The sequence below is a fragment of the Eurosta solidaginis genome, chromosome 2, assembly GCF_040869045.1.
Source record: "Eurosta solidaginis isolate ZX-2024a chromosome 2, ASM4086904v1, whole genome shotgun sequence".
Lineage (NCBI taxonomy): Eukaryota > Metazoa > Arthropoda > Insecta > Diptera > Tephritidae > Eurosta > Eurosta solidaginis.
Window position 1 is genome coordinate 290,627,040 of NC_090320.1, and position 236,519 is coordinate 290,863,558.

The following is a 236,519-nucleotide window of genomic DNA, read 5'->3' on the forward strand; positions in this document are numbered from 1 at the left end:
TTATTTAGTAAAATTTCAACTTAAGTCCTGCACTTAAAATTCGGGTCGCACATGTCGATAGCGGTATAAAAAGACGCGTATTTGTGTCAAGATTCAGAATCCGAAAGGAGAAACTATATTTTTTATCTCGTTTAGAAGTTATTCGTGCAAAACCCGTCGCTACTATTGTCGCTTTTTTCGTTGTTGCAATTAAACAAACGAAAACATATGAAAGTGGTGAATAGTGTTGCCAGCTCCGCAACAATATCTTTTTATCTTGGTAGAACATTATAAGGTGGTGGCACGTCGACATAAGATTAGATTAGATTAGATTATTTATTTATTACGGCCAGAAGCCTAATTCGTAAATTTGAAAATATTACAGTTTTTTATCTTATAGCTAAGGTTTTACAATATTCATATAATTTTGTTTTAAATACTGTTATTTGGTTGCAACTTTTTATATCCATAGGCAGTTCATTGTAACTTTTCAGACCCTTGTAGAAAATGTTCTGTTGATCAATTTCAGTTCTAAAAAACGGCAATTTGAAATTATGTTTGCTCCTCGTATTTATGTTGTGAGTTTGCTCAACTAATGCTATATTTTTATTTAAATACTCAGGTACATTTCCATGTTTAATATTAAATATGAATTTCATGGAGTGGAAAAAAATCTTTTGTTTCACACTTAACCAGTCTAAAGTCTTCAACATGTCAGCCGTTCGTGTATCTCTAGGCTTCTGAAGAATAAATCTCATGCATCTATTTTGAAGCTTTTGGAGCTTGTCTACTTCTTTATCCGATATTATGAATAGAATGGACGGGCAGTACACGAAGTGCGGTTCTATAACTGATTTATATAAGATTATTTTGTACTTTTTCTGAAAGAATTTCGTTGTTCTCTGCATCACTCCTATTTTATTAGCAACTTTTTTAATTGTATAATTTATATGATCTTCAAATTTGAGTTTATTATCAATTATTATTCCTAAGTATTTTATACTGTTAACTCTTTGTAAGATTTCATCATTTATTTTTAGCTCGGCTATATCCTCCTCATTGATATTCCTCCTTGTTATTATCATATATTTAGTTTTATTTATGTTTAGTTTCAGTCTATTACCACACAACCATTTATACAAGTTATTTATTTCATGTTGCATTTTGGCGAGTGCAGTATTAATATTATTTTCACTTATCATAATTAATGCATCATCCGCAAAAAGTCTAATTTCACAACCTTCGATAGCATTGACTATGTCATTTATGTATATAAGAAATAATATAGGTGCCAATACTGAGCCTTGAGGTAACCCTATGGGTACCTCTAATTCATCCGACGTCACAGCATTTATAACTGTTTTCTGCTTTCTCTGCTTCAAATAGTTGCGGAACCATTTAAGTTCAATATCAGTTATGCCAATCCGCTGCATTTTTTTTATTAATATCTCTCTATCCACCGTTTCAAAAGCTCTTTTGAGGTCAAGGAAAACTGAAACCACTACTTTTTTGTTGTTTAGCTCTTCTTTCCAATCAGATATCACCAAGTTCAGCGCTGTCTCACAGGAGTGTTTTTTCCTAAATCCTGACTGTTGGTAGACTAATATATTATTTACTTCAAGATGATTCACCAACTGATTCTTAACAACGACTTCGAGAATTTTAGCATCACTTGGCAGGGTATTTATGGGTCTAAGTTCTTCAGGTTGCATTGTCTTTTTAACTTTTTCCACAGGTATTATTGTTGACGTTTTCCACATTTCAGGTACTACACCATCTTCTAAGCTGTTATTAATTATTTGAGCATAGAAATATCCGGTATACGATATACAATCTTTTAGTACACCTTCGGATAGCAGTTTTCTTCCACCTATTTTATATTTAAAGTCTGTTAAGATATTAATAACATCATCGGTGGTAATTTCAGCAAACTTTAATTTTGAATGGACTTGTGTATCCTCTAGTGCTACTTGACAGGTTTCGATGTTATTATTAATTTCAATCACACTGTTTACAAAAAATCTATTTAGACCATTCGCCAGATCGGTTTCGTTTTCAACCAGTATGCCATCCAGTATCACCTTTTTTATCCCTTCGTTATCTTTAGTTTGGTTAACCGTTTGTTTGAGATATTTCCACATTTCTTTAGCATTATATTCATTCAAAATGATTTTATTCCCCATATACTTTATTTTTTTTCAATTTGACTAATTTTTTGTAAGGCCTATTTATATTTTTATATTCATCCCACTCTCCAGTTTGTAACGCACGCGTGTACATATTGTATTTATATTTATTCATTTGTGCCAATTCTCTATCATACCATTTATTCATTAACTTGATATGCACTTCTTTCTTGTAGGTTAAACTTTCCATAGCCTGAATCATTATATTATTAAATGCTAACAAACATACCTTAGTTGTATACTTATGTGAAAGCGTTTTCGAGATATCGACCAAAATGTGGACCAGGGTGATCCAGAACATCATCTGTCGGGTACCGCTAATTTATTTATATATGTAATACCACGAACAGTATTCCTTCCAAGATTCCAATGGCTTTTGATTTCGCCCTGCAAAACTTTTTCATTTTCTTCTACTTAATATGGTAGGTGTCACACCCATTTTACCAAGTTTTTTTCTAAAGTTATATTTTATTTTTTTTTTATATATTTTGCGTCAATAGACCAATACAATTACCATGTTTCATCCCTTTTTTCGTATTTGGTATATAATTATGGCATTTTTTTCATTTTTCGTAATTTTCGATATCGAAAAAGCGGGCGTGGTCATAGTCGGATTTCGGCCATTTTTTACACCAATACAAAGTGAATTCAGATAAGTACGTGAACTGAGTTTAGTAAAGATATATCGATTTTTGCTCAAGTTATCGTGTTAACGGCCGAGCGGAAGGACAGACGGTCGACTGTGTATAAAAACTGGGCGTGGCTTCAACCGATTTCGCCCTTTTTCACAGAAAACAGTTATCGTCCTAGAATCTAAGCCTCTACCAAATTTCACAAGGATTGGTAAATTTTTGTTCGACTTATGGCATTAAAAATATCCTAGACAAATTAAATGAAAAAGGGCGGAGCCACGCCCCTTTTGAAATTTTCTTTTATTTTTGTATTTTGTTACAACATATCATTACTGGAGTTGAATGATTTACTTATATAATGTAAAGATATTAACTTTTCTTTTCGAAAATTTGAATTAAAAAAAAATTTTTTTTTTTTAAAGTGGCGTGGTCGTTCTCCGATTTTGCTAATTTTTATTAAGCAGACATATAGTAATAAGAGTAACGTTCCTGCCAAATTTCATCATGATATCTTCAACGACTGCCAAATTACAGCTTGCAAAACTTCTAAATTACCTTCTTTTAAAAGTGGGCGGTGCCACGCCCATTGTCCAAAATTTTACTAGTTTTCTATTCTGCGTCATAAGATCAACTCACTTACCAAGTTTCATCGCTTAATCCGTATTTGGTAATGAATTATCGACCTTTTCGAAATTTTCGATATCGAAAAAGTGGGCGTGGTTATTGTCCGATATCGTTCATTTTAAATAGCGATCTGAGATGAGTGCCCAGGAACCTACATACCAAATTTCATGAAGATGCCTCAAAATTTACTCAAGTTACAGACGGACGAACGGACGGACGGACATGGCTCAATCGAATTTTTTTTCGATACTGATGATTTTGATATATGGAAGTCTATATCTATCTCGATTCCTTTATACCTGTACAACCAACCGTTATCCAATCAAAGTTAATATACTCTGTGAGCTCTGCTCAACTGAGTATAAAAAGCTTATATTTTATTAACTAAGAGTTTCCTAGAGCTGCGGATTCCATTTTGGAGATTTTTAAGACCCCCTATACCCCTACAAATCAACAAAAGTTTGAAAATCGTGGCACCTTATATAAAATCCAACCCGCCAAAGCAAATGTCAAATTCTTCTTCTAATTATTTGCTTGGAACAAAATTGGGGAGTTGGCTACTTTTCAATATCAGATGGCGCTAGTGTCGCTAATTCTATCATTCTGCATAAAAATACATGCAATCTACTCGTAATACATACGCTTGTGTTAAACTCATCTATATGAAAAACTGCTTATGTGTCGGACCTATAACTGCTACATTAAAATTCGAGGAAAATTTATTTTGCAAAAACTTTCTAAAACAATATTTTGTTTTTTATTTCTAACTTTAACTGCGAAGATTTATTAAGCGTGACAAACGGACGAGTCTGGGACCCACTCATTTAAGGAAGGTTGGAAAGGACCCGTTTCCAATGCTCCAGTGCTCCCAGCTTAAGGCAACAAAATTTGGAACTTATATTTTTCAATTATTTTTGTATTTTAAGCTGTCGAAATGTATTAGTCTCATTGTTTTGGATACTTTGTGACTAAGAGACTTATTTTTTGTGGAATATGTTTGAAATTTTTTGCGATTTCTTCATTTTTATGAAATTTTCACGATTTTTAGGTTAAGGCACCATTAATCGATCACATTGGAGATGGATATGGGTATGTTTACGACTATGGCGTTAGGGTTAAGGAAGTTTAATTTGGCCTTTACGCCATAGTCGTAACCATACCCATATCCATAACCATCTCCAATATGATCGATTTATGGTGCCTTAACCTAAAAACCGTGAAAATTTCATACAAATGAAAAAAAAACCAGTTTTAAGTTTTAAAAAATTATACTCATTATTATGTAACCATTGTTGCACTATAAAAGATCATACAAGATCTTATTGTGCCAATACTGTCAGTAAATAAATGAAATGAAATGAAAAAAAAAATAAGTCTCTTAGTCATAACGTCAAAGAGAATAGATATAATAAGAGCCGTCGCTCGTTATTTTTTAGGCATTTACTCGATGTAAACTTTGAGGTAGTCGCTACTTTTTATAAATGTCTTCTATACATTTTCGTGGGGTACTTGTGTATATTTTTCTGACTGTATTTAATTAATTAATTAATTCTTTTTCCAACAATCACGTTTGCATAAAGTAGGTGTAGGCACTGCATGAATAAATGGGAGGCAGTTCAAAATGTCCCTCATAAAAAAAATAGCGACTACATCACACTTTAAGGGCGAATTATTGGTGACTTATAACCATAACGCCATAACCAGATAAAACAGCTGATCACACCTACATAATGCAAATCAATGTAATGGGAGTGTTCGAGAGAAAAGTTCTTCGAAAGATTTATGGACCTCTACGCGTTGGCGATGGCGAGTACCGAAAAAGATTTAATGATGAGCTGTACGAGCTATACGCAGACATCAACATAGTCCAGCGAATTAAAACGCAGCGGCTGCGCTGGCTAGGCCATGTTATGCGAATGAAAGATGATGCTCCGGCCAAGAAAGTGCTCCTATCGGAACCCGCCTATGGAAGCAGAGGTAGAGGGCGGCCCCCACTCCGTTGGAAGGACCAGGTGGAAAACGATTTAAACTCCCTTGGTGTGACCAATTGGCGCCGGTTGGCGGAGCGAAGGAGCGACTGGCGCGCCTTGTTGGACGGCCATAACCGTTTAGACGGTTAAGCGCCAATTAAGTAAGTAAGTAAGTAATCGAGTTAGCGTTATAGTATGGCACTTATAAGTCACCATTAATTCGCCCTTTACATCGAGTAGATGCCTAAAAAATCACGAGTGGCGGCTCTTATTATATCTATCTTCTTTGACAAAGTTATTAAATTCACCAACTCAAATATTTTTAGGTTATGGATATGGCGAGAAACCAAAAACCAATTGGTTGGCTATGGTATGGTTATGGCGTTAGCGTTATGGTATGGCACCATTAAGGCCAAATTAAACTTCCTTAACCCTAACGCCATAGTCGTAACCATACCCATATCCATAACCATCTCCAATGTGATCGATTAATAGTGCCTTAACCTAAAAATCGTGAAAATTTCTTAAAAATACATATAACATACATATAACATATTCCATAAAACAAAAGTCTCTTTGTCATAACGTATCCAAAACAATGAATAAAATCTACAAAAAGTTATTAAATTCACCACCTCAAATATTTTTAGGTTATGGATATGGCGAGAAACCAAAAACCAATTGGTTGGCTATGGTATGGTTATGACGTTAGCGTTATAGTAAATAAAAAAAAAAAATAAATGTAAGGCGCGATAACCTCCGAAGAGATCTAAGGCCGAGCTTCTCTTCCAATTTGCGTCGTGCTCCTCTTGATTTTTCCCTACAAATTGGCCGGACGGGACCTACATGTTTTATGCCGACTCCGAACGGCATCTGCAAGGCAGATGAGTTTTCACTGAGAGCTTTTCATGGCAGAAATACAATCGGAGCGCTTGCCAGACACTGCCGAGGGGCGACCCCGCTTAGAAAAATTTTCTTCTAATTGAAAAATCTTATTTCTAAAATTTTGATGTTGCTTTGCCCGGGAGTTGAACCCAGGGCATACGATGTGATAGGCGGAGCACGCTACCATCACACCACGGTGGCCGCCAAGCGTTATAGTATGACACCATTAATCGCGATTACATTGATTTCCATAAGGTAGGTTCTATCAGTTTTATCTGGTTATGATTTTATGGTTATAAGTCACCATTAATTGGCCCTTTACTTTTCCGTATTGAAAAAACGCGGGTTTGAGTCGAGCTCAAGGCCTAACAATACACATTCCGGTCTTGTCATTTCGTGTGAGTGAACGTGCGTGTCATTCGGCTCAACTGCAGTATGTTCGGGACTTTTTTGTGTTGAGCGGAAAAATCAAATAGGCCACAAGACTGGCTTCCCCTCGGGCGTTTTGGCGGAGTTAGGAGATGCAATACCTCCATGACCTGGAGTCAGGGTGGGGTTCTTGCATTCCTAACAGGAATCAGTGAGACGTAAAACTGGCGTGGCGCCAAATAAAAGGCCAAACTAGGTTTATATACTAAACGGATCTGAAAAGCACATGGCAACGGGCCACATAATGCACTTCGGTATATATAAGTATACTAACTGTATAACAATATAAAAGAAAAATTATTTTTGCTGGAAAGCAGCTCGCTTTATATACTCAGTATATATGTACATAAATTGGCAATTCTTATTGCAATCATCAAATCAATGCAATCCTCACTGCACTCATTAGAATGACTATAAGACATAGAAAAGAAAGTAAATTGGTTACTGTAAATAACCAAATAAAGTAGAAAAACTTAAAAATTCGTGCTTGGCGTGGAGCCACTTAAAAATAACAAAATCCAAGCATTTGTGAACCTAAGTGAAACGCCATATAATTGGAAAAACTTAGTAAAATACGTAATTGGGAAGGAAAAAAAAAAACAGTGAAAAGAATTTAACAGTTATAATTTATACACAATCAAAGACTTTTACCTCTTCAAATAACGGAGCTACTATACGGACACAACGAAGACAATACAACTGATTTGGCGCTTGGCAAGGCGCCATTTTATTTTGGCAAGAGGATTCTTTCGGCTTTTTCTAGAACAAGAGAGTAGATATACATATGAAAATTCAACCTTACCATTAAAAACGAAAAAAAAAAAAAAAATTAAGCGAAAATAAGGGATACAAGATTTGGGACTACATATAAATTGAAAAGAAAGGGAAAAGAAGAAGCAAGGAAAACCTATTTTGACTACATATTATTCAAAGGAAAAGAAAAAAAAAAAACAAAAACAAATTTTACGATGCAAAAGAACTAATAACGGAATTGAAAATATCCGTATTATATATTAATGTACAGTCATGTACACATAACCAGAATAAATATAAAATATAACACCTGAAAAGACGAAAATACTTTTACAAAAATGAAAAATAATTACCACAATTGAATGGACTAGAGCATCTGTACATATTATATTAAAACTCACCGGATTATACAAATTACTTCGAAATATACAACCATAAATCTTGGGCAAAAGTTGGAATTTTGTATGATGCGTCCTGACCTTCTTCACATGAGCTCCAAATGTTTAAAACGTAGAAAGCTGACGTGATTTTTTAAAAATAAATATAAAATATAACACCTGAAAAGACGAAAATACTTTTACAAAAATGAAATAAACGAAAAATAATTACCACGATTGAATGGACTAGAGCATCTGTACATATTATATTAAAACTCACCGGATTATACAAATTACTGGATTCGAATCATACAACCATAAAGTGATATTGGAGATTGGAAAATAGAAAAAAAATGTATGATACGTAAAATATAATTCATGATGAATTGCAAATTTTGAAAAAGCACATGGCAACAAGCCATATATTTAGCAATTACAAGGCGAAAATTTGTGCTACGGGTTTTTACTTTGCGACATATGTTAGCTGCTTATGCACGTCTAAATGTTGCAAGTATATTACCCTTATACGTTTGTTAACCTGGCGATATAAGAGGCAATTTAAAAGTCCTCTTGCCATTTATTGGAATTGGAACATTCAATTCCTAAAACGAAAAAAAACAAGGCCTAACAATAATTATTTTCTAATTAATATTGTTATGATACATGTTTTTCTTAATTGAAAAAAATTTTAATTAGAATAGAGGAAGAAAAAACTTAGACAACTGCCAAAGCTGGTTTATATGTAGATCCATTTCGGGAACTCCTAAATTCTTTCATTGGCAACGTTTCGGCGCCGCTGCTATCAATGTGGATAAGACAAATGTGATAACTTCTGCATAGACGTCGAAATTTCAAATAGAAAAGATCACCTGATTTGTAATTGACTATCTCTGTCTCATTTTGTATCTCTTCCTATTACCTGCTGAAGATAGCCGGCCCTATGCCCGCCATATTAAACACCCTATCAAAACGCTAAAAAGTAGCCATATTGAACCAAGTTTTATTCACAATGGCTGCTATAACCAACGAGCTTTGGCAGTCGTCTAAATATTTTCTTTCTTCTATTCTAATTTAAAATTGTTTCAATTAAGAAAACATTTATCATAACAATAATTAGGCCCATCTTACAAATCAATATGGCGATATAACAACAAAAATTGCTAGTGGCCCCACGTGATAGTTTTTCAAATACGAAAAGATTTAACGTCAAATCCCCTCAGATGCCAAAATCGCGAATAAAGAAAATACACAAACCAGGAAAATGAATACTTGTCATATATAGAGTTAGGATTCTGTCTACCGGTATAATGTATGGTTGGATGTAATTGTGCCTGGGCCGGATTTGATAGTATCTACACTAGGGCGGATCGATTTAAAAATCGCTCATTACTCTATGAAAATCGTATTGTAGGAATCAAAATTAGAAACTTTGCCGAAGGAACCATACCTCTAAAACGAATTCTGATGCCCCCCCGCCCCCCCTTTGGGTCGAACTTTTGGATAGGGGCAAGTTCAATTCTACCTGCTGTGTCTTGTGGTGGCTTAAAAAAAACAACACAAGCAATTTTACGATCTGCAGTTGTGTCACAGTGATACCTTTATTTTTGAAAACGGTTGAATAAAAAACCCACACAACTATTTTTATGACATGCAAATGCATCACAGTGATGCCTCGGTTTTAAAACGGGGTTGTAAAAACGCTAATTTCTAATAATTTTTTTAAATTTCTTTTCTATTACTAAGTTAAATTAATTTTTTCATTTACATATGTTCTGACTAAATAAATTTCTAAAGAGAAAAATAAACTCCAAAAAGAAAAAACATAGGCATTTCAAAGTGGGATTTTTCAAAATTTGCCCCTACGACCCAAAGGGGGGGGGGACATCAGAATTCGTTTTAGAGGTATGGTTCCTTCGGCAGTTTCTTATTTTGATCCCTAGAATATGATTTTCACAGAGCAATGGGCGATTTATTGCCTCCCCACAAATCGACCCGGCCTAATCTACACATTTCTTTGGTGTTCCCGGAGCCGAACCTATGGCTTTCGGAGTGTGGGGCTAGCACTATACCCACTAGACCACGGTGATAGCAACGTTTATTTACGCCCTATAAATTGGCGGCCGCCGTGGTGTGATGGTAGCGTGCTCCGCCATACGCACCGAAGATCCTGGATTCACGCCCCGGGAAAAGCAACATTAAAATTTGTCACGTACACGTTGCTTTGGTTTCAGATGGTGGCCCTAGCTAGCTCAGTACATTTGGCAGGCCGTGGTTCTCAACCCGCCATCTTGGAACCGGACGCACACATATATTTATTAACTTCCATTCACCTCTTCGGGTTCACTTACCCACCGCACAACAGGAATCCCACCCAACCTTGGACCGCTCGCATCGTGCAACCTACTCTGCGGTCACCCTAATGCCATGCTCCATACTCCCACTTACCTCCTCATCATTCCATCCTTACATCCCGCCCCAAAAGAAATTAGCCAGCCATATTACTTCTCTTTTCACTTCAATAACGCATTTTTAATAAACATAATCTTAAAATCTATACACGAATGGAATAAAACCTTACAAAAAATCAAGCTTCGTTTATATTCAATAATATTTTTCTTCAAACACCTTAATTTATATATATACATATATGTAAATTTTAATTTAACACATATGGGTTCCTTCTTCGCAAAAAAAAATGTGTATCCTTGTGCAAACATATAAAAGTAAAAATAAACGTATTACAAACAGTATTTATACACGCGCAAACAAGCCTATAAATATTATCAACCTAAAAAGAATCAAAATGTGCTCATAAATTCCATAAAAAAAAACTGTATGACAAATGTTCAAATATATTTCTGGGTCTTTCTGTCGCCAAAATCACCAAACTCTTATCTACTCAAGTGGAGTTATATAAAAAAAAAAGAGTTTTAAAAGACACCCTAATGCCTGCCTAAAAGAGCTCTTTTATGTGGGGATTGGGGGGCTTATTGGTGCAGGGTTCATACCCTCTGCAAAAAAAGGTAAGACAAAAAAAAACAGCTTAATTAATCGTTCTGGTATATTTTGTGACTCATAGACGCCTTACAATTTTATAAATTTTGGTTTAATCGAATACTACGTTTAAGACTAAAACGGAAAAGATTTATAGTGACTCGGATATATGTCCATGCACATCAATGTAAAATTCATATTTCATACAGTTTAAAATTTGGGATAAAAAAAAACAATTCTTAGACTACCCTGACTCGTTTGTTAATTTTCTATCTACCATAAAAAGCTTTTGTACAAATTACGTTATGGTGAACTTTTTTGCTGAATGCTATAATGAGGTAGGTCGCTCCAACGTTAGGGTAAATGGCTAGGTGAATAAACAAATCCAATTGGACGCAGCTTTCCGAGATGCAATAAAAGGATTTATTGGTGATGAAGTTGCAATACCAAAAAATGTGATGAGATGCAATTACGATTTACTTGATGAAAATGTTGTATGGATCTGATAAATTGGAGATTGAATGTGTAGCCAATGCTATCGAATTTGTAGGAAATTGTTGAATTTGTAAAAAAATTGATATCGAATTGGTAGACATTCGTGATTTGTAAAAATTGTGATTCGCAAAAAATGTGATTCGCAAAAAGTGTGATTCGCAAAAGATGTGATTCCCTGGCGCTTTAAAAAGGCTTCACTGGCCACCTCCGGTTCCCACTACGAGAATTAAATCTCAATTAGCGCCAATTAAATTCTTTCATCAAGGCTCCAAAAACCGATTTGGCGTTCACGCGCCTTATGTCACACATACATTCATATTATATTGCCCTCATACCTACTCGCAATATAAAATGAGTATCCACAAAAATTTAGTATTTTAATCAAAAAAAAAAAGCAGAGATATTAAATTTTTAGAATTTGGGTTTACGCAAAAAAAACTGCTTGAGTGGAAATCTTCACCCAGGAAAATCCGTGCCTGCGGATTTATTGAAGAGGCTGGTGACCGAAGTCAAAATTGAGGTCGCGTGAACCCCAAACGGCGCGAAAGTCTAGATGATAATAAAAAATCTTCATAATTTAAACACTCACCAGGTAAACAAATATTCCACCTCCTTATGCAGCAAGGAAATCCTGTCCTGATGGTTGGATGCAGCGTCGTCCTTTTTCTTTAAAAATTATCGACCGAAACCGATTTTTTTTTATTGAAGGCAATTTGCCTTATCAAAACTTAAAAATTATTGCTATCGGCACTAACCTGATCCTTTCTGGATCTTCGCGCACAGGGAATTTTAAAACTTTATCACACGCAAAAATCACAAATGTTTTTTTTTTTTTTTATAAGCGGAGCGCGCACTTTAGCCCGATATGCTGCTATATTTTACTTTCCTCTTGTTCACCTTCAGTTACCCCCTTTTATACTATCCGAACCGCTGAAAAGAACCGTTTCCTTATGCCGTTTCCCACGGTCTTTCTTTTGTCTATTGCAATCATAACCACCCTATATCTATCCCTGTCCTTATTCTCACCATATCATGCACGTCAATCTGGCAATCTTCAACCTAAAGCTTTTTTCATCATTGTGAACTTACGTGAGTTCACCATGGTGTTTTTTTGGGACATTTTCATTTGACGTTTCTCGTGTTTACCTTTTTGGTAAACACAATTTCTATAATTTTCATTATGTTAAAATGTTGATGTGCTACTAAAAAAAAATATCGAGAGAGGTTTCCACGACGCGTATTAATCTCGAGAACATGGCCACGAAGGCGAAAAAAATAAAAATTGTATCTCTGTCCGGAGATATTTGCAGTGGAAGTTGGTGATTTTCATGTGATTGTTGTTATGTTGGGTACCCAACAAAAAAACGGTCAACATAAGTGCTTTGCGTGGATATAGTTTTGGTCTCCAAACCGGTGTTGGACCCACCCAGGGTACTATTTTATAAGCGCAGCAGAAGGCCGCCAACGCAGAAAGGTGTTCTGCGTAACCCTACGGTGGATACCACCCCTGGTTTAGGAGGGACCCGCTGGTAACTTTTCGGTTTTTTGTTCTTATATTCTGAACGAGCCAAACATTTAGTATTGCTGTTTTAACAGCGTACTCCACCTCAACATGTGAGGCTCTCTGCATCAAAGCGGGCCAAGGTCTGCATAAAGCCCAACGCGGGGACGACCCACGCCCTGACAAATTTTAGAAACTTGTTTTTTTCAATTAGAAGAAAATTTTTCTAAGCGGGGTCGCCCCTCGGCAGTGTTAGGCAAGCAGATGCCGTTCGGAGTCGGCATAAAAGAAGTAGGTCCAGTCCCGCCAATTTGTAGGAAAAATTTAAATTAGCATGGCGCAAATTGGAATAGAAGCTCGGCTTAAAATATCTTCGGATGTTAACGCGCCTTTCATTTATAAATTGTTTATTTGCCCGTTATACATTTCGTTTACGTCTGATTTCCGGATAATCAACTTTTATATTCGAGTATATCCGGATTTTCCGTTTACGTAGCCGGATATGCAGATTTTTTAGTTAGCTATCCAGATATTCGATCATTTGGCTTATGCAGATAGTTGAAAAATACGGATGACACTCCCAACCTCAGTTATTACGTCGTGAATAAATACACAAGGTAGTTGCCTATATTTAAAACGCTACAATTTGAAGTTGACAACTTTGGTAGAGCATTTGTAATTTTATATTGAAGACATAAAACCAGGGTATACGGATTATGCTATGCATAATACAGCTTTGGCCAGTGAATGAGATTGGATTTTTATTTAAATAAATTACGACCAGAGTTTTGTGTCATATAAACTGGTAAAGCAAAATATTATTTGTTTATTATTTATTACCATTTAAACTAAAACTCGGCCTACTCGAGCAATGCCAATTGCACTAATTGAAATTCAAATATGATTATTAATGTATGTATATTTATTTATTTATTTATATAACAGCCATTTGAGAATAAAAATCTCGTGCGCATTTAGTTTGTCCATTCTTCAGTAATTAGTACTTTTGAAAACATAGTTTTGTATTATAAATTACATATAAATATATTACTTATAAAAGAGTTTTCATAGAAAATTTTACAAAATAAAAAACATTTTTGTTATGCGCGCTATTGAGACTGCTGTGTTACCATTTAGTGCATATGTGGGATGTAGTTATGTTGATTAATTAATTAAAATAGCGTGACTTAGTACATATGTATGTAGCATAGCATGTCTACAAGAACTCTTCACACCAATCATTTAAACAATTATAACAATCTGATGCTTGCTTTGAACTTGCATTACAAACTTCCTTCATCCAGTCCTTAAATAATTCTTCATCTTTTTTCAATATTAAATATTGTCCCAGCACGGTGTAAGCCTGGAAAGCAACGCATTTTAGTTAATATACTTTACTAGCATAACATATATATATGAATGCTACCATGGCTTCGTACAAGTTGTAGTAGTTTACACAATAAGCTGAATTAACATGTGTACACTCCTAATGGCATCTACGCACCTTATCAAATCCAGCCTCAATAAGGCGTCCTCCTAACGTTTCACCAATACCAGCTAACTCTGTCACAGATTTGCTGCCCATCGGCTCCGCCACAAAGTTTCGGTATTTTTGTGAAGTTCCAGCCATTTCGCTCCTTTCAGCGCTTTATGTTAATGTTTATGCTTTGTAATTAGATTTTATTTTTATCGGTGACGAAATTATGCCGCGAAAAATTGAGAACTACACTAAAAATGTACGCAAAATTCACAAATCAAATTAAGAATGACGCACAATAAAAGACAAAATAGTGCTGCCGAGTAGCTGGACTGTAGCGCAGTGTTGCTTGTAGTGTAGTTTTTCGAAAGGAAGCATTCAGAAAGTGAGCGCATTATTTTAATATGTTTTTGGTTTTGGGAATCTCCAATTCCAATTGGTGGCGAGAATTGTAAATTCTGTTATTAGGGAGTTGATCAGACAATTAAATAAAAGCGTAAGGCGCGTGAAATTTTTAAAAATGTGAGCAGTAGCATAACTTGATTAAGGTTCAGTTGGTCTTACTTATGACTATTAACAGAATTTGACGCATCCAACGCTTTTATTGAATTGTCTGATGAACGCCCTAGATTGATAAGAAGTGCGATAACTTCTACCTAGGACCTACCTAATTATTTTCTAGCTTTTAATATTATTATTACTTAATGTAAGTATTGTTTTCAATAAAACCGTTTAACTTAAAAAAAATTTTTAGAATTATTTTTTAGTCACTACACCTTTTCAAGTTTATAATGAGAAACTGTAAGATTATATTTAGAAAATATAAAGTCATAATGAGAAATATAATTTAGTATTGGAAAAATACAAATTGATAATGAGAAATTTAATTTCATAATGAGAATTTATAAATTGATAATGAGAAACATAAGTCGATATTGTGAAAACAAAAATTTATAATGAGAAATGTAACTACATATTGAGAATATATAAATTGATAATGAAAAATATAAATTGATATTGAGAAAATACAAAATGATAATGAGAATATATAAATTAATAATTAGGTTGGGTTAGGTTAAGTTGAACTGGCTGGCCAATAAAGACCTCACATAAACTGAATGTGTCCATAGTGTTACCAGAATTTGCTTGACGACCAAACGGAAGAACCCCAATCAGGTTCCAGGACATATGTGAATAACTCCGTCCTCTTGGCAAATACTACATAACAGTTTTCTAGCTGAATTGCTGCCTCGAGGTCTGGCAAATCTGCCGCCCCTAATATCTGAAGCCTTGACCTGGCGAGCGCAGGACATGAACACAGAACGTGCTCAACCGTTTTTCCTGCAGCTCATAGTTCCTACACTTGCAGTGACAAGGCCTAACATATAAGCATGTTACGGCAGAAGGCAGTGTCCATTCAGTATGCTCAACGTGAGCCTTAAATCTTCTCTCTTTAGAGATTTGAGCCACATGATCTTAAAAATATTGCAGCACGCGCTTTTGTACACGCCGTTTCTCCTTGATGGATCATATGCAACTCCTGTCTCCTTTTGACTTCTCCCCAACTCATCGACCTTGTCGTTGCCTTCTAACCAAGAAAAGATGTTTGGTCCGGCCTAAGAGAAGTTTTTCTAATGCTTCTTTGCATTCCAGAACATATTTTCCTGACTCACTGCAGTCCTAGCTGCAATCCTAGCTCGCAGACCAGATTACTTATGGCACATCACAATTAAAATATTGTACATTTGTATGTTCTCCCTACCAATTTATGTTTTCTAATTATTAATTTATATATTCTCAATATGTAGTTACACTCCTCATTATCAATTCGTATTTTCTTAATATTAATTTATATTTCTCATTATTAATTTATATTTTCTCAATATGAAATTTTGTTTCTCAAAATCAATTTGAAATTTCTAAATATTAACTTTTCTTTCTCATTATAAACTAATATAACCTCAATATGAAGTTCTGTTTCTCATTACCAATTCGTATTTTCTCAATATAAAGTTACATTTCTCAATATAAACTTATATTTTCTCATTATAAACTTGAAAAGGTGTAGTCTGTAGTATCTAGGAAAAAGCGAAGAAACTGCGTTAGGAACAAAGGCATTCGGCGCTTTCTAGTTTACCTTATTCAATTTCCCTAACCCTTTCATTTTTCCATAAATCTTCCCGATTTTCCCCTAACTCTTCCCGTTCTTGCTCCTATCCAAGTATATCTGTCACTGTTACTCTTACGGCTGAATTCTGTAATTCAGTCTCATCTCAAGGGTCTAAATTTGTGACTTGAGATGATTTCAGTAAGCGAAAGTCACAAAAAAACATACCAAATCATCAAAATTCACCCCAGAAACAATTTACTAATACATTGAACTGATAATAGCTGTGTATATTTTACATCTACTTATGTACGTTTACGCTTAAACTTTATCTACTCTTCTGAAATTGCAGCGTATGAAATTAGTACTCCTAAATTTCAATACGCATAATACCCAGATGCAACTGAAATATGTGTCTATGTTTCACCTCTACACTAATTCTAAAAATGGTGCGTGCCCACTATTCATCGCAATAGATTCAGCTATATGTTATACACTATGGCCACCACAGGTTTGTTTCTGCGCTATTCGGTACACCCTGTGCTAATCGATAACTCGATTATTTTTATTTATTTCAAAAAATCGATTAACTCTTTGGCACAACGTTTAGCAAGTATATCCGTTGCTTTATTTACAATGGATGAAATATGAGTAATAAAATATAGTTTTTGGGTCGAAAAATACACCTAAATCATTAACGGCAGATAATCGCTCCAGAGGTGTAGAATTGAGAGTATATAGTTTCAAAAATGGCCTTACTCCGCATCGGCTGTGTTCTTCTTGATTACGACCTCGACTTCTGTGCGTGTTATCCCTACACCATAACGGCACCATTGCACAGTTCTGTTGCCATCTGTCGTTTTATTTGATTTATGCACTTTCTTAGTGCAATATTTGGACATTTGAATAAGTATAAATATTTGCATTTTGTTTGCATTTGATTGATGTTTGCTATCTAAGCTATTTAAATGTTAAATTATCGTCGTCAAGAACACAAATGCAGTGTAAAAGCATTACGCGCCTATTAACAAAGCCTTTTTGGCGATAAAATTTTTTCGAAACAAAGAAGTCTGCAACAGAGGCGTAGTATTTGCACAAGGATGGGGAAAGAAAACAGCTACTTTATTTTTCTATTTTTTTCTACAAATAGGCGGAACGGGACCTAAATGTTTTATACGGACTGATTTTTCTGTCAGAAATGCACTTGGATCGTTTGCCAAACCACTGCACATGCAAATGTAACAAAAATGTGATCCATATGGATCAATTTGTTATTGCATTTACATGTTAAATTTGTATCAGGATATGGACCACTGCTCATTGGAACGCGAGGATTGCGAAGAAAACTATGCAACTTTAAGTACCATATGGTCACAGGGAATAATAGCATAATGTCCGGTTTTTCAGTGAGAGTTTAAACTCCAGTTAAAGCTGACTAGAGTTTAACCTTAACACTTTGTTCGATAACATACAATTTTGTTGCTCAACTCAGCTTGAGCGGCCGAAGTGGCAGGGTTAAACTATATTCATTCCAGTTATCCCAAGGGACGCAACAAATTAAATGGGGTGTAACCCAATGAAATGAGGATTTAACGATGAGCTGACGAGCTTAACGAAGCGGCTGCGCTGGCCAGGCCAAGTTATGCGAATGAAAGATTACGCTCCGGCTAAGAAAGTGTTTCTATCGGAGCTCGTCTATGGAAGCAGGGGAAGAGGGCGGTCCCAACTCCACTTGAAGGATCAGGTGGAAAACGATTTAAACTCCCTTGGTGTGACCAATTGGCGCCAGTTGGCAGAGAGAAGAAGCGAATAATATACTAAATATTGCATACTTTTCTGCGCACTTGATATTGTTTCAGAGATTTTAGGCGATGAAGGTTTAGTTAGCGAAAACTGGAGTTTGGAGGCATGTCCCAATAAAAATTTTCCATGAAAATGCAAGAACAATGTGATCCGTATGGGATGGGGGGAGGGAGGCGTTGATATATATATATAAAGCCACGGTTTTTTAGTACGAGTTTAAACTACAGTTAAATTGTGTTTAACCTTGACTTTTCTTTTGAAGCTCATTTTAATCCTATTCTAAATTCCTCAGAATCCAGGTTCGCTGGACGTTGTTGCTAAGCTGAAATTATTCCATCCCACATGAGAATGAATAGCAGAAACGGCACATCACGAAGCACATATCTTCTTCTTAAATGCGAAATATTAGTTAAGCTAAGGGGCAATAGTTAGTAAGCAGACAAGTAGGTGGCACATCATAGAGTGGGTTGCTCTCTTCGAAATATGCATACTGAGTCGAACTGGATTCGTCTTCTTCTGTTTGTAGAGATAATGACACCGCCTGAAACGTTCGGATTGCTATCAATACTGGTGGATATTGATCCGGTAAATTTTGTAAATTAACACAATTTAGCCTGATCATCTTGGGAAAGATTTGATATGAACACGTAGAACTTCACAGGTCTTCCCACTCTCTCCTCACGTCACGAGTAGTTGAGGTCGACTTTTCGGTTGGAGAAGCAATAAATCCTATTTCGGGCTCCATCCTTTCTGTGTTGGGTGAAATCATGCAAGGGCGCTGGTGTTGACTTAAGGCTTTATAGTGTGGTGGAAGGCTCTTTGGAAGAGCTGCAAGTTCAGCGTTTAGCGTACGTTGGCGCCACTGGTGCTTGTGGCACCTACCGCACGGTAGTACTGAGACTGAGGCAGTCTATTTGCTGGAAGGATACGTAGCACACACATGCATTAAAGGATGAATGGTTTAAAATCTAAGATCAAACTTTTAACCCTATGCCAAAGATACTGCTCATCATTTTCTGAGTAAACTTGAAATGATCTCCTTTATGAAAGTTTACTTACTTACTTAATTGGCGCTTAACCGTCTAAACGGTTATGGCCGTCCAACAAGGCGCACCAGTCGCTCCTTCGCTCCGCCAATGAAAGCTTACCAAAGGTTTATGAAAGTTTACCAAAGGTTAAAGGGGCAGCAGGCCCACCGCTTTAATCCATTATGTGCTCATGGTTTGTTAGGTGGTATGTAATCATGAACGCAAGAGCTTATTTAAGGGTATGTTTGGTAAAAAAGTGAAATAGTTAAAAACTGCTTTTGTTTGTTGGAAAGTATGCCCAAAATCTTAAGAGCTCTTATAATCCTAAATACAGTTGGTAAGTGCCACATTCGAAATACGTAGATATTGGTTTTAATTTTTCATAATTTTAGTTTTTGCTTCAGCTCATGTGGAGCTTAAAGATGAAGATTATAATAAGACTTGGATGTACATGCCCAATGGTGAGGGAGAAATGGAAGTAGCTTACCTCGTTGAGCCACCACCCGAAGAAGATCGTAGCAAAAATTCGGAGTTCATACAACTTGAGTTTTACGACAGGTTTCATTCACAAAAAACTCGAACCTTTAGTAGTAAGCTAACTTTATTACTAATTCATTCTCTCTCTTTTTCTTTCACTCCCACCAGCTCAAATTCAAATAAACCGTTATCCACTACCATTTCCTTGCTTGAAGCTTCCAAAGCGTTCGATGGACGTCGACGTAAACGTGAAACCTGGGAAGAGCTGGCCGATCGTTTTAAGCCTGATATAAATACAAAAATTTTAGTTCATGGTTGGAAGTCGAGCTCAACCAGCAACTCAATCCAAGGTATACGCAATGCCTATATCGATCGTGGAAATGTCAATGTATTCGCAATAAATTGGAGTGATCAGGCGAGTAATATATATTATTTGGCGCCCGCACGTTATACAGTACAAGTGGGTAGAGCGGTGGCGCAGTTAATTGATTTGTTGGTAGAAGAGAAAGGCGCTAATCCACAGACAATTCATTTAATTGGCCATAGTCTCGGCGCTCATATTATGGGCTATGCTGGTTCTTATACCAAATATCGAGTGGGACGTATTACGGGTGAGATTGATTCGTTGCAAAATTAAGCTTCGCCATTCAATTTCTGTTAAACTGTGCATATTTATAGGTTTGGATCCAGCACGTCCTGCTTTTGAGGGCATCATGGGTCCAGAGAATCATCTTGATGTAACCGATGCAGAATTTGTTGATGTAATTCACACTTGTGCTGGTGTTTTGGGTTTTAAGCGTCCAATTGGTGCTGTGGATTTCTATCCAAACGGTGGCGGTGCCTTTCAGCCGGGTTGCAATCAACTGGCGCTCATATTTAGTGAGTATTTAAAGAAGTTATAGCTGTGACAGCGTGTCAATGTGAGTTTATATGACGTGATTTCGACAAAATTTACCTGTGAGGAAAACGCTTTTAGGAGGCCTCAAATAACTATATTGCACATATCGGCATTCTAATTGACAGGAATATCGCTATCCGTACAGTTTTGGACCAGCGGGCATTAAAAACAGCGTGACTGTTCGAGCAGATGGTGAACTCCCAAATAAATGACACAATTGAGAGCAGGTTGTTTGATAGCATCGACTTACGCTTGAAATACTCTGCAGTTATCGGGTATCCTAAACTTAAAGGCTGACTTTAAGTTCCTGACAAAAGAAATTTCCAATGGGACTCTTTAACTAATCTTCCACCTTATACTAAGCGATTAAAGCTTATCAATCTTCCAACTCTTGCTAGTCGAAGGGAGATGCTTGGTGTAATATTTATGACAAAACTTTTAAATGGATCAATTTCGAGCCCATTCCTTCTGAATGAAGTGAACTTTTGCGTTCCCTCTCGGACATCGAGACACTTCAAACCTCTTCTGCTGAAACAATGTAGAACGAATTTCGAACAAAATGAACCTTTTCGGCGTTTATGCCAAGATTATAACTCTCACTCAAACACATTTGATAGCTCGGACTCCCTTTTTTCTATAAAAAAGATTGTTCTCACCTCTCTAAATTAATGTATAATACGTTTGCTTCTGTTCTCTTTAAGTATTACGCTTGGCTGATGAAATTTCTTCTCTAGCTGAGCAGTCTCAGATCGTGACGCTTGACAAACCGCTGCCCATCAAAGACTCGGCAAAATAAAAAAAAAAAAAGTTATTATATATATATATAAATCGATCGCGTGAACAGGATTAGCCTGGTTTCATTGGGCCACTTGAGGGCAGCGCGCTGCCACACGTCCATTAAAAAAAAAAAAAAAAAAAAAAACACTCCGATTCCGCGATAACAGATGAGATCAAGTCTTTTTGCACATGTTTCGTCTAGGTTGACGTGTGCTCGACCCCCTGCCGAGTGGATTACTTTCTAGTACAGAGGAGCTTCAGCAAATTACGTAACATGACTTAGCTAGCCAAAGCACTTGGGCTTTTATACACTGCAATGTATATGTATGAGAATCGGGTAAAAGCTCCCACAGCTCCTTATTGAATTTCTAGCGTTACATTCCATGGCCATTACGAAGAGACCGATAGATCTTTTGAAGAACTTATCTTTCGAATTCCCCAAAAGGCATCCTATCGATACCACACTTTTTTTCGAATAGAAGATAGACATTTTTTAGACACCTGCCATAGCTGCGCAGATAGTTCCATTTGGAAGGTTGCCAAGCCTTCATCACCAGAACGCTTTAGGCACGCTGCGCTAACCATTTATTTATGCGGTGGTTTGTTTGACTTATAAATTGTTACACCTACTCCTCTTTAACAACCAGTCAATATTTGAACCAAAGGCTACCTACATATGGTAACGAATTTAGGAAAATCCCGGTTATTAAGCACCAATATGTACATATGTAAATGTAAATCCCATAAAATTCCATAACATTAACTTCTTTTGTTGTTGTTGTTGTAGCGATAAGATTGCTCCCCGAAGGCTTTGGGGAGTGTTATCGATGTGATGGTCCTTTGCCGGATACAGATCCGGTACGTTCCGGTACCACAGCACCATTAAGGTGCTAGCCCGACCATCTTGGGAACGATTTTGTGGCCACATTAAACCTTCAGGCCATCCCCTCGCTCCCCACCCACAAGTTCCATGGGGAGCTTGGGGTCGCCAGAGCCTCGTCTGTTAGTGAAACAGGATTCGCCGCGGATAGGTGAGGTTGACAATTCGGTTTGGAGAAGCTATATATTGCGCTGGCAACTTGAAGGGTTGCGCTACACAGCCCCTTGAATCTGGTATTTTAGTCACCTCTTACGACAGGCATACCTACCGCGGGTATATTCTGACCCCCTGACCTGCTGGGGTTACATTAACATTAACTTCTCTTAATTGGCGCTTCCTTGGCCGTCCAAAAAAGCAAACTCGTCGCTTCTTCGTTGAGTTAACTGCGTCAATTGGTCACACTAAGGGAGTTTAAATCGTTTTCCACCTGTTCCCTCCAGCAGAATGGCGGCCGCCGTCTTCGTTTGCTTCTAAAGGCAGGTTGCGATAAAATATCTGCTTAGCGCGAGCATCATCTTTCATTCACATAACATGGCCTAGCCAACGTTTCCGTTGTGTTTTAATTCGCTGGACTATGTCGAATGCTGCGTTAAAGCTCGCACTCCTCAGCGTATATCTTTCGAAGGCCTTTTCTCAAACACTCCCAGGGCCGCCTCATCTGATGTTGTCGTGTTCCATGCTTCTGGACCATTTACAAGGACGGGTAGGATAAGTGCCTTGAAGAGCATGATTTTTGTTCGCCGATACAGGATTTTACTTTTCAATTGCCTACCTAGTCCACAGTAGCCTATGGTCCGTAAATTGACTGCTTTTATTTGATTGATGTCAAACTTACATAGATCCCACCGGCTAATGCTCTTGTAGATTACATTGATTAATATGATTAATAACTATGATAAAAATATTCGTTAAATATTTCGTGGACCCGAAATATATTGTAACGAATTTTGGGGAAATCATGGATATAAGCACCTTTTGCTAACGTTCGAATCGCTAAAGTGTTGAATAAATCACTCACAATATTCAGTATTGTAAATTGGTCTTTATTTAGATTACTTTGAGAGTAGTACTTCACAATTGTACTACACAACCAATAGCGCGTTTAAATCAATTCTGATTACTGATTGTTCAGCTTGCGCTGCTTTTATACTCTTCGTTGCTTCGTTCGCATATTTCTCCAAAGGTCTAGACGTTTCACCTTGTAGAACTCTTCTATCTCCTGCCTGATAATTACATAGTTTTATGAGTATCTACATGCATATTTGTAGTTTATAGCCATATGCGTGTGTATGTGTGAGTACCTACTTCGGCTGATGACTACATCTGTGTGTGTGAGATAGCTCTTAGTCGCCTTCTACAAAGTGTTGCTAGTAGGGCTGTGAACAGCATCCGGATTTTTCAACTATTCGGATAAACCGGATATTCGAATAACCGGATAGCTAAGCAAAAAATCCGGCTATCCGGATTCATAAATAGGAAATCCGGATACTGGAATATAAAAGTTGAATATCTGCATATCAGAATTGAACGAAGCAAACATCGAAAAATTATTCACAAAATATGTTTGTAGATTATTAAATTAACGTCAAAAATTAAAAAGCTATAATTTTACAAACAAGTGAAAATAAGAGCAGTGCCATTTGTTTATATTGTGAAAAAACGCTGGTAATTGATTTAAATGCCCCACAAATTTATTGTTATTAATGTTAAATAAACATATATGGTACATCAACTTTTGCTTTCACTGGATATCCAAAAATCTTCATAAATCCGGATAGTTTCACAAACGAATATGAACGGCATGAATGTCCGGATTTTATCCATACGGATATCCGGATATTCCAATATGCGCATAGTCCCAGCCCTAGTTGCTAGCTTTAATGTGTACATGTACATAAGAGTGGCTGCTTCATGTTTTTGTTGTTGTGTGATTATTTACTAACAGCTTAGTGATGCTAATATTCGTTACAATATTTACTTATTTAACTTTTATATTTTAGCGATGTTTTGACAATATTGCTTACCGTGTGGGGGATTGCCAGATATTCCATATACGTTGACTTTTAATATTTTTTTACCTTTATTTTAGCTGGCTGTAGTCATGGGCGATCGTGCGAATATTTCGCCGAATCAATCAACAGTGAGAAAGGATTCTTGGCGACTGGCTGTAATTCTTTAGTGGAAGCTAATGCAATGAATTGCACTGGTGAACGGATTTTAATGGGCGATCCTGTAGTAAGAAGTGCTCGCGGCATATTTTCATTGAGAACAGCGGATAAGCCCAGTTTTGCACTTGGTATGGAGGGTGTGGAATGCAAGTAGCATTAAAAAAACCAAAGTGAAAAATAAACTATGATAATTAGATACGCATTTTTATTTAATAATATACTTCATTAGTTTCATAAACACTGTGCTACAGTTAAAATATACGTTTTGCGAGGCAAGATCTTAAGTTGTAGGTCAAGTCGAGTATACCAAAACTGCACACTTCGAATTTCGAATATACCTCAAAATCAGGAGTTAGAGGCCAAAAACCCCTAGGTTGAAGCATATATTGGCCTATTACTTTACTTCTGTTAATTCAATGAACACATGTGGTATTTCACTTAAAAAAAGAACATTTCAGCTCTTCAATTGGTGCACAACTGTTAGTTCTAAGTTTAGAATTGTTTGAGAAAGATGTTTTTAATAATTTGGTTTCAGACTTAAAGCTAAAATTTATGGGTTGTATAGTGGAAAAAATATGTTGAATATCGGATGCCTTAGTGCATATGTCTGTAAGTGCTCCCAAGTACAGAGGGTATGCTGTCAAAAATTTTCCACAAAAAACTACATCAACAGATCCGAAATTGATCCAGGTTGATATCCGGATTACAACGTTGCTGTTGGAGTTTTTTTTTCTTTATTCTTTAATCACACACAACTACCAATGGTTATATTTACAGTGCATGATATCTTACACACTAACATTTTAAATAAAAACTTATAATATTGAAACCTTTTCATGTAGGCCTTCATATCGTGTTACCTGGTTAATAAGTGATAATTTTACACAACATATACAAATACTGAAGAACAAAATAATCCTTAACCAGTTAAGTAGATAACTAAGCTGAAGTTTGTGAACAGAGAATATTTGAAGAAAAACAATATTCGGAGTACTTAGAATAGATGAAAAACATATACAATGAAGAAATAGAGAGAGAGTTATACAAATCATTTGGCAAAGTGTTGCACAACTTCGTGTTTGAACCGGGTTGTGTTTTTCAAACCTCTAATCGGTATTCGTAGATTATTCCAAAGGCGAACAGTGAAAACGAAAAACTGCCGCTCGGTAACCGAGCAAGTATATTTCATGCTACAGATAGCGAGTGATTGAGAGGATCTCATGAAACTAAAACGCTCCTTCAAATAATCTGGCTCATGTGTAATTATGACTTTATGTAATAATGTTAAGCATCTGAGTTTTAAGAGATTTTCAAATGAGATGGAAAATATTTTTAGAGCAAAAGTTGAAATGTGATCATAACGTTTATCACTGTAAATATACCTAGCCACGTTGTTGTATAGGATATTAAGTTTCCTCCTACCAATGATATCACAACCGGTATATAGTTCACAGCCATATATCAATGTCGGCATAAAATACTCTTTAGCTAAAAGTATGCGAATTTTAGGTGGTGTAAATTGCTGGACACTCCATAGGGATCTCAGCATTCCATACACATGGCCTAAATTAGTGATTATTTGTTTGTTCCATGTTAGCGTTCTATTGAAAATCACACCCAGATTTTTTACACTGTCGACATATTTTATTACAGTGTTATTCAACTTTATCTCGTGAAAATTTGCGAGGTCAAATCGTTTTTTATATATTGCGATACATTGGGACTTCAAGACTAGGCCATTATGAAAAGCCCAAGTGTAGATTTGATCTAGGTCGATGTTTATGTTCCCAATGCAAGCATTTATGGAATCTAAGGGAAAACCAAGATATAGTTGAACGTCATCTGCATAGGTATGAATGTTAAAATGCTTTATAACATCCACGATATCATTTATATAAAGCACAAATAAAAGTGGTCCGAGAAGTGATCCTTGAGGGACACCGTTTGTTACATTCAAAAGTTTCGATGTTGAGTCTGCCATGCTTACGGCTTGTGAACGACCGAAAAGGTAAGTTTGAACTAGGCTCAGTGACGATTAAGAGAAATTATACAATTTATTTAGTTCTATGCAAAAAAGTGTGTGATCTAAAGAGTCGAAAGCTTTGGAGTGATCAAGTAGAGTTAGAAATGTTACGTTATTTTTGTCTATGTTTGACGTTATATCATCGGTGACCTTTAGAAGAGCTGTGGTACAGCTCTTGTTAGGTCTAAATCCATATTGATACTCACTGCTTAGAGTTATTGTTAATGACGTAACTGATTTGATTGTGCATTAGCCGTTCAAGAACCTTAGATAAGAATGGTAGGATGGCAATTGCCCTAAAGTCGCCATTGGGTTTCCTAACCGGAATGATTTTAGGTTTTTTCCAGCAGTTTGGAAAACTCGACGTAAATAAAACTGTATTGAAAGCGTAAGTAAGGTATGGTAAGATCTTTGGGAGTAAGCACTTCAAAAACTTCGGGTGAATCCCGTCGAAACCCGTGGCATTAGAATTTATGCTAAGTATAGCTTGAACAACATCGCACTCACCAACACACTTAAAACTGAAATTAGACGCAGCCAAACTACCTTTTTCATTGTAACGGTTTACGGTTGATTCGTTGAAGTCGTTGATGTCCAGCGATTCATCATTAGAATTATTTTTAGCACCAATGCCTATTTCGCGAATACGTTTCCATATTTGACTCGAGCCTATGGCCGAGTTAAATTGGCTTTCATGGAACGCTAACTTTTGACGTTTAATGGCTTTTGTTACTTCCTTTCTCTTAAATTTGAAATCATGGTATGCCTCCTCAGACCTGCATTGCTTCAATTTTAGATACGCTTTATTACGCTTAAATATCAACTCATTTCTTGGCGTATTTTGACTTCACAACTAAGGGCAAAAACTTCTCAAACAGATTATTGATTTTTGATTGGATGAATTCTATCTGATAATCTGCTGATATTAGGGTATAGACTAATCCCAATCTACCGAATCAACTTCCATCTCTAGTTGGTGGTGATCAATATGCGCAAAATCACGATACCTAAACGAAATCAAATCATGGGAGCTATGAAAGTCATATGTGAGATGTGGATGTTAAATTTCTATCCGTATCTGTATCACTCTTCATTGGAATGGAACCTGCGGAGGAATTACCTGCGGTCGCAGTGGTGTGATGGTAGCGTGCCCCGCCTACCTCACCGAAGATCCTGGTGACACGCCCCGGGCAAAGCAACATCAAAATTTGAGAAACAAGTGTTTTTAATTAGAGGGAAATTTTTCTAGGCGGGGTAGCACCTCGGCAGTGTTTGGCAAGCACACCGAGTGTATTTCTGCCATGAAAAGCTTCGCAGTGAAAACCCTTGCAGAAGCCGTCCCGCCAAATTGTATGAAAAAAATTTATTCAAACTTAATTTAAAACATAAACATAAATTAATACAACTTACCTATATGTGCATAGGTATATTAAGTTTATGTAAACAAATAAAAATCTTAAAAAATTATATTTCTTATTCTCAAGTATGGCTTTCGTTTCGTTTCTTGGTAAAAAAGATGCATTCTAATATCTGCAAATAAATAAAGATGCTTTTCACGCTATAACATCGGTGCGACGTCGTATAATGTTATGTGAGCGACGAGTTTCATTATTGATAATATCCTCAGGTCTTGGTTCAATCTCATAATGCGTATAACCATCAACATCATCCAGCTCTTTACAAATGAATTTTGCCAGTATTGTACCAAGTCCGGCATATGGTGGAATATATTTGAAAGTTGAAGCAGCTGTACCACCGACTGGAATTTCAGCAATCTGAAAAAAAAAAAAATTTTTTTAATCAAATGGGAGTCCGCTTTTTAGGGGTCCGTCTTTTAACACTCTCTAAGTTTCGTTACTCACCTTAAATCTTAGCGCCTTCTCAATTCCTGGCCCTTCAATATAGAACATACCCTTTCTAAGTGGTATAGGTAACGGGTTTGTTAGTCGTACAATAACATCCACAGGTTCTTGTGATATTATTTTGCCTTGGAAAGTGAATTTGATATCCGGTTTGCGTACTCGGAAATCATCCTGTGCGTAATACTCATAATCGGTTCCCTTAACCTTGGCAGCGCAGGAAATGTTAAAACAAGCCTAAATGAGAATAGAAAAAAATGCGTTGTAGTAAATACTTACAATTGAGTTTAAATTGTAAAAAAGTATGTAAAGGCTCATGAAGGGTGAATTGAGGCACTCAAGGAGTTGATAAACCCAATACGAAGCATTACAGCTTTCGCAACCCAATTGCTAACCTGACCTACCCTAGAGAGCCTCGCTACAAATATGAATGTATCATAGACCTATTAAGCAGGCGAGGCTCTGGCGAGCCCAAATTCCTCATAGAATTAGAAGTGGAGGCCAGATGGCCTAAAGATTCAATGTGGTCATGTTAAATCGTTGCCGAGATAGTCGGGCTTGATGGTGCTTGTTACCGGAACATACTGGATCTATATCCCTTATTTCACAAAGATCCTTTATACGTCGCTGGTACGTCCTATTCTCGAGTACTGTTCATGTGTCTGGTCTCCGATCTATCAAATCCATGTTGATCGGATTGAGTCGGTCCAGAGACGGTTTTTAATTTTTGCATTACGAGGTCTCAACTGGGAATCAAGTACTCATCTTCCACCATACAGGAATAGACTTCTTCTAATTAATTTGCCATCTCTAGAGAATCGTAGAGTATTACTTGGCGTTATGTTCATTCACAAGCTCATCATTGGTGTGATTGACTCCCCTGACCTAATCAGTCAACTAAATTTTGCGGTTCCTGCTAGGGCGTCCAGGCATTTTGTGCCTTTTCATTTACCTCTATGCCGGCAAAATTTTGCTAGAAACAGTCCCCTGCGCCATTGGTGCTCGCGGTACAATGATTTGTATAACTGCATTGGCTTTGAATGTTCGTTTGCTGCTTTACATAATGCTATACTCTTATGTTTAGCCTGATATTTTAATTTTATTTTTTCTTATACAATGCGATGTCAAATGTTTATAACATACAAATTTTCTATGTACCTTTTTTGAATTTTTTAATTTTAAGAATGGCTCTGTATTTTACATATATGTATATCTGTCTATTACAATAATTAGTCGACCGCTTTGTGTTTGCGTCGACTTTAAATAAATAAATAAATAAATAAATAAAATAAATAAATATCCAAGAGCCATATACATCGAGGATGAATAGACACGTTTTTCTCGAAAGCACTAAAACATAGATGACATGCTGTGCTTGCTCTACGCCTGCATTAAGTTATAAAGTTATCCTACGAGATGCCCTTTGATATGTCATGTTTGCGGAAGTTGCATCTAGATATAGCCGATTTTTATCCCAGACTGTGACTGCCAAAACTGAGCCGCGGTTCACGGTATACCCCTACAATAAATGCAATCATGTTCATTGTCTTTTGAAAACTGCTGGGCCCGTGACATTGAGATGCCTTGTGAATGTCAGTGAGGCTGGATATTTCTGCGCGATATCTGATTTTATCAAGTAGGATTGTAGAAGCTTTAGAGCTGCCAGTCCGTCAGCAAAGATCATTACATTGGTATCTAAAACTGTACTGTTATGGAGCAGACTAGCTGCGCATAGAACTCCGACTCAAAGACACTGCAAGAGTCAGGAAGGTGGTACGACTGATTGCCTCGCTCCGAGTACAGCCCAGTTCCAATTTTCTTTAAATTCCTTTTCCATCTCAAGCTATGCCGAAATATTTGGCCCCAAATGAGATATTTATGTGCCATTCATAGAATTTATGTGCCGTTCAGTTTACGACTGCAGTAGTTTGGAAAATACTACGAGGGTATTTCTGCTATGCAAATCTTTCAGAGACCCAAATTTGAAGGGAAGCTCTGCCTTAATTGGATCGGAGGTATTACTATTATGACCCCTGATAGTCTTTGTACATTCCGAGCCCATACCTAAATTTGTTTTGATGGCTCTTCAATTGAATAAAGAATCAGTCCTTATAGCTGAAGGGTACCAATCGCAATTTAGAGTGCCCTGTATTGGCCCACATTTTAAATTGAACGAAGGCACCCTCAATGGCGAGTAACTCAAGGATATACTCCTTGCAGTTCAGTGATTCCGTCGATGACACATACCGCCCTCAGGTGGGCGCTGGTGTGATTAATGCTACTTAAGTGGTTTCGCCCGAGTTTAACAGACAGTTAACTTATATTTGTATATACAGTATAGCCCTCTACATTTGCAAGCGGCGTATTGGGTAAGGGGCATAGTCTCTGGCGATAGATCATTAACCCATTTCGTTGTGTGGTCTTGTAGTGTAGACTCGTAGTGTGGCCAATGTATAGCGCCGACGCCGAAAAAAACTCTCAACACCTTCCTAATATTCTAATCATTGAACTCACTGAACGGGAAATTGCCTCTTTGCCTTTCTTTTGGAGGGATCGGACGCCGTACCTTCGTGATGCTGCACAAAGCATCTTTTTAGACAGCCTTCCCATATACTTCCACCATAGATATCTCCATCCACAACTAAGAATACCCGACACTTTATCATCCTCAGGTAATCACGAAGATTGAAGTTTGTGGTCCATTTGTACTTAATATCAGTATTTTTTCTTTCTCTAGATTGGTGTTGACCTCTACCGAATATGGTCCAACATGTCCTTCTGCAAATGCACCTCTCTAAGTGGTGCCATATACCCTTGCTTGAACGCTGTGTTCTTTGATCATTTAACCACATTTAACTTCAAGGACCCGATAAAATTCATTAAAATATATCTCGTGGTTCAACAGTGCTCCTTTTGGCAAGCCCCTTTTACCTAGTCGCCTACTATCCAAGACATGGATCCCCCATTAGCAAACTATTTTCTTCCTTAAAATCTTTCGTAAGACTCTTGGCGACTGCTAAATATACAAATAACCTGACTAAAATTATTTAGACTTTTATTTTTCTTCCATTTATGACAAAAACTTCGTGCTGCCGCCATTTTTTCGCATACACTTCCAGTATTTTTATACTCAGCTGAGCAGAGCTCACACAGTATATTAACTTTGTTCGCATAACGGCAATCCGTAACGGCATAAACTAATCGAGATAGATATAGACTTCTATATATCAAAATGATCTGGGCGAAAAAAGAAATTGGTTTAGTCATGTCCGTCCGTCCGTCCGTCCGTAAACACGATAACTTGAGTAAATTTGGAGGTATCTTGATGAAATTTGGTATGTAGGTTCCTGGGTGCTCATCTCAGATCGCTATTTAAAATGAACGAAATCGGACCACAACCACGCCCAATTTTTCGATATCGAAAATTTCGAGAAACGTTACTCCTATTACTATATGTGTGCTAAATAAAATTTAGCAAAATCGGATGACGAACACACCCACTTTTAAAACAACATTTTTTAAGTCAAATTTTAACAAAAAATTTAATATCTTTACAGTATATAAGTAAATTATGCTAACATTCAGCTCCAGTAATCCAATCCTTGTGAAATTTGGTAGGGGCATAGATTCTATGACGATAACTGTTTTCTGTGAAAATGGGCGAAATCGGTTGAAGCAACGCCCAGTTTTTATACTCCGTCTGTCCTTCCGCTCGGCCGTTAACATGATAACTTGAGCAAAAATCGGTATATCTTTACTTAGTTCACGTACTTACCTGAACTCACTTTACCTTGGTATAAAAAATGGCCGAAATCGGACTATGACCACGCCCACTTTTTCGATATCGAAAATGAAGAACAAAGAAAAAAAGATGCCAAAATTCTATATCAAATATGAAAAAAGGGATGAAACATGATAATTGGATTGTTTTATTGACGCAAAATAAAAAAAACTTTGTAAAATGGGTGTGACACCTACGTTATTAATAGAAGAAAATGAAAAAGTTCTGCAGGGCGAAATCAAAAGCCCTTGGAATCTCGGCAGGAATACTGTTCGTGGTATTACATATATAAATAAATTAGCGGTACCCGACAGATGATGTTCTGGGTCACCCTGGTCCACATTTTGGTTGATATCTCGAAAACGCCTCCACATATACAACTACCACCACTCCCTTTTAAAACCCTCATATAGAACTAAGGCCCACTAAATGGTGATTTTCAATTATTTTGTCTCCAAAGGTCTCAGCTGAGTATGTAATGTTCGGTTACACCCGAACTTAGCCTTCCTTACTTGGTTTACCTTAAAAAGCTTTTCAGCGAAAATTTATCTGCCTTGCAGATTTTCAGAGTCGGCATAAAATATGTTGGTCCCCTCTGTTGTTGTTGTAGCGATAAAGGCTTTGGGGAGTGTCTTCGATGTAATGGTCCTTTGCCGGATACAGATCGGTACGCTCCGGTAATACAGCACCATTAAGGTGCTAGCCCAATTGTATGAGAAGCTTTGCCTAACTCTCTTCGGATTATATGTTGCAAAGTTATTATTATTATAAAGACACAAACTCACCTGCGACTTAAGTTTCTTAAAGTACTCCTCAAATTCAACTGCCATTCTAACAAACTCGGACGTTTCTGGTTTCAGCTCAACTTCAAAAGGCATCGATTTCACCTCCTCACTATTAATGCCCGTGTATAAGACGGCATCACAATTCAATTGGCCACTTGCCACATGCGCTTTATTCTTAGATTTATTTATGATTTTAACAATTACTGTAAAGTTCTCTCCAATTTTGATGTCATCCCTCAGCGACAAGTCAAACTCTACCTCATTGAAGCTATCATTCAAATAATAACGACTGAAGGCGTGGCGAGATTGTTTCAAAGCTTTCAACATAGTATTACGTTCCTCATCAGTCTTCTCTTCGTATTTGTAGGAGGCGGTGATATCTTCACGATCCCATTTTAGCACCGCTTTTGTACTTATGAAATGCCCAATCGATAATATGTCCTTGCGTAAAAGCTTGATGGGTTGAAAGGGACCATTATAACGCCAGTACACCTTATCGGCATTTACCTCCGAATAAACGAAACCACCATCAAATGGACGTAATATTTCACCATTCTTAACAGCAACCACAGATGCCGGACCCACACGGTACATGCTATCGGATTGCTCTTGCGGTGTAGCATCGACTGCTTGCCAACCACCATATGAACCATGCGGTCCAATACCCAAATCGGGACGTTGCATCCACAGCTCATTCCAAACATGATAATTCCATACAGAATCTAAAGTTTCATTATCTAATCGTTTGTTATTTTCATCGATAAACACATCCACCGTAAGAGAACCCTGTGTATCATGCGCCGCCGAGTAACACGTAACAATACGAGATGGTATACCCAAAGTGCGTGCTATTGTTGTAAGGACACCTGCAAAATTCCAACATTGTCCATATTTCACTGTTTCTTGTGTTTTATAGAATTGTTGTAAAATTTCTGTGGAACCAATCCATTTTGTTGGTGCTGTACCACCCGTGAAATCCTCACCCCAATTACCCAGTATGATACCATCATCGTCCATCGCATTAACAGATGCGGCAAGTGCGCGTGCCACACGCACAGGATCACCACGATATGCTGCGGCTAAACGACCAACAGTACCAAGTAATTTTATAGCGCACTCGAGAACATTACGTTCAAATTGTCCCAACTTCCATACCGATGGACGCATACGATTATAGCAGCCACGCCAAATCAGGGTCGTATCATGCATTACATATTCCTTACGTTTATCATAATCAGCCATATAAACTTGATCATCTGGACACCAAGGATTGAAGAGTATGTATATAGGTATTGGTATAGAGAAGGTTTTTGAGCCATCTTTATAAAGCTTCGTATCAATGTCTAATTTCCATTCGGTTACTGGACACGTGACTGACGGTTTGATGAGAACCGTGAGTAAGTTGTCTTCATGTGATTCAATGCCCGCAGCCCATTCAAGTGGATCGCCCAAATAATCGATGCCATCACGTGGTACTAAACCAATTAATGTACCATGTCCAGGACTGGGTCGTAGCTCATCGGCAACGGTAAATATAAAACTGATTGCATCGCGTGTTGGATTGAATGAGCGATTGAAATGAATACGTAATCGGAATGGTTCACCACGTCGCGCAATTAAAGCTTCTTGGGCGGCATAAAAATTATCAGTTTTGTGCTCGTCATTGTTCTCGACCAGACACAGGTCGACATTCATAACAGTGAGTATGCCATCAGTATCGACGGAATCTGAAATGCGTATGTAGTCATCGTGAGTGAGATTCAAGAAATGGTTTCAATCAAAAGTTAATAGATAAAAATATTAGGCAAATTCGCAAATTGTTGTATTGAATTAATTCAAATTTCACTCAGAAAGCTAATGAAATGTTTAGTCAAGCTTTTTTCACTTTCATGAACAAAATTAAAATTCCTAGTTATCTATGTATGTATGCTAGTGCGGGTCAAATTTATTATTGAAAAGGCACATCCAGTTTCTGAATCTATGGGTGATACTGAGTAATATTGCCCATGGGACCATAGGTCTGAAATGAATTTCGAGCCTCCCTAATTTTCTTAGAAAATTTTACTTTATATCAAAATTTTCTCACTTGATTAGGGAGGCTCGAAATTTATTTCTGACCTATGGTCCCATGCGCAATTTTACTCAGTATGACCCATAGATTCAGAAACTGGATGTGCACCTGAAGTTTTTATTCTCCCATAGAATTTGTAATGTATGTGTTTAATTTTTGCTTGGATTTTATACTCAGCGTGCTTTGCACACAGAGTATAACTTTGATTGGATAACGGTTGGTTGTACAGGTATAGAGGAATCGAGATAGATATAGACTTCCATATATCAAAATCATCAGTATTGAAAAAAAAATGTTATTGAGCCATGTCCGTCCGTCCGTCCGTCCGTTAACACGATAACTTGAGTAAATATTGAGATATCTTCACCAAATTTGGTACACGAGCTTATCTGGACAGAATATATTGGTATTGAAAATGAGCGAAATCGGATGATAATCACGCCCATTTTTTATATATATAACTTTTTGGAAAACACAAAAAACCTGATTATTTAGTAAATAATATACCTAGAATGTAGAAATTTGACGTGTAGACTGATATTGAGACTCTTGATAAAAATGTGAAAAAATTTTTTAAAATGGGCGTGGCACCGCCCACTTGTGATAAAATCAATGTTACAAATATTATTAATTAATAAATCAAAAATCGTTAAACCTATCGTAAAAAAATCCGGCAGAGAGGTTGCCTTTACTATAAGGAATGCTTTAAAGAAAAATTAACGAAATCGGTTAAGGACCACGCCCACTTTTATATAAAAGATTTAAAAGGGTCGTGCACGCATAAAATAAGCTATATCTTTGCAAAAAAGAGCTTTATATTAATGGTATCTCATTTACAAAGTGGATTTATAAAAATAAATAGGAAAAGCTTCAAATTTAAAAGAATGGGCTTGGCACCGCCCCTTTTATGACTAAACAATTTCTATGTTTCGGGAGCCATAACTCGAAGCAAAATTAACGGATCGTAATAAAATTAGGTACACAAATTTTCCCTATAACAGGAAATATTTCTGGAAAAAATGGACGAGATCTGTTAAAGACCACGCCCACTTTTATATAAAAGATTTTTAAAACGGTCGTAGAGGAAAATAATAAGCTTTATCTTAGCGGGAAAGAGATTTGTATCAATAGAATTTTACTTTCTAATTGAATTGTAACATTAAATTGAAAAACATTAAAATTTTTGAAAATGGGTGTGGCACTGCCCCTTTTATGACTAAGCAATTTTCTATGTTTCGGGAGCCATAACTCGAAGAAAAATTAACATAAAAAAAAAAAAATAAATGTAAGTCGCGATAACCTCCGAAGGGATATAAGGCCGAGCTTCTCTTCAAATTTGCGTCGTGCTCCTATTGATTTTCCCTGCAAATTGGCCGGACGGGACCTACATGTTTTATGCCGACTCCGAACGGCATCTGCAAGGCAGATGAGTTTTCACTGCCTTGCTTGCAGAAATACACCCGGAGCGCTTGCCAAACACTGCCGAGGGGCGACCCCGCTTAGAAAAATTTTCTTCTAATTGAAAAACCTTATTTCTAAAATTTTGATGTTGCTTTGCCCGGGGTGTGAACCCAGGGCATACGGTGTGGTAGGCGGAGCACGCTACCATCACACCACATATCGTAATGAAATTGTGTACACATATTTTCCTTATAGCAGAAAATGTTTCTGGTAAAAATGGGCGAGATCGGTTAAAGACCACGGCAACTTAGATATAAAACACTTTTAAAAGGTTTAAAAGGGTCGTAGACTAGAATAATACCCTATAACTTAGCAAAAAATAGTTTTGAATCAATGATATTTCACTTATCAAGTTTTATTGTAAGAGGAAATGGGGAGACATTTTTTGTTTAACCGGGCGGTGCCACATGTTATGTAGAAAAGTGATTTATACGGAATAAAATGTACAATTGAAGCTCACGCTGAGTATATAATGTTCGGTTACACCCGAAGTTAGACGCCTTTACTTGCTTTCACTAAAGAGCTTCATGAACAAAATAAAAATTCCTAGTTACCTATGTATGTGTTTATGTATTGCTTGGTATTTCAGATTGTATTGTAACGAATCATAAAAAAATACTATATTATTTTAAATATTTTTTCCATTTAGAAAAAGTCCGCGTTTTCGAAAAATTTGTTGGTAGTTAGTTTTAATTTAGCTTAACAAAGTACTAGTTCAGAGTCTCTCAACATTCGCATTGATTTTCGATTATTTTCGAATTTTCCTCTTTTTACAGAAACTTTCTCGATATTGTTTTATAGAGTTTTCATTATAAAACTTATTTGATTTCTTCTAAATCAACGAAAAAAAACTGGGGAAAATAACTGATAAAACTCGCAAATAATTTTGGTTTTGAGGACTCCGCAGTGCGACTCATGCGAAGTTATCTGACGGGTAGATCCCAGCTTGTCAAATTTGGCTCCGAAACTTCAGGTCTAAAACCACTATTGGCAGGGGTACCCCAAGGCTCTATCTTGGGTTCACTACTATTTAGTATTTTTATTAATGACATATTTAATGCATGTCAGCATGCTCATATGCATGCATATGCTGATTATGTCCAACTATATTTATCGGGAAATCATGAGGGGACAAATGATTTATGCTCAAGATTGAATAATGACTTAACATCCATATTTGAATGGGCTAGGAAAAATGACTTATGCCTGAACAGTGAGAAATCGTATGTGTTGCCTATATCTAAAAAACGAATAAGTTTCTCAAGTATTCCGCCCTTACCCGTTGCCAGTAAATGTCTCAAACTCGTTTCAAAAGTGACTAATCTTGATTCGGTGGTTAAGAAAGTATACAATATCTTAAGAAACTTACGAATGTCTGTTATTTATACTCCTGTCAATGTTAGAATAAAAATTGCAATTCAATTTATTATGCCGAACATTTGCTACTCTGAGCTAGTGTACAGTAAACTGAGCTCCCAGTCTGCCCATAAAATTGATGTAGCATTTAATCATGTTACACGTTTTGTATTCGGCTTAGCTAGATTTGATCATATATTCAGCTGGAGAGCGCATCTACTAGGCTGTGAAATCTCCGAATATCTGAAAGCTAGAATCTGCATTTTCCTTTGTCAACTTATCATTTATAAGGAGCCTAGTTACCTATATGATAAGCTAATTTTCCCCAGGTCTCGAATCAAAGACCTAATAGTACCAACTTATAACTATCTAACATCTGGACGGCTATTCTTTGTCAATGCTATTCGTCCATGGAACTCTATTCCACTATCCATTCGTAGTAGTCTAAATAAAAGCAACTTTAAAAATGTTCTTTATTTATGCTCATTTTAGTTGAAACCATTATACTTTTGTTATTGAATTTAATTATTTGTTTATTTTAGATACTATCTTAATTTACTTCTCTATGTTTAATATGATCATTTAACCTACATAACCCTCTGTTATAACTTTTGTTTTTTATCATTGCGATTTATCTTTGGTTTGTGGTATTATATTAGACATAAGAAAAACTGCTTGGCGTTTTCGCCCACTTTCTAGGTGTAAAAAAATTGAGAAGATTAAGGCTAGCCTTAAATGAAATCAAAAAAGGTTGAATTAAGTTGTACTGACCGGTCCCTGAGGACTTCACATTGACTGAATGAGTTCATAGTTTTGCCAAACGTTTGTTCAATGACCCTATCAAAGACCAGACCGTATATTATAAACCAACTCCATACTCTAGGCTATACTAGAAGGACCTATGCCGCTTGTTGCTTCTTTATCTGATAGCTACATCACCCCTAATAGCTGGAGACTTAGCCCAGCTAGCGCAGGACACGAGCTGAAAATGTATTCGCTTATTCGGCATGAGCCTGAAGTCATTTCTTTATAATGATAAAATTAACTTTGTTAGTCTAAGGTTCTAAGACCCCGGTATTGGGTCCACGCCTTTCCTGCTTGGCCGATCGTGTGGAAATCTCGCCTTCTCTTAATCTTGCCTAAAAAAATAAAACAAAAAAAAAATAAAATAAAATAAACAACATAAAATCAAATAATACAAAATAAAATAAAATAATATAAAATTAAATTGAAATTGGAATAAATTTAGTTAAACTAACTTAAATAAAATTTAATAAAATTCAATGTAATAAAATAAAGTTAAGTTAAATTAGACTAATATAAACGAAATTATATTGAGTTAATTTAAACATTTAAACTAAATTAATTTAAATTAAATTAAATAAAGTTAAATAAAATTTAATTAATCGATTAATTTAATTTCAGTTTAGTTGATTTTATTTTGCTTTATTTTTTTTTGAGTTATTTTTATTTTAAGTTTTACATGTTATTGTTAACTAAATATGTGCCCGAAAATCTTAATATAAATCTTAATTTGAGAAAGGGCAATAACTTTTTCTCAAATTAGAACTTGAAGATTTTCGGCAACACTTTTATTTTAAATAAATTAAATTTAACTATGTTAAATTTAAGATAATTTATGTAAAATAAATTTAGTTAAATTAAGTTAAATAAAATAAAATAAAATAAAATTAAAATTAAAATAAAATAAATAAATTAAATGAAATTAAATTCAACTAAAATAAATTTAAATAAATTTAAAAAAATTAAATTAAGGTAATTAAAGTAGACTAAATTAAATTAAATTTATTTAATAATTTGAGTTTTTAATCACCGTCAAGCAATTTCATAATGTTTCAAAGGTTTCACCGAGATTCCAACCAAGGATAATTAGGAGATAACATTATGATGACGTAAATTAAATTTAATTTAACTTTTTAAATTAAATTAAACTAAATTAAATTAAATTAAATTAACTAAATTAAATTAATATATTTTTCTAAGAGAAACTGAAAAGAAAGAAAGAAAAATTTACTGGCATATTGTGATAGTACCATTTCGAAAATCGTCACAAATTCATCGTCAGGCAATTTCATAATGTTATCAAAGGTTTCACCGGGATTCGAACCGCGAATCACACGGTGAAACTGCAGTTGCCTTAACCACTAGGCTATCCTGCTTGTATTTATCTCCTTGCTTAATTCAGTTTATCTTATTTCCACACTAACAACACAACTGAGACATTCTGCCTCTATTAATTTGTGTGCATGTAGATTTGTTTTTGTAAAGTTTCTTTTTCGGTGCGAATGAGAACCTTTATAAACTCGGGCTCAGTTTTACATATTTATGTTTGTTTGTTTTAATGGTGTGTTCAGTTTATACTTATTATTAAGAATTCATGAGCTTATGGCGATGAGCTGGTGACGATTTTCGAAATGGTACCATCGCAATATGCCAGTAAATGTTTCTTTCTTTCTTTTCAGTTTCTCTTAGAAAAAATATAATAATTGAATATTAAATTATTAAAGCCGGTGTTAAGCTCATGAATTCTTAATAATAAGTATAAATTGAACACACCATTAAAACAAAAAACATAAATTAAATTAAACTAAATTAAATCAAAGGAAGGAGGGGATAACAGGCGGAGCAGCGCAGGGATCGATGTTAGGTCCCGACCGCTGGAATGCTTCGTATGACAGCCTCTTTCGCTTGCAGATTCGACAAAGCACTTTTCTTGTCGTTTTCGCAAACGACTTGGCTGCCGTAATTACAGCCATTACCTTGGGGTGAGGCTAGATATCAAGCTTACCTTCCCAGAACACTTTCAAGGTGCCTGCGAGAAAACTGCTTACACCTAAGGGTACCTAAGTCGATTAATGGCAAATATAGGCGGACAAAGGCAATGTATAAGAAAGCTTCCGCTTTGTATGGTGCAGAAATTTAAGCAGCTATAACCGCACTTCTTGTTATTGCGGGAACCATACCGACATATTTTCTCGCTGAAGAGAGAAATACGTAGAGATATTGCTGCCGTGTGGACGCGAAAATAATCTGTTCGACGCGAAAATAATCTATTCGACGCTGCCATAGCAATAGAGCTGTAGTGCTGCAGGAAAGTGGAACTGATAACCAGCTGAAGGCATGGTTAGAGTGACCACATGGATAGGTCGACTTCTACCTGACACAGTTTTTAAGTGGGCATGGCTACTTCCGGGAATATGTCCACAGAATGAGCAAGGTTGAAAATTCGAACTGCTTATATTGTGGGCTCATAGACGATGCACGCCACACCTTTTTCGAATGCGAATACTTCGGACAGCAACGAAGAAGGGTGGAAGTAATACTAGACTACCCATATCCGGGCAATCCCATCCATAAGATAACCTGCGGAAGTGTAAGATGGGACATGGTCAGCAAATACGCAAAGAATATTCTCCTCGCAAATCGGCAAGATGGTTGCTTAGCCCAATAACTTGAGAGTGGTCAAAGAGCTTACGTAGCCGCTTCCGTAAACGTATTTATGCTAAACGCGGCCCCAGGTGCGGAAAACGCGCGAGTCGTGGGAGGTTACGTTTTAGTGGGTAGCCCGTCAAGAGAAGAAGGGAGTCCTAAACTCAGAAAGGCTCGCTAGTGTAGAGTGTAGCATGGAGGCTTGACAACCCGGTTAGTGCATAAAGCATTTCCTCCTTCAACGTAACACAAAAAAAAACTTTATTAAATTTATTTTTAATGAATTAAGCGGGTATTGCCCTCATTGCTTTTAAATGTATGAAAACATTTATTTGAAGCAATTTTAAATTTATTTAATATTTTGCGAAAAATGTAAACAACGTGACATTAGGACGGACAAGGCGACAGCTGTTATGATTATACTTTGTAAATCTCTTCAAAGCCTTTTCTTCCGGTATTATGATTCGAACCCGTACTCCTACGATGGTTGAAGTGTTGCAATTTCCCAGATTATTAAGGAAATTGAATTAAATTGAATGATATTAAATTAAATTAAAATCAATTAAATTAAGTTAAATTAAATTAAGTTAAATTAAATTAAACAAAATAAAACATAATATACGAGCTTGAATTTTTTTAATTTTATTTCAATTAATTTTATTTTAGTTTAATTGATTTTGTTTTGCCTTGTAAACTTAACACTTTATTGTAAATTAAATATGTGCCCGAAAATATTGATATAAATCTTAATTGGAGGAAGGGCAATAACTCTCAAATTAAAACTTCATGTGAAGATGTTTGAGCACATTTATATTTATATGGCGAATTCCGCTTATTCCAAACCTTCTTCAAACATTCAATAATGCAAAATGGTCTTTATTAGACTACTTTGAGAGTACTTCATAATAACACTTATACTTCACAACCAATAGCGTGCTTAAATCAAACTGCTTAGTCATGCCTCAGCTTGCGCTGCTTTTATACTCTCGGTTTCCTCATTCACCCATTTCTCCTGAGGTCTAGTAATTTCGCGAACTTCACGCTTGGTTACCAGCCATATACATGTATATTTGTAGTTTGTAGGCATATGCGTGGGTATATGTGAGTGCTACCTCGGCTTATGATTACATGTGTTTGTGAGTATCTCTCCGTTGCCTTATATGTATGTGTGTAAATGATGATTGATTTGTTTACAACATTTACATTTCTAGTTTTTTTAAATTCCTTCCTATAAAGGAAAATAAAAATTTGGTAAGATTAAAATAAAATCAATAGAACTAACAATCTTTTAAAACCACCTTTTCCAGTCAAATTGCTTGTTTCCGTTTGATCAAAGAGGATGCCGAAATTAACAAGCTCAAGAAAATTAACTTTGAACTTGGAGTCTCGTCCCTTTTGAACAGCGTTCTAAATCCAGCGCTTTGGCCGGCTGACGTTAGAGTCAAAGCCTTTCGCGATCGTCGAAGATCAGTTCCTGTAACCAAGGAGGTTTAGCAATTAGCTGACCATCACGTTCATAAGGACTTAAAGATTTATTTTCAAAATATGGGTGGTATGCAGCAGCAGTCCGTACCTTTAGTTCGAGCTTGAATTTTGATGTTTTTGTTTTAATCCAAACCTGCCTTAATCCACACTTTTATGATTATGAATTTTTTGACTCTAAATTATTCAACATTTTTCGCAAGGACCGTGATGCTGATAAAATAGGCCGTTCCCTGGGAGGCCGTATACTAATTGCTGTGCATCGTAGCTTGAGATCCTTTGAAATCAATCTAAATAATCCTGATACTATCCTGGATCAAATGTGTATATGCATCAACGGTTCGTCAACCTACGGATCGTTATATATTTTTGGATCTTATATACCCCCTGGCAGTACGTCTGATATTTATAAAGCACATACTGATAACATTGTAAATATTTTGCATAATAAGTTAGCGAGAAATCACCTATGTGTTCTTGGCGACTTCAATCTTCCCAATGTAGCATGGGGTGGAAGCTACTCTAAACTTGATTTGATACCAACTAATATTACTTCGGCGACTGAATCTTATTGTATCGACAATATCTTAAGTCTTGATCTAATTCAAATTAATATTTTTACTAACAAGCTTAATATAATTCTTGATCTCGCCTTCGTTAGTACAAATATCAATACAACAATATCCGAATATTCTTTTCCTATTTCACCTGCTGATCGACATCATGTTCCGTTGTGGCTGAAGGTCGAATTTTACGAGTTTGTTGCGTTGAAATTAGGCAACAAAATATCCTTTAAGTTTCAGTCCTGCGACTTCCAAGAACTTAATGCCTGTTTGATTGTTACACTATTTTTACGTCACATATCTTGGGTATTTACTCGAAGAATATTCCAATTATTAAAAAGAGGACTTATACTCATGGTCTGAAAAGGCTAAATAATCAGCGAAATAAGTGGCACAAAAAATTCCTGAAATCCAGGGATCAAATCCATTTTGGACTTTATACCCAACTATCTAAGAAGTTTAACTGCCTTAACAAATTTCTGTATAATAAATATATATTTGGGGTTGAATCAAACATTAAGTCTAATCCCAATAATTTCTGGCATTTTATCAAATCTAAAAAAATGGTGGTGGGGTGCCTGCTGCTGTTTGCCTGGGTGATTAGCTTGCTACCTCCCCCGTAGACATTATAAAATTATTTGCCAAATTTTTTCAATCCAACTTCACAGTTGATGAGGCTTTTTTACCAAACTATGTTTGTCATTCTGACCATGAATTAGCCTTAAATTTTAATGACCTACGGCTTACCACAATCGAAGTTATTAACGGTAGCCTCTGCTCTACTCAGACTGATCGCGATGGTCTTAGTACCGCCCTCCTCAAAAATTGTCCTGCTATTGTAGCCCCACTATTGGCCATGTTTAACCAATCTCTAAGTTCTGGTGTCTTTGCAGATGCCTGGAAACTTGCATAAATTTCCCCAATTTTCAAAAATGGCAAAAAGAATGATGCTTCTAACTATAGGCCAATATCTAAGCTATCTATCATTTCTAAACTTTTGGAAGGAATTGTTAAGGATAAAATGTATTTTGCCGCAAAAAATTTGTTACTACCAAACCAGCATGGCTTTGTTGTAGGAAGGTCTACCACCACAAACTTAGCCTTGTTTAGTGAATATTGCATTGATGCGTTCTCTTCAAGCCATCAAGTCGATTGCATTTATACCGACTTCTCTAAAGCTTTTGACAAGGTATCTCACAATATGCTACTACGTAAACTCGCTTCTCTCGGTTTTAACTCTGTATTTCTTAAGTGGTTGTATTCCTACCTAAGTAACATACGCTGCATGGTCTCTATCGAGGGTGTATCTCCAACTCTTTTACTGCCACCTCTGGGGTACCCCAAGGGAGCATCTTAGGTCCTCTTCTTTTCATTTAATTCATCAATGATATAGGAAATTGTTTTGTGTCATCGGAATTCTTACTTTACGCTGATGACCTAAAAGTTTTCTCCAGTATTAAAAATAGTGATGACGCTCAGCATCTGCAAGAAGACTTAGATAGATTAGCAATTTGGTGCCGTAATTCGCGTCTATCTCTCAATCTCAAAAAGTGCTTTCATGTCACATTTTCCAAAATTCGCAATGTTTTACCAACGATATATACGATCTCGGGTGATCCCCTTCACTTCCTTGATGAGATTAAAGATTTAGGGGTCATCTTTGACTCCTCGTTCTCTTTCAATAACCATATTAACTATGTAATTTCAATGCTTCCTTAGGTTTCGTGAGGCGTAATAGCACCAACTTCTCAGATCCCTATACCTTGAAATTGCTATACTCATCGTTTGTTTGTTCCAAACTGGAATATGCTGCATTTATTTGGAGACCTTATCACAAGTTTGCAATCGACAGGATTGAGCGAGTACAAAAGATATTCCTAAAATTTTGCCTAAGATCCTTACATTTCTCAGACCCAGTCTCTTCTTATCATTCCCGCCTGCTGCTAATTAATTTGAAACCATTAGAGCTCAGAAGGTCAACCCTTTCCTTGTCTTTCATTTTCGGAGTTGTTAATGGAGATATTGATTGCTCCTCTTTACTGCACGCGATTCATTTTCTTATTCCAACGAGGTCTCTTCGTTCTCATAACCCCTTTTATATTAAACCTAAGTCTACTAACTATGTGATAAATGCTCCATTGTCGCGCTCTCTACGTGAACTTAATGAGATCTCGAATTCTATTATGCTTGATTTTTCTTATCCCAAGTCTATTTTTCTTAATTTACTTAACTCTGTTTGGTAGCTAGGCTTAGTTATTCGTTTTAGTCAGTAAGAACCATTGTTGTTTTTGACTTTTCGAAAAATATAAATAAAATTAATATTAAAAAAAAATTATCTAGCATCATGCAAATATACTAAGTCAGTCATAGATCGTCAGTCGAAATCAGCTCTGCGCCCAATATGTTAAATAAAAAAATGTAAGGCGCGGTAGCCTCCGAATATATCTAAGGCCGAGCTTCTCTTCCAATTTGCGTCGTGTTCCTCTTGATTTTCCCTACAAATTGGCCGGACGGGACCTACATGTTTTATGCCGACTTCGAACGGCATCTGCAAGGCAGATGAGTTTGCACTGAGAGCTTTTCATGGCAGAAATACACTCGGAGCGCTTGCCAAACACTGCCGAGGGGCGACCCCGCTTAGAAAAATTTTCTTCTAATTGAAAAACCTTATTTCTACAATTTTGATGTTGCTTTTCCCGGGGTGCGAACCCAGGACATACGGTGTGGTAGGCGGAGCACGCTACCATCACACCACGGTGGCCGCCAATATGTTATTAGAATTAAATAATAACAAACATATTCAAATTTGCATTTGTGCATTCTTAAATAGGTACCTGTATTTACATACATATGTACATATGTGTATAAGTACATATTTAGTGTGTGCCAAAAAATTACGATATTTTTTTCGCAATCACCCGAAAATATCAGAGAAAACGTCCAAACAAAAATTGAGCGATAAATTGATAGATTCAACCTTTTAGAAAAGCACATTCCCATCAGCTATTAAATAAAATATAAGCAAAATTATTTATTATGAAGAAAAAAGCTTAAATACTGGAACTACACAGAAGTAGAAAACGGTTGAAACATTGTAACTTTCTAAACATGTTGTTACATGCGTTAAAAACTAAACTTCATACTGAACATAGAAACGTTCATGGACTTGCTATCCAGTAAAGATGAATGGCTGCAACAATGGACAAGGGCCAAGTCTATTCCAACCATTTTGAAATTGAAACAATTATCAGATTTTGCGCTAGCGATTGTTTCAACTGAGCATCGGGAACGAGAATGCACTCGGAGTTTTTTGTCCAGTCTTTTTTTGAAACCAGTCTTCCAAGCTGTTGTTTTGTATTCACGACCTTGGACTTATATAAGACTAATACAAATAATTTGAAATTAATATTAGGTAGCAAACAAGTAGAAGATAAACACAAAAAACTTACATTTTAAACAATTTTCTTCTAATTCAATACAGCGTCGACAACAAATTATTTCGATTCAAAATTAGATACACAACGAAAATTTCGACAGCAATGAACTGTCATACTACGAATTTGAAATTCGATTTTCGATGTTCGGTAGCCAGTGAAGATCGAAAGATGCTCATAATAAGGACCTATGATTTTTGCGACCTTTTTGTATATACAAATGTTAATCTGATTTGACCAGCTCAAGGTTAGTGGAATAAAACATAACTGTTGTCTTCAGGGCTTATAACATGAACTAATTTTATCTTAGAAATACAAATTGTAATGGGAAACAAATCTTTTTTTAAAGCAGTTGGCGTTTTATTCCACTGACCTTGAGCGGTTAAAATCATATCAACATACGGTTGTCAACATTATTTTGTCTTGCAAAATATGAAGAAGAACTTTTTTGTAGATAAAATGAGTTCATGGCTCATATTCAGCATTAAATTCTGAACAAAAAATTTTATCGAGCCAAATCCTCAACGTCGAGCAAAAATTTTTAAGAAAGGAACTTTGTGCGCCTATAAGTAACATTGTTTGTGATGATACGAAAAATTTGTATACGACTTTTGTGTCATCCGTTAGCAGTTTAGCTGGAAAATGCAAAAACATGAAACTTAAAGATTTTCAGCTTAATGATCTGTAGGCTCTTTGGCATCGACGATGCAAATTTGGATCGATAAATTTTTTTGTTCAGAATTTAGGCTGAATATAAGCCATGTATTACTTTTATCGAAAAAAAAAATGTTTCTTCATATTTTACAGGTCATAATAATGATAAAAACCCTAGTTCCCGTGCTATCTGAATGGCAAAACTTCAGTTTACGTGGAGCACCGCTTAAAATTAAAGTTAAGAGCTCCGCCTCTGACAGAATTTTTGTTATGACATATGTATTTTCAAGGAAAAAAAAAAAATATCATAATTTTTTCACACACCCTAGCGTATGTGTTTGTAGCTGGCTAACGTTTGTACATTTTAAGTAATTAATTTATGAGATCATATCTTATGGTAGAAAATAAACTTGGAATGTATGAACAATAATAGCAACAAAGCATATTGTATTTATGTATATTAAAATAGTTTGTGGTATTCAAATAGAAATTAAAGTCATATTTTACAATAATTATAGTTTATTTTGTTTGTTTAAATTAAACCATTAGAAAAGATTTGTTAACATACATCATTTGTAAAATATTTGAGGATGCAAATGGAGTACCCTTCCAATTTGGCATCTGCTTTAGGAGCTACATATCTATAAATTCATGCGAATTTTCCTTCTTTTCAATCCTTTGCGTGATGTGCACGAATTATTTCCCAGGTTCATCCGCCATAATTGGTGGGTGACATAAGGTCAGTTGACCGTATGACCACTTCAAATGGTCATATAGCATTTTCAGGTCAATAATGTTGATATTGTTCCTTCATTTGAAACTTGGACTTCTGGTCATTTGAAGTGGTCATAAGGTCGACTGACCTTAAGTCACCCCTCCACATAATTGCGTGCCGCTTATTTCAATTTTAAGAATTTTTATTTTGAATGCAAGAAGATCTCTCGATGAGAAACATAGTTGGCTCTATTGCTTTTGAATAACAATAAATATATCATTTATGAGATCATATTTATATGTGTATGTATTACATAGCCTCAATATGTAAATCAATGCTACATTCTAAAGGGCCAATTAATGGTGACTTATCCATAACCAGATAAAACAGCTCATCGAACCAACCTTATGGAAATCAACGTAATCGATTAATAGTGCCATACCATAACGCTAACGCCATAACCATACCATAGCCAACCAAATGATTTTTGGTTTCTCGCCATATCCATAACATAAAAATATTTGAGTTGGTGAATTTAATAACGTTTTGTAGATTTTAGTCATTGTTTTGGATACGTTATGACTAAGAGATTTATTTTTTGTGGAATATGTTTGTAATTTTTTGCGTTTTCTTCACATTTTATGAAATTTTCACGATTTTTAGGTTAAGGCACCATTAATCGATCACATTGGAGATGGTTATGGATATGGGTATGGTTACGACTATGGCGTTAGGGTTAAGGAAGTTTATTTGGCTCTTAACAGTAAGAGACATACCTATATGTATTTAACTTATTTTTAACCTGCCAATTATACCTAATTGACAATTACAATAAAAGTTATGTGGAAAGATATGATTTCAGTTTATTTTCTAATCGATTACACACGTTGCTAAGAATGTGATAACAATTGTACTTATGCAAGTCAAAGGCACTCCATTAATGTTTAACGCCTAATTAAGTTCAAAAAGTTTGAGACTAACTTTTGATGACAACCTACCCAAAAACCTGTGCACTAATTATATCTTCTCATTCCAATATATTTCTAAATAGATGAGGGCAGTTGAATAAGTACGTAACTGAGAAAGACTTCACGCATTTGTGTATCAGCTTCACGATCTCCGCTTCCTGTGCTGCTTAAGTTGTGAGGTTAATAGAAATTAAATATCTACGAAGTAATGAGATGTGTTTCTATCTATAAGAGAACTCAGTTCCACGCTTAGAATATTGCCGCGGTAAGGCATGCCTGTTGTAGTAAGAGACGACTAAAATACATATACCCAAAAGTTCCTCATCATTCATTAATTGGCGCTTAACCGTCTAAGCGATTTTCCCCGTTTAGTAACAGTTCACGCCAGCCAACTGAGAGCACCAATGGTGGATAAGTCTTTCTCGACCTGCCTCTCCCAAATCAGTGGAGGTCTTCCCCTTCCTCTGTTTCCGAACTGCGTTGCCGACTGAAATACTTTCTTTGCCGGATCGCCTTCGTCCATTCGCATAGCATGGCCTAGTCGGGGAAGCCTTTAGAATTTTATTTGCTGCACCCTCTTGATATTTGCGTAAAGCTTACAGCTCATCTATAGACCTCCTTCGATACTCACCGTCGGTATCGCGGACAGGGCCATAATAAATCTTCCGGAGAACTTTTCTCTCGAACACTCCATAATCCATCTAATCTTCCCTCAACACCATCCATGATTCCGAGCCATACATGAGGGCAGGTATGACGAGCGACTTGCAGAGCGCGATTTTTGTTCCTCTAGAGAGGACTAAAAGATCCAGGGGTAATAAAATGGTTTCCATGTCAGTCGAGCTAGTACTAGATTTGCTGCATCGGCAAGCGACTACTCACATCCGTAAAAACTTTTGGGGGGAGTGATTTTACGGTACGGTGTTCTGGCTAAGTCATGTTATTTAAACTTCGAATTATGGCCGCAAAAGAAATCAGTTTTACTCCGAAACGTTGGTTCAAGTCTGTAAGTCAAAGTGCAGGCAGGACAGCTTATGTCGGGTTTGTTAGACTTAGCAAAATTTTTAATGCAATAGTTTGGATGTCCAGACGTTTGTCCTTGTGGGCCGGATTTGGATAAAATTGTACCACAGATTGTTAATAGTCTTGAAAAATCTTCAGGCCATACATTTTTTTTTTCTATTGGGAGTTGGATTCTCACATTTATATGAAAATTTATAAAATAAATTTTTGTTTTTCAATCATAATAACTATAAGAATATTTCTTAACCAATAATTAAAGAAGTAGGCTGGGCGAAGTTATCATTCTTCTTATCGCAACGAATAAAAAGTTGTTCTAGGGAAATGGTTCAAAATGCATTTCGAGGTAGCCAAGCTGAATATTTATGCATTATTTCTATTTTTTATAAAATGTGCAATGGCATTTGAAAAGAAAAATAACTAAGCAAAAGTATCATATATATTATTTCTAATTGCTGTTTTTATGCAAGGGTCCCTTTTTCGCTCTTATTTGGAATCCAAATCTATAAATAAAGTTTTGTTTGTAAACATGGAGATTCGGGCTATTAGCGAGCTTTGGGTAATTTTGGCCGTAGTTGTTGTTGTTGTTGTTGTAGCGATTAGGTTACTCCCCGAAGGCTTTGGGGAGTGTTATCGATGTGATGGTCCTTTGTCGGATACAGATCCGATACGCTCCGGTAACACAGCACCATTAAGGTGCTGGCCCAACCATCTCGGGAACGATTCATATGGCCACATTGAACCTTCAGGCCATCCCTCCCTCCCCACTTCCAAGTTCCATGAGGAGCTTGGGGTCGCCAGAGCCTCGTCTGTTAGTGAAACGGGATTCGCCGCTCGAAGGTGAGGTTGACAATTGGGTTGGAGAAGCTATATGTTGCGCTACACAACCCCTTGAATCCCGGCCGTAGTGCTTTTGTTTAGCTATATTTTATTAAAATAATTTGTTAAAAATAAACGATTGTGAGCACACAAAGAAATTTATTTGTACTATGACACTATTGTGAATATTTGTACTGCATTACCGGCAGTTGCTACTATACGCCAGATGGCAGCCTGTAAGTTTTAATTGATTGATAGAACAGCTGATTTCTGTTGATATTTGATAAGAGACTTCTATATTGGTTGCGCAAGATGCGCACGGGTGCGGCTCGTACTCCTATATTGCTACAAAAGGCTAGGTACATTCCCAAACATCAGACTGCCGATATATTGCTGTTTAAACGTTCTTGTATTCAATAATCGAATGTACCTAAATTTAAATTTTTTCTTTGCACACTTATGCTGCTACAATTACAAAAATTGTATAGGCTGTCTTGTTTTGATTTCGAATTCAAAACACATTGCGAGCATTTTCTATTAGCAATATAGGAGTGTTACATATATGGCCGTCACCATAAAAAGTTTCGTACGTAGAAATGCCGTAAAAGGATACAAATTTTTTAACCGTAATTGTAGGTGTGCGGTATAAATAAAGTCCTTAAATGAATTGATGAAAGTTCTTTACAAAAATTTACAATGCTTTCATTTTTTTCAACTGACTTATCACACTGTACTCGTACTTCACAGTAGAAAAAGTTTAAGAGTATTTTTTAAACCTATCCAAACATTAATGAACAATTTGCTAACGCTTTTGGCGAAATTCATATAAAAAGGTATCCTATAGGAAGAGTTTATCAGTTATCGCAGTGAACTGTTTCAATAGTCAATCACGTTTCAACTTAACGCCTCACCAAATGCAATTTGACAATATCTATGGCGCACGCTTAGTAATAAGAATTTTAAGATTTGTAGGCCTCTGGCATTTGAATGATTCAACAAAATCATTATATATAGCCTATTCATATATTTTACATTTGACTATATCTTTTCCACATACCACCATGATGTGGGTGGATGTAGTCCAGATCTCCAGTTTGGAGAAATTTTCATATGTCATGTATATGGCATTAACGCAATTGGGTATGTTGGCTAAAGTCGCAAATGTTTGGTTGAATTCAAAATTGCTGATGAACTTTTTCGATGTATTGGCCAATGCGGAAATGCTGAGCTTGCATTCAGATGCAGAACGTAAACTTTGGTCAAATGCTCATCGCTATTTTCGTCGTGTGGTTCTAGCCTATGTTAGCATGAGTCTTATGGCACTGTCGATTGCTTTTTTGAGTGTACTCTTGAAGGATGAGTACGAACTACCATTTCCTTATGCGCCACCATTTGATTGGCATAACGAACGTGGCTATTGGTTGGCATATGGCTATGAATTGTTGGCAATGCCAGTTACTTGTTTGTCCAATTGTGGCATTGATATGATTCAATGTTATATGTTTTTGCATTTGTCTTTGTGTTATAAAATGATTGCAGGACGTTTGAAGGAAATGGGAAAGCTTAAGCGGCAACTTTCACTTCCAAATCAATTTAGTGAGACAAGGCTTTTGGAAGATTTGGCGGCTGTGATGAAATTACATGAACGAACGAAGCGGTAAGTTTGGCTTTGTCCGCGACCTAAAAGGGAATTAATTTACTTTATTATTTTATTTAAAGACGTTTCAAAGATTGCGAGTCTTTTGTTTCGTTTTCAATTCTAATACAAATAATGTTTTCATCGTTTGTGCTCTGCTTTAGCGCCTATCGGCTGCAAAAGGTAAATACAAAGGTTTTTTTTATTTAATCTATATTTTTTATAATCAGCGTGCTTTGCATACAAAGCATATTAACATTGATTGGATAACGGTTGGTTGTACAGGTATAAAGGAATCGAGATAGATATAGACCCATATATCAAAATCATCAGTATCGGAAAAAAATTTGATTGAGCCATGTCCGTCCGTCCGTCCGTCTGTCCGTTAACACGATAACTTTAGTAAATTTTGAGGTATCTTGATGAAACTTGGTATGTAGGTTCCTGGGCACTCATCTCAGATCGCTATTTAAAATGAATGATATCGGATTATAACCACGTCCACTTTTTCGATATCGAAAATTTCGAAAAAACGAAAAACGATAATTCATTACCAAAGACGGATAAAGCGATGAAGCTTGGTAGGTGAGTTGACCTTATGACGCAGAATGGAAAATTTTTAAAATTTTGGACAATGGGTGTGGCACCGCCCACTTTTAAAAGAAGGTAATTTAAAAGTTTTGCAAGCTGTAATTTGGCAGTCGTTGAAGATATCAAGATGAAATTTGGCAGGAACGTTCCTACTATTACTATGTATGCGCTAAATAAAAATTAGCAAAATCGGATGAAGAACACGCCCACTTTAAAAAAAAAAATTTTTTTTAAAGTCAAATTTTAACAAAAAATTGAATATCTTTACAGTATATAAGTAAATTATATCAACATTCAACTCCAGTAATGATATGGTGCAACAAAATACAAAACTAAAAGAAAATTTCAAAATGTGCGTGGCTCCGCCCTTTTTCATTTAATTTGTCTAGAATACTTTTAATGCCATAAGTCGAACAAAAATTTACCAATCTTTGTGAAATTTGGTAGAGGTGTAGATTCTATGACGATAACTGTTTTCTGTGAAAATGGGCGAAATCAGTTGAAGCCACGCCCAGTTTCTATACACAGTCGACCGTCTGTCCTTCCGCTCGGCCGTTAACACGATAACTTGATCAAAAATCAATATATCTTTACTAAAATTAACAATATTTGTTGTTATATCGGCCTACTGATTTTTAAGATCGCGGGCTTGAATCAAGCTCAAGGCCTTACAATAATTATTTAATCATTATTATTGTTATGATAAATGTTTCCTTAATTGAAAAAATTATTAAATTAGAATAGAAGAAAGAAAACATTTTTAGACAACTGCCAAAGATCGTTGTATAGATCCATTTCGGGAACTGCTAAATTCCTTCATCGGCAACGTTTAGGCGCCGCTGCTATAACCATTCAGTTAAGAAAAAATTTATCATAACAATAATAATGATTAAATAATTATTGTTAGGCCTTCAGCTCGATTCAAACCCGCGATTTTACTAAACTTAGTTCACGTACTTATCTGAACTCACTTTATCTTGGTATAAAAAAATGGTCGAAATCCGACTATTACCACGCCCATTTTTCCGATATCGAAAATTTCGAAAAATTAAAAAAATGCCATAATTCTATACCAAATACGAAAAAGTGATGAAACATGGTAATTGGATGGGTTTTTTGACGCAAAATATAACTTTAGAAAAAACTTTGTAAAGTGGTTCTGACACCTACCATATTGAGTAGAAGAAAATGAAAAGGTTCTGCAGGGTGAAATCAAAAGCCCTTGGAATCATGGCAGGAATACTGTTCGTGGTATTACATATATAAATAAATTAGTGGAACCCGACAGATTATGTTCTGGGTCACCCTGGTCCACATTTTGGTCGATAACTCCAAAAACGCCTTCCAATATATAACTAAAGGCCACTCCCTTTTAAAACCCTCATTAACACCTTTCATTTGATACCCATATCGTACAAACACATTCTAGAGTCACCCCTGGTCCACCTTTATGGCGATATCTCGAAAAGGACAATGGCCCAGTCCCTTCTAAAATACTCTTTAATACCTTCCAGGGTTACCCTAGGTACATTTTCCTACATGGTGATTTTCCCTTATTTTGTCTCAAAAGATCTCAGCTGAGTATGTAATGTTCGGTTACACCCGAACTTAGCCTTTCTTACTTGTTTATATTATAAAATCGAAAGTTGGAGTGTATGTTAGTTACTCTTTCACGCTTAAACTACTGGACCAGTACAGCAGAAATTTTAAAGGACGTTTTTTACTTGTCATTTCTATATCTTTTATGGCCGTGCCGTTTTTCATTGTCATCTTGTTGACTAAATTAGGTCGAATGATGGAGTAATATGCGTCCATATCTAGATTCAGTAAACGTTCTTTTCCAGATATATATCCTCCAACAGTAAAATTGTTCGGGGCCAAGCCTCGCCTCATGAAGCTAGCTCACTTTAGTTCAACGATCGTTCGTTTCCTTCAGTTTTGCGTTTACGCTCACTTGTGTTGCTGGTACTGTCAAAAATTTTTGAATATAAATATATTGCATGCGCGAAATTCGGTGGAAAGCAGCGGAACGTAACAAAATTCTAGTAGGTCACTTTCACCACACCAAAAACTTTAACACAATTTTTAACATAATTTAAGCACAGAAATACACTGATTGGAGTTTTAGTGAGTAAAAGTTAAAGTTCTGAACACATTAGCTGAATAAAAAGTGTACAAATAATTATTAAATAACAAATACAGACAGTGGTAGTTTAACAAATTCTGCTGTGGTAAGTGGTGAATGTGACCTATTAGAATTTTGTGAAGCTTGCCTCACACGATTTTTCGTCTATGCAATGTCTCTATATTATATTGTTTCTGGTACTGTTGGGGCCATTTGTCATGTGGTAAGCTTCCAAAATTGCGTCTTTATTTTCCACATGAGCTAGCCTTTAGTCTTTTGACGCAAACGCCTGAAAAGTGTCACCAGCTTTCTGGTAGCGGTTATGTAATTCTATCTGCTTCCCATGTTTTCAGTGCCCATCAGTGCTTCATAACTATTTCTTTCTTTCCCTGCAATGGTCTGTAAGACTTCAGCAGCAGGCACTTGTCCAGCTTCGAACAATTCAGCAACTTTATCTTCAGCATTCCAGCAATAAGCTGGTCGTTTAAGTTGCCACTCCTAGGTAACGCTTTTTATAGCATTCATCTGGCTCTATTTTATTCTGTCGACCACTGAAACCTTCACGAAACTACGTTAGCTTATCGTCCATACCCGCTTTCAGTTTAGATGCTACGGATTTCTTGTTCCTCAAGTTGTGCAGAGATTTGCACCCCTGTGCTGAAAGGTTTGTCGAAATTCCAGATGCATATCTGTGTGGACTGGGATTTGCGTTCCTCTTTTCCATTTCCTCGCCATTAGGACGAAAGGCATACTCTTCCACGTTGATTTCTTTCGAACATCTCATAGAAGTGATTCTAGTTCAGATGTAATTCCGGTAGTATTCCCTTCACGGGTTTCTAACTCCATTTGAGTTGCTGGAACTTCATTTCTTTTAACCATTTTCGCGTACGATTTAAATGTAACAGACAAAATCGCGTTAACACTGCACTTTTATCACTTGATCAGATGGGCCTCTGCTCATTTGGTAGCGATAGCGCCATGATTACACCTGCACGTTCCGGGCTGCTTTCGCCAATGCTAAAACTCTATCGCCAAAAATCTCTAAAATAGTATCAGGTGCGCAGAAAAGCATGCAACGTTTAGTACCAATTGGTCGCAAGGAATAACAGCCTATGTAAGCTGCCCACAAATTTCAGTATACCTTTACATAGGACTTAGGCCCGGTTTTTCAGTTTGTGAGTTAAACTACGCTTAAACTTGTTCTGCAGTTTTTCAGTCTACCTTAACTGAAGTTTAAGCTGAGCTTAAGCGGCCGATCTGGCAGGGTTAAACTCTAGTTAACCTATCGGTGATTTGCGTTCGTTCGAAATGGCGTCGAATATACACAACAAGCATTTGGGCTGGAGTACCATTAGAGCTCATGATGATAACTAGCATACCTCTAAAATCTGAAGAGTTTTTACGAAACAGTGGCTAAACTTGAGAATCATAGTGTACTCAGCAAAAGATGGAATTTTTTATAAAGGGAAAAATGCTATTACTTACGTTGAAAAAATGATCGTTCCCAACTTGTGGTTCTTTGACTGGACTCAAGTGTAAGATTCGAATACTACACTATTTTCACGAAAATAAAATATATATAATTTATTTTTGATAAATTACGCTTCATTACTGCTATCAATGAGGTGTTTATTTCTCACAATAAATAGCTGTTGGCTTTGGTGGTACCACCTTGGAGTTTTTTTCAACCTAACCTCAATTCGATATCCAATGTAGGATATCAACTGGAGAAACGTGTCGAATATTTATTTGAGAACTGTACATTTCTCAAAATCTCTCAAACGTTGGACAATAATTTGAAAATGCTAATGACGTTGGAGATTAACTCAAGAGCTATAAATATTACAAAATTTCTCAAAAGTTGCATAATGATTAGAGAATGAAGTTGGATATCAACTTGAGAACTATGTATCTGGTTTAAGAATAACTAGATAATGATGTTGGATATCACCTCCGGAACTAGATATACATATATTTCGCTGGAGAAATATCTTTCAAATGTTTGTTGGGTCGTATCTACAAATTATCTAGATAATTAAATACCAATGTTGCCGTACAAAAATGCCTACCCCAAACGCGGCCTTAATATGTGACTGAAAAACTGCTCAGTGGTTTAACTGGAGTTTAAATTTTACTTGAGTTTGAGCAAACTTAGTTTAAGCTTAGCTTAACCAACTACTGAAAACCGGGCCTTAGCCGTTTTTTTTCTTATGACCACATGCTACTAAACGTTGAATACTTTTCTGCGCAATTGATACTGTTTTAGATAGTTTTGGCGATGGAGGTTTAGTGTTAGCGAAGGTTGGAGTTTAGGGGACGTTACGATTTGCCTTCACTTTTTTTCGCGCATGCAATATCTTTGTTTTAAAGTCTTTGCCTTTGTCATCATCAACTTCCTGTTGTTGTATTAACGATAAAGACACTCCCCGAAGGTTTTGGGGAGTGTTATCGATGTTGATGGTCCTTTGCCGGATACATATCCCGTACGTTCCGGTAACAAAGCACCATGAAGGTACTAGGCCGACCATCTCCTCTCCATGCCTCTTACGACAGGCATACCTACCGCGGGTATATTCTGATCCCCTAACCCGCTGGGGGATTATCAACTTCCTCGTCTCGTCATACGTAAAACCCATCCGTTGCGTGGATCAAAAATGCTCAACCGTGCGTTTAGAAAGATATCGCTCAACGATTGGTCAAAAGTTGTGTTTCCTGAAAGCCCCGCATTGATGCATAGACTATTGACTTTGAGGTAAGATCACTTTCACTAAGATCTTTCTCTATATACTGTATATGTGTTTCGTCATTTGTATAAAAAAAGTTCGAGTTCGCGTAATAGTTTGCAGTTGCATCGTTCAAAGTCACGCTCAAACACGAATTTGTGTAACGCCGATAGAGCATTACAGTTTTAATTTTCGCGGAGAGTATCGCATGCACCAAGTGCCACCTTTATTATAGAACACTTATTCTTTTTGTTAAATACAAGCCCCCAAAATGTAGGTGCCGCTATAATTTCAAGCTAGATTTTTGTTGAATGCTAGGATTTATTGAACAAGATATCAATTATATATTTATTAAATATATGATTAAGTTAATTTAAATATAAAGATATAAGTATTATTGTATTTAATTTTATTTAGTTAAGTTTTCAGCTTCTTGCTTTGTTCTTTCACGCACGTCTCGTTAATTAGAACTGATTGCATGCCGTTGCTTGTTAGAGGTGTCACGGGCTTATGTAACTGATTGTCACATAGTAGGGTTGCCATTCCATAAATCAAACATATGACGCAACTTCACAACAAGGGGAGCATTTTATATTTGGTCAATTCACGTCATCATAATCTCGTTAATCATATAGTTCCGAACAAAAATACTCTTTCGTCGGGAGCAAATGATAGCTTAGACGCGACTTGTCTTGATAAGCATTTCAAAGTCCCTTTTTTGATTAATAAGCTGATTTTTGTTAAGAAATAATCTTCCAAATGCTATGTAGGTTTGAAATCTGCATAAACATTATTATATCGGAGACGGCGTATAACATACTAAGACTTTCTACCTAGGTGTTCCCACCGAGGGAGAATTGCAACTCGCTTCTGACTAAGTTACCGTCATGCTCAATTTCGATTAGTTTTGGACTATGCCAGGACTGATTTCGAAAACGTTTTGAGGTCATTTGAGACGAAAAAAAAAATAAATAAATGTAAGGTGAGATAAGCTCCGAAGAGATTTTAAGCCGAGCTTCTCTTCCAATTTGCGTAGTGCTCCTGTTAATTTTTCCTACAAATTGGCGGGATAGGATATACTTGTAAGAGTTTTCACTGAGAGATTTCATGGCAGAAATACACTCGGAGTGCTTGCCCAACACTGCCGAGGGGCGACCCCGGTTAGACAAATTTTCTTCTAATTGAAAAAACTTGTTTCTAAAATTTGTATGTTTCTTTTCCCGGGGCATGAACCCAGGATCTTCGGTGTGGATGGCGTAGCACGCTACCATCACACCACGGCGACAGCAATCGTTTTGGACTATTTAGTAATCATTTCATAACTGTACCTGGAACAAATAGGGAATTTCTTCGTTTTCATTTAGGGACTATTATCGGATCATTGGGTTGATTTTCGCTACAAGTATATGAGTGTCTTAAAGTACAGAGTCTACAGCGATCGCCAATATTTTAAATGTTTTACTGAAGTTTATCTAAAGCCCACTTGCAGAACGGCAAGTTTTCTTTTTAACGTTTTTAAGTTAGTTAAAACAATTTTTGAAAAAGCTATGATTTTAACCCCTTATTTCACGTTAATTCTGAGATAAAAAGACAACTTGTCGTTGTGCAAGTCGGCCTAAGAGAACTAAATTTTGTATTTTTCTCAAAAATATTTTTTATTTGCTATAGTGGTTTTCGACAAAAGGAAGATGCATGGGTTAGGGTTCGTCGTATGAAATCGTTGTCAAAGTAGTCAGGCTAGTACCTTAATGGTGTCATCGATCTATCAACATCGATTACGCTTTACCGCTAATATAATGGGTGCTTACAGCAAACACAATCCTTGAAATAATCGTTGAGTGATAACTTTCTCACCGTACCTTCAACACTTGACTGTATTCTTATACTCATCTAAGCAAAGTTCCCAGATTATGTAAATTTTGTTCGTAAAACCTATATATGTAACTGCATAAGCTTAATGTGCATTGAATAAAATGACCAGACTGGAAGAAGAAATTCATCAAACTTGGACGCTCTTACTGTTTTTTTAATAAAATATTAAATTTGTTTTTTTCTTCGTAGATCAGATTTCTCGAGAATCCCACACAATTTAGTGTTCTTATTTTGGCTGTAATGGTTATGACTTTACAAATATTTTTACCCTGCTATTTTGGTAACGAAATCATACTTAGTTCTGGAGCATTAAACAGTGCCATCTACAAAGCCGATTGGATACAGTGTTCACCAAAAATAAGGAAATATCTAATAATTTATATGGAAATGTTGCAGATGCCAGTAAAAATACGAGCAGGTGGTTTTTTCGAAATTGGACTACCGGTATTTGTCAAGGTAGGTAGTGTTTTTTTTCGGCAGTGTGAATTAAAACTTGAGAACGTGCTAGAAGATGTTCATGACGACTTAGTTTTCTAGATACCTACTCTAGACTAACTTTTAGTGGGCACTTATTGGACTGGGTCGAAAAAAAAAGTTGAAAAGGTCGCCACTTAAGTTGAAGCTTATGTTGAGAGTCTTAAAAATTTTTTTGTAAGAAATGATAATGATACAAAAAATGGAGGTAGTTCCATTTAGTGTGACGTTAGCCACTTGACTTTTGCGGGGACAATGCCAGTTTCACGAAAAACAAGCTACCAGATTGAAAAATGTTACGAATTTTTCTAATTTTGATGGATTTCATATTAAGGGATACGAATAATTTATTTTCATAGTTATTTTAATTAAAAAAGAAAAAACAATGAGCCGCATACGTTGGAAATATTTTAATACGAAATATCAGCCTAGAAAAGAAGGTTTTTAATAAGTTTTTCGAGCTCCCGAAAATTGCTTTGGTGGAAGAAGCATGGATCGAAGTATACAAAGCAAAAGAACATAGCCTTCTTAAGTGTCCGTACGTTTGCTCAGAACATGTTGACAAAACATACACGTTTGTCAATTGATTCCCCAAAGGAGGTCCTTATAACCGACACCGGAATTTCCAAAGAGTTTAGCATACTTGAACGCAATTTTAATGAAATTGAATGGTGATAAATTGGCTACAAGTCCACATTTTTTATTTATTGTATAATTCAATCATAGCGCTTGAGGAGGGAATTGTAAAATCATTTTTTAGGGAGAACATTGCCCCGTAGCTCTGCAGGTTAGCCACTAGTTATTAGAGTTCTTTTGCCCGTTGTACCAGGGTCACCTTGGGGAAAGCCCCGCCTATACACATTATGTACCCTTTTAGCATTGACGTCCCACAAACGTAACAAATTTAACACCTACCACACACTGCAGACTTTGGAGGTGCACATTTTCTCAACATACCTTGAGAAATATCCACTGAAGAGGCATGATAATGGAACAGCAGGATTTTTTGTGTATTTTTTTCTGTCTAGGGGTCAAGCTGCCATAAAGATATGAGTCATTAACCAATGTATGGGTCATTATCCACTATTTTTCAATAAAATCGAATGTTTTACTGTATTCTCAATCGATATATATGCACATAAATCGTGCTAAAGCATATTATTATGGTCTCAGATTATCATTGCGTTTTCATCCTGAAGGAAATTTCCATTCCGAAAAACCACAATTTCGCCTTAAACAGTAACGGTACACCTTCTAGCAAAACAACAGAGATTATGAAACTTCAAAAATCCCTAAATATCTCAAAAAATTTTGAGTGGAACTACCTTCTTTTTTATACCATTTGAAATTCTATTACTCCTCTTAGTAGTTCGGCTATGCTTAGAAAAATTAACGAAAACTTGTTCCAAGACCCTCTCTGCATAAGCTTTAAATGTAGGAGGGGGATCTTTTGCCATTTTTTTTACCCAGTTGGATGAACACCCTATATACATTAGTATATATGTAAGTGTAAGGGATTAGGGTAAATACTGTTTTGAAAAATTGTTATTTCTTTATTACAGACCATAAACAATACATATAGCTTGATGGCATTGTTACTTAATATGAATAAATGAAACTGTACGAAGATTAATTTAAAGTAAAAACTCAAAATAAAAATAGAAAAATAAAAAATAGAAACATATCTAAAAAAATGTTAATGATGTGTCTACATTTTTTGAGGTAAGTAATATATTTGTCCATTTAAGTTGGCGTCTTAATAGGCGTTAACATAATGATGTGCACCATTTTAGACTAAGTGAGTTCATGGGGTTTTAGAACTATGTACATAAAGAAAACAAAAGTAATATTGTGACGAATATTAGCATCACTAAGCGGATACTAAATAAATAAAGGCACAACAACAATAAAGCAAGCTGCCACTCTTGTGTACGTAAAACAAATCAATCATCATTTACACACATACATACAAGGCAACAAAGAGATACTCACAAACACATGTAATCATCAGCCGAAGTAGTAATCATGCATACACCCGCATACGGCTCTAACATAGGCATAAACTACAATTATACATGTATACAGAAATTACCAAGCAGCAGATACGACAGTTCTAGATGGCGAAACGTCTAGACTTTAGAGAAATATGGGAATGAAGCAACGGAGAGTATAAAAGCAACGCAAGCTGAGTAATCAGTTTGATTTAAAAACGCTATCAGTTGCGAAGTATAATTGTACTACTCCCAAAATAATCTCTAATAAAGACCATTTTGCAATGCAGAATATTGGAGTTATTTATTCGACAGTTCAGCGATACGAACGTTAGCAGAAGGTTGCAAATAAGCGGAATATACCCTGAATTGGTTACAATATGTAAGTCGAGAAGAAGAATTGGTTAGTGGGAATACCCCCGAATTCCGTATTTTAACACATGGTCGATGATCAAGAAGTAATGAGACTCACATGCATTTCTTGGCGATACCAAGGCTCTTTTCCGCGAAAACCAGTTCACAGCCGTGGTCATGAAAAAAACCTTAAAAATCAAAGTCAAAAAAAAGTCAAAAAAATTTAATTTCGCAGGCTCGAAAATTATTTTTTTGGGTATGTTAGTTGAACTTTTTTTCCTGAGCCCAAATGCTATCGAAAAATCGATGGCGCATTATCGGTTAATAAATCGACGGAGTCTAATGTACATATGTATATTTAAAAAAAATATTGGTAATTATTTTTTCAAGGGCATTCCCCGCTTAATAAAACAAAAATGCATCATTGCTTAATTCTCTGTATTTCTATAAATATGTATAACAAAGCAAACCAGTTCGTAAAATGTCAACAACAATGACAACGTAGCTTTGGTACATTAAAGTATGTTCTGTCCAAAGAATAAACTATGCACAGAAGGCAATTGGGAAAAGTTGCACAACAACAAAGGCAAGGCTTTGTATTTGTAACAGTTCAACCATTGCAGGAATGCGGTTTCGAATCCCACTCCCGGGAGAAAGGCTTTAAAGTATAATAGAAGCAGCTGTCGCCTTGTCCGTTCTGATGTCGCGTTGTTTCAATTTTTCCCCAATTATTATATTTTGTGATCGAAATCGACTTCCTTAAATAATTATTCGTGATTATTATTATTTTGATATTTTTGTTTTTTAATTTATAATTTTATTTGAATTAGAAAAATATATTCGGACAACTGCCATATCATTAGAGCGCTCATTTCGAGGATTGCCAAACCCCTTACCAATTGTTGTTGATCAATTAATCAATTTCATAGGGATGATGCACATAAAAAAAATTTATGTCAAAATCGTACTTTGTAGTACTGTTTTTTCCTCATCCTCAAGAAGTGCTGATAAAAACTTTTCTTAAAAAGAATATAAATAATAACGCTGTGCAACAGCCGGCTGGGTATTGGACCAAACCCACTTTTTTGTAGAGATTTAGGCTTATGTAGCCAAAGTACTATCTCCGTTTTTCGAAGTTAGCCTCCAAAAAATAGATATCGGCTTTCGAAGTTCGAAATTCTACATCTCGAAATTTTATTATTTTGTTAACGCGTTCAGCAAATTAAAAAAGTAAAAATGTGGTCGTGGTCCGCTTTTTCCTTCATTTTCCTCTCAAGCAAGAATTCAACCCTTCAAATAAGGGAAAAGAGCGAACCACGACCACATTTTTACCTTTTTAATTTGCTGAACTCGTTAACAAAAAAAAAAAATAAAATCTCGAAATGTAGAATTTCGAACTTCGAAAGCTGATATCTATTTTTTGGAGGCTAACTTCGAAAAACGAAGATAGTACTTTTTATACTTAAGCCTCAATCTCCTCAAAAAAGTTTGTTTGGTCCAATACCCGGAAAAAATTTTGATTTTGTCGCATAGTGTAATAATAATAAGAAAAAGAATGGATCTTGCTCGGCCGAGACTTGAACCTAGGACGTCCAGTTTTAAAGCGGCTTCTCTTTTAAAATCTGGCAAACTACATGAATAAGCTGCAAATATTTGATGTTGCTTCAGCCGGGACTTGAACCCAGGACGTTCGGTGTGAATGGTGGATCACGCTACCACCACTTCCCTGCGGCTTTTTGTTCATATCTGCCATTACTCAATACAACGAGCAACCGCGTTGACTCCAAAATTTGTATTGAAACCACTCCGAAAAGTGTTAACACTGAATTACATTTTTTTGTGAATGAATGAAACAAAATTGGAAAGAAATGATTCATTCAAACTTCGATTCTTTTTTTTTTTGGAAAATTAATAAAAAAGAATTAAAATTAAGGTTTTAAAATCGTTTTTCTTCAGGGAATATGAGTGCAGAATATAGAAACAGAGGCGAACACCCCGTTTATGTGCGTGTGTTAAAAAACCGCTATTTTCTACAATACAAGTGTGATATCTTAAGGGCAAATTAAACTGCCTTAACCCTAACACCATAGTCGTAACCATATCCATAACCATCTCCAATGTGATCGATTAATGGTGCCTTAAGCTAAAAATCTTGAAAATTTTATAAAAATGAAGAAAACGCTAAAATTACAAACATATTCCACAAAAAAGAAGTCTTTTAGTCATAACATCCAAAACAATGAATAAAATCTACAAAAAGTTATTAAATTCACCAACTCAAATATTTTCCGGTTATGGATATGGCGAGAAACCAAAAACCAATTGGTTGGCTATGGTAGTTATGGCGTTAGCGTTATGGTATGGCACCATTAATCAATTACATGGTAGGTTCGATCAGCTGTTTTATCTGGTTATGGTTTTATGGTTATAAGTCACCATTAATTGGCCCTTTATCCGTCAACAGTTTGACGGAATGTTGCAAATGGCTACTTTTTACCGCTTTGTAGCGTTTTGACAGGATGTTCAAAACGGCGGCGCACATGTCCGGCTATCTTCAGCGCGTACTAGAAAGAGATATAGGATGAGACCACTTCTTCATAAAGCAGGTGAACTGTTATATTTTGTATTTTGACGTCTATGCCAAAGATATCACACTGGTCTTATTCACAATTAAAATAGCAGTGTGTTTTTATTCGGTCGACATGTTACTCATAAAAAAATTTTCTGTAAGCAATTTGTTTTCTCTAAACACAAATTCTTGTCTTGTAGCAAACAAAAAACAAAAAGATCTGGTCAATCAACAAAAACAGCAAAGCGAAATTCTATGAAGTCATCAACAGTTTCGTACTATTAAGTTATTACTCAATTTTTTGGTAAACAAATTAAGCTTTACATTATTATTATACCATTATTCAACAATGTTTTGATATGAAAAAAAAAATAATAATAATTACTCTCTTTTCCTGGTCGTACGGTGGGATAAGGATTCATAGGGCGGGCTGGAGCTATCCAGCGATTCGCCCAAACAGGCACAAAACCCGTATACCAAGTAGTCATTTTTATTTACTTATATTTTTTTTCGAAACACTGCAATTTGCTTTAGAATACTGTTTTTGTTCAAAAACTATTTATATAAATATTTATTTTATAAAATCTCAATTTTTTTAAACTTGCACATTAGCTAATTTTTGACACTTTTTGTTGTTTAAATTATTTTATTAGATTTTTTTTTTAATTCATTTAATGTTTAGTACTAAAAGCAAAACCGGAACTGCAAAGTTACGTTTGTAGCGTCGTATGTCGTAGACCAGCCGACCGCTGCTTCTAAGTTCAAAATGAGCTTGTTAACCCGTTGGCAAGCATTAATAAACTAAACAATAGTTTTGTTGACCGTGAATACTTTGCGATCGCAGCGATCAGCTTACAAACAATATACAGATGCTCCTGCACTATTAAAGATTTGCTCTTTTGTTTTGATACATTAAGGCGAGAGTGTAGAATCTTGTGGATTAGGTCTAAGAAATGTTTGTGAAGGCGTGCAATCGTAAGTATAGGGTGAGGCGTTGAGTATCTATCTATGTATATATATAAAAAATTTGAATTTCAATATTTTTTATGTAACAAGAGACGTCGGGATTGCCTTCCACTGTGCCAATAACCTTACAGCTTCAAGACTTTTTGAGTAGTCAGGGAGCACCAGTCCTCAACCATCCTTAAGAGGATGTTCTATTATTTTAAGAACATCTATATAGTCTCATTTTACTGAGGGTATGAAATATATGAACAATCAGTTGTATGAAATATTTTTTCTATACATACATATGTACATATGTATGCATATAAGACTGGGTCGATTTATTAATCGATATCGCGCCATCGATAGGATTTGGGCTCAGGAAAAAAAGTTTCAAAAAAGTAATTTTCGAGCCTGTGAAATTTAATTTTTTTTTACCTTTTTTCGACTTTGATTTTTAAGGTTTTTTTTATGACCTACTAAAAAAATTTTCATTTGATTGTAAAATTTTCATGTAACCCTGTCCGACCCAAAAATGTCCGCTAAAAACGTTTATAGGTTTTTAGGTCATGAAAAAATCTTAAAAATCAAAGTAGAAAAAAGTCAAAAAAATTTAATTTCGCAGGCTCGAAAATTATTTTTTTGGGTATGCGTAGTGGAACTTTTTTTCCTGAGCACAAATCCTATCGAAAAATCGATGGCGCGATATCGGTTAAATTTCGTCCATACAAATCGACCCTCCCTAATGTATGTATATTGACTGGTTCTGATGCCCAACAAAATGTTCATCCCTTAAAATGTGTTGTATGAAAATAGGGGGGAGGTAACGAAATTTCTCTTATTTCGATTGCCTCTTGGGGGTATTAGTGGTCCGATCCTATCCGTTTCGAGTCGGAAAATTAAATGATTCTGAAGTGATCTCTGAAAAGTCCTCAAAGTCCGAAAAAGTACTGAAATAGATCTTAATGGATGCCAAAAATAATGTCCTTGATCACCTTGACGTTAAAATCGCCAAACCAGATTTTGATTTTATGGCATTGGCAGTCATCGTATGTCTTTTCTAGACTCTGATAGAGAGAAACCTTATTTACGTTAGCAGCATCAATTTAATATTAAACCATCTCATCTTGACGCGCATCGTAGCGAGACGCTCGTCCACAGCCGTGAAAGACAGTATTTGACGTCGAAGTATCATTCTGTGCAGCAAAGTCGACTTCCGCTTCCCTCTGCCCGAACACTATCGTGGATAGGGCTTACCCTATTTTTCTCCTGTCTTGCTCCGTAATTCGCGTTCCATATGGTGATGATGGACGTTCTTTCGCGAGGACATTAAACATCTGGGCATCGGTACCTTGCCCTGAATGCTCTTGACATTACAGATACATACTCTAAATTATAGTCCTTAAAATGATTTGTTTGCCGCCACAAAAATGGAGATCTCGCTCAAGGCTTGTTACGTTTTTACATTGGTCGGGGATTTTATGTGGCGCTCTCCAAGCCAAGCGTACTACCCCGGGACGCGGTTTGTATTGCCATGACGGATGCGATGAGAGCATGCTTTGGTAACGCGCATTGTGCCTATTCACATATAAAAAGAAGTAACACTTGCTGCACTAAGCTTTCAAAATATTTCTGGGATCGGAAACATGAGAGGGCATACGAAGGTAATAAGAGTAGGCGTTGAAAATCTCATATTGCAACTACGTGATTCAATGGCCCCTAACCTCAGTGTCTTACGGAACTTTGAGGTGTCTTTGGGAAACAGAGAATCCATATATTAACCCTGACTCAGAGATTTGATTCAAGAATGGCTCTAAATTTGATGACGGAAAAGCGGAAGCTTGTATCTACCCCACTATATTTCAGGAAGAAAAATATGCAATAGAAGTTTGCGGGTGAACATTTCTACAGAGAGGCTTATCCTCGAGAAGTATCCTCTTTATGTGAGACAAACAGGCAGCTTGCATCCATTTAAGACTTCCACAACTACTTCAAATCTAGTGAATGACTGCCTTGAAGTCCTAAATGATCTCGGAGCCAAAAACAAGCGCCCTTCGGACTGGGTTGCCGGGCATTAGGGCATGAAGGTAATGAATAAGCAGACCACCTAGCCAAGCAGTGTTCTGTAACAGCTCTCTATCGTCCAGAGCATTTATTTGAACTCACAAAAGCACATACTAAGGAAACCATAAGTAACTGGGAAAGAAAGCAGTTCAGACAACACTGGATTGAATGCACAGGACCAGGACATGCCAAATTGTTATATATTTAGCAAAGAGAGTATCAGCCAAACTCATTAATCTATGCAGGGACACTGAAGTCTACGATATCATCTAAGTTAGTGAAATATCTATATCCGATACATATGTAAATCTGTCTATTGTGTGAGATGGAGGATGAAACGCCGGTTAACATTATCTACCAATGCATCGGTCTGGCATGGTGGCATATCTAACTATAAATCCCCTCGTGATATGTAGTAAAAAGCCTGAAGAGGGTACTTAAATACATTAAAACCCCCCACACAAAGTAATAGAATGAAAGGTCGAGAGCAGTAAATCTTAATAAAGGTCGCAGTGGCCTAATAATAATCAGTATTTGAATTTTACGAGAGACATGCCTTTCACTTCTGGTCGGATACATGAATACATTTTGTTCGTCTGAAATGCGGATTCATCCCACTGTGAGTCATGAATACAAAGCCGGCATATATTTTACAAGAAGTATGGGCATTCAGCATTTCAGCCAGCTTATAGCTACTTAAGTATGTTTGATTTGTATTCTTACGATTGTGGTTTTATTTGGAACAGCTGATGCTTCCGCGTAAATACGATTTGTCATGTAAACAAAGTTAAAAATTTCAAAGGTATTTATTAACGATTACGCAATACGGTTGAAATGCCTATCTTACAAAAAGTAACATTAAATATGAGTAAGACGATGTATAGAATCTGGGAGAATCCCGTTTTATTTTTGCATCTCTGTATGTGTATTCGTTTGTTTGATATCGATGCTAATGAGCAATGCGTAGAAAGGTCAGTTTTATTTGGTCTAGGAATTTTGCCGATATAATATTGTAAACGTTCTGGGAATCGAATGCGGATGCCCTGGCATACTTGCCATAGTCATAACCGTATTTTAAACGGTTTTATTTAGCTTGACTTGACAGGCAGGCTGCACGGCCGTTGTGAACGAATTTTGTAATTGAAATTTAAGTAACTTCGCGATAAGCTACAAGCATGAAACTTGGAATATAGTTCAGAACCCGATGACAATGCAATAACAAGAAAAAATCGGTGCTAGGTGGCGCAAGGATCGAGATATTCACAAAAATCGTATTTGTGGTCCGATTTGGCTCATATTTGAAACACATTACTTACTTACTTACTTAATTGGCGCTTAACCGTCTAAACGGTTATGGCCGTCCAACAAGGCGCGCCAGTCGCTCCTTCGCTCCGCCAACCGGCGCCAATTGGTCACACCAAGGGAGTTTAAATCGTTTTCCACCTGGTCCTTCCAACGGAGTGGGGGCCGCCCTCTACCTCTGCTTCCATAGGCGGGTTCCGATAGAAACAGTTTCTTGGCCGGAGCATCATCATTCATTCGCATAACATGGCCTAGCCAACGCAGCCGCTGCGTTTTAATTCGCTGGACTATGTTGATGTCTGCGTATAGCTCGTACAGCTCATCATTAAATCTTATACGGTACTCGCCATCGCCAACGCGTAGAGGTCCATAAATCTTTCGAAGAACTTTTCTCTTGAACACTCCCAAAGCCGCTTCATCTGCTGTTGTCATGGTCCATGCTTCTGCCCCATACGGGTACGATAAGTGACTTGTAGAGTATGATTTTCGTTCGCCGAGAGAGGACTTTACTTTTCAATTGCCTACCTAGTCCAAAGTAGCATTTATTGGCAAGATTGATTCTTCGCTGGATTTCCGTGCTGATGTTGTTGCTAGTGCTGAAACACATTATACATACAAAAATAGAAAGCGATCTATGAAAAAGAATTACCGCTAGGTGGGGCAAGGATCGGGATATTCACAAAAATCGTATTTATGGTCCGATTTGGCTCATATTTGGCACACATAATACATACAAGTATAGAAAGCGACCAGTGAAAAATCGCCGCTAGGTGGCGCAAGGGTCAAGATATTCACAAAAATCGTATTTGTGGTCCGATTTGGCTCATATTTGGAACACGTAATACATCTTAATATATAAAAAACACGTGTCACAGCTTTGAGGCCAATGGACTCTTCAACTACTGAACCGATTTTGAATTTGTTTTGCACCCCGTGTGTAGTTTGATCTAACTTGAAATATAGGATAGGTTATATCTCAGTTTATAGTCGCAATATTATTTTATTGCAATTTTTTTTATTTGTTTATACGTAATATTAAAATGTTACGTATACGCAGTGGCACTCATATTTTCAGGTGGTGCGGATATACTTCCGTGTAATTGCTTGGTGTTTAATTAAACAACCTGCTTATCAATAAAAAAAATTATAGCGAATGATATCAACCATAGCACATCACCAAGCCCGGCGAGAGGGGGGGGGGGGGGGGGGGGGAGGGAGGGGGTTTCTGAGGGGCCCGCCATTTAGAGGTACTATGACATTTTTTTTAATACAGGAGAGTCTTTAGTTGTTCCATCTGCAATTTTTAAGCCGAATTTCAAAAGCAACGAAAATCTGCATTTCGTTTTAATATTATAGTGAAGTGTGAAAAATAAAAATCTGTATATATAAAAAGAAAGGCTGAAATGTGTGTTAGTTGGTCGCCGGTGTTTGAAGAGATCCGTCGGTCGATTTTGTTCAAACTTTCACACAAGTTGCGTAAACCTCACGCGGTGGTTACTACAGGTACAGGGTCTCGAGATATAGGCCAAAACGTGGGCCAGTGAATGCCTAGACAGTGTTTATACAATATGGATATCAAAAGAAAACTGTTGATGAGTGCTTTGGTAATATATTATCCAGAGACGGACTGGGACTGGGATTAGGACTAGGACTGGGACTGAGACTCGGAGTGGGACTGGGACTGGAATAAAATACATACCACCCTCTGGGACAGGCAATAAGGGATGCAGAAGAATGAGAAGGAATTGCAATCTCTGGGACTTTTTCCCACAAACTGTGCTATACCAACGCATTTCACAAATACTAACTCTTCTCTATTAGATTTATTTTTTGTCAATGATCTTCATAAAATGATTCACTACACGCAACTATCCGCCTCCTGCTTCTCAAAACACGACCTGATATTCCTAAACTACAACTTCCAAACATCATGTAGACCAAGTTCGTTCGCGTATCGCGATTACAGAAGTATAGATTCTTATTCTCTTTCTGAGTCCGTTGAGTCGGTTGAATGGAGCTTGATTCGTACGTTGACATCGGTTGATGACCAGACAAAGTTTCTGCAGGATAACATAAATAAGTTATTCGATGATCACGTTCCACTAAGAATAAAAAAACCTAAATACAAGAATAGCCCTTGGTTCAATGCTACATTAAAACACCTTATCCACCTTCGTAACCAAGCCTACTCACGGTGGAAAAGGTACAAAACAGTGGAAGCGCATAGTTGCTTTAAAACAGCTCGGCTTACTGCAAACAAAGCTATAAGGCTGGCCAAGGCAAATTATTTTAAGAATAAGTTTAGTTCTGCTTTGGATACAAAAGAAAAGTGGAACAAAATCAAACAAATAGGAATTGGTAAGCCCAAATGTGACCTGTCTCATCCCCCTGATGTCGACATCAACGAAATAAATAATACTTTTGTAATACTACCAAACTCAGCCGACAATGTGTGCATTGATAACTACTCCGCGCGTGTTAATGTTGACACTAGCCCTTTCGAGTTTGTTTGTGTCGATAATTGTGATGTTGTCCAAGCCATACTTTCTGTGAAGTCTAACGCAATGGGGCTTGATGGTATATGTTCAAAGTTTTTAAAAGTCATTCTTCCAAAAATTCTTCCCCACATTACTTACTTGATCAACTCAATTTTGACGACCGGTGTCTTCCCAATATACTGGAAAGCTGCAAAAGTTATTCCAATCCGTAAACAAAATATTGAGTATCGACCAATAGCCATACTCCCTTTCCTCTCTAAGGTCGTTGAACGTATTCTACATGGGCAAATCGTATCATATGTACATGAATACAAGCTCCTGTCAGACAGTCAGTCCGGTTTCAGGTCAAAACGGAGCTGTACAACGGCACTATTATCTGTGACAGACGAAATTCGTGAGCGAGTGGATGAAAGTTACATTGCCTTCTTAACACTTCTTGACCACTCCAAAGCTTTCGATTCTGTAGACCACACTCTGCGCTGTAGGAAGCTGGAAAACCTATTTAACTTCTCTGGTCATGCAGTTGCCGTTATAAGATCATATCTTGGCGATAGGACTCAAGCAGTATGTATAGATGGTGAAAAGTCTGACTTCCTACATGTCTTAAGAGGTGTCCCTCAAGGCTCTATCCTGGGTCCTCTGTTATTTGACTTACCCGATGTCCTTAAGTGTTGTAATGTTCATATCTACGCTGATGATGTGCAATTGTTTACGTGTTGCCCTCGTGATCAAACTAGCTTGTGCATAAGTAACTTAAACCACGATTTGAATCAAATATTTTCATGGGCTGCTATGAATGGCTTATGTATAAACCCGAATAAGTCAAAATGTATTGTTATTCATAGAAGGTCCTTTCCCACTAATGATTTAGAGAATGTAGTGTTCGACAATTCCGTTATAGAATACGTAGATACGGCAAAAAACTTAGGTGTCATTTTTAACAAAACATTGACATGGAAAGACTATATTTTTAGAACGGTTGGAAAAGTGTATGGAATGCTTCGTACACTATGGTTAACACAGTATTTCACGCCTTTGCACATAAGACTACTTCTCGCTAAAGCGTACTTAATACCTACGCTACTCCATGGCTGTGTGATTTACTCAAACTGTGACTATCTGTGCAAGAACAAACTAAATGTTGTTTACAACAACATTGCTAGATATGTTTATGGGTTGAAAAGACTTGACCACGTATCACAACATGCTGAAAGGTTGCTAAACATTTCTTTCGAAAATCTTTTAAAAGTCAAAACACTGTCCTTCCTCCATAAGTTGATACACACGAAGGAACATGACTATCTATATCGTAAGCTTATTTTTGTGCAATCATCATGATCGGTGCTTCTTCTTAAGCACATTAGATACCGCACGCTAACCTCTGAGCGCCAATTCTTTGTTACTGCAATACGTCTTTGAACTCCCTACCTACAAGTCTTCAACTCTTAAGTAATGCTCTGCACTTCAAAAAAGAGCTAACATCATTTTTTAACGACTCTTAAACTGGATCTCAAATTGATGTTGTTAAAATGTTCATTTCTAAGTCCTTTTCCTTTCTCTGTGTCTTCTTTCTTCATTTGTTAAATACTATTTGATCTATAACCAGCCAAAGGTTATCATCACTACTGCTGTCTTTTAATATTTATTAATTACTTTTATTTAGTTTTAAGATTTACATTTACATACATAAATATTTCCTATTATCCGTTATATTTAATTTAATTTGATTACTCTAATTTATTATTATTATAAATGTTCAATTTTTTATAGCTCATGCTATTCATGACTAGCACTGTTAAATAATTTGTCAAAATTGTTGTGCTGGGAACAAATTTTCAAATAAATACATACATACATACATTGAGAGAAGAGAAAAGAGAGAAGAAGGAGATTGAGAAAGAATGAGACTAAGACGGAGATAGATGAAGCGAAAAAGACGGAGGGAGGAGTGAATAAAAGGATTAGGAAAAAGTGAAGAGGGGGGAGGGCAGATTCAGACGGAAAAAGTTTATTAAAATGTATGCAGATAGCCCATTTTAGGGCAGGACAACGTCTGCCGGGTCTTCTAGTACAAGAATAAAAAACGACCTATGAAAAAAATCACCGCTAGGTGGCGCAAGGATCGAGGTATTCACAAAAATCGTATTTGTGGTCCGATTTGGCTCATATTTGGAACACATAGTACATACAAGAATAGAAAGCGATCTATGAAAAAAAATTACCGCCAGGTGGCACAAGGATCGAGATATTCACAAAAATCGTATTTGTGGTCCGATTTGGCTCATATTTGGAACATGTAGTATATGCAAGAATAGAAAGCGAGTTTATGCTACGCCTCACATTTTTAGAAATTTCACGTGCCCAACGCTTTTATTTAATTGTCTGATCAACGCCCTAGATTGATGAGGAGTGTGATGACTAGTACATAGGACCTACCTAATTATTTTCTAGCTTTTAGTATTATTAATACTTCATGTAAGTATTGTTTTCAATAAAACCGTTTAACTTAAAAATTTTTTTAAAATTATTTTATTACTTAATTATATCTTTTGGCATCGATTATTGGCGCCTTTACTTAAAAAATGTGATAAATTTATAAAAACACGAAAATGTAACAACATAATAACAATTTGCACAAATAATAAGTCACGTAGTCAAAACGTATCCAAAACGAAAAATTGAAAATCCGAAAAGGGAATTAATTCACCAAATCAAATATTTATTGGTTGAAGATATGGTGAAAAATCAAAAGGCTGTTAGATGACTATTGTATGGTTATGGCTAGGGCGTTATGGCATGTCACCAATAACACTATGCGACAAAATCAATTTTTTTTCTGGGTATTAGACCAAACCCACTTTTTTGTAGAGTTTGAGGCTTAAGTAGATAAATTACTATCTCCGTTGTGCGAAGTTAGCCTCCAAAAAATAGATATCGGCTTTCGAAGTTCGATATTCTACATTTCGAATTTTTTTTTTTTTTTGTTAACGCGTTCAGCAAATTCAAAAAGTAAAAGTAACTTCAACAGCGGAGATAGGACTTTGTCTACTTAAGTCTCTATCTCTACAAAAAAGTGGGTTTGGTCCAATACCCAGCCGGCTTTTGCACAGTGTAATTGATTGCATTGGCTTTCATAAGGTTTGCTGGATCAGCTGTTTTATATGGATATGGATATACTAGCGCCTTCAGCATCACATCCATAAACTGCTCGTTTTATGTCAACCATTAATCGAAAATTTCATTCGTATTGTAACGAATTTTGGGAAACCCCGCTTATTTGAAACCTTCTGCAAACGTTCGAATCGCTAAACTGTTGAATAAATCACTCCAATATTCCGCATTCCAAAATGGTCTTTATTATACTACTTTGGGAGTAGTATAATTATACTTCACAATTATACTTCACTTCGCAACTGATAGCGTGTTTAAATCAAACTGATTACTGATTGTTCAGCTGGCGCTGCTTTTATACTCTCCATTGCTTCGTTCGCATATTTCTCCAAAGGTCTAGACGTTTCACCTTCTAGAACTCTTGTATCTCCTGCTTGGTAATTAGTTATATGAGTACATGCATATTTGTTTTTTATAGCCATATGCGCGTGTATGTCTGAGTAACTACTCCGGCTGATGGCCACATCTGTGTGTGTGATATAGCTCTTCGTCGCCTGCTACATAAGTGTTGCTAGCTTTAATATTCGTCACAGTATGTTCTTGCAATCCTTTAATTAACACCTAAAGGGCCTGGCAAAGTTGACATAGTCATAACCATATTTTTACTTATCCATATCAATTGGCGGGGCGGCCGCCGTGGTGTGATGGTAGCGTGCTCCGCCTACCACACCGTATGCCCTGGGTTCACACCCCGGACAAAGCAACTTCAAAATTTTAGAAATAAGATTTTTCAATTAGAAGAAATTTTTTCTAAGCGGGGTCGCCCCTCGGCAGTGTTTAGCAAGCTCTTCGGGTGTATTTATGCCATGAAAAGCTCTCAGTGAAAAGTCATCTGCCTTGCAGATGCCGTTCGGAGTCGGCATAAAACATGTAGGTCCCGTCCGGCTAATTTTGTAGGGAAAATCAAGAGGAGCACGACGCAAATTGGAAGAGAAGCTCGGCCTTAGATCTCTTCGGACGTTATCGCGCCTTACATTTTTTTTTTTTTATTTATATCAATTGGCATCAGTTCTTGGTGCCTTAACTTAAAAATTGTAAAATTTTCATAAAAATGAAGAAAACGCAAAAATTACAAACATATTCCACAAACAATAAGACTCTTAGCCAAAACGTAGCAAAAACAATAAATAAAATATACTAAACGTTAATAAATTCACCAACTCAAATATTTTTAGGTTATGGATATGGTGAAAAACCAAAAATCAATTCGTTGGTATGGTATGGTTATGGCTAGGGCGTTATGGTATGGCACCATTGACCAATTACATTGATTTCCATAAGGTTGTTTGAATCAGTTGTTTTATATGGATATGGATACGTCAACCTTGCCAGGGTTTTATTGAATCAGTTGGATTTGCTTATAGTGCATAATAAAAGTAACAACATTTCTTAGCTCTTGCCATCACCACGCTGCCCTGCCCTAAGTCACTTTTCTATTAGAACCCACATAAAAAACTTGAACCAAGATTTCTTTAAAACAAATCAGTTTTGCAATATGTCGCCAAATAAATATGCAAATGAAACTATACGATCAAGCTGTGCTCAAACTCCCCCACACAAATTGTGGCGCAGAGAAGTGCAACGAATGCAATTATAGTGTTCCAGTACATATTTAATGCGATTTATAGCATTGCATTTAAATTAAAAGCAATATTTTTGTATCGCAAAAATGTTGAAATATTAATTTATGACAATGTAACCATTGACTCAATCTTTAAATTTTGGAACATTAAGTTTGTCATCAGAGCATGAAAGTATGTATGTACATACATATGTATATTTTATACGGATATTAATAGAAACTTATTTCATTCTGACATGGAATGTCCAGCGGCGTTTCGTGTATGGCTAATATATTTACATATGTCTCATGAAAACAAAAAAATTTCGCATATTAGATTTTACTCATTAAAAGTTCGTAGAAATACAAAGAAAGGCATGAATCAAACCATGGAAAAAACTTATAACCCAACGTCACTCTTGTAAAAAAAAATCTTGCGATTTGAGTTGTTTCCATGGTTTCGAATTCAAAAATTTGATTATAGTATAACACATACTACGAATAGGAGAGCTTGTGAATCGCCTAACTGTTTCTAAACTTATTTTACTAATACGTACCTTGCATTTCGCGCAATATCTTCTAGGGTGCTTCGGGATTAGAGATATACGCCGCCGAATGTCAAAAACATCGGCGCGTTACTATATTTTCTGCTCTTTTAAGACTGTTTAGTAGACTGGGTTACTGTTTAGGACATTTATTGTTCATGTCGAAAATTGGTCGGATTGGTCGGATATTCAAATAAAATGACCCAAGGCGAACACATGTATATTTACCAGGTGATGTTTTGTCCTTCGCAAGAACACTCAAAAGCTTTCCCAAGACATTCGAACTAATGGCCGTGTGTACTACTACCCTAACGTAGTGGACAGTCGAACTAGTCTGAAAACTGAAGCTACGCGGTCATCCAATGAGCTCCTATATCATAAGGCCGGAAAACAGCAGTGAACATCTTTCAACTTAAAATCGGTCGACTTTCATTCTAAAATATCGTTTTGAATAGCCTTCGTATTGAAATCAATGTTGTGAACACAAACGTCTGCAAACTTTGGTCTACATTTTAAAAATTTAATCCAGGGTCCTTGTAAAATTTTAAAACATCCGTTAGAAAGTTTCGGAGCTAAACCTAGAGCTTCTAGGAAAGTGACGTCGACGAAGGTATGAGTTCGTAGTAGCAGTCTTATAGCTTTTGGTCGGGATTGCTACTGTACGCACATCGGAAATTAAAAAAAAGCTGAAAAAACTGGAGATGCCTGTACCTCGATAGTCAATAGTATTAATAGGCAATTAATAGCCACCGCAAGTCGCCTTTATGCGTGACCGCCAAGAAGCCACAAAGGATTTAAAGAAATTATGTTCCCGAGAGAGATATACAAAAAACTGTGACCATTTTATGTATATCTATTTCCTTTCAGCAAACGTAGCAGTACCAATTCCAAAGACCGGTGTTAGGTTCGAATCCTCTCTGAAGTAAGTGAACGAGGGACAATCCCTCCGCAAGGAGCTACTCCTGAAAATTTTTGAACGATCTGCAGGATTTTGAGGCAAAGACCCGGGATCTTTTCAAAATGGCCAAAAGGTTGATTTCCTCGAATACATACAAACAAAACCTTTCCTAAATATTCTTTTTGTAAATAGAAAAATCAAGGTTTTTAAAGTAAGAACACCGGCGTACGCCGACGCGCTGCCCAAGCCTCCGCCGCCGCGGCGGCGTAAACCTCTAATCGGGATGTACATACCTGTGCATCTTATATCGGAGTGAGCGTCACCTATGTCATTACGTCTCGAATTGGGCTAGGCTTAAGCTAGGAGGGGTGACACTGCAGAATAAACCTTGTAAAAAATATCTATGAACTGTTCTAGACAGTAAGTTGTCCTGGAAGCTCAACGTGGAGGAGAGAGTGAACAAGGCATCGACAGCACTTTATGCTTGTAAAAAAATACTGCGGTATATCACGCTCAAACTCTCATTAGATATTTACAGCGATTGTAAAGCCTATCCTATAGTATGAAGTCCTTCTTAGGTGTATGGCCACACAAAAACGAAACTACTTCAAAAAATTAAAGGGGATATGCAAGCTATCCAAGCAAAGCATAACGGAAGCCTTGAAAACAACCCTGACGGAGACATTGTATGCCTCTCTAGACATTCCACCTGTAGACAACTGCAACGACACTTAATGCCTCGGAGCAGCTTAAGCGCAGGCGTAGTATAGCATCATCAACATTATTTACTATATAGTTTGGCAGTTTAGATTGAGGTTATGTAGCGAAGTAAGTGGAAGGCAGTCGAATGGGGTGAAATGAAGTATTACAGATAAATATAAAAAATAACTTTAAACCTGAATATAAACTAACACATATATTATGTGGCATGGTGACTGACAACTGTTACAGTTTTGGCTTCATTTAAAAATTATAAACTACATGAACAGTTAGAATTTTTTAACACTTTGTCTTGATAACAGGAAAATTTGCAAAGCCTCTATTTCTGTTTAATGTTCAACCCTATAGTTCAAATAAATCAAATACAAATAGTTGGTTGGTTGTGTGTATAGCTTCTTGGTGGCAATTATTTCAGGAAGCTGCTAATAGCCGGCAAATTATTATGGCAGCACGCCACTGGATGGTTTATAGACATTCTGTTTATGTATTTTTTACTTTGTATTTGTCTAACTGCTACATTATGGCCTTAAAAACGAACCTACATAATTTTAAACAGCACACTGGTAACATGCAGTTATTTATAATAACAATTATATGAAATTTGCTCCAATTCTCCACACACGAAAAATACATGCCTTAAATTTAATGGTTTGTTTATTTTTATGAAATTTTTCACGCTTTTAATTTTGTTGGTGAAATCGGTGAGTATAGAGGGATTTACATATAGTTATATATATATGCGATATACTAACACAATTTATGTACTTTTCAGGGCTTGACCTTTGTTTGAAGATATGTATTGGCTTATCCTGTTTTGTTGATTTTCCGACAGGGTGGATAGATGATGTATATACGAATATAATAATAATATGTATAATAAACGAACAGATAAACACAATTTCTGACACAATATTCGAACCTTTAAAAATTATTTACAAGAAACAAAGTAATCACACAGGTACAACAGACAAACACACAACAACAAATAAACACAAAACAATTAACACACCAAACAACAAGCTCACAAAGAAGGTCAAACGACTAAAATTACGGATATTTACCTACCCAAGTCAGCCAAACAAATCGATTAGTAAACCTCCCTCGGTTCTGAATGAACACACAGCACATACACATAACTAAATATACACAAGCATCAATTTTGACAATACCTGCTCATGTACCTACGAACTGTAAATACAGGACAAACGACAACAACAGATCAGAACGAAAATCGACACTGATGATGGCACAACGCCGAAACCGGTTTGTCACAAAACCAAATTTGACAAGGGATGACGGAAAAGCGTTCCCATATACATCATATATATTGGCCCAAGGAAGCGTAGTCCAACCAATGGAATTGGTTATTTCTCGGGAATTTTTTAAAATAAAAATATTCAAAAATTTTTTCTTCTCGAACTTTTTATGAGTCATAGCGCTCATCAAGGCGACTAACATATATATTAATTGTGATCTTTTTTTGTAAAAAAAATATTCGTTAAATAATAAAAAAATATTGATAAAATGCCTACGAAATGACCAAAAGCCTTTCGTTGGTTTGGCTCCTCTAGCGCTAGCGTTAGTTTCCGAGTTATGAGTTTTGAATGAAAGTCCCTAATACGCTTACTCTGGCCGTAGCTTGAGGTGAAGCCGGTACCAAAAATAAATGAATTAGATTTTAACATCGAGTAAAGCACCACATTGCAAATCAGAATAGTTCGAAACTCGCATATTTCAACTGAGTAGGCAATCAAGCAGTAAAACCGTCTCTCGAAGAAATAAAATAAAATAAAATGAGATAAAATAAAATACATTAAACAACACAAATCATCTAAAATCAAATAAAACAAATTAAATAAATAAAAATTAAATTAAATTAAATAAACAGAAATAGAAACAAAATAAAATTAAATTAAATAAAGTAAAAAAGAATAAAATTAATTAAAATAAAATAACATAAAAAAAAACTAAAATAATAAAATAAAATGAAAGTAGTGAAAATAAACTGTACTTTATTATACACTAAAATAAAATAAAATAACATAAAAACAAGTAAAGTAATGTAGAATGAAATAAAATAAAACAAAATAAAATAAAATAAAACATAATTCACTAAAATAAAAAAATTATAAAATAAAATACAATAAAATAAAAAGAAAAATAAATAAACAAAATAAAATCAGAAAAAATAAAACACATTAAATTAAAAAAAGAAACAAATTGAATATAAACTAAATTAAGCTAATTTACGTAACCCAAACGACACAAATCATCTAAAATAAAATAAAACAAATAAAATTTAATAAATTAAAATTAAATTAAATTACGTAAACAGAAAAAGAAATAAAATAAAATAAAGTAACATAAAATACACTAAAATAAAAAGACAAGAGTAAATATAATAAAATGAAGTAAAATAGCATGAAATAAAATAAAATTAAATTAAATATAATACACTAAAATAAAAAATTTTATAAAATAAAATACACTAACATAAAAAGAAATATCAATGAATAAAATAAAATCAGATAAAATAAAATACATTAAATAAAAAAGAAATAAAATGAATTTAAATTAAGTTAAGCTAATTGACGTAGCCCTAACGCAACAAATCATCTAAAATAAAATAAAACATATACAATTATATAAATAAAAATAAAATTAAATTAAATAAACAGAAATAGAAATAAAAATAAAATAAAACAAACTAAAATAAAATAAAATGAAATAGATTAAAACAAAATAAAATGAAACAAAGTAAGCTAGAATAAAAAAATTTAATAAAATAGAATAAAGTACAATAAATTTAAAATAACACAGTGAAATAAAAAACACTAAAATGAAATAAAATTACATAAAATAAAATTAAGTAAAGTAGAATGAAATAAAATAATAAAATACATAAAAATAAAATAAAACAAAATAAAAAACTTGAAATACACAAAAATAATATAAAAAATAAAAATTAAATAAAATAAAAAAATTAAATAAAATGAAAGAAAATAAGATAAAATAAAGTAGAATAAAACAAAGTAAAGAAATAATATGAAATTAAATAAGATTTATTTATAAATTTAGAAATAAATAAAAATATATAACCCATCACTATTCAACGACGAAAATAAGTCTCCACTTTTTATTTCTATAAAGAGGTCTGCGAATATAACTACACACATTTTTTAACTTATTTTTTACCTTGAAAGAAAAAATTACAATTAAGTTATAAATTCATAACACCATAATCGCAAAAGAAAATTATTTGTCGGGATTGAAGAAAGTACTTCTATGGTGTGAAATCACAAATTAAATTAAGTTTCAACTTACCAATTTTAAACAAATTAGAGACAACACCCGCGCTGACATTTACATTCATTATACGCACCATCGACGGCATTTCTTTGCGGCTTCGATTAGGACTCCAACTACCGTGTTGAAAATGTTTCCAACACGGACTGTTCGATAGCTTATTGCCCATTTGGAAAAATATTAGATGTCTTAAACGTAATTCAATGTTTAACTAGCGATATTGTTTGATTTTTCAATTTCATTCATTTCATTGTATGCATTTAAATTTTTTATGAGCTTCTGTGCAAAATCACTACACATCACGTAACATAAAAGTGTCTTTATTGACGAAACGTGTGAAATAACTAAATAAAACAATAATTACTATAGATCAGCAACTGGACATATGAAAATATGCGGTTAAACGAGTTTTGAATTTGTCATATTGCTTTTCGAATACACCGATCACACTTTTTTGCTAAGGCAAAACGCAATAATTAATCAAAACAAGTAAACTTCCCACTTAATTTTATTTGTTAACAAATTCCAACCTTTATTTGCCCACCTCTTCTTTTGCAACAACAAAAAAAGTCAATACTAAAAAATCTACATCGTATTTTATTTTATGTACGTACAAACATACATACGCCTATTCAAATTATCTTTCGTGGTGTGCCTATATAAATTGAAACTAAAAAAATTCTTCATCAATTAGTCTATGGAAAATGCAACGCCACTGATTATAATGCTTTAACATTGATAGTTACTTTGGAATTTAAATGTTTTATTAGCCGTGTTTTTTAACACGCGCGTATACGTTTCGTTTGCGCGTGTTAAAAAACGCCTATCTTCGCTTAGATAATGCTTAGGAGACCCATCTAGCGGCTGTGGTAAAACAACTAGCTACAGCAACAGGGTGTAGCGAAAAGCGGAGACGCAACGCTCTGATGGCCATAGGGTATAACATATAGCTGAATCAGTTGCGATGAATTGTGGACACACATATAATACATAGAATTAGTGTACAGGGTGAAACAAAGACACATATTTCAGTTACATCTGAGTATAATGCGTATTGAAATTTAGTAGGACAAAATTTATGCGCAGCAATTTCAGAGGTGTATTTATAGTTTGTCTCTTAGCAGTCAATATAAAGTTTAAGCGTAAACGGATATACGCGTGTTAAAAAACACGGCTATTATTATTATTTTTTTTTTTTTCAATTAGCAAAAATTATTAGTTCTAGGAGTGTGTTGAAGAGAAAATGAGAATTGGTAGAATGTATTAAATTAAAATTGGCTCATAAAAATGACGCAGTTATAGAAAAATTAATTGTGTACAGTGAAACCTCCCTTGGACGATCGCTCATCGTCAGTAAATTTTTTTCCGCTCAAGAGAGGTGTCCGCTTCAAGGATTCGCTAGTTATTTTATAACTTTTTAGCTATTTAGTAGATTTAGTACACACAACCAAAATTTTTATATTACACTGCATTAAAAAGTATGTGCTATTGTGCTTTGGGAGATATCTTAGAGCTAGTAGAGGTGGAAGAATGCGGACAAGGGCACACATATATCGGAAGATCTGATACACGTGCACGACAATGGAGCGGGAGGGGCTTATGCTATGCTATGCCGATCCGGTTACAAGCAGTTCCAACAGGCTGACAGATCACTAGAGTTTCTTTCAGGCGGAAGTGGCAGCCGTGACAAAAGCAGCAGAGAAAGAAGAAAACTGCGTAAAACTGCAGTCGCATTAACTTTTATTTCGACAATCAGGCGTTCATTAAGGCGATGATTACGCATAGCAAAGCATCTAGAAGTGTGTTAGAGTGCAAATAAGCACTAGGAAAAATTGGGAAAATTGAGAAGCTTACAATCATCATAGGCTCCCGATCTTATGGTCATAGATGATGACAAAAAGGCGAATGAACTAGGATAATTAGCTTCAGAAGATCAACGAAGCAGGAGGGTGTTCCACTAAGTGTAGGGCTGCGAAGTGTCAAAAATCTCGTCAATTCGAATTTTCAGGTCTAGAAATAGCGAGTGGGGAGGGTCCTAGAAAATATCTAGTATTTTTCAAGAGGACGTAGTCATGTTATTATATAGGCCCTGGGTCTGTTAGGTGGGGGTTTTCAGTTTGGTCATCGAAGAAACGTTCAACATAGCCTAACTTCAGGCAATTAAATTTCATTTATGTACATAAAAGTTTTTATAACTGAAAATGCATACATATGTATTACGAAAATTTTGTTCTATGTGCATCAAAGTACATATACTTATTTAACGGAGAATTTGTTTCATTCGGGTTTTCACTTTTTTAATTTGACAAATACATCTGTGCGTAATCAAACGCCAGTGTCTATCTAACGAACATTTCGTTGGCCTGTTATAAATTGATATATATTCTCAACTTTATTCGCTTAAGGGTTCGCGTTCGTCCAAGGTGGTTTTTGATTGTTTTTGTAAGAAAAATTATCTCAATATGCGCCTATAACAGTTTCGCGTTCGCTCAGTAGAGTGTACGCCTATCGGAGCGCAATTTGTTTTAAAAATTTTACTTAAAACTTGGTACACGAAAAACTGTCCGGCCAAGGGAGGTGTCCGCCTAACAGAGGCGTCCGTTAGGAGAGGTTTCTCTGTAAAAGGTACATTAGGGTGATTTAAAAAAATATTTATTAATGATGTCTTTAATGCCTAAAAAGCCTTGCAATGAATGTTTCATCAACGATTTTACACACATTTTTAAATATAAACACACACATTTTTAAATATGAGTTTTCCAATATTTTAAAAATTTTCACATATGGGATGTTCCATCGTCACGGGTGGGACAATTGCACGCATGTTTTCATCTTGGCTGGAGCATTCTTACAAAACCAGCTGGGAATTTCTGTTTCAGCAGTTATAGCAGGTGGGACAAAAAATAGACGCTATCCATTAGTAACGTTAAATCTGCGAATGTATGGAAGTAGCTTGTTTTGCTTATATACTTTTCGACACACGAACATTTGGGAAATGTCGTAAACATTCTTACTACAATTTCAGAAGATCTCTTACATTTTCCCCCAGCGGATCAGAGAGCTTAGAATTAACCCGTGTCAGGTATGCCTGAGAAGCTGCAAGTGCAGTTTAGAGGTTATCCAGCCGAATTGTCAACCGCACCTAACCGTGGCGAATCCTGTTTCTTTAACAGGGACCCCAAGTTTCTCATAGCTCTAGGGGGTGGGAGAGCGTTATGGCCTAAAGGGTTTCATGTGGTCATACTAAATTGTTCCCGAGATGGCCGGGTTAGTACCTTAATGGTGCTTGTTATCGGAACGCACCGGGTCTACATCCGACAAAGGACCATCTACATCGATAACACTCCCCAAAAACGCAACATTAAAACCGTAGTTTATTCTTTCAATATTGAATAAATTTACGATCCCTCTGTGAAATTAAGGTAAACAATATTTAATATTGAGTTTTTGTCAAATTCCTTCACAAGAGCGTAACCACAGGGAAAGGCAGAGCGAATGACTCATGCCCCTAAGTCATGGATGACATAAAAAAATATAGTTACTTTAAAATTCTTTCTCTAACCGCTTTTAGTTTAAGAACCTAGGAACAAATTTCATGATAGCTGTCTTATTCTGCTTATAACTTTCACCGAGATCTAGAAACATTTACTAATGAAATGAAAATGTGTCTCCCAATTTAATTTTTTGAAACACAATGTTTAAAATATAACTGCTGCCATGACTTTTTAAAATTGCACAAGAATAATAGTGTAAAAAACTAGTTTTTTTTCCTTTCTTGTTCTTTTATTTTCATAACTTCTTTCATGACTTTAGGAAAGCTTACAAAGAAGCATTTGCGTGATCAAACAAATAGCGAAATGAACATATCTTTATGCACCGATAATAATAATAACCACAATGATCTAGAGCGATATACCTCCGAAAAGACCGAGCATTGAACACGGAGCTTGTGGTATGGTAGGCCAACATACTACTTTCGAAAAATTTCATTGGAAAATCGAATCTCTCTCTGTTTGAATACCTCTGGTTGGATGTGGAATACCTCATCCTCCATCCTAAAGCTAATATTTTCCAAATAAACATTTGACATTGGAAACGTTCTATAGCCAATATAAATATAAATAAAATGTGTGACGTAGCAAATGCATAGCCGTGTATTTTGTTAGTGTACTGTAAAAAATATGCTATGGAAGTTTGCAATGCAATGATGCTAGGCTATTTGCACAAAATCCTGAACTTTTTAGGGAGTATAAGAGTACGTTTTGGTACTTTTCGTAATTTCTGCCCCATTTTAACAGATAGAAGCTTTGAATTTCAAGCAATGCTTACATATATTACAAAAAATGTTGTCTAAAAAAACCGTAGAGATCGGTCATATATACAACTTATATCACATGTTTGCAACGCATCAGCAAAAATAAACTACGGTTTTTGAGGTTGCGTATTTGCCATGTACGTAGCAAATGCAAAGCCGTATATAATTTTTTGGAGAATGCAATGCTAAATATCTATTGCTTTTGGAATGCAATCCACAAAGCATGTTTTTCGATCCAAATTGTGTAGTATATTTACAGGTGCGCATCAACAGAGCCTAGTTATATTGGATTTTTAGCAGCGCTTTATTTAACAATGCCTCCGCTGTTCACTACTACTTACTTACTTACTTATTTTCTGAAATATCAACAATATTTTTAGGTTTTTACAACATTTGTATCCACACTCTCTCCAGTTTTATAAAAAAAATTATCCCCGTACCAAGGTTCACTTTCTCATGGAACCTCCCAAATGTTAATTTCTGTTTTCCTATGCACTTTGTATCGGAAAGTATAATACCACCTTAATGCTATGCATATATTTAGAGGCCTTTGCTTCTAAGCTAAACTTTTTAGCGTGGCTCCTAAGAAAACATTTTTCTGAAACGCTATAATGAAATATTAACTTTTAACTTAAGCTCTGGCAAATCATAAGCTATTAAAATTTAAGCAATTCTTATCGTTTTGATTGAAATGATCTCTGGTTGTAGACTAATTTAACAAACTGTATTCAGCTCAGCAAAAGTATTTTAATTGTCTGTCACTGGCGCGTGTTGTTCAACTAAACATCTGCTTGAATCGATTGTTTGATTTTCTTGCATAAGTTTCGAACAAGCAATAAAAACGAAAATGGTGATTTTTACTTACTGGTTTTTTAAGTCTACGACAGCTGATTGTTCATTGTCCGTACAAATCGCGGTTATTTCTGTTATCATTTGACGCATGTTAAATTTATTCAAATTCAATTATTGTACATACACTGTGAAAATCGTTGGATCATGTGGTCCACTTGTGTCATACTGGAGTACTCCATGGATTACATTGATGTAATGTTGAGCTGGAGTATATGGTCCACTCGCTTGGTCCATAGCGAGTACTCCATACAAGCATGCAAGAAATTTTAATTTCAAATGAATAATTAATAATTAACCCCTAATTAATTATTAATAAATATGCAATTAAACAAATATAAACATGAAAATGATTAATAATTCTTAAATTTTATTAAAAATCAATTTAATAACAAAATTTAAAATAAAAATAATCAATAATATAAAAAATGTATATATTTATATTTAATAAAATAAAATTATTTTATAAAAAATCAATATTTTAAAATAATAAATTACTATATTTAATAATTAAAATTAAATTTTTTTAAATCAATTAACTATTTTAAAATAAATAATTTTATATAGTACTTAGCTTCCCACAAAATTTTTTTCACAGATTTATTTATTAACAAAAATATAAAAACTATGAAAATAATCAATAAAAAATTTAATAAAAAAAAAAATTAAAATTATGAAAATAATTAATAATTTTTAATTTTAATAAAAATCTTAATCTTAAATACAAAAAAAAAAAATAATATTTAAAAATAATAAAGAAAATATATAGTATATAAAACTTTAAATTTAATAATTAATAAAAATAAAATAAAATTTATAAATAAATAATTTTACATGCATGCATGTGGTACTCGCGATTTTTGCAAGGTATTAGTACATAGTCGCAGAGAGAAAATATGGTTGTGGTAGAAGAATATGTCTCTGAAACCCCGCAGAGAAATAAATAAAATAAAATCGCACTAAAATAATCGAACTTTTTCATGTTCCACTTTTTTCATAAATGTCTCTAATACAAAGCGCGGTATCTACATCATAAGAAAACGCTCAAGAAAAATCACGCAGTTATTTCTTGCGTAAAAATTAGTAGCAACCAAGTAATTTTAATATTTGCTTTAACTCTCTGTTCTCTATGAAGCAGCGTAACTTCCCTGCAACACACGAAAGTCAGATTCAGCAAATCATTGGGAAAAATGTGTTAAAATTAACATTTTTGAAAATGCGCTTAGGTTAAAGAGAATACACTAAACAAGAAAAAATAGCACTTGTGTTGAAATAGAACTTCAAACTCCATCAAAAAAACTCTTATGTAAATACAGTCACTGTTATCCCTGGTATTCAACCGATTGTGTTCTTACAGGGTCGTTGCTTCAGAAATAAAGAGGCTCATATATATTTCTTGTCGAAAATATGGCTCCCCTGTGCAATTGCTAAAACAACTTTAGAAAAAGGTAGCAGAAAGCGTATTAACGACTTGAATACCGAAATTTCTTGCGCGTTTCTTGTATGGATTCTTTATTTCTTGCGATGTGGATATCGAGCTTAAAGCAAGTCGGAATGAATAAAACTAGTCTAATCGGTGTCGGCCTTAGGCAGTGATTTGGCAAATAAGTAGTACATGGCATGTTGGAAGAGAAGTTCGGCCTAAACCCCTTCGTATGTGTATCGCGCCTTATAGTTATTTGTTCCGCCCAGAGAAGGGGTATTAAGTACTGCTGCTTGTATAACGATAATGATTCGCCTTCTTTGAAGCCTCTTTTGATTTCGAATTTCTCGCAGAGGTCCATGTCAATCTTCACTACAATTTTACGTATTTGGCCTTGTCCGATGCATCCAATCATGCAAATGTTGTGTCAAGGAATAAAGAGTAACGCACTGAAATAACAGCCCCTGTCCGGTGCATAGACCTTAATTTCGTGGGAATGATGGATGTTGCTTAATGTCAGTTTATATAACGGGGAACTTAAATTTAGGCGCATCTGCATACTAACACATCTGAATTAAATTTAGTATGAAGCCGGTGGAAACAATTAAAACGGAAAGGTGAAAGACGGAGCAAAATATGTTTCTGTTGTTCCTAAGTGCTGTAAATCGGGAGTAGCAGGAACACCGATGACGTATAGTAACTCAGATTCTATGTCGGTGAGCCGCAGGTTCCCCAAAATCTTGTTTGTGGTGACAAAAGCGTCATCTCTTCTCTTAGTCCTCATGACGAGATTAGGGAATTTTCACCTTGACGAAACGCGCACCTAAACGTAAAGCAATGTCCGGTCTTTTCATCAGAGCAATATTGTCCTTGCTTAACATGAGTCCTTAGCTAAGTAGCCTCTGTGGTCCTCCACTATTCGGTTTTATCCCTAGAACACATACACAAGCTGGGGTCTTTCCATAATTTCGTAGGTTAGGATAAGCAGGAGGTTAGGATAAGCAGAATATATTAGTTTTGTACGCACAAAGGCAGCTTATAACGCTATAAACTAGTAGAGTAAAATATCGACTTTCAAATGATCAGGGTGTAAAAGGGCGTTGGACCGCCTACTTTTGAAGACAAAATTTTTAAATATTGCTCATAAATCATGAATCAATGCGTTAAGGACCACGCCCACTTTTACACAGGGTCTTAGGCGGATATAAAACATGCCAAAAAACAACTTTATATCAATGCTGTTCCGCGGGCGCTCATGGATTACTTGCGAAGCTATTCAAATACGGCGGCAAGGAGTTGATTGGAATCTAAGTGTTCTTTGCCCAGTCGCAAGAAGGGGGATCCGCCAACTATTACGGAATCAGCCTTCTTAGGTAGGCAATTGTAAAGTAAACTCCTCTCTCGGCAAACAAAAATCATGCCATACAAGTCACTTATCGTACCCGCTATGTAGTGCAGAAGCATGTACCATGACAACATCAGATGAAGCGGCTCTGGGAGTGTTCGAGAGAAAACTTCTTTGAAAGATTTACGGACCTTTACGCCTTAGCGTTGGCGAGAACGGAACAAGATTTAATGCTGAGCTGTACGAGCCTTCGCAGACATCAACATCCAGCGAATGGAAGATTATACTTCGGTTAAGAAAGTATTTTTGTAGGAACCCGCCTATGGAAGTAAAGGAAGATGGCGATTTATGTTCCCTTGGTGGGTCCAATTAGTAAGTAATATATAGGATTACTAGCAGATCCGGCAAACGTTGTTCTGCCCTAAATTTGGTCTATCTGCATACATTTTAATAAGCTTTTTCCGTCTAACTCTGCCCTCGCCCCTCTACACTTTTTTCTAATCTTTGTATTCACTCCTCCCTCCGTATTTCGCTTCATCTATCTCCATCTTCGTCTCATTATATCTCTTTCGCAGTCTCCTTCTCTCTTTTCTCTTCTCTCAAGTTTTTCTCATTCTTCTTAATATCTTATTACCAGTCCCAGATGGTATTTATTTTGTTCCAGTCCCATTCCGAGTCTCAATCCCAGTCTCAATCCCAGTCCCAGTCCCACTCCGAGTCTCAGTCTCAGTCCCAGTCCTAGTCCTAATCACAGTCCCAGTCCGTCTCTGGTCTACTTCGCGGAAAAAAGCATCGTAAATACTAATATAGGCAAATTTATATACCAAATTTCAGGCAAATCGAATAGGACGTATGTAAATTGGTATGTGGGTATTATTAATTCATTTCTTTATTTCGGCTTCGCACGCATATTTATCAGTTTTGCCAGGTTGATGCGACTAAATCGAATATCACAATGAAAATTACTTTAAAGCTCTCAGCAACAGCTTTCATTTGATATCCATAATACACACACATTCTAGGGGTATCCGGGTCCATGTTTTGGCCTATATCTCGAAACCCTATTAACAAAGCGGTGTAAAACTTTCTCTGTACTAAAGCACACATTAACAGCTTTAATTTGATACCCATAATGTAAAAACACATTCCAGGTGTATCCGGGTCCACATTTTGGCCTATATCTCGAGACCCTAGTCACACAGCGGCACGAAACTTACTCTGCACTAAAGCACACATTAACAGGTTCAATTTGATATCCATAATTTAAAAACAGATCCTGGTGTTACCCTGATGCACGTTTTGGCCTATATCTCGCGACTCTAGTAACCAATACGTATGAAAACTACCCTGTACTAAAGCACTCATCAACAGCTTTCATTTGATATCCATATTGTATAAACACATTCTAGGGGTGCCTGGGTCCATGTTTTGGCCTATATCTCGAGACGCTAGTCACCAATAGGTATGAAAACTACCCTGCACTAAAGCACTCATCAACAGCTTTCATTTGATATCCATATTGTATAAACACATTCTAGGGGTGCCCGGGTCCACGTTTTGGCCTATATCTCGAGACCCTAGTCACCCAGGGGTACGAAAAATACCCAGTAACAAAGTACTCATAAACAGCTTCCATTTGATACCCATATTGTACAAACACATCCGAGGATTACCCAGGTCCACGTCTCAAGAATCTAGCCAGAACGGGATAAAAAGTATCATATGTCCGTTCACTGGTTCTAAGCTACCTCTGCTCCAATTTTCAGCCAAATCGGTCCGTTCTTGAGTTATGCGTAGTGTAACTAACACCAATTTCTTTTATATATATAGATTTTGAATTTTTTCTAAAAAAAAATCATAACTCAAGAATGGCTAAACCGATTTGGGATTTCAAAATCAACTAACCATCAACTCTCTTTCCTGTATCTTTCCTAAAAATTTCATGGCAATCTTTCTATCCGTTCTCGAGTTATGGAGTGACAATCAAAATGTACACTTCTTTTTATATATATAGATTTCCAATAAAAATGGGCTAAGGCGGGGTATTAGATATAAGTTCTCAGCTAAGTATATAATGTTCCGTTGCACCCGAACTAGACCCCTTACGTGTTTTTTATTTCAGTTCGTTTACAAACATAGGTTGAATTGGTTAGAAATTAAAAAAAACAAAAAAACTGAGACACATCGAGAAAATTAAGACTCTTTCAAAGTGTATATATTTATATATTTAAAATAATTTTTTTTAAGTAAAATCAATTTTTTTACAGCGAGGTATTGAGGGAAGGATACTGAATCAACAGGTCCGGAAAGACATCCCCAACCGAAAAAATTTCCCATATATAAACAGAGAGTAAACGAAAATTTCTCTTTATTTCCACCACAAATGTATTGTGTAAGTGTAGGCACATAGGCGGTTCATTGTTTATACCACCCCTTTTAAACCCCCATTAGTATGTATGTATGTATATTAGAGCGTATCATGATGTATGGAGTTTAAAAAAATTAGTTAAAAAAATTTTTTTTTGCCGCCTGGTTTCTATATCTAATTTTTGATTTTCTCTTTGGCATAAAAACTTAAGATGTGGTAAACTATCAATCAGTTGTACCTCTTCATTGTTATGAAAGGAAATATTTGACAGTAAATTGACGGTGTTGAGTGCAGAATTGCTACGTAACGGGCCCCCGATTTCGGATGGACCCGGGGTCATTCTTTGGCATTTCATGAGATATGTATGTCAATATCGATATGAAACGAAAGGTAATTTGCTCCGCATTTCTATTGATACTTTTAAGTAGGGTTGCCACCTCCCCTTCTTTCTTATATTTCTTTGTATATCCACTACCATTTCGGAAACGGCTTAACCGATATGAATCAAATTTGGTACATCGATATAGTATTACATTTTAAGAATTTTCACCTAGGTGTTGCCACTGAGGATGTTTTCACAAGGTTGCCACCTTTTACCAATAGGGGTATCAATCTCTTACAAAATTTATCACCACTCAAAAAATCGCGGGTATGCGCAGCCGTTTTTGTTATTTAACTTTGAAACAAACACAAGCTTATGTATTGCCAAAAAATTACTGACATGATATGTTTTTGTTTGCAAGGTTTTTAAAAAATTTAATATTGAAAAGTAGTAGTATTACAAGTAGAATAAATCAGTTAAAAAATGCGGTATAAAAAATCTGAGATATGAATTAAAACACACATTTACCTGTCCTAAAAGAAAATCTAACTAGATTTGATTAAGGCTAAACAAGTGAACAAGTATTTAGGTTAGAAGGGTATATTGCTTTTTAATCCAAAAATGCATCGAACTGCACACAATTTTTATACAACTTTAGATGTGCGCGGTTAGCTCCGTTGCAGAAGGGTTTTGGGGTATGTATACTAGTCAGTGGACATCTAGGAACGCCAGGGAGTATATTAAAATAAATTTGAATAATTTGAAAAATCGACTTTTGGCCAGTTAAATTGATCAAATACACCACCGTGAGGCATACGAAAGATATTTGAATCAAATTTCTTAATTTATTTAAAATTAATTTTTGGGATATATGGCTCGAATGATGTCGATTTTAGGAAGAGTCGATAAAAGCTGAAAGTGGCCAGATAGGTAAATGACTATGCGGGCGAATCGTGCCCTGAGTGAATATCTTCACAACAATTGAAATCAATGATCAACTAGACAAGTTATAACGAAAAAACTAATTTCGCTTCTTTTAAAGGCTGCTGGCAAAAATATTACTTAAATTTTTGAAAGTTTCACGAAATAAGTGTTCGAACCGAGTGGGCACATTATACAACTTTTTTTTTTTGACACGCTCCAATGTACACATACATATTCTTGCCATCTTCCCATATACACAACTGATGGAATTTTCAGCATTTTCAGTGTGAATTTGACGGGCGTAACATAAACTTTTCATTTGCGTATTTTTAGTGGAAAAACTAAGGTAATGCATTTCTATAAAAAAAAATATTTGCTAAAAGAAATTTCCTTTGTTGAAGAGAAGTTTTAAATTTAAAATAATAATTTTGTAAATACACCATTGCAGAAAAATAACTTTTTCAAAGTCAAGATATGTATATTTGAAAATACATACATACATACATACATACTCGGGGGAAAATCAATATTTCATACAACGACGGCCATTCACGCTCGTTTACGCCATGGGAACTCAAAATTTATTTTTTCATTATTTATTGGGCGCATTAGCGTTCCTCTTAGCATGTTGCGCTATGGAACAAGCAGCCGTGGGTGAATTATTTTCCTATAAAATCGAACCTTTACTCTTCAATTGGACCCATCAGGTGATAAGCGAACAATTTCGTTATCGTGTCTCATTGGAGGGTTACGCTGACTTACCTTCTTGGTTACGCTACAAATATAGTCATGAATATCATGCGGGTTTCTTATATGGCACGCCCACCGAACGTTTGGCCGAAAAAACGGTACATCTGGATATTGTAGCGCTAAATAAGCAAAATTATGAGACACGTATATTAAAGTTATCGATATTTGTTACACAAAAAATGCCATCGTTAAATATAATAAAAATGAAAATTGATAATTTAAATTGGGTACATCTCATGGATCCGGGGCGTGTTGAAAATTTACGCAACATCTTTCGTAAGGATTTATGGCCAGAAAGTGAAAATGACTTAAGTTTGGTATTTATGGAATCGGCAGTAAATATGGGTGGGCGTTTACCACTGAGACCACAGCAGCGTGAAGGGTAAGTTTCTAAGATATTGTTGTGCCTACTTGTATGCAACTTTTATTCACCTAAGGGTAGGAGGACAGGATATGTAAACCACCGTAAGTCGTAGTTACTGGTGGAAAACGATTTTCAAGGCCAACTATTAACGATCTTCGTCTTAAGTTGATAGAAGCCGAATTGTAGCCCTATGTTTACCTGGCAGTTTGTAAGATCTCTTGCTTTCCGGATCAACATAAACCGGCCACCTCTATTGTTGTTCTAAGATCCCCATTGAAGCGCAAGTACGGGATAACGTCGCACAGTTTGCTCTTGAGCCGCCCCAAGGCATTGAGTGGGAGGTACACAATAGCCTACATACGAAGTAAAATAAGACGAGAAAGGCGGATGAAAAGTGAGAGGCAGAACGAGCAGATGATATATTTAAAATTTAGGGTGCAGAGAAAATGGGGAGGGAGAATTTAAAACCGACAGAGTTTCGATGAGAAAGAGTCAGAGAGCTAGGGAAAGTGAGAGAAAGAACAAGAAAGAAGAAGGGAGGTAGAGAGAAATTGGCAGGTGGGAATATTATTCAATAGCTTGGACTGCTTTCGAATTGTACTGCAGTGAAGCGAGGGTCTGCTTGCTAGTTATTTTAGAAACATAATCCACAGCTGGGTATATAATATTCAGTTGCATCTCAATTAAGCCTTCTTTTCGCTTTCAATGTTCATAATTATTAACATTCTTTTTTTTATTAGGGTTGTTGTACACCTGGGTAGTTCCGCACAATTTTCATCACGTCTCAAGGAGTTACAAGAGGAAGTACGACCATTATATAAATTAACAACTTGCACCTACAAACGAACCTCGGTGCAAAAGGTTTTCGAAAATGCTGGTTTTAAATTGGATTGGTGTGCTTTTAAAACAGTTGGAGCTGATATATCACCGGAAATTCTCTTCCACAATTATGGTCATAAATCGCATCATGATAATTTTAGACGCAACGATCGCTGGTTGGGTATGGCACGCGATGAAATACCAGATCGAAATTATATAGATGAATTTGCTTTCGCTTTTGCAATTCCTGGCATGATATTCGCTGTTCTCTTTGGCATATTGTCGGCAGCACTTTGCTTTCAACATGAAAAATTGTGAGTATAAAGTGGGATTGTAGATATTAGCCGTGTTTTTATACTCAGGTTAGCAGAGCTCACAGAGTATATTAAGTTTGATTGGATAACGGTTGGTTGTACAGGTATAAAGGAATCGAGATAGATATAGACTTCCATATATCAAAATCATCAGGATCGAAAAAAAATTTGATTGAGCCATGTCCGTCCGTCCGTCCGTCCGTCCGTTAACACGATAACTTGAGTAAATTTTGAGGTATCTTGATAAAATTTGGTATGTAAGTTCCTGAGCACTCATCTCAGATCGCTATTTAAAATGAACGATATCGGACTATAACCACGCCCACTTTTTCGATATCGAAAATTTCGAAAAACCGAAAAAGTGCAATAATTCATTACCAAAGACAGATAAAGCGATAAAACTTGGTAGGTGAGTTGAACTTATGACGAAGAATAGAAAATTAGTAAAATTTTGGACAATGGGCGTGGCACCGCCCACTTTTAAAAGAAGGTAATTTAAAATTTTCGCAAGCTGTAATTTGCCAGTCGTTGAAGATATCATGATGAAATTTGGCAGGAACGTTACTCCTATTACTATATGTCCGCTTAATAAAAATTAGCGAAATCGGAGAAGGACCACGCCCACTTTAAAAAATTTTTTTTTTTTTTGAAGTAAAATTTTAACAAAAAATTTAATATCTTTACAGTGTACGAGTAAATTATGTCAACATTCAACTCTAGTAATGATATGGTGCAACAAAATACAAAAAATAAAGAAAATTTCAAAATGGGCGTGGCTCCGCCCTTTTTCATTTAGTTTGTCTAGGATACTTTTAATGCCATAAGTCGAACAAAAATTTCCCAATCCTTTTGAAAATTAGGCATAGATTTTATGACGTTAACTGTTTTCTGTGAAAATGGGCGAAATCGGTTGAAGCCACGCCCAGTTTTTTCGCAGTCGTCCGTCTGTCCTTCCGCATGGCCGTTAACACGATAACTTGAGCAAAAATCGACATATCTTTACTGAACTTAGCTCACGTACTTATCTGAACTCACTTTATCTTGGTATAAAAAATGAAAGAAATCCGACTATGACCACGCCCACTTTTTCGATATCGAAAATTACGAAAAATGAAAAAAATGCAATAATTCTATACCAAATACGAAAAAAGGGATGATACATGGTAACTGGATTGGTTTATTAACGCGAAATATAACTTTACAAAAAAACTTTGTAAAATGGTTGTGACACCTACAATATTAAGTAGAAGAAAATGAAAAAGTTGTGCAGGGCGAAATAAAATACCCTTGAAATCTTGGCAGGTATTACATATATGAATAAATTAGCGGTATCCAACAGAAGATGTTCTGGGTCACCCTGGTCCACATTTTGATCGATATTTGGAAAACGACTTCACATATACAACTACCACCACTCCCTTTTAAAACTCTCACTAATACCTTTAATTTGATACCAATATCGTACAAACACATTCTAGAGTCACCCCTGGTCCACCTTTATGGCGATATCTCGAAAAGGCGTCCACCTATAGAAATAAGCCCCACACCCTTTTAAAATACTCATTAACACCTTTCATTTGATACCCATATTGTACAAACGCATTCTAGAGTCACCCCTGGTCAACCTTTATGGAGATATCTCGAAAAGGCGACCACCTATAGAACGAAGGCCCACTCCCTTTTAAAAATACTCATTAACACCTTTCATTTGATACCCATATCGTACAAATAAAGTCTAGAGTCACCCCTGGTCCACCTTTATGGCGATATCTCGAAAAGGCGACCACCTATACACCTACCACCACTCCCTTTTAAACCCTTCATTAATACCTTTAATTTGATACCCATATCGTACAAACACATTCTAGAGTCACCCCTGGTCCACCTTTATGGCGATATTTCGAAACGGCATCCACCAATAGAACTAAGGCCCACTCCCTTTTAAAATACTCATTAATATATTGCATAAACAGCTAGAGCTTTCACTCCAGTTCTTAGTGATTAATTTTTATTGTAAGTGATATTCGCAATATCTATGTACGATGCAACTAGTACCATGCAACTAGTGTTGTTTTTTTTTTTTTTTGTTATAAAGAAAATACTTTGCCTTCTGGAACCCTTTTAGGCGATAAAATTGACAGAGTCATCAAGTAAATCAGGAATACTTGAAATCTCTATTTCAAATATTCAAGTTAAAGCTAGGCACACAATCCCCGTATTTACAGCTTCTGCAGTAGTACTGCAGTAATCATTGAGAGGAATACCCCAAGCAATTCAGACCTTTGTCGTCAACTTCACGTTGTACTCGTAATGCAGTTAGACTCAATCTATAATAAATTTTAAATACTGAAAAGACTCGGATTTAAATTGCACATTTTTTTTAAATTGATTTTCATTACTTTTATTTTCACGTTCATTTTAAACTAGTTTTCGCTTAATTAATTTTTTTTAGAATAACCAGGAGAATGTACTACCTTCAAAAAAAAAAGTATTGAAATCACACAAAGACTGCAGCGCACTATAATCCCTAAATTCTTATATTGAATTCCCGGGAGCCAAAGCCAAAAGTAAAACCAATATAGCTCGCTTCCGATTTCATCCTTATAAAATCGAAGTTCGAAGCCAAACACATACTTGAGTTCCTACATAGAACATCTAAGTAAGAGGTCTGCATTCCATATCACAATTGTGTGATATTGCCTTCATTGTATAGGTTTACAACATGATTCAATCACAACGGTTTGCTCGGCTGACAAATTTTTTGGCAATTGCAGCCATTTTGCTACAAAATCGAGTTGACATCCGTTAACTGTGTTGTTTTTCTGCGATTTTTCGAAAAATAGTAGTAGTAGAAATAGGAAGCAATCAACTTACAAATACCCAATTTGTACTGAACTACATAATTCCTTAGAAAAGATTTTTAAATTTTATGATGAATTTGGTAAATATGCCATGATTTATTAGTGTGGCTGAACATAGGTAATTTTATGAAAAAGTACGGACACAAATGAATCGTGCATTTTCGTAAACCTACGAACATACGAAACCTAAACCAATTCATCGTTCAACGTCAAAAACTCGACTACCCTTCAAAAAACGCGAGTACTCTATAAATAATGTAAGGAATACTCCTTTGGGAGTATAGGACTGCTCCAAATCTAATCTGTATTCATACAAAAAATGTGCTCCAATTAACATTGCGATGTCCTAGGAGAGGAGTAAGTGATCCCACTCTTGCTTTGTTTGTGAGTATTCCATAGAGAACATACGTGAGAGTACTTTACTCCATGGAACACCCACAGAGGATCATGTGCCAAAGTACTAAAGGGGAATTGTGTCGGAAAGAATTATCGAAGTGAATTTAATTTAAAATGAAAGTAAATGAAGAGGGGCAATACAACTTTTATATTTTATACTACGAATATTCTTATGTTATTTAGCATTTGCGTGGATAAAGAAACTAATATAATACGCATACGCATATGTGAATAAAGAAACTAATATAATATGTATACATAAAACCAGTGCGCTGTTGCATTTTATCAGAGTTGCCAAAGTAAAATTTTATTATTAGTTATTTGCATGCAATATTTTACTTTTGGCAATTCTGTTCGATCTTCATCGTGTCGTGATTACTGTCGTTAAAAACGAGCAATGATCGGCTGATGGTGGTCCGCAAACGCATTGCAAAGGAGTATTGTTAGAGTACTCCAACATGAAGAAAATGGAACACGTAATCCAACAATTTTTGCAGGGTAGTAAATCGATTCACGTAAAAATGTCATTAAAAAATAATGGAGATGTCATAACGAAATACACTCATTGAATATCTTGGGAACATTCGTCTCCTCTTAAGAATTTGTGGAATCGTTTTTGAAATATACGGACCTCGTGAGGTAGTATCAAACTAACGTGTTCCGAATATTCTAAATTAACGGTTTGACCGGAAGATTTCCATGAATACTTAAACGGAAAAGAGAAAAAGGTAAATATTCCCTGTGAATCGGGACAGCACAAAAGCTTAAAGCTGCAGACATTGGTGCTTTATCGGTAACTTTATAACAGATGATTCGACCAACCTTATGGGAATCAATGCAATCGATTATTGGTGCCGATAGGGTCGTAACGGTATCGTAGCCAACCAATTGGTTTTTGGTTTACCGTCGTAACGATAAACAGCTGACTACGTTAAGCCGGAGTCATTGGTGCCGTATGTCGTATCGCTGTATCCGTATCCCTAACGTTATCAGCTGTTTATCGTTACGACGGTAAACCAAAACCCAATTGGTTGGCTACGATACGGTTACGACCTTAGCGGCACCAATAATCGATTGCATTGATTCTCATAAGTTTGGTCGAATCAGCTGTTATAAGGTTACCGATACAGTTACCGATAAAGCACCAATGTCTCCAGCTTAAGGGATACGACTACAGCGATACGACATACGGCACCAATGACTCCCGCTTAACTCTTCTGTCAAAGTCGAGGCCGGAATATAAAGTTCTAACACAATAAGCCGTTTTCTTTTATTTTTTTCTGTCAGTTCATTGCGGCTGTTGAGTAGAGTAGCACAGCATGTCGGTTGCCTGTTCAAAATTGTCCTATCTCAAAATATTTTTCAAAAATTTCCCATTTCAGTATTTGTAACAAAAACGTCCTATATTAGAATTAGATTGAAGAACGCCTTAGTTCAGAATGCTTTTCATTAACTCACTATTATGTCAAAATGCACTGAACTTATGCTCAGATAGGGAGTTTTTGAAAAAAATTTTGCGATAGTGTATTTTGGAATATAATTCTAACGTATTTTTCAAACAAATTCTGGAAGAATGACCAAGCCAACATAACTCTATCGTTTCACGAAATATTTAGTAGAAAATTAATTATTTCCCCCCAAAACCGGTTGGCATTCACAAATTTATTATCCCTACTAATAAACTACTAAAGGTACTTTTCTACTACACGTTTAGCTGAAGGGGATTGAATTATTCCCATTTTTCCTTACTTCGTAAAAACAACCCATCCATTTTTTTAAATTCGGGAGTGTCAAAGCTCTGTCATCATTGCAGAACAAACCTCTAGTACCCTACAAGAAACGCTGATAGTTTTACTAAACACTCACACTTGTAATTGACAATGCTGATCCTGCGATGACGTAAACATTAATACTCAAATTTATGTATGTTCCTTTGTTCGCTCACGCATGTCCGCATGTTCCCAACGACAGCCTATAATCATGAAAAAGGACTGAAACTGGGAAGGCTTCGGACACCTGGTACAGAACAAAAGAACATACAGCAGATACCATAATGCATTTGAGACAGATACATAATTCTCAACGGAATTTTATGTATGCGAGAACAGATTATCCGATTTAATCATGTTGTCACTACTGACTGTCATATGACAATCAAATGATTATCACGGTTGTTTTGTTATTTTTTAAATTCCGCCATTTTCAACCGACGAAAACCATATAAAAAATAAGTTTAAAAAATGAAAAAGAGAGCATTTCAAAGCTCCATGCTAAAAGAAAAAAAAAATCGAAAATAATATTAAAAAATATCAAAAGCTGGCGGAATGTATGAGGCGCACTCAAAAAATTGATACGCAAAAAATAATAGTGGTTAGTGGTGATTCATTTTTAAATGTGTTTCCGCATGAGGAAAGCGCTCTTCTGTTGTTTTGTTATTTTCTGAATTTAAATTGAACATTTTGAACTCGAATTCTTATAAAACTATTTTAAACAAATAAGAAACACGTATGCTTTTATCACGTACAAAATTAAAAACGTAATGAAATAAAGTAAATAAAAAGCAAAAAGCATTGTTTCATTTTTGGCGGAAAAAACAATGGTCATTTATGATAGTATAACAGTCAAACCTGATATCTACAGTAAACTATCATTTATGACACTTTTTGATAGTTAGAGTGTAAGCACTGATCCAGGAAGTAAGTGAGCAGTACGGCTATATACTTAATCAGTAGGCCATGTTGGTGTATAAGGAGACAAAAACTCACACGTACACAGTTGTTTACATCACATTTGCGCAAGCCCCCTTAAGTTTGTGATAGAAAGTTTGTATGAGGCGCTGATCGTTAGGTTGACATTGCTGACAATCAGATGATAGTCATATGATAGTCAGTGTTCTTGTAGGGTAATTGAATCAAGGGTTTACAGGTAAGATATCTTTGTTTCTTTGTTTTTCTAACACACTACGGTTTGACACTGGCCGAACTGCTTGCTATTCAATGAAAAATGTTCAATTACATGGGCTACGAATTTGCCAGGCTCGAAGCAATGTCGAAAAAACCCTTTAAAGAAATTTACCCACCATACTATACATATTAAATATTTAATAATTTTACTTTATATGTACATACTTTTAATCATCCTGCGTTGAATTATTTTTTAAGCAATTATATATGTGTATATTTTTATTTTGGTTATTTTTATATTTTTTGTTATAGATATGATCCCAAATCAGAATTTTTCTTTGATAATATTTTTCATATTTGTGAGGAATCGTGGGAAAAAAAAAACGATGACATACCTTCAGATGAGGAAAGGTGATATAAAGGATTTAAAAAATAAATATATATAAATAAAAAATAAAACACAAAAAATATGTGCCTACTAATGAATTTCAAATGACTTAATAACATCGAATAAAAAAAAAAATTATGAAAGTTTTATAAACTGTAAACTAATTTGTATTTGCTTTTGTAAATAATTGCGTTAAGCTTTATTATTTTTTATCATGCTTGGTTTTTTTTAATATTTTACAAATTATTAACTCTTTGCATAACTACCTTTTTCTGAAAATTTAGTGAAATGGCATCAGCATATCATCCTACAACATCAACCGTACAAATGGTGCAATGTGCGGACAACAAAACTGATCAGGCCGTAACAACTTTGAGGAGCTTAAAAGATCCCAATTGCTTGTTGGATAATGTTAGCATGCGTTCACACAGGTTAGTTCATGGTGCTTACATATTTGGTAAGTTCTCATCTATATTATTTTTGTTATTTGCAGCCCCAACAACAGCTATTATCAAACCGATAGCACCTCTAACACATACTTGCGTCCTAAACCTCCACCGTATAAGGGTGGCACTTTAAATCGAAATGGCGTGGATATATGACAATCAACTCCGAGGATATTATATTGCTAAGCAAATAAAGGAATATCGCCAGAGTTGCGCAATATGCATTAAATGAAAGAAATAAACACAAGTACTATAACCATATCAATTTAAACAATATCTACATTAGCGTGCTCCTTAAAAAATTCAAATGGAAGTTTCTTTCCAGTCTTAAGGGCCAATTAATGGTGGCTTATAACCATAAAACCATAACCAGATAAAACAGCTGATCGAACCTACCTTATGGAAATCAATGAAATCGATTAACGGTGCCATACCATAACGCTAACGCCATAACCATACCATAGCCAACCAATTGGTTTTTGGTTTCTCGCCATATCCATAACCTAAAAATATTTGTGTTGGTGAATTTAATAACTTTTTGTAGATTTTATTCATTGTTTTGGATACGTTATGACTAAGAGACTAATTTTTTGTGGAATATGTTTGTAATTTTTTGAGTTTTCTTCATTTTTAGGAAATTTTCACGATTTTTAGGTTAAGGCACCATTTATTCGATCACATTGGAGATGGTTATGGATATGGGTATAGTTACGACTATGGCGTTAGGGTTAAGGAAGTTTAATTGGCCCTTTACCCTTCAAACGGTAGTATCAAGGCGCGACACTTTTTTGTCTACTCCATAAGGATACGTGCAAAGTAAGGCATCGAATTCCGAAGGCCTTTTGCGATCCCGGAATCCCAGGTTTTTTAGGGATTATCCAGTCACTGTTAGTTTTGAATTTTGATTCAAAAATATTTATGTAACGCATTCATATATGAGTAGTTTAGCAAAAAAACTTATTTCAGTCCAATGTTTTAAAAATAATTCACAAAAATTTTATAAGCAAAGAAAAATCTGGTTTCGTTAAGCAAAAATAAATATTTGTGTTTAACACTTTCACACATGTGTTACATATTGTGACGAATATTAAGCCCCTATTATGAGCATTTTTCGATCTTCGATCTTCGCTGGCTATCGAACATCGAAAATCGAATTTGAAATTGGTATTATGACATCAAATCTCTGTCGAAATTTTCGTTGTGTATCTAATTTTGAAGCGAATAGAAATTTGTTGTCGACGCTGTATCGAATAGAAGAAAATAGTTTGAAAAGTAAGTTTTTTGTGTTTATCTTTTAATTTTTGCTACCTAACAGTAATTTTAAACTATTTGTATTAATCGTATATATTGTAGGATGCTTTATTTTATTAAAATTAATATCCACACAAAAATTATTTAAAAGAAAATGTTATATTTTCATGATGCAAAATTGAATAATAATGAAAATTTTTGAAAAATCAATTATTGAAAATTTAAATGTAGTAAAACTAATTAAAATTAGAAAGTTCAAAGTAACATAATAACAAAGTTAAATAAAAATAATTGAGTCAATATAATTTAAGAACCCTACATATAGGTCCAAGGTCGTGAATTCAAAACAACTTCTTGGAAGATTGGTTTAAAAAAATTGGACTAAATCCGTTTATAACAAATGGAACTTGCGGAAAGGATCAGGTGGAAAAAATTCCGAGTGCATTCTCGTACCCGATTCTCAGTTGAGACAATCCCTAGTGCAAAATCTGAGAATGGTTGCCAATTTCAAAAAGGTTGGAATAGACTCGGCTCTTGTGCATTGTTGCAGCCATTCATCTTTACTGGATAGCAAGGCCATGAACGCTTCTATGGTCATTATGAACTTAAGTTTTTAACACATGTAACAATATGTTTAGAAAGTTACAATGTTTAGAAAGCTACAATTACGCGTTGAAATTCATTTCAGCGTTGTATACTTCTGGCTAGTTGCAGTACTTAAGCCTTTTTCTTCATAATAAATAATTTTGCTTTTATTTTATTTGACAGATGATGGGAATGTGCTTTTCCGACCGGATGAATTTATCGAACTATCGAACAATGACACTAGTCTTGATCGAATGAGTGTCATAATACCGAATGAAAATTCGTTCGATCAACTCTTTCGTTCACGGTCGAAGATCGAATTTGTCTCATAATGGGGGCCTTAGTATCACTAAGCGATACTATCATCACTAAGCCGATACTAAGCAGCCAGTCGTATGTACGTAAAGAAATCAATCATCATCTACACACATACATACAAGGCAACGGAGAGATACTCATAAACACATGTACTAATCAGCCGAAGTAGTACTCACATATACACACGCTATGCGAGAGGCTATAAACTACAAATACAAACGCATATAGGTGGTAACCAAGTAGGAGATTCTAGAAGAAGAAACGCCTAGACGTTTGGAGAAGTATGCGCACAAGGCAACAGCGAGTATAAAAGCTGCACAAGCTGAGTAGTCAGTATTCAGTTTGATTTAAACACGCTATCAGTTGCGAAGTGAAGTATAATTGTACTACTCCCAAAGTAATCTAATAAAGTCCGTTTTGCATTACTGAATATTTTAGTTATTTATTCGATAATTTAGCGATTCGAACGTTTGCAGAAGGTGTAAAATAAGCGGAGTTTCCCTAAATTCGTTACAATATGAAAGTTCAGTCAATTCAAACCACTTCATTTGAAGAAATACCCTAAATACATATATAACAGGAAGTTGAGAAACATCTTTCAGACTCCAAACTACTAATTTTGTTGATAGCATAATATAGACTGTTTATAAATGTACACAGCGAGATCCACCGGATAGAAAAATGTCAATTTCCTTAGAAATCAGATAATTGCGGTTTGCAACGTCTAAAAAAAGCTGTACTTTACCAGAAAAAGAGGATTTCCTCTGATTTCAATTGAAACTTGCAAAAATAGAAAAACAGGGACATGAATTAAAGTTTTTTAAATTTGCAAAATAAGATCTCGATAAATAAACAAAATCCCGGAATTTTAACATACATATTCCCGGGATTTCGAAATGGAAAAATGGCCCGGGAGTCCCAATTTTCGTTTTAGCTATGAAAAATATTTATTAAAAACATTTTGTTGATAAAAATCATACAGAACTGAACCATGGTCCATGCTGTTAAAACATACACCAACTCATGTTCTGGCGCACTGTCAGCTTTTCATTGTCACTTGGTGTTTCGTTAAACACATTAAAAAAATGACTTTGTAAAATTATTTTGCCCTAAATGAGTGTTAACATAAACATTTTTCCATCACATATTTAGCCCGTTTCAAACAACTTTTTTAAATAATCAATTCCCGCTATCTTTTTGAAAATTTTGGTTTTGGTGGTTTCCATTCATTAAAACCATGGTTTCCAAATTTAAAATTATATTTTTAACTTGTAACATACAAGAGTGCAGGAGGTCTCTGTTGAACATTTTCCATATTGTTTAAGCCAAACAACTATGTCGGCCAGTCGATTATCTCAACTGAACAATGTTCCGACAAAATATGGCTTATTTACTTCTGAAAAAAAGGGCTTTCATTTGCATAAATTTGAGTATTTCTCCTTATTTTGTGCCGCGTAAAAGAAAACAGATCTCTAATAAACAGAGCTGCTCTTCGCTGCTCAATTCTTCGGGTTGTGAAGCGAATATCAAGCGTCGAACATATGGGAAAAGTAACCTAGACCGGAAGTAATTTACCACCGTAATAAAATTTGGTATTTCATTTACCCACGTCACTTAAATATTATCCAGGTCCAAACAAAATAAATCCTTCTTCCATACGAAAAACAATATTTATTTCTCGAATTCTTAGGTTTGTACAAAATTTAGCAACTGCCACTGGTGGATAAATTTGGATTTCGACTCGTAATAGCTTACTATAACAATTTGTAGGTAATACGATGTAATAAATTACCGCACAAGAGAATTTTCTTCAAATTTTGTTTGCGATGATCACGGTGGGCTAAAACTCCGTTACTAATAAGTTTTCGTATCAGCAAAAATCTTTCTATGTTATAAATATTAATAAATACTAGGCGCGATAACCTCCGGATAGACTTTAGGCCGAGCCTCTCTTCCAGTTTTTGTCGTGCTCTTTTTAATTTTTTCTACAGATTGGCGGAAAGGGAACCTACATATTTTACGCCGACTTCGAAAGGCATCTGCAGGGCAGATGGGTTTTCATTGAGAATCTTTTCATGGTAGAAATACACTCGAGTTGCTTGCCAAATCACTTCCCACTTTTCTAATTGAAAAAATTTGTTTCTAAATTTTAGATGTTGCTTCGCCCGGAGCTTGCACACACGATCTTCGGTGTAGTAGGCGAAGTCACCACGGCGGCTGTAAAGATACAATAATTAGTTTTTCGTATTCTGTAGTTTTTTGGTAGAGTAACGAGATATGTAAAGCCTTCGACAAAAGTTAATTAAGTTATGTTAATGTTTAGTGTGTTTGACACAATATTAAAAAAAATCTTAACAATTATTTAATTATTTAAAAGTAACCAATAAGATATAAAATGTCAAAATTCGTCATTGCTTCCACGTTTCTTGATTGTCTATCGAAGTGGACAGGTCGATTCTTTGTCGACTTTTAAAAATTGGAAATTGTTGAATATAAGTGGGTCCAGCGATCTATAAGAAATATTGCATTGCTTTCATGATAGCTTGGTTGAGAGTAGAGCTGGATTTCGATTCGATTTTAAAACGATTAAATCGATCTTTTTTTAAGATATGAAGAATCGATTTTGTTTTTAGAATCGTTCAATTTTTTTAGCCTTCGGAGTTTTGATCATCTGTCAGCAACTGTACCTATTTCATATTTATTGATAAAAACGTGCAGAAAATTTATTTGTCGTAATTTTTTATAAATTTAGCTTTACTGGCACGTATTCACAGACCAAATAAAATAGTGTTTAAATTTTCAAAAAGCTCGACCTTTTTAAAAACCATGAACTATGATTATACGCCATTATGATGGTGGCTCTGAGTAAAAGGAGAAATATGAAGAAATTTAATCATCACCAACAATTGGCGCTTTGCCGCCTAGGAGATTTAGGCATTGCAGTTGCGCAAGTCAGCCTAGATATCCCGGCTTCAACATAACTGACACCAATTTCGAGCACCAAGGCAGGTCAAGTCTCCTTGGCGGAGGTCTTCCGCTTCGTCTGTTTCCAAATACTGATGCCGATAGGAACACTTTCTGTGCCGAAACTTTTCATGAATTCCCATAACAAGACCTATCGGCTGGTTCGAGATGACCATAATTCATCGGCACGACTTTTCTCTTGAAAAGGGTCATGTCGTCGACTTTCGATACCGCCGTCACTCGCTATTTTTTAGGCATTTACTCGATGTAAACTGAGAGGTAGTCGCTACTTTTGTTTTATGAGGGACATTTTTGAATTGCCTTCCATTTATCCATGCGGTGTTGTCACTTTATGCAAACGTGTTTTTTGGAAAGATAATTAAATAATTAATTAAATACAGTCCGAAAAATAAACACAAATACCCCATGAAAATATATAGAGACATTTATAAACATCTCGCCCAAAAAAAAAGTAGCGACTACCTCACAGTTTACATCGGGTAAATGCCTAAAAAATAGCGAGTGACGGCTCTTATTATATTTATCCTCTTTGGTTTCACCGCCATCATTATAAATCCTGACTTCGTGTATTAAATACGTGTGTGACTCTGCATAAAAAAATAAAAAAGAACTTAAATAAAAAGTTAATTTGTTTCGGTGTTCCTTTCATTTCAAAAAAGATTAATGTGGCGCAGACGACCGCCACGGCATTAATATTTCATACAATGGCCACAATCTGGAGGAGGCGACCTCCAAGTTGGTTTCCTTGTGATTTCTAAGCTACCATTTCAGAGAAGGCAAAGCTAATTGAAGAAATGTCTGCGCACAAAATTGGAATATCTGGAAAAAACACAGAAAGCATGATATTTAGGTATCGAATACACTATCAATCTCATTTAAATGGGAGGAACCAGTGAATAACCCTGTGGTACTCCTTGATGTTGCCAAAAAGCCTCAGTCAACGAAACGATAAAGAAACTGCCGAGCTTTTTTAGTGGTACAACCTTGGTAAACAATTGAGCAGCAGTCAACTATTTTCAGCTCGATTTAATCGATTTTTTTTTTTGGGGAATAATCGAAAAAACCGATTCTCCAAATAATCTAATCGAATCCAGCTCTAGTTGAGAGCAAATAAAAATATTACCCTCTCTGGGACGGCAGTTCAAAAACGCATCATTTAAGAATTTGCTTCTCTTTTTTCTAAATCTCAGACGCCTAATGGCCGATTTCTAATGAATTTTCTCATGTTCAAGAGTTTTGATGCAAAAGCGAACAAAACTCTCGAAGCACTATTATAAACATTCCCGCCATACTCGAAAAATACTTGCTAGCATAATTTTTTCCAATTCAGTTATAAAAATGCAGTTTTTAATTGTGAAAAATGTTGGGGAAATACCTACGAGTGGAAAAAATAATTACACTTGGAATATCTAAAAGCACTCCAAAAACACTAGTAAAATTCTTTTTCTTATGGTTTGTTTGCAAAAAAAATTGGAAGTTGGCTACTTTTTTGTGTCAGATGTCACTGATGATGCGCTATCTATTGTTCTCCACACAAACACATGCCATCTACTCATCTGTCAGCGCACAATGGTGGATCAATGTATCTTATGTTACGAGGCTTTTGTTCTGTAACATATATCTGTCAAATTATATTAATTTTTCACATCGAGCTACGAAATAACGCCCTAGAATGTGTTTAAAAAATGCCCTTTCTCAGAATTCTTATCATAAACATTTTGTCTAATCTTAAAATTTTTTGAATTTGTGCTGAGATAAGGTGTCTTTGAAACGAGCTCCGAGATAAGACATTACTCAGTCGAATTCTAAAATAAGGCCCTATTCATTATAGTTGTGAGATTTACCGTTTTTGAAAAATGTTCTAGTAAGCTATTCTTCAAGACAAATTATAATTTAAGGCGCGTCCTAACGGTTTGCTGAGATAGAACGTTATCGAATGTCAGCTGAAATTGGTAATATTGCAGTCAGTAGTCGAAAAATTTGGCAAAACAGTGGTTTAAAAACAATTCGAATAGAGACGTTGGAAAAAAGTGACGGGTGTGATTATTTCTTATTTTTATATATGCGTGTTTATTTAATTAATGAAATAAGTTAATTGTTACATTTTAAAGTTAATGCGTCAAAGTATATCAATTGAAAGATAAAAAAGTAATAAAGAAGAAGATAAAGAATGTTCTGGCAACACAGTTGCCAGATGTATATATAAATACTTTATTGTCCTGGCGCTGCCATCTCGTTTCATACCAAACATTTTTCCCTCCTCTGCAAGGGCTAAAGTGAGTATCCGACTGGTGCCCTTCTCTGTCTGGTTGATCGCCGTGGAATTTGAGGTATCCTACTTGTTTCGGTGTTGTATGCGGTGTCGATGTAGGATTTTGCCTTATTGTACTATTGGCCGAAACAAAGCCTTCAAAATCTTCCGATCCCCACGATTCGTTTTGCGCCGTTTCAGTAACCACCGGTTGCGTTATTGCTTCAGTGCTATCTACTTCAGCTGATGCCTCGGTTTCATTAGTGTTGTCTTCGGTTGACAGCCTCGCCTTGTAATAATCAACTTCCCGAGCTGTTTTATCAGGTCCAACCGGGGTTTGCATATTTGGTCCACATGCTGTTTTACACTTTTCCCAGTGAAGAGTATTTCATAGTGCAGATCACATAGACGTGCGTTTATGGTTCCCCTGAGCCACTTAAAAATTCGTTGATTTCCAGACAAAAAGTCAACATTTTGATTTGGTTCAAACTCTCTAATAGTTTTCTTGGACTTTACGTATTGCTTCTCTTCTACCTTCTTTGAAAATAAATAGTGGTGCTGGTGATGACCCTATGGTTGCATGCGCTGCGTTTTTGTATTGCCTCAAAAATTCATTCAAATTTGTCTTTAATGAACTACTCGTAGTACCCATCGCTTTCAATGCTTTCTTGACTGTTTGCACGCTACGCTCTGCTTGTCCGTTAGTTGCTGGGTGATACGGCGCTGAATATTTGTGATATTTAACACCAACTGCTGTCAGAAAGTTGTTAAATTCTGCAGAAGTGAAATTTGTTCCATTATCAGAAACGACTGTTAACGGCACGCCGTAAGCCGCAAACACTTCGTCCAACAACGCAATTGTCGCCGTTGCTGTTATATATTTAGTAACTCTCACTTCTAACCACTTACTGTATGCGTCCGAGATTACCAACAACATCGCTCCCTCGAAAGGTCCCGCATAGTCGATATGAATACGTTCCCATGGTCCCTTTGGGTATTCCCAATGATGATCCTCACTTTTTTCGGGTTTGTTTGCTTGTCTTGCACATGCATCACATTGGTTCGCAATATTCTCGATATCATTGCCTATGCCCGGCCAGTATATGAATGAGCGAGCAATCCCTTTCATCTTAACAATTCCTAAATGCCCCGTGTATAAATTGTCAAGCAGTTTGTTTCGATATTTTGGTGGAATAACAACACGATGTTCGAACGTCAAAAATCCGGAGGACAACTTATAATTGACTTTTGGGGATTTATACCATGCCCTTTTCAAGCACTGGCCACTTTCCAATAGTTTAATTATTTTACCCATTCGTTCATCTTTTCTGGACTCTCTTGCTATGTGTTCTGAACTTAGTGGTAATTGGTTGATTTGGCGAATCATGAAGTGGTCGAACTCATATTCGTCTAGATTCGTCATGGCTGTCTGCTGCAACTGCTTAATTTGTAATGATTTCGGTGGCCGAAAGTGGGCGCGTGAAAGATAGTCGGCATTCGCTTTCGCCTTTGAGCTCTTGTACACTACCTCGAAATCAAATCTGCTTAAAAAGTCTGCGTAGTTCGCTATTCTACTTATGCATAATACTGGAAGCGATTTGTCAGGTTGTAATATTTGTGACAATGGCTTATGATCGGTGATTAGTGTCCAATGACGCGCGTATAAATATTTGAAAAATTTCTGAATTGCCCACACAATTGCTCTAGTAGCATTCTATTTAAGAATTCTCCATACTTACAGTGTACAGCCGCTTCTCTCAACCGAAGTGCGAACTTGCAAATCCGCTCTCCCTTTTCTTGTTTGTTTTGCGGGAACTTGATACTTTCTTCATACTTATTCCTACAGCCATCAAAATGGCGAATCAAGATATTTTTTATTTCGCTGTAGTTGAGCGAGTCTGGTGTTTTTGGGCTAACAAGAATTTTTAGCGCTGTATTAAGCTCTGCCCCCATGTGTACACGTACGAACTTGTGCTGTTCCGCTTTTGGAACCTTGCTCAGCTGTAATGCCCAATATACACGTGGGAAATAATCCTGCATACGATTTACGTTTGTATTTGTCGCAGCATTCTGTGCAGCCTCCTCCACAGCTCCTCGGATTGCTCCTGCTAGCGCATCCAACACTGTTTTTAAATCCTCCGGTGTAAGGCTCATTTTTAAAATATACTTCTGACACCACTTTTATATATGAGTGTTTATTTAATTAATGAAATAAGTTAATTGTTACATTTTAAAGTTAATGCGTCAAAGTATATCAATTGAAAGATAAAAAAGTAATAAAGAAGAAGATAAAGAATGTTCTGGCAACACAGTTGCCAGATGTATATATAAATATTTTATTGTAGTAGCGCTGCCATCTCGTTTCATACATAACACTTATACAACTAGATACATAAGTACTCATATAATATACAAAGAAAATATATTGTGAAAATAAATAAAATATATCGTAATGGGTTTTTTTAAATGTCAAATGTTGAAGAAAACGGAGTTTTTCTCACTTGAAATTACATGTTCGCGCTGAACAGGAACTATGACAGCATCAAATGTGACAACACTTGGGTAAAGAAAGATATTTTCAAGGATAATTTGTCCGCTTTGCACCAGTCGACGTCCCAAAACTCTCTGTAGTGCGACGTTTTTAAGAAAAGAAACATTTTATGACAAGTTTAATGGCCCAAGTTGGCGGCCACCTTGGTGTGATGGTAGCGTGCTCCGCCTACCACACCGTATGCCCTGGGTTCATACCCACCCCGGGCAAAGCAACATCAAAATTTTAGAAATAAGGTTTTTCAATTAGAAGAAAATTTTTCTAAGCGGGGTCGCCCCTCGGCAGTGTTTGGCAAGCGCTCCTGGTGTATTTCTGCCGTGAAAAGCTCTCAGTGAAAACTCATCTGCCTTGCAGATGCCATTCGGAGTCGGCATAAAACATGTAGGTCCCGTCCGGCCAATTTGTAGGGAAAATCAAGAGGAGCACGACGCAAATTGGAGGAGAAGCTAGGCCTTAGATCTCTTCGGAGGTTATCGCGCCTTTTATTTATTTTTTTTTTTTTATTGGCCCAGCACTTTACATTCCCACAGGGCAAGTGAAGTGATTGTATATTGTAATTTGTATACAATCAACGATTATAAGCAAAACGTGATTGCAATATATTCAGAAGTAATTGTAGATTATAATTTTTACAAGCATAAAAGAACAATTACACGATTAAAATTAACCACGAAACTACATTTCTTGAGAACATCGGTTTTTTTATGTGAAAACTTTGATAACACATTTCCAAAGATGAGATTTGTCAAAAAATATTACCGTCATGGTTTTAAGTTCATTCATTTACCACGTACCTATATTGTCTGTATGCGATATTTGAGATGAATTTTTCCGGAATTGCGTGATAAAAATAGCTGTGTTTTTTCACATCTATATACGTTTACGCTTAAACTTTATATGGACTGCTAAGCGACAAACTTTAAATACACCTCTGAAATAGCTGCGCATAAAATTAGTACTACTAAATTTCAACACGAATTAAGGGCCAATTAATGGTGACTTATAACCATAACACCATAACCAGATAAAACAGCTGATCGAACCTACATTATGGAAATCAATTTAATCGATTAAAGGTGCCATACCATACCATACCATAGCCAACCAATTGGTTTTTGGTTTCTCGCCATATCCATAACCTAAAAATATTTGAGTTTGTGAATTTAATAACTTTTTGTAGATTTTATTCATTGTTTTGGATACGTCATGAATAAGAGAATTATTGTTTGTGGAATATGTTTGTAATTTTATGCGTTTCCTTTATTTTTATGTAATTTTCACGATTTTTATGTTAAGGCGTTAGGGTTATGGAAGTTTAATTATCCCTTTGTACTCAGATGTACCTGAAATATGTGTCTATGTTTCACCCTCTACACTAATTCTATGTATTCTATGCGTGTCCACTATTCATCGCAACTGATTCAGCTATATGTTATACACAGAAATACAACAGAGGGTTATGAATCCGCTTTTCGGTACACCCTGTACTGTAGCTAGTTGTTTAACCACTGCCGCTAGATGGGTCTCCTAAGCATTATCTAAGCGAGGATAGGCGTTTTTTTACGCGCAAACGTAAACGTATACGCATGTAAAAAAAAAACACGGCTGATATGTCTATACATAGAACTTTTACCGCGCAGCTTCGCTTCGACAGCGTATTAAGTTAACAATATCTATGCGACCAAAAATTATTTCCCAACTTGTTTTTATTAAAATTCAACAAATTTTCAATACGCAAAACTGTGTAACAGGCCAACCTAATATAAACGCACGCAAGTCATTTTCTTTCAAAAATATCTCATGCACATATAAATTGTATGAGAGCAACTGAAATTGAAATTACTGCGTAAAAAGCTAACTCGTTTTCCAATTTTTGTTCCGCGTGACATTTTGGTTTGACGTTTGCATACATGTTTTACATTGTCGCAACGCATGCTTATTTCGGTTCGGGCAAAAAAAAGCCGCTTAGCGGTGCGTTGAGTTGACCGCAGTGCGTTCTTATTACGTTGGCATGTAAGCCCCTTTCCAACACCTATTTATTTCAAAAAGGTGAAATTAAAATATTTTTTTCAAAAGAAATGCAACACTGTTCAAAACAGCAGTTGTCGTCAAATTTCTCTTTCAATTCGTCTTTTTCTTCGATTTTAGTTTTATTTTTTTTTTGCGTATTTGGTGTAAATATATAGTTATAAAAAATATACATATATTTTATAATTGTTAACAAAGTGTTGTATAAATGAAAATTGGTAAAATAAAGAAAAAGCATACAAAAAATTTTATTGAAGTGCAAAATAAAAATCCTAAAAAAACGAGCTCAAAAGTAACGAAGTAAAAACAGCGGCGCGAGAGCTTCCTTTTCCTCTTTTCACACAAAAAACAAAGAGGAAGCGACAATCGGGCAACGGTCAACTTGCATCTGTTGCAACCATTTTGAAAATATGAACGAACAACAACAGCAAAAAATACGCATAGCGAAAAGGCAACGTAAGTAATTTTATAATTTTCGCAAGCGTTGGTAAAATCAGATTTAAGTTGAGCGCCAAAGTTTCAAAACAAATTACAAAAGACATTTTAGTGCTGCAAAGAAATTTTTAAATAGTATTTCTTTTAATTAATTGGTGGTGGTAAAGAAATAATGAAGGCAAAAATATATACATCCGCCGGAAATTCACCGTTCGGAAGTAAAGCCAAATATTTGTTCCTTGTAGTTTTCTATAGGCACTTTGCGTTCAATTAGATTATTTAACAAAATTCACAAAACGTAGTAGGCAAGAAAATTTAGTTTTAGTTAATTTTCATTGAAAAAATAGAAGAAAATTATAACAAATTTAAGAAATATATAGGAAAAAGCACCAATAGAAGAAAATTTATACACGTACATACATAGCATATGCTATAAAACCACGTTGGTGCATATTATTTAATTGCTTAAATTTTTTATTGTATTAACAATACGCAGCGCGTAAAATTTTGGGTGTCAATTCGCTCGAAACGAATGCACTTCCAACTGGCTTTAACGGTACAAATATCCTATTGACCACAACAAGCAGTGTGGGCCCACATTTGAAAGCGCATCCAACATCTGAACATATCGCAGATTCATTGCAACAGCAACAACAACCACAGCATCAGCAGCAACAACAAGCGCAAACTTTCAACGAGCATACAATTTGCGCCGGAATTCCAATAGCTGCTGCTTCAACACTGTCAGCACCAATTGCCTTAACAACAACACAGCAACAACAAATGGAGCGTTTGCGTTTAGCTAACATGATGAATCAAGGTAAATAAAGACAGCTCATATTTTTGTGCATAGATCTGGGCACATACCTTCATATGTACCTTCTTTTAAATTCATTTTAGAAATGCACGCTTTATGGCCTTATGGTACTGCAACATTTTTATCGCCTATGCTACCAGGACCAAATATGGCATTACCATATGCACTTGCTGGTACTTTACCATACGCTGCTGTTCCTATATATCCGGCAGCTGCAGCTGCTGCAGCCGCTGGCATGCAGCAGAATATGCCAAATGCACCACAGCAACAACAATGTAACAATATATCGCCAATAACCCAAACACTTAATGCACAACCTGGTTCTGGTGCATCGTCGGCTTCTACGAGCAGTGTGAATTCTTCAAATGGTGCGGCAACTTTGCGTTCACAAGCAAATGATTCGAATAAGATTAATATACAGATTGGCTTGCAGTGTGTTAGTCAAAACTCGCCGCTTAATTTTAATTCAATGAATGAGATTAATGCATCTTTGGCAAAAGTAAATTTGTTCAATTTTTGTGGTGGTGCAACGGAAAAGGAGCATAAAGGTTTGTAAATACTTTCCAATAATTATGTGACTCAATAGTTTTGCGTATTTTCTTATTTTTTTTTTTTTAAATCTATTACTTTTTAGAATCGTCTTCGTTGCACAGCTCGCCAATATTAATGAGTTCAGAGTGAGTTTATTCGAAAATTTATTAACAATAATAACTTGATGCTTATGTTTTGTGGTACGGTGTAGGAAAAGTGGAAATTTTTAATCAAGCTGCCCAGAAATGATCATTATTAAAAATGATCGTTTTTTTGGAATTTTGACAACATTGACAGCTATTTTTGTTGCAAGCATGTTTCCGCCAATTAACGCCTGGTTTTTCTGTGCGAGTTTATACTCCAGTTAAAGTTTAACCTTGCCACTTTGGTAGATAGCATAAAATAAGAGTGTCCATCTCAGCTTAAGCGGCCATAAGGCATGGTTAAAGGGCCATTTAATGGTGACTTTTATAACCATAACCAAATAAAACAGCTGATCGAACCTACCTTATGGAAATCTATGTAATCGATTTATGGTGCCATACCAAAGAGGATAAATACAATAAGAGCCGTCACTCGTTATTTTGTGGCGCTGGAAATTGAAAAAATTGATGCCGAATGTTTTCTGAGAGGGACATTTTTAATTGTCTCGCATTTATCCATGCCGTGTAGGCCCCTTGTGCAACTGTGATTTTTGGAAAGAGAATTAAATAAATTAATTAAATACAGTCGAAAAATAAACACAAATACCCCACGAAAATGTATAGAAGACATAAACATCTCGCCCAAAAAAAAAAGTAGCGACTACCTCTCAGTATACATCGAGTAAATGCCAAAAAAATCAAGAGTGACGGCTCTTATTGTATTCATCCTCTTTGGCCATACCATGACGTCAACGCCATAACCATACCATAGCCAACCAAATGGTTTTTGGTTTCTCACCATATCCATAACCTAAAAATACTTGAGTTGGTGAATTTAATAATTTTTTGTAGATTTTTTTCATTGTTTTGGATAGGTTATGACTAAGAGACTTATTTTTTGTGGAATATGTTTGTAATTTTTTCGAGTTTTCTTCGTTTTTATGAAATTTTCACGATTTTTAGATTAAGGCACCATTTAATCGATCACATTGGAGATGGTTATTGGTATGGGTATGGTTACGACTATGACGTTAGTGTTAAGGAAGTTTAATTAGCCCTTAAACTTTAGTCAACTTTAACTGTAGTTTATACTTGCACTGAAATAGCGAATATTTTTTTTATGAACGGCGAGTTGTGGCAACTGTCAAACTATATATTCTTAAATATTAAGGAGAACGATTTTTTGTACCTCACCATAACGATTCAAGGTTCTATTCGATCTCAAGGCCAGAACAATAATTTTTTTAAATTATAATTATTATTTTTTAATTTTTCTAAATTTGAAAAATTGTATTTTGTTTTTGGAATAGTAAGTAGAACATTTTTAAGACGACCTGCCATAGCTGCGCAGATAGATCCATTTCGAAGGGTGCTAAGCCTTTATCACCAGTACGCTTTAGGCACGCTGCGCTAATCATGATGATGAAGGCTTAGCACCCTTCGAAATGGATCTATCTGCGCAGCTATGGCAGGTTGTTTGAAAAATTGTCTACTTACTATTCCAAAAATAAAAGAAAATTTTTCAAATTTAGAAAAATTTAAGAATAATTAAAATTTGAAAAAATTATAGCTCTGGCCTTGAGCTCGAATCCAACCTTGAATCATTTACCAATAGGCCGATAAAAACACAAACAAACCTCACCATAACGTTAAGGGAAAATTTCAGACAGACCAATAAACACTTTAAGCAAATGTAGTGAAAAATATTACTGTTCAGTAATTTGACGTAAAATTCCAACTGTTGAGTGGATCGTTCAGAAAGTTATAACTCAAAGACTACACAGCATTTGTGTTTCCTGAAAGCGTTCAATGTTGAGCAATCGAAGTCTGAACGCACAGTTGAGTATTTGAATCAACGGTTGGAATTTTACGTCAAATTACTCATCAGTAATATTTTTCGCTACATCTCCTCAATGTTTATGCGGCTGTCTGGCAGTTATTTGGCATTTTAGAGTGTTGGTTATGAATAAAATGTTTCCACATAATATTATGGTGAAGTGTAAAAAATAATTTAAGAAATCCTTTACTCTAAAATTTAAGGATAGTTATTTCCTTTGAAAGTTGGCTCAACTCGCCGTTCATAAAAAAAATTTCAATCACTTAATTCAAGGCGAATTCAGTAGAGGTGGTGTTATCCCAACAGCTGTTTGCTTCTTCTTGATAGTTTTCCATACAACGCCTTGTACTACAACATGCCAGTTAATCGAAATCAATGAAATTTTTCTTTTGACTTGACATTCTTCTGTGCGGCCAATTGGTTGATATCGCTTTGCCACCACCTAGTATAGATTCGCCTTGACTTAATTGACGGAAACTGTTATTTGTTGCGTTCCAATGACACATGATCCAGATCATTGTAAATTTTACCAAGTAGCGCAACTAACAGCTGATCGGGGAAAATTCACACGCACAGTTCTCGACTCAGTTTCAAAAAAAATAGATTATTTAACTCAAATTTTAAAGTGAGATAATCCTTACGAATTTATGTATATAGAATATATAAGGCGTTTTTGTTGACAATTAAAACGATAGTTTTATTTGTATTAAAGCTTTTATCATTTTTTTTTTAACTTTGAAAAAACTCCGAACACCATTCCTTCATTATATGACATTCGACTGCCTAGTCCACTGCCTTCCACTCTATTCGCAACATAACCTCTATTTAAGCTGCCAAACTATATAGTAAACAATGATTCAGATACGGATAGATTTAACATGCAAATGCAACGACAATGTGAACCGTATCTGGTTCATGTGTCATTGGAACACGAGGAATAATATGTAGTGTATTGGGGTGGTCCAATATTGTTTAAGAAAATGTTGAACGCTGTCCATAAATGACAAACCAGGAAACAATTTTTGTCTTCGGGATTTTGACACAATTTGCGCATAGTGTTAGGGTGGGTCTTAGATGATTGAGATAAAGTTGAAATTTTAATTCAGATTGTGCAGAAATATTCATTAACCCAAAAAGTTTAGTTATTTTTTATAGATTCAGATACAATTTTTAACTTGATTACTGTGCTTAGTGTTATGGAGATCCTTAAATGGGTTACCTTGAAATGCTTATTAAATGTTTTACTACACACACATCTTTACCGTTATCAATTAAATGTAAGAACAACAACAAAAAGCCTAATATCGGTAACGAAAATACTGAGAGTTTTCGGCTATACTTTAGAGTCAACTGAAAAAAAAATATATAATTTGCCGATTGAAAAATGACTTTTTCAAGGTTTTCTCAAACTTTTCAATAAATAATTACGTTATATTGCATTTGTGCATATAATAAATGACAATAATTATTGAGCCACCCTAATGTAGTATGTTTTCAGGGCTTTTTTCGGATAATTTCAAGTTTATTTCTCAAATCTTCCAGAACATTTTAGTACTTCAATGTATTGTTCGAAAACCACTTACATGACCTGAGGTTTTTATTTGTGAACTCATTTTGGATTATTTTCTTACCATATCAATATAATTCCGAAATATTTTTAGTTTTCAAATCGAAAGCGAGAAATCTTATTGAATTAGAGATCCGCGCATAGAGCTGTTGATTTTTATTTCGGGGTACTATTGGGATCATTGAAGGTATCTTGGAAACAATTCCGGAACACTTCAAATTAAACTTGAAATCGAATTCGGCAAGTTTTCTTGAATTCGAAAAACGCGAGCATGGCAGTTGAATTTTTATTTCAAGGTTATTTTTGTATCCCTTAACATACATAATTATCAAACAATCGCCATATTGTTCTGAATTGATTTTTTCAAACCTATTTTCTTAAATTCTAAAATCGTGAAATGGCTGTTGATTTTAAAACACTGTGGTTATTGGGGCATTTAAGATAATTTGGAAACAATCCGTAATTCTGAAATCATTTTTTCAAGTCGAGCTCGAGAAATTTTCTTAAATTCGAAAACCGCCAACCAAGCTCCTTTTTTTTTAAATTTAATACAAGTGCCAAACTATTTCGATACAGTTTTGCAAGTAATTAATACCGAAATGCTCCTGGAAACTATCAAGGATACTAATTAGAATTTCCGAAAAACAAATTACAATATTTTTGGCATGACTGTTGGATTAAGGTTAGGTTGAACTGGCCGGTCCATTAGGACCTCACATATACTGATTGAGTCCGTAGTGTTACCAGAAGTTTGTTTTAACGACCAAACTGAAAAACCCTATCAAAAACCTGGACCTATGTTATAAAATAAATCCGTCCTCTTGGCAAATACTAGAAGCTTCCTAGGACTTAAGCCACTTGCTGCTTCTAGATCTGACAGCTATATCACTCCCAATAGCTGGAGTCTTAGCCTGGCAAGTGCAGGGCACGAGCATAGAACGTGCTCGATCGACTGTGGGACTTATTCGATGCTCTTCTTGGGACCATTTTGGTACAAAGAAAGTGCTTGAGCGAGAGAGGGCCGAGAATCGAGAAAATTGTAAAAGAAATTTATGAATTCCAATAATGCCGATTTGGTCAATAGACTCTTAAGTATTTGTATATTCAAATTATATTTCTAAAATTATAGTGTATCTAAATCTAAAAGGAATTTAAGAAACTTTATTATTCTTCCGATAGCGATCTCAGTAGCCCACCTGGCGTTTGTGCCAGCAACGCCTTGGGTAGTGGCGCTGGTGGAGATGCCACAAATTCTTCAAATTCGCCTGGTAACAATGGCAGTTGTACAGTTACACTATCGCAAGCAAAATTCAATGAACTAACTCGTCTTGCATTGCGTGGTAGCGAAATCGCTGAAAAACTAGCCTACACACATCGTAATCGTCCGTGCTTTAAAAAAATCGACAGTCTTTGCGCGCGCATGAAACAGGATCTCATACGTCCAGATGGCGTTTTACCAAATATTAATTCACAAGGTATTGCATGGGCTGTAAAAGATTTTATCTTCGTCTTCACGCGTGTTATAAATGCATGGATTATCATTAAGGGTTATGTTTATAACACGCCAGAGGGTCTAAATAAGGTGAAAGCTGCTTTAAGCCCGGAGTTTGCTGCTAGCTTTGCAGCATGGCAGGATACTACAATGGATTTCGTTGAGAATCTTATTAAGTCATTTGTTAATCTAGATAATTTAGTGCAATCACAAAAGAATGTATATCAGAAAACGGATAGTAATGGTACACGGACAGCACCAAATACTACACCTATAAAATTGTTGCAGCCCGTAAATACGCTACTCGATGATTCCTTTGATTTCCTAAATGCCTCTACTGAGAAGTCGCAACAAAGTTCGCTTAATAAAAATTATCTTTACACAATGGTTGAAGATTCTGAGGGCAGTCAACGCCAGGCAACCGTTAATGGTACCTATTTCAAAACGGGCACATATAATCCTATTAAAAAGGATGCGTTACTTGTTGAACAAACAAATGGTCCAACAAATAGTGTTATAACAACTACACCAAATACAGCAGCACAACCGCTACTTGTCACCAGCACAAACGGTACTTTAGAGCAATATTTTGATGAGCAAATTTCAGACTTTTGGCCACCAGCAACCGCTGCTGTTGCTGCTGCAGAGTTAGATACCGCAGCTGTTGAATATTTGAAGATAAAAGAAAAAATACCACCAAATTGGTTAAGCTATGATATACGCGTTTTAGAGCAAAATTTGTCGGAATTTTCAAATGATTATGATCCCACGGCGCCGCCACGCCCATTGGGCAAAGATCTTATTGATAAATTAAATGTTATGATAGAACGTTTGATGGCAATGAAACATGCGGATTTATTCTTTAAATCACAATTTACTAAAAATTATGTAAGTTTTTATAGAATTTTTAAGTTTTTTAGCGACTGAGTAGATCAATATCTTAACTCAGAAATCATTTCAAAAGCCATATATACATACATATGTATGAGTAAGAAGTTTATCAATCGCTATCACACAATTCGGTAAAAGAGCTTCTTCTCCATATATCAGTTTTCCATTAACTGCATCTACAGTTAAATAATATTTCGGTATAGTGTTTTTGAATGAAATGATTCAATAGGGAGCCCATGATTCAATCACAAGAGGTTTGCTCGACAGACAAATTTTTGACAATTGCAGCCATTTTGCTCCCAAATCGAATTGACATCCGTTAAATGTATTGTTTCTTTGCGATTTTTCGAAAAATATTAGTAGTAAAAATAGGAAGCAATCAGTTTACAAATACCTCCTGATAAGTACTGAACTGCATAATTCCTTAGAACAATTTTTAAATTTTATGATGAATACATACATACATACATATATTAACTATGCCATGATCTATTAGTCTGGTTTTATAAAAAGTACGGACTTCAAGGAATCGTGCTCTTTCGTAAGCCTATGAACACACGAAACCTAAACCAATTCAAAATTCATCGTTCAAAGCCAAAAACTCGACTAGTAAATCGATTCACGTAAAAATGTCATTAGAAAATAATGGAGATGCCAAATGTGAGCATGTTAACTTATTCATTCCGTATGTTCGGAAAGTTCATCTCCATTTAAGAATTTGTGGAATCGGTTTATATTTGGAATATAATGTATGTATTTATTTGATATATTCTGACCTCGTACCGTAGTATAAAAGGAACGTGTTCCGTATATTCTAAATTAGCGGTTTTTCCGGAACACTTCCATGAATACTTAACGAAAAATAAATTTCAGAATAAGAAGGTGAAAACTCGCTGTGTAGCAGGACCGCACAAGAGCTTAGCTCTTCTGTCAAAGTCAGGGCCGAAATATAAAGTTCTAAGACAATAAGCCATTTTCTGTTTTTTTTTTTTGTCAGTTAATTGCGGCTGCTGAGTAAGAGTCCATCCATATCGCGTGCCTGTTCAAAATATTTTTCAAAAAATTCCCATTTCAGGATTTGTCACAAAAACGCCCTATACTAGAATTAGATTGAAGAACACCTTATCTCAGAATGCTTTTCATTAACTCCCTCTTATGTCAAAATGCATAGAACTTACGTTCATATAGGGAGTTTTTGAAACAAATTTTGAGATTGTGTATTTTTGAATAAAATTCTAACGTACGGCACTCTTCAAACAAATTCTGAAAGAGTGACCAAACCATCAACCTCTTTATCAATTCACGAAATATTCAGTAGAAAATAAATAAGATCGCGGGTTTGAATTGTGCTCAAGGCCTGACAATAATTATTTTATCATTATTATTATTATACATTTTTTTCTTAATTGAAAAAATTTTTAATTAGAATAGAAGAAAAAAAAATTTAGACAACTGCCAAAGCACGTTGTATAGATCCATTTCACGAACTGCAACGTTTAGGCGCTATCACAGCGGTTGTTTGTTTGTCTTCATTCAAATTATTATTATATTTATTGTTATTTCTCCTAAAAAAAAAAATTTATGATCGCTACTAATATACTACTAAAGGTACTTTTCTAGTACAATTTTCGCTAAAGGGGATTGAATTATTTCCCATTTTCCTTACTTCATAAAAGCAACACGTCCAGATTTTTCAATTTAGGATTGTCAAAGCTCTGTCATCATTGGAGAACAAACATCTAGTAATTGAATCGGTAGGAAGCCTTTCAATTAATTGTTGTCAAACACTTTTCACTCAGTCGTCCCATGCAATATATTAAAAAAAAAAAACAAGCGTAAAAAAATATTTTTCTATTTCTTCATTATTAGTTCCCAGAATTCATCTCTAAGCATAAACATGATTTCATGGACGTACGCTCGATAATACTTAAATGCCAAGTGGGCGGTTATCAACATATTTTCGAAGTCGTGCATGACGTTAAAAAAATTGTACACACTGGCAAGGAGTATTTAAAGGTGTGTAGCTCAAAATTTTTTTTTCATTTGCAATTAACAAAATATTAAAAAATTCACTATTTTCTAGTTTAATATAGACAATAAATTGCAAAAATCAATAAATGCCTTTGAAAGCGAATTTAATAAATTACTCAGTGAACCACCTTTTCAAAATTACCAATTTGATCATATCAGCGGTGAGCCAAAAGAGATGCTCTACAATTGCCGTAATAAATAGGCCTTCAACAGCCAAACTAACTGACTAAATTGGAATCGCGTTTGCATATAAGAATATATTTTAAAATTAGCTTAAGTTTTTGTTTATGTTGTGGTTAGTTTACGTATTTGTTTCCTTTACGGTTAATTAAGATTTATTCGAACCGAATTTAGATTAGATTTGAACCAACTAATTTTAATGTTATGGCGCCCTTGCATGTAATGCGATGTAGGGATGTGCATGAACGTCACACGTTTTGCAAATTACAAATTTAGTTATAAAAATTGCCTGCGGAATAGTACAAGTACAATGGAATTCCTGCCTTAGTCGTTTAAAGCACGCATGTAGGAAAAAGCTTCTTTTGAGAGTTTTTATGAGCTTGCGTTTGATTTGCCCAATTCGCAATTGTATAATTATGCATGTATGTAACTGCATACATATTTTCATTGTTTTTTTAGCTACAAATTAAGATTACATTTGTGTGTATATAAAATTATAAAGAAGTATAGTAATGTCGATTTTTTGTATGTATATACACAACATATATATATATATTTTAAGTACTTAAATTGCAAAAATTGAATTGAAAAGTTTGCAAAAGCAATAACACCCACAATGGTTCCTTAAAGAATCTGATAAAATGTTTTTTAAATTTATTTTTAAGTTGATTTTAATAACAAATTATATACTAAATTTAAAACAACACTAATGATCTTATACATGTAGTCACGCCAAAATCTTAGTTCTTACGTATAAAAAAAAAAAAATTTGCACGAGAAACGCAGTATTTTTTAATGTTCTGAGATATTTGCGTGTTAAATATCTTTTTTGAATATTCAACCATGTAAAGCATCAACTGCAAAATTATATTGGTATGCTTAATTAAGAGTTTTTATAAAAGAAAGTATAGTATTTAAAATTGAAGTGAAAATTAAATTAATGCATTTTCAAAGCAGCAATATGCTTATATATAAATTTAGTTTACTTCTAGCTTAGTATTTAGAAATTTGTATGCCTACAAGCAACTGGATGTTTATGAAACTGCATTTCAGCAAATGAAATAATGCTGCTACAGTTATACTTGTACTATTTGTATATAACTATTAAATGAGACTTGTTGTTACACTTGTGATAATACCAGTATTGAAGTATTTTATATACATAATAAAATACTATTTTTAAATTACATCATGTGATCGTGTCCTCTTGTACTATGCAGCGGGATCTATTTGCAGTTCTACTAAACCGTAAGACCAGCAATCTGTCCACGGAATAAACGGCTACCTCCCTGATCTCTCCAGTTTTTTCACCTCGCAAAACCTAACATTATCACTGACTAAATCCTCCGCGACCTTATTTACAACATGGACGTCCGAAATGTCGACTATTTTGAACATCCACGTCGATGGCACTACGCTACCCACTGTCCTACACCCCAAAATCTTCGGTGTGACGTTTGATCAGGACCTACATTTTGGTGAGCATGCAACCGAAAATCCAGATTCGTAATAAAATCCTCAGAAACGCTCATTACCACTTACAAAGCAATTGGCCAGCCGATTGCATGCTACGCGTCCCCGATATGATCCCAAGCCTAAAGACCACGCACTGGAAGAAGCTACAGGCCTGCCAAAATACTGCCCTCAGAACCGCCACGGATTGTCTTCTTATGTCCCCAGAACACCATCTACATAACGAGGCGAGAATACTCCCCATCAGGAAGAGAAATGAGATGCTAACAAAACCTGGGTATCCCAACAGACATCTGATTGATGAGCCAACACCGCCCAGGGGCTTAAGGAGTCATCTCCGTACGCATTATGAGGAAATACGGCACCTGAGAACTCAGCCGTATAAAGTCAAAAAACGCAAGCAGGTCCTCAGCGAACTCCATAAACAGGCGTCGGACCTTTTTGCCGGGAATTGCCCTGTGAATCCAGTACTCAAAGAACAGTACCCAAAACTTGCGGAAGAGGAACGCATACTCCCCAGGGAAACGCGACTCACTCTAGCTCAACTTCGATTTGGATACTGTAACAGGTTAAACTCTTACCTATCCAGAATAAACCCCGACATACAAAATGTATGCCTCGCTTGCAATGTGTCCCCACATGACACCAACCATCTCTTTAATTGTAATGTGGAACCAACGCCTCTAACACCCCTCTCATTATGATCCACCCCTGTTGAAACTGTAAGTTTCCTTGCACTCCCGTTAGAGGTCACTGATGACAATTTGTGATTAGTCGCACCTATTGGATGGGGCGAAGCACTGCTACAATAACAACAACAACCAGCAATCTGTCATTTTCGAAATGCCTCAACTCTTAACTCACCTCTGCATTTAACATAGATTTAAGTAAAACAGAATACGCTTCTTTTACAGAATTGGTTAGGTTATCTTTATTTAATATTATTTGTGTAGGTTTTTGTAATTACTCTATTCTTTGTATAATATTTATTATTCTACTAGTATGTCGAAAGTCTTTTATTGTATCAGTAAGAGTTCTTTTTTTATATCCTATTTTCAAGCCTTTTTTATAAAGTTTCTTCATTTATGAGAACATCATATTACATCACATTCGTGGCACGCTTTATAAATACAAAAGTTTAATCATATTAATGTAAAAACTTAATTGCTCCTATATATGGTTAACGTACAAACAATTTTTAAGATTTAACAATAGTTTGTGATTATAATTGTCAGGTATTAACACTATATACAACCAACTATCATATGACCTATTCACTAATTCGCACAAAATTCCTCAATACTTATACCCTGCGCTAGTAACATACTATGGAATAGTGATTGGCTATTGTGTGCCAAATCGGAAGGTGTACCCTCTTCCTTAATTTCACCTTGCTCTATAACTAATATGCGATCCATTAATTGTAAACCACGCAGTCTATGCGCTATAAAAAGCACTGTTGAACTCTTGAAAGAGTTACGCAAAGCTTGCTGCATAGCAATAGCTGATTCATCGTCTAAATTGGAAGTGCCTTCATCGATGCACACAACTTTGGCATTTTTGAGTAATCCACGCGCCAAACACATCAGTTGTCGCTGACCAGCTGACAGATTAATGCCGCCCTTCTCAATGCGTCCATCCAAGCCGCCGAGTGATTGAACAAGCTGTGTGGCTGCATGACAGCTAGCTAAGGCATGCCAAATTTCCGAATCATAGTGCGTGCGCCGTGGATCAAGATTCTCGCGCACGGTACCTGTTAAATTAAAAGTTACTACATTTAGCACTTATAAAAGAAACAGATTTACCTTCAAACAAGAAAGGTTCTTGCGGTATAATACCCAAACGTTCACGCAACACTTTTAGCGCCAACGTTTTCACATTTACGCAATCTAATGTAATCTCGCCACGAGTCAGTGGCGCTACACGCATTAATGCTGCCACCATGGTTGACTTGCCCGCGCCAGTGCGTCCCACAATACCAACACGTTCAAAAGCTTCTGTATGGAAATTAATATTATGCAGCGTCACTGCCAAATTATCTCGATAGCGTAATTCGACATTTTTAAATTTTAACACTCCTTGACTAGGCCAACCAAATGGAGGTTCACATGTACCCTCCGTATTCTCTTCACCCTCCAATTGTAAATATTCATTTACACGTTCGACTGCAACGAACTCTTGTTCTGTTTCAGCAACAGCATTCAGTAGTCCACCTAACAATCCAGTAATTGAGAGTGCATAAGAAATGGCCAATCCAACTAGACCAGGATTTGTGACATAGGCTGAGGTAATGGCAGCAAGGAAACCAGCGCCTCCAACTAAAAAAACCCCTAACAATTGCAAGCGTAAGCCAAGCCATTGCTGTGCAGCTGCGGAGGTTAATTGTGCTTTGATGCTCTCCTCCAACTTAGCATGAAAGTCACGTTGGAAGCGCGCACTCGCACGCATTGTACGAATTGTTACAAGTCCTTGTAGAGTCTCCGTGAAATGTGTATAGAGTGGTGAAAGTGCATTGCTAGAAAGGCGTTTGATGTCACGGGAGGCGTAGCGATAACGGTATTGCAAATTCAAATAAATTGGAATCATCGGTATAATGAGTATGCCCAACCAAGGCATTGCATACAAGCTGATACAGAGGGCGCCTGTAATTAAATGAAATTAGTTTACGAATGGAATTGGGTTTTCTTTATAAGAAAGCACACCAACCCGCAAGGCCCAATAACTGTGCCAAGAGAATATTCAATATGAAGGGCAACGAGTCGTCAACCGCGTAAGTGTCTGAAGAAAAACGATTCAAAATACGACCAACCGAAGTGATGTCGAAGAAATTAAACTTTGCCTATACAGAAAAAAAAATTTTTTTTTTCAATTACAAAAAAATAAAAATTTACGCATTAAAATATAAAAAATAAATGTAAGAGGCGCGATAACCGCCGAAGAGATTTTAGGCCGAGCATCTCTTCCGTCGTGCTGCTCTTGATTTTTCCTACAAATTGACCGGACGGGACTTACTTATTTTATGCCGACTCCGAACGGCATCTGCAAGGCAGATGAGTTTTCACTGAGAACATTTCATGGCAGAAATACGCTCGGAGTGCTTGCCAAACACTGCCGAGGGGCGACCGCGCTTAGAAAAATTTTTTTCAAATTGAAAAAACTTGTTTCTAAAATTTTGATGCAGCTTTACCCGGGGCGTGCACCCAGGATCTTCGGTGTGCATGGCGGACCACGCTACCATCACACCACGGCGGCCGCCAATTTAAATATTTGTATATATACAAATATAGAATAAAGATAATGTTAAAATTAAAGGTAATTATATCCCAATATCATAATTAAAATTATATCCCACACTTACAAATAACACCTTTTGGAGCAAACGATCATGTACATAAATGGCTGCTTTTATGCCAGCAAAAGCGAAAAGGAAAGACCGTAAAATTGTCGCCAGTGAATTAAGCACAGCCAGTAATGAAAAAATGCTTAAATAATAGGCGATGTTATGTGGTGGTACTGTTCCATTCCTGAACTCTACAGCGACATGCTCTAAAGCCGTTTCATTATTCTGTGGATCCAGTGTTGTATCTGTTACCCAATGTGCCAGCCATGCATCCGATAGATTGCGCGTTAATTGCATAAGTATTACAAAAACTAATGTGGAAATAGATAAGGGAGTACCAATAGCACGCAAATAGCAGGAAAGTACATTCAACGAGATTTTGCCATATTCACGCGATTCCTGCGTGATTATAATTATTATTTTTCAAATTACAATTATAACTCTTATATGCAATTACCTCCAACATAATACTGTCCACGCTCTTTTTATCAAGCGAGCTCCCATCATCCAATTCAATGGAGGACCTACGAGTGTAATCGTATATATCATCTGTAGTATCCTCATTCAAATCTAAATCATCAACACTCTCCGACATGTATTGACTTTGTGTTACCTTACCATCCTCAACATGAAGTATCTAATCAAGACCAAAGATTGCTTTATATTTAATAATCTAAAGCGACACTTTACAAAAACTGTACCTGATGCGCATGGTAAAAAAGCGATAGACTGCGCGTAACCACAATGCGTGTCTTTTGTTTGAGCAAGCCAAGTATGCAATATTTAATAATGTGACGCGCAACGTGCGCATCCAGAGAGGCGAGTATATCATCCAGTAGATAGACTGCGAAAAACCAGACGTATGCAAAATTTAAGGTAATGAAATAAATTGTGAATTCATGGATTTCGCTAATCGACATACTTTTTTTATCCTGATAGACAGCACGCGCTAATGCTACACGTGCCCTTTGTCCTCCCGACAATGTACGTCCGTTCTCGCCGATTCCAATTAAGTCACCACCCAGCAATTCCAAGTCTTCAGTCAACGCACATGCATATAAGACGGCTCTGTATTTTTGTTCATCGAAAACATTACCCCAAATGATGTTGTCGCGTATTGTGCCGCGCTGTAACCAAGGCGTTTGTGGCACATAGCCGAAACCTGCATCGAGAAACATGAACTGAACTACGGAAACTAAATCGGAAGTTAGTATTTATTACCTGAAGTCAGCTCGTGCACGCATACTGTACCCGATGTACAATTGACACCTGCCACTATAGCTTCGATCAAAATACTTTTGCCACCGCCAACAGGACCTTCAAGACATATCAAATCGCCCTAAAAAAATATAAATATATATCACCGGTACACAAAAGCTTTATTAAAAAGTTTGTCTCATTCAGAGAGTCTAAATTGTTTTGTGGTACCACAAATGAGTTTTAGCCCAAATGCAACCGAAAATATATGCAGAAACTTTAATCTAAGCTTACACGCCATACCTTTTTCACCGTCAAGTTGACATTCTCTAAACGGAAAATTTGCTGCTGATTGTCATCATTATCATTTTTTACGCCATTTTCATGTTCAAAATACGCTGATTTCATCTCCATTACAATAGCTGTTTCATTCAACTTAGTTGAGTTACCATGACTCGTAGATTTCATAACAGGATTATAGTACGAAGAGAAGTCTAAATTAGGTAGCTGAGAAAAAAAAAAAAAAACAAATTGGATGTAAAAAAAAAACTTATTTCTAAAATTGCGCGCTTACATCAATCAACTCTTGTACACGTTTCATTGAAACCCATGCCTCTATCAAACCATTAAGTACCCAAGGAAAAGTATTCAATGGACCAATTAACATATTCAAAAGCGCTACACTTGTGTAAGTGGATGCTGCTACCAGGGGATTTCCCATTAATACAGATACACCAAACGACAGAAAGGACATCATTACAGGTGTGGTAGCCCAAAAGTAAACACAAAGCGCATCCAAATATTTACGTTTCTTCAAAAAACTCACTTCCTCTTTGCGACAGGCACGTATTTTTTCAATGAATACATCTTCCCAAGCATGCAACTTGATTTGCTTTGCACCACTTATAGTTTCACTTGTGGCAGCTAAACGCAAATCCTTCGCAGACATGAGACAACCTGAATAACGTCCAATACGTTGTGCAATGCAACGGTTTATGGGTATGAGAATAATTCCAAATGTAAGACCAGCTAAAAATGCTGCGCCCAATTGTGTGTAGAGTAAGTAAAGTGTAGTGAAAAGCTGTACATTTTTTATAGATTATAATAAAAAGTGCAAAGGGAAAAGTAAACACATTAAATACTGTACTTGAAATGGTATGCTCCAGAATGAATGGATACTTATGCACGAATTTACAATACGCTCTGTATCTGTGGACATAAGATTAAGTATTTCAGGACGTGAATTCTTGAGGCCGCGTGCCTCCAACGATTTGCGATAGATTGCACTAACAATGCCTATGCGCATTTTCATGCCAATCATTGAAATGCGCCAGTTAAAATGTGTGCCACATATGGCAGCTGAAAAGAATGAGATTTTGAAAATTAAATTTTAAAACAAGGATATTCATTTGTCACTTACATATCAACGTTGTCGCACAGAGTCCTAAAGCGTAAAGGTATGGTGTCCAATTTATGGCATCGTCACCATGTTCATTATCACTTCCTTGATGCTGTTGCTTTAATAAGCCACCCAGCAGTAATGGGCCGGCAAAACCCGCAGTATCCGCGGTAAAACGTAATATACCAATTAAATAAAACTCAGGTCCGAAACCTCTGTGTAAGGCCCCAAAAAGCGTTTTTGATTGGGATATACAAATTTGTAAGCGTTCACTTAAACGTGAGATATTCAATGAATCTGGGAGATCAAATAGATCTTCAATTTTCCTGAGACAACCAGCAACACCTTTGGCTATTAAAGGATCAACCCACCCAAAAATTAAACTTGATGTATAGTTGGCTTCGTCTTGTGCGTGACCAAGATGTGTTTCGTTGAGATCAAAATGAAAATAAGTGTAGCGGTTGCCAAGCAGCGATTCATCTTCCTGAATATTTACAAAACCAAATTGAACGGTATAAACTAATGGCATTAGAAAATATATTCGGTTGAGACTATATATATTGTACATAAAATTGAGTACAAAACCTTATTCAAACCGATCATACTTAAGAATATGCTTTCAGGCAGGAGCTTGTTCTTTGTTAGTTCCGCCATTTAAATGGTATTCGGGGGTAACGTTAAAGAGAGGCAGAGAGGTGGCGAATGCAAAGAAATAGTACTCGAACTTTCAGGTCTTTTGATTTTGTTGATGTTGTTAACAGTGCTTTGATTTTTGTCTCCGCCTAGGACAGATCGATTGCATGCTACGAGTCCCCGATATGGTCGCCAAGCCAAAATATTACCCACTGGAAGAAGCTACAGGCCTGCCAAAATAATGCCCTCAGAACCGCCACGGGTTGTCTCCTTATGTCCCCAGAACACCATCTACATAATGAGGCGAGAATACTCCTGTTAAGGGAAAGAAATGAAATGCTAACCAAACAGTTCTGTTGAATACCCAGAAACCTGGGCATCCCAACAGACATCTGATTGATGAGCCAACACCGCCCAGGGGCTTAAGGAGTCACCTCCGTAAGCACTATGAGGAAATACGGCACCTGAGAACACAGCCGTATGAAGCCAAACAACATAAGCAGGTCCTTGGTGAACTCCATAAATAGGCGTCGGACCTCTGTCATGAATTGCCCGGTGTATCCAGTACTCAAAGAGCAATACCCTAAAATTGCAGAACAGGAACGCACACTCCCTAAGGAAACGCGAGTCACTCTAGCCCAACTTCGATCTGGATACTGTAACAGGTTAAACTCTTACCTATCCAGAATCAACCCCGACATACAAAATGTATGCCCTGCTTGCAATGTGCCCCACATGACACCAACCATCTCTTCAATTGTTATGTGGAACCAACGCCTCTAACACCTCTCACATATGTTGAAACAGCAAGTTTCGTCGGACTCCCGTTAGACGGCCCATACATGACACAAAAGCCATGCGCAAATATAAAACGACGGAATTTGTACAAATGAAAATTTTGACATACACGGCTCAAAAACACTGCGGAATATTCATTTTTAATGTAGCGTAACAAATGAAACATTTGTTCTAATTGTATAAAAAATTATTATGTATTATTGAATTTATGTGAATTCCTGTTACAAGCAAGAGATTGTCCCTACGCCTTCGATATTAACATTTTTAAGCAACAATTACTGATGTTATATTATCAGAAACCACAGGTAAACTGTGTAACATTCACCACACACGAAGAAAAAAGCATGTGCAATATTTGCAGACATGCGTAAATATCAAAATCGTTTTGATTTTAGCGCAGTTCTCTGCGCAAATAGTGCAACCAGTGCACACACCGGGCAAATCCTTGTGCAAATTGGTAATTGGCGCAAGGATACTTGAGCCGTGTAATTGGCGTATTAGAGGACGTTGATGACAATTTGTGATTGGTCAGACCTATTAGATGTGGCGAAGCATTGCTAGAACAACAACAACGCGTTAACCAGGAAGGAACTGTGGATAACAATCAAAGAAAGGGCACTTGAGCCTTTTTAAATGGCAGACTTAGCGTTGCTGCAGTTTCAGCTGTTATCTGGGACATGTATGCATTATGACAAACACAGTTTCTGTCCCAAGTGAAACTCGGAGTTTTAAATTTCATCAAATTATAGATCAATTATATACGTATATGATAAAAATCGGTCCAGTATTTTCGGAGCCTATTCAACACAAACAACAAATCTTTCCTTTTTATAATATTAGTTGAGATTTCTTTTCTTAGACTTTGCTAAGAGGACTTTCATTTGACAACTCTTACCATTACTAGAACTTGAACTAGCAACAACAAGAGTTATGGGTGCCAAGTAAGCAACATAACAAATTTCCTTCAGATATTTCAAAGGTTGAGAGAAATGGCTCAGACGATTTGTTTTAGTATTTGATTCCGCAACTATCATGAATCGCCTTGCCCACGGTATAAAGGTATACTTACTCTGTCAGTGGAATATCGCAGTGCGGCAAATACTGCATTTCCTGTTGGTATCAGCGTTAAAGCATAAAATATATCGAAAATCACCGTAACTAAACTCCACGGCCACCAATCATAATTAACGCTGGTACGCAACCATACCACATCTAAAACAAAAACAGCCAACCATGTTACGTTCATGCATAAGGAGCCACGATGGGTGAGGGTACCAAAGCGGCGTGTAGACAATAAGTAACCTGTGCCAAAAACAAATGATTTATTATATAAACAGCATAAAATTAAAATACAATAATTTAATTTATACGCACCTACGTGCACACTCCACATTACACATTCAGCTGCAACAACCAAAACATCGACGGGATATAATTTAACACCTGTATGATGAAATTCAAATATCTTCCAAATAGGTAGCTGTGCCAATACAATTGTAACGCCTATACGCAAATATAAAAGTCGTAATTGTAATACATCACGCAATACACTACGTGTGTATGAACCAAAGTTATATGCAGATATTGCGGCAAATATGGTATAAATTGGTAATTGTAATACAATCTCTTGAAAGCAAGGCAGTAAATCATTCGAGTTGCCGGTGAATGGCTTCAAACCAGTAGAGCAGAACTCTGTCCAATTCCAATAGACAACTACATCCATGTTGTTTTTTTTTTTTTATTTTACGAAATTAATAGCGCCTTGGTGCATGCAAGCCGTAACAAGCTGAAGCTGTTGTAACGTGTTCTACGAAGAGGTGAACATAGCTAAACAAAAATCAAGTAGATTAGATGTTGTTTAGAAGTTTTGTTACCTACAATGAATGATTCATATAAGTATTTGTTTTTGTAATCATATAAAGCACACCTTTTTATAGGCCGGCCCATCAATTGAATCTCTATACGTTCTTTGTAGTGATTTGGCTCTACAGATGGCTCAATGAATAGTTAGTTATCCCAAAAAAAGGGATAAAGTTCATTTGCGTGCTTAGCGTTAATTTTGTAACTTCAGAAACGATTTCCATCAACCTTTTTTATCTGATGTATTGAAGTTTTTTATATATATATTTACCAATACAACATGACTAATATTTTGATTCCGTCTATATTTTCTACAGCTAAAAATCCCCGCAGCAAATGGATCAATTCTATGAAATTTTTGTTTACAAATTGTGGATATTTTATTGTGAACGATTAAATCAGCTGACTTCGGCAAACTATGTAGTACGCCAATTACACGGCTCAAGTATCCTTGCGCCAATTACCAATTTGCACAAGGATTTATTTGCCCGGTGTGTGCACTGGTTGCACTATTTGCGCAGAGAACTACGCTAAAATCAATACGATTTTGATATTTACGCATGTCTGCAAATATTGCACATGCTTTTTTCTTCGTGTGTGGTGAATGTTACACATATTACCTGTGGTTTCTGATAATATAACATTAGTAATTGTTGCTTAAAAATGTTAATATCGAAGGCGTAAGGACAATCTCTTGCTTGTAACAGGAATTCACATAAATTCAATAATACATAATAATTTTTTATACAATTAGAACAAATGTTTCATTTGTTACGCTACATTAAAAATGAATATTCCGCAGTGTTTTTGAGCCGTGTATGTCAAAATTTTCATTTGTACAAATTCCGTCGTTTTATATTTGCGCATGGCTTTTGTGTCATGTATGGGCCGTCTAGGAAGGTATACAGATTATCTGTTATTAATTACTACTGAGCCATCATAAAGGGCCAATTAATGGTGACATAACCATAAAACCATAACCAGATAAAACAGCTACCTACCTACCTTATGGAAATCAATGTAATCGATTACTGGTGCCTTACCATAACGCTAACGCCATAACCATACCATAGCCAACCAATTGGTTTTTGGTTTCTCGCCATATCCATAACCTAAAAATATTTGAGATGGTGAATTTAATAACTTTTTGTAGATTTTATCCATTGTTTTGGATACTTTATCACTAAGAGACTTATTTTTTGTGGAATGTGTTTGCAATTTTTGCGTTTTCTTCATCTTTATGAAATTTTTCCGATTTTTAGGTTAAAGCTGGAGTCATTGGTGCCGTATGTCGTATCGCTGTATCCGTATCCCTAACGTAATCAGCTGTTTATCGTTACGACGGTAAACCAAAACCCAATTGGTTGGCTACGATACGGTTACGAGCTTAGCGGCATCAATAATCGATTGCATTGATTCTCATAAGGGATACGGATACAGGGATACGACATACGGCACCAATGACTCCGGCTTAAGGCACCATTAATCGATCACATTGGAGATGGTTATGGATATGGGTATGGTTCCGACTATAGCGTTATGGTTAAGGAAGTTTAATTGGCCCTTATGGCGTTAGGAGTAAGGAAGTTTAAATAGCTCTTTAACTACTACTCCATCATACTCCAGCGGAAAATGAAATAAACACTAGCACGATTTACTCCCTAGATTTGGGCCGAGCTTCTCTCCAATCGGCACCGTGTTTCGTTTTAGGGTAATTCTATACGACAGCATGACACTCTTAATGCATGTCCAAAATTACAAAGAGGGATATCAAAAGACGAGTTTTGGATCCAGGATCGCGAAAGGGGAGATCAAAAATTGTGGGTCTGTCAAGAGATATTTGCAAAAGAAATTGAAAATTTTCATGTGGTTGTTGTAATTTTGATGATTTTGTTTTCGCGGATAAAGTTTTGGTCTCCAAACCCGTGTTGGACCAACCCAGGGTAATTTTTTATAAGCGCGGCCTAAGGCCGCCAATGCAGAAAGGTACTCTGCGCAAAAATACTATGGATACAACCCCCGGTCATTTTTCGGTTTTTCGTTAAATCTTTTGTAAGACCAAAGAGGATAGGTATATCTATCCTCTTTGTTAGAAGGTGAAATGAGATCATTAAGTGTCTGTGTGAAAACAGTATTAGAGTTGTCTCTTATATTCATCCTATCAATCCTATCTTCATTTAAATCGTCCCATAATGCTACAGAATCCATTTTTTAATTTGTTCAACAAAAATTAATCCTTTTTTTTTTTTTAATTGTAAGGCGCGATAACCTCCGAAGAGATCTAAGGCCGAGCTTCTCTTCCAATTTGCGTCGTGCTCCTCTTGATTTTTCCCTACAAATTGGCCGGACGGGACCTACATGTTTTATGCCGACTCCGAACGGCATCTGCAAGGCAGATGAGTTTTCACTGAGAGCTTTTCATGGCAAAAATACAATCGGAGCGCTTGCCAGACACTGCCGAGGGCGACCCCGCTTAGAAAAATTTTCTTCTAATTGAAAAATCTTATTTCTAAAATTGAAAAATCTTATTTCTAAAGTTGAACCCAGGGCATACGGTGTGATAGGCGGAGCACGCTACCATCACACCACGGTGGCCGCCACCGAAATTGTAATCGCCTTGTTTCTTTTGTTCTCTTTCTTTGAAATTTGGTCAGTGATGCATACTCAAGCAAAAAATTAGCGAAAATAAAAAAGCGGCATTGTTAGCGATGCGATACAGAGTTCCAATTACCTTTCGCATCGCACTGCCTTTCGCATCGCAATACAGAGTAGGCCCCCAGCATTGTTTACTATATAGTTTGGCAACTTAAACAGAGGTTATGTTGCGAATAGAGTGGAAGGCAGTGGACTAGGCAGTCGAATGTCATAAAATGAAGAATGGTGTTCGGAGTTTTTTTGAAAATTAAAAAAAAAATTGATAAAAGCTTTGATAAAAATAAAACTACTGTTTTAATAACAACGAAAATGCCTTATATATTCTATGTACATACATTCGCAAAGATTATCTCACTTTAAAATTTGAGTTAAATAATCTAAAGTTTTGTTTTGAATCGAGAACTGTTCGTGTGAATGTGCGAATTTTCACCGATCAGCTGTTAGTTGCGCTACTTGGTAAAATTTACAATGACCACCAGTGTTCTTTTAGAGTTGTTTGAACCATTGTACAGGTCTACAAGTAGGATATGTAGCAGCACGCACATACACAGCCACGCTCACCTGATAAAATGCTTGTTCTTGTTCGTTTTTTTTGTGGATGCTATTTGGCACTGTTGTACTTCTTAGGACCAAAAAAAGTTTAGTAGCTTGTCAGGGTGTGGGTGTTCCCCGCGTTGGGCGTACCTTGGCCCGCTCGAGTGGTACGGCCGAACTCCCAAGTCAATGGCCAAGTACCTAGAAAGACGAAATAAAAAGGTATGCAAAAGTAACAATCCTTAGATTCATTTTTCGAAGCAAGTGTACTTCCCGTAAACTCGACATCCCAAAGTCCCAACATCTCGTCCTCTATGCCTCAACGCCGGAGCCTCCTAAGATACACACTGAAATAAAAATAAAGAAAGAAAACAAAACACTTTAATTATTGAGGGCATGAAAGCGTAACACTTATCTAAGTGCACAACTTTTTTGTGTTGGGAAACGAATCACTCAAAATTACAACAACCATATGAAGTTCTTTCTTCAATTTCTTCCGCAAATATCTCGTAGCAGATATAAAATTTTTGAGTTCAGCGTTCGGACCCGTGATCCTGGGTCCAAAGCGCGTCTGCGGGCACATACTCACGATATTTCTTGGGCGAGTCATAGCAGCTGTGAGCTAAAGTCAAGAACCACCGTAGCTGCTTCTACAGGCAGTCCAGACGCATACTCTCGGGTAAAAAAAAGGGCACCACATGAAATGGGGTCTTGTTTTTTTTTAAATTCACTTCACCACTGAGTGTAAGTAGAAATAATTACCCAATATAGCAAAAGGTAAAACATTTAGATTTATCACGCACGTAAAAATGTAAACAAACGAGAAACGTCAAACACGGGGTATGTTCACAATAGAGGAACTGGCAAAAGCTCTTTTCCAAGGGTTGCCAGATGGTAGCCACAGGGTAGCTCCGAGCGTGGTGAGTACAGGAAAGGGATGGATATAGGTTATTATGGTTGCGGTCGAGATTAAGGATGATAATAGGAAAACGGCACAAGAAAACGGTGTATCTGCTATGTTGTTATCTATATAAGGGGGTGTGACTGTAGAAAAGAGATCAGTCCAAAAGTCTATTGCACCAATTCGTCTGTGCTGCGCGGTCCGTCATCGTACAAAATAAGTACCTAATGTGTAGTTAGAGTGTATTTCCCTGTGCGCGTAAAAGTAAAGCGAATTATAAGAGTGAGATTGTGTTTAAAAAAAAAAAAAGATCCGGTTTAAAGAAAAAAAAAAACTTGTTTTTTTTAAAAGGCTTTTGGCCTTATAAAACCTATCGGGTCCGTCGGTAAAACAATTCAACCAACGGCATAATGGATGTGGAATAGATTTTATGAGGGTAAGTGCCAGATTTTTAATTTTTTTTTGAATTTTTTTTTTGTTAATTCCCTTTTTTTTTACGCCATTTGGGGTTCACGCAACCCCATTGTCGACTTCGGTTATGAAATTTTCCGGGTTTTAATCGCCCCCCATTTTAATTTTCTTCTTTTTTGAAATAATCATCCCTTTTTTGTTGTAAAATTTTCTGGATACATTTTAATTGTGTCGGAAAAATCTAACCGCTTTTTTTTCTTGTCTTTCTTGTTTCATATCCCTACTTAAAAACTAAAGTTTTCTTCGGTAAAAGTAATCCTCATAATGTTGAGCACGTATTTTTTTGGAAGATTTTTGTTTTGGTGCTATCAATTTTGCTATTTTGTTGGTGTCATAAACACCCTAATAAAAATGCGTGAACGCCAAAATTGGCGTGAAATACCTCCATTAGCCCATGTAAGTCGAGCTGATTGGTATTTTTCTATTCCTCTAGTGGGAATGCCATCTGGTCACCGCGGATGACGAAAGCTCCAACAGCGCCAGGGAAAATTATTTATTACATTTTACCGGACATTTATGCGTTTCATGTATGCAGTTATACTGGTCCCTATACCAATCACCTATATTTGAAAACAACTATCCCCATATGTTATCTGGTTCCGGCAGTCGAGACTGCAAGCAATATATATATACCCTTAACAACATTAACAACTCGAGATCGACGAGAAGCGGCAGTAATAAGAGGAAGGTGTTTGCAGGGATAATTGTAGTCTAGTTTAGGTGTTTTTTATATATATAGTTTGTTCCTGTATGTAGTAAATCTCGTATAAATTTGAACCTTGCCAAATGTAAATGCACCTATAAGGCACTACAAAGGCACTCCAAACGGAGAAATTTAAGGAAATACGTTTTTTTTTGTATCGTGCAGTGGCCAATAAACCCTGCAACAAACCCCTGAACTTCCTTGAGAGCGCTCTTGTAGGTAGGCATTAGGGTGGTTTCTCGGATAATTTTTTGAAGTGGCTCCGATTGAGCCCAAAAGCGTTTGGATGAACTTTGGTGACCAAGTAGGCCTTGAACAAATTGCCAATCTCTGATTGGAAAACACTTGTAGGGTATATCCCATGATGGAAATGGGTGTAACATATATAAAATTATTCGTGTTTGAGTTATATACATGCTAATGGATAATATTTTTTTTCTTTGCCAAAATTAGAATAATCGAAAGACTGATTTTTTTGTAACATTGTATTTTTTTTTTTAATGATTCCGTTACATGTACATATGTCTTATTATTTTTATATTATATCGAACATTTTTTCAGAATATATACATACATACCGTTTTAAGTTTTGAAAGTACGTATATGAATCTATATATATGTATATATATATATAGGCATACACCGTTCGGCAATCTATTTTTTTTGAAAACGGTTTGAATTTTTATTCCGTGTCCTTTTTTTTTTGTGGTTTGTGTTAAGCCTGTGAATAATTATACATTTTTCTTGTGGTACCTGTGGATATTCACATATATATACATATATCGATTCGAGTGTGATATAAGTTTTTTGTTTGTCCTGGTCTAAATCTTTATTTTTCATGAGCATTGATATTTGGCTCGATAGCCATAAAGTACGTTTTCTTTTAATTTCTTTGTATAGAATTAAGGTATTTCAAATAAATAATATGGTAGATTGAAATTGGAAAAGAAATTGAAATGGTTTGCTAAAATTTAATCGGTTGGGGGAGGGTGAAGATGACATTAGGGTGAGTATGCAGGGTCATTTGGAGCAGAGAAAAAGGGGACTCGCTGCCAAGCAGAAATTCGAGCGGTCCAAGGCAGGGTGGGCTTTCTGCGAGGGAGGTGCACGGATGTAAGTTTAATGATGATTGTGACATCCGCCCCGCATCAAGGTGGACAAGGGTTAAGGGCCCCGACCTCTCGCCCTGAGCTAGCTGGGGGACATTCCACCTTGATCGCGCAAAGGGGCGGATTCACCCCTAAAAGGTGTACGTGACAAGCTGCTATCGAAAACTGCATAAAATTTTTTTTTCTTATATTACAAAGAAATATACTACCCCAATTGAAGACTTTTTTATAATTTTCTGAAGGACCCATATGGGTGCACTTAAATTTCCTACTAAATTCGTTCAAAAAAATTTACCTTCACAGCACGCAGGTTCCACTGGGTTCCACGCTAGTTTGACACTGACCGAAGTGTCAAACTGCCGTGTGTTAGAAAGGGAAAGAAATTGTTTCCCTCTCATACATATCATACTTGTAAACCTGTACAATGGTTTGAACCATAGTGTACAAGTACAAGTGTGTTGATTCGGAATGACAGCGAATTCAAAATGGATACCATTACCGAGTGCGCCGAATGATTGAAAAATTGAAAAAGTCGATACGATTGGTAGTCAAAAATGTTGTCGTTGAGACCAAAAATGCGACTCTAGACCTGAGATTTCCATCAGGTGAGCGAGGCTGTTTGTAGTTTTGACGTTTATCGCATACACACTTGTATAGGTACACTATGGTTTGAACTTTATGAATTCACAAAGGTTACGTTTTTTGTGGCAAGGTGAGTTTATTTTTTTAACAAAAACTGCCTAATACGAAATGTTAATGGATTTTTATATAATTTTAAATCGTTTTATAGAAGATTATAATTTCAATTTGTTAAATTTTATCTTTCTGAGTTTTACGATAGTAATTGTTTCCTTCGGTAGCCTCGTCAATTTGGTAGAACCGAGGCTGCCCAATTTTTTGCGACAATCTTACCGCTATGGCAAACACTCCCACAAAGGCCCAACAAATTATCTGGTTAACTGCACAGAGATGCCGAAGAGTTGGTTTAAACATTTTTATGCGTTCGCCCTGCCTTGGTCAGTGCTAGCACTGCTGTTAATGGTACATGGAAGCGTTACAAAGGCTGAGGCACCCGAATTTGTGCTGCGATTTTTGGACTTTATGGCTGGTGGGCGGGCGAATAGAACCATGCAAGTTGATTTTACTTGCGCCCTGGTGGCCACTGTACTTATGACCATGCAGTGTGGCCGTCGTTTTTATGAAACACATTTTATACAAATATTCGCTAAAAATAGTAAAATCAATTTAAGTCATTATCTAGTTGGTTATATGCACTATTTTTGTGCAATATTAGCGTTACTAAGTAATTCACAAGGTTTTGTTAGAGGTAAAAGAGTTCTGCTAATATTGGTACTAGTTGCTAACGCAATATTTTCTATATTTTTCTTAGGTACAAAACCTTCCGCATTGTCTCTGAGTTATATTACTCTCTTGCAATCTATTTGCATATTAATATTTCTTAATAGTTGTTTACAACAATACAAGTCAAATATAATATTAATCAATTTACGTAAGGATGCTAAAACTGGCGCAGTAAAAACTGAGCAGCATTTATTGCCGTCTGGTGGTTTCTTCGATTTGATATCCTCACCACATATGTTTTTTGAAATAAAAATGTATATAGCGCTGTTAGCCTTATTGCCAAGTACCACCTGGTTTTTCGTTACCGTTTGGGTTTTCTGTAATCAGGTATCATAACAAAAATAAAACTTTTTTTATAGAATTTATGAAATCGTAATATTTGGTTTCTTCTATCTTTACAGCTTATGAATGCTTTGTTAACACACAAATGGTACAAGGAAAATTTCAAAAATTATCCCAAAAATCGCCGAGCGCTCATACCTTTCATCTTGTGAGGTTTATATGACCTGCATAACTACAGTTTGTAGTACAAAAAATGGTTATTTATACCCATATTAACAAATTATTTTAAATATACAAAGATTTTGGTACAATGTTTAATATTTTTCATAGATAGAAAATAAAAAATATACCTATTTACACTGTTATCTTATATTTCCCATTGTTGTTCCGCAATGGCTTCGAGAAGTGCCACCAGTAACATTCCGTGGAAACAGGCGTAATCAGCGAAAATATAGTGCCGATGTAGCCCGTTCTCAGGGACCAACATTTAACGCTGAGTGTAGTATTCGGTATGCCGAGTGAAAATATGTCTCATCCAACCCAGCGTACAAATTTGTGGTACATTTTGGTTTTCCCAACTTTATAGGTAACCTCTGTGGGAACCTCATATAGTAAGCACATGGATGTACGTTGTTTGTCAGTCAGGCGAACCTGGTTCTAGACAGGATCATATCGCATCCTTTCTAAGGTCTAACAGAAACTACTATCTTCGATATGAATCTTGGTAAAACTGAAACCGCCCCGTTCTTTTAATTGTCAGTAAGCTACGGCCTTTGGATACTCACACAGCTTCCTTACCTTGCCCCGTTCTTGATGCTGTTCGCATCTAGAATCTTGACAGTGCAGGTTAATAAGGAGATATAACGACTAACCGAAATGAAAGGCGGTAAACTGGCTGTAGGCAATTTAACACATTAACTGCTTGAACATTATTTTTAGTTAAAATTTCACAATAAAGTTCTTGAAAGTTACAAAATAGGCAAATTGTGATTATGATATCAAAATAAGCGTTTCCAGCGTTAAAATTGGAGCATGTCATGCCACATATCACCAGTGGCAAATTACCTATTCGCGATTAAAACAGGTTAGTGAACTAAAAATTGCCGTCAATTCAGTTTTATTGAAACTCCACTAGTTTATCTTCTTTTTAATTCTAAATAGTTGTACATAGGGAAACTCGACTAAGAGCGTTTTTGAATGTCGGCAGGTAAAAAAACAAAAAACGAGAGGTGTACGCACATGTATTATTTACTTAAAAAGAAAACTGGAAATAAAAGAAAACAAGTTTCAGGGGTTAATAATTGCTTCCCGTATGTTTAATACTTAGTGTAAATGTATTGTTTACCTATAAGGATATCCTTGCGCTTTCGAGCGAAACACCGACAATAAAAAGGAAAAGAACACAACAAGCAACAATAGACCCGCTATAGCCATTATACGGGCTCTTTTTGGATCACTTTGCGAACCAGACTCCTTTAGCAACACCATGCCGAGCACAATCATGGCATCTGTAAAAATTAAGTATGTCTCAAATAAAAATTCCTTCACATTTATATTTCCGCTTACTCAAAAACATAACTATATAAGTCTCCACCACCAATTGACCCTGCGATGAACCATGTATGTACGCGACACCACCATCCTTACTTTTATGTATTAATGGTGGCCCCCGTATGTGATTCCACATTTGTCCTGATATCATTGCGAAACAGAAGAATAACGCCATTGCGCCCCAAATATTTTTATTATATAGGAACTCTAAGTTGTTACGACGAATGTAGAGAAAGCCTCCGACTAAAGCGACTAATGTGATCATTGCTACAGTTCCCGAGTAGTTTGGTGGGCGGAAAATACGTATTTGTATATCGGTGCGTTCGTGCACAAATTTTGCAATCGCTTCAGCTGCAAAACCAGCGCGATGAATATCCATTGTATCAGGTCTTTTTGGTTTGCCCTTAGCAGGGAAATGCATAAAAACTGGGGCTGTATTGATACGCAATGTTTGAAAGACATCAGAGCCCTCATCAAAATCAACCATAGCAAAGAATAATTTATTTGAATATGTTGGTGAATAACGATAAGAATTCGCTACAATCGTGAATTCATCATGTGCCTGCCGACAAACTTGACATTGACGTGATGATGATAGTGCTGTCAGCATCACCACAACCGAATAATTCCTTGGTGCATTCCTTACGTATTCCCGAAATTTCTGCCCATTGAAGCGTAGTAAAGCTTTTTTCATGTTCATATCTTGTAAATTGCGCACCTTCTCAGATAACGAAAGGCCGGTCTAAAATAACGGAAAAATTTATATAATCGAGCAAAAGTTAGCCGGCATCGTACATGACGTGGCCATCTAAATTATATGGACTTGATATTTTATCAGTTTACCTTTTGTTTACTCTGCGCCATGGTGAACACGAAAAATCCTGCAAGCATTAGCAGCCCAAACAAAAGCGTTCGCCTTAGCAAATTCATATTGTATTGCTATTTGTTTAAAAAGTACTAGAATTCAGTATAAATCACAGTATAATTAATAATTTTAAAATATTTGTAGAAATACACCACCTGCTCCAATAAATATGAAAAACGAAAAACCAATTAGAAAATGTGAAGTTGTCAACGATATGACCATTGTAAATTTTACCAAGTAGCGCAACTAACAGCTGATCGGCGAAAATTCGAACATTCACACGCACAGTTCTCGACTCAGATTCAAAACAAAACTTTAGATTATTTAATTCAAATTTTAAAGTGAGATAATCCTCACAAATTTATGTATACAGAATATATATGGCGTTTTTGTTGTTATTAAAACAATAGTTTTATTTATATTAAGCTTTTATCATTTTTTTTTTTAACTTTGAAAAATCTCCGAACACCATTCCTTCATTATATGACATTCGACTGCCTAGTCCACTGCCTTCCACTCTATTCGCAACATAACCTCTACTTAAGCTGCCAAACTATATAGTAAACAATGGATATGACAGCTTTGCGTTATTGTGAATGCCCATGGTTCAACTATATGGTTGGCTCATCCCTACAGCAACAAAATACCTTTGTTCAGATTGTCAAAATCGGCGTGTTGGCAAAGATATATATATATATATAGATATGTATATCTATCCTCTTTGCTTAAAGTGATGTGAAACTATTTTTAATAAAAAATCTACCACCACGGCAGTAAGCAATTATCAGTGTGTACGAATTAAGGGGGGACTGCCCTCATTGCTTTTAAACGTATGAACACATTTATTTAAAGCAATTTTTCAGTTTATTTATTTATTTATATGTATACAGCCCAATTCTGGGTAGACACAATTTTGGAAGCACTGAAGTGATTAAAACAGAAAAATGACGGAGTTATGAAGTGTTTCAAGTGCGGTAACCCAAGTCACATTGCACGTCACTGCAGCACCGGTCATGGTAGTTCCAACTTGGCTGGTCGCAAATTGGAAGCTGGAGGAGATAAGCAAGAGCGAGTCAGATGTAAAGATCGAGAACGTGCCCCAGCTATTGAATGTCGTGTGATACCTATATCGCAAACTGGAAGGAAATCGAGCACTCTTACCGTCAAAGGAAATTTGGATGGCAAGGAGCGTGCACTGACTGTAGATATGGGCGCATCTCATTCTCCAGGGAGAAGTGGTATGTAAAGTCTTAATTGGGGAGGTCATGGTTCTACACAAATTCGTTATGGCGGAGATTGTTGATGAAGCCATATTGGGAGTGGACTTCTTAGTTGACCATGACATCACGATCGATATGCAGATAAGGATTATGCGCTATAAGAACCAGGATTTGCCACTTAACTTCAGTTTGGAGAAAGGGTTCAGCAGTAAGCGAGTGTTGGTGGAGGAGATACAACAGAGAACACAAAAGTAAAAGAAAGTAAAGCGGGCAAAGGTTGATGGAACGAATGGGCCAAACAAAGCAAAATCAAAGATACCTGCGAGAGAAACACTGGCTTTGACAAACCCAAATGGACGCACTAAAACGAAGGAAAGAATTTTCCAGAAAGACTGCGAGGGCATTTTCAAGCCAAGGCGCACTACTGTTGTGGAACGTCGGAACGATACTGATTATGCGAAGCCAATCCGTCAAGCGCAAGCCTACGAAGTAGTTCATTGGCCAAACAACAGAGTGTGAGGGAACGAACCAGGGTAATGAGCAGTAAGATGAAACATAGGTTTGACAAGAACAATAATTCGGAAGGTTTCTTGGAGGGAGATTTAATACTGCTATACCACCCTCACTGGCGGAAAGGTGCTCCATCTAAATTTTGGTACAGTTGGGAAGGCCCGTACAAAGTTGTGAAGAGGATCAGTGATACCATCTAACGCATACAAACTATTGGGAAACCACGAAATAGAAGGGTGGTTAATTTAGAGAGGCCAAAAGCGGTTATATCGTACGATTTGAAACTCACATACAGATGTAGTCATGGTTGGAAGTAGTATTCACCAGAGCTGTAAAAAAAATTGAATCAATTGAGTGTGCATTCTCTCAGCATTCTTTTAAAAAATTGTGATTTATTGGTTGCATATTATAAATCTCCATTCCTGAATGGCTCAAACACCTTAACTCAAATCTAAAGTGTGTGTGTTATTGAATGGTAAAATATAATTCAACATAGAGTGGGAATGTAGAAACCATTCCCAACCTTTAATGAATGTAAATTTGAAATGAATACACACTTTTTTTCCATTCAGTACTAAATACTTTTTCCCTAGGGTTCTTTTTTGTATACTTTCATTGCCATCAGATATGTTAAATCAATTTAGGAGTTGGGTGCAAAAAAAGGCGTAAAATTTATCAATAGAAGTAATAGCCCCTTATAATTATTCAAGTAGTTTAATATTTAAGAATTCATGAGCCTAACACCGGCTTATAATAATTGAATGTTCAATCATTATTTTTGGAAAAGAAAGAAAAATTTACTGGCATACTGCGATTTTAACATTTCGAAAACCGCCACATAATCATCATCAGTCAATTTCGAATGTTATCAAAGGCTTCACTGATATTTGAACCGCGAATCACACGGTGAAACTGCAGTTGCCTTAAATCATCGAAATATGCCAGTAAATAAATCTTCCTTTTCAGTTTCTTTTTAAACTTCGCAAAGACAATCTATTGCTTTCTTGCTATATGTCAAGATGGTTCTATATGTCCTACTTATTTTGCTGTTGTAGTAAAATGGATATTGTAAATGAACACATTGTGCATTGACCAAATAGAGTAAATTGTGGGTATTTTTTGCTGATAATATAACAAAAACAGATACTTGAGTTTAAGTCGTTTATTTTTAAATACATCAAAGTACATAGGTCTATCAGCGATTTCGTTGGAGCTTCCTAATTCCGAGAATTTCGATAAATATATGCCTAATTCCATGGCATCGACCTACAGGGATTCAGGCTTTTTCTATACACCTGAGTCACTTTCCCAGTTTTCCTTCATATGTGCCACGAAAAAAAGATGTTTCATTGGGAGAAACACTTCAGAGGTTAATAATTTCCCTCCCCACAAAGAGATTTACTGGCTCCATCGGATTACAGTTTTTTACAGCTGATGTTTTGACAGTGTTTGACGGAATATAAATATAGGACCTGAGTGATTGAGAAGGACCATTAGTCTCTCTGCCTGTTTGCATGGCATTTGTAGGTTGAATTCTATCTTACTTGAGCAGATTTGTATTCAAAGTTAATTTTCTTTGCTATCAACAAAGCTACAACTACCCATAGAGCCTACTTTAAATGACTGTAATTATAAACTATTGTGTTTAGAAGAATATTTTTCTTAGAAAATAGAGAAAAATAGTATATTGCAAAATCCAACAATCCAACAAACCATTATCTATACAGTATTTGACCACAAAACCGCTAGGAGGAATATATGAAGGAACTTAAGAGCTTTTATAATATATATATTTCAATTGTTTAATCAACAATTTAGGATGTTCAAATGTAGATTAGTACTTTTTCCTGCAAGCCTTTTATATGCCACATTAGCAACACTTATTTAGAACGAAGACAATTTTCGGAACAGGGATGTTGAAATATTTGTCATTTGCTTTTTTATTATTAAATTTTTAGAACAACTTTTATAAAAATGCTTTTTCAATTAACTACTTTGTTCATCACTGTCAATAACAAAATTTTTGTGTTGATATTTTGAAGTGGCTTTAATTAAATGCAACCATGTGATATTTGAGCGGGTTTTGTGCTTGTACGACATTTTTCATAATTGGTTGGTACTAGAAAAGTGTGTGCATACTCAGCAAAGGCAAAGAGGATAACTACAATAAGAGCCGACACTCGTCATTTTGTGGCGAGTATCTCGCTGGAAATTGAAAAAATTGATGCCGAATGTTTTCTGAGAGGGACATTTTTAATTGTCTCGTATTTATCCATGCCGTGTAGGCCCCTTGTTCAACTGTGATTTTTGGAAAATGAATTAAATTAATTAATTAAATACAGTCGAAAAATAAACACAAATACCCCACGAAAATGCATAGAAGACATTTATAAACATCTCGCCCAAAAAAAAAAGTAGCGAAGACCTCTCAGTATACATCGAGTAAATGCCAAACAAATAACGATGGACGGCTCTTATTGTATTTATCCTCTCTGGCAAAGGCTGCATTCATTTGAATGCTTATTCTGTGTTGAAAAATGTTTGTGATTCATTAATTACTTCATTCTTTCTTCGAAGAGTTCAAGAGTGCATTCTTTTTTCCCACTACTGAATGAAGAATGGGTTGACTTTTAAGCCACATTCCTTAATGTTGGCAACCCTTAATTGTAGATTAAATTCCGAAAATGTTCACTTGTCAAATGTATTTGTATAAGTATCTACTATAGTATTGTGCCGGTCATTTAAATATGTATGTGACATCGCTAAGGTATAAATAAGTGTCAAAGGACATAACGTTACATATTCCTTTTTCTTTTGCCGAACATCCCACAACCGGTAATTAAATACGTGGTAAGACTTTATATATTTATTTGTTTTTTATGTAATTATGACCTGTAAATTGTATGTTATTTTATGTTTAATAAAGATTGAGCTACGGCTAACGCCCGACAAACATAACAGTGGCGACGAGATAAAAGGCTCTTAATAAAAGCAGTACCAAAATGACAAACCCATTGGGGCAAGTGGTAGCAACACTTCTGGCGCGGCAACGAGAAACCGCAGATCAACAAAAACAACTATTGGAGCGGTTGATCACTGCAACATTTACAAATGAGCAAAATGGTAGGAATGCAACACAAAGCACAACGGGCAGTTCCGAGGCTATTATGGAAACAATTTCGAAAGGTATTCGTGAATTTTGCTATGATGCGGATTTGCCAAATGGTATGTGCGCTATGAAGATAACTTCACAGTTGATGTTGCATTATTAGACGATGCTGCTAAGGTACGTTTGCTTTTACGCAAGGTAAGCACAAATGTGTTCGATAAATACTGGGACTACATTTTGCCTGCCCAGCCACGCGATTTAAATTTAGTACGAGAGTAAAATGTATGTGAAATGTGCGCGAAGAAAATGAAGACATTGTGACGTATGCAGCTCGAGTAAATAGGTTATGTGAAAATTTCTCGCTACAGAATTGCACGGCTGATAATTTTAAATGCTTGATGTTCGTTCAGGGTATTCAATCGACACGTGATGAAGATCTTCGCGCTCGACTTTTAAGCATACTCGACTCTGAAACTGTAGATAGACCACTAACACTAGATAATTTAGTCGCGGAAATTCAGCGTATTAGAAATTTGAAAAGTGATGCGGTCGTAGCTGAACAGCAATCCAAGGTTCAAGCAGTTTCACAAGCTCAGCATAAACAAAGTAAATTACCCAGCAAGTCAACTCCAAGTAGACCTTGTTGGCAATGCAGAGGTATGCATTTCGTGCGTGATTGTAATTTCAGTAACCACAAATGTACTCAATGCGGTAAAGTCGGACATAAAGAAGGGTATTGCACGTGCTTTTCGGAACGTAAAACGAAAAATGCTAGTACGAAGAAAAAGAGTAAGAAAACGCGTAAATCAATCAAAAGCGTATTTAAAATGTGTGGTAATGGCGCTAAAAATCGACGTTCCGTGGCAATACAAATTAACAACACAACAGTTAAATTGCAACACGATACCGGGTCGGATATCACCATTATTTCCAAACAAAACTGGGCCAGCATAGGTAGTCCACAATTACGTTCGGTTAGAAAATCAATTCGCGGCGCTTCAGCAAATCCACTTGCAATTGCTGGCGAATTTGATGCGAATGTCGTGGTGAATGGAAAAAACAAGCGAGCAACCATCACAGTTTCTACTAACCTAAATTTGTAGGCACAGACATAATTTCTCTGTTTGATCTTTGGGACACTCCCATCACTGATTACACTTCATGCAGAAGCATCCAAACTAGCAGTCGATTAGTCGAACCGAATTTACGTCAGATGTTTCCAACTGTTTTCAGAGATGAAATAGGTCACTGTATGGCATACAAAGTTCACTTACAGCTTAAGCCTCAAGCGGTGCCGGTGTTTCGCCCAAAAAGACCAATACCTTATGCAGCAAGGGAACAAGTCGAAAGGGAATTGAAAAGATTAGAAGATGACGGTATTATTACTCTAGCCAATTTCTCCGAATGGTCAGCTCCAATCGTGGTAGTCAAAAAAGCTTCAGGTAATATTCGTATCTGTGGTGACTATTCTACAGGCCTCAACGCACAGCTTGAGCCTCACACATTTCCATTGCCACTACCAGACGAAATTTTTGTTAATTTCAACGGCTGTTCATATTTTTCTATAGTCAATTTAAACAATGCTTATATGCAAATAGAAGTAGACGAGAAAACAAAAAAACTTCTCGTAATCAACACACATCGCGGGTTATATACATTCAATCGTTTAGCACCAGGAGTTAAATCTGCACCCGGAGCGTTTCAGCTGGTTATGGAATCATTACTTTCGGGACTCTCTGGAGTATTTCCCTATTTAGATGATGTTGTTGTAGCTACTAAAACTAAAGAAGAAAACATAAGCGCAGTAATTAAACTTTTTGAACGTTTTAAACTCCACAACATTACGGTCAATTTCAATAAATGTAAATTCTTTCAACAATCTTGTACGTATTTGGAATATCACATCGATCAGAAAGGCGTAAGGCCAGATAAGAATAAAATCAGCAAAATTTTGGAACTTCCACCACCGAAAGATGTCAGCGAATTAAGATGGTTTTTAGGTGCCATAAATTATTACGGAAAGTTTATCCGAGGGATGCGCGTTCTTAGGAACCCTTTGGATAATTTACTAAAAACGAATGCAAATTGGAACTGGTCCACATAATGCCAGAATAACTTCGATAAATTTAAAAAAACTTCTTTCATCAGATCTCTTACTAACACACTACGATCCCAAACTGCCAATCAAGGTAGCAGCGGACGCTTCTATCGTGGGTCTAGGTGCATATATTTGTCACTTGCACGCAGATGGTAGCGAAAAAGCAATCGCGCATACTGCAAGAGCTCTGACACAAGCTGAGAAGAATTATTCGCAAATTGAAAAAGAAGGCTTGGCTTTGGTATTTGCAGTAGTAAAGTTTCATAAGTACCTGTATGGAAGAAAATTTTATTTACATACAGGTCATAAGCCATTACTTGCCATATTTGGTAATAAGAAGGGGATTCCTGCACACTCTGCAAACCGCCTTCAGCGATGGGCCTTAACGTTGATTTCATATGATTTTATTTTAGAATACGTACCTACCAATGAATTTGGTGCAGCTGATGTACTTTCACGTGTTATTAGAAGCACATCAAAACCTAATGAAGAAACAGCCATAGCAAGTTGCCAGCTTGAACGTGATATTAAGCAAATTACAATTGATGCCATAGAATTTCTGCCAATTACTTTTCACATGGTACAAAAAGCGACAATGCAAGACGCATTTTTACAAGATGTTACAAAACACGTGAAGACTGGTAAGTGGCCGAACACAATCAGCAACGATTTACGTAGTTTCTTTACACATCGTGATAGTCTGAGTATGGTTGAACATTGCATCATGCTAAAAGATCGTCTAGTTATTCCCAAGTGTTTTCGCAATCGAATCCTAAAGCAACTGCATAAAGGTCATCAAGGAATTGAACGCACAAAAGCGCTAGCACGAAGTTATGTATACTGGCCGGGTATAGATGAGGATATAAAGCAGTATATTCAATCATGTGAAAAATGTGCAACTGTTGCCAAAACATTACCAGAAACAACTCTTTCTTCATGGCGTAATGCAGAGCATCCGATGCAACGCATTCATATTGATATTGCAGGTCCGGTTAATCAAATTTACTATTTGGTAATAATCGACGCATACTCGAAATGGCCTCAAATATATCAAATTAAGTCGATCACATCATTAAAGATTTTAGAGTGCATTTCAGATTTTACATCACAGTTTGGAAATCCTGAGCTAATTGTCAGCGATAATGGTACACAATTTTCCAGTGAAATGTTTGCGGATTTTTGCAAAAGTCATGGTATCGCCCATACATTCACAGCGCCGTATCACCCGCAGTTGAACGGTCAAGCGGAACGGTTTGTGAACACACTTAAGCGAGCTTTAAAGAAATTGGAGGACGCGGGAACACCAACCCAAATTTTACAAACGTTTTTGCAAACATATCGCACCACACCCAATCGCAATGCACCACAAGGGAAATCGCCAGCTGAATTATTCGTTGGGAGAAGACTACGTACAGAGTTCGACATGCTTAAAATTTCGAAGCCATCCAATGAGTCACGTAACGAACACATGGAACAACAGTTTAATAAGCGACATGGAGCTAAAGAAAGAAATTATGAAGTTGGAGATCTAGTTTACGCAAAGTTATATAAACTTAACCAATCTTATTGGGCACCCGGAATAATCATAAAGGTTCTAGGCAAAGTTAACTACGAGGTTAAAATCGAAAACTCTAAAATATTTAGAGCGGTAAAATCTCATTCAAACCAGCTTCGACCAAGATTCGTAAAAACACCAAACAACACATTGGATATTTTATATGATTATTTTGAGCTTCCACCTAAGCCAACAACTTCGAATTCCGATTCAATCAATTCAAGAGCTCAAGAAAGTGACATTTCCACAGGGCAAGAGTCAACGCTAAGTAATCCAGCCGAGGAACAGACACAGTCTCCGAATATAGAAATTCCTGTTAAGGAATCATTAACAGCAGTTAGCAATGATACACCTACAGATGCTCGAGAGTCAACTACTGAACCACCTGCTGTTTCTCAAGAGTTAAGAAGATCAACGAGACGCAAGAGACCTCCAGCTTGGACTCCAGATTACCATCTAACTAAAAGAAAAAGGGATGTTGGCAACCCTTAATTGTAGATTAAATTCCGAAAATGTTCACTTGTCAAATGTATTTGTATAAGTATCTACTATTGTAAAAAATGTAAGGCGCGATAACCTCCGAAGAGATCTAAGGCCGAGCTTCTCTTCCAATTTGCGTCGTGCTCCTCTTGATTTTCCCTACAAATTGGCCGGACGGGACCTACATGTTTTTATGCCGACTCCGAACGGCATCTGCAAGGCAGATGAGTTTTCACTGAGAGCTTTTCATGGCAGAAATACACCCGGAGCGCTTGCCAAACACTGCCGAGGGGCGACCCCGCTTAGAAAAATTTTCTTATAATTGAAAAACCTTATTTCTAAAATTTTGATGTTGCTTTGCCCGGGAGTTGAACCCAGGGCATACGGTGTGATAGGCGGAGCACGCTACCATCACACCACGGTGGCCGCCACCACTATTGTATTGTGCCGTTCATTTAAATATGTATGTGACATCGCTAAGGTATAAATAAGTTTCAAAGGACATAACGTTACATATTCCTTTTTCTTTTGCCAAACATCCCACAACCGGTAATTAAATACGCGGCAAGACTTTATATATTTATTTGTTTTTTATGTAATTATGACCTGTAAATTGTATGTTATTTTATGTTTAATAAAGATTGAGCTACGGCTAACACCCAACAAACATAACACTTAACAAGGAATGAAAGAATGAAGAAACAGCATTCTTAAATCAATGATTTAAAATTTCAAATGATTGCACACTTTTACAGCTCTTGTATTCACATATACATGCGCATATGGCTATGCGAGAGGCTATAAACGTGTATCTGTAGTTTACAGCGTATAGCTGGGAACCAAGTAGAAAATTCTAGCAGAAGAAACGTCTAGACATTTGGGTACAGAGTATAAAAGCAGCGAAAGCTGAGTAATCAGTTTGATTAAAGCACGCTATTGGTTGTAAAGTTAAGTGTTATTGTGAAGTACTTTCAACGTAGTCTAATAAAGACCATTTTTGCATTAGACGGCCCATACATGACACAAAAGCCATGCGCAAATATAAAACGACGGAATTTGTGCAAATGAAAATTTGGACATACACGGCTCAAAAACACTGCGCAATATTCATTTTTAATGTAGCGCAACAAATGAAACATGTGTTTTAATTGTATAAAAAAGGCACTAATTGTATAAAAAAACACTATTTATTTTCCAAAGTGCTGGCAATTCCCAGTATAAGTCGAAAAACTCGCACCAGAAGCGTTTATTTTCCATTGTATTTATAATTTTTATATTTTAGTTGCAAGACCAGCTCAACTCATTGCAGCACTGCGCAATATTAATTTTTCAACTAGCGCAACAAATGAACCATGTGTTCTAATTGTATAAAAAATTTTTATGTATCATTGAATTTGTGTGAATTCCTGTTACAAGCTAGAGATGGTCCTTACGCCTTCGATATTAACATTTTTAAGCAATAATTACTGATGTTATATTATCAGGAACCACAGGTAAACTGTGTAAGATTCACCACACACAAAGAAAAAAGCATGTGCAATATTTGCAGACATGCGTAAATATCAAAATCGTTTTGATTTTAGCGCAGTTCTCTGCGCAAATAGCGCAACCAGTGCACACACCGGGCAAATCCTTGTGCAAATTGGTAATTGGCACAAGGATACTTGAGCCGTGTAATTGGCGTATTATTGAATATTGGAGTTATTTATTCAACAGTTTAGCGATTCGAACGTTAGCAGAATTTCACTAAATTCGTTACAATATGATTTATCATATGTGTGACCAGTTAAAATTCTGTTAATTCTTTTAATATCATAAGCAGACAAACTAATTTTACGAAACGGGGAGTTCTACGAAATCCCAAAAAAAAAAAAAAAAAAAATACCCAAACACAAAATCCCCAAAGAAAAAAAATACCTAAACACATAATCCCCAAATACAAAATTTCCAAAATCAAAATCCCCAAACACAAAATCCCAGTGCTATAATAAACATCATGACCGTGTAAAAAATAGCAATATCTCTTTCCTCTTTCATTCATATTTATGTATGTATAACTATATATTCACGTTTTGGTAATACGTATTTTTACTTATCCATATATAGGACTGCTAGTCGCTCTAATTCGAACAAGCTAACAGAAGCGTGTACTACGCAGAAGGACATCACCGTGGCGGTAGCCACGGTTATACCACACACCCGGACTTGGCATGGCGTAGCCCAGGGTTATTTTCAATAAGCGCGGTCGAAGGCCTCCTATGCAGAAAGTTGGTATGGATTATTAGCCTTTTTTGGTCGCGGCGATTTTAAACCTAATTTGAATTTATTTCACACATAAAATAGGGATTTTGTGTCGGGGATTATTAGTTTGGGGATTTTGATTTGAAGATTTTGTTTTGGGGATTTTGATTTTGGGGATAACGTGGTAGACCCTACGAAACGAACAAAAGTTTTTCCTTATATTAAAAATGGAAGCAAATAAATTTGGGTGATCCTTTAAATAATTAAAAAATTTAAATAAAAAGCATCAAAAATCATAGTTCTTAAAATTTTTTGAGCTCCATCAACAGTGAATTTTACATTTTTAAAAAACATCGTTATTAATAACCTTTTTAGAAATTCGTCAGCTTTTCCATTTCTATAAATGCCAGCATGACTAGGTGTCCAAATAATATGTATGTTATCAAATTTACTATCAATAATTTTGTTTTGAATTCTAATAGCAATAGAATTAATAGTATTATTGTTTTTTAAAATTTGACATGAAACTAACCTATCAGTAAAAATAGCTATATTAGAGCAATTATTAACAAAGGCAACATCAATAACTTATTCAATGGCTAAAGCTTCTTGTTTTGGTGAATTGTTAAATGATAAATTAAAACACAGTTAAATTATTATTAAATTATTCAGTCTACTGTCAACTGTGAAAGGCCCTTAGGTATCGAGTATAAATATCGGTATTGAATGGCAAATGTATCGATATGTTTGCAATCGTATATGAAATTGGATCCCTAATCACAAGCAGACAAACTAACGTCAAATAGCCGGCACATTTTCTTATTTTCATTAATATCCGATTTTTTGTTATAGTTTTTGGTTACCTAGCTCCACGCACGAAACTTTCTGCATCATGAGTGATATATTAAAAATATCACAAGAGCGTTCACGAAAACGAAAAAAACTGCTGGCTCAAACAGTATGTAGTGAGAGTTTGTGAACTGACTGGAAGGGGCTATTTATTAAAATCTTTCTCTTTAAATTGCAGTTGGGACTTTCGAGCGTGGATGAACTAAAAATTGTACTTGGTACTGCTGAGGAGTTAAATAATCCTGCAGGTAGCAGCTATTCAGGATATGGCGGTCAACGAAGCTGTGTCGGTAGCAGTAGGGATGATGAAGGGGTTAGCGGGGGTAAAAAGACACCCGGGGAGATTATTTATCGCGACTCAACCACATTTTTAAAGGTATTTAGGTAGATAATTTATTTAAGTAATTAAACACTTTTACCATTCATTTAGGGGACACAATCATCAAATCCACATAATGATTACTGCCAGCACTTCGTCGATACTGGACAAAGGCCGCAAAATTTCATTAGAGATGTAGGATTGGCCGATCGCTTCGAAGAGTACCCAAAACTACGCGAACTAATACGTTTGAAAGACAAATTAATACAAGACACCGCATCGGCGCCGATGTATTTAAAATCGGATTTAAAAAGTTTAGATCTAAAAATCCTAGGCACAAAATTTGACGTTATTTTAATTGAGCCACCACTTGAAGAATATGCTAGAGGAGCACCATCAGTTGCTACTGTGGGTGGTGCACCTCGTGTTTTTTGGAACTGGGAAGAAATTTCAAGTACATATTCTCTATTTATGATATACGAAGTGATAGAAAAAGGTATTTTCTGCTCTCTTGTTTTACAGATCTAGACGTAGGCGAAGTAGCAGCCCATCGTTCATTTGTTTTTCTATGGTGTGGCTCATCCGAGGGTTTGGATATGGGGCGTAATTGTTTGAAAAAATGGGGGTTTCGTCGTTGTGAAGATATCTGTTGGATACGCACAAATATAAATAAGCCCGGTCACTCAAAACAACTTGAACCGAAAGCAGTATTCCAACGTACTAAGGAACACTGCTTGATGGGTATTAAAGGTACTGTGCGCCGTTCCACAGATGGTGATTTCATACATGCTAATGTAGACATCGATTTAATTATATCGGAAGAAGACGAATTTGGTAGTTTTGAAAAACCAATTGAAATATTTCACATAATAGAGCATTTTTGTTTGGGACGCCGGCGCATGCATTTATTTGGTCGGGACTCTAGTATACGACCTGGTTGGTTAACCGTCGGACCGGAATTGACTAATTCTAATTTTAACGCAGATTTATATCAAACATATTTTGCTGAGGCACCTGCTACAGGTTGTACTAGCCGCATTGAATCTTTGCGACCAAAAAGTCCACCAGCTAATAGTAAAGTGTTACGTGGGCGTGGACGTGGTTTTCCACGTGGACGCGGACGCCCTAGATAAGCTCGAAAAATGTAATGTACTGCTATATTTGTTTGATTTTTTCTTTGCTTCTTTAACTTTTTACGAAAACCCATTTAGAGGAGATTTGATGAGAAAACCTTTTTTTTGACACATGTATACCATAAGCTAACTGTTCTTTCTATATAACTAAAATAAAATTAAAATACTTTCTAAAGTTTTTGCTTTTTAAGTATATTTGCGTATATATACATCCATTGTACCCACCATCGTTTTCGCGGCTGTCGGCAAAGTGCCAGATGGACTCATACCCGCAAAAGTTTCCAAAAAATGAGAAGATAGTTATTGCTATTGATAATCTAAATATCAATTTGCTAAGAACATTCTTAGGATCTAGGTTTAGAGATGGCTTAAAAAACATTGGATGTTTAGAGTAAAAACCAAAATGCATTTTTTTGTTTTATTTTAGTGGTATATGTCAATGAAATTAATGTTGCTGTAAGCTGTGATGCCTATTTAAATGATTCATAAATATATCCAGCTCATCTTCTGATTCATCATCATCGAAACTTCTATCTCCTTCTTTGGTAATAACGCCTTCATCACTGGTATAATCATCACTCTGTTCAAAATACTCATCTTCTTTATCCTGATTTAATAGACTTAGGTCATCTAATTGTGTATTATCGTCAACTAGTGTATAATCAAAGTCCTGATCGCCGCCACTGAGAAATTGCTCACGCATGATTCCAATAAATTCTTGTCGCAGCAATTCGCGTTCACCGGCTGTTATGAATGTATCGGCTTGTGACAATCTACTCAACCTAACCACATTGGACTCCGGTTTTTCTTTTGACCTTTTCTTTGCTTGATGGCTTGTTGAGCAAGCTATTTGTTCATTGTCAAAATTACCCCATTGTTGACGAAAACCATTTGGTATATCATCCTCTGTAGTGCACTCCTTGTCCAATACGTCTTCTTCACTGTCAACAAATGTGCTCTGTGTTGTTTCGTCTTCTTTGGTAATTTTCTTTTCAAAATCACATTCCTGTTGCATACTTTTTATATTTTCTTTATCTGCTAATTTAAGCACGTCTTGTAGTTGTTGTTGCTCCATGGTGTGCATTAATATGCCCGAAAATGTTGTATTTTTAACATCGTATGTATCTCTTTGTTTTTTTTCGGCTTCACTTAAATATTGTCCTACCAATTCCTGATACAATTCAGGTGCTCGTTTCATCATTTCTTGCTCGCTAAAATATTCACCTTCTATAATAAGTTTTTGCATAGCTGCATAACGTCGATTCTTTACATCACGTTTTCGTGTATGCAGTTTATTCCGATAATCTGCAATGAGTAGCCCAATTTCATCAGTATGTTCATTATATGGCGCAGCTATTTGCGTAAATATTGTAAGATGTCGCTCGTCCAAGTAACTTCCGAAACGCATAAGAAATAGTTGTGGGCTTTTATTGTAAATATCTCGTGCGATTTGAACCTTTTCATTTCGGTGTAGTTCCGGATCATCAATTTGTTGTGACTTAAATATGATGTGCTTATTAATGCTTAGAAAATCTAAAATTTCTTCGAAATGCCTGTTTTGTTCATACGAATGGTTATCCGCTGTATCATCTGGTTCCGGATTATGGGTGGTGGTGGACGTATTAGCAGCGCTTCCAATATGTGTCGCTACAGGGTCAGCTTCCGTGAGATCAGCTGTCATACTTCCTAAATAAGAGTTAATTTATTTTCACAAAATTAATAGTTTTTCTACAAAAAACGTTTGGCTAATTTTCCATATTCTTTAACAAATGCTGTATCCATTGTAAATTTTACCAAGTAGCCAAGGCGAATCCATGAATGAATTCGCTTTGCAAGTAGCGCAACTAACAGCTGATCGGTGAAAATTCGGACATTCACACGCACAGTTCTCGACTCAGTTTCAAAACAAAACTTTAGATTATTTAATTCAAATTTTAAAGTGAGATAATCCTTACAAATTTATGTATACAGAATATATATGGCGTTTTTGTTATTATTAAAACAATAGTTTTATTTATATTAAAGCTTTTATCATTTTTCTTTTAACTTTGAAAAATCTCCGAATACCATTCCTTCATTATATGACATTCCACTGCCTAGTCCACTGCCTTCCACTCTATTCGCAACATAACCTCTACTTAAGCTGCCAAACCATGGTTCAACTATATACAGGTTGGCTCATCTGTAAAGCAACAAAATATGTCTGTTCAAACTGTCAAAATCTGTGTATTGGTGTTGGTGCGAATGGTATGGAATGGAAACATAAAACTTAGCAGTTTTTGTATGTGTAAGTAAAATGTTGCCAATGTGTTGGTTTCATTTTGAGTTTGCCATCTCCTTTTGACAATCCCTTCGACCATGCAATGACATAAATAAAATCAGCTGATGAGATGAGCCAACCTGTACATAATTGAACCATGTGCCAAACTATATAGTAAACAATGGCTGTAGCAAAGCAATGACAGATCAACCACAGTGTAGAGCTGGATTTCGATTCGATTTTTAATCGATCTTTTTTCGAAGAATGAAGAATCGATACTTTTCAAAAATCGTTCGATTTTTTTAGCCTTCGAAGTTTTGATCATTTTACAGTTATAGTAGGTAGAATTTAATATTGACATTCCGGTCTTGTCCATAGTGTTTTTTTACTTACTTTTATCTTACTTTTTATCTTACTTTTATTACAAAAAACGTTTGGCTAATTTTCCATATTCTTTAACAAATGTTGTAGCAAAGCAATGACAGATCAACCACAGTGTAGAGCTGGATTTCGATTCGATTTTTAATCGATCTTTTTTCGAAGAATGAAGAATCGATATTTTTGAAACATCGTTCGATTTTTTAGCCTTCGAGGTTTTGATCATTTTACAGTTATAGTAGGTAGAATTTAATATTGACATTCCGGTCTTGTCCATAGTGTACCTGTACAAGTGTGTCCACTACCCTACAGTATCATATGACTATCATCTGATTGTCAGCAATGTGAACCTAACGATCAGCGCCACTTCGTTTTCTGACGTCGTCGCGTCAAGTTCGGTTTTCCCCACAACTCAACCGCGTGTTATCAAGGGGCTTTACTCACGCGGTTTTGAGAATAAAATGGCGGATAGTGCGGGAGTCGATATGACAAAAATTAATTAAAAATACTTACGAATTGTGCTGTAAAAATATGCAAATTGTGCAAAAAATGACAATCATTTGCTATCGGGCAAAAAACGTTAAAATAAAACATGCACTTTGTGCAAAAACATACGTATATTTGCTATCGTGCAAAATCAAATTTAACATTGAAGACACTTGGCAACAGGCCACTGAAAATTAATGTTCATATACATACATACTAATGGAAATAAAATTCTCGAAAATAAAAGGGACAATTTAACGGAGTGTATATAATTGATGCTGAAAAAGCATGCTTGTTTAACATATATACTATGCAGTGTCGTTGCATACATCTAACTGCAAATTTTATTGCAAAAGAACTAATAACGGGATTGAAAATATCCGTATTATATACTAATGTACAGTCATGTACACATAACCTGAATAAATATAAAATATAACACCCGAAAAGACGAAAATACTTTTACAAAAATGAAAGAAACGAAAAATAATTACCACAATTGAATGGACTAGAGCACCTGTACATATTATATTAAAACTCACCGGATTATACAAATTACTGGATTCGAATCATACAACCATAAATCTTGGGCAAAGGTTGAAAATTTATGTAGTGCGTCCTGAGCTTCTTCACATGAGCTCCAAATATTTAAAAGAATAAATATAAAATATAACACCTGAAAAGACGAAAATACTTTTACAAAAATGAAATAAACGAAAAATAATTACCACAATTGAATGGACTAGAGCATCTGTACATATTATATTAAAACTCACCGGATTATACAAATTACTGGATTCGAATCATACAACCATAAAGTGATATTGGAGATTGGAAAATAAAAAAAAAAATAAAAAATTATGATACATACATACATAAAAATATAATTCATGATGAATTGCAAATTTTGAAAAAGCACATCGCAACAAGCCATATATTTAGCAATTACAAGGAGAAAATTTGTGCTACGGGCTTTTACTTTGCGACATATGTTAGCTGCTTATGCACGTCTAAATGTTTCATGTATATTACACTTATACGTTTGTTAACCTGGCGATATAAAAGGCAATTTAAAAGTCCTCTTGCCATTTATTGGAATTGGAACATTCAATTCCTAAAACGAAAAAAAAATTACGATCAGCGCCTCATACAAACTTTCTATCACGAACTTAAGGGGACTTGCGCAAATGTGATGTAAACAACTGTGTACGTGTGAGTTTTTGTCTCCTTCTTATACACTAACATGGCCTACTGATTAAGTTTGGCAACACTATTCACCACCTTCATTTGTTTTCGTTTGTGTAATTGTAACAACGAAAAAATCGACAATAGTATCGACGGGGTTTCCGCGAATAACTTTTAAACGAGATAAAAAATATAGTTTCTGCTTTCGGATTCTGAATCTTGACGCAAATACGCGTCTTTTGATACCGCTATCGACATGTGCGACCCGAATTTTAAGTGCAGGACTTAAGTTGAAATTTTACTAAATTTGGAAATTAAAAAGCTTATATTTCATAAACTAAGAGTTTCCTAGAGCTGCGGATTCCATTTTGGTGATTTTTAGGACCCCCTCAACCCCTACTAATCTACAAAAGTTTGAAAATCATGGCATCTTAAATAAAATCCAACCCCAAAAAAAAATTTTGTTATTAAAATTAAGTGTTGCACCGTCTTGTAAAACATAACTCCCGGAATTGTCGTTTTCAAATCCCAAAATCCAGGCGCTGCAAAGGATTTTCGGGATTGCCTGGTAAAGAGAGAAAATAAAGACTCGATAGTGTTATCGATAGCTTGCGAGCTCTATTAATTCGATATTTTGGTCGTTTGTAAATAACAGCTGACGATTTATCAATCTTCTACAAATCTTGGATTGCACAAATTTGGTTATAACAATGACGGATGAAGCACAAATTCCAGAACAAATAATAAACAATAAAAATAAGCATAGCGTACGCTGCAATTTTTGTTATTCTTTAATACTGAAACCACTGCTAGGAGAATATGTGGAGCACGAGGTAAATGCATTTCCTATTAAAATGGAGACTTCTTCATGGTGGTTATTTCTTTTTCGTCTATCTTATAAATTTAGTTTGAAATGCCACTAATGCAGCAAAAACACCGAAAAGAAGCAGAAATTATAGAAACAGAAATGTTGAACAATTTTTGGTGCATCGATGATATATTCACATTTGAGAATATTGGCTTTTCAAATACAGTAGATAATCGTAAATTTTTGATATGCGCTGACTGTGAAATGGGACCTGTGGGATACCACGAAATAGCAAATAAAAAGTGTTATGTTGCATTGAAACGTGTTAGACACGGTAGCGAACCGGATGCAGTGCTAGAACCAGAAGCATGCGAAGTAGAGGGCGTGTAAAATGTTTGTTTAGCAAACAACAGAAACAATTATGAATAGAGGAGTACCATTTCCACGTTTAAACGACTAGATATTAAAAGTGAAAAACAAATGCCATCGAATTTTTTTTTGTTGTTTATCTATAACGCATATGCATGTATCTACAATGTATACATTTTCTCCAACTATTGATTGTATCCCTTAAACACTTATGTAGCATTTCAGTAGGAACATATCTTATTAAAAAAAAACAAGTATTTAAATGATTTTGTATGTAATACTACTAAGACTAACGGTTTATTTTAATGCAAGCATTTTTAATCAAATTTTTAAAATATAATTTCAAGCAAATAAATAACATGACACATTCTGGCTGTGTCTATTTTATTTTAAATTGTATCTTCTATATGTGTGTGAATAAATATTATACTATTCCTAAAGTGGAAATAAGATAACTGCGTATTGTAATGTGAAGCCACTTCCATATGTAGAAAAAACTGTTAAAGAAAATTTTCGAAGGGGTTTTGCCATTGGCGTTATGTTAACAGTGCACTTTTGCCATTAATGGCTATCATCGTTGTTTACACCTTTTGCAGTTTAAGTTCAGAAAATTACAATTTTAGTTCAGAATTTCCAATTTAAATTCAGAAACTTACAATTCAAGTTCAGAAAATTACATTTTTAGTTCAGAATTTCAAATTTAAATTCAGAAACTTACAATTCAAGTTCAGAAATTTACAATTCAAATTCAGAAAATTACAATTCAAGTTCAGAAATTCCAATTTAAATTCGGAAATTTCCAATTCAAGTTCAGAAATTTGCAATTCAAGTTCAGAAAATTACAATTTAAGTTCAGAAAATTGCAATTCAAGTTCAGAAAATTACAATTCAAGTTCAGATATTTGTCGGGTATTTTTTTTGATCCAATGGAATTAAATGTATGTAAGATGGTATCTATGTGTGAAGGAAGTATTGTACATCTTAACTCCTTTAAATCAAATAGCCAATAGCAAAGAAAAATAACTCTCGCTAATAAGAAGCAATTGCAATGCCATCCAGCTTTATTCTTAGCGTGACAACCATTGATCTGCACTAAGTATGACAGCAGTGATGAAGAAGATATGACGACTTAAACAGTCAACGGAGCGTCCACACTTCCGGAAGTAATGTATAGGTACTGTCTGAATAGATCTTGGCGCTATATGTCAAAATATTCCAACATATCCGCCATCATCATCATTCATCATGAATGGCACTTAATCGTGATTTTGGCAGTTTCGTAACAAATCATGCCAGCTTTACCTGTTTCGCGGTAACTGACTGGGATTGGGAGCACCATAAGAGGTCAAGTCTTCCTCCACCTTCGCAAATCTGTAGAGGTCTCCCTTCCACTGCTTCCAAACTGCTGTTTCGACTGAAGTACTTTCTTGGTCGTAGCGTCATCATGCACTTGTTGGAAAGAATTATCCTCCATTTGATTTCAAGGTTTGGGATGTACACCCCTTGAAGAAAACTTGGGGTACGCTATACCCAAGCCACCATTTTGGCAACATGGTCAACGAAGCATCAACACTTCCGCAAGTAACATATAAGTATAAAATTAATTAATTAAAATAACTTTTGAAAATTAGCACCCTACTTATAAATTTTTGAATTCGAACTGTAATTTTCTGAACTTGAAATGTAATTTTCTGAACTTGAATTGTAATTTTCTGAACTTGAAATGAAAATTATGCACTTGAATTGTAATTTTCTGAACTTGAATTGTAGTTTTCTGAATTTAAATTGGAATTTCTGAACTTGAATTGGAAAATCTGAAATTGAATTTTAAATTTCTGAATTTAAATGGGAAATTCTGAACTTGAATTGTAAATTTCTGAACTTGAATCGTACATTTCTGAACTTAAACTGGAAAAGGTGTAGATGCTAGTAGATACTTAGTTCGGAAGGGATTGCTCCCTGTTGTTGTTCAATATATTGCGAAGTTCGTGTCAACTCGAAGTCGCGTCAGCCTATTTCCCCCAGTGTGTGAGGACCCCCTTTCTCTAATGACGACCACGAAAATAGTTTTTATATAACTATAGTTTTTATATGACTAGAACGTAAGCGCATGACTTGAAATGTTTAGATTTTAACCGGAGAATGTATCGTGAAGCAGAATACTGACATCACTGAAAAGTTTACCCTAAATGTCACTTCTGTTGTCTAATCATTTATGATATATATTTTTTAACACTTTGTTCATTGTTCATTATATAAGATATTATTGGAAGGTTATACTTTACTTGTTTTGGATTACTAGAACATGCAACATCATCTATGATCATCGTTGTTGTTGTTGTAGCGATAAGGTTGCTCCACGAAAGGGTGATAGCTCGACCATCCCGGGAACAATATATATGGCCACCTTAAACCTTCAGGTAATTCCACCCTTCCAAACCCCCAAGTTGCATGAGGAGCTTGGGATCGCCAGAGCCTCACCTGTTAGTGAAACTGGATTCGCCGCGGTAATGTGAGGTTGACAATTGGGTTTGGAGAAGCTATATATTGCGCTGAAGTGTTGCGATACACAGCCCCTTGAATCTGGTATTTTAGTCGCCTCTTACGACAGGCATACCTACCGCGGGTATATTCTGATCCCCTAACCCGCTGATTATCATCTGAAATTATGATAACGAAGTCACTTCAGAAATCACAATTTTACTATGTCTCATATCAATCTTTATACATATATGTATAACTTGATGTTTTTGACAATCGTAACTCATGGAGGATTTTGAAGCCGGGTTCAGGCATGCCGATCAAGCTTAACTTACCAGCGATTCAAACAGCTCACTACATCCGTACATCTGTTAAAAAATTTGTATTTACGTCGCATCCAACTAAGTGTTCTAGCCTGTTCAGCGCGACTGAAGACTTTCGAGGTTACCCTATTTAATTTGTTGCGTCCCTCCCACTTTCGAGGAATGTTTTTGTCTTTCCTACAACAAGAACACCAAAACTGTCATATTACACTTTACACCTTATTATGCTAAAACACTGGAATTCTAAATATAGTTACAACAAATTTTAACTCACTGTTGTCGCTTTGCCCTAAAATCGGACCACTAAGATAAGAGGACCAATTGGCGAAGGTTGGCAGAGAGAAGAAGCGACTAACCGTTTAAGCGGTTAGGTGCCAATTATGTAATTAAGATAAGAGGAATGTTACAGTTATGGATTGTAATATAGAATATATGAATCCGGCTCTATCGGATCGGCATCTTCTGGTGTAGGCCGACTGACGCGGGGCTAGTATATCCCCTGACATATTTTAGTAATTAATGATTTGGTACCATTAGTAATACATCATGAATTTAACTGTCAGTGGTTTTTGGAGGATCTTCTGGTCAAGTTTGTATAAACATATGCCGTGTTTTAGTTCCGTCTCTCATCGACAAATCAACAGGGCAACCCTGCAAAAATTGTTGGATTACATGTTCCATTTTCTTCTTGTTGGAGTACTCTAACAATACTCCTTTGCAATGCGTTTGCGGATCACCATCAGCCGATTATTGCTCGTTTTTTAACGACAGTGATCACGACACGATGACGATCGAACAGAGTTGCCAAAAGTAAAATATTGCATACAAATAACTGATAATAAAATTTTACTTTGGCAACTCTGATAAAATGCAGCAGCGCACTGGTTTTATGTATACATACTATAGTATAGAGAAATATTAGTTTCTTTATTCATGCAAATGGTAAATAACATAAGAATATTCGTAGTATAAAATATAAAAGTTGTATTGCCCCTCTTCATTTACTTTCATTTTAAATTAAATTCACTCCGATAATTCTTTCCGACAACACAATTCCTCTTTAGTACTTTGGCATATGATCCTCTGTGGGTGCTCTATGGAGTACTACAGTGAAAGTACTGTGGAATGTACTCTCACGTATGTACTCTATGGAATACTCACAAACAAAGCGAGAGTGGGATCACCTACTCCTCTCCTAGGACATCGTAATGTTAATTGGAGCACATTTTTTGTATGAATACAGATTAGATTTGGAGCAGTCCTATGCTCCCAAAGGAGTATTCCTTACATTATTTATAGAGTACTCGCGTTTTTTGAAGGGAAGATGGCAATATCATGCATTTTTAGGGATGAAACGGATTTTTTTTATTTTTATTTAATTTTTTTATTTTTTGTTTTTGCTATTTTTTTTTTATCTTATGCTGTTTTCCCTAGCACTTTAAAATAATTTTGTCAAATTGTTGTGCTGGGAAATTAAATAATAAAATACAAAAGTATTATGATCACTTCCAAGTGGGACTGTAAAACTTTTCATTAAACCCGAAGACCATTTAAGTGTGCAAAGTTACACAGTTCAACAAATCATTGTAAATTTTACCAAGTAGCGCAACTAAAAAATCGGTGAAAATTAGGTTATTTATCTCAAATTTTAAAGTGAGATAATCCTTCCGAATTTATGTATATATAATATATAAGGCGTTTTTGTTGTTATTAAAACAATATTTTTATTTATATTAAAGTTTTTATCATTTGTTTTTTTAACTTTGAAAAAACTCCGAACACCATTCCTTCATTATATGACATTCATTATATGACACTGCCATACACTCTATTCGCAACATAACCTCTATTTAAGCTGCCTTCTCCGTTGGAAGGACCAGGTGGAAAACGATTTAAACTCCCTTGGTGTGACCAATTGGCGCCGGTTGGCGGAGCGAAGGAGCGACTGGCGCGCCTTGTTGGACGGCCATAACCGTTTAGACGGTTAAGCGCCAATTAAGTAAGTAAGTAAATAATGGATAACACCTCTCCCTTTTATGTCTGGTTTTTCGATGAAAGTTTCAACTGCAGTTGAAGTTGAGGTCAGTTTACTTTAGACGCATTCATTGTATTTTACCGCTCATCACTGTTTAAGTTTATTTTTATTTTTATTCGATGCCACAAGTAATGTAAACTCGCACTGGTCCTGTGTATCCCTTCTACATTGTTGTTAGGTAGCACTGATATGCTAAAAAAAACAGTTTCTGTAATGGCTTTCGTATTTATTATTCTACTCCTATTTTTTCAAAGCGGGTACAAATTTTACCCTCTTTTGACCGTTGAAAATACATCACTACCGTTTCTTCTGTCTTTTTTTATTTATGGTGATTCCACCATGGTGGGACCTACATGTTTTTTAAGGGCCAATTAATGGTGACTTATAACCATAAAACCATAACCAGATCAAACAGCTGATTGAACCTACCTTATGGAAATCAATGTAATCGATTAATGGTGCCATACCATAACGCTAACGCCATAACCATATCATAGTCAACCAATTGGTTTTTGGTTTCTCGCCGTATCCATAACTTAAAAATATTTGAGTTGGTGAATTTAATAACTTTTTGTAGATTTTATTCATTGTTTTGGATACGTTACGACTAAGAGACTTATTTTTTGTGGAATATTTTTGCAATTTTTTCGCATTTTCTTCATTTTTATGAAATTTTCACGATTTTTAGTTTAAGGCACCATTAATCGTTCACATTGGAGATGGTTATGGATATGGTTAAGTATGTTTAATTAGCCCTTATATAAAAAAAAAAAAAAAAAAATGTAAGGCACGATAACCTCCGAAGAGGTTTCAGGCCGAGCTTCTCTTCCAATTTTGCGTCACGCACATTCTTCTTTTATGCCGACTCCAAATGGCATCTGCAAGGCAGATGAGTTTTCACTGAGAGCTTTTCATGGCAGAAATACACTCGGAGTGCTTGCCAAACACTGCCGAGGAGCGATCCCGGTTAGACAAATTTTCTTCTAATTGAAAAACCTTGTTTCTAAAATTTTGATGTTCCTTTGCCCGGGGCGTGAACCCAGGATCTTCGGTGTAATAGGCGGACCACGCTACCATCACACCACGGCGGCCGCCCTTAGCCCTTAAGGAAGTTTAATTGGCCCTTTTTTCACTGAGAAGCTTTAATGGCAGAAATATACTCGGAGTGTTTTCGAAATCACTTCCGAGGGACGATTAAAGAAATTTTGTTTCTAATTGAAAAAAATGGTTTATAAATTTTTAATGTTGAACCCAGGACACTCGGCGTGAAAGGTGGATCACGCTTTGGACGCTATATGGATGGTTACAAATAAAGAAAACGCCACGAACATTGAATGATATGAATGCTGAAATAACTAACCAATTATCAAGTTCCATTAAAGGCTATACAGCAGATGCTATCATAGAAACCAGATTCTTATCAAATTTCATTAAAATTGGTAGATTTTTATTTTTGGAATTTTTTTTTGTATTGGGTTTGGTTGAATGGCACGGATGTTAGTCCATAAAGCCAGGTTGTATATCAGATGGCTCTTTCTTCAGATTGTTGTTATCATCGAAGTGTATATGTAATTTTGGCGCCACTTGTACACAATGGTAATACCATAGAGGCCAGAACCATGTGTAGCAGCTTGCGATTTGGTATTAATTATTGTAATTGTTCGTAATTTCCATTAAGATTGGTTTTTAAATGGCACCACGCCAGGTTATATTCAATTTGTCTTTAGGTTAGGTTAGGTTAGGTTCAAGTGGCTGCCGTCCACATTGGAGTGGCACACTTAGGCCTTTATAGGCCCATTGTGAAACCACACGGATTTGTTCCTACTCTCCTAATCAAACCACTTCGTTGAGTTTATGGATTTACGAGAAACATCTTTCCCATAAAACGTTGCCTTCTTCTATCGAGCGCTGGACATTCACAGAGTAGATGCCTAACAGTTTTAGGTTCTTCTTCGTTGCCGCAGCTTCTAAAATAATCACTAAATGGAGCGTCAATCCTTTCCGCATGCGGTCCAATACAAACATGACCCGTAAGAAGACCTACAACTAAGGAAATATCCCTCTTACGGTGGGTGAGAAGCTCTCGCGATCTCTTCTCATTCCATTCCGGCCATGTGAGTTTTTCCGTGTGGCATCTATCATGATGCTTCCACCTGGCTCCCGCTTCCATCAGGTGGAGAGCGGCATGACCAACCTCTTCCAGGATAGCGAAAATGGAAGGGAGGTACCCTTTCTTGCAAGCTCATCCGCCATCTCATTACCTGGTACGCCCTTATATCCTGGAACCCATACCAGATGCAGAATAAACTGTTCACCCATCACGTTTAGTGATCTGCGACAGCATACTACAGTTTCAGAATTAGCCGTAACAGAGTCAAGGGCTTTCAGTGCTGCTTGACTGTCTGAGAAAATATAAATGTGCTTCTGAGAGACTCCCTTCAGAATAGACACCCCCTCCGACCCTGTTATCCAGTTTAGATCCATCAGTGTAGATCTAAATGCTGTTAGTGGGCCAATCAGGGTCATTCACCCACTGTTCCTTCTCAGGGATTGAAATTGAGAAATCTGTCCATTCTGGTATGCAGAATCTGTCGAGAATTTCAGTATGTTTGCAGTGCGATCATGTGGTCAGTTTCCTCAGCCTGATAGCTGCACATGCTGCATATTCAATGCCTACTATATATATGGGTAGTAGGTTCAGTATTACATTCATAGCCTCCGTTGGCGTTGTGCGGATCGCTTCGCTTATGCATAGTAGTGTAGATCATTGCACCTTTTGAAGAGCAAGAACCGTCGAGGATTTATTCAGGGCGGGCCACCATACCGCCACTCCGTATAGCAATATTGGCCTAACTATGGCCGTGTATATCCAATGCACTATCATAGGGGACATACCCCATTTCCGTCCAATTGCCCCTTTACATGTGTAGAGGGCAACCGTGGCCTTACGGACACGTTCCGTGGTGTTTTGTGTCCAGTTAAATTTCTTATCAAGTGTGAGCCCTAGATAGTTGGCGGACTCACTTAACTTAAGCACTGTGTTTGCCAGCACTGGAGTTGAGATACGTGGTATCTTATATCTCCTCGTAAAGAGCACCATCTCTGTTTTATTTGGATTCACGCCCAGACCATTATCAACGGCCCATGCTTATCACCAATGCAAGGTCGTCAGCATATGCTATAGCTTAACAGCCCCTCCCCTCCTCCATGTCCTTTAGCAGCTGATTCACCGTCAAGACCCACAGCAGAGGGGATAGGATTCCACCTTGGGGAGTTCCCCTAATGACGAACCTGTTCACCGATACCCCTGCAAGTTCTGCTTGTACTACCCTGCATAGCAGCAATTGGTGCACAAGACCCACCAGCTGAGATTCGATGCCCAGATCAGTCAGTACCTTAATGAATGAGTCGGGTTTAATGTTATTGAACACTCCTTCTATATCTAGGCTGCCAGGCAGTATTCCTTGAAGGAGAACGATCTCTTTATGCACAATGTAATTTCGTGCAATGCCGTTTCCGTTGATTTACCCTTCATATAGGCGTGTTGTGCTTCAGAGAGTTGGTCATTCACTGCCTCCCTGATATATGTTTCCATCAGCCTCTCCATCATCTTTAGTTGAAACGAAGATAGGCTGATGGGTCTGAAGTCCGTAGGCTTCGCGTGGCATACCTTGCCTGCCTTGGGAATAAATACCACTGTAGATATTTTCCATATACTTGGGATGTCATTTAGTGCCACGACACCTCCTATTATAGCATATAGCCAGCTAGTGCTGCATTCCAGTGACTGTTGCAGTTGTATAGGTGTAACTCCGTCCGGCCCTGGAGTTTTGAATGGTTCAAAAGATTGGATGGCCCAAGATATCTTATCTCTTGTAATTAGGTTGTGCAGTATAGGTTGCACTGTTGCTTGTGTCAAGCTTTGTGTATCCCCTGGTTCGTTCTTAGCTGCACCTGGAAAGTATGTATCCAGCAGTAGATCCAGGATTTCCTCCCCAGTTTCGGCCCACGAACCATCAGGCTTTTGCAAGCATCCTGGGGCCGTATTAGCCGATCTGGAAAGTGCTTTCCTGAGTCTACCCCCTTCAGACACTGTTTCCATGCTGCTACAGAAATCTCGCCAGGAGGATCTTTTGGCTTTCCTTAGCTCAAACTTATAGTTTCTAAGATGTTCTTTGTATACTTCCCAATGCTGTTCATCGCCAGAGGCTTTAGCTGCATTGAAGGTGGTCCTACTTAACCTACGAAGGTTTTCGATTTGTGAATTCCACCATGGTGGCTTCTTTTTACCCCTTTGAATTCTCTTGGGACAGACTTTATCTAGTGCCTTGCGGCATGCCCCGGTGAATTTATTTACCAGTCTTTCCAGTTCTGGTATGCTACCTGGTGTTTCGGGTACGCTCTCAAGTGGCAATATCTTAACTAGTTCCCTATTGTATTCTTGCCAATTTGTATTTTTAATATTTCTGGCGGCAGCGCTCTGCTTTTGACCAAGCCTAAGTCGAATTGGATGTAACGATGGTCAGAGAATGAGTGGTCCTTAAGGACCCTCCAGTATCTGACCAACTCTTCCGCATCTTCTGAGACTAAGGTTACATCGAGAACTTCCCTTCTTGTTTTTGTAATAAAGGTTGGTTCAGTTCCCCTATTGCTTATGGTTAGTCTAGAGTTTAGGATGAAATCAAAAAGTAACTCACCCCTTTCGTTTTCGTCATTACTCCCCCAGGTGGAGTGGTCCGCGTTTACATCTCCTCCCAGTATCAGTGCATCTGATGTAGCTTCCTGACGGTCGACGTCGGATCCGTTTTCTCATGGGCTAGATAAATTGATGATAGCCTGATTTGACCCACACTCAGGCTCAGGCTGATCGTTGTTGTGTCTTCATCACTAAATTGAGGAAGAAACAAAACATTAAGCTTGGTACTAACAAGTATACACGATCTTGGCTTTCCCGAGGTGCCACAACATACCAGTGCACATAGGTAGATTTTCAAGTTTTAGGCGACCAAAAATATTTTATTGCCTATATCTTCTTAAAACTGTTTAATAAATGAAAAATTATAATAATTTGTGTAATTAATCGGTTATATTAAAAAAATAGATATTACACTGTGTATCACTAACAAATACCTGCGCAGTGAGGCTATTTTTCTTGTTGGACAGCAACAAGGGTGTATCAAACCCTTTATCTAACCCCCTACCCCCTATCTGCAAGTATCTGCAGCTGGATTTAATGCAGTTGGCAAGCTAATTGTGCCAAGTACCATGTTCAAAACTAACTTTCACTTGGACGGACTTGGAAACATAACAAAACTTGTTTTGAACACCAAAAATAAAAAATAAAAATAAAAAAATTAAACATTTTTTTAACATCCTAAATAAAATAGGTTCTTTATCAATTTATAACTTTTAAAAATCACAAACACCATTAATAATATTAGTATTTACCTGAAATATCAGAATCCATCACAACTACCCAATTCAATTGTCTTAAAACTTAAAATATTCACGTTAAAACATGCGATTTCACATAGGTTAAAAAAAAAACTATAACACGCGTTTCAGAAATAGCTAAATTCCGATTACTTGACAGCTAATACCAGGTATCCGATGGCTGGGAAGGGGTAGAATTATTGTTCCCCTGTCTATTCTTAAGCTGTGGGAGTGCTTTTTTTTTGTAATTGTGGCAACTTTCAGAGATTCAATTATAGCCGCCTAAATGTCTAAAATCTACCTATGTGCAGTGTGTAGCCGGTGAACTTGAGTCCGCAAATGTTTTGTCCTACCAGCCACGGCTCCTGGATGAGGACAATATCAGCTGCCCCTTTAGATGCAGCAGTGCAGCGGAAGCTGTTTTACTATGGTGCATGTTTATCTGGAGGACCCGCACCAACATCGCACACTTTCTCTCCCTCCTTGAGCGTAGAGTTAGCTACATCCTCCATCATCAGCTCCTCCTCCGTATAATGCAGGTGTAACCCGCCTATCCCCATGGATGAGGTAGACGAGGCGTAGCCGTCCAGCGTATCCGGCTCACCCCCATCTGCCTTCGTAACCACGTCCTCGTCGCTACCTTCTTCTTCTGGCTCCAACTCGGCTGCCAAGTTCCTAGCGGCGTTGACGTCGTTACTGTGGACCCTGACAGTCACGGTGTCTAAACCATAATTTATCTCGCCTCCAGTTTTCCTCAATACTGTCAGCGATTCCTCATTCAGTAGGAGGACAGCCTGACGTGTGGCTCTGTCCCCCTTCTCCACGCTGACAACTCTCCAATTGGCGGCTGGCAGCGTCGGATTGAGGATTCTTATATACTGCGTATCCTCTCTGGTTCAGCTGGTTTTGCCGGTAGCCACACCCTTGCTCGTGGCCGTGACTGTATGTCTTTGAAATCGACCGCCCTGAGCTTTGCTCCAGGGTAGACTTCACCTACAGGCTCTACCGTGTTTTTGTATATGGCTGCGGACCTCTCGTCTCCGCATGCCACGACTTTGATACTACCCTGGCACCACCCTGCATCCTTGCATACCGGTGGCGGTACAGGATTGCGCATAAGAACGTCCAGGGTGATATTCGACAGCTCGTCTTTCTTTATTGCGCCGTCTTCCTGATTGTCGTCAACGACCCCTAGCAGGATTTTGTCCTTGACCACTTCTGCAAAAGAGCGCCTATGCACCTTCGGCCTTTTTGGTTTGGTAGGCACTACTGCCGCCGACCTTGTCCTTTTGGTTGCCACTTGTGGCCCCTTTCTTCTGCCAGACGAAAGTCGGGTATCACCTCTTTCGCCCATTGAATCTCTGCCAGTATTTCTCCTACGCTGTCGCTTTCCGCTCTACTCTCGAGGTCTGGCATACGTGCGGATCTGGTTAGGATCCTTGCAGCCGCTCTCCTGTGCTTGTATCCAACTTCACTCGGATTTGGCCGCTCACTAGGCTTCGTGAAGGCCGTGGGTGTCGGGGGTGGGCCACGCGGGGCCTGCGCACCAGCTTCAACCGAGGCTGCATTCTGCATACCTGTTGCGTCTCTGCTAGTGCCAGGAGTATCCCGGAGAACACCCCTTTGCCCTGGCCCCCTGCCTAAAGTTTTGTTGGGGAGAGGGTTCTTACCCGGCATCGCCACTGGTCTTGAACCATCCCCTTTTTTAGCCATATTCTGGCGGTTAGAATGACCCTGCATCGCACTGGTCACCGTTGGTTTTCACATGGCACCCCGCCAGTCACTAAATAAGTGATGTTGTTGTTGTTTTTTTTTTTTTTAATTATTTATCCATGTTCCCAAAAAAGTGAATTTCAATTTTTGCAATAAAAATTGCAGTTTTATGTATGCACCCGTAATTTGTTCCGTTAGTTTGTATGATAATTTCGAGAATTATCTTTAATTTTAGTATATAAATAAATTTTAATTTTCAATATATGGCCTGCTGCCATGTTTTAATCACTGTCCCGTTATGATCCGTTATATATATAGAGCGAGTTGGTTTTTATATGGCAACACGCCAGTTTTTAAACTTCAATAAGCGATCACATATAAACTCTATGATTCCTGTTAGGAGTGCAAAACTACCACCCTGAATTCAGGTCAGTGACGCATTGCATCTCCTAACTCCGCCAAAACGCCAGAAGGAAGCACAAAGCCAACCTTGGGGCATATTTAAATTTTCAGCTCAACTAAAAGAAGCCCGAAAAATTGTAGTTGGGCCGATGATGACACTGTACGACCACTCCGACGAAACGACTAGAACGGAAAGTAAAAGAGCAGGCCAGGATGATTTACAGTTTTTTTTAAACTTCCGTTCTTGGCACTACCATACCTCTACTTATAGTGTGCCATCAATTTATTGCAAATTTTGGCAACATTAAACCTTTAAGCAATTTTGTTTTTAAATTATGTTTTTATAAGTATATTTTTAAAAGGGGTGGTCCTCGGCAGATTTCTCCCAGATTTATATAACACCAAGGGCGATACGATGATATCAAAGGCTTTTGATTTACCACTTGGAAAACTAAAATTTTTTTCTATAAAATGTGGGCGATGCCACGCCCATTTTACAAAAATGTGCTAAATTTCTATTTTGCATCAAAAAGTTTAATCACCTACCAAATTTCACCACTTTATCCTGGCAAAAGCCAGAAAACCATGGCACTTTACTACATGGCATAGGGAGTAATCTCTCCACCCTTGTCTCAGGAGGTGATCCGCCAGCTGTCTGAATGCCAGGTAGGTATCTTAGCAATGCAAGGAGAATTAAACAGGGTAGTGCCCTATTCCCACTTCATTTAAGAACTCTGTTCCAAAATGGGGTATCCCAGCAGACCTGCTTGATGCGGCTGATTTTTCAAGACAGTTAATGGAACATATCCGTAAGCATCACCATACACATATACATAATTCAGCCGTTTTATGTGAAATAATATGTGGGGGCCTGCAAACGTAGAATTGCTCATCAAACATATTCTGGTAACACAATAGACAAATTGAATCTACATAAGTAAGGTCTTTATTGACCAACCAGTTCAAACTAACCAACATTTTCGAGAACGGGAGAATCATTTAAAAAATTTTTTCTTTAAAGTTGCGCTATAAAACAAATTTCCAATAATAAAAAATTCAATATTTGTTTTGTTCATTAAATTTTATTTAAATTTTTTATTCAAAATTTTCATAAATTTTAAATTGTTTATTATTTTGTTTTAATAATCGCTTAAATTTAAAAAAGAACGCACTCGAAAATCAAATGTGAAACACATTTTCAATATATATCAGCGATTTTCTTGTGTAGCAAACTATAACTAATTTTTGGTTTTAGCTGTTTGCTTTTGCTTTTGTTTTTTAATATAAAAGCAAAAACGAGAAAAAAATTATGAGTTTACACAATTTTTGTTGAATTTATTACATACATACGTATATTAAATTTAACATTAGTTATGCACTAAATATGACCTTACACAAAAAGTCGTCACTTGGCACCAAATGCACTGTGGCGTTTTGTTATTGTTGCAAGTTTAAATAGAAGTGTTGCAAAAAATTTGCAAACATTTTTTTTTGCTACATACAATAATACAATACGGTTGGTGGATTCACACGGTTGGTACTACATTTTTGCTGTTCTTGTTTAAATGTGGGTTTGCTCGAATTTTGACATTTAAAAAAAGTTTATTTATTTTTTTTTGTGGGTTTTTTATTTGGCAGATCTAAAAAAAAAAAAATTTTTTTAACTATTAAAAAAAAAAGAGAGAACAAATGTAAAAAAAATTTAAATTGTTTTAAAGAAATTTAACAAAATTTATTAAGGTCGATTGAATTCTTTTTATAAAAAAAAGTAAAGAAATCACCTACTTTTGTACGTATACGTAAAATTGGACTACCTTAAAAAATGGAAAATCGAAAAACGAAGATAAATGGACAAAATAAAATTTTTAAGCATTAAAGATACAAATTTTTTTTTGAAAATAAAACTTGAAGTTTGAATGGAAATTTTTTAAAATTTGCTTTTATTTTTTAAAACAAAATTCTAGTTAAAAAATCAGGCTATAAATATGCTTGGTTTCATAAGCTGTGTGTTGTTACCTTTTTAATTGATCTATGGTTAAACAAAGTTTGTTACTAAACTTTACCACATTAAAGCTTTCATATATAAATTTGTTTTGCACATTTTCTTAAATATTTTCTACTAATTGGGCAACATATGAACAGCTACTGAATTTAATTATTTTTATTATTTATTGCATATTTATTTATTTTTTAACAATTATTGTTATTTCGTTTACTGCCTAGAAGAGTACTAAGATTTTATATTTTCTCCAATGGAACTGGGCGTGACGTTTTAGCTGAAAAGAAAAAATAAAAATATTTACATTAATTTTAAATAAATTTTTTTTTGTTTTAAATACATAAAATATTTAGTATTCGTTAGAGCTTTTTATTGTTGTCGTTTTATCTAACGTTAGTACTTGAGCCTTGATATCTTTCAAATCTTGCGCATCATCTTGCGATATGAAATGTGTGGTGAAATGCGTTTGGAGGGACTCTTCATTACAATGTGTCCTCTTTCCTTATTAGGAAGCCCTGGAATACATCTCCCCAATAGAGGTTCTTTCTTAGTCTAGCTGTTTTGTAATGGATTTTAGCCCTCCTTGCTTTCCGCAATTTTGCCAGCTTAAAAATCTCTTTTACCTGCCTTCTGCCTAGATTCGGTTACTCTTAGGCCCGGGTTTTCAGTATTTGGTTAAGCTAAGCTTAAACTAAGTTTTGCTTAAACTCTAGTCAAATTTAAACTCGAGTTGGTTCATTTATTATATAGATAATTTGTAGATACGGCAACAGCTGGATTTTGTTTACCCAACAAACATGGAAAAAAATTATCCAGCGAAATTATATATATAGCTCCGGAAGTGATATCCAACATCATTTTTATAACTTTCATGAAAATGAAATGGTATATTAATTTCGTCACGAAACCGAAAATTGTAAGTCCTTAAAGGAAAATAGATAGACCCACTATTAAGTATACCGAAATAATCAGGTTGAAGAGCTGAGTTGATTTAGCCATGTCCGTCTGTCCGTCTGTCTGTTTGTATGCAAACTAGTCCATCAATTTTTGAGATATCTTGATAAAATTTGGTGAGCGGGTGTATTTGGGTGTCCGATTAGACATTTGTCGGAACCGACCGGATCGGACCACTATAGCATATATCCTCCATACAACCGATTTTTCAGAAAAAGAGAATTTTTGTAATATCTTACCCAATTTAACAGATTGAAGTTTCAAACTTCACCATATACTTTCGTATATTGCACATATTGTTGCCTGAAAAAATTTATGAGATCGGTCGTATATATAGTATATATCCCCCACAACCGATTGTTCAGATAAGGAACTTTTCGTAATTACTGCCCTATTTTAAGAGCTAGAGGCTTCAAATTTCAACGAATGCTTACGTATATAGCATATATTGTTGTCTGAAAATATCATAAAGATCGGTGGTATATATAGTATATATATGGTGGTATATATAGTATATATATATAGTATATATATATATATATTTTCGCAAATTTAAGCCCCATTGTAACAGCTAGAAGCTTCAAATTTCACCGAATATTTACGTATATAGCATATATTGTTGTCTGAAAAAATCATAGAGATCGGTTGTATATATAGTATATATCTCATACAACCGATTGTTCAGATAGGAAACTTTTCGCAATTTCTACCCCATTTTAACAGCTATAAGCTTCAAATTTCACCGATTGCCTACGTATATAGCATATATTGTTGTCCGAAAAAATCATAGAGATCGGTTGTATATATAGTATATATCTCATACAACCGATTGTTCAGATAAGAAACTTTTCGCAATTTCTACCCCATTTTAACAGCTATAAGCTTCAAATTTCACTGATTGCTTACGTATATAGCATATATTGTTGTCTGAAAAATCATAGAGATCGGTTGTATATATAGTATATATCTCATACAACCGATTGTTCAGATAAGAAACTTTTCGCAATTTCTACCCCATTTTAACAGTTATAAGCGTCAAATTTCACCGATTGCTTACGTATATAGTATGTATTGTTGTGTCAAAAAATCATAGCGATCGGTGATATATATAATATATATATGATGGTATATATAGTATATATATATAGTATATATATATTTTTTTTACGATTTCGGCCCCATTTTAACAGCTAGAAGCTTCAAATTTCACCAAATTCTTACGTGTATAGCATATATTGATGTCTGAAAAAATCATTGAGATCGGTGGTATATATATTATATACTTCATATAAACTGTCATTTTGACCCCTTTTTTACGGCTAGAAGCTTCAAAATTCATCAAATTTCACCAAATAGTTACGTTTACGTCATGTATTTTTGAAATAGGTGATTCGTAGTCATAGTTTTTACATGCAGACCACAAAAACCGTGAAGCTTTGCATCCTCACAGAGATTACCTACCTATTTTTATACCTTTCATGAAAATGAAATGGTATATTAATTTCGTCACGAAACCGAAAATTGTAAGTCCTTAAAGGAAAATAGATAGACCCACCATTAAGTATACCGAAATAATCAGGTTGAAGAGCTGAGTTGATTTAGCCATGTCCGTCTGTCGGTCTGTCTGTTTGTATGCAAACTAGTCCCTCAATTTTTGAGATATCTTGATAAAATTTGGTGAGCGGGTGTATTTGGGTGTCCGATTAGACATTTGTCGGAACCGACCGGATCGGACCACTATAGCATATATCCTCCATACAACCGATTTTTCAGAAAAAGAGAATTTTTGTAATATCTTACCCAATTTAACAGATTGAAGTTTCAAACTTCACCATATACTTTCGTATATTGCACATATTGTTGCCTGAAAAAATTTATCAGATCGGTCGTATATATAGTATATATCCCCCACAACCGATTGTTCAGATAAGGAACTTTTCGTAATTACTGCTCTATTTTAAGAGCTAGAGGCTTCAAATTTCAACGAATGCTTACGTATATAGCATATATTGTTGTCTGAAAAAATCATAAAGATCGGTGGTATATATAGTATATATATGGTGGTATATATAGTATATATATATAGTATATATATATATATATTTTCGCAAATTTAAGCCCCATTTTAACAGCTAGAAGCTTCAAATTTCACCCAATATTTACGTATATAGCATATATTGTTGTCTGAAAAAATCATAGAGATCGGTTGTATATATAGTATATATCTCATACAACCGATTGTTCAGATAAGAAACTTTTCGCAATTTCTACCCCCATTTTAACAGCTATAAGCTTCAAATTTCACCGATTGCTTACGTATATAGCATATATTGTTGTCCGAAAAAATCATAGAGATCGGTTGTATATATAGTATATATCTCATACAACCGATTGTTCAGATAAGAAACTTTTCGCAATTTCTACCCCATTTTAACAGCTTTAAGCTTAAAATTTCACTGATTGCTTACGTATATAGCATATATTGTTGTCTGAAAAAATCATAGAGATCGGTTGTATATATAGTATATATCTCATACAACCGATTGTTCAGATAAGAAACTTTTCGCAATTTCTACCCCATTTTAACAGTTATAAGCTTCAAATTTCACCGATTGCTTACGTATATAGTATGTATTGTTGTGTCAAAAAATCATAGCGATCGGTGATATATATACTATATATATGATGGTATATATAGAATATATATATAGTATATATATATTTTTTTTACGATTTCGGCCCCATTTTAACAGCTAGAAGCTTCAAATTTCACCAAATTCTTACGTGTATAGCATATATTGATATCTGAAAAAATCATTGAGATCGGTGGTATATATATTATATACTTCATATAAACTGTCATATTGACCCCTTTTTTACGGCTAGAAGCTTCAAAATTCATCAAATTTCATCAAATAGTTACGTTTACGTCATATATTTTTGAAATACGTGATTCGTAGTCATAGTTTTTACATGCAGACCACAAAAACCGTGAAGCTTTGCATCCTCACACAGATTACCTACCTATTTTTTATTTTATATTTATCTTAAAAATGGTTTAGATATGTTCAAGTTTCACCAAATGCTTACGTGTATAGCATATATTGTTGTCTGAGAAAATCATAGATACCGGTGGTATATATAGTATATATCCCATACAACCGATTGTTCAGATAAGAAACTTTGCGCAATTTCCTCCCCATTTTAACAGCTAGAAGCTTCAAATTTCACTATATGCTTACGTATATAGCATATATTATTGTCTGAAAAAATCATAGAGATCGGTGGTATATATATTATATACCCCATATAAACTCTAATTTTTACCCCCTTTTTACGGCTAGAAGCTTCAAAATTCATCAAATTTCATCAAATAGTTACGTTTACGTCATATATTGTTGAAATACGTGATTCGTAGTCATAGTTTTTACACGCAGACCACAAAAAACCTGAAACTTTGCATCCTCACACAAAGTACCTACCTGTTTTTTATTTTATATTTATCTTAAAAATCGTTAAGTTATGTAGATCTGTTCACTATATATTTCTTATCTTATACATCCGATTATTCGGAGATTAAGAACGGGATAAGATTATTGTTCAGCCCCATTCATGAAAGGTATGAAGTCTTCGGCACAGCCGAAGACAGTCCCGTTCTTACTTGTTTATTTTCTCTTAAACCATTTAGATCATGAGTTGATATCCAACTTCATTCTCCAATCACTATCCAACCATTGAGAAAATTTGTAAAATTAAAAGTTTTAGAGTTGATCTCCAACGTCATTAATATTTTCCAATTGATATCCTAATTTCGAGAGATCTTGGGAAATGTACAGTTCTCAAATGACTATTCAACGTTCAATATTCTTAAATGAATGTTTCTCCAGTTGATATCCTACATTGGATATCGAGTTGAGGTGAAGTTGAAAAACAATCTCCAAGGTGGTACCACCAAAGCAAATAGCTATTTATTGTGAGAAATAAACACCTAATTGATAGCAGCAATGAGGCGTAAGTAATCAAAAATAAATAATATAGGCGGCTGCCGTGGTGTGATGGTAGCGTGCTCCGCCTACCACACCGAAGATCCTGGGTTCACGCCCCGGGCAAAGCAACATTAAAATTTTAGAAATAAGGTTTTTCAATTAGTAGCAGTGTTTGGCAAGCACTCTGTATTTCTGGCATGAAAGGCTCTCAGTGAAAACTTATCTTCCTTGCAGATGCCGTTCGCAGTCGGCATAAAACAAGTAGGTCCCGTCCCGCCCAATTGTAGGAAATCTTAAAAGAAGCACGACGCAAATTGGAAGGAAAGCTCGGCCTAAAATCTCTTCGGAGGTTAGCGTGTCACATTTATTTATTTTTTAAATTATATATATTTCATTTTATTTTCGTGAAAATACTGTAGTATGGAATCTTACATTTGAGTCGAGTTAGAGAACCACAAGTTGTTAATTAAATTTTTTCAACTTAAATAATAGCATTTCTTGCTTTATAATATATTCCCTATTTTGCTGAGTACGCTATGATTCTCCAGTTGAGCCACTGTTTCGAAACAACTCTTGAGATTTTAAAAGTATGCCTAGTTATCAACATGAGCTCTAATGGTACTCAAGCCCAAATGCTTGTTGGGTATATTCCACTCCATTTCGAAAGAACGCAACTGATAGGTTAATTAGAGTTTACCCCCCAGACCGGCCGCTTAAGCTCAGCTTAAACTTCAGTTAAAGTAGACTGAAAAACTGCAGAATAAGTTTAAGGGTAGCTTAACTGACAAACTGAGTTGAACTTGTACTGAAAAACTGGGCCTTAAAGTGAAACATCTTTTATAGGCGGTAATTATTGCCGTCTTTGACAGGTTTGGCCGGAAGCGACATGGGTGTTAGAGGTTTGGTTGGTTGGAAAAGATGGCTTGTGTCATGTGGCTACACATTACATGCAGGACATACATTGCGTATGTCGGTGTTGATTTTGGGTAACTAAGAGTTTAATCTATTATCCAGATCGAAGTTGTGCTAGAGTCACGCGCATCTCCCTGGAAAGTCTGCTTTCCTCAGCTGAAGTTCCATGTATTTATCATTAAGAACGAGGTTCCACGAGCATTCTTCGGCATAGAGTTGGCCGACTCTTCATGACTGGCGCTGAGAGCCTTATGTTCCTTCGAGGCAGGGCCACTTCAATCAGATGTCTCTCACGATGTCCACGTTTCTAAAAATTCAACGGAAGCTATTTGTTCAGCACTTGGTTCCTCACCTTTATAGTGACATAAGGAAACGACCCGTGGCAGTTGTCAGCGTGGTGTTTTGCCAGGCCTGCAGTTTCTTCCAGTGCGTTTCTTTTAAGCTCGACCACCATACCGGAAACGCGTAGCGTACAAGCGGCTGGCCAATTGCTTTATAAGTAGCTTTGAGCTTATCTTTGTCGTTGCTTCAATTGCTGCCAGCCAGGGATTTTGCTATGTCTCTCAACTTAAGGTACAATTTCGGGTGAATTCTTGTCAAAATTTAGATTCTGATCGATTTTTGGATGTAGGAGTGTCAATAGCGTGATGCCATCGACGTGGATATCCAATATGGCCAATATTTGCGACGTCCACGCTGTAAATACGATCGCCGCAAATTTTGTCGGTGATGGTGCCAAATTTCGCGAGGTGAAAATAACTGGAAATACTAGGGAGATATTTGTTTATCTTACAGCAAAGCTCATCAAGAAAAAGGGCAGGACATGTTGCGTTCTCGTAGAGTCATAGGCTCAGGAACCAATAGAAACTCCTTCGGGTGGGGAATGGAACTTCGATATGTTAAAATAAAATAAAAGTTGGGATAGGACACCACTCTGCGGCACCCTTGTTGAATTAGTCTTCGTTTTTATGTTGCGTTCCTGAAGTAGAACGATATCTGCCGCCCACACAGATAAATTCCGTTCCTCGTTATGAGACAGGGTGGAAGGGTAGAAGTGGACAGAGACAAGTTAAAGACAAGCGCCAGGTAGCTAAATCCGTCATTGCCAAGGTTTTAAATCACAGGCATAGCAATTTTGCAAAGCGCGTACTGCACGTTTATTGGCTTATTCAACCTATTTGGCGGCGATGGTAATAGGAGACGCACTGTGTTTATGTTTATGTAATCTAAGATAGCCTAGTGGTTAAGGCAACTGCAGTTTCACCGTGTGATTCGCGGTTCGAATCTCGGTGAAACCTTTCATAACATTACGAAATTGCCTGATGATGATTACGTGGTGGTTTTCGAAATGGTACCATCGCAATATGACAGTAAATGTTTGTTTATTTTCAGTTTCTCTTAGAAAAACATACATAATAATTGAATAATCAATTATTATAAGCCAGTGTTCAGCTCATGAATTCTTAAATAATAAGTCTAAATGCTTTCCTTTTGGGCTCGTTGTAGCATGAACACTTTCATGGTGCGACGAAAGCGCCAAAACCACACAACAGTCAAATTTATAAAAATTTCGATCGAATATTACAAGAATTCTATAAAAATGCTAATTTTTCTTTCAATGAATTAATCCATACTCACCTTTAAAACCAACTTCATTAGTTGCGATTTTTGTTTGTTTTACTAAATTCTATTAGATGCCAGCTGCTCCTTGATTTTTTCCTATGGTAATGTGCGTTTTGTGAATATTCCAGTAGTTAAATAAAAGTTTGAACCAGTATTGAACAAAACAAAACTGTAAATCTATCTACATTTGCGTGAAGGAATAATGCAGCGTAAGTATTCGCAATTTTTGTGTGTTTCGTATGCGTTTCGTATTTTGATTAAGTTCGCATATGCAAAAAAGGAACAACAAATTAAAAAGAAAATATATATAACAACTATACCAACTTTCAGCTACTAGAAATACAAATACCAAAAACGTAATATTAAACAAATCACAAATAAAATTTGTAGTGAATTTCCAAAAAAAATTTCTCATAAGAAATTCGGGGATTAAACCAAGGAACGTTTGAAAAAAGAAAGCACAGCCCAAACGCTAACAGCAGTTAACATCACAACAAAAGATACGCTTAGCGCGCCAGCGCCGTTACAATTGTCCTTGTCACAGGAGCAGACAATTTGACGACCGCCAAAACCGGCGCGTTGATAACAGTAATTGGTTGATGTTTGATTTAGAAAACCGCACGAGCGTATGATACGACTATCTGGTGGTACTGTAAACGTTCAAATAACAAAAAAAAAGAAAGTTATAAAAATTGCGGAAAAAATATTGAGTAATGTAAAACCATAGATTGACACTGCGTTAACAACAATCATGCAGTAGCCAGTTATTTTTATTACAAAAGTATTGCTTTAGCAGTAAAGTTTTACTGCTTAGTCGCGTAATTGCATGTTTGTTTGCATTCGCATTCCTCTAGCATTATCAGTATAAATCTCTAATATTGGCAATCGTAGTAAACAAATGGCTTTTGCATTTCAAACTAAATTTTACTGCAATTTCGTTCGTATTATCAGTTAAAAGTTTCTCATGCCAATTTCACACAGAGGCTTAATGGAATAATTAGTCAAGTTTTCTACATTAAAGCCCTAATTGAACTCAATCCTCCATACGAAATATGATTTCTAATTATCTCATTATTGCTTTATTGAATGCCTAATCGAGTGAAAAATCCAGTCGATTTTGCTTGGTGCTTCAAATTTCATTGTCAATATAACAAATGACAATCAAAAATTAATTATTTTCAACAATTTACGAAAAATAGAAAAATACGAAAAAATTCATAATTAAATTTTTGCCGCATTTGCTGCAAAAGGTAATATGGCTTTTTCGAAACTGGTTAGGTGTAACATCTATGGGTAGTTGCGTATGCATTTTATTTTGATTGTATTTATAGTTAAGAAGGAAACGGCTGCTCTCCATTTTAACTATTTTTTGTAATAAAATAATTAAAAAAAAAATTTTAAGTTAAACGGTTTTATTGAAAACAATACTTACATGAAGTAATAATAATACGAAAAGCTAGAAAATAATTAGGTAGGTCCTAGGTACTAGTCATCACACTCCTTATCAATCTATGGCGTTGATCAGACAATTAAATAAAAGCGTTGGGCGCGTGAAATTTCTAAAAATGTTAGGCGTAGCATAACTTGATTAAGGTTCAGTTGGTTTTACTTATGACTATCAATAGAAATAGGACGTGTCCAACGCTTTTATTTAATTGTCTGATCAACGCCATAGATTGATAAGGAGTGTGATGACTAGTACCTAGGACCTACCTAATTATTTTCTAGCTTTTCGTATTATTATTACTTCATGTAAGTATTGTTTTCAATAAAACCGTTTAACTTAAAAATTTTTTTTAAATTATTTTATTTTCAAGTTTTTAGTCTTTATTTAATTGCCTGTTATTTCTCATTCTATTTAGTTCATTTAGTGACTCATTATTACAAGGACTCTTTCCTGACAATTTGTTACAATCTAAGTCCTCAATACATAATCCTTCCAAAGACTTTACTCGACTCTGCGCCACGTATGCTTGTCCCTCTTCTAACTCCAAAATATTTTGATGTCACTTCTACCGGACTATATGCAATATTTGTTCCAAATATGAGCCAAATCGGGCCAAATAGGTCGCTTTCTATTCATGTATGTATTATGTGTTCCAAATATGGACCAAATCAAATCGGACCACAAATACGATTTTTGTGAATATCTCGATCCTTGTGCCACCTAGCGGCGATTTTTTTTCATAAGTCGCTTTTTATTCTTGCATGTATTATGTGTTCCAAATATGAGCCAAATCGGACCACAAATACGTTTTTTGTGAATTTCTCGATCCATGCGCCACCTAGCGGCGATTTTTTCACAGGTTGATTTCTATTCTTGCATGTATTATGTGTTCCAAATATGAGCCAAATCGGACCACAAATACGATTTTTGTGAATATCTCGATCCATGCGCCACCTAGCGGCGATTTTTTTCACAGGTCGATTTCTATTCTTGCATGTATTATGTGTTCCAAATATGAGCCAAATCGGACCACAAATGCGAATTTTGCGAATATCTCGATCCTTGCCCCACCGAGCGGCGATTTTTTTCACAGGTCGATTTCTATTCTTGCATGTATTATGTGTTCCAAATATGAGCCAAATCGGACCACAAATGCGAATTTTGCGAATATCTCGATCCTTGCCCCACCTAGCGGCGATTTTTTCTTATTATTGCATTGTCATGGGGTTCTGAACTACATTCCAAGTTTCAAGCTTGTAGCTTATCGGGAAGTTACTTAAATTTTAATTACAAGATTCGTTCACAACGGCCGTGCATGCAGCCTGCCTGTAAAGTCAACCTAAATAAAACCGATTAAAACAAAATATTTTTTGGGGCTGCTGCCAGATGTTCGCTTTAATGAAGCAAAAGTACCAGTATGAAAAGGGAAATTTAATTATTTCATTAAACAGAATTGTGATTCGATTAAGTTTCTGTGTGAAAACGGTATAATATTGGTTAAAATTTTCTTTTAAATTAAGCAGCAGTAGCGTTGTTTGGTAATGCAAGCTTCTAAAGATTTATGGATTTGTGACTAAATGCAGAAATTAGCAGCTTTTTACTAACAATAAAAGATTCTTCGCATTACCAGTAAAATATTATTATTTTTTAAATCACAAAGAATCTTTAATATTCCTTTGTTTTAAACGAAATTATAGTTATTTGCAATTTTTGAACGGACAATGTGAGTTTGTTTGCATTACTAGAAAAATTTGACTGCAATCAGAGCCGTATCAGGACCGTACCGGAGTTTATGGGGGCCCTTGTGCAAAATTTACAGGAGTCCCTTTTTTTAAAAAAAAGGTTATACAACACAAAAGGTTTTGCTTGTAGGATATTTTTATATTATGTTGCATACATAGTTTCTTTACATACTTTTTTATAGCCAAATTGTCGTACTACTTGTGTCGCTAATCACAACTGTTAAGCGTTACAAAAGAATAAATATTCTTATATCACTACATTTGACTACACCTTTTCCAGTTTAAGTTCAGAAATTTACAACTCAAGTTCAGAAAACTGCAATTCAAGTTCAGAATTTCCAATTTAAATTCAGAAATTTACAATTCAAGTTCAGAAATTTACAATTCAAGTTCAGATTTTCCAATTGGAATTTCTGAACTTGAATCGTAATTTTCTGAACTCGAATTGGAAACTCTGAACTTGAATTGTAAATTTCTGAATTTAAATTGGAAATTCTGAACTTGAATTGTAATTTTCTGAACTTGAATTGTAAATTTCTGAACTTAAACTGGAAAACGTATAGTAAATTAATTATTAATACTCAATGTAAAATCTCACAAACATTATAACTTCAAATTTTCTTGAACGTATTGTAAGTTTCTTGTATCTCTCATTTTAGAAAAGTTTTTTTCTACTTTTCATACTCGCAAATCATCGATTGTTTTTGAAAAATGAATTTTCCGAGCTCTTTCATTTTCAATAGATAGGACTGCCTTAATCGTTCATTACCCATCGAACTTCGGAAATAATTTTTGATCAAGTTTAATTTTGAAAATGATCGTTCAGCGGTGGCAGTTATTACTGGGATGGTCAAGAACATTATACAAGCAGTATAAATATCTGAAAAATTTGATATCAATGAACTTTTTTCAATTACAAGAAAATCTGCCAGCTCTTTGTTTGTTTTCATTTGACTTATTTTTGAATTGAACGCAGCTTTCATTGGCATCAACTGTGCAGGAAACAATGGGAATATGTGATCTGGAATCTTTTGAACGAATTTTTCTGCCTCTACTCTTATTTCGGATTCACTTGAAGTAGCAATTAATTTGCGACTGGGGGGTTTGGGGGACCCTCGGTGCTGGGGCCCTGGTGCACCGCAGCGCGTACACCGGTATCGGTACGGCCTTGAATTCTATTTACATTTTCACTTAAAGTTGGCATTAATAATATTTATTCAATAACAAGTAATGGGAGTATAAAAAAGTTTTACTGGTAATGTAAACAAACTTACATTAACAGTTAAAATTACATTCAAAAATTTATAGCTTAATGACGAAATTAGTGTAATCAGCATTTAGTATACGCATTATGCAATTTTGTTTGCACTACCAGTAAAATTTGACCGCGATTTACATTGAATTAGTTTTTTTCTACTGTTAATGAAACTCTGTTTCTATAAGCGGTACATTAAATTTCTAAAGTAACTGTAGCAAATTTTTACTGGTAATGCAAAAAACCGATTTGTTAAAGACTCCTTTATATCGCATTATGACTTTATTGGCAATAAAAATTAATTTTAACTCGTTGACATTTCGAAAACCGCTTACTTTCAACTGCAGTATGCCCGTCTATGGTTTTGACTAAAAAAACTTTTATTTTTTGATAAATTTTGTGTACTTACAGTTGTTTACAGAGAATTCAATGATTTGCGAGATCTTGCGGCAATAGGTTGGTATACCTTTGCCACGTGTAGAATAATCTTCTTGGCAGTCCTTTAGCAAGTGATCTGGTGGTATGTCTAGTGCACAATTGGCATCCTTATGACTATTGCATACGTAGCACTTAATGGCAGCACCTGAAAATAGTGAGATAAAAAAATGTATATAAAGATTGTTGAATGACTAAAAGACGCTTAAAGATTAAATATCATTAAAAAATAAAAATAAAACTTTTAATTGTGCAAAAAGCTTAAAAGTTATTATATGTGATCCGGTCTATGAAAAGGTGGCTTATGACTAAAAAAAACAGCTGTTTGCAGCTGTTTCTTGCAATTTTATTTTTGAGTCATAAGCCACATTTTCATAGACCGGGTCACATATATCGATTCCTCAAAACATTTCGTAAATCACGATGTCATCACAATACTCAAGAGCAATTAAAATTAATTCTCAAAACCCAGCTCAACAAACTTCACTCAGTCATTAATATGGCATTCAGGTCATCTCCACTAATTCGATACGTGAATTATTACTGGAGGTACAGCGTTGGAAACGTGGTGAAAAACTGAGCCCAAAAAGAGCGAAACCACGCTCATTTCTTTAAATTTTGAATCGATGTTGCTGGTTACCCAAATGTTACTATTTTGAACGAGTTCGATTCATTAATATCTAATCTATATCGATGCAAAGTTTCAGCAACTGCTCGACCCTCAGCTCAGAAATGGTTGAGACCACGAAAAAGTACTTCAGGCTGGATCTGTGGAGAATTTCATGATGTCCAACTTCGAACAGAGCTCAAAAGTTGACCAAAACGTAGGAAGCGGGATATTTGTGAAGTACTAAATTTTTCGACCCCGGGTCTCAAATATCTCAAGACGCGCACATTGGGCTTACAATGATTTTTAATACCATTAACATAATGCCAAAACAAGTAAAGGTGTCTAAGTTATATACTCAGCATGAGCTTCAATTGCACATTTCATTTCAGATAAATTACTTCTCTACATAACACGTGGCACCGCCCTTAAAAAAAAATGTCTCCCCATTTCCTCTTACAATAAAACTTGATAAGCGAAATATCATTGATACAAAACTATTTTTTGCTAAGTTATAGCTTATTATTTTAGTCTACGACCCTTTTAAACTTGTTTTATCTCTAAGTTGCCGTGGTCTTTAACCGATCCCGTCCATTTTTTCCTAGAAATATTTCCTGCTATAGGGAAAATGTGGGTACCCAATTTTATTACGATCAGTTAATTTTTCTTCGAGCTATGGCTCCCGAAACATAGAGAATTGCTTAGTCATATAAGGGGCGGTGAAACGCCCATTTTTTAAAATTAGAAATTTTTCCTATTTATTGTTATAAATTCACTTGGGAAATGAAATGCCCTTTTTTGCAAGTATATAGCTTATTTTGTTCGTCCACGACCCTTTTAAAAATCTTTTATATAAAAGTGGGCGTAGTCCTTAACCGATTTCGTTAATTTTTCTTCAAAGCATTCCTTCTAGCAAAGGCAGCATCTTTGCCGCATTTTGTTACTATAGGTTTAACGATTTTTGATTTATGATTAATAATATTTGGGCGGTGCCACGCCCATTTAAAAAAAAAATTTTAAAATTTTTACCAAGTCTCAATATCATCAGTCCACACGTCAAATTTCAACATTCTAGGTGTAATATTTACTAAATAATCAGGTTTTTTTTTGTGTTTTCCAAAATGAGCTTCAATTGCACATTTCATTTCAGATAAATTACTTCTCTACATAACACGTGGCACCGCCCTTTAAAAAAAAATGTCTCCCTAATTTCCTCTTACAATAAAACTTGATAAGCGAAATATCATTGATACAAAACTATTTTTTGCTAAGTTATAGCTTATTATTTTAGTCTACGACCCTTTTAAACTTGTTTTATCTCTAAGTTGCCGTGATCTTTAACCGATCCCGTCCATTTTTTCCTAGAAATATTTCCTGCTATAGGGAAAATGTGGGTACCCAATTTTATTACGATCCGTTAATTTTTCTTCGAGCTATGGCCCCCGAAACATAGAGAATTGCTTAGTCATATAAGGGGCGGTGCCACGCCCATTTTTTAAAATTAGAAGTTTTTCCTATTTATTGTTATAAATTCACTTGGGAAATGAAATGCCCTTTTTTGCAAGTATATAGCTTATTTTGTTCGTCCACGACCCTTTTAAAAATCTTTTATATAAAAGTGGACGTAGTCCTTAACCGATTTCGTTAATTTTTCTTCAAAGCATTCCTTATAGCAAAGGCAACATCTTTGCCGCATTTTGTTACGATAGGTTTAACGATTTTTGATTTATGATTAATAATATTTGGGCGGTGCCACGCCCATTTAAAAAAAAATTTTTACCAAGTCTCAATATCATCAGTCCACACGTCAAATTTCAACACTCTAGGTGTAATATTTACTAAATAATCAGGTTTTTTTTGTGTTTTCCAAAATGTTATATATAATAAAAGTGGGCGTGGTTATCATCCGATTTCTCTCATTTTCAACACCAATCTATTCTGGGTACAGATAAGCTCGTGTACCAAATTTGGTGAAGATATCTCAAGTTACTCAAGTTATCGTGTTAACGGACAGACGGACGGACATGGCTCAATCAAATTTTTTTTCGACACTGATGATTTTGATATATGGAAGTCTATATCTATCTCGATTCATTTATACCTGTACAATTAACCGTTATCCAATCAAAGTTAATATACTCTGTGTGCAAAGCACGCTGAGTATAAAAAAGGCGTATGAAAGTTTCCAAGTCAACCCCTTTCCGAGGTCAAACCCTTAAATGCCTGGAGATTTTTTAATTTTCTTAATAAACCAATTTTGAATACAATTTTTTTTCAGTGCCATAATATTTTTGAATAATTTTTTGTTGTCAATTTGTTTTTTATAATGAAGCGCTCGTTCATCATATGAAAGTGCTTTTGCTTTGCACTTACATATGAAAATTAAAAACTTCCATATGAATTTTATTTATATGTGAGGACATACGGGTGTTCTTTGAACATTTTTTTTATATTTGAAGTGTAAATTTGTATCTATTGTTCAGGGCAAAACAAAAACGAAACTGTGGCCCATAATCTTTGTAAGAAGGTGCGAGTCCTAATTTTTCAAAATATAAAATAAAAACCATGAGCTAAGAACTCTTTCTTCCTTATATTCATTTGGATTTGTGATGCAGGCGGCGGAGTAGTCCAAAATTGGTTAATTGTAGTTGACATAGAAGCGGTAAAAGTTCTCAAACTTAACTGCTTCTCCCTAAAATGGAATTGCAGGCCGACGAGCTTACTGGAGCTCCTCGACTTCATATATCAACTTAAGGTGCACTACCTTCCGAAATATTGATTAGGTACAACTAAAACCGTTCTCTCTAAACCGCGAACTTACGGGAACTCCGAGACTTTCTATATCGTAATGTGTTCCTACCTTCTTTGAAATTTATATGCGATAACTTAACCGAACTTTTCTAAAAAGGAATTACAGACCGTCGATGGTGCGGAGCATTGCATCAGGACAAGAATAATAAGAGACTTGGCCCCACTTGCAGAACGAAAAGTTAACATTTTTCCCAGAGTTAATTTTGAAATTTGCAAAAAATGTATGACTCATTAAAGGCTTACTGTTAGAAAAAACTTAACTTTCCATTGTGCAAGTGGCCCTTATAGAGCAATCATTCATCGAGCGAGAACTTCAATTTTCTACTTGCTCGCTAGCTTAAATAACTCTCTCAACATATTTGAAAAGAAAAACAACCTAAGTCTATTAAATATTCAAGGAGTTCTACACCATCGTACTACAATGCATTATGCTTATTATTAAGGCATCTATTTTTAAACTAAATTACAAGCTCTTAATGCCGCAAAACCGCATCGTTTTAGACAGGAACGTAGGATTAACAGACGACATAAATGAATTCACAAGAAAAAAATAATTAAAAAATTTGCCCAGTGAATTAAATGTTGTATACAAAATTTGTCAACACAAACAAACAGCTATAACATCAACACAATAGAGGTGTTGTAGGTCTCGGCAAGGGGGTATGTACTATCCTTGCATGCAATTAAGCTATGCGACAGCCACATCTCCCAAAGGGGTAGGGGCTGTAGAAGGGTTGACTGGCATTTGGAGCTTGCACTAACTATTATGGATTATCTAATTTTAACTTTGTACATAAAAAGCTTTGAGATGCACATATGGGTGCACACAATTGTTGACATGGAAATGGAAGCGGAATCAGTAAACAAGAAAATCAGAAGAGATTTTATGGTGTTTATAAATATCAGAATCAACCAACAGATACGGTGATGTGAGTAGCCTGAATGATAGTATTTATTCAATAAAGGGGGGCTTACAATTGGGGTGAGGAGAATTTTGCCACTTCGTAAAAATGGAGCATGCTAACACTATGGACATTAGACTGGGTCGTTTTATTATTATTACAGAGTTGAAAGGGTACAGATTGGTCATTCTGACTCTTGATCCAAGGCTGTTAAGGATTGTAAAGGACCTATTGGGCGAGTATCACATGTTCCGCTTATCTAGAGAAGCAGCAAAGCGAGCACATGAAAATTCCGAAGGCTATGAACACATCAGTCTCTCCTTCATATTGAAGTACTGGAAAAGTTTTAGCCATCCAATCCATTCTAGATCAATTATAACAGTATATGTAAATAAGAGTGTCCCCGATGCGTTACCTTATCTATAGTTCCGAACTTGATTGCAACCTCACAGCTTGGATCTAGTTCGTCCTATTCTGCTCTGTTTGCAGTAACGCTGACACTAATTCCTATTTGAGGCATTTACTTGTTGTAAGCCAGAAATTTCGTGGTCTCCTTATCGATTTGCCTGTATGTTGCACACTTATATACTTACATAATGCACATTGCGTCGGGTCGATTTGTATGGACGAAAGTTAACCGATATCGCGCCATCGATTTTTCTATAGGATTCGGGCTCAGGAAAAAAAGTTCCACTACGCATACCCAAAAAAATAATTTTCGAGCCTGCGAAAAAAAAATGGCGAAAGGGTTAATTTTTCGACCAAAACACTCCCCAAAACCCAAAAAATATATTTTTTTTTCAAAAAACTGTTGTAAAAACGTTAGGTTAGGTTAGGTTGAACTGGCCGGTCCATGAGGACCTCACATAGACTGATTGAGTCCGTAGTATTACCAGAAGTTTGTTTTAACGACCAAACTGAAAAACCCTATCAAAAACAAGGGCCTATGTTATAAAATAACTCCGTCCTCTTGGCAAATACTAGCAGCTTCCTAGGACTTAAGCCACTTGCTGCTTCTAGATCTGACAGCTGTATCACTCCTAATAGCTGGAGTCTTAGCCTGGCAAGTGCAGGGCACGAGCACAGAACGTGCTCGATCGTTTCCTCCTCCAACCCGCACTTCCTACATCTGCTATCACTGACCAAGCCTAATTTAAAGGCATGTGACGCCAGAAGGCAGTGTCCAGTCAGAATCCCGTCATGAGTCTACAGTTCTCTCTTTTTAATGATAGAAGCAACTTTGTTAGTCTAAGGTTGTAAGACCTACACATAATCTTCGACACTTTACAGCCCCACGCGCTTGAACCCACGCCTTTCCCGCTTGGTCGATCATATGCACCTCTGGCCTTCGCTTAATCTCGCCCATTCTAATTGGGACGTCTACGGAGCAAGCTTCAAGGGCTGCGCCCTTTTTAGCTAGTTCGTCCAGTTTTTCATTCCCATCTATTTTTTTTTCGCAGGCATGAAAATTATTTTTTTGGATATGCGTAGTGGAACTTTTTTTCCTGAGCCCAAATCCTATCGAAAAATCGATGGCGCGATATCGGTTAACTGTCGTCCATACAAATCCACCCAGGTTAATGGACATGCTTGATATATGGTTTGCTGGGTGAATATAAGAGCCTCATAGATAGAGTACGTCATATTGGAGTCAAGCAGTTCCTACTGAAAAACCCTATGACAAAGTGAATGTGAGGAGGTTTTCACATACATATGTACATTAGTACATATTTATTTCAATGAGAGTGTGATTCGATAGTGTTAGCTAGTGTCATAGGCTGTGTGATAGGTAGATTTACATATGTATAAAAGTGTAAGTGGATACGGAAAGCTCGCGTCGATTATAACGGTAATATTGTAGGCATATAACAGTTGCGGTTCTTAAACTATAATCTTATGTTATCTAGTCACAAAAATGACAAAGTCTTAACATATTCTACAGACAGCAAAAATTAAGCCCATATATTTGAATGGGAAATTAGTTTTTTAATGACATAAACGGCACCCGCCGTGGTGTGGTGGTAGCGTGATCCACCTACCACACCGAAGATTCTGGGTTCAAGCCCCGGGCAAAGCAACATCGAAAATTTTCAATTAGAAAACAAATTTTTCTAAGCGGGGTCGCCCCTCGGCATGAAAAGTGAAAGTCATTTGCCTTGCAGATGCCGTTTGGAGTCGGCAAAAAATATGTAGGTCCCATGCCACCAACTTGTTTGAAAAATCAAAAGGAGCACACCGCGAATTGGAAGATAGCCTCGGCCTAAAATCTCTTCGGAGGCTATCGCGCTTTGCAGTTATTTTATGTTTTTCAACCACAAACATACATTTTTTTTTTCAACTCAAAATAACTTGTTTTTTTTTTATACATGGGGCATTCCATGGTAAATTCACTGAGGGATTTCGCATAAGTTGTTTTTTAATTTTTAAGGTTTATATGAATAAAAAAATGTCCAGGAACTAGAATTTTTCAGACATTATAACCACCCTAGAACAACGTCTTTCTAATTTGTGAGCGTCTACTGTATCGTCTTATTTCAATAAGCTATAAAAAAAATTTAACTTCCGTTCCATTGCGGAGATATTGAGTTTTGTGTCACTCCATCCGCTCTGTTCACGTCCGGGCGAATTTGCATATACATACAACGAATTTATAAACAAACAAAGAATGACAGTGGCTGGAGGGAAAATGCATATGCCTAAATTCGGCCGCATTGAGTCGCATCTTGGTATAACAATTTGAATGTATTTTGATCAAAGTTCGATCTAGGCTCAAAATTCAAACAAGAGCATACCAATTCCAACCCAAAGGGATTGCCAATGTGGAGGAACTTGAGGAATCTAATGAATTCCTAACGAGGACGCTTATGATTGCGTATAACAAAGCTTGCCCTCTGTCTACGTCAACTGCACTGTGCACTTTACATTTAATTTGATTTTAGTTGTATGTAAGTGTAATATATCGTATATTCAACTATAAACCAAATTAGAATAATTAATTTAATAATTTTAATAAAAAGTAGAACTGAGCGACGGCGCGCGGGGATAGGTAGCGAACTTGACGGGCGATGCGGACGGGCACGATCGATCGTCATGGTAGTTTAAGATAAACTGACTTGGGTTATGTGCGGTGGTGTTCGGCAAGCACAGCTGAGCTGCACTTGCGCTTGGCCGCAATAGCCGGATGTTGCCAGACGGAGGAGGGCGGACTTAGTCCGAAAATTGGATCATTTCTTCAACACCCTCTAAGAAGATTCATGGGAAAAGCAAAGCCGCCATGGTGGAGCAATGAGCTGAGTCTTCTAAGTAGACAGATAAAAGTAATGTTTAAGCTGCAAAGACCGCGAGTGGTATAGTGTCATCAATTACAAGATGAACAGACTACCTGATTCCCTATCTGCGCTTCGAGGTTGGCGCAAGGAAAGAAACCCTGGAAGAGAATAGCTTAAGCTGCAACCGTGTTAACATTTATATTGACAGTCAAGCAGCAATTAAGGCAATAATCTCGCATAGCACAGCATCTAAATGCGTGCTGAGGTGTAAGCAGCCTCTGGAGAGAATCGGGACAGGGAGAAGCATACATCTATATTGGATCCCAGGGCAAATGGGAATAGATTGGAATGAAAAAGCGGATGAACTAGCTAAAAAGGGCGCATCCCTTGAAGCTTGCTCCGTAGACGTCCCAATTAGACTGGGCGAGATTAAGCGAAGGCGAGAGGTGCACATGATCGACCAAGCGGGAAAGGCGTGGTTTTAAGCGCGCGGTTGTAAAGTGTCGAAGATTATGTGTAGGTCTTACAACCTTAGACTAACAATAGACTCATGACGGGTATTCTGACTGGACACTGCCTTCTGACGTCACATGCCTTTAAATCAGGCTTGGTCAGTGATAGCAGGTGTAGGAAGTGCGGTTTGGAGGAGGAAACGTTCGGGCACGTTCTGTGCTCGTGCCCGGCGATCTCCAGGCTAAGACTCCAGGTATTGGGAGTGATACAGCTGTCAGATCTAGAAGCAGCAAGTTGCTTAAATCCTAGGAAGCTTCTAGTATTTGCCAAGAGGACGGAGTTATTTTATAACATAGGTCCTGGGTTTTGATAGGGTTTTTCAGTTTGGTCGTTAAAACAAACTTCTGGTAGCACTGCGGACTCATTCAGTCTAAGTGAGGTTCTCATGGACCGGCCAGTTCAAACTAACCTAAGCTAAACCAATTCCCTTAACTATTTTTTTCTATACCATTTCTCTGAAAATTCACTATATAAGTTATATCCAACTCGCCTTCAAAAAAATACGGCTTTAATCTTAAGCAATGAAGTGCACTCAATATGCAAGCAAGTAGCAAATATAGAAATTTTAAACGAATATATAATGTCGTGCTTAATTAATGAGTTTGTTTTGTAAAATCTTTAATATTGTCATATTTAAGATAAACAAGAAGACTGAGATAATACATTATTAGATACAATTGGATATATAAAAGGCCAAACAAAAATTGTTGACGTCTCAGGTAGTTTGATAAGTACAATGACAAATGTGAACTTGTATTTGTTAAGGCCCGGTTTTCCAGTAGTTGGTTAAGCTAAGCTTAAACTAAGTTTGCTTAAACTCTATTCAAACTTAAACTCCAGTTAAACCACTGAGCAGTTTTTTAGTCACAATTTAAGGCCGCTTTTGGGGTAGGCTTTTTTGTGCTGCAACATTGGTTTTTTATTATCTAGATAATACGGTAGATACGGCAACAGCTGGATTTTCTTTACGCAACAAACATGGAAAAAAAAATTTCTCCAGCGAAATATATCTAGTTCCGGAGGTGATATCCAACATCGTTATTTAATTATTCTTATCTCAGATAGTTCTCTAGTTGATATCCAACTTCATTCTCCAATCACTATCCAACCAATTTTCCGACCTTTGAGAGATTTTGAGAAATGCATAGTTCTCAAATGAATATTCAACACATTTCTCCAGTTGGGATATCGAGTTGAGTTGGAGTTGAAAACAAAATCTCCAAGGAGCTTCCCCCAAAACCAACAACTGTTTTTTGTAAGAAATAAACAGCTTGTTGATAGCAGTAATTGAAGCGTAATTAATCAAAAATTAATTATACATATTTTATTTTATTTTCGTGAAAATACTGTGGAATGCAATCTTACATTCGAGTCCAGTTAGAGAACCACAAGTTTGTAATTAAATTTTTTCAACTTAAGTAATAGCATTTTTTGTCTAATAAAAAATTCCCTCTTTTGCTGAGTACGCTATGATTCTCGAGTTGAGCCACTGTTTCCAAACAACTCTTGAGATTTAAGAAGTATGCCTTGTTATCAACATGAGCTCTAATGGTACTCAAGCCCAAATGCTTGTTGGGTATATTCGACGCCATTTCGAACGAACGCAAATAACTGATAAGTTAACTAGAGTTTAACCCTGTCAGATTGGCCGCTTAACCTCAGTGTATACTTCAGTTAAAGTAGACTGAAAAACTGCAGAATAAGGTTAAGCGTAGTTTAAACAAACTGAGTTGAACTTGTACTGAAAACCGGGCCTAAATGTTACATACATATATGTAAGAAGTAAACTCGGGGTAGACTCATATGTAACCTACATACGTATGTGAAAATGTTTGTTTGCAATTGCTCGGTTTGTAAACGATATCAATTTATATATGGGGTATTCCATCCCATTTCGACCAATTTTGAACCACACCCCTTTAGAATTGGCTCAAAGTTTTTCTTCTTTTTCTAGCTTACGAAAGACGTTTTTCAGAAGTTTTTAAAATTTTTTCATCCAACTCAAAAAAAGTTATGAATTTTAAAAAAACACCGCTTTTGTTTTCAAAATGCTATAACTTTATCAAAAATTGACCGTTTGGGATCTTTTTTTTTTTAAAAATTTGTTTTTAAATGTACTTTTCAGAAAAAATTCAAACAAATTTTTAAAGATTTTTTTGTTTTATAATTTTTCAGTTTTTTGAGATTTTTCGAATTTCGCCCTTTTTTTCTCATAAAAAACTTCAATCAATCATCCCCACTAATCCCGGAGTGGGCCGAGAATTTTTTTTTTTTATTTAATTGAAAAAAAAAACTTTAAATTTTTTTTTGTATTTTTTCCGAAAAGTACATTTAAAAACATATTAAAAAAAAAAATGATCCCAAACGGTCAATTTTTGAAAAAGTTATAGCATTTTGAAGAAAAACCGTTTTTTCAAAATATTTAAAACTTATTTTGAGTTGGAAAACGGTGGTTTTTTCAAAATGCTATAACTTTTTCAAAAATTGACCGTTTGGGATCATTTTTTTTTAAATATGTTTTTAAATGTACTTTTCGCAAAAAATACAAAAAAAATTTTAAAGTTTTTTTTTTCAATTAAATAAAAAAAAAAATAAAAAATTCTCGGCCCACTCCGGGATTAGTGGGGATGATTGCAGAATTTATTGAAGTTTTTTATGAGAAAAAAAAGGGTGAAATTCGAAAAATTTCGAAAAACTGAAAAATTACAAAAAAAACTTTAAAAATTTTTTTGAATTTTTTCCGAAAAGTACATTTAAAAACAAATTTAAAAAAAAAGATCCCAAACGGTAAATTTTTGAAAAAGTTATAGCATTTTGAAAACAAAAACGGTGCTTTTTTAAAAACTCATAACTTTTTTTGAGTTGGATGAAAAAATTTGAAAAACTTCTGAAAAACGTCTTTCGTAAGCTAGAAAAAGAAGAAAAACTTTCAGCCAATTCTAAAGGGGTGTGGTTCAAAATTGGTCGAAATGGGATGGAATACCCCATATATAAATATTTATATGCATATGTATATGTTTGCCATACACATTCATTGTCATGGCAAGATGTGAAGCCATTTGATATGTCAATTAAACCTTTGATTGAACGATTGATGATATGTAACAGATTTGTATTACAAATTAAAAATGTATCTTCGTACATACGAATGAATATATGTATATATTTACATATATGTATATGTGTAAAATGTTTGATTGTATATTGTAAATTGTGTAAACGATTTTTTCCAAAATTAAGAAAGCTATTATACGCCTCCCAAGTATATCCATTTTTCAAAAAAAATTAAATCAGTAATTTTTTGTAAATGCAGTCAATAATAAAAAATAGATCTAATTTGGAAAGTGAAAAGGACAGTATGAATGTCGATAGTTTTCACAAATAAAATTAAACCAAACAGTAGCCTTAAACTTTTTTGGTTTTTTTAAAACCATATAAGATTTTGGCATTTTCGCTCAGTAAAGTTTGAAATTTAAGCTCAAACAATTTAGAAGCGAGGAAATATTTTAAAGGTTTGAAAGAACAATTTTTAATTTGTGTGATTTGTTAATATCCTAAAAATTTTATATTAAATTTATACATTCACCTTAATATATAAAAATAAAAAATAAATGTAAGGCGCGATAGCCTCCAAAGAGATGTAAGGCCGAGCTTCTCTTCCCATTTGCGTCGTGCTTCTATTAATTTTTCCTAAAAATTGGCCGGACGAGTCCTTCTTGTTTTATGCCGACTCCGAACGACATCTGCAAGGTAGATGAATTTTCACTGAAAGCTTTTTATGGCAGAAATACACTCGGAGTGCTTCCCAAACTCGCCCAGAAAAATGTTCTTCTAATTGAAAAAACATGTTTATAAGATTTTGATTTTGCTTTGAACGGGACGTAAGCCCAGGATCGTCGGTATGGCAGGCAGAGCACGCTCCCATCACACCACGGCGGCCGCCAACCATTATATATACATATATGTATATCTTCTGTGCATGTGTGTGATCGAACCCCTCCTAAAAGACTGTACCGATTTGGTTTAAAAGCCATAGGCAGAAGAAGAAAAGAAGGAAAATAAGGTATAGGAATCGTATTGTTTAGGTGGAGAAGGAGAAGGGGGTAGAGGAGGAAAAATGAAGAGAGGGTGAAGGAGAGGATATAAAAATGTAGAAAATGCATAGGTAATATAAAAATAAGAGGAATCAATACAAAGAAAGGAGATACAGGAAAAAAAGAGGGTGGTTGAGGGGGAAAAGAAAGTAGAAGGGAGATAAGTAGCAGAAAGGTGGAAGTTACGGAGTAGAAACATGGATCAAACTTGAAAAGAAGGAAGGAGAGGCAAGAAGATACAAAAGTTGAGCAGAAGCTACAATATGACAAATGTCTCTGTTTACTGGGGGAGTAGATATATGACAAGAGAAAATATTACCGGGCAGGAAAACGTCTTAACTATCTACATATCTAGGAAAGAGAGTGAAGAGGGGAAACGAGGTTCACATTTCAAATGTAGGCAAACCAATTTTCGTGCAGAACAAATTCTACCGGGTACTCCCCGGTACTCCTTCGCTAAGAAAAAAAAATTTATAAAATAATATGTTAGAAAAGAAAATAATATTAAATGAAATAGAATTTAAAATAAAAAGAGAAAGTCAAAAAATATTACATCAAATTGAAAACAATAAAATAAATATACTTACTTTATTAAAATAAATTAACCCAAACAAAATAAAATAAAAGAAATGAAATAAAATAAAATAAATAAAAAAAAATTTAAGTTAAACGGTTTTATTGAAAAAAATACTGACATTAAGTAATAATAACACTAAAAGCTAGAAAATAATTAGGTAGGTCCTAGGTACTAGTGATCACACTCCTCATCAATCTATGGCGTTGATCAGACAATTAAATAAAAGCGTTGGGCGCGTGGAATTTCGAAAAAAGTGAGGCGTAGCATAACCTTATTACGGTTCAGTTGGTCTTATATATGACTATATGAGCCAAATCGGACCACAAATACAATTTTTGTGAATATCTCAATCCTTGCGCCACCTAGCGGAAATTTTTTCCTATTATTGCATTGTCATGGGGTTCTGAACTATATTCCAAGTTTCAAGCTTGTAGCTTATCGGGAAGTTACTTAAATTTCAATTATTATTTATGTATATGACGAAAACACATTCGACGAATTTGGGGTTCAACCAAAGAGGATAAATATAATAAGAGCCACCACTCTGCTACGAGTGGCGTGTAACAAATGTGATTTTTGGAAAGAGAATTAATTAATTAATTAAATACAGTCGGAAAAATAAACACAAATACCCCACGAAAGTGTATAGAAAACATTTATGCACATTTCGCACAAAAAAAAAAAAAACCTACGACTACCATAACGAAAGCATTATACAAAGTTACGAGTGACGTCTCTTATTATATTTGTCCTCTTTGGTTTAAGCCTCAACTCTCGGGCTGCTTTGTGCTGGTTCACCGTGGCATATGAGTACCTTTAAATTAGGTTCGAAAAAGAGATGGTGGTTTAAAATAACCTGGCCCGATTCGTGTTATACGATCCGTGATCGTAATCAATTTTTTAAATCACAATAGCTCTGAAATGGTGAATCCTCCGAATGATATATGTTTACCTTACGTACTCATTAGATCAATATTTTATTACAATTTTTATAAGTAGTTTGACAGTTTTATATTTATGATTTGAGTGAAATTGGCTCTTCATCCGTGATCGTATAACACGATATGGGTAAAAATTGAAGTTGGTTAAGACTAGTTAAGGACTTGAGTAATCTAAGTGTGCTTTGACCGAATATATTTGCAAGTATTTAACACTTTTTGAAATGAAAATGAAAGGGAAAAGTTATGGGGAAAACAAACTTTATAGCTTTTACGGAGATTTAAACTCATTTTTTTTCATTCATATAAAATGTTTATTAAAATCTGCTTCTATAGTAATAGTAGAGATAGTAGACATTCAAATTCGCACGTCTTCAAGTCAAATGATTTGCATAATTTCTTGAATTGTCTCACATATACAAACATATACAAATACACTGCACTTACATTTAACCTCTGTTAGTTGCTTAAAAGAGTTCACGCAATTTTCACCGCAAATCTAATGAAGCCGATAATGTGAGCATGAAGCTTTAACCCACACTCAGCCAGTCAGTAAGTCAGTTGGATACAAAATATTAAGTGAAAATTAACAAACTAATTGAACTCAATGTCGAAGGTATTTATGTATTTGTGTGCTCGCATGTTTGTGGTACTCACTTCGAGTACTTGTTGCAACAACAAAGAACATATAAAGCGAAAAAGTGAGGAAAAATTACACAATTTGGTGCAATTTTGTTGTCTGTGAAGTAAATTAGTTGGTATGTAGTAGTCATGTTACATTCATTGGTATTATTTCACACTGCCATTTTTCGCAATCATTTTCCAAAAATCGCATGGACCTGTCGCAGTTAGCATCTTGCGAATTTCTTCATTACAAAATTGTATCGTGAAAAACGAAGTTTTTATAGCATTGAACTGTTTTTTGTGAACTGCCTTACTGGTAATAATAAGGGTATTCACTAAATGCCATGAGTGCCACGCTAAAAAATTACCGTAAGATTGAACTCAAGCATAAAATCAATTTTTAAACTGCTTTGCATGTATATTTATTAGGGTTGTCCTTATCAATCAACTTACCGATTTATTCTAGCTTCACCCTTTCATTGGTGAGAGACATTAGCTCTTATCGGTGGAACCACCATAAAGAAGCAACTTAACCAAGGCCTTCTTAGCCTTATTCTCAATAATGAGTATGCAAAATTACTTCCTGTCTAATATAATTTCTATATATTTGACTCTACACAATTTGCTTGTCGTTCGCCACTAGTTCCGTTTTCTAGGCTTGATAATTAGCCCAGATCACCAGGGTAGGCATCATTTAGGCAATATCTAACTTTGAGCTTGTGTATCAATACATTAGGGTGATCCTTATATATATCAAATTTCATCGATATCCTCTAACGAGAGTTCTAGGCAACTTACAGTTTCAACAGGGTTGGAGAAGATAGACATTGGCAATTGAGGCGTTTGTTGCAAACTGCCATTGAATCGATGGTTCGTGTGATGTGAGAACATATTACATTCAGGACACACAATCCGAATGTTGGGGTTGCTTCTGTATAAGTATGAGTTTAATCTATGGCTTCACTTCGAAGTTGTGCCAGATTGACTCACGTCCTCTAATGGACACTAAGCATGGGACTCGCCGGACATTTATCGGCATAAGATTTTGCTGCCTATTTGTGGGTGACACTGAGCGTGGTTGCATGCGTGGTTCTAGGGGGGGGGGGAACTTTATTTTGTATTGACTGTAATGAAATATATAATACTAATATACATAGTAGTTTCTTATCACAAAACGGATTTTTACTCATTTTTAATTTTTCTTGCTTTTTTACGTTATTATTATATATATTTAAAAAAAAATGGACTTCATGTGGTACGCCTCAGTTTGCTGGGAAATCCTTCTTGCCTTGGAGTTATCGAATCTCTTCATCCGGTTTGAGATGCGTAAATGAAAACTGAGATTTTTTACCTCTGAATGTACGCCTATCTATCCACTCCTTCTTTTTACGATAGTTGAGCCTATATTTTGTAGTAGTAAAAAATCAATAGGTGATATATCACTTTCAAAGCCTCTGATAACACCACAGGTATGTCGTGCAACATTTTTCCAGCATGCAATTTATCCAGTTTACCTTGTTACTTCTATATATTTCGTAATACCATATGAACTTAGCTTTTGGCATTTGTATGAAGTAAAGTTATAATTTCAAGTTTTCATGACTATTACGAACTACGCGTAATTTACCACACATATCTCTCACTGATCTCCCACAAATCACGCGAAGCCACATATGCGATACAAATATTGTCAGAGTGGTTTACCATTTTAACCGCATTTGTAATGAGCTCACGAAGTCACAGCGGTGTTGCGCAGAATCTCCATCTGCAGCTTCACTCAGCAGACGTGTTGCGCCCTCAACAGCTCCCAATTTAAGGCAATTCAGGTTCGTAGAGCCGTCAAGTGCTTAGAGGGCATCTTGTACTGCTTTCAGCTGGTCATTATTATAAAGATTTTAGTCTGGTTGAACTGTTTCTGCTTAAGGGATGACTCTACCTTCTTGACCATTTTATGTAGCCCAGGTCCTTCTGAGCTGACCTTACAATAAGCTCGTTGGACTATTGAACACAAACACTGACATAATAATGGTTCGAAGATCCTTAAGTGGGCGCACATAAATTTTAGAATGGGCGAGGCTTTGCCCATTTAATGAGTGAGTTATTTGTGCTTTCATGAGCAATAGTTCGGAGAAGCTCTACATCTGTATAATATTGAAATATCAATTTACATGCACACAATAGCTCTATAAATATCCGGGACAGAACTGAAATTTGGTAGATCGAATAGTGAAGGTAGAAAAAATTCAGATCTTAAAATTTTACACAAATACGACACTCTTGTAAATTGTAAAGACAATGAATAGGAATGACAGAAAAATATGTTTTTATTTTTACTTTCATGAATACATAAGGCTTTTCTTTCGGTATAATCGATTGTATTTTGCTCTTATTTTAAGCTATTTTTACAACTTATTCAATACTCCTAACGTGCTTACTGGAGCATGCAAAAAGTATTGAAGTATGAAATATATATGTACATATGTAAATAAAGTTTTAGATACAGAATGATGTCGACATATTTCGGAATGATTAGACCGCCCAATACACGGAAGTAAACATTTTTTTACAAGTATGAGGATTCTCTACTTATTAAGCTAGATATATACATACATTTGTATTATGATGACAGGGCCGGATTAACCCTCAACGGGGCTCGTCCGTTCTCTCCTTTTTCGATTAAAAATACAAACTTATATTTTTCATAAAAATTTTATTGTCACAATGTAATAGAACTTACGATTTTTTCTCGAACCCAAGCGAGATTTTTGAGATCCGGGAAATCGAGAACTCGACTACTCGTAAATCTCGCGAGCTTCTCGACATAAACTTAATTGCTGTATGGACAGTGTCTATACACTTGTTTTTTTTACTTGTAAATTTTTTGTTGATTATATTGCTTTCCAATGACAGTTAACTCAAAACATATTTATTATACATATAATTTTGTTCACAATATTTTTTTTTTAACGAGACATCGATAACAAGGCTTCTCGCGAGATTCTCGAATCTCGAAATACTTGTAATACTCGCGAGCTTCTCGACTTTCAATTCAGCCGCTGCATTGGCAGTATTCTATACATTTCGGTGTTTTTGTGGAAATTTTCGCTTGTGCTCCAAAAAAAATCATAAGCTCTATATAAAACAGCCGATGAATCGATTAAATTGGATGTCGAGAAGCTCGCGAGCCTTACGAGTCATTTGAGATTCGAGAATCCCGCGAGAGGGCGAGACTCGCGAGAAACCTCTTCCCGAACAAGTTCGAGAAATCGTAAGCTCTACAATGTAACAATATCAATAAAATTACTATCTACATTTTAAACACGTCGTTTTCTACATTTGTTTTCGGGAAATACATCAATTTCATCAATATCGATTTTGTTCAATAAATCTGACTCAATGCAAAGTATACCAAACATCTCGAGTCTCTCTTGTCACGTTTTGATTATTTTTAATTGCGAGAGGGATCGTTCGGCAGAACAATTTGTGATCATTAATGTTAATAAAATCCGAAGAGCTTTTTCTGTGTTAGGAAATACATCGGCTAATTGATCTTCCATTATAATCTTATACAAATGACTGAGTTTTTTGTGCATCAGAATATCTGGAGTTCAGGTAACTTTAGAATTGTTTCATTTCAATGAAAAATTCTTCCAAATCTCTAAAATAAAAAATAACTCGGTCACTTAGAGAAAAGTTGATGAGAAATGCAAATCTCTCTGAAACTTCCATATACTTTCACTGTGAAGATTGTCGATGATTTCGAGGAAACCTTTTGTCCTAAAATCATCGCGAGGCGAAAATTCTACTTCTGTAGCATTTCCGTCATTAGGTTGTTTTTTGTTTTACGACGAGTACGTTTTACGATTTCGAAATCATTGAACTTTTCACGGAATGAAACTAAACTCTATTCTAACGTCCGTACAAAAAAGCACACGTTTGAAAATCTGCTTTTTCACTTTGCACTGACTTACTCCTTGAACGCATTGCAGTCAAAATAGAGTTGAAGGCTTCTACACCCTCTGTTCCAAAAATAACCGAAATTTTTCAAAATAAAAACAACCATTTGAACTTTGAATCAAAAACAACCAATGTATATTTTGAAATTATTATTTTTTATTATTCAATATACTCTCCTTTCACTTCGATGCACTTCTTTGCACGCTAATACAATTTGTCAAATGAGTTGGAAATGCCCTTTTTAGGAACCTTCTCTAGTTCGTCGGTCGTCGCCTTTTGAATGCGGTCAATTGAGTTATATTTATTTGAGTAAAAATTATTTTCAGCTCTGATTATATTTTTCTTTCACTCTCTAGGATGTTTGTAAGAAAATTTTGCAAGTCTTTTTCATTTTTCGGCGGCCCCTAAAATCGGGGATCCCAGGCAACTGCCTATTCTGTCTGCTGGTTAATACGGCCCTGTATGATGAAAAGCATACATACATACATCGCATGTACATATGTATATATTTAAATGTCTTCATGCTTTTACTAACTGGTTTACTGTCGCCAGCCTTAACGGTTTATTCAGCATCATTGCCCTTAATTTTAAAAGTATTGTTAGGGTTTGGAAAGTTAAAAATATGAACAAACATAAGCAAGTATACTCCTGCAATATGCCCTGTAGGAATTATGTTGTTATAACCAAAATAGAGTGGACATTTTCTATAAGTTTTTGGTATAACTAATTCTGTCAGCTAGACCTAAACTTGTATTACGAAGTTCAATGGGTTACAAAACTAAATGTTGTTGAAAATCAAAAAAATGTTCTCATTTTGATTCACTTTAGTAGGGACATCCCATTTTACATGCACATATTTTTCTTTTGACTTGCTGTAGACTTCTACAAATAAAATTTTAAATAATCAATTCGATAAAAAAGTGTTTTTGTGAAAATCTAAGCTTTGGTTTTCCTAGCGGGTCATATGCATTTTGTGCACAAGTGACTTTGCATTTAGATTCTTTCAGGAAAGCCATAAGGAAACAATGCAGCGTTTTGTTGTAACTAGTTGTTTACTAATTGAAGCTCATATCGCTAATATAGTGCTTTAGGAAAGGAGTGTGTCTATAAAGTAAAACTTTTTTAGGTTAGAATTAATTTTTAAAATACATAAATACAAATAGAAAGCAATGAGCCATTTAGGGTGGTATGTTTTTCCTTAGAAACGCACATCTTAGATTACCTCAGCATCTCGTTCATCTCAGCTTTTAGCACAGAGTATATCTCATAAACATGATAGGTTAAAAGCGGCTCAATGCTACCACTATGCTGCCACATTCACTATATTACGTGTAGGTTTTAACAGCACTGCGACATCCTTTCGAAGGATTGGCCACGTCGAATCGCATGGACTTTGCATTATAGTTAGGTGTGGTGCTAACACTTTCCGTTGAGTTTGAAATTGGTATTGTAGGAGAAAAACTTCGAAGTGTTAAGTCGGCGCATGCTTTCATGGATGCGACGTGACGGATGAAACAGGGTTATACAAAATACAAATTTAGTTATTTTAGTACGTAAAACTGTCAAAAGGTAAGTAAACTTTTTATTTCCTGCTTTTCCTCACTTTTTATTTAACTAAATATGCCATATATAACCGTCTAGCTTTTCATTTTAAATATAAATAAAATAAATAAATGTGAGACGCGATAACCTCCGAAGAGATTTTAGGACGAGCTTCTCTTCCAATTTTGCGTCGCGCACCTACTTCCTTTATGCCGACTCCGAACGGCATCTGCAAAGCAGATGAGTTTTCACTGAGAGCTTTTTATGGCACAAATACACTCGGAGTGCTTGCCAAACACTGCCGAGGTGCGACTCCACTTAGAAAAATTTTCTTCTAATTGAAAGGACTTGTTTCTAAAATTTTGATGCTGATTTTCCCGGGGCGTGAACACAGGATCTTCGGTATGGAAGGCGAAGCACGCTAGCATCACACCACGGCGGCTGCCGTCCTGCGACTAAGTGGAACTAGATGTCGCATTGAGCTCGCAGCTTACTGCGGCATAATAATAATGCGTATTAATATTGCTACAGATAAATTGTTGAGCTTTAAGGATAGCTATGACAGGTATGGGACTTCGAATATTGCTAAAAATGATTGTGAATTGCTATTTGGGTTATATTGCTATTCTATAATTGTTCTATAACACACACGAATGTATCTAGTCGTTCTTCAAAAATCGCGAAATCTGTCAACTCTAAAAGGAAATTGGGTTGAGCCAAAAAAAAAAAAAATATGTTAGGCTCGCTATACCTACGAGAATATTTAGGCTGAGTCCCTCTCCGAATTCGCATCGTGCTCTTTTAAAATTTTCCAACAAAATTGGCGAGAGAGGACGTATATATTTTATGCCGACTCCGAACGGCATCTTCAAGGCAGATGCATTTTCACTGAGAAGCTTTACATAGTAGAAACAAATTGGGAGTGGAAGGGCGACACCGCTTGGAAAAATGTTCTCTAAAGTGTTTGATACTGCTTTTCCTGCGCCTTGAACCAAGGACCTATGGTGTGGTAGGCCTGAACGATACCACCAAACCACGGCGGCCGAAGGTAGAAACAATGTCGGAAAATTGGAAAGAGCCGGGTAGCATCTCATGATGGAAAAAGAGTAGAAATGTAATTGTTCGAATTATCAGTACAAAACCAAAAAGGTGCACCAAGTTAACGGAGCATATTCTGATTTAAAAAATTGGAGACCTATATAGACTAAGCGCAACGAACGCAAGACTACATAGGTGAATTAACACATGACAGGCAGAACTCTTCCACTGTATCTATCATTTTGTATGAGGCCTTGAACCTCACAGGAAATATATGTTCTTGAAAAGGAGTTTGGTGGCAACAGTGCCGTATTCCGGTGATGCTTGAAGTTGATAGTGAGCAGCGAAAGGCATCTATGGATCATAGCCATAGATCTTCCCATAGTCAATGATTGGGTGGGTGGCACCAATTGGAGATTAGCCGTCTATGCTTACTTACTCCCAGTTCTGTTTCTGTTCTTGAAACATGACTGCATATTGTGGAGCTGTCTGTTCCTATGGCAGTCTCGAGTGGCTGACTTTTTTAAACGCTCAGCTCACTCAACACTAATTGTCCTCATTTACAGTCGGGGTACCACTTGACTATTTACGGTGTTGAGTGCGGTGGTGAAATTGCACACATAATAGAAACCTTGCTAGACTTAAATTTGATTCTAAATCTGCGGACCGAAAAATTCGGCAGCCGCATAACAACCATGCCAACGACCATAATACGTTGAATACATCGCTTCTCGTCCGATCACTGGTAAAAGGCAGCGTAGGGTATGGTAAGTACTTAGATGGGGAACAGTTTCAACGCTGTCATTGGAATTGGAAAAAAGAAAATCGGTGAACGGATGGCTCATAGCAAATCCAACCGGTTGAAAGAGCTAACGGTAAATCGGTTGACGGATACCCGATATAAGCGGCGTATCTATGGATTAAGGTGATGGTGAGCACTCGGTTGGTGGGAGGTGAGTGATGGACCATTGTTTCGTGCATCGGAGGGTTGATGCAGTGGTTGAGTGAATAGTAAGCTGATGCGGTGGATGAGTGAATAGTAAGCTGTTGTCCAAAGTAAACGGGGGAATCGGTGAACTTCAAATATTTTCTGTGGTCTGACCAACAAGTGTCTTGAGGATGAGAAAGGCACGAATTGTAGGTTGCATTCACTCCCAGTCCCAGACTTACTTTATCGGAAACTTATTACGGTGGCGGCATATGTAGTCGTTACTAGGGTTGCGACTGTTAGTGATGCTCCTGAGACCGTGTAGCGGCTAGAGGTGTCATAACTTGTGATGCTTTTGAAAGCGGCAGTTCACATGGAAATAAAATGCAATCTTTAGCAAAGTTACCTCAATCCTTTTGGTCCCAGCACAGATGAGTGCCTTTATTGGCATATGATAGTGATGTTGATATTATTGGCTTTGTCAAACGCGCTGTGAGTTCTGTCTTCTCTGTATTAGATTAAGGGGCGGAAACTGTCATCCAAGAAAAAATCGGCGCATTCGCGTCCTGGCAACACCGTACTGTTGACGGTTATGAATTCGAGACTGTGAACGAATTTGGCTATCTGGAAGCCAGCATTACCAGCGAAAACAATTTCAGCTTAGCATATATCTGTCCTGATGTATGGCTCGGTCGAGGGATAATGGGATGACTCTTAGAGTATTCGAAAGAAAAGTTCTCTGGAAGATTTATGCTCCTGTCCGTGATGTCGACAGCGGGTATCAAAGTAGGTTTACTGATGAGCTGTATGAGCTTAACGCAGATATGAAGATAAGGCAGCGAATAAAGGCTTCGTTGGCTGGGTTATTTTATGTGAATCGACGTAGACGCTGCGGCCAAGAAAGTTTTTCAGTCGGCTCAGCAATTTGAAGTAGAGGAAATGGGAGACCTCCACTGAGTTAGGAGAAGCAGATGGTAGGACTTCCTTCATTCCTTTGTGCTCTCAATCGGCGTCTGTTTTCGCAAAACAGGTATAGCTGGTATGACTTGTTACAAAACGGCCAAAGGCGGTTATGCGCCAATTAGTAATGATGGTGTGTCAGAAATCTTAATTAAAAAAAATAAAGGATTTCTCAGTGAGAAATTGTAACGATTTTTCTGATAAATCTTTTTTTTTGGGTCCCTGACGAAAGTTCATTTTACAATTAAATTTTTTGTGCCATTTTTGTGCTTTTAATTACAATGATTTAAAATTCCCAATACATTTTAAATTAAATACTTCATACCGCAGGTTTCGCCTCAGGCGTCAGTAGGAATGTTGTGAAACTTTTTCTAATATCTTGGGATTACACAATACGAGGGAAGTAAATATTAAAATAAGTGCAATGAAAAATAAGCATATTAGGGTGGGTCGATTTGTATGGACGAAAGTTAACCGATATCGCGCCATCGATTTTTCGATAGGATTTGGGCTCAGGAAAAAAAGTTCCACTACGCATACGCAAAAAAATTATTTTCGAGCCTGCGAAATTTCATTTTTTTGACTTATTTTCGACTTTGATTTTTAAGGTTTTTTCATGACCTACTAAAAAAATTTGCATATGTATACAGGGTATACATGAAAATTTTACAATCAAATGAAACTTTTTTAGTAGGTCATGAAAAAAACCTTAAAAATCAAAGTCGAAAATAAGTCAAAAAAAATGAAATTTCGCAGGCTCGAAAATAATTTTTTTGGGTATGTGTAGTAGAATTTTTTTCCTGTGCCCAAATCCTATCGAAAAATCGATGGCGCGATATCGGTTAATAAATCGACCCAGCCTAATGCATATACAAATGTACATATGTAAATGCATTGTGTGCGTAACATGCTAACAACCATAAGGGATGGGTGTGCGTAGTGGGGTGGCGGGTAAAAAGCACGCAAAGGGCTATCAGTTAGAAAAAAATTAGAAGACAAATAAACTACTTATAACTATTATAACTCTACTATGAGATTCAAGCAGGCGAAAGAAGAAGTGGGGAGAGAAAACCAAAAAGCAAAATGCATTAAAACGCAAGTCGCTCCGAATGGCCACCTCCTTCAGGGCCACTGTGTATTTGATGAGAAAGGAAATAAAAGGAAATGCGTTAGAAAAACGAACGAAATCGGATTGAGAAGTAGTATTTTGTGAGGAAGCACAAGAAGGAAAATATCTGTATGAGATAGGAAAAGGAGAAAATTATTTAATCGTGTTTGAGAATGTGTACACATCGAGGTTTTACGAGGGTGGCTGCTTATGTTTTTGAGTTAGCTTGACAAAGCAGGTTAGGTTAGTTGTAAGAGAATAGAGCCGATGAAACGCAATGCTTATCTAAGGGGCACACTCACAACGGCTGAGGGAGTTATGCTTAACCTTCTCACAGTAGGTCTGTATGCAAAACTCTGGCGAGTGGTAACGCGGTAAGACTGGTAAGATATTTATTGAGACAACAGCTTCTTCATCAGAGTCGACACATGGGATGGTATTTATATGCTGAGTCCAGGTCTATATTCAGAGAAGACTCCAAACTTAAAGGAAGTCTCTGTTTCCTATATTTCTAAAAGCTTTGCTCTTGTGTGTCTTCTTAAGGGGGATGCTAAGGCTGGTATATGATAAACTAAGAGGGATGGTCCACTAATTATCCTGCGCCGAATTCGCGTTCTCTGAGGCTAGGACCATGTCCACTGGATCTGCGCCGCGCTATATGAATCCTCTTCAAGGAAGGACGTTAATTTACTGTTTTGCAGCTTTATTTCTAGGACCCACAGCACCACTGAGCTGTTTGTCCCCCTCAACACCTTCGTTCTTACATCTAAGTCCTCCTCCTGCTTCACTCAGTTAAGGTTATCGAACTCCCTCTTTACTTTGTCCGCTTATAATATTTTATGATGTTGTCCATGAGGCTTCTCTTTCTGTTCGTCCGGTAAATTTTTCCACGCTGCGTTTACAGAATTTTCTCCTGCTTTTTATTTGAAGGGTGGAGTGCTCACCATCCTCTGCAGGTCGCAATCCGCAGAGTTCTTTTTAATCCTATGTCTCGGTAACTTCTAATTCTGACCCTGCAGGTAGCGCAGCTCATCCTCCAACTTCAACACGCAATGCATATCTGTATAAGCCTTTGCTATTTTGCCTGTAGATGTTAGCAACAGCCCCCTCTAGCCGCCACCTCAACCACTGTATTTTTGCACATCATAAAGTTGGCCCCATTTTACCACCTCGCCCAGTCGAAGCATGAAAGTGGTTTACTCGCATCATCCCGCATCATCTTGGCCATGAACCAAAGATGCTCCTTTTATGCCACCTTTCGATAGTTATCGGTCAATCATCAATTAACCTTACAACTAGGGACTGCTTCGCCACGTCACTTATTCTCTTTGGAACAGCAGGAAGCTCAGCATTTCCTCCCTTAGCTTCCACTTCCACACATGCGCTCTTTTGGTATAGATATCTCCACGATTTCCCCATCTGTTTGCGGTTCAGTTTAGAGGTATTTGATTCCTCGCTATTGGGGTCGCTCTATCCTAAAGCTTTAGACACACATGGTTTGTCGAAGCAGCTAGCCTGCCTCACACCCGGGTATTTTCTGTTTTTAAAAGCGAACTTCAGCCGTTCGCTACCTGGTAATTCCTCACGAAACCTCTGCCGCCTCATACCGATTGCAGTACCGAGGGTTTCTTGCAGTACGGCTCTCCACTTTCATAATTTTTGCGGACTCACCTGTCGCTCCCTCCTTGAGCTAATTTACTTTCCAATTTGATGATATCATCTTCATTGTCGTGCGACTCTATTATCCCGCCTTATCTTCGGGTGCTACTAGTTAGGATTTTCCTTAGTTTTTTTGTTTCGCTGGAGGATCTCTTTGTTCAAGTCAAAGTTCTCGAAAGCAACAACAAGTAACGAAATACCATTAAACAGCAGCATGGGCTGGCGGGCTAGCAGTGAATGAATATTGATCGATTTTCGTGCCGTTCAGTATCAATGCAATTCAAAATTTAAAATACTATTAAATTTCCTACACCAAATGTGTCCACATAATCCCTTTGGCTCCGGCTGGCTCCCCACAACAACCGACTCGATTTCGGTAAAGCAAGCCCGATTGTGTGGACAATTTTGAGTGAGAAGTACACATGGTATATTTTTTGTCGTGGCATTAGTCCGTACGGGAATCGAATATATTTTAAGAAGAACCACCAGAGGGCTGATGCCGTATTGTATAAGGATAAGGCAAAACTTTCATAGCAGCCCTCGTACGTTACTTCATCATGCATATGTTTGCCAAATGAAATTTTTGTTTGGAGGATAAAAGGAGAGAGCAGGGATTGAGAAAATATATTCAATTTTAGTAGAGGGGGGAGGGAAAGAACGAATATTTTTGGCTCTTTTTAATTGTGTTGTTGTTAAATTTTGCTAGCACTTTTGTGTATGTAGGGCACTGTTTTTTCAAGCTCCAACCAATAAAAAAGGGAGTAACAAATATAACGGAATTATGCAACCTTTGCCTTCATTCATATATATTGCGAGTACTTATGTGTTGTATAACTTGCAGCAACGCGGCCATTGACTTACCCTGCTGTACGGCCAAAAGTAGCACCACTACGCTGGCGAGGATTGTTGTCTGCATTTTGAATTGGTTTTATTTAAATTTTATAGCTTGCTGCCTTTTGTAAATTAACGGTAACGTACAATTTCTGCTATTTTCCAATTCACTTCAATAAAAAATTTTCAAACACTTTCAAATCCTTTTTGGTACACTTGCTGCTTTCCTAACTGCTGCTCGAGCTCAGCTCCACTGTGCGTCACCCGAATGGTAAATCAATAATGTTGGCAGTAATTTGAACACTGTTAACGCCTTTTTATTGAAAAATTTATTTTAAAAAATTTCAATTATTTTTGCTTATCTTTGAATTCAAATTCCTATTACTTTCATTCCATACGTTTTTGGTATAGGTACCATCAAATCTTATCCCATAGACCGGACACAATCAAATCAGATTTTTTTTTTTGATTTTAAGTAATAGAGAAATTCTGTTTAGTGGCGCGTTTGGCGTTCGTACCACGCTTTCGAGTTAAAGCGCGATGCGAAATGAATGTTGTGCGATGCGTCAAAGACCGGAGGAGCCGTCGAGTCGAGTTGAGTTTTTATGGTTTAGCTGAGTAGATGTGTAAAGAATCGTATCAGTTGAGGCAATTGGGTCTCGTTGGCGCGCACACACCACCCCCAGAAATTGGGGTAAGAAAGTACATATGTATGCATGTGTTTAATACGAAGAAGAATAAGCAGTAGCGGAAGTAGTGAACGCACACACACCCTCACACACATAAGAACGTCACGCGAGCAAAGAAAATCACGATTTGTGTTGTTATGATTTAGAAAATTTACTACAAACTCGCTCTACTTTAGTCTCCTTCCTTCGTCTTTTGGGGTAAAGTTGTACGCTCTCATCTGCTCGGTCCGATTCGGTCCAGACGTATTGTTTGATGATATACCAACACTTGAACTGATAAATAAATTGTTACTAAACAGATATCAGACAAAGCTCGCACTCATAGCACAACAACAAATGAAGAGCGTTGCCATTTTGGTGAAATTCCAGCATATTTGGTAGTTTCCTGTTTTCTTTAGTTGATTGATGTGCGAAAAAAACAAAGTATATAATTTTATACCCACTACACTTGTACACAGGGTATTATAACTTTGATTGGATAACGGTTGGTTGTACAGGTATAAAGGAATCGATATAAATATAGACTTCCATTAATCAACATCATCAGTATCGAAAAAAGTTTGATTGAGCCATGTCCGTCCGTCTGTTCGTCCGTCCGTTAACAGGATAACTTGAGTAAATATTGAGATATCTTCACCAAATTTGGTATACGAGCTTATCTCTACCCAGAATAGATTGGTATTGAAAATGAACGAAATCGGATGATAACCACATACACTTTTTATATATATAACGTTTTGGAACACACAAAAAACCTGATAATTTAGTTAATAATACACCTAGAAGAGAGATTTGATACGTGGACTGACATTGAGACCCTTGATAAAAATTTGAAAAAAATTTTTCAAATGGTCGTAGCACCGGCCACTTGTGATAAAATCAATTTTACAAATATTATTAATCATAAATCAAAAATCCTTTAACCTATCGTAACAAAATTCGGCAGAAAGGTTGCCCTTACTATAAGAAATGCTTTGAAGAAAAATCAACGAAATTGCTTAAGGAGCACGCCCACTTTTATATAAACGATTTCTAAAAGGGTCGTGGACGAATAAAATAAGCTATATCTCTGCAAAAAATAGCTTTATATCAATGGTATTTCATTTCCTAAGTGGATTAATAACAATAAATAGAAGAAACTTCAAATTTAAAAAATGGGCGTGGCACCGCCCTTTTCATGACTAAGCAATTTTCTATGTTTTCGGAGTCATAACTCGAACAAAAATTAACGGATCGTAATAAAATTGGGTACACAAATTTTTCCTATAGCAGGAAATATTTCTAGAAAAAATGGATGAGATCAGTTAAAGACCACGCACACTTTTATATAAAAGATTTTTAAAAGGGTCGGAGACGAAAATAATAAGCTATATCTTAGCGAAATATATATATCTAAATTGAATTATAACATTAAATTGAAAAAAACTAAAATTTTTGAAAATGGGTGTGGCACAGCCTCTTTTTTGTCTAAGCAATTTTCAATATTTCGGGAGTCATAACTCGAAGAAATATTTACATATCGTAACAAAATTGGGTACACATATTTTCCTTATAGCAGGAAATATTCTAGTAAAAATGGATAAGATTGGTTAAGGGCCACGCCCACTTTTATATATGTGATTTTAAAAAGGGTCGTAGGCAAAAATAATAAGTTAAGTCTTGGCGAAAAATAGTTTTGTACCAATCGTATTGTGACGAATATTAGCAACACTAAGGGATACTATCATCTATAAGCCGATACTAAGCAGTCACTTGTATGTACATACACAAATCAATCATTATGTATACACATATGTACATACAAGCAGCGGAGATATACCCACAAAAGTATGCAATCATCAGCGAAGTATTACTCACATATAAACGCGCATATGGCTATGCGAAAGACTATAAATATGCATCTGTAGTTTATAGCTGGTAACCAAGTAGTAAATTCTAGAAGAAGAAACGCCTAGAAGTATGCGAACGAGATAGCAGATAGTATGAAAGGAGCGAAAGCTGAGTAAGCAACAAGCAATTTGATTTAAGCAAGATATCAGTTGCGAAGTGAACTTTAATTGCGAAGTACTCTTAAATAGTCCAATAAAGACCATATTGTAATACAGAATATTGGAGTGTTTTATTCAACAGTTTAGCGATACGAACGTAAGCAGAAAGTTGCAAATAAGCGGAATTTCCCCAAAAATTCGTTACAGTATTTTGTGCCATTATAACAAGAAATGGGGAAAAATTCAAATCTTGAAAAATGGGCGTGGCAATGCCCCTTTCTTACCTTGCATTTCCCAACGTTTCTGGAGCCATAACTCGACGAAAAATTTGTAGTTTAACATTAAATATTTTCAGTAAAAATGGACTAAATCGATTAAATCGCCTTTTTGTATAGCAGATTTTGTAAATGTGCGTAGATGCAGGTAATAAGCTATTTCTAGTAAAAGTTGGAAAATTTCGTAATAGCCCTGGCCTTTTTTGTAATAACGCTTTTTAGTACAATGGCACTTGTGTGTTTATGTTTATTGTTCTGTTATATCTTTATTTTAAAATAAACAGTAGGGAAATCCCCATATCTGAAGGAAATCTGCATTATTACCCGCTCAAGGTCATTGGTGTTAGCCTCTGTATCCTTTTTGCTTCTTTTAAATGAATATTAGTTCAGAATATAACCATGTGTTTCTGTATTATTGCGCAGCCTTGTAACACTATTAATCACACAAAAACAACACCAGCATTTCAAGTGTACTGCTGGGTATGTAATATTCGGTTTCAACCGAACTTAGACTTCCTTACTTGTTAGTAGCAATTTTGGAAAAGAGAGCAGCTACTCGCTTTCGATAAGGAAGGAGCACACGGGTCTATTTCTTGAGCAATTAAGGATCATTTCGACACTACTTTGGGACTATTTAGTGATTGTTAAAAGGATCATTTGGCTAAAATTTCGCAACATAGTGTTAAAAATGTCGAAAATATTTCAAGTAGTTTTGTACATCATCTCCGGATCAACTACGGTCTATTTCGAGACCATTTTGAGATAGCTTTTGCATTGTTTTGGGACTATTTTGGGCCTTTTCGAAAAAATTTTAAAATTGTTAAGGGATAACTGCGCACTATTTCGGCTCCATTTCATATTGTCTTCAGAATGGTTTTGTTTCTTTAAATATCATTTTGGGAAAGCTTTCGTCATCATGTCAGGATTATTTTAGAGACCATTCCTGGACGATTTTGGGACCGTTTCGGTACAGAATCATTCGGGGCTTGTTTGAAGGATTATTTTCAGGAAAATTTTAGGTTTGTTTTTGAATCATTTCTTCTTTCTTCTTCATTTCGGAACCGTTTCGGCGTTCTTTCCACCTTCCCATAGTGCTTAGAGCCATCTTAAAAATATTGATGGCCCATTCTAGCTATATGGGAACTGTTAACGGAGTACTTCTTAACGAAAATGTTGCTACTAACAACGATAATACCAACGCCAATTTATGCTTTCTTAAAACATTTAAGAGTGGTAGCACTGCGTATGAGTAGCATCGAGGTGCGCTTAGTTTGTCTGCTTTAAACTTTTTGGGTTTTGGGGGTGTTGCAAAAGCATTAAATAGAGCTTTGTGGAGCGGAAAAAAGCTTGCGTTCTGGCAGAGTACGATATATGAAGCCTTTAATAACAACAAGGGCGAAGTTTTTAATATTTGTTTATAAATAAATATGCACAGACATATGAGTGTAGGTATGTAACTTCTCGTCCCATAACTCCAAATATCGTGCATTGCTATCGTTTGACTTTGTTATTTTCAGTCACACTTTCTGTGCGTGGCAAAACCCAATCTGAGTCATTGGTTCAAGAGGTTACTGGAGTGTCCTGCCGTGGTATAGAAATATGCATGTGTGTATGTATTAGCATAGGTGCTACTTTGCTGGAAGTGTGTTGACTTGGGTTGGCCTGTGGTGCCTTGGCTAGTCAGTCGTTTGGTATATTTGTTGTCATTTCTGTTTATTGCATTACATCAAATCCCTGACGTTGACTTTCTGTTGTTATGATTGCATGCAGTGCCATGCCTTGCAGGTGGTCAATGGCAATAGTAATGGAATTATTTCTTTGTAGCCTTCTACGCGGAATGTCAGGATTCATAGACGTAGATGAAATTAATAGGAATGTAGTAAAAGTGTAAACAAATGGGAAGGAAGAAAAAAGCAAGTTTTGTTATTTGTCAAAAGAACAGTCTTTTGCAGAGATCAAAACAGTAAAATATAATAAGGAAAGAATTAATTGAGATTGAATCGGCTTTTTCTGACGTTGTGGGTGAACCTTGAATTAGAGAATCAATGGTGATACGAAAAAATGATATATAAAACACGCTCATTTAAAGTCAGAGCGCTTAGCTGAAGACAAGATAGCGTAGACGAAAGTTATTATGCTACCTAATAACGCACTATAGGTGTCATCGGCCAATACCCAGTCAGAACACATTTCACATTTTTTATATATTTTTTTTTCATTTACCAGGTTCGGCTGAGCTTATTTGTTTTTTTCTAGGTGGAAGCTTTGAAAGCTTCAAAGTCGGTGTTGGACTCTAACGATCTCATATGTGTGGTTGGAGGTGCATTGATTGGGGATTTTTTAAATTTTGTTTCTGGTCTGGATGGCTGGAAAGCCGAAATCTTATCTTCGTCTACTGGTATCTTCGTCTATGTCTAAGTGGAGGGAAATCAGTTGTTTCCAGTCCATTCCCTTACTTCTTTATCTCGAGGTTCAGAATTTAAACTATCTTCAACTCAAATGATTGTTGCCTGAAAGCACAGGTCTTTGTTTCGAGTTCATGTTTACAAAAAGATTTTCTGCTTTGCTAAGCCAGGTCCCCGGTGCAGAAAATTGTGCTGGCCTTTGAAGGTTCAGTTTAAGTGGATAGCCTTTCAAAAGAAGAAATGAGTCCTACACAGTTTTAACCATATAAATCCGCAGGTCGGTGGAATCTTTTCAGCGGTGCTACAAAAGACCGGCTCGCTGGTAATACCTTGACTTCAACATAACTTGATTGAATCACGTTCATTAAAATCGGAGTGAGCCAAAGGTAGTGTCATTCTAAAGATTAGCAAAAGCAGTCATGAAAAGTATGTATAAGCACCTCAGATCCACTCGCCTTTGGTCGATTGTTTCAATCACGTTTCAAAAACTACTAGACGTCTACATGCGCAATATTTTGTATACCTAGAGTGGTCAACAGCGCAACAAGGCTATACCCGTGGCTGCTAAGCAGAAAGTATGCTGCGTAGTGCAAAAATGAGGAATTATGTTCCGAAAGCCATAGAACGCATTGAAGATGCTGAAATGGCTCTGGGATACAAATTGATTAGAACTCTACTGGGAGCTTGTAAGCTCCCAGAACACCTATGGAAAGCGACTTAAAGGGGCAGAGTCCTGGATTTGAGTTATGGGGAGAATACTCCGCCAACTCAGTATGAGATCGGTGACCCGACATGATCAGCGAGGTTATGCAGGTATCACTGGGGAAGCTGACGACTCCGATGGAGATGTTGTTGTTGTTGTTGTATTAACGATAAAGACACTCTCCAAAGGCTTTGGGGAGTGTTATCGATGTTGATGGTCCTTTGCAGGATATAGATCCGGTACGTTTCGGTAACAAAGCACCATTCAGGTACTAGCCTGACCATATCGGGAACGATATATATGCCCCACCCCAACACACAGGACACTTTATTCCCATTTGTTAAATTTAAGCCAAGGAGTACTTGAAACGCTTTTCAGTCATTCCTTCTTCAAATTTGTTTAGGAGACATGACATTTTTGGCGTTGTCCATCTTCAGTGTAATTTTTCGTTAACGATATACCCCCTTTTGACTTTCTCTGTTAAATTCTCTTCAAAAATAGCAAATCTATTCTCATTTTAGTTAAAAAACATCGGTCAATCTAATATCGATTAGCTTTTCAGTCAATCCACTAATTAGATTAATGAAACATACAAAAGTGTGCATAATAAATTAATAATTTATTGTTGCTTACGAATTTTCATTGTATACACAAGTGTAGATATTTACGTACGATCATGTTTAAGCTTATTGTTACACAAATTTTTCAAGTCAGTTAATCCAATTTGCAAAAAACTGCTTCTTTTGTCAACGCGGTCATCTGATATCATCTGACTTCAGCTACCCTCTACGTGTATTAAACGGATGCGACTTGATCGCAATAGCCGCCATACTCTTAACGGATCGGTTTATATCGGTAATGGGCAGTGCAAACTAGGGAAAGAGTGAGAAAAGGTAGTCTCGCCCAGAAAAAAAAATCTGTGCGATACCGTGACTAATTAAACTTAATAAGATGTTTCCTGATCAGCTCAGTGACAAAGCCGAAACATTAAAAGAAATTCAAAATAAGCTGAATTTGAATTAAATGTGTGTATGTATGTTAGTGTAGCAATTAAACAAATGAATGCGATGCTGTTGATATACGCTTAGTTGTTGTTGTAGCGATAAGGTTACTCCACGAAGGCTTTGGGGAGTGTTATCGATGTGATGGTCCTTTGCCGGATACAGATCCTGTACGCTCCGGTAACACAGCACCATTAAGGTGCTAGCCCGACCATCTCGGGAACGATTTATATGGCCACATTAAACCTTCAAGCCATCACACCCTCCCCACCCCAAGTTCCATGATGAGCTTGGGGTCGCCAGGGCCTCGTCTGTTAGTGAAACAGGATTCGCCACGGATAGGTGAGGATGACAATTGGGTTTGGAGTGGAAGGCCATCAGCTCTTTGACAGTTCAAATTTTGACTTTTTCACAGCCTTAAAATATATTAGAGTGATTGTTGTGGTAGTAGCGTGCTCGCCTACCTTTTATCTTCCTTTTATTTTTGGTCTCCTTCTTCCAATCTGTCCATCACATTTTCCGCGCTCCACTCTTTCCCCCCCTTCCTTTTTTGTCCTCCTAATCTTCCATTAACTTTTTTTCTCCTACCTGCTCAACCTTCTCTCCGAAATTTTTTTTTCCCTTTTTCTCACCTTACTCTCCGTCTTCACATCATACTCCCCCTATTTCTACCTTCCCGCTATGCTTCTTCCCACTGCTTTTTTCTTTCCATTTTCCTTTCCTTTTTTTCACTTTATATATGCATACATATAATATTTCTTTACCTTCTTCTTTACATACCTCATCTGATCCATCTCTTTTCCATTTCCCTCCTCAAAATCTCCCTCTTATATTTGATTACTGTTTCAAGTGTTCAATATATAATTGAAATATTTTCGAAGATATAGCATACAACCCGTTTTCCTGAAATCCCTGTCCCATTTCCTAGTTCTATTTTGAAAGATATCCCTTTTCCACTTTCTTTTCTACGCACTCTACCAGAAAAGAGGTCTTGCTGCCTACGCCAAAAACCATGAAATCAGCTTTTTCTATAACACATACTGTGCGAAGGAAAAAAGAGCGATGTGATCAAACTGCCTGAAAAATTAACATTGCCAAAGTCCTATTTAATCTAAGGAATGTAGCCGAGTCCAAATATGGTTCCGGTTTCCGTTAAGCAATGTGTTTCGGTTTCAGTTTGCTTTTTCAAATATTATTTCAGTTCGTTCCGATTTTTGTTGAGGTTTGTTCCTTAAGTTTTAATTCAGTTCCCTCCGATTTCTATTTTGATTCCATTTACAGTTTCGTTCTTCAAAGTTTATTCTAGTGCGTTCCAATTTTAGTTATGGTGTATTTGATTTTTTTAAATGTTTTGTTTAACAAGTCAATAATATTCATACCTTAACATAAAAAAGAATTTTTTTGACAGTTGCCAAACGAAACATAAAAAAATCAAATATAACAAACAATTTATTTCTATTTCGTTTTTCAAATTTTATTATGGTTTATTCTGGTATCGATCCAAGTTTTTGTTCCAGTTCCTATTTTAGTTTCTTTTTTTAAATTTTAGTCCGGTTTATTCTGGTTTCGATCCAAGTTTCACATCCGCTCTTTTAATTTTATTCTGCTTCCTTCCGCACCCAGTGGAAAAAAGGGTTTGGTTTAAGTTTTAGTCTAGTTTCATTGCCACTTTTGTTTTTAAAATTCCGTTCCTGTTCGTTCCAGTTTCAACTTCGTCCCTTAGCTTTTTCAGCAACTTCGTTGGGGTTTCGGTTTTGATTCCATTCGCTCGTCATAGTTTATTCCAGTTCGTTCTGTTTTCAGTTCTAATTTTTTTATTCAATTCCGGTTTCAGTTTCTGTTCCCATTCAAGGTTTACTTCTCAAATTATATTCCTGTCCAGTTGTTCCAGATTTAGTTTCGTTCTCTAAATTTTGCTTCGGTTCGTTCAGGTATCAGTTTTACAAAGTGTTTCGGTTCCAGTTTTCGTTTCGGTATTTAAAATTTGTTTTCGTTTTATTCCAGTTACGGTTTCAGAGCCTAACTCTGCTACAGTTTCAATAACGTGCTAAAATTTTAATTTCGGTTCGTTCCGATATTGGTTCCTGTACCGTTGCTCAACTTTTGTTGCGGTTCGTTTTGCTTTCTTTCGTTTTCAAGTTAAAAAGATCAAATTTTTCCGATTGATTTGGTTGAAGTGTTTTTTGCTCTTTTGACCAACACAAAAGCACTGAGTTCAAGTCCAATTATGCAGGCATAGTACCAGGTTGGAGGAAGCTTTCGTGCAAACTTACAGTGGAGACCAGAGTTAAGGAAGCGTCGGTTGCATTGCCCTAACGCGTTCAGCGTTTGACAGGTGATGGGGGATTTTACCAAGGGTGTTGTATGGTGGTGGGGTCACCGTGGGTGTGCCCTCTTTACCTAATCTAATATCTAATATATATATTATAAATGGGAAAGTTTGGATGTTTGGATGTTTAGATGTTTGGATGTTTGGATGTTTGTCCAGACGTTTGTCTTTGTGACTCAATCACGCAAGAACGGCTGGACCGATTTGGATGAAATTTTGCACACATATAGCCAATAGTCTAGAAGGATCTACTAGCTATATATTTTTGAAAAGGGGCGTGGTCCCCGCCCCCTAGGAACAGTTATAATTTAATTATTATATTTTTTCGTCTTTGCGACTGAATCACGCCAGAATGGCTACAAGGATTTTGATGAAATTTGGGACACAGACAGTAGTCTACTAGCGAAATTTTTTTCGAACATGGAAAGAGGGGTGGGGTTTCCACGACCTCTTCGATCAATTACTTTTTAATAATTTTTACACATTATAACTTTACGTATACTGGCCTTCACCAATATCACAGACTCAAGGGGTCAAATAAGTCGAGGGCTTACAAAGTAAGCATTTCATTCGCTCCAATGCGCCTGCTGCCTTATTAACATGGTTTTATAATTAGCTTCACCTTATTTGTAATCCCGTAAGGGTCATATGGAGACCCTTCCGGGATCATTTCTGGATGGTTTTCGGGATCGTCCGGGATCCCGCCGGGGTAATTTCGGGACTTTTTCGGGACTATTTCGGGATCACTTTGGGACCCTTCCGGGATTGTATAGTTTTCGGGATCCGTCCGGGATCCCGTCGGGGTTATTTTGGGACGTTTTCGGGATTATTCCGGAATCATTTCGCGACTAATACGGTATCATTTGGGGACCCTTTCGGCATCATTTCTGGATGGTTTTCGGGATCCCTCCGGGATCTTTCGGGATCATTTGGGGGCTCTTCCGGCATCATTTCTGGATGGTTTTCGGGATCCGTCCGGGATCTCGTCGGGGTCATTTGGGGACTTTTTCGGGATCATTTGGGGGCTCTTCCGGCGTCATTTCTGGATGGTTTTCGGGATCCGTCCGGGATCCCGTCGGGGTCATTTCGGCACTTTTTCGCGACTAATACGGGATCATTTGGCAACCCTTTCGGCATAATTTCTGGATGGCTTTCGGGATCCGTCCCGGATCTCGTCGGGTTCATTTGGGGACTTTTTCGGGATCATTTTGGGGCTCCTCCGGCATTATTTCTGGATGGTTTTCTGGATCCGTCCGGGATCTCGTCGGGGTCATTTGGGGACTTTTTCGGGATTATTTGGGGGCTCTTCCGACATCATTTCTGGATGGTTTTCGTGATACGTCCGGGATCCCGTCGGGGTCATTTCGGGACTTTTTTGCGGCTAATACGGGATCATTTGGGAACCCTTTCTGCATCATTTCCGGATGGTTTTCGGGATCCGTCCGGGATCCCGTCGTGGTCATTTCGGGACTTTTTCGCGACTAATACGGGATCATTTGGGAACCCTTTCGGCATTATTTCTGGATGGTCTTCGGGATCCGTCCGGGATCCCATCAGGGTAATTTCGGGACTATTAGGGGATCATTTGGGGACCTTTCCGGCATCATTTATGGATAATTTTCGTTCGTCCCGGATGCCGACGAGGTCATTTCGGGGCTATTTCGGGATCATTTGGGATACCTACCGGCATCATTTCTGGATGGTTTTTGGGATTCGTCCGGGATCCCGTCGGGGTCTTTTCGGGAATTTTTCTCGACTAATACGGGATCATTTGCGGACCCTTTCGGCATCATTTCTGGATAGTTGTCGGGATCCGTTCGGGATCCCGTCACGTTCATTTCGGGACTATTAGGGGATCGTTTGAGGACCTTTCCGGCATCATTTCTGGATAGTTTTCGGAATCTTTTAGGGATCCCGTCAGGGTCATTTCGGGACTTTTTCGGGATCGTTTAAGGATGGCTTTCAGGATTCGTTCGGGAACCCGTCAGGGTAATTTCTGGACTTTTCCGAGACTATTTCGGGATCATTTTGGGACCTTCCCAAAATCATTTCTGGATGGATTTCGGGATCAGTCCGGGATTCCGTCAGAGTCATTTTGGGGATCTTTCCGGCATCACTTCTGGATGGTTTTCGGTATCGGTTCAGGATCCCATCGGAATCATTGCGGGACTTTTTCGGGATCATTTGGGGTCCCTCCAAGGATCATTTCTGGATGGATTTCGGGATCTGTCCGGGATCCCGTCAGGGTCATTTAGGGTTGCTGTCGAGATCCCGTCAGGGTCATTTCGGGACTTCTTCGGGACTATATCGGGATCATTTCTGGATGGTTTACGGGATCCGTCCAGGATCCCTTAAGGGTCATTTCGGAACTATTAGGTGATCATTTGAGGACCTTTCCGGCATCATTTCTGGACGGTTTTCGATATCCGTCCGGGATCTCGTCGGGGTCATTTGGGGACCTTTTCGGGATCAGTTGGGGGCCCTTCCGGCATCATTTCTGGATGGTTTTCGGGATGCGTCCGGCATCCTGTCGGGTTATTTCGGGACTTTTTCTCGACTAATACGGGATCATTTACGGACACTTTCGGCATCATTTCTGGATAGTTGTCGGGATCCGTTCGGGATCCCGTCACGGTCATTACGGGACTATTAGGGGATCATTTGAGGACCTTTACGGAATCATTTCTGGATAGTTTTCGGAAGCCTTTCGGGATCCCGTCAGGGTCATTTCGGGACTTTTTCGGGATCATTTAAGGATGGCTTTCAGGATTCGTCAGGGAACCCGTCAGGGTAATTTCTGGACTTTTCCGAGACTATTTCGGAATCATTTTGGGACCTTCCCAAGATCATTTCTGGATGGATTTCGGGATCTGTCCGGCATTCCGTCAGGGTCATTTTGGGACTATTAGGTGATCATTTGAGGACCTTTCCGGCATCACTTCTGGATGGTTTTCGGTATCCGTTCAGGATCCCGTCGGAATAATTGCGGGAGTTTTTCGGTATAATTTGGGGCCCCTTCCGCTTTCATTTCAGGATGGTATTTTGGGATTCGTCCGGCATCCCGTCGGGGTCATTTCGGGACTTTTTCTCGACTAATACGGGTTCATTTGCGGGCCCTTTCTGCATCATTTCTAGATAGTTGTCGGGATCCGTTCGGGATTCCGTCAGGGTCTATTCGGAACTATTAGGAGATTATTTGAGGACCTTTCCGGCATCATTTCTGGATAGTTTTCGGGATCCTTTCGGGGTCCCGTCAGGGTCATTTCGGGACTTTTTCGGGATCATTTAAGGATGGCTTTCAAGATTCGTCCGGGAACCCGTCAGGGTAATTTCTGGACTTTTCCGAGACTATTTCGGGATCATTTTGGGACCTTCCCAAGATCATTTCTGGATGGATTTCGGGATCAATCCAGGATGCCGTCAGGGTTATTTTGGTATTAGGTGATCATTTGAGGACCTTTCCGGCATCACTTCTGGATGGTTTTCGGTATCCGTTCAGGATCCCGTCGAAATCATTGCGGGACTTTTTCGGGATCATTTGGGGTCCCTCCCAAGATCATTTCTGGATGGATTTCGGGATATGTCCGGGATCCCATCAGGGTCATTTAGGGATGCGTTCGAGATCCCGTCAGGGTCATTTCGGAACTTCTTCGGGACTATATCGGGATCATTTCTGGATGGTTTACGGGATCCGTCCAGGACCCCATATGGGTCATTTCGGGACTATTAGGTGATCATTTGAGGACCTTTCCGGCATCACTTCTGGATGATTTTCGGTATCCGTTCGGGATCCCGTCGGAATAATTGCGGGACTCTTTCGGTATCACTTGGGATACCTTCCGGCATCATTTCTGGATGTTTTTCGGGATTTGTCCGGGATCCCGTCGTGGTTATTTCGGGACCTTTTCGGTGCTAATACGGGATCATTTGGAGATCCTCTAGGGGTCGTTTCGTGTTTTTTTCTGTATTATTTCGGGATAATTTGGGGACCCTTCCGGCATAATTTCTTGATGGTTTGCCTGACCCATCAGGGTCATTTCGGGACCATTTTGGGATCATTTGGGGACCCTTCCGAGATCATTTCTGGATCCGTCCGCGATGCCGTAGGAGCCATTTCGGGGTTTTTGTTACTTTTCCGGGATAGTTTTTGAACCTTTGTGGGATCATTTCTGGATCTGTGCGGGATCCCATCTGGGTCATTTCCGGACTATTTCGGGATCATTTTCGGGATGGTTTTCACGATCTGTCGTGGATCCCCTCGGAGCCATTTCGGAACTTTTTCTGGAGTATGTCGGGATAATTTAGGGACCCTTCCTGGATATTTTCTAATTTCGGGATCATTTCGGATCCTATCAGGTTATCAGCTCATTTAGTTCTTTTTTTTACTCAATTACAAAAATAAAATGCATTAGACAGAAAACAAAAATAAAATGCATTAAACAGATAACTTTATAAGCAGGCTAACGCGAATAGCCCATATATTTAAATTTCGCCTTGCGGTCGGGGCCGCGGGTAAAGGCTAGTCCATACATATGGCTAAAAATATAGAATACGATCGAAATTTACAACCGTGAGTATGCATACTATTTCCAGGCCTGAATCTAAATACATACATACGTAGATTTATGTTGAAATTTAATAACACAAATTATGTGACAATTTAGCAGCTAAAAATAGAAAAATTCCAATACAAACACACTAAGAACATAAAATGTATGAGAAATAAATATATTTTATTAGATCGACGGAAAAATACGTGAAAGACTTATGTGTAAAACCAAATATCTTTATACACACACACACACACAAGCAAAATCTCAACAAATCACAACAAATGTAAAAACATGTGTTTATATGTATGTCTGTGTGTAAATAAATTAAATAAATGAAAGTGGTAATGACATCAATTGAGGGTACAAACAAAAATGTGCCCTGCCCACCCGCAACTCTGTGTAGGTACAATCATAATCGCATGAATTGGCTTCGCGGATCATAAAATGTAATAATAACAACAATAAGAATAATAGCGCCATCAGTGAGTGACGAACAATTTGAGTAGACTGACGACGACGACGACAAAACAAAAACAAATTGATGTACAGAACAAGCAGAGCTCAGCTCCAGCTTCAGCCATAGACATTAAAAGCGTTTTACAATGAGACAGATACAAAAACCTAACCATCCGTCCGGATGATCGAGGACGGACACAGATGTAACGACTAAATTTGTAGCGTTTGTACTACATTCGTACTTCTCATATATGTATGTATGTATCTATAAGTATGCGATGTGAGTACAATAGCCTCATGACAATGCGGCAAATTTTTTCATTCATTTCAACAAATTGTAATAATAATAAAAAATAGCGAAATTAAATCAAGAGAAATACTGAATACTGGACGATATACAGTGCGAATTCATTAGAAGTCCGGCATTAATATTAATAAAAGTGAAGAAGAGAAACATAAGTAACCGTAAAGGACGTCTTGAATTTTGTAACGCGATATGTACATATGTAGCTCGTAGATAAAAATATAAAAACAAGGTGCGATATTTCTCGAAGAGGAGTCCATACACTGACCTTACTCAAAGTTCTGGTTCAGGAAGGACCGATATTTGGTGACGGAAAAATGAGAGGTGGTATCTATGAGTCTTGCATGCCTGTTAGTCTTATACAAATATTTCTAAGCTAGTATATGAATGCTTTGGGACTCTAAATGATCTCGGTGCCGAAAACAATGTTTTGTTATAATGGGTTCGCGGGTATCAGGGACATGAAGGTAATGCCCAAGCAGACTACTTAGCTAAGCAGAGTGCTATAGCAGTATTTTGTGGGTGTTGTTGTTGTAGCGATAAGGGCACTCTCCGAAGGCCTTGGCGAGTGTTATCGATGTTGATGGTCCTTCGCCGGATGCAGATCCGGTACGTTCCGGTACCAATCCCGACCATCTCGGGAGCGATTTGTTACGACCACATGCGACCTTCTAGGCCATCCCGCTTCACACCCCCTAGATGCGTGAGGAGTTCGGGGTCACCAGAGCCTCGGTTGTTAATGAAACAGGATTCGCCACGGATAGGTGAGGTTGGCAATTGGGTTTGGAGAAGCTATATATTGCGCTGGCAACCTTAAAGGGTTGCGCTACACAACCCCTTGAATCTATGTAGTATTTTAGTCGCCTCTTACGACAGGCATACCTAACGCGGGTATATTCTAACCCCCTAACCCACCGGGGGGAGTATTTTATGGTCACGAGCCTTTCTGTGGACTCACAAAGGCACATTCAAGAGCGACCGTAAGTAACTGGGAAACCAAGCAGTTCAGATAACACTAAATTTACTTTCTAGGGCAAAAACAGTACAAATTATATAAACCCCCCAAAGTATCAGCCAATCTCATTTATATAAGTAGACAGTACTTATGAATTGTCACTGGGTACTATGTGGCACACTGTAGACTATATATCCCCTTAGTAAGTTAAATTTATCCGACACACAAATCTGTCGCTTTTTTGAGTTTGAGGATGAAACGCCGGTTCACATTCTGCGCAAATGCGTCGCCCTAATAAGGCACCGATTCTACCATCTATGTAGGTACGATTAACCTTTAATCCTTTCGCTCTATTTGAATACATTAAGAACCTACACATTCACTAAAAGGGTGAAAAAGAAATACAATAGATCTAAATGAAGGTTGCAGTGCAGCGAGTCCTAAGAATAATATTAATAATACCTTCTTGGGGACTTAGGCCGAGCTTGACTGCAATTTGCACCATGCTACTTTTCAAAATTTGTTTCTAGTAGTTGGCGGGAGGGGACCTTCATGTTTTATGCCTAGTCCGAATGGCATCTGCCAGCAAATGATAAGAGACATTCTTGTTTTTACAACAATACATCAAAATTGTCTCCTATTTTCAATCCAACTTGAAGTAAATACAGCAATTTTGATTACATGGGTTGCAGGAATACGCCTCCCCTGCTATATCCCTACCGTTGTCTATTTAACACCTGCATATATGTAAATAAGTTCACCAGACCACTAGATACGTGCTTATTCCATTCCTCCATTGATGAAGCCATTAAGATCTTAAATGAAATTAAGAAGAACCCACTTCCACTTTCAGTCTCAACAAACCATGGCGAGAGAGCGCCACATAAATCTGAACCGCTTTGCCTGATTACTGATATATTTTCGAATGCAGTTCTCGTTTTCGTGATCATAGCAGCTCCTGTAGAGTGTCCACTGCCTGTGAATGTAAGTCCATACGCATGTCGATATTGTGACTAATATTAGCAACATTAAGGCATACTATCATCTCTAAGCCGATAGTAAGCAGTCGCTTGTATTTACATAAACAAATCAATCGTTATGTCTACATATAAATATGTACATACAAGAAGCGGAGAGATATGTACAAACACATGCATATATCTGAGATACTCACAAAAGTATGCAATCATCGGTGGAAGTATTACTCACATATACACCACATATGGCTATGCGAGAGGCCATAAACATTCATCTGTAGTTTATAGCTGGTAACTAAGTAGTAAATTCTAGAAGAAGAAACGCCTAGAAGTATGCGAAGGAGACAGCAGAAGGTATAAAAGGAGCGAAAGCTGAGTAAGCAGCAAGCAGTTTGATTTAAGCACGCTATTGGTTGCGAAGTATAAGTGTTATTGTGAAGTACTTTAATAAAGACCATTTTGCATTATTGAATATTGGAGTTATTTATTCAACAGTTTAGCGATACGAAAGCTATTAGAAGGTTGCAAATAAGCGGAATTGCACTAAATTCGTTACAATTAGTGTCAGAAGAGGAATTGTTGAATAAATTCGGCAGATTTCGAATACAACTTGAACATGGCAAAGTTAAGTGAATTAAGGATCCAGCAACTGAAAAAGGAGTTGGAGAACCATGGATTGAATACAACCGGCAGTAAGATCGAACTTCAAGCACGGCTACGAGATGCTATTATGCAAATCCAATCCGTCAAGCGCAAGCTCTACGAAGTAGTTCATTGGCCAAACAACAGAGTGTGAGGGAATGAATCAGGATAATGAGTACTAGGATGAAACACAGGTACGACAAGAACAATAATTCCGAAGGTTTCCGGGAGGAAGATTTGGTACTGCTATACAACCCTCACCGGCAGAAAGGTGTCCCATCCAAATTTTGGTGCAGTTGGGAAGGACCGTACAAAGTTGTGAAGAAGATCAGTGATATCATCTACCGCATACAAACCATTGGGAAACCACAAAATGGAAGGGTGGTTCATTTGGAGATGCTAGCAGCGGTTAGATCGAGAGATTTATCTGATCGGGGCGAGGTGGAGGGCAGTGTGACGAATATTAGCAACACTAAGGCATACTATCATCTCTAAGCCGATACTAAGCAGTCAATTGTATCTACATAAACAAATCAATCATTATGTCTACACATATGTACATACAAGAAGCGGAGTGATATGCACAAACACATGTATATATCCGAGATGTTCACAAAAGTATGCAATAATCGGTAGAAGTATTACTCCCATATACACGCGCATATGGCTATGCGAGGGGCTATAAACGTTCATCTGTAGTTTATAGCTAGTAAGTTTATAGCTGGTAACTAAGTAGTAAATTCTAGAAGAAGAAACGCCTAGAAGTATGCGAACGAGACAGCAGAGAGTATAAAAGGAGCGAAAGCTGAGTAAGCAGCAAGCAGTTTGATTTAAGCACGCTATTGGTTGCGAAGTATAAATGTTATTGTGAAGTACTTTAATAAAGACCATTTTGCATTATTGAATATTGGAGTTATTTATTCAACAGTTTAGCGATAAGAACGCTAATAGAAGGTTGCAAATAAGCAGAATTGCACTAAATTCGGTAAAATATGTTCATTATGACCATAACTAAATTATGCTAAACCGCCTAAGCGTTTTTGTTCGACAAATCGCGTCAACGATTTCAACAAAGGAGATCACGTTCTGCTCCGAAAACAGGGGA

General features: G+C 36.4%; 13 protein-coding genes and 1 long non-coding RNA gene across 21 annotated transcripts; 7 read left to right on the plus strand and 7 right to left on the minus strand.

Moving 5' to 3' along the window:
* Positions 1–13,726: 13,726 nt before the first annotated feature.
* On the minus strand, positions 13,727–14,609 carry baf (barrier to autointegration factor). Its single transcript, XM_067768456.1, has 2 exons — positions 14,330–14,609; positions 13,727–14,188 (listed from the first exon to the last, which is right to left on the minus strand). The coding sequence occupies exons 1-2, from the start codon at positions 14,453–14,455 to the stop codon at positions 14,042–14,044; spliced, it is 273 nt and encodes a 90-aa protein (XP_067624557.1). The 5' UTR covers positions 14,456–14,609; the 3' UTR covers positions 13,727–14,041.
* A 4,829-nt stretch (positions 14,610–19,438) lies between these two features.
* On the plus strand, positions 19,439–24,634 carry LOC137241160 (pancreatic triacylglycerol lipase-like). The gene is made up of 5 exons (XM_067768460.1): positions 19,439–19,577; positions 19,633–19,798; positions 19,886–20,328; positions 20,396–20,596; positions 24,362–24,634. Exons 1-5 carry the CDS (start codon positions 19,535–19,537, stop codon positions 24,592–24,594), a joined length of 1,086 nt encoding a protein of 361 aa, XP_067624561.1. The 5' UTR covers positions 19,439–19,534; the 3' UTR covers positions 24,595–24,634.
* Positions 24,635–27,685: 3,051 nt separating this feature from the next.
* Positions 27,686–82,570, minus strand: Tg (Transglutaminase). Of its 3 annotated transcripts, none has more exons than XM_067768457.1 (4): positions 82,245–82,570; positions 32,889–34,615; positions 28,326–28,559; positions 27,686–28,238 (listed from the first exon to the last, which is right to left on the minus strand). In XM_067768457.1, the coding sequence occupies exons 1-4, from the start codon at positions 82,393–82,395 to the stop codon at positions 28,017–28,019; spliced, it is 2,334 nt and encodes a 777-aa protein (XP_067624558.1). In that variant the 5' UTR covers positions 82,396–82,570; the 3' UTR covers positions 27,686–28,016. The 3 variants fall into 3 exon arrangements, with proteins under 3 accessions (XP_067624558.1, XP_067624560.1, XP_067624559.1); XM_067768459.1 differs by lacking the exon at positions 82,245–82,570 and adding an exon at positions 65,931–66,060; XM_067768458.1 differs by lacking the exon at positions 82,245–82,570 and adding an exon at positions 65,602–66,022.
* Positions 51,796–61,918, plus strand: LOC137242849 (odorant receptor 94a-like). Its single transcript, XM_067770103.1, has 4 exons — positions 51,796–52,538; positions 52,601–52,700; positions 60,018–60,284; positions 61,865–61,918. The coding sequence occupies exons 1-4, from the start codon at positions 51,796–51,798 to the stop codon at positions 61,916–61,918; spliced, it is 1,164 nt and encodes a 387-aa protein (XP_067626204.1).
* Positions 82,571–94,019: 11,449 nt separating the features above from the next.
* Scgalpha (sarcoglycan alpha) lies at positions 94,020–104,569 on the plus strand. Of its 2 annotated transcripts, XM_067768462.1 has the most exons (6): positions 94,020–94,118; positions 94,221–94,904; positions 95,627–96,019; positions 102,492–102,590; positions 102,852–102,998; positions 103,061–104,569. In XM_067768462.1, the coding sequence occupies exons 2-6, from the start codon at positions 94,339–94,341 to the stop codon at positions 103,167–103,169; spliced, it is 1,314 nt and encodes a 437-aa protein (XP_067624563.1). In that variant the 5' UTR covers positions 94,020–94,118; positions 94,221–94,338; the 3' UTR covers positions 103,170–104,569. The 2 variants fall into 2 exon arrangements, with proteins under 2 accessions (XP_067624563.1, XP_067624564.1); XM_067768463.1 differs by lacking the exon at positions 102,492–102,590.
* A 10,573-nt stretch (positions 104,570–115,142) lies between these two features.
* On the plus strand, positions 115,143–126,032 carry mtsh (mitoshell). Its single transcript, XM_067768461.1, has 7 exons — positions 115,143–115,438; positions 115,914–116,237; positions 116,318–116,782; positions 116,869–116,911; positions 121,492–122,692; positions 124,565–124,711; positions 124,779–126,032. The coding sequence occupies exons 1-7, from the start codon at positions 115,393–115,395 to the stop codon at positions 124,926–124,928; spliced, it is 2,376 nt and encodes a 791-aa protein (XP_067624562.1). The 5' UTR covers positions 115,143–115,392; the 3' UTR covers positions 124,929–126,032.
* A 1,250-nt stretch (positions 126,033–127,282) lies between these two features.
* LOC137241163 (ATP-binding cassette sub-family C member 10) lies at positions 127,283–136,475 on the minus strand. 3 transcript variants are annotated; one of them, XM_067768466.1, is made up of 15 exons: positions 135,674–136,475; positions 135,121–135,553; positions 134,816–135,048; positions 132,337–132,799; positions 132,064–132,275; positions 131,491–131,997; positions 131,220–131,423; positions 130,941–131,058; positions 130,642–130,881; positions 130,421–130,563; positions 130,177–130,356; positions 129,738–130,118; positions 129,086–129,218; positions 128,185–129,021; positions 127,283–128,132 (listed from the first exon to the last, which is right to left on the minus strand). In XM_067768466.1, the coding sequence occupies exons 2-15, from the start codon at positions 135,467–135,469 to the stop codon at positions 127,657–127,659; spliced, it is 4,476 nt and encodes a 1,491-aa protein (XP_067624567.1). In that variant the 5' UTR covers positions 135,470–135,553; positions 135,674–136,475; the 3' UTR covers positions 127,283–127,656. The 3 variants fall into 3 exon arrangements, with proteins under 3 accessions (XP_067624567.1, XP_067624566.1, XP_067624568.1); XM_067768465.1 differs by having other exon boundaries at positions 135,121–135,573; XM_067768467.1 differs by having other exon boundaries at positions 135,121–135,620.
* Positions 136,476–142,637: 6,162 nt separating this feature from the next.
* LOC137241175 (polyprenol reductase) lies at positions 142,638–143,980 on the plus strand. Its single transcript, XM_067768494.1, has 3 exons — positions 142,638–143,306; positions 143,370–143,668; positions 143,743–143,980. Exons 1-3 carry the CDS (start codon positions 142,730–142,732, stop codon positions 143,833–143,835), a joined length of 969 nt encoding a protein of 322 aa, XP_067624595.1. The 5' UTR covers positions 142,638–142,729; the 3' UTR covers positions 143,836–143,980.
* Positions 143,981–144,712: 732 nt separating this feature from the next.
* On the minus strand, positions 144,713–146,319 carry Ostgamma (oligosaccharide transferase gamma subunit). Of its 3 annotated transcripts, none has more exons than XM_067768493.1 (5): positions 146,195–146,319; positions 146,018–146,113; positions 145,190–145,916; positions 144,969–145,131; positions 144,713–144,887 (listed from the first exon to the last, which is right to left on the minus strand). In XM_067768493.1, exons 2-5 carry the CDS (start codon positions 146,102–146,104, stop codon positions 144,872–144,874), a joined length of 993 nt encoding a protein of 330 aa, XP_067624594.1. In that variant the 5' UTR covers positions 146,105–146,113; positions 146,195–146,319; the 3' UTR covers positions 144,713–144,871. The 3 variants fall into 3 exon arrangements, with proteins under 3 accessions (XP_067624594.1, XP_067624593.1, XP_067624592.1); XM_067768492.1 differs by having other exon boundaries at positions 146,018–146,131; positions 146,195–146,232; XM_067768491.1 differs by lacking the exon at positions 146,195–146,319 and having other exon boundaries at positions 146,018–146,188.
* Positions 146,320–158,035: 11,716 nt separating this feature from the next.
* On the plus strand, positions 158,036–159,728 carry Mettl14 (methyltransferase like 14). Its single transcript, XM_067768496.1, has 4 exons — positions 158,036–158,210; positions 158,280–158,477; positions 158,532–158,874; positions 158,943–159,728. The coding sequence occupies exons 1-4, from the start codon at positions 158,145–158,147 to the stop codon at positions 159,551–159,553; spliced, it is 1,218 nt and encodes a 405-aa protein (XP_067624597.1). The 5' UTR covers positions 158,036–158,144; the 3' UTR covers positions 159,554–159,728.
* LOC137241176 (coiled-coil domain-containing protein 97) lies at positions 159,721–161,389 on the minus strand. The gene has a single exon (XM_067768495.1). The coding sequence runs from the start codon at positions 161,232–161,234 to the stop codon at positions 159,999–160,001; it is 1,236 nt and encodes a 411-aa protein (XP_067624596.1). The 5' UTR covers positions 161,235–161,389; the 3' UTR covers positions 159,721–159,998.
* Positions 161,390–164,506: 3,117 nt separating this feature from the next.
* strat (RAB interacting factor STRAT) lies at positions 164,507–165,494 on the plus strand. The gene is made up of 2 exons (XM_067770104.1): positions 164,507–164,695; positions 164,770–165,494. The coding sequence occupies exons 1-2, from the start codon at positions 164,573–164,575 to the stop codon at positions 165,058–165,060; spliced, it is 414 nt and encodes a 137-aa protein (XP_067626205.1). The 5' UTR covers positions 164,507–164,572; the 3' UTR covers positions 165,061–165,494.
* Positions 165,495–165,879: 385 nt separating this feature from the next.
* Positions 165,880–168,365, minus strand: LOC137242851 (uncharacterized). Its single transcript, XR_010950388.1, has 3 exons — positions 168,118–168,365; positions 167,856–168,020; positions 165,880–167,699 (listed from the first exon to the last, which is right to left on the minus strand). It is a non-coding gene; the product is annotated as an uncharacterized lncRNA (long non-coding RNA).
* A 10,123-nt stretch (positions 168,366–178,488) lies between these two features.
* LOC137241179 (UPAR/Ly6 domain-containing protein CG9338) lies at positions 178,489–219,078 on the minus strand. The gene is made up of 5 exons (XM_067768497.1): positions 218,523–219,078; positions 218,168–218,450; positions 191,754–191,927; positions 186,916–187,550; positions 178,489–179,702 (listed from the first exon to the last, which is right to left on the minus strand). Exons 2-4 carry the CDS (start codon positions 218,220–218,222, stop codon positions 187,330–187,332), a joined length of 450 nt encoding a protein of 149 aa, XP_067624598.1. The 5' UTR covers positions 218,223–218,450; positions 218,523–219,078; the 3' UTR covers positions 178,489–179,702; positions 186,916–187,329.
* Between the last annotated feature and the right edge of the window lie 17,441 nt (positions 219,079–236,519).

Bases quoted from the DNA above. Each gene is read 5' to 3' on its own strand.
- Mettl14 (XM_067768496.1), top strand. From the start codon at position 158,145: ATGAGTGATATATTAAAAATATCACAAGAGCGTTCACGAAAACGAAAA. The intron at 158,211-158,279 runs GTATGTAGTGAG...TTTAAATTGCAG, and splicing joins AAAAACTGCTGGCTCAAACA to TTGGGACTTTCGAGCGTGGA. The intron at 158,478-158,531 runs GTATTTAGGTAG...CCATTCATTTAG, and splicing joins ACTCAACCACATTTTTAAAG to GGGACACAATCATCAAATCC.
- LOC137241163 (XM_067768466.1), bottom strand. From the start codon at position 135,469: ATGGATGTAGTTGTCTATTGGAATTGGACAGAGTTCTGCTCTACTGGT. The intron at 132,800-134,815 runs GTAAGTATACCT...GTAAATATTCAG, and splicing joins TGCGATATTCCACTGACAGA to GAAGATGAATCGCTGCTTGG. The intron at 129,022-129,085 runs GTTGGTGTGCTT...ATTTAATTACAG, and splicing joins ACAGTTATTGGGCCTTGCGG to GCGCCCTCTGTATCAGCTTG.
- mtsh (XM_067768461.1), top strand. From the start codon at position 115,393: ATGAACGAACAACAACAGCAAAAAATACGCATAGCGAAAAGGCAAC. The intron at 116,238-116,317 runs GTAAATAAAGAC...AATTCATTTTAG, and splicing joins AGCTAACATGATGAATCAAG to AAATGCACGCTTTATGGCCT. The intron at 116,783-116,868 runs GTTTGTAAATAC...ATTACTTTTTAG, and splicing joins AACGGAAAAGGAGCATAAAG to AATCGTCTTCGTTGCACAGC.
- LOC137241179 (XM_067768497.1), bottom strand. From the start codon at position 218,222: ATGCAGACAACAATCCTCGCCAGCGTAGTGGTGCTACTTTTGGCCGTA. The intron at 191,928-218,167 runs GTAAGTCAATGG...CACTATTTTCAG, and splicing joins ACTTTTGGCCGTACAGCAGG to GTGCTGCCATTAAGTGCTAC. The intron at 187,551-191,753 runs GTAAGTACACAA...GAACGTTTACAG, and splicing joins TGAATTCTCTGTAAACAACT to TACCACCAGATAGTCGTATC.
- LOC137241175 (XM_067768494.1), top strand. From the start codon at position 142,730: ATGTTAATGGATTTTTATATAATTTTAAATCGTTTTATAGAAGATTAT. The intron at 143,307-143,369 runs GTAAAAGAGTTC...TATTTTTCTTAG, and splicing joins TTCACAAGGTTTTGTTAGAG to GTACAAAACCTTCCGCATTG. The intron at 143,669-143,742 runs GTATCATAACAA...CTATCTTTACAG, and splicing joins TTTGGGTTTTCTGTAATCAG to CTTATGAATGCTTTGTTAAC.
- Tg (XM_067768457.1), bottom strand. From the start codon at position 82,395: ATGGGCAATAAGCTATCGAACAGTCCGTGTTGGAAACATTTTCAACAC. The intron at 28,560-32,888 runs GTGAGTTTGTGT...ATTCTCATTTAG, and splicing joins TTAAGAAACTTAAGTCGCAG to GCTTGTTTTAACATTTCCTG. The intron at 28,239-28,325 runs GTGAGTAACGAA...TTTTTTTTTCAG, and splicing joins AGAAGGCGCTAAGATTTAAG to ATTGCTGAAATTCCAGTCGG.
- Ostgamma (XM_067768493.1), bottom strand. From the start codon at position 146,104: ATGAATTTGCTAAGGCGAACGCTTTTGTTTGGGCTGCTAATGCTTGCA. The intron at 145,917-146,017 runs GTAAACTGATAA...CCGTTATTTTAG, and splicing joins TGGCGCAGAGTAAACAAAAG to ACCGGCCTTTCGTTATCTGA. The intron at 145,132-145,189 runs GTAAGCGGAAAT...TAATTTTTACAG, and splicing joins TTATATAGTTATGTTTTTGA to ATGCCATGATTGTGCTCGGC.
- LOC137241176 (XM_067768495.1), bottom strand. From the start codon at position 161,234: ATGACAGCTGATCTCACGGAAGCTGACCCTGTAGCGACACATATTGGA.
- strat (XM_067770104.1), top strand. From the start codon at position 164,573: ATGACGGATGAAGCACAAATTCCAGAACAAATAATAAACAATAAAAAT. The intron at 164,696-164,769 runs GTAAATGCATTT...TTATAAATTTAG, and splicing joins GAGAATATGTGGAGCACGAG to TTTGAAATGCCACTAATGCA.
- LOC137241160 (XM_067768460.1), top strand. From the start codon at position 19,535: ATGCCCAAAATCTTAAGAGCTCTTATAATCCTAAATACAGTTG. The intron at 20,329-20,395 runs GTGAGATTGATT...GCATATTTATAG, and splicing joins TCGAGTGGGACGTATTACGG to GTTTGGATCCAGCACGTCCT. The intron at 20,597-24,361 runs GTGAGTATTTAA...CCTTTATTTTAG, and splicing joins TCAACTGGCGCTCATATTTA to CTGGCTGTAGTCATGGGCGA.
- Scgalpha (XM_067768462.1), top strand. From the start codon at position 94,339: ATGGGAACTCAAAATTTATTTTTTCATTATTTATTGGGCGCATTAGCG. The intron at 94,905-95,626 runs GTAAGTTTCTAA...TTTTTTTATTAG, and splicing joins AGACCACAGCAGCGTGAAGG to GGTTGTTGTACACCTGGGTA. The intron at 96,020-102,491 runs GTGAGTATAAAG...TTTTTGTTATAG, and splicing joins TGCTTTCAACATGAAAAATT to ATATGATCCCAAATCAGAAT.
- LOC137242849 (XM_067770103.1), top strand. From the start codon at position 51,796: ATGCAATTTGACAATATCTATGGCGCACGCTTAGTAATAAGAATTTTA. The intron at 52,539-52,600 runs GTAAGTTTGGCT...TTTTATTTAAAG, and splicing joins TTACATGAACGAACGAAGCG to ACGTTTCAAAGATTGCGAGT. The intron at 60,285-61,864 runs GTAGGTAGTGTT...TCTTTATTACAG, and splicing joins GACTACCGGTATTTGTCAAG to ACCATAAACAATACATATAG.
- baf (XM_067768456.1), bottom strand. From the start codon at position 14,455: ATGGCTGGAACTTCACAAAAATACCGAAACTTTGTGGCGGAGCCGATG. The intron at 14,189-14,329 runs GTGCGTAGATGC...GTTGCTTTCCAG, and splicing joins TTGAGGCTGGATTTGATAAG to GCTTACACCGTGCTGGGACA.